General features: G+C 49.8%; 1 protein-coding gene across 1 annotated transcript; it reads left to right on the top strand.

The window, feature by feature from the left end:
• The first annotated feature begins 76,254 nt into the window (after positions 1 to 76,254).
• Positions 76,255 to 211,072, top strand: LOC140396967 (tetratricopeptide repeat protein 9A). Its single transcript, XM_072485966.1, has 3 exons — positions 76,255 to 76,906; positions 175,234 to 175,416; positions 206,011 to 211,072. Exons 1-3 carry the CDS (start codon positions 76,483 to 76,485, stop codon positions 206,088 to 206,090), a joined length of 687 nt encoding a protein of 228 aa, XP_072342067.1. The 5' UTR covers positions 76,255 to 76,482; the 3' UTR covers positions 206,091 to 211,072.
• The last annotated feature ends 77,286 nt before the right edge of the window (positions 211,073 to 288,358 follow it).

The raw sequence follows: 288,358 nt of genomic DNA on the forward strand, positions 1-288,358 counted from the left end.
ACCTGCTTCAAGTAGACCACCATTATACCGGTGCCAAAGAAGAACCAGGCAACGTGCCTCAATGACTACTGTCCGGTGGCCCTGACTTCAGTCGTAATGAAGTGCTTCGAGAGGTTGGTCATGAAGCGCATCACTTCCATTCTCCCAGAACGCCTTTATCCACTGCAATTCGCATACCGTCGCAACCGGTCCACAGCAGACGCCATTTCCCTGACCCTACACTCATCCATAGAGCATCTCGACAACAAGGACTCCTACATCAGACTCTTATTTATTGACTACAGCCCCGCCTTCAACACCATAATCCCTGCCAAACTCATATCAAAGCTCCAAAACCTAGGACTTGGCTCCCCACTGTGCAACTGGATCCTTGATTTTCTGACCAACAGACCACAATCAGTAAGAATGAACAACAATACCTCCTCCACAATAGTCCTCAATACTGGGGCCCCGCAAGGCTGCGTACTTAGCCCTCTACTCTACTCCCTGTACACACACGACTGCGTGGCAAAATTTGGTTCCAACTCCATCTACAAGTTTGATGACGATATGACCAAAGTGGGCCGGACCTCAAAGAACGACGAGTCAGAATACAGGAGGGAGATAGAGAACCTAGTGGAGTGGTGCAGTGACAACAATCTCTCCCTCAATGCCAGCAAAACTAAAGAGCTGGTCATTGACTTCAGGAAGCAAAGTACTGTACACACCCCTGTCAGCATCAATGGGGCCGAGGTGGAGATGGTTAGCAGTTTCAAATTCCTTGGGGTGCACATCTCCAAAAATCCACCCACGTCGACGCTACCACCAAGAAAGCACAACAGCGCCTATACTTCCTCAGGAAACTAAGGAAATTCGGCATGTCCACATTAACCCTTACCAACTTTTGCAGATGCACCATAGAAAGCATTCTATCTGGCTGTATCACAGCCTGGTATGGCAACTGCTCGGCCTAGGACCGCAAGAAACTTCTGAGAGTCGTGAACACCGCCCAGTCCATCACACGAACCTACCTCTCATCCATTGACTCCATTTACACCTCTCACTGCCTGGGGAAAGCGGGCAGCATAATCAAAGACCCCTCCCACCCGGCTTACTCACTCTTCCAACTTCTTCCATCGGGCAGGAGATACAGAAGTCTGAGAACACGCACGAACAGACTCAAAAACAGCTTCTTCCCCACTGTCACCAGACTCCTAAATGACCTTCTTATGGACTGACCTCATTAACACTACACCCTGTATGCTTCATCCGATGCCGGTGCTTATGTAGTTACATTGTATACCTTGTGTTGCCCTATTTTTTATTTTCTTTTATTCTCTTTTCTTCCCATGTACGTAATGATCTGTTGAGCTGCTCGCAGAAAAATACTTTTCACTGTACCTCGGTACACGTGACAATAAACAAATCCAATCCAATCCAAACCTCCTCCTGAGGTCCCCAGCATCACAAATGTCAATCTTCAGCCAATTTAATTCACTCTATGTGTTATCAAAGAAATGGCTGAAGGCACTGGATACTGTAAAGGCTATGGGCCCTGACAATAATCTGAAAATAGTACTGAAGACTTGTGATCCAGAAAATGCAGCTCCCCTAGCCCAGTACAGCTATCAAACTGACATCTACCCAACGATGTAGAAAATGGCCTAGGATTGTCCTGTACATAAAAACAGGACAATCCAACTCAGCCAATACCCCCCCATCAGTATACTCTCAATCATCAGGAAAGAGATGGAAGGAGTCATTAGCAGTTCTATCAAGCAACATTCACTTCACAATAACCTCCTCAGACACTCAGTTTGGCTTCTGCCAAGGTCACTCAGCTCCTGACCTCATTGCAGTCTTGGTTCAAACATGGACAAATGAGTTGAATTCCAAAGGTGAGGTGAGGGCTATAAGTTGCCGTTGACATCAAGGCAGCATTTGTCCGAGTATGGCATCAAGGAGTCCTAGCAAAACTGGAATCAATGGAATCAGGGGGAAACTTCTCCGCTGGTTGGAGTCATACCTGGCACAAAGGAAGATGATTGCGTTTTTTGGAAGTCAGTTCCAAAACATCACTGCAGGAGTTTCTCAGGGCAATGTCATAGGCCCAACCACCTTCAGCGTCTTCATCAATGACCTCCAATCCATCATGAGGTCAGATGTGGGGATGTTCTGGATTCCTGACTCAATATGTAGATAGGCCGACTGGGGGGGGAGGCCATATTGGACTTGGTGCTTGGCAACGAACCAGGCCAGGTGTCAGATGTCTCGATGGGAGAGCATTTTGGTGACAGTGACCACAACTCCTTGACCTTTACCATAGTCATGGATCACAGTATTTGCCACAGTATGGGAAGGTATTTAATTAGGGGAGGGAAAATTATACTGCTATTAGACAGGAGCTGAGGAGCATAAAGTGGGAACAATTGTTCTTTGGGAAATGCACAACAGTAATGTGGGGATTGTTTAAGGAGCACTTGCTGCGAGTGCTGAATTGTTTTGTCCCACTGATATGAGGAAGGAATGGTAGGTTAAGGAGCCTTGGATGACAAGAGAAGTGGAGCTTCTAGTCAAGAGGAAGAAGGAAGTTTACGTAAGGTTGAGGAAGCAAGGATCTGACTCGGCTCTAGAGGGTTACAAGGTATCCAGGAAGGAACTCAAAAATGGACTTAGGAGAGCTAGAAGGGGGCATGAAAAAGCCCTGGCGGGAAGGATTAGGGAAAACCTCAAGGCATTCTAAACTTATGTGAGAAATAAGAGGATGATTAGAGTGAGAGTAGGGCCGATCAGGGATAGTGGAGGGAGCTTGTGCCTAGAGTCTGAAGAGATGGGGGAGGCCCTAAATGAATACTTTGCTTCAATATTCACTAGAGAGAGGGACCTTGCTGTTCACGAGAACAGTGTGAACCAGGTTAATAAACTCGAACAGGTTGATATTAAGAAGGAGGATGTGCTGGAAATTTTGAGAAGCATCAGGATAGATAAGTCCCCTGGGCCTGACGGGATATATCAAAGATTACTGCAGGAAGCGAGGGAGGAGATTGCTGCGCCGTTGCGATGATCTTTGCGTCCTCACTCTCCACTGGAGTAATACCGGATGATTAGAGGGAGGACAAATGTTGTTCCCCTATTCAAGAAAAGGAATAGGGAAATCCCTGGGAATTACAGACCCATCAGTCTTACGTCTGTGGTGAGCAAAATATTGGAAAGGATTCTGAGAGATAGGATTTATGATTATTTAGAAAAACATAGTTTGATTAAAGATCGTCAGCATGGCTTTGTGAGGGGCAGGTCATGCCTCACAAGCCTCATTGAATTCTTTGAGGATGTGACGAGACACATTGATGAAGGTCGGGCAGTGGATGTGGTGTCTATGTATTTCAGTAAGGCATTTGATAAGGTTCTCCATGGTAGGCTCATTCAGAAAGTTAGGGGCATGGGATACAGGGAAATTTGGCTGTCTGGATACAGAATTGGCTAGCCAAAAGAAGACAGCGAGTGGTAGTGGATGGAAAGTATTCCGGCTGGAGGTCGGTGACCAGTGGTGTCCCACAAGAATCTGTTCTGGGACCTCTGCTCTTTGTGGTTTTTATAAATGACTTGGATGAGGAAGTGGAAAGGTGGGTTAGTAAGTTTGCCGATGACACGACGGTTGGTGGAGTTGTAGATAGTGTTGGGGGTTGTTGCAGGTTACAACAGGACATTGACAGGATGCAGAGCTGGGCTGAGAAGTGGCAGATGGAGTTCAACCTTGATAAATGTGAAGTGATTCATTTTGGAAGGTCGAATTTGAATGCTGAATACAGGGTTAAAGGCAGGATTCTTGGAAGTGTGGAGGAACAGAGGGATCTTGGGGTCCACATCCATAGATTCCTCAAAGTTGCCACCCAGGTTGATATTGTTGTTAAGAAGGCGTATGTTGTGTTGGCTTTCATTAACAGGGGGATTGAGTTTAATAGCCGTGAGGTTTTACTGCAGCTTTATGAAACTAGTTAGATCACACTTGGAATATTGTGTCCAGTTCTGGTCGCCTCATTATAGGAAGGATGTGGATGCTTTGGAGAGGGTACAGAGGAGATTTACCAGGATGCTGCCTGGGCATGTCTTATGAAGAAAGATTGAGGAAGCTAGGGCTTTTCTCACTGGAGCGAAGAAGGCAGAGAGGTGACTTGATAGACGTGTACAAGGTGATGACAGGCATGGATAGAGTGGATTGCCAGAGACTTTTCCCCAGGGTGGAAATGGCTGTCATGAGGGACATAATTTTAATGTGATTGGAGGAAGGTATAGGGGAGATGTCAGAGGTAGGTTCTTTACACAGAGAGTGGTGGGTGTGTGGAATGCACTGCCAGCACAGGTGGTAGAGTCAGAGTCATTAGGGACATTTAAGCGACTGTAAGACATGCACATGGACAGCAGTAAATTGAAGGGGTGTAGGTTAGGTTGATCTTCTTTTTTTTTAAAAATATTTTATTGAAAATTTTTGGTCAACCAACACAGTACATTGTGCATCCTTTACACAACATTATAACAATACAGATAATAATGACCTTTTTTATTTAAACAAGAACAAAAGAAAACAACAACAAATAAATAAATATTAAATAACAAAAATAAAAACTAGCCCTAATTGGCAACTGCCTTGTCTCAGGCCCCCCCCCCCCCCACCCCCACCCCCCCCCCCCCAAGTCCTGGGCTGCTGCTGCTGCCTTCTTTTTTCCCCCATCTATCTTTCCGCAAGATATTCGACGAACGGTTGCCACCGCCTGGTAAACCCTTGAGCCGACCCCCTTAGGACGAACTTAATCCGTTCTAACTTTATGAACCCCGCCATATCATTTATCCAGGTCTCCACCCCCGGGGGCTTGGCTTCTTTCCACATTAGCAATATCCTGCGCCGGGCTACTAGGGACGCAAAGGCCAAAACATCGGCCTCTCTCGCCTCCTGCACTCCCGGCTCTTGTGCAACCCCAAATATAGCCAACCCCCAGCTTGGTTCGACCCGGACTCCTACTACTTTCGAAAGCACCTTTGTCACCCCCATCCAAAACCCCTGTAGTGCCGGGCATGACCAAAACATATGGATATGATTCGCTGGGCTTCTCGAGCACCTCGCACACCTATCCTCCACCCCAAAAAATTTACTGAGCCGTGTTCCAGTCATATGTGCCCTGTGTAATACCTTAAACTGAATCAGGCTTAGCCTGGCGCACGAGGACGACGAGTTTACCCTGTTTAGGGCATCTGCCCACAGCCCCTCCTCGATCTCCTCCCCTAGCTCTTCTTCCCATTTCCCTTTTAGTTCGTCCACCATAGTCTCCCCTTCATCCCTCATTTCCCTATATATATCCGACACCTTACCGTCCCCCACCCATTTCTTCGAGATGACTCTGTCCTGCACCTCTTGTGTCGGGAGCTGCGGGAATTCCCTCACCTGTTGCCTCGCAAAAGCCCTCAATTGCATGTACCTGAATGCATTCCCTTGGGGCAACCCATATTTCTCAGTCAGCGCTCCCAGACTCGCGAACTTCCCATCCACAAATAGATCTTTCAATTGCGTTATACCTGCTCTTTGCCACATTCCATATCCCCCATCCATTCCCCCCGGGGCAAACCTATGGTTGTTTCTTATCGGGGACCCCCCCAATGCTCCGGTCTTTCCCCTATGTCGTCTCCACTGTCCCCAAATCTTCAGTGTAGCTACCACCACCGGACTCGTGGTATAGTTCCTTGGTGAGAACGGCAATGGGGCTGTCACCATAGCCTGCAGGCTGGACCCCCTACAGGACGCCCTCTCTAATCTCTTCCACGCCGCTCCTTCCTCCTCTCCCATCCACTTACTCACCATTGAAATATTAGCGGCCCAATAATACTCACTTAGGCTCGGTAGTGCCAGCCCCCCCCTATCCCTACTACGCTGTAAGAATCCCTTCCTCACTCTCGGAGTCTTCCCGGCCCAAACAAAACCCATGATACTCTTTTCTATCCTTTTGAAAAAAGCCTTCGTGATCACCACCGGGAGGCACTGAAACACAAAGAGGAATCCCGGGAGGACCACCATCTTAACCGCCTGCACCCTCCCTGCCATTGACAATGCTACCATATCCCATCTCTTGAAATCTTCCTCCATCTGTTCCACCAACCGCGTCAAATTTAGCCTGTGCAATGTGCCCCAATTCTTAGCTATATGGATCCCCAGGTAACAAAAGTCTCTTGTTACCTTCCTCAATGGTAGGTCTTCTATTTCTCTACTCTGCTCCCCTGGATGCACCACAAACAGCTCACTCTTCCCCATGTTCAATTTGTACCCTGAAAAATCCCCAAACTCCCCAAGTATCTGCATTATTTCTGGCATCCCCTCCGCTGGATCCGCCACATATAGTAGCAGATCATCCGCATATAAAGATACCCGGTGTTCTTCTCCTCCCCTAAGTATTCCCCTCCATCTCTTGGAACCTCTCAGCGCTATCGCCAGGGGCTCAATCGCCAGTGCAAACAGTAATGGGGACAGAGGACATCCCTGCCTTGTCCCTCTATGGAGCCGAAAATATGCCGATCCCCGTCCATTCGTGACCACACTCGCCACTGGGGCCCTATACAACAGCTGCACCCATCTAACATACCCCTCTCCAAACCCAAATCTCCTCAACACCTCCCGGTTAGGTTGATCTTCGATTAGGATAAATGGTCGGCACAACATTGTGGACTTAAGGGCCTGTACTGTGCTGTACTGTTCTATGTTCTATGTTCACTGATGATTGCACAATGTTCAGCTCCATTTGCGACTCCTCGTGAACTGAAGCAGTCAATTTCCAAATGCAGCAAGATCTGGACAATATCCAGGCTTGGGCTAACAAGTAGCAAGTTACATTCAAGCCACACAAGTGCCAGGCAATGACAAGAGCAAATCTAACTATTGCCTCTCGACATTGAATGGCACTACCATCATTGAATCCCCCATTCTCAACATCCTGGGGATTACTATTGACCAGAAACTTAACTGGACTAGCCATATAAATACTGTGGCTACCAGAGCAGGTCAAAGGCAAGAAATCCTGTGGCAGGCAACTCACCTCCTAACTCTCCAAAGTCTGTCCACCATCTACAAGGCACAGGACAGGAATGTGATTGAATGCTTTCCACTTGCCTGGATGAGTGCAGCTCCACAGTCAAGAAGCTTGACACAACCCAGGACAAAGCAACCCACTTGATCGACACTCCATCCAGAAGCATTCACTCCCTCCACTGCTGGCACACAGTAACAGCAGTGAGTACCATCTACAAGATGCAGTGAAGGAATGCATCAAGGCTCCTTCGACAGCACCTTCCAAATCCACAATTGCTACCATCTGAAAGGACAAGGGCAGCAGACACATGGGAACATCACCACCTGTAAACTCCCATCCAAACCAGTTACCATCCTGACTCGGAAATACGTCGCTGGGTCAAATTCCTGGATCTCCCACTCTAACTATATTGTGGGTGTACCTACACCACATGGGCTGCAGCAGTTCAAGAAGGTATCTCACCACCACCTTCTCAAGGGCAAAAAGGAATGGGCAATAAATGCTGGCTTAGCCAGCTACACCCACATCCCAGGAATGAATTTAAAAAGTGCTGGGTGGAACTGCTCTCATCTGGTTTATTTTTACTTATCCAATCATAGCCAGGGAATCACTTGCAATGGTTTCTCTCCCTGCTGTTGCACCATTACCTCTGGTGTCCCCCAAGGATTTATCATTGATCTCCTCCTATTTGACAGCTACATGTTGCCCCTCAGCGGCATCATCCAAAGGCAAGCATTAGTTTTCACATATTCACATGCACACTAATGAAAAAGGCACTACCTCTTTTGAATCCTCCACTGCTGTTAAATTATCACAGTAAGATGTCTTACAACACAACACCAGGTTAAAGACAATAGGTTTGTTTCAAATCACTAGCATTCGGAGCACTGCTCGAATCACTCCAGCGTCGGACCCCCGAAACGTCACGAATTCTCCGGCCAGGAATGGGTTAGTAGCGGCCTGACGCCATTCGCGACGGCGTCACCCGTCACGGACGCGCGCGGCGTCACTGCACAAAAGGCGCCCCCGACCCCCGGTGACCTGGCAAAATGTCCGCCCGCCACGCAGCGCCAAGTGCCTGCCCCCATTTCCCCATCCCCCTTCCCCATATCCCCCCTTCCCCCATATCCCCTTCCCACATATCCCCCCTTCCCCCATATCCCCCTTCCCCCATATCCCCCCTTCCCCCATATCCCCCTTCCCCCATTTACCCCTTCCCCATATCTCCATTTCCCCATATCCCCTTCCCCAATATCCCCCTTCCCCCAAATTCCCCCTTCCCCCATATCCCCCTTCCCCATATCCCCCTTCCCCATGTCCCTTTCCCCATATCCCCTTTCCCCATATCCCCTTCCCCCATATCCTCCCTTCCCCATATCCCTGTTCCCCCATATACCCCCTTCCCCCATATCCCCTTCGCAATATCCCCCTTCCCCATATCCCCCCTTCCCCCATATCCTCCCTTCTCCATATTCCCCTTCCCCCATATCCCCCCTTCCCCATATCCCCTTCCCCATATCTCCCTTCCCTCATATCCCCATAACCCCCTTCCCCCATATCTCCCTTCCCTCATATCCCCCTTCCCCCATATCCCCTTCCCCCATATCCCACCTTCCCCCATATCCCACCTTCCCCCATATCCCCTTCCCCATATCTCCCTTCCCCCATATCCCTCCTTCCCCATATCCCCCATCCCCCATGTCCCCCTTCCCCCATATTCCCTATATCTCCTTCCCCCATATCCCCCTTCCTCCATATCCCCTCTTCGCCTATATCCCCTTCTCCCATATCCTCGCTTCCCCCATATCCCCTTCCCCATATCCCCCTTCTCCATATCTCCCATAGCCCCCCTTCCCCATATCCCCCTTCTTCCATATCCTCTTCCGTCATATCCCTGGGATATGGGGGAAGGGGGATGTGGGGGACGTGGGATATGGGGGATAGGGGGAAGGGGGGATATGAGGATATGGGGGAAGGGGGTATATGGGGAAGGGGGTGTAGCGCACAAAGACTCACGAGAGACGAATAGAGATGTAGTCGATGAGGCTTTATTAAGCGTGACTTGTTCCCCGCAGTTCAGTAACAGACTGGCCTGCGGGGGAGAACTCCTGGTTCTTATACTCCGCCTTCAGGGCGGAGCTAGAGGTCAACAGCCAACCAGGACCCGGGATCTGTCAGCCAATGACATCACGGCTTCACAGTCCCACATGACCCCTAATGCATACTACCACATTCACCCCTTGTTAAAAATGAACCCGGCGGGGTGGTGCTTCGCATGGTAGTAGAGGTTTACAAGGCTGGTCCTGGGAGGAAAAACTTTTGCATGTCACCACAGTATGTACAGGGTTTTTTTTTTTGTTTTGAACTATTTACAGTATTCGTAAGAGGGAAAAAGGGGAAAAAAAATTCTCGTTAAAGTCCACAACATTCTAGTGTTACACCGATGCCACAAGTCGGTCGGGCGGTCTGGGCGTCCTTGTCGATCGCCTCAGCCCCGGTGGTGGTGGTGCTTGTTCCAGTGTTGTCGCCTCCGGGAGCTTTACGGTTTCTGCTTCAGCTTCACTTCTGGTCGAACCTGGGAGGAGGACCGATCCTCCCGGGAAGGGGGCTGTCGCGGGGTGCGCCGGTGGCAGGGAGGGGGTGATTGGTGTCGGGGGGGGTGTGCGTGTTGCCGGCGGGTGCCAGATCTCGCAGGGAGACCGTGTCCTGTCGGCCGTCGGGGTACTCCACGTAGGCGTACTGCGGGTTCGCGTGGAGGAGGTGAACCCTCTCGACCAACGGGTCCGACTTGTGCGCCCGCATGTTTCCGGAGCAAGATGGGTCCTGGGGCCGCCAGCCAGGTCGGCAGCGACGTTCCAGAGGAGGACTTCCTGGGGAAGACAAGGAGGCGCTCATGAGGCGTTTGGTTAGTAGTGGTACACAGTAGCGACCAGATGGAGTGGAGGGCGTCCGGGAGGACCTCCTGCCACCGTGAAACTGGGAGATCCCTGGACCGTAGGGCCAGTAGGACGGTCTTCCAGACCGTGCCGTTCTCCCTCTCTACTTGCCCGTTCCCCCGGGGGTTGTAGCTGGTCGTCCTGCTCGAGGTTATACCCTTGCTGAGCAGGAACTGGCGCAGCTCGTCACTCATGAAGGAGGACCCCCTGTCGCTATGGACGTATGCGGCGCAACCGAACAGTGTGAATATGGTGTTTAGGGCTTTAATGACTGTGGCCGCTGTCATGTCAGGGCAGGGGATGGCGAAGGGGAAACGGGAGTACTCGTCCACCACGTTCAGGAAGTACGTGTTGCGGTCGGTGGAGGGGAGGGGCCCTTTGAAATCCAGACTGAGGCGTTCAAAGGGACGGGAGGCCTTGATCAGGTGCGCACTATCCGGCCTGAAAAAATGGAGGTTGGCGTCGTGGTCCTGCTGATCGTGGCCGCAGATGGTTACATTGTCGAGATACGGGAACGTGGCCTGCAACCCGTGTTGATCAACCATTCGGTCCATCTCTCGTTGGAAGACCGAGACCCCGTTTGTAATGCCAAATGGGACCCTTAGGAAGTGGTATAATCGCCCGTCTGCCTCAAAGGCTGTGTACTTGCGGTCACTTGGGCGGATGGGGAGCTGATGGTAGGCGGACTTGAGGTCCACGGTGGAGAAGACCTTATATTGGGCAATCCGATTGACCATGTCGGATATGCGGGGGAGAGGGTACGCATCTAGCTGTGTGTACCTGTTGATGGTCTGGCTATAGTCTATGACCATCCTTTGCTTCTCCCCTGTCTTTACTACTACCACCTGTGCTCTCCAGGGACTATTGCTGGCCTGGATTATGCCTTCCTTCAGTAGCCGCTGGACTTCGGACCGAATGAATGTCCGGTCCTGGGCGCTGTACCGTCTGCTTCTAGTGGCGACGGGTTTGCAATCCGGGGTGAGGTTTGCAAACAAGGATGGGGGCTCAACCTTGAGGGTTGCGAGGCCGCAGATAGTGAGTGGGGGTATTGGGCCGCCGAATTTGAAAGTTAGGCTCTGCAGATTGCACTGGAAGTCTAATCCCAGTAATGTGGACGCGCAGAGTTGGGGAAGGACGTAGAGCCTGTAGTTTTTAAACTCCCTCCCTTGCACCGTTAGGGTCACTATGCAGAAGCCTTTGATCTGTACGGAGTGGGATCCTGCAGCTAGGGAAATCTTTTGCGCACTGGGACGGATGGTCAAAAAACAGCGTCTTACCGTGTCGGGGTGGATGAAGCTTTCTGTGCTCCCAGAGTCGACCAGGCATAGTGTCTCGTGCCCGTTGATCAGCACCGTTGTTGTCGTCGTCTGGAGTGTCCGGGGCCGTGCTTGGTCCAGCGTCATTGAGGCCAGACGTGGTCGTAGTGCTTCAGCGTCTTCTTCGAACCCCGTGGAGCCGTCGATGCTGGGGTCCATTGTTGCCGTCCAAGATGGCGGCGGGGTGAACAAAATGGCCGCCCCATGCATCGCACATGGCTGGGGGGTCACAAGATGGCGGCGGGGTGGATAAAATGGCCGCCCCCATGCGTCGCACAGGGCTGGGGGGTCCCAAGATGGCGGCGCCCCTCCTCCCCTCGTGGTGGCCGGGACCCAAATTGGCGGCGCCTGCGGGTCGCACATGGGGCGCTGGGGGGGTTGGGGAGCGTTAGAAACGCGCAGGACTCCTTGTTCTCCGGGGACAGCGGTGGCCGGGACCCAAAAGGGCTGCGCCTGCGGGTCGTACATGGGGCGATGGGGGGGGGGGGGGGTTGGGGAGCGTTAGAAACGCGCAGGACTCCTTCTTCTCCGGGGACAGCGGCGACCTCCCGGGACCGGCGGCACACAGCCGCGAAATGGCCCTTTTTCCCGCAGCTCTTGCAAATCGCTGCGCGGGCCGGGCAGCGCTGCCGGGGGTGTTTCGCCTGGCCGTAGAAATAGCAGCGGGCTCCCCCGGGACGACCTGGCGTCTGAACCGCGCAAGCCTGTGGGGTGGGGGGGGGGGGGGGTTTGTCGCGACGGGGGTCCACGGAGCCCAAGGGGCTGCCGCGCGGTCGGGGCCGAACGCGCGGGCGTTTCGCACGGCCACATCTAGTGAGGCTGCAAGGGCCCATGCCTCTGAGAGTCCTAGCGACTCTTTTTCTAAAAGTCTTTGGCGGATTTGGGGAGAATTCATACCAGCCACAAACGCATCGCGAATTAACATGTCCGTGTGTTCAATCGCGTTTACCGGCGGGCAGCTGCAGGCCCGTCCCAAAATTAGCAGCGCGGCGTAGAATTCGTCTAGCGATTCTCCGGGACTTTGCCGTCTCGTTGCGAGTTGGTAGCGTGCGTAGATCTGGTTCACTGGGCGAACATAGATGCTTTTTAGTGCTGCGAACGCCGTCTGGAAATCCTCTGCGTCTTCTATGAGAGGGAAAATTTCCGGGCTTACCCTCGAATGCAGGACCTGCATTTTCTGGTCTTCTGTGATCCGGCTGGGGGCCGTTCGGAGGTAGCCTTCGAAACAGGCTTGCCAGTGTTTAAAAACTGCTGCTGAGCTCACTGCGTGGGGGCTGATCCTCAGGCATTCCGGGATGATCCTGAGCTCCATAGTCCTTTAAGCACGCTTAATAAATTGTAGCGCACAAAGACTCACGAGAGACGAATAGAGATGAAGTCGATGAGGCTTTATTAAGCGTGACTTGTTCCCCGCAGTTCAGTAACAGACTGACCTGCGGGGGAGAACTCCTGGTTCTTATACTCCGCCTTCAGGGCGGAGCTAGAGGTCAACAGCCAACCAGGACCCGGGATCTGTCAGCCAATGACATCATGGCTTCACAGTCCCACGTGACCCCTAATGCATACTACCACAGGGGGGTATGGGGGTATATGGGGAAAGGGGGATATGGATGAAGGAGGATATGGGGAAGGGGGGATATAGGGGAAGGGGGATATGGGGGAAGGGGGGATATGGGGTAAGTGGGATATGGGAGGGGGGGGATATGGGGGAAAGGAGGACAGACCCGGCCCATCAGGCATACGATGCCCCCAGGTCATTCCAGGGCGGCCATGAGCCAGGGACAGACCCGGAGAACCAGGCGAACGCTGCTCACATCTAGTGCGAGTGCGGCGACGCCGGCGGGCCACACCCAGCGACAAGGAGGGTAGCCACAGCAACAGGCCCCCATCGCAGCCGACCCAGGACACTGACACACAGGACACTGACACACAAGACACCGACACACAGGACTCCGACACACAGGGCCCTAACACACAGGACCCTAACACACAGGACACCGACACACAGGACACTGACACACAGGACACCGACACACAGGACACTGACACACAGGGCCCTAACACACAGGACCCTAACACACAGGACACCGACACACAGGGCCTTAACACACAGGACCCTAACACACAGGACCCAAACATACAGGACACCGACACACAGGGCCCTAACACACAGGACCCTAACACACAGGACCCAAACATACAGGACACCGACGCCCAGGACACTGATGTGTACGACACCCACACACAGGGGACGGATGGGCAGGAATCACCACTCCAGGGGACCTCGGGCTTTGGTCGGATGAGGAGCACCCCATTACGACACTGCTATCTCCTACACCCTCCACCATCGCAGAGACACCTCGGTTGGGCACTCTAGCGATGAGGCATCTAGGACACTAACTGGTGCGCACAACACAGCCGCCCCGGTACAGCAGGTGGAGGCAGGAGCAGCCGAGGGGCCGGGCGGTCGGAGGGCAGCCCGGCGCAGGCAACCATCTGCCGCCCAGACGGGTCCCGGGTTCCTGGAGTTACCACACCCTCCCATAGACCCGATGCAGTCACGGACTAAGAGATGACCGAAGTGGGTGACGGCCGGCTTGCGGCAGCTGCAGACGAAGGTGGAGGAGTCCACCCGCGTGCAAGAGCAGGTAGTGGTGCCGGTCATGCGTGCCACCCAGGCTGACACCACACGGGGGGCGTCCGCGTTGGAGGCAATGGGTGCAACGGTGTCAGACACGGGTCGCAGTATGCAAGGTGTGGGGCATTCCGTGCGGGCGGCGTCCGTGGCCCAGGACATGGCTGCCCTCTCACAGGCAACCATGTGCCAGAGTCAGCAGCAGATCGCAGAGGCGCTCACCGCCGTGGCCCAGTCTCAGCAGGCCATGGCTGAGGACATCGGTGCCATTGCCCAGGTGCTGCCCGGCGCCGCCCAGACACAGAGAGGGATGCCCAAATCCCTGAGCTCCATGGCTGCAAACTTGCAGACCCTTGTTGATACCAGGGCGGGCCTCCAGGATTGGCAGCGCCAGGTGTCAGGGGAGCGTCAGGTGCTCAGTCCGTTCGCATCCCCGACCCATGTAGAGGCCCGGCGGCCATCGGGCACCCCTGTAGGGGAGGTCCCGGAACACCGCGACACCTCGGACTCCCCCCCACTTCTGTCCCAGGTGCATCTGATGGGCAACGGGCAGGACAGGCTGGCAGATTGCCATCCCAGTCGCCCGAGCCGCAGCCTGGCCCAACTAGGCCGGGCTGCCACAGGAAACGGCCGCCAAAGGGGTCCCTAGTCACAGGCAGGAATCCAGGAGTCCACCTCCAGTTCTGCTGCACCATCTGGGGAACAACCTAGATGTAGTCATAGGGCCCGTAAGGCCAAAATATTAGACACTGAGTAAGTTGGCACGGGTGCAGGGCACAGATTAGTTATAGGGGCTAGGGCACGTGTATGAACTGTTTGTTATTAAAATCACTTTCACACCTACAGAAGCTGCCTTTGTGCTCTGTCCGATGCGTGCTGGGGTGTGGTGTGAGGTGAGTGCCAGTGGGTGTGTGAGGGGTGATAGAACGTCAGCCTCATGTGAGTGTGCCTACCCTTCTACCTGAGTCGCCCTCGCCATCCCCCCGGGCAGACAACGGGACCGTGCGCTGCAGTGTCACGGCCGCATGCAGGGACGCTCCTGGTGGAGGGTGGTACTGTGGCCATGGGTCAGGCATTGTCCAACGATGTAGAGCCCAGAGCTCATCGCAGAGCTGGTTGTCATCATCCTCCATGGCCTGCAATAGACACGCTTCCACCGGCAACCATGTGAGCCCGGCCCATTGTGCCGCAGGTGGATGTGCAATGGAGGGGTGGTGTGAATGCGGGTGGGGGGGCGGGTGGTTGGTGTTGGATGGATGGGGTGAGGGTGGTTGGTGTTGGGTGGGTGAGGTGAGGGTGGTTGGTGTTGGGTGGACGGGGTGAGGGTTGTTGGTGTTGGGTGGGTGGGCTGAGAGTGGTAGGCTGGTGCCGTAGTGTGCAGTCTGTGCCCATACTCAGCGATTCCCACGCCCCCCTAGTCCATGAACCGAGCGCCTGTCAGCCTGTCCCGTGCCCGCTGGCCCAACCGGTAACGGTGGGCAGCCTCCCATCCATGTCCACTCCATCTGTCCTGACCAGTGCGCCCATCCTCCTCATCTGGGGAGGTCTGTGCCTCATCTTGCTGTTCCTCCGCTTCCCCCTCCTCTGCCTGCGGCACATCGCCCCTCTGCTGGGTTATGTTGTGCAGGACGCAGCAGACCACAACGATGCAGCGACCCTAACTGGCAGGTACTGGAGGGCCCCTCCAGAGCGGTCCAGGCACCTGAAACGCATTTTCAGCAGCCCAAAGCACCTCTCTATCACACCCCTGGTCGCTGCATGGGCATCGTTGTAGCGGTTCTCCACGTCAATCTGTGGCCTCCGTATAGGCGTCATCAGCCATGACCGCAACGGGTAACCCCTGTCGCCCAACAACCGGCCCCTCAGCCGGAGGGGGCGTCCCTCGAACATGGTGGGGGTGAAAGATTGCGCCAATACGAATGAGTCATGTACACTGCCCGGGATCGGGCGCAGAAGTGCAGGATCATCGTGCGGTGGTCGCAGACCACCTGAATGTTCATGAAATAGGTCCCCTTCCTATTTGTCAACATGGCCCTGTTATCCGCAGGTGGCCGCAGGGCGACGTGCATCCCATCGATCGCCCCCTGGTCCACGGCATCCTGGCCGCCGCAGCAAAGCCCGCTGCCTGGGCATCCTGGCTGGCCCACTACACAGGGAACTGGATGTAGCGGTCCGCAATGGCATATAGGCCGTCTGTCACTGCCCGGATGCACCGGTGCATCAATGCCTGCGAGATAGAACATAGAACATAGAACAATACAGCGCAGTACAGGCCCTTCGGCCCACGATGTTGCACCGAAACAAAAGCCATCTAACCTACACTATGCCATTATCATCCATATGTTTATCCAATAAACTTTTAAATGCCCTCAATGTTGGCGAGTTCACTACTGTAGCAGGTAGGGCATTCCACGGCCTCACTACTCTTTGCGTAAAGAACCTACCTCTGACCTCTGTCCTATATCTATTACCCCTCAGTTTAAAGTTATGTCCCCTCGTGCCAGCCATTTCCATCCGCGGGAGAAGGCTCTCACTGTCCACCCTATCCAACCCCCTGATCATTTTGTATGCCTCTATTAAGTCTCCTCTTAACCTTCTTCTCTCCAACGAAAACAACCTCAAGTCCATCAGCCTTTCCTCATCAGTTTTTCCCTCCATACCAGGCAACATCCTGGTAAATCTCCTCTGCACCCGCTCCAAAGCCTCCACGTCCTTCCTATAATGCGGTGACCAGAACTGTACGCAATACTCCAAATGCGGCTGTACCAGAGTTCTGTACAGCTGCAACATGACCTCCCGACTCCGGAACTCAATCCCTCTACCAATAAAGACCAACACTCCATAGGCCTTCTTCACAACCCTATCAACCTGGGTGGCAACTTTCAGGGATCTATGTACATGGACACCTAGATCCCTCTGCTCATCCACACTTTCAAGAACTTTACCATTAGCCAAATATTCCGCATTCCTGTTATTCCTTCCAAAGTGAATCACCTCACACTTCTCTACATTAAACTCCATTTGCCACCTCTCAGCCCAGCTCTGCAGCTTATCTATATCCCTCTGTAACCTGCTACATCCTTCCACACTATCGACAACACCACCGACTTTAGTATCGTCTGCAAATTTACTCACCCACCCTTCTGCGCCTTCCTCTAGGTCATTGATAAAAATGACAAACAGCAACGGCCCCAGAACAGATCCTTGTGGTACTCCACTTGTGACTGTACTCCATTCTGAACATTTCCCATCAACCACCACCCTCTGTTTTCTTTCAGCTAGCCAATTTCTGATCCACATCTCTAAATCACCCTCAATCCCCAGCCTCCGTATTTTCTGCAATAGCCTACCGTGGGGAACCTTATCAAACGCTTTGCTGAAATCAATATACACCACATCAACTGCTCTACCCTCATCTACCTGTTCAGTCACCTTCTCAAAGAACTCAATAAGGTTTGTGAGGCATGACCTACCCTTCACAAAGCCATGCTGACTATCCCTGATCATATTATTCCTATCTAGATGATTATAAATCTTGTCTCTTATAATCCCCTCCAAGACTTTACCCACTACAGACGTGAGGCTCACCGGTCTATAGTTGCCGGGGTTGTCTCTGCTCCCCTTTTTGAACAAAGGGACCACATTTGCTGTCCTCCAGTCCTCTGGCACTATTCCTGTAGCCAATGATGACATAAAAATCAAAGCCAAAGGTCCAGCAATCTCTTCCCTGGCCTCCCAGAGAATCCTAGGATAAATCCCATCAGGTCCCGGGGACTTATCTATTTTAAGCCTGTCCAGAATTGCCAACACCTCTTCCCTATGTACCTCAATGCCATCTATTCTATTAGCCTGGTGCTCAGCATTCTCCTCCACAACATTATCTTTTTCCTGAGTGAATACTGACGAAAAATATTCATTTAGTATCTCGCCTATCTCTTCAGACTCCACACACAATTTCCCATCCCTGTCCTTGACTGGTCCTACTCTTTCCCTAGTCATTCGCTTATTCCTGACATACCTATAGAAAGCTTTTGGGTTTTCCTTGATCCTTCCTGCCAAATACTTCTCATGTCCCCTCCTTGCTCGTCTTAGCTCTCTCTTTAGATCCTTCCTCGCTACCTTGTAACTATCCATCGCCCCAACTGAAACTTCACACCTCATCTTCACATAGGCCTCCTTCTTCCTCTTAACAAGAGATTCCACTTCCTTGGTAAACCACGGTTCCCTCGCTCGACGCCTTCCTCCCTGCCTGACCGGTACATACTTATCAAGAACACGCAGTAGCTGATCCTTGAACAAGCCCCACTTATCCAGTGTGCCCAACACTTGCAGCCTACTTCTCCACCTTATCCCCCCCAAGTCACGTCTAATGGCATCATAATTGCCCTTCCCCCAGCTATAACTCTTGCCCTGCGGTGTATACTTATCCCTTTCCATCATTAACGTAAACGTCACCGAATTGTGGTCACTGTCCCCAAAGTGCTCTCCTACCTCCAAATCCAACACCTGGCCTGGTTCATTACCCAAAACCAAATCCAACGTGGCCTCGCCTCTTGTTGGCCTGTCAACATATTATTTCAGGAAACCCTCCTGCACACACTGTACAAAAAACGACCCATCTATTGTACTCAAACTATATCTTTTCCAGTCAATATTTGGAAAGTTAAAGTCTCCCATAATAACTACCCTGTTACTTTCGCTCTTATCCAGAATCATCTTCGCCATCCTTTCCTCTACATCCTTAGAACTATTAGGAGGCCTATTAAAAACTCCCAACAGGGTGACCTCTCCTTTCCTGTTTCTAACTTCAGCCCATACTATCTCGGAAGAAGAGTCCCCATCTAGCATCCTCTCCGCCACCGTACTACTGCTCTTGACTAGCAGCGCCACACCTCCCCCTCTTTTGCCTCCTTCTCTGAGCTTACTAAAACACCTAAACCCCGGAACCTGCAACATCCATTCCTGTCCCTGCTCTATCCATGTCTCCGAAATGGCCACAACATCGAAGTCCCAGGTACCAACCCATGCTGCCAGTTCCCCTACCTTGTTTCGTATACTCCTGGCATTGAAGTAGACACACTTCAAACCACCTACCTGAACACTGGCCCCCTCCTGCGACGTCAAATCTGTGCTCCTGACCTCTATACTCTCATTCTCCCTTACCCTAAAACTACAATCCAGGTTCCCATGCCCCTGCTGCATTAGTTTAAACCCCACCAAAGAGCACTAACAAATCTCCCCCCCAGGATATTTGTGCCCCTCAGGTTCAGATGTAGACCATCCTGTCTGTAGAGATCCCACCTTCCCCAGAAAGAGCCCCAGTTATCCAGAAATCTGAATCCCTCCCGCCTGCACCATCTCTGTAGCCACGTGTTTAAATGCTCTCTCTCCCTATTCCTCATCTCACTATCACGTGGCACGGGCAACAACCCAGAGATAACAACTCTGTTTGTTCTAGTTCTGAGCTTCCATCCTAGCTCCCTGAAAGCCTGCCTGACATCCTTGTCCCCTTTCCTACCTATGTCGTTAGTGCCAATGTGGACCACGACTTGGGGCTGCTCCCCCTCCCCCTAAGGACCCGGAAAACACGATCCGAGACATCACGTACCCTTGCACCTGGGAGGCAACATACCAAACGTGAGTCTCTCACGCTCCCACAAAATCTCCTATCTGTGCCCCTGACTATAGAGTCCCCAAGTACTAATGCTCTGCTCCTCTCCCCCCTTCCCTTCTGAGCAACAGGGACAGACTCCGTGCCAGAGGCCCGTACCCCATGGCTTACCCCTGGTAAGTCCCCCCCCCCACAAGTATCCAAAGCGGTATACTTGTTTCTCAGGGGAAGGACCGCAGGGGATCCCTGCACTGACTGCTTTTTCCCAGTCCCTCTTACAGTTACCCACCTATCTCCAGTCTTTGGTGTAACTAATTCCCTGAAGCTGCTATCTATGACCCCTTCTGCCTCCCGAATGATCCGAAGTTCTTCCAACTCCAGCTCCAGTTCCCTAACTCGGTCTTGGAGGAGCTGGAGATGGCAGCACTTCCTGCAGGTAAAATCAGCAGGGACACTAACTGCATCCCTCACCTCAAACATCCTGCAGGAGGAACATTGCACTCCCTTCCCTGCCATCCCTCTAACTTTCTACCAAGATCTGGCTAACAACTAAATAAATTTTTTTATAAAAAATAGTAATAATATAATAAAATAATGCCGGACAGGTCCCCACTCGGAGCCTGGAATGACCCCGTGGCATAGAAGTTCAGGCCCACCGTAACCTTGATGGCCACGGGGAGAGGGTGTCCTCCCCCAGTGCCACGCGGTGCCAGGTGTGCCATCAGGTGGCAGATGTGTGCCACGGTTTCCCGGCTCATCCGGAGTCTCCTCCTGCATGCCCGGTCCGTGAGGTCCTGGAACGACGAGCGGGGCCGGTACACACGGGGCCTCATCGGGCGTCTCCGTCGCCGTGGCACCACCACCTCCTCATCCTCCTCACCCTGTCGTGGAGGCGGCTCTCCAGCCTGGGCGCCTGCCACCTGCCTCCCTGCGGCACGCTCCTCTGCGGCAGCCTCCGCCGCCTCCCTGGCACGCTCCTGCTCCCCCAGGGCAACATGTAGAAGGGCGGCTCCTGCCACGGCGGCCAACATCGCTGGGTGATGACGAAACATAACGGCCTGCAGGGGGTGGGCGGTGCGGGTGGGGGGGATAGACAACATGTCACCATTGCCCATACCCCGCCCCACCTCCCCGCAGCCAGGTGCCATGGGCTGCATGATCGCGACTGTTGCCAGCAGGCGCATGGCCAGGCAGACACCCCCCACCTCCCCGGTGCACGCCCTCCCCAACCCCCCCCTCCCCTCTCCTCCCCGGCACGAACCCTCCCCAACCCCCCCCCCCCTCTCCTCCCCGGCACGAACCCTCCCCAAACCTCCCCCCCCTCTCCGCCCCGGCATGCACCCTCCCCAAACCACCCCCCGCCCCTCCTCTCCGGCACGCACCCTCCCCAACCCTTCCCCCCTTCCTCACCGGCACGCACCCTCCCCAATCCCCCCCTCTCCTCCCCAGCACGCACCGCCCCAAACCCCCCCCCCTCCCTCCTCTCCGGCACGCACCCTCCCCAACCCCTCCCCCCTTCCTCTCCGGCACGCATCGTCCCCAACACCACCCCCCCCCCCTCACTCCTCCTCGGCAAGCACCCTCTCCATCACGCGCCCTTCCCAGCCCCCCCCCCCCCCCCCCCCGGCACGCACCCGCCCCAACACCCCCCCCCCCCCTCCTCCCCGGCATGCACCCTCTCCATCACTCGCCCTCCGCGCCCCCCCCCCTCCCCCTCCTCCCCGGCACGCACCCTCTCCATCACTCACCCTCCACGCCCCCCCCCCCCTCTCCTCCCCGGCACGCACCCACCCCAACCCCCCGGCACGCACCCTCCCCAATTCCCCCCCCCCCTGTTTTTTAATAATGCTCCTCTGATGCACCTTGGGTTGTTTCATTACATTAAATTAAATTAATCAAGTAATTCATCAATTTAAGGTGCTATATAAATACATGTTGGGTGGAATCTTCCCATGACTTATCAATGTCAGTTTCAGCAAAAGAAAACGGTGTGTAGCTCTCCAGCTGCACTGTCCAGATTTCTCACTAGAATCTCTGGCCATCTGTGGACAAAATTGCCCCGTTGTTAATGTGGCTGTGACAGAACCCTCTTCTTTAGCAAAGACAGATTCAGAACAATAACATAGAAAAGAATAGGACAGAACATTAGTACAAGAGCTGGCCATTCAGCTCCTCAAACCAGCAATTTGGTCATGGCTGATCTGTATGTTAACTCCAATCATCCGCCTTTGTTTTGTAAACCTTAATACCCCCTGCCAAATAATAAAAATCTATCAAACTCAGTCTTTCAAAGTAATTTGAGGAGTGTTCGATTGAAAAACAGAATTTTGAAGGTAATAAAAAATGAAATCCGCTGTACGATTTGACGAGATCCAATGGTAATGTTGAAGCAGAAGAAATGTCATTGAGAACTAAAATTTAATACCCAATTTGTGCAAAGCTTGTGCATGGTTTAGCATATGAATACGAATGCATGCCTTTTCTAGGTTGAGGCAGGAATCTTTGCCTTAAATAATTGAATGCAATTATTCAGCATCCAGCAGATTGGCATGACACTTGCTGACTGAAATGTTTCTCCATTTAAATCCGTGTTTTTTGTCTTGTTGGAAGCAGATGACAGGTCCTGACACCAGGTGAAGGCTTTGAGGATACTCATTACCCTTGCATTGTGGCAGCCAGATTAAAATTCAGATCTGACAATTTTCTTTATTTGGCATTCATTTCAGTTTAAAAACTATTTTGACATGTCTCGTTCTTTTAAAAAAATCACTTCACTTCCCTTATGTTTTAAATGGTCTTTAAATATGCAGCCAGTTCTATCGGCACTTGCGAAAAGACAGGTTAATATTTTGGGTGGGTGGATGGGCCCTTCACAGCACGAGTGTGCTTCCAATGATGTGATGCCAAACAAAAAATGTTATCACTTTATACGTACTGAGGAAAGAAAAAGATTTATTAGCAAGAAATGAAAAAAAAAAATCCAAATGCAAATGTTATGATGGATGGTTAGCTCAGTTGGCAGGATGGCTGTTTGTGATGCAGAGTGGCGCCAGAAACATGGGTTCAATTCCCCAACAAGCTGAGGTTATTCATGAAGGCTCTATGTTCTCAATCTTGCCCCTCGCCTGAGGTGTGGTAACCCTCAGTTAAATCACCACCAGTAAGCCTCTGGTCCCTGGGGACTATGGCAACTTTCGCTTTCATGATATTACAATTTTTTTAGAAGACAGTTTTAAAGGTTATTTTAGTGGTCGCAGAGGAGTCAGGTACGAGGGTATAATGAAAACCATTTATTGTTAAAGCAAACTATTTACAGGTCACCATTCAGGTCCCAGCCGGGACTTCTCTGCCCAGGCTCCTATCAGGGCTGTCTTTTATGTCCATCATCAATTACCCCGCTGATGGGTCCCTGCCCCTCAGCGGGGTAGCTCGTATTCCACATGGCTTACGGGGAGGGTAATCATTCTCCAACCCACATAGGTTTTAGAATCATAGAATCATAGAATTTACAGTGCAGAAGGAGGTCATTCGGCCCACTGAGTCTGCACCGCCCTTACAAAGAGCACCTTACTCAATTCCACGTATCTACCCTATCCCCGTAACCCAGTAACCCCCATTTAACATTTTTTTGGGGACACAAAGGGCTATTTAGCATGGCCAATCTACCTGACCCGCACATCTTTGGACTGTGGGAGGAAACCGGAGCATCCGGAGGAAACCCACAGACACGGGGAAAACGTGCAGACTCCGCACAGACAGAGACCCAGCCAGGAATCGAACCTGGGACCCTGGATCAACTGTGCTAACCACTATGCTACCGTGCTACCTTGTGAGGGTTATAACAGTTATATCTATTTTTAAAAGCCTTGGACTGATTTTGACAGCTGTTTACAAGATGGGCCCCGATGATCACCTGACTATCTCTTTGGGATTCAGGCTGGAACCCCTTCAACCAGACATGGAGGAGACATCCTCAGGCAGACACATTTGGAATTTAATGAGCATTCCAAAAGGTTAACAGAGACTCACTGACTGGATGGCTTTTCCTCCAATCACAAAGGATGGAATTTTCCAGACCTTCTGGCTGACGGGATCTTCTGGTTCGGCCCACCTCCCAAACCCCGCTGCAGGTTCAATGGTGGGGGACAGGTGAGCCTCTCAGAAAGCCAGGGACATCGGTGGGACTCGAAGATACCACCGGTGGCCAATAGTGAGCCACCTCTTGATGCACGATCAATTGCACAAAGACTAAAGTTGGGTACAACTGTGGCTTTATTACAGCCAGATTGAGGCCTTCTGCTGTAGCTGGCGAAATGGCAGGGCACTGGAGATCATGCATATTTATACAGTTCTCCCTGGGCGGAGCCAGCCGGCAGGAGCTACCGGCGAACCTGTAGTGCAGGCCCTACCTTACATCTCCTATTACAGTGGATCACCACACCTCTGCCGCTGGAAAACATGCCGCGGGGGTGCCAGAAATTCCCAGCCAAAGACACTGGCTGATAAACCACTGTGAGCTGTTAACTGACCTTACATGGAAAGTGACTGAACATTCTTCTACAGGTCACATGGTAATGGAGGCCATCTTACCTTACCTGCAAAAAAGCATTGAAAAGGACAGGAAGCGGTAGATTCACAAAGAGACATCTTGGAGAAATGTCAACCCAGGGCGAGGGAGAGAAAGTCATTTAGAAACAACTACACTTCTGCTGTTAGTAACGAGGCTGTTTGAAAATGCCATAGCTGCGGAACCATGAGAAAGGAACCTTTTCACCTTCCTATAAACCATGATTCCATCTCCTAAGCTTACCTATTAAAGCAACCTCTGGCAATTTGACAATGGAAACTATCACAACTGCAGAGACTTTCACTTCAGACAGCGCAACACCCCAACTTCAAAACATATCAGTCCTGCACTACATATTGACTAATCTTCATTTACATTTATTGATATGGTTTTATCTTCATTTGTAACTAATGCTTGTGAGCATATATGTTCATAACGTTTTTTTATTAAGAAACTTTCAGAGCAATAGAGTGAAATAAACTACCCTCTTGTCTTTTTTAAGGGTCACCTTCAGTCAGCATCTCAAGAGCGGGAAAAGACTTGTTAACATTTCTGTTAGAAACCATCAATAGAACTTTTGTGCTGCTTGTGACAGGCATGAGGATTTGTTTTTATTTCAGGATCACAAGAGTTTCCATGCTTTTTATTATGATGTACATTATCATCATAGAATCATAGAATTTACAGTGCAGAAGGAGGCCATTCGGCCCATCGAGTCTGCACCGGCTCTTGGAAAGAGCCCCACACCCAAGGTCAACACCTCCACCCTATCCCCATAACCCAGTAACCCCACCCAACACTAAGGGCAACTTTGGACACTAAGGGCAATTTATCATGGCCAATCCACCTAACCTGCACATCTTTGGACTGTGGGAGGAAACCGGAGCACCCGGAGGAAACCCACACACACACGGGGAGAATGTGCAGACTCCACACAGCCAGTGACCCAAGCCGGAATCGAAGCTGGGACCCTGGAGCTGTGAAGCAATTGTGCTATCCACAATGCTACCGTGCTGCCCACATTCTTTTGTTGTGCCTTGTGTCATAGTCGTAATGTGAAGGAATATTTTCGTCAGCTGGGCTATTTTAAAAAGTGACCTTTTTTATGCTGAATGGACAAGATGGCTCCAGCTGGTCACATTTTGGCTTCTGGGAGTTTCTGACACCTCAAACGTCATGGAATTTGACACTTCTTGCATCCTGTAAACATTCCAACCAGCCAACACAATGCCCCAGCAGACAGGCTGGCTGCACCAGTCAATTAAAATGACAGCAACTGGTTGCAAGTCCAAGGGCGGGATTCACCGTTCCCCGATGCTGATTTCATAATTAGCGATCGGGCAGACAATCCCTTTCGACGCCGAAATCGGGGCGGCCCCTATTTGACGCAGGTTTTGTATACTCCGCCCCCTCCGAAATGGTGTCATCGCGTCGTGTGCCGCACGCCATTGAGACGTGCTAAGCGTGTCACCTGTAGGCCCTCCCCCGATGCTCCGCCCCCAATGGGCTCAGTTCCTGACCGAGCGGTTGATGCGTGGTCTCAACGGTTTGGAACCTGGCGTGGCGGCTGCAGATTGTGTCCAACGGCGCCACAATCGGGCGGGCGTTGTGCTGCTAACCGGGGGTCTTCCGCGAGGGCTGGGGAGACTGGTGGAAGGTGGCCAGGGGGGCATTATCTTGTAGGTCGGGTCCGCACACGGCCTGCGCATGTTTTACGGCACAACCACTGCAGGTCGTCGTCGTGTGCATGCGCGTCCACGGACCCGGCTATTTTCCACCCATTTTTATCGTGGGAGCCGGGGGTTTTACGCGGCGCGACTACTAGCCCGTCACCAGTTGCAGAATTCAACAAGGAGGCCTCGTTTAACAATCTGAAACCAGTATCACAGGACCACGACCCTGGCCATCTGAACCCCTTAAATGACGCAGTCTTTGGACCTTGTAGTCAGTCACCGCTTGACCTTCGAATAGAAAAAGTAGCTCTAGTAAGCAGCCTGCATTGTCCACCATCTTACCATCAAGCCGGTAGCAGCAGAAAGAACTCTGGTCCTCATCAAAACTGCAAACTACTAGAAATTGAGCCTGTAATGATATGTAGACTGACATGAAACTAAGGGGTTAATCAGAACACTGGCCGTGGCACGACCACTAGAGGGCACTACACAACTCATTATAAAACCAGACACACACTAGACCCTCCCTCCCGCGACTGGCAGGGCCTCTAGGATTAGTACCAGAATAGTTTAGATCTCAGGCTGGGTCACCACATGTGGCCTAGATCCCAGTTGTACAGTTAGTCATTATCACTGAGTTACTAGAGTTAGATCAGCAGAGTGTCAAACTCATTTCTCTAGTTGTGGCACATCTTTGGGTTGTGGGGGTGAGAACCATGCAGGCACGGGGAGAATGTGCAAATTCTACAAGGATAGTGACCCGGGGCTGGGATCGAACCTGGGTCCTCAGCGCCATGAGGCAGCAGTGGTAACCACTATGCCACTTTGGCTGCCCCAACTTGTGCCTTCATGACTAACTCACTCCATGTGCCTACTCCCATTGTGGAAGTATTGCTCTGGAACGACATATCATCTTACAACAATCAGTCAACCTTCCATCTCAAGAAACATTCCTATAGACATCTGGGGCGGGATTCTCCCCTACCCGGCGGGGTGGGGGGATCCGGCGTAGTGGAGTGGCGGGAACCACTCCGGCGTCGGGCCGCCCCAAAGGTGCGGAAGCCTCAGCACCTTTAGGGGCCAAGCATTCACCTTGAGGGGCTAGGCCCGCGCCGGAGTGGTTTCCGCTCCGCCGGCTGGCGGGAAAGGCCGTTGGCGCCACGCCAGCCGGCACCGAAAGGTCTTCGTCAGGCAGCGCATGCGGGGGAGCGTCAGTGGCTGCTGCCATCATCCCCGCGCATGCGCAGGGGTGGGGGTCTCTTCCGCCTCCGCCATAGTGAAGACCATGGCGAAGGCGGAAGAAAAAGAGTGCCATCACGGCACAGGCCCGCCCGCGGATCGGTGGGCCCCGATCGCGGGCCAGGCCACCGTGGGGGCACCCCCCAGGGCCAGATCGCCCACAGCCCCCCCCCCCTCAGGACCCTGGAGCCTGCCCGCGCCACTTGTCCCGCCGTTCAAAAGGTGGTTAAATCCACGCCGGCGGGAGAGGGTTGACAGCGGCGGGACTTCGGCCCATCGCGGGCCAGAGAATCGCCAGGGGTGGGCCTGCCGAACGGCGCGGCGCGATTCCCGCCCCCGCTGAATCTCTGGTGGCGGAGAATTCGGGACACGGCGGGGGCGGGATTCACGCCAGCCCCCGGCGATTCTCCGACCCGGTGGGGGGGTCGGAGAATCGCGCCCAAGATTCTGAACTCTGGACTCACGTAGACCCATAACTTGCATGAGGCCGTGCCCTGAACCCTCTTCGTTTTTCCTTATTCCCCATTTATTGTAAGAAGTCTTACAATACCAGGTTAAAGTCCAACAGGTTTGTTTTGTTTCGACAGCAGCACTCCGAAAGCTAGTGACATCGAAACAAACCTGTTGGACTTTAAACAGGTGTTGTAAGACTTCTTACTGTGCTCACCCCAGTCCAACGCCGGCATCTCCACATCATGGCTCCCATTTATTGTGCAAGTGAAAAAGGGGCAGACTTTGCGAAACCCCTCTCGCACACACGCCTGTGTGTGTGTTTAAAAATAAACCAACTGCTTTGTTTTATCTTACCTCGCATTTTCTGTGCTTAAACAGGATTGAAACAGTCCAAATTTAAGGGTTGGGTAAAATATGCCAGCATTTATGAAAGGGGAAATCAAAATCAAACAACACCTTTTTATTTACAGACAATTAGTGAGATTATGTAAAATCAGAGCAATTTAAATTGACCTCCCCCCCCCAATCCTCTCCATCAGGTGTACACTTTAACAAGATAGAAATTGCTCCTGGGACTGTTCCCTTGCATTTCAGTTAGGCTTCTTTCCGTTAGAACAAGCGAGACTTGTAATGGGTGTTTGAAATTATGAAGAAATGGGACAGGGTAGATTGGAATAAACCGTTTCCAATGATTCAGGGGTCTAGAATGAGAAAACATAGATGCTCTTAAATATAAGAGTTGGGACAGAAGAAAATCCTTTTTATACAGAAGGTTGTGAGTTCGTGGAATATATTTCTATACATCATTCTCAGGAGTAGGTGTTACTGTCAAGGCTTGAGGAGGTGTTAAGGGCCTTCTTCCTCAAGGCCTTCAGTTGCCTAGATCCTAAGCTCTGGAATTCTCTGCCTGAAATTTTCTACCTCACCTCCTTCAAGGGCTCCTTTAAAACCTGTCCTATTATTTCCTTCCGTGGTTCATGTGGTGAATGTATCATACCAATAATCCACCATTGTATCAGTACCATGCTTTACCTTTGTATTTGCATCTATGCTATGCTGTTGCCCTTGTGGGCTCCATCTGTGGGCCAATCATCCATAGGGGAACATGTTGGGACTCATATGGGCTCTGCCCATTGCTCCTCCCCTTGAGAGGGGGGTATAAAGAGCAGTCAACCTGTAGGCGGCGCACAGTATTGTGTCAGTCGCAGGCAGGCACTGTTCTAAGTTGATTAAAGCCACGGTTTACTTTTACTCTTGTCGTGAGTGAATTGATGGTCGCATCAATTTAATCAACTTAAACGCAACTATGGAATCGGCCCTCAAACCTGACCGACTGGAGCTCGATCCGCAGGCTGCGGAGGCGAAATAAATGTTTTCGCACTGGCTTTGATGCTTCAAGGCTTATCTCGCAACTGCCTCCAAGCCTTTCGTCACTGACGAACAGAAGCTGAGCCTCCTCCACGCACGGGTGAGCCATCGAATCTCTGTTCAACTCGACGAGGCCTCCTCCTACGCAGATGCCCTTGCGATGCTCGAACGCCTCTATGTACGGCCTGTGAACGAGGTCTACGCACGACACATCCTCACCACTCGCCGCCAACATCCCGGGGAGTCGCTAGATAACTACCTACGCGATCTCAAAGCACTTGCACGCAACTGCAATTACCAGGCCGTTACGGCCACTCAGCACATCCGAGACCATTACGTGAGACAGCGCCGACTCGAAAAGGAGGCCCTGGACCTGGATGAGACGGTAAAGTTAGCCTCCTCTCTGGAAGTAGCGTCCCAGAGCCTTACCGCGTTCCCGGCTGACCACGCGACCCCTTCATGGACCCCCAACCACAGACTACCCCAGGCCTGTGCAGCCCGGCCGCCCGCCCATCATGGGGGGCTACCCTGCTAATTCTGCGGCCAGTCCCAACACCCCCGGCAGCACTGCCCGGCCCGCAACGCGAACTGCAGCAGCTGCGGGAGAAAAGGAAATTTCGCCAAAGCCTGCCTGGCCAGGTCTAAGAACTCTAACTCACAGGCCCGATTCTCAGACTCACAGGCCCGCAGCGTGGCAGCGTGTCTGCTGACTCCGCCCCCCTCATCAGCCTCGTGCTATCAGTGGGGGCAGCCATCTTCCAGTCCTCACAGCACGTGCGACTCACAGGGTCCGCCATCTTGGCCATCCTACCTCACGCAGCCGTCTACGTGCGATCCATGGGGGCCGCCATCTTGGATGCCATCTACATCGCCGCCTGCCATGCTCGACCAATGGGGTCCGCCATCTGCTACGCCGCTCGATCCGTATGATCAACATGGGCAGCCATCGCTGAGCCGCCCCAGCACCTCCAACCACGTCAGCTACCCGCAACTCAGCAGGGTCACCCTGGACTAGTCGTGACCCAAGAAACTCCGGAGCTCCATGATGACCGTCCGGGTTAACGGGCACGAGACGCCTTGCCTCTTCGACTCCGGGAGCACAGAGAGCTTCATTCACCCGGACATGGTGAGGCGCTCCCAATTTTCCCGGCACACCAAACCATCTCCCTCGCCTCTGAGTTGCACTCGGTACAAATCCAAGGGTGCACTACCGCAACCCTAGCAATACAGGGCGCCGAGTACGCAAACTTTAAATTATATGTGCTCCCAGACCTCTGCGCTCCTGTCCTATTGGGACTAGATTTCCAATGCAACCTCAGGAGTCTAACCCTGAAGTTCGGGGGGCCCCTGCCCCCACTCACCATATGCAGCCTCGCGAGCCTAAAAGTCGAACCTTCCTCACTCTTTGCAAACCTCACCGCCGACTCAAACCAGTCGCCTCCAGAAGCAGGCGGTATAGCATACAGGACAGGACTTTTATTAGGTCCGTGGTCCAGCGTCTCTTGCGTGAGGGAGTCATCGAGGCCAGCAATAGCCCCTGGAGAGCCCAGGTGGTGGTCGTCAAGATACTGACCGTATGCGCCCCATCCAGCAACTCCCTCTCCCTCACTGCCCCAAGGCCTTGAAGACGTGCCTAGGGTTCTTTTCGTATTATGCCCAGCAGTGGGTCTCCAACTATGCGGACAAAGCCCGCCCACTAATCACCACCACCAATACCAAACCATAAACCAGCACACGCAACGCGATGCGTACCCCCTTCCCCGGATTGCAGACATGGTAAATCAGATCGCACACTACCGGGTGTTCTCCACGGTGGATCTGAAGTCTGCGTACCACCAGCTCCCAATCCGACCGGAGTACCGCCACTACACGGCTTTTGAGGCAGACGACCGCCTTTACCACTTCCTCTGGGTCCCCTTTGGTGTCACAAACGGGGTTTTGGTGTTCCAAAGAACAATGGACCGAATGGTGGACCAGTACGGGCTGCGGGCCACATTTCCGTACTTGGACAATGTCACCATCTGCGGCCATGGTCAGCAGGACCACGACGCCAACTCCACCGATTTCTCCAAACCGCCCAAAAACTCAACCTCACCTACAACAAGGAGAAATTTGTTTTCCGCACGACCAGACTAGCCATCCTCGGCTACGTCGTGGAGGACGGGGTCCTAGGGCCCGTCCCTGACTGTATGCGCCCCCTCCAGCAACTCCTTCTCCTTCACTGCCCCAAGGCCTTGAAGAGGTGCCTCGGGTTCTTTTCTTATTATGCCCAGTGGGTCCGCAACTATGCGGACAAAGCCCGCCCACTAATCAAGGCCACCATCTTTCCACTGGCAGCTGACGCCCACCAGGCCTTCAGCTGCATCAAGGGGGACATCGCCAAAGTCGCAATGCGTGCGGTAGCCGAGTCCGTCCCCTACCGGGTGGAGAGCGACGCATTGGAGGTTGCTCTCGCTGCTACCCTCAATCAAGCATGCAGACCGTTGGCGTTTTTTTCGCGCACCCTCACCACCTCTGAAATTCAACACTCCGCGGTCGAAAAAGAAGCCCAAGCTATCGTGGAAGCCGTGCGGCACTGGAGGCACTAACTCGCTGGTAGGAGGTTTACCCTCGTCACCGTCCAACGTTCGGTAGCCTTCATGTTCGACAATACGCAGCAGGGCAAAATCAAGAACGATAAGATCTTGAGGTGGAGGATCAAACTCTCCACCGATAACTACAATACAGTATATCGTCCTGGGAAGTTCAACGAGCCCCCAGATGCCCAGTCCCGCGGCACATGCGCCAGCGCGCAAGATGATCGACGACGGGCTATCTCTGCCATCCGGGGGTCACCCGGCTTATCCACTATATCAAGGTCCACAACCTACCCTACTCCATCGAGGAGGTCAGAGCCATGACCAGGGACTGCCAGATCTGTGCGGAGTGTAAACCCGCACGTCTATCGAACAGATAAGGCCCACCTGGTAAAGGCATCCCGGCCCTTTGAGCGCCTCAGTATAGATTTCAAAGGGTCCCTCCCCTCCAATAACCGCAATACATATTTCATCAATATTATTGATGAGTTCTCCCACTTCCCCTTTGCAATTCCTTGCCCCGATATGACCACATCCACCGTCATTAATGCCCTACATAGTGTCTTCATCCTGTTTGGTTTCCCCAATTATGTCCACAGTGACCGGGTCTCGTCGTTCATGAGCGACGAACTGCGTCAGTACTTGCTCAGTAAGGGCATTGCCTCGAGCAGGGCTACCAGTTACAACCCCAGGGGAAATGGGCAGGTGGAGAGGGAGAACGCAACGGTCTGGTAGACCGTCCTACTGACCCCGCGGTCCAGGAATCTCCCAGTTTCTCACTGGCAGGAGGTCCTTCCCGATGTGCTCCACTCTATTAGGTCCCTACTTTGCACGGCTACAAACGAGACCCCTCGTGACCGCCTATTTTTTTCCCTAGGAGATCCACCTCAGGGGCCTTGCGTCCGTCCTGGCTGAAGACACCAGGGCCAGTACTACTCAGAAAACACGTCGGGAGCCATAAGGCCGATCCTCTGGTAGAGAGGGTCCAGCTCCTATACTTTAACCCCCAGTACGCTTATATCGAACACCCCGATGGCCGACAAGATACGGTCTCCCTCCGGGACCTGGCACCTGCCGGTTCCACCACCACCACCACCGCCCCTCCACTATATCCCGCCCAACCTACCATGATCAGCGCCCCTGCCGCTTTATGGTTCCCGCCCGCCATTCCCCCTTCACCAGTCCACAGGACTGAAGCGCCAGAAGAGGCGCTCCCGGAGTCCATGTCTGTACCCGCACCGGCGCCCCCACTACCAATGCCAGGACGGATGAGCTTGACACCCGGGCCAGCACCGACGCCAGAGCTTCTGCGATCACAGCGCACAATCCGTGCGCCGGACCGGCTGAACTTATGAACTCGTCACCCCCGCCAGACTTCATTTTTTTAAATAGGGGTAAATGTGGTGAATGTATTATACCAATAATCCACCATTGTATCAGTACCATGCTTTGCCTTTTTATTTGCATCTATGCTATGCTGTTGCCCTTGTGGGCTTCACCTATGGGCCATTGTACGGCATTATCCATAGGCGAACATGTTGGGACACGAATGGGCTCCGCCCATGGCTCCTCCCTTTGAGGGGGGTTTCAAGAGCAGTCGACCTGTAGGCGGCGCACAGTATTGTGTCAGTTGCAGGCAGGCACTGTTCTACGTTGATTAAAGCCACGGTTTACTTTTACTCTTGTCTCGAATGAATTGATGGTCGCATCAGTTCATTGTCAAATTCAGTTTGAAAATGCTGCAGGGAATTACCTGGGATATTTTACTGTGTGAGAGGTTCTATGTAGAGGTGCTAGGGGCTGGTTTAGCACACTGGGCTTTAATAGGTTGTCCCCTTGTTCAAGAAGGGGAGTAGAGACAACCCCGGTAACTATAGACCAGTGAGCCTTACTTCTGTTGTGGGCAAAGTCTTGGGAAGGTTTATAAGAGATAGGATGTATAATCACCTGGAAAGGAATAATTTGATTAAAGATAGTCAACACGGTTTTGTGAAGGGTAGGTCGTGCCTCACAAACCTTATTGAGTTCTTTGAGAAGGTGACCAAGCAGGTGGATGAGGGTAAAGCAGTTGATGTGATGTATATGGATTTCAGTAAAGCGTTTGATAAGGTTCCCCACGGTAGGCTATTGCAGAAAATACGGAGGCATGGGATTCAGGGTGATTTAGCAGTTTGGATCAGAAATTGGCTAGCTGGAAGAAGACAAAGGGTGGTGGTTGATGGGAAATGTTCAGCCTGGAGTCCAGTTACTAGTGGTGTACCACAAGGATCTGTTTTGGGGCCACTGTTGTTTGTCATTTTTATAAATGACCTGGAGGAGGGCATAGAAGGATGGATGAGTAAATTTGCAGATGACACTGAAGTCAGTGGAGTTGTGGACAGTGCAGACGGATGTTACAAGTTACAGAGGGACATAGATAAGCTGCAGAGCTGGGCTGAGAGGTGCAAATGGAGTTTAATGCAGAAAAGTGTGCGGTGATTCATTTTGGAAGGAATAACAGGAAGACAGAGTACTGGGCTAATGGTAAGATTCTTGGTAGTGTGGATGAGCAAAGAGATCTCGGTGTCCATGTACATAGATCCCTGAAAGTTGCCACCCAGGTTGAGAGGGTTGTTAAGAAGGCGCACGGTGTGATAGCTTTTATTGGTAGAGGGATTGAGCTTCGGAGCCATGAGGCCATGTTGTAGCTGTACAAAACTCTGGTGCGGCCGCATTTGGAGTATTGCGTGCAATTCTGGTCGCCACATTATAGGAAGGATGTGGAAGCATTGGAAAGGGTGCAGAGGAGATTTACCAGAATGTTGCCTGCTTTGGAGGGAAGATCTTATGAGGGAAGGCTGAGGAACTTGAGGCTGTTTTCATTAGAGAGAAGAAGGTTAAGAGGTGACTTAATTGAGGCATACAAGATGATCAGAGGATTGGATAGGGTGGACAGTGAGAGCCTTTTTCCTCGGATGGTGATGTCTAGCACGAGGGGACATAGCTTTAAATTGAGGGGAGATAGATATAGTACAGATGTCAGAGGTAGGTTCTTTACTCAGAGAGTAGTAAGGGCATGGAATGCCCTGCCTGCAACAGTAGTGGACTCGCCAACACTAAGGGCATTCAAATGGTCATTGGATAGACATATGGACGATAAGGGAATAGTGTAGATGGGCTTTAGAGTGGTTTCACAGGTGGGTGCAACATCGAGGGCCGAAGGGCCTGTACTGCACTGTAATGTTCTATGTTCTTTGTTCTATAGCTGGCTTGTAATGCAGAACAAGGCAGCAGCGCGGGTTCAATTCCCGCACCGGCCTCCCCGAACAGGTGCCGGAATGTGGCGACTAGGGACTTTTCACAATAACTTCATTGAAGCCTACTTGTGACAATAAGCGATTATTATTATGTAAATGCAAGATGTTTCTATCGTTTGCACACTTTCTATAACCGAGTGGATTGAAGGGCTCCTTCAGAGGACAGTTAAAAGTTAAACACATTGCCACGAGGTTGGAGTTATATTTCAGCCAGATTGGCAAAGACAGCAGATTTCCATCTCCGAAGGATTTTAATGAAGCAGTTGAGTTTTTACAATACTCAGACAGCTTCAAAGTCACTTTTATAAAATAACAGAACATTCTGGAAAAAATAGCAGAATTTGTGGGAAGAGTAAATAGAGTAAACATTTTGAATCCGTATGACTCGGTACAAGGTTTACAAGAATGGTTCCAGGGATGAGAAACGTCAGTTCTGAGGATAGATTGGAGAGGCTGTGACTGTTCTCCTTTGAGAGGAGTAGGCCAAGAGGAGATTTGATAGAGATATTCAAAATCATGAGGGGGGTGGACAGGGCTGTTAGGGGGAAACTGTTCCTGCTCGTAAAAGGATCAAGGGCACAGATTTAAAGTGATTTGCAAAAGAAGCAAATGTGATGAGAGTGAAAAAAGTTTACGCGCAGCGACTTGTTCGTGCCTTGAGTGTGCTGTTTGGAAGTGTGGTGGCAGCAGGTTCAATCGAGGCATTCAAGAGGGTATTAGATGATTACTTGAATAGAAACAATGGGCAGGGGTTTAGGGGAATGGCACTACGTCAAGAGCCGGTGCAGACATGATGGGCCGAATGGTCTCTTTCTGCACTGTAAGAATTCTGTTATTCTGTTACTCTTCTTCAGAGCTGGGGTTTTTCCAGCTTTTCCTGTTTTTATTTCAGATTTCTAGCATCCACGGTATTTGCTTTCACTTTTACTTATGGCAGCTTTTAATCGCCAGAATTTCAAAACTGAACTCAAATTCTCAAACATCCACCATAGGATTACAAGTCGCAGCCTATGGATTATTAGTCCAGGAACATAATCGCTACACTAATATACTCTACAATACTGAGGACCCGGGTTCGATCCCGACCCTGGGTCACTGTCCGTGTGGAGTTTGCACATTCTTCCCGTGTCTGCGTGGGTCCCACCCCCACAACCCAAAGATGTGCCGAGTAGCTGGATTGGCCACACTAAATTGCCCCTTAATTGAATAAAAGGGGTTGGGTACTCTAAATTTGTAAAAAAAAAAATATGCCCAGCAATGGTTGTCAAATTTAATAGTGGTGGAAGGATGAGAGAATAAAGTGTTATGGGACCTGGGCAGATATGATTGGTGGGATTGACGCCTGTGTGCAAAAAATAAACACCAATGCAATTTATTGGCCTGAACAGCCTGATTCTACATTGTAGTTTCAGTGTAGTCTTTTTAAAATGAAAGTTAAAGTACCTAAACTTTGCACTTTGATTGATATCCTGTGTTCTGTGTTATGGCCATGGTAATGATGTACACAAAACATTTAGCTTGTTAACTAGAAAGATGATTTATTAACAATCACGTGGAAAGATAACTAACAATTTATAATACAGACAGTAACTAATAAATTAATTCAATGAATTCTCCTGGAGAAATTTCTAGTGCGACTGTCCTCCAGTATGACTTACTACCAACTGCCGAATCTCTCCAGTCACATGGTGGATCTCTATCACCATGCTGGACGGAGGTCGGGCGGACCACCTGGTGGACGGAGGTCGTACCGATAAATATATACATTGATAGATAACTATGCACATTGATGTGTACATGAATATCACCACACCCCGTTGCCCCCCCCCCCCCCCCCCTCCACTGTGGTTGAGACACTTTGTTATTTGACTGAGCAATTTTTTCTCTTTCTCATTTGGCCACTTTTCACTTATTTCATGGTCTCTTCATCTCGGTGAGCAGTGTGCTGTTGTAAATCCTAGTTTGGTTCGGTAGTCCATTGTCCTTTATTGCATCAGGGAGGGAGGGAGTTGTCCTCCCCCCCCCCCCCCCCAGTGCTTAACTTTTAACTGTCCTCTGAAGGGGCCTGTCAATCCATTCAATTATATAAAATATTATTGGGTGTTTTGACGATTTTTCTTCTCTTCGGTGATGAGGTCTCCCCAATTGGGGCTGGCATAATCTTTGTTTTTGTTGCAATGGGGCAGGTGCACTGCCTTGGGTCTTGTTGAGGAGGTGCAAGACTGGCTGGGGTATAGGTTTTGGGGTGTGCTGGAGGTCCCTTGGCTGCTACATTTTGTGTGTCAGAGGGTGCCGGGCTAGGTCAGGTCCGGTGCTGTGGTTGGTATCCTGTTGCCCCCTGGAGCTTGGGATGTCCCTTCACGAAGGCCCTTATTAGGTACATTCTGAGAGGACTCTTCTGTACCCAAATGCCTGGGGTTGAGCGGAGTTCTGCACTTTAGTTGATATCCTGTTGCCCCCCTCAACTCCTCCGCCCACCCCCTTTTGGTTGGGATGCTTCCTATTTGATTGTGCATTTTTTTCCATTTTTCATTAACGAGGGTCGGCGTGCGTCGGGGGAATATGGACCCATAGCTGAGTCCTGACCCTTTGGTATCCTGTGATCCATTCCTGACAGTTCTCTGGCACTGATCATAATCAGTATACCTGCTGGTCCTCTCTGTATAATTGTATGGAATGATGTTGGTTTGTAGTGGCCCTGAGACTGCGGTTACGTTGCGTTGTGTGGTCTATTTATAGCACCTCTTTAGAACGGTAGCACAGTGGTTAGTACTGTTGCTTCACAGCACCAGGGACCCAGGTTCGATTCTCGGCTTGGGTCACTGTTTATGCGGAGTCTGCATGTTCTCCCCATGTGTGCGTGGGTTTCCTCTGGGTGCTCCAGTTTCCTCCCACAAGTCCCGAACGACGTGCTTGTTAGGTAAATTGGACATTCTGAATTCTCTCTCTGTGTACCCGAACAGGCGCTGGAGTTTGGCGATTAGGGGCTTTTTATAGTAACTTCATTGCAGTGTTCATGTGAACCTACTTGTGACACTATTAAAGATTATTATTAAAAAACTGGTGTTTTCGCATATTTTCTTTGTGTTTTTTTATGGGTGGGGATAGTGAATCCGTGATTGAATCCTGGAGGGGCACAGACAAGTCTGGTATCCAGGAGAAGGATGTGTGTCATTGCTACCTCTGACGCTGCTGGAGTTGAGAGAGATGTATATTGGTGCGCGCCCGGACATGACGAGAAAAGATTGGCCTGAACTCCCATGGTAATTACGAGCAATTACCACCTGGGAAGGTGTGCACTATTTGACCATGTTTTCAGGCATTATCCTGTTTCTCCCATCTTCTCTGGTGGGATTTTTAGGAGTATTGAGTTATGTCTAATGATTGTATTTACTCATTTGTACTGCTGGTTCTCCCGTTCCCCTCTGTATTCATGTGCGTTGAGCCTTTCCCTTTTCTTGTGGTGCTGGATGATTCCTGTGATTTTTGTTGTGTTATTTGTTAAAATGTAAAATTTCAATCAATGTTTTTTTTAAATACCCAAATTGTCTGAGTTTTGCAATGATGTGGGATTGCTCTATTTTTCTGCTATTGTTTGGAAACAACCCCTCATCGGATCCAACTGATTTGGCCAGTTTTGGTATGTTCGGATTGTTTTCTATGCTACTATACATAAGTGTACCAATGCCAGTGGAAGTACCATTGTTATCCCTCATGGCTGAATTGTCAAAAAAATAAGCTTTTGCTTTTCAAATGCACACTGTGTCGCAATTAGCACCTCTGAGGTAAAATAGGCACTGAGTGCTGCTGCCAGTCAAAATAGGATGCATGCTATAACCGTGTCTTTGCTCTGACCCTTGATGTACCATTTCATGTCCAGAGGCAATGCAGGTTGGAAATAAAATTCACATTATTTTCTTCCGTTTAGCTCCGTGCTGCAGTGCCCCATAGATTGTGTGGGGCTATTGATCTTGCTTTACTACTAGAAAAACAAAGACTTCCATTTATATAATAATAATAATCTTTATTAGTGTCACAAGTAGGCTTACATTCACACCGCAATGAAGTGACTGTGAAAATCCCCTAGTCGCCACACTCCGGCGCCTGTTCAGGTACACAGAGGGAGAATTCAGAATGTCCAATTCACCTAACAAGCACGTCTTTCGGAACTTGTGTGAGGAAATCGGAGCACCCGGAGGAAACCCACGCAGACACAGGGAGAACGGGCAAACTCCACACAGACAGTGACCCAAGCCAGGAATCGAACCTGGGTCCCTGGCACTGTAAAGCAACTGTGCGAATCACTGTGCCACCCTCGCCTTTAATGTAGAAAACATACCAAAGACACTTCACTGAGACATAAGGAAGAAAAGTGTTGAGCCAAAGGGGGAGAAATTCTCAGGGATGATCAACAGCTTGCTGAAAGGCATGGATTTTAAGGATCTGTTTGGAGGAAAAATATATGGCAAAGTGGAGGTGTTTCGGAAGGGTATTCGAACATGGGATCTATAGGTGGCTGATGTTTGAAGATTTTCGGAGGCGCGGGGTAATGACATTTGAAGGAATTAAGAATTGTGAGGAATGTCGATGACAAGTTCACAAAGAAAGGGATAAGCAATGCCTTGGAGATAATTAAACCTAGAATTGAGAATTTTGAGGCATTGGGGGACTGGGAGCAAATATAAAGATAATGGGTGGAATTTTCCAGTCATTCCCATCGGCAGGATCCATTTCAGTTTCTTATCCACATGTTATCCCTTGGCAATATCCATTAACATGTTGTACTGAAATTGTACAGTCACAGAGGTTGGGCTGCGAAGGGTAGGGCAAGCAGTATGACAAGAGAAGGTGCTGGGAGGGCTGCCTAATGTCTTTTTATCGCTCTGGCTTATTCACAATGTTGGACACCCTGACGGTCACCCAGGGGATGGCTACCTGAGTCACTTAAGTGGCCAATTATGGGCCACTTCCTGTCCCCACTGGCATTCTGTTTGTGACAGAAGAGTCTGCCGCCATGTGGGGGAATGCTGGGGCGTTCATTAATGGGTGTTCCACAGTTCATGGAGGGCCTTCAGCAGGAATGGCTGTTTTCCATGACAATGTCACTGCCCATGTAACATGACCCCCCATGACTCACTAGTTGTCAGGACCTGCCTGCCTGTATCTGGCTTCCCATAACCAAGTTCACCCTTATTTGAGAGCACCTGGCCATTGAGGCAGCCGTTACCCTGGAGCTGCTTCCCCAGCAATGGTCACAGCTAACAGTGGTGCTACTAATCTGCTGGCCCTCTAATTGGATTGGCATCCTCAACTGGATGGTGGCCCCTGCGGCAGCCTGTTAATTGGCTGCTGCTCGCTGCGCCCCACCAACCACTGAAGTAATGTCAGCTCTCACTTTCGGACCTGGGTAGAGACTTAACCAGCAACAAAAAATTCCAGCTATCAGGTACCATATGGATGATGAAGACACCCAGCTCTATCATGCTAACATCACTCATGACCTTTCCACTGTTTCTAATTTGTCACAGTGCTTGTCTGATGTCCAATTTTCCTCAAGGTAAAGTATTGGAAAGACTAAAGCCATTGGTTTTGGTCCCCAGCACATACTCCATTCTCTGACCACCATTACCACCTCGCATTAAATCTCTGAAACTGAGCGAGACCATTGTTATGGGCCAGGGTTTAGAGATCACCAAAGTATATCATGGAATTCACCTGACCTACAACATTTAATAGATTTTGGTTATGAGGAGCAGCACCTTCCAGGTGTTATGTAACAGAGATCTTAAGGACTTTTAAACAAAACAATGTTTATTCTATGAATCCCGTTAACATTTTATAAACACACAGATGTAAACATGTTTACATCTTATCAACTACTAACACAAATACCCCCCAAAGATACAGTACTCTATAAGTAACCCTTAATAACTTTCCTAACAACATCCATAAACCAAACACCCTTTTTCTACAAAAACAGTAGGTTTGAATTTCTTACAGAAAACAGGCATTACTTTGAAGTTATCAAGTGGTCTGAAGACGTACTTTAGCATGCAGAGAGAGAGAGACCAAAAATACACCTTCTTTGTTTGAATGCAGCTCCCAACTGAAAACAAAACCAAAAACCTAAGAACCACAAAGCAGCTTCCAGCTCAAAACGAAAGTAAAAGACAGAACCACAGCCCAGCTCCACCCACACAGTGACATCACTGCAGCCATTTGATAAAACACACTTTTCTTAAAGGGACTCTCCCATGACATAATTCACAACCTTAGTTTTTGATTGGAGATGAGCTTCCAATCACAAATCTATCCAAGATTTTCTATTTCCAGCTCTATAATATTATGCAACTCCAACGCTGCCTCAGTTCATATAATCTATAGAACTATAGAATCCCTACAGCGCAGACGGAGACTATTTTGGCCGCTGAGTCTGCACCAACCCTCGGAAACCTAAGCCCAAAACCCTGTCCTAGCCCATAACCAATCTAACCTGCTTATTTTTGGACACTGAGGGGCAATTAAGCGTGGCCCACCTAAACTGCACATCTTTGGACTGCGGGACGAAACCAGAGCACCTGGAGGAAACCCACACAGATACTGAAGAATGTGCAAACTCCAAGGTCGGAATCAAACCCGGGTCCTTGGTGCTGTGAGGCAGCAGTGCCACTATGATTAGCAGTGCTAATCACTGGGCCACTGGGCCACCTCTGCTGCTGCTGCAATGTTCATCCGTACCTTTGTTACATCTAGACTGGGTTATTCCAATGGCAAACCTCCTATCTTCCACCTGTGCTCATCCCAAACTCTGATACCCGTATCTTAAATCACAGTTTGTCTTGTTGGCCAGTCACCCCTCTTCGGCTAACTAACTGACAGGCTTCTGGTCAATTTTAAAATCCTCATAATACTGTCTCATTTTAAAATCCTTATCATTGTTTTCAAATTCCTCCATGCCCTTGAACTTCCATATCTCTGTAACCTTCTTTAACATCTCCACATCATGGCTTCTTCAACAAGTGCATTTGGAAGCCTCCAAATCTGGATTCTTATGCACCACTGGCAGCCTTAACCTAAACTCTGGAGTTCCCTCCCCAATCCTCCACCACAATCTCCTCTTTTAAGACATTCTTTAAAACTTACCTCTTTGACCAAGCTTTTAGTCAGATGCCCCATCTGTGGTTCAGCCTTAAAAGTGTTCTTCTTGATTATGTTCTTCTTGGTAAGCATCTTGAGGCATTAAAGTGCGATATAAATGCAAGGTGTTGTTGCTGATGTTTCTAATGTTTAACTGAAGTTCATTATTGACTGGGAGATTGAAAAATCTGAGACAGAGACAGTGGGGGCATCGACAGCGGTAGAGAAGAGGTAGCACCCAGAGGGTCCACAAGTAAGACCCACTGGGGGAATGACTCAGCCCGATTGGCCACCTCCAACTCCTCATGACAAGCATCGAGAATAGGACGATATAGGACCAGTGATTGGTGGGTATTACCGACCCTGACCTACATTGTGCTCCATCAAATTTGATGCACAGCCTCCAGAGCAAAATTACCATAGGATAACAGCCAATTCTTGAACTCAATTGGGAACTCATCTCACATCTCTCACCAGGGTCTTGCCTTAGGGGCACATCCCGATCCGCTCCCATCTCCCAAACCCAGCAGGATTAATGACACACTTTGCTACAGAATTTCATTGACACAAAGGCGGCCCCTAACCAGGGATGGAGCTCTTTCGAGTGCAGGAACCTTCTCATGTGCCTCCAATGCCCTTCTAAAGGTACCCTGTAGTTCCTCAAAGTGAGCTCCAATGACCGGCACCGCAGAGCCAAAATTTTCAGTCAAGGCACCATCTTTGATTGTGGCCATCATCCGATGCACACAGCACTGCCAAGGCGAGAGCCGACTCAGCAGCAAATATGCTACTACTAGCTGGGCCCCACCCCAGCCCACTCCGACCGCCATGAACAAACAAAGATTTTAGTATTTTATCTCGGCTCTTTCTCACTAAAAGATGAACCAGGATCTTCCGGAGACATGGCGCTATGTCGCCCAAGAAAAAACAAGCAAAAAATGTGCATCAGGATGAAACGACAGATTAAAAAGACAATCAGAACCGCAGCTCGCGCTCACATCACATGACCCCACAATGCCAGTTTGATGCCAGGGTGGCGCCATGATAATACCAGCATGTTGCCAGAGGGTCCACATGGGTGATGAGTGTTCTGGGGTGGCCATTAAATGTGGTACTCAGATCATCGAAGCATTGAGTTGGTAGCTGGGTGGGCATATCTGAGGTCACCCGCCAGCGAAATGGTGCAGAAACCCCTGCCAGCCTTATTTTTTCACCAAGTGCCGGACTATATGACGTAAAAATCCACCATTGCCATCGGAGGCTTCGACTCCGGATTTTGTCCATATCAGAGAAAATCTCACCCAAAGCTGAAGAAGAAATGAGCGCCGCTTCTTTGGAATTTCTGTGGAACTCTAAACGCCGGTTTAGCAGATATTTTGAATAATGCTAGGATCCTGGACCAGACCCCGGTATTTGTTCAGATATTGGACAAGAACCCCAAACCCTGTCAGCCTGGCACCCTGGCTGTGCATTATAGCACTCTGGCAATGCCACAAAGCACCCTAGCAGTGTCTGGGTGGCACTGCCAAGGTTCCTGCTGGCACTGCCAGGATTCCAGGCTAACAGTGCCAGGGTGACAGACTGGAAGGGCCAATGTGCCCAGATGCCAGGAAATGCCAGGGTAGCATCCTGCCCTGTCCCGACCACCTCTCGGGCTCAAGAGCTTTAAGAGCTCCCAAGGTGTCGTTATGGTCGGTCCACGTTTGTGTGGCCCAGTACTAAATGGCGCCCTGGCGGGGTCTCACAGGTGCAGACGTTGAATCCGGGGTGCTAGGTGAATCTGGGATCCTGGTATTTAAAGGATGCAGATCTGGATCTCGCCCAGGGGAGTGAGATCTAGATCGCACGGGCAGAGCGAGAGGGATGACTTGTGATAGGCCTGGCATGGAGCCCGATTTGGGGGGATTCACCCATTGCGTCTGGATCCGGGCTGGGCACAATCGTTGAATCATGCCCATGTCTCAAATGATCTATTCTCCAGCAATCATAACAAAATTCCTTTCGACCCTATGTAGGTAAACAATAAAATGGTTGGAATGAATGATAATCTCACTTTTAAAACATCTTGGGCAGCATTCTTCGATTTTGAGGCTATTGTCCCCAAGCCGGCGTTGGAGCGGTGGTGTTTTACGAAAAATAAAATGGCATAAAACGGCCACCGATCCTCCGTGTAGCTGGGGGCTAGCATCACGGCAGCATAGAGCACCCAGCTCTAGCTGCCAATACGGTCTGGAGAATTGCCGGGTCCATGGCCACACAAGCGCACGGTGGCGGCCTGCAGCGGCCGCGCCATGCAACATGGCGCCGGCCGCTTGTGGACCTGGCCTGTAAAGTAGTGCTCCCCGTTTGGCCGGCTCACGCGCCCCTGACCACCCGTCAACAGTGCCCCTAGCCCTGGCAAAGTCCCCCCTGCCCGCGGATCGGCCCTCCCCCGACTGTGGTGGCGCTGGACTGTGTCCGCAGCCGCCATGCCGAGTTCCCGACGGAAGAGACCACATGCGACCGACGCCGTCGGGAACTTGGCCGGTTGGGGGCAGAGAATCGGGGGTGGGCTTCAGGCAATGTCCTGAGGCCTTCGATATGGTGCGCAGCGCTGCTTTGGAGGGGTGGACCCGATTCGGTCATGAACGGAGATACTCTGACCAAACGCGATTTCGGCGGCGGCGACTGGAGATTCCCGCCACTTTTTTACATTTAGAGTATCCAATTCTTTTTTTTTCCAATTAAGGGGCAATTTACCCTGCACATCTTTGGATTGTGAGGGTGAGACCCATGCAGACACGGAGAACTTTTACAGCATCTTAATTGCAACTTTTGCAGACATAGGGGGCGTGATTCTCTAATCCCGCGGCAGATGTCCACGCCGTCGTAAATGCCGTTGTGTTTTACGATGGCGTGAACGGGCCGAGCCGAGGACTAATTCTGGCCCCTACAGGGGACCAGCACAGCACTGGAGCAGTTCACGCTGCCCCAGCTGCCGATTCCGGCACGAACTGGGCGCCGCGTGTGAACTGGGCTCGGCGTTTTTACGACGGCTGCACGGCCCATCCCGGGCCGATAATCGGCATGCCAGCCATGTAGAGCGGCCCCCAATCGGCACCACGCTCAGCGGAGAATCGCGTGCCAGCGGCGGAGCGCCATGGCACGGTTCGCGCCAGTCGGAGGGATTCTCCGGCCCGGCCCGGGGTTGAGAGAATCCCACCCAGGGTCTGCATGTATGCCAGGACCTTAAAAAATATTACTGTAATCTATATGAACATTTCCGACATGCATCACAATAACTTATGGAAATTTAACCCCTTTGTTGTTCACATTGTGCATCTGTGTGACATTAGTATCAAAGTACATGCACTGCTGAAGGGAAATCTGTTCAGAAGTGTTTGATTATTTTTCTCGTACTCAAACAGGCAAAGGAAGTAACTAAGGGACTGCAGTTGTGATTATTTTACACAATTACCTGTTTTATCGACCTTCATCATAGCAAATCATTATTAAGTCATAGAATTCATAGAATTTACAGTGCAGAAGGAGGCCATTCGGCCCATCGAATCAGCACCGGCTCTTGAAAAGAGCACCCCACTTAAGCTCACTTCCCACCCTATCCCCGTAACCCAGTAACCCCACCTGACCTTTTTGGACACTAAGGGCAATTTATCATGGCCAATCTACCTGACCTGCACATCTTTGGACTATGGGAAGAAACCGGAGCACCCGGAGGAAATCCACGCAGACACGGGGTGGGCGTGCAGACTCCACATAGACAGTGACCCAAGCCGGGATTCTCCGTCCCGCCAACCGGCCAATGGGATTTCCCATTATGGGCAGCCCCACGCCGTGGGAAATCCCCAGGCATGGGTGCGCTGCCGGCACAACAGGAATCCCAACAGCGGAGAATCCACATGTTTAAGTTTGGAGGCAAGCCTCTGGAGGTTGACCTCAGTGCTGAACGCAAGCAAATAGTTCCAGAAAAAAAACTAAATTTGTCCTTCTCTCGATACAGGGTGATATGTCAAAATGTTCTGATGTTATATTACTCAATTTCCATATGGAAAAATATTTGAAATTCACTACATCAATGATAATAAAATGAATAATTCAAAAATATTTTGTTGTCGAGCCACATTTTTAAGGGCATATCTTAGTGTTTTGTTGCTGTATTTTGGCAGTCATGCAAATAATCCAGTTAATGTCAAGACAGTCCATAATTCTGAGGCTGTGTTTACACCAATTAACTCTTCTGACTGGAATTATAAATCTCCCTCCTTATTAAATCCCTCCCTCCATCAAATATTATTTCAGTGCTGAACAAATATTCTATTTTGGTTCAGTTAACTTCTCAATTGTAAACATAGATGCACATTGTTCGGAAAGAGAGCTAGTTCAAACAATTTATATTATCTGTTAGAAGTAAGGTATAAGTTTAATTTTGTCTTTCTGTATTTGTGTTCTAGAAAAGGCTTAAGCGTTTTCAACTTTGCCTCCATTGTAATTAAAGTTTTACAACCTAAAAACAAATACGGGGTTAAAAAAACTAAGCTGTTGCTTAGCAACCAAAGACTCACGCTGAAAAGCAGAAGCAGTTTCAACCAGCTAACCCAGAGGCAAAAATCATTCCACATACTGCCAGTACAGGCAAGACAATAGAGGGACAGGAAGCAAGTTCCAGAAGCTAAAGGAGAAAGCCCCAGAAACCAGGGAATGAAATGTCCTGGAAAGACTGAAGGCAAAGGGACAAAGAACTGGGGCTGGATTCTCCGTTTCTGAGGCTTTCTGTTGACGCCGACGGAGAATCCGTGGACTTTTGCAACAGAAAAACTGGCGCCGCACCTGGACCGATTCAGCTACCGTTGAGGGGCCAGCACCGATGCCGAGTGGAACCCACTCGATTCCACTAAAAATGGTGTGGGATACGCTGGGTCCGTGATCGACACTCGGGAGGCTGACAGTCTGCAGCCACACATACACATTACACTCGCTAAACACACTTATCCCAGCCAACAAGATGGCCCTGATTCTGCTGGGTCATGAAAATGAAATGAAAATGACATTAAATGAAAATCGCTTATTGTCACAAGTAGGCTTCAAATGAAGTTACTGTGAAAAGCCCCTAGTCGCCACATTCAGGCGCCTGTTCGGGGAGGCTGGTACGGGACATACCCATACAGCTGATGGGTCGGAGCCAGAGAGCAACAGGGGGGAGCCCTGGGGGGACCCGTGGCACCAGGATCAAAGCTGGCTATTGGCGGTGTGTGCACCTGCATGGCTGCCTTGCCGGCTGCGGCAATGGTGCTCCATGTCCGTCCACCCCGACCCCACAGCCCACCTCCTGGCCACCCCCCTGCTACCCCCACCCCCACCCCCACCCCCAGCCCTGGCAGAAACCCCCTGGCCAGCAGCACAACTGTTCAAAAACTATGGTGATGTTAGACACCTTCTATACCCCCTCTCTCTCCCTCAGCAGCCGCCACGCCAGTTTCATGATTTTAAAAGCAGAAGTGAACCTTGCCGTCGGGAATTCAGCTCATTGGAGGAGGAGGCCCCAGAGCATACCGGGTCAGGCCCGCTAATGAATGCAAACGGTGCCTACTGAATGTGCGGAGTGAAACGCATCAACGCCATTTCTGAGGTAACGGAGAATCGCGAATTGGCGCCAAATCGGCACCTGCCGCAAATTTGCCGTCCAAAACTATTCCCTGCCAAATCACGGGCGGGATTCTCCCCTACCCGGCAGGGCGGGCCGTACCGGTGCCGAAGAGTGGCATGAACCACTCCGGCGTCGGGTCGCCTGGAAGGTGCGGAATCCTCCGCACTTTCAGGCGCTAGGCCGGCGCCAGCGGGGTTGGCGCCGCGCCAGTCGGCACTGAAGGGCTTGGCACCACGCCAATCAGTGCCAAAGGGCCTCCGCCGGCCGGCGTGAGTTGGCACATGCGTGGGAGCGCCAGCGTGTGCTGGCATCATCCCAGCGCATGAGCAGGGGGTTTATTCTCCACGCCGGCCATGGCGGACTGTTACACCGGCCGGCGCGGAGGGAAAGAGTGCCCCCCACGGCACAGGCCCGCCCACGGATCGGTGAGCTCTGATCGCGGACCAGGTCACCCCCTCCCCCAGGGCCAGATCCCCCCGCGTGCCCCCGAGGATCCCGCAGGCCGCCCGCAGAACCAGGTCCCGCCGGTACAGACCTGGTGTATTTTATGCCAGCGGGACCCGCCGAAAACGGGCGGCCACGCAGGCCGGAGAATCGCCGGAGGCGGGGGCTACTGCCAACGGCCCCCGACCAGCGCGTCGCGATTCCTGCCCCCGCCGAAAAACTGCCGCCGGAGAATTCGGCAGCCGGCGTCGAGGGGGCGGGGCAGGATTTTCCCTGCCCGGAGGGGGGTCGGAGAATCCCGCCCCACATTTCCCGATCTTACCGTTGGATAACAAATGTCCCAGATATCTGAAAAAGGGTTCTGTTCAGTGAAGTCGGGAGCAGATAAAGAGGCTGTCAGTTAAAGTCAGGGGTGCAAGCTACAGACTTGGAGACGTTGGCTAGCGAGACGTCAGACATCCATAGTGATCCTAAGGTTGTTGACACCAACTGCTGTGGGGCGGTGGTGCTTTGTTGGCATGATTGGATACCTGAGAGATTGTGTAGAAACCTGAATGTACAGGGTGTTTCTGCTAGGGAATATTGAAAGGAGAGGCTGAGGTATACATTAATGATTTGGACTTAAATGTGGCTGAGGGGGGGTGGTGATATGATCAATATATTTGCAGATGACACAAATATTGGAAGGGTGGTAAATAGTGAGGAGTACAGCCATAGACTGGTAGAAGGATATCAATGGACTAGTCAGGTGAGCAGAGCAATGGCAAACGGAATTCAACCCAGAAAAGTGTGAGGTAATGCACTTGGGGAGCGCTAACAAGGCACAGGATTACATTACAAATGGTCGGACCCTAGAAAGTACTGAAGATCACAGGGACTTGGGGACATATCAACAAATCTCTGAAGGTGGCAGTTAGATAAAGTGGTCAGGAAGGTATATGGGACATGAGCCTTCATTAACCAGAGCATAGAACACAAGAGCAGGGAGGTAATGCTGGAACTATATAAAATGCTGGATAGGCCACAATTAGAGTACACTGTGCATTTCTGGCCACCACGTTATAGGAGGGATATGATTGTGCTGGAGCGGATGTAGAGGAGATTTACCAGGATGTTAACTGGGCTGGAGGGTCTGAGCTATGAGGAGAGATTGGATAGGCTGTGGCTGTTTTCCGTTTAACTCAATCGAAACCACAGGTATTAATATAAAATCTAATTTCACCTGTGAAGCTTGCAAGGGGACCTGATCACTTTTTCGATTAGTAGAGGGGTCAATAATGTGGGGCATAGATTTAAGGTAAGATGTAGAAGGCTAAGGGGGGAGGGGTTGAGGAGAATCATTTCCACCCAGAGGATGATGGGAGTCTGGAACTCACTGCCTGAAAGGGTAGTTGAGTCAGAAATTCTCGTAACATTTAAGAAGTACTTAGATATCCATTTGTGCTGCCGCAACCTCCAGGGCTCTGGGCCAAGTACTGGATTAGTGTAGTCAGGTCTTTGCTGACCAGCATGAACATGAGAGGCCAAATGGCCTCCTTCTTTGCTGTAAATGTCTATGAATCTATGAATTTATGAAATCCTGGTTGTGGACCCTTGGTGAAGGCATCCAAGAAAAAATATTGCTTGGGGGAAGATCCCAAGCATGTTTCTCGAGAGTGGTGATTGGAAACCCTCATGTGGAAACCAGAGGTAATGCACTTGGGGAGCGCGAACAAGGCATAGGATTACATTACAAATGGTCGGACCTTGGAAAGTACTGAAGATCACAGGGACCTTGGGGCACATATCAACAAATCCCAGTGAGACTAGTTGAACTCACAGTGCGAAGAGAATACAGGGCATTTGATGAGGAATCCACAGAGGTACTTGAGTGGCGTCTGTCACTTGGTTTCAGAGCGTGGTGTGTCTGACCACATTTTGCCTATTGGTTTACATGGACTGAGCACTTGCTGAGAACAATAGGATAGAAGTAATGCTTTGTAACTTGTGTTATCCTTACATATCCGTGTATACCTGAGGTGAAGAAACTGTGTATTATAGTGTTACAGCATCCTGAGCTAGTGCGCGGTTAATTCCGGCCTCGCTTGACCCGAAATCGTAAAACAGGTGAAATTAGATTTTATATTAATACCAGTGGTTTTGATTGAGTTAAATTGACTACAGTCATGTTTGTACAATTTAAACCCAAGTAACCTTTTATTATTAACAGTAATTATAATCTAATAGGCAAAAAATACAATTGGCTATTGACTATCCCAACACCACCCCCCTTTCTAACTCCCCACACTCTCTATACACACACAGACGAATAACACAGAGGGAAAAGGGTGGTTGAGAGGTAAAGAAAATATTTTTTAAAAGGATAAAGGATCTTTGATGTGGATAGATGTCTTTCAGTTACTTTGTTCTCAAGGTTATGCCTTCAGTTGGGTACTTTTTTTTTACTTCAGCTTGATGACCTTCACTGCAGACTCACAGAGACAGCAGGCAACCAGCAGCAGAGAATGGGAGGAACACAGCTCCACTTCCTTCAAGGGTCTCGAGGTTTCTGGAAAGGTTGTCTGTTTTCCCTGTGGATTCAGGATCATTTCAAGTTTACAGCAAATATGTGCCAGACACTCACTGGTTTTAGAACAATAAAGCAGTTCTGTCATTTCAACAAGCAAGAGAGAGAGCAACCACATTCCTTCACCTTCCAAGGTCTAATCACATCTGCCAATCTCTCTCAGAAAGTATCATGCAGGAACCAATCGCTGACTGTTGTCAGGCAGAACCTGGCCAACCCACTGGTCCATATTTAAGAACTCAGCGACCAACTTAAATGAGTACTTAATTGAGTATGCCACCACCGTCAGAGACTTCATCAGCAAATGTGTGGACGACTGCGTGCCAAAGAAAGCAGTATGTACATTCCCCAGCCGGAAACCAGGGCTCAATCGCGAGATTGACTGCCTACTGACGGACAGGTCTGAGGCGTTCAAGTCAGACGACCCTTACTTATACAAGAAATCCAGGTACGACCTCCGCAAAGCAATCCGAGATGCCAAGAGAGAATATCAAACCAAGCTAGAGTCACAGACAGACTTTCGACGGTTGTGGCAAGGCCTAAACAACGTAACGGGCTACAAAGCGAAGCCAAGCAGTATCTCCGGCAGCAGCGCACCCATCCCCGATGAACTCAATGCATTCTATGCTCGGTTCGAGCAGGAAACCAACAAACCGATGTTGAGTGCCCCAGCAGCCCATAACTCACCCATACCCACCATCACAGCTTCCGAAGTCAGATCGGCCTTCCTGAAAGTGAACCCTCGGAAGGCGACGGCGACGGGTTCCCTGGTTGTGCACTCAGAGCCTGCGCGGACCAGCTGGCAGATGTGTTCGCTGACATCTTTAACCTGTCCCTACTCTGCTCCGAGGTCCCCACCTGCTTTAAGAAGACCACCATCATACCGGTACCAAAGAAGAACCAGGCAATGTTCCTCAATGACTACCATCCGGTGGCCCTGACTTCAGTCGCAATGAAGTGCTTTGAGAGGTTGGTCATGAAGCGCATCATCTCCATACTCCCAGAACACCTTGATCCACTGCAATTCGCATACCGCCGCAACCGGTCCACAGCAGGTGCCATGTCCCTGGCCCTACACTCATCCTGAGAGTATCTCGACAACAAGGACTCCTACATCAAACACCTATTTATTGACTACAGTTCCGTCTTCAACACCATAATCCCAGCCAAGCTCATATCAAAGCTCCAAAACATAGGACTTGGCTCCTCACACTTCAACTGGATCCTCGACTTTGTGACTCACAGACCACAATCAGTAAGAATAAACAACAACACCTCCTCCACAATAGTCCTCAATACCGGGGCCCCGCAAGGCTGCGTACTTAGCTCTCTACTCTACTCCCTGGACACACACGACTGCGTGGCAAAATTTGCTTCCAATTCCATCTACAAGTTTGCTGACGATACCACCATAGTGGGCCGGATATCGAATAAAGACTAGTCAGAATACAGGTGGGAGATAGAGAACCTATTGGAGTGGTGCAGCGACAACAATCTCTCCCTCAATGCCAGCAAAACTAAAGAGGTGGTTAGCAGTTTCAAATTCCTAGGGGTACACATCACCACAAATCTGTCCTGGTCCACCCACGTCACTACCACCAAGAAAGCACAACAGCGTCTTTACTTCCTCAGGAAACTAAGGAAATTTGGCATGTCCACATGAACTCTTACCAACTTTTAAAGATGCACCATAGAATGCATCCTTTCTGGCTGCATCACAGCCTGATATGGCAACTGCTCAGCCCAGGACCGCAAGAAACTTCAGAAAGTCGTGGACACAGCCCATTCATCACACGAACCTGCCTCCCATCCATTGACTCCATCTACACCTCCCGCTGCCTGGGGAAAGCGGGCAGCACAATCAAAGACTCCTCCCACCCGGCTTACTCACTCTTCCAACTTCTTCCATCGGGCAGGAGATACAGATGCCTGAGAACACGCACGAACAGACTCAAAAACAGCTTCTTCCCCGCTGTTACCAGACTCCTAAACGACCCTCTTATGGACTGACCTCATTAACACCATACCCCTGTATGCTTCATCCGATGTCGGTGCTGATGTAGTTACATTGTGTACCTTGTGTTGCCCTAATATGTATTTTCTTTTATTTCCTTTTTTTTTCATGTACTTAATGATCTGTTGAGCTGCTCGCAGAAAAATACTTTTCACTGTACCTCGGTACACGTGACAATAAACAAATCCAATCCAATCCAGGTTGCCAGCCAACCATTCGAACTAACTTCCTCCAAAACTAGTTCCTAAAATTAAGTTGGCGCCAACAAGCCTGGTTTCTCCTCTCCAAAATACAAAACCTGGGAACACACTGTCCTGGCAAGCACTCTTCTGCTCAGAGGCTCAACCTGATTATGGGACCAAAAATAATAAAATTAAAATTAAAAGAAATGGGAACAATGGAAATAACCAGGAAGGACTCTTACAATAGTTAATCTTTTTTTGTTTAATAAATGTTGTATTCTTTTGTTAAAAATTAATCAGCCGTCCTGTGATTCTATTCATTCACATCTCTAAATGGAAAATAAAAGTTAGGATCTAACTGGGGCTGGTTTAGCACACAGGGCTAAAGAGCTGGCTTTTAAAGCAGACAAAGGCAGGCCAGCAGCACGGTTCAATTCCCATACCAGCCTCCCCGAACAGGCGCCAGAATGTGGCAACTAGGGGCTTTTCACAGTAACTTCATTGAAGCCTACTTGTGATAATAAGCGATTTTCATCAAGCCAGGTTCCACACTCAGACCTGACTGTCCAGCAATAACATTAGCTGGGATTGCAACAACGAGTAATGGATTTATAGCCCGTGTTACTCTTTACTGATCATGAACCTCATTCCTAATATGTTCTTGATGTCAATGGATCTCCACCATCGATCAATTACTATAGTCATCAAAACAATAAACCAACAATGGCTGCTGGTGCTATCGGTTAGTATTATATTATACATTCCCGTACCGGCCTCCCCACACAGGTGCCGAACAGGCTCTGGAATGTGGCGACTAGGGGCTTTTCACAGTAACTTCATTGAAGCCTACTTGTGACAATAAGCGATTATTATTCAGCTTTTTTATATTCAGCCGTAGATGCTTATCTCTTATATTTGAAATATTATTAAAGTTATTGGAACAGGTAGTAGTCATTGCACATAATGAACCAAAAAGTGTTTGTCAGTGTTTATCCTTCATGTGGGAAAATAATTCTAATTACAAAGAACAAAGAACAAAGAAATGTACAGCACAGGAACAGGCCCTTCGGCCCTCCAAGCCCGTGCCGACCATGCTGCCTGACTAAACTACAATCTTCTACACTTCCTGGGTCCGTATCCCTCTATTCCCATCCTATTCATATATTTGTCAAGATGCCCCTTAAATGTCCCTATCGTCCCTGCTTCCACTACCTCCTCCGGTAGTGAGTTCCAGGCACCCACTACCCTCTGCGTAAAAAACTTGCCTCGTACATCTACTCTAAACTTTGCCCCTCTCACCTTAAACCTATGCCCCCTAGTAATTGACCCCTCTACCCTGGGGAAAAGCCTCTGGCTATCCACTCTGTCTATGCCCCTCATAATTTTGTATACCTCTATCAGGTCTCCCCTCAACCTCCTTCGTTCCAGTGAGAACAAACCGAGTTTATTCAATCGCTCCTCATAGCTTATGCCCTCCATACCAGGCAACATTCTGGTAAATCTCTTCTGCACCCTCTCTAAAGCCTCCACATCCTTCTGGTAGTGTGGCGACCAGAATTGAACACTATACTCCAAGTGTGGCCTAACTAAGGTTCTATACAGCTGCAACATGACTTGCCAATTCTTATACTCAATGCCCCGGCCAATGAAGGCAAGCATGCCGTATGCCTTCTTGACTACCTTCTCCACCTGTGTTGCCCCTTTCAATGACCTGTGGACCTGTACTCCTAGATCTCTTTGACTTTCAATACTCTTGAGGGTTCTACCATTCACTGTATATTCCCTACCTGCATTAGCCCTTCCAAAATGCATTACCTCACATTTGTCCGGATTAAACTCCATCTGCCATCTCTCCGCCCAAGTCTCCAGACAATCTAAATCCTGCTGTATCCTCAGACAGTCCTCATCGCTATCCGCAATTCCACCAACCTTTGTGTCGTCTGCAAACTTACTAATCAGACCAGTTACATTTTCCTCCAAATCATTTATATATACTACAAAGAGCAAAGGTCCCAGCACTGATCCCTGTGGAACACCACTGGTCACAGCCCTCCAATTAGAAAAGCATCCCTCCATTGCTACCCTCTGCCTTCTATGGCCTAGCCAGTTCTGTATCCACCTTGCCAGTTCACCCCTGATCCCGTGTGACTTCACCTTTTGTACTAGTCTACCATGAGGGACCTTGTCAAAGGCCTTACTGAAGTCCATCTAGACAACATCTACTGCCCTACCTGCATCAATCATCTTAGTGACCTCCTCGAAAAACTCTTAAAAACTACATTTATCCTGTTGCTCGTTTTAGCCTTCGTTTAATTGCTCTTGTTCTGTCACCTTTGCTCTTGAGTAGCCAGGTATCTTTCTGATACCGCCACATGGTTCAAGTCCGAGTAATGATCAATAATCCAACACACCGCTTAGTAAGAGTTAAATCAACGCACATTTATTATATTCAGCAATCAATACTTATACATTAATTCTACTTCTAAGCTACTTCCTACAACTAACAGGCCAATACTTAACTTTGGAAATGGCCCACCAGGTCAGGGAAACGAATGGCCTTTCGTATGGGTTCTGAGCCTGCGGGATTCAAAGCTGGTACAGGTCGCTAGTCAGGAGTGTCTATCTCGTAGCGAGCGTTGGAGTAAGACTTACGTTTCTTGCGGCTGTTGTAGAAGGTCAGCAGAAGGGTCTCGAAGGGTGGGGAGAGGAGAAGAAGGGTCGATTTGAACTTGGCCCCGATTCTTATTGTCCCCAGCGGCTTCCCGCCTCTCGGGGCGGACCTTGTACCTGGTTTGGGACTTGGTCCTAATCACTTGGTTCGATATTCTCCAATGCTGGAGCGATTCCTTGATCGATGGGCGGTTTCGAGGTGGTCAGTCTCCTCTCTTTGTGTCAGCTCCTGCTGGCGCCGAAAAGTCTGGGTTGGCTTTGTGTGTCTAATTTGTAGCATATTGTTCCCGGGGATTGCTAATTTATATGCAGATGGCTGGTGTGTTGTTATGTTGATGGCTGCAGGTATCGATTCTGTCTGGCCTTCCCAGAGGCGAATACACTGTTTTACCTGCAGCTGTCTGTTTGAGTCCTGTTGGCTGATTTTCCCATCAGCCTCTTCCGTTCGCCATTTTAAATCGGGGTTTGGCCATTCTAATCGGGAGTTAGCCATTTTACATGGCTACATACCCTCCTTGTGATCCTAACATGAAGCGTGAAGGATCACATCATTATTGTTACTTTCCATTCCCTGACAGGGGGGGACACATCCTACATGGCCTCTGCACTGACCATAGCTATGCACAAAAATTTTTAACTAACAATTCTAATGGCGCTATGTCAGATAGGGACATGCATTACAAAACAACAAACTTGGAACCTCTAACTTATCCTTAGTATACTACACTCGCTAAACATTCCATTATCCTACCTTCCTCAAGCATACAACAAAATCACAGCATTTCATACAATCTTTCCTGGCTTGGCAGTCAAGCTCAGGATCATACAATTTTTGCTCATGAAGAAGTTTTTTTTTTACATCTCTTTATTTACAACAACAATAAACGCAAGTGAATGCACTTGATTATTTTATAGGAGATCGCGGGAGTCGGGGGTCTGGTCGTAACCGAACATAGGGGATCTGATCCTATATACCGGGGTTCGAGCGCGGTAGGCTCTCCTTCTCCATTTATGTAGGCGCATAGTCTGCACTACACAGCAGAGTATCACCAACGCTAACAGTGTTTCGATCACATAGGACAGGGAGTACCAGGTTATGAACCTGGCACACCAAGAAGATGTAGTGTCGCTGGTGACTGGGCTCTGGGTACTGCGGGGCAGTGAAACATTAACGGCTGGGGGGTTTGAAATCATGGGGTTCGCGGTCACACGCAACCAAATGTTCATTATCACAAGGATGATCCACTTGAAGGAAGTCCTCATGGCTGTTTTCAGTCCTTTTCTTTCTTTGTGTTCTCCGGTCCTGGAGCTTCTGGAGTTCTGTAGAAACAAGCATAGTGTCTGTAACTGTCTTTGTTTAATATCTGGTATGCTAGTGTGTCTGTCCTTTGGTGCCAATTATTCCCTTTATAATTGGTCACTATGTGTGACTCCCTCATTTTTTTTTCGAAAACAATTTTTAGGACACGGCACACTTCCCAATCATGAACCAGTGCTGATTTACCATCCCAATGTTCCAGGATGTAAATAGCAGATGGCCGGCAACCTAAGGGTGACCTAAACAAACAAAACTTTTTGAAATGAAAAATGCCAAATGAGTTGCGTATGGGCCGCGACGGGTAAGATTTGGATAGAGTCCCCGGATAGGACGGCTACCAATGCCGTATCTCCCCTACCCGCGTGTGATTGACCAGCGGGGGGGGGGTCCCCAGGCAGGGCGGGTCTCAAGCCGTTTCTCCACTGCCTGAGCAACTGACAAGAACGGGCAAAAATGTAGTCATCGTTGTGGGGCTGCTGTAGTGGTTCTATCCTTCGAACCAGAAGGGCAGTTACGAGCGGGCGTCTGGTACCCGAACAAGTATCAGCTGAAAAGTTAGTTCCTCTGAACAAGCGTGTGGCAACGGTTGGTCTCTTTGGGCAAGTGCTCAGAGGTTTCAGGTGAATTGGCGTCTGGCCATGGTTAGTCTCTGAAGGCAAGTCCTCAGAGGTTTCTGCCGAATAGGCGTGTGGCAGTGAGAAAATTCTCCTGTCGGACATACAACATTTAACAAACGTACAAACAACATAAAACATTCTGCCGGTTCCATCAGAAAGGACAACACTTTTCCCAAGCAGTTCCTTTTAAAACATCATCTGGACACCTCAGTTCTCGGTTGCGAACAGGGTCGCAAAGGGGTTGGCGGTTTGGGAGTCAGACCCAAGGTCGCCCTCTTCTCCCGGGTGCCAAACTCTGGAGTGGATTAGGGCTGAAAGGGCTGCATGGTGTGAGTTGGGGTTTCTCTCGTCGTTGCGGATGAGTCGGTATGAGTTGTCACGGTGCCAATAATTGGTGTCTAGTTGTGTGGGGACAAAATTGGGGTCGTCAGTAAGTATGGTTCGATGGTCGGTGGTAGGGTTTGTTCAGGAAAGTGATCAGGAAGGCATCTCTTGGATCGTAGTCGGAGTCGCTGGGTGTGGATACGGTTGCATGGGGATAGTAGGGTGGCGTGCTGTGGCTATTGTCCGAGTCACAGTCGCTGTCTCTGCTGCTGCAGTCTGTGGGCGTTTCGGGGCGGAGTGTATATTTCGGGGGTGGAGTCGAGGTCGAGTCCGTGGCTGGGCTGGACATGGTGGGGATTGGTAGGGTTACGTTGGCTGTGGGCGGGGTGTGGTGTGCTGCGTCAAGCATGACGTGGTGTGTGTGGTTCGACTGTGTTCCATAAACCTTCAGCTGGTTCAGAAACCAGACAGTCTTACGATTGGGGTACTTTATTTTGTAAACGGAAGGGCTTACTTTATCCGCAATGGAATACGGACCTGAGTATTTAGGTGATAGGAATGTGCTGGGGTTATATACAGAAAGCATCACTTGCTGTCCGATATCGTACTCAGTCGCATGCACTGTCTTGTCGAAACAAGCCTTGCTCTGTTTCTTTCTGGTGCCCAATTTTACTGCGGCTGCTAACTGAGCCGTTTTAACATTTCCAACTAACTGCTCCACAGCTTTCTTGTGTGTGAGGGCCGTTACTTCGGGGCTGGTCAGGTCTAAACCTAACAAGTATTCTGTGCCTTTCATGGGGCGTCCGGTCATGAGAGTGTGTGGGGTGTAACCTGTGGATGTAGAAATAGTGTTACTCAAAAACATCAGCGCAAAAGGGAGGACTGAGTCTCAAATGGTGTTGTTCTGCTGGACCATATTTCTGAGGGTGGTTTTTAGGGTCAGATTCATGCGCTCCACGATACCACTGGACTGTGGGTGGTATGCAATGTGGAATTTTTGGGTGATGCCAAATATCGTGAGGACGTCCTGCATGACACGTCCCGTAAAATGGGAACCTTGGTCCAATTCAATGCTGCGGGGGAGTCCCCATCTTGTAAAGATGTGGTGGGTTAAAATCTTGGCTGTGGTTTTTGCAGTGTTTGTGCGGTCTGGAAATGCTTCCACCCATTTTGGAAATGTGTCTATGACCACAAGTACATATTTATAGCCATTCCTGCAAAGGGGCAATGGACCTATAAAATTAATCTGGAGGTTAGTCCAGGGGCCATTAACGGGTCGGTGTGGCTGAGTTGGGCTTTTTTGGCATATCTGTTGGGGTTATTCTGCGCACAGATAAGACAATTTTCTATGTAATGGCTTACATCTTCCTTTAAATTTGGCCATCAACAAAGCTGTTTGAGATGGGCTGCAGTGGGATCGATTTCCTGATGTCCATGACCGTCATGGAACAAACAAATCAATTTGGAGGAGGAGGAGCAGTTTCTGTCAGGGAGAGAACCTGAGAACATCTAAGACACTCAGAAGGTAAGAAGGTAAGTAAGTGATTTTTACTCATTTTTACTTTTATACCTTTTTCAAATAGTGTGTGTCGGGGGGTAACTGAAGTGACATCACAGAAAAGCTGTGACCTGAGTGGCTAGTTGGGAATCTACACTAAATTAAAAAAATTAAGCATTGGTAACTAATTAAACATAATTACTTAATTATAATTTAGAGGGGTATCTAAGCCAGAGATCGGAGAGTACTATATTTAGCTTTTGCATTTATATTAGAAATCTAGTGCTAGGAAACAGATAGTTAACAGTAACTAATATATGAAAAAATGAAAACAAATATTTTTTAAAATGTTTTAAAACTTTTAATTTTAATTAATTGAAGCAATGTCAATTAGAGGGGTGCAGTACTCTGACTGTGAGATGTGTCAGGTCCGGGAGGCTTCCAGCGTCCCGGATGGATTCATCTGCAGAAAGTGCACGCAACTGGAGCTCCTCACAGACCACATGGTTCGGTTGGAGAAGCAATTGGATGCACTTAGGAGCATGCAGGTGGCGGAAAGCGTCATAGATCGCAGTTATATAAAAGTGGTCACACCCAAGGTGCAGGCAGAGAAATGGGTGACCACCAGAAAGGGCAGGCAGTCAGTGCAGGAATCCCCTGTGGTTGTCCCCCTCTTGAACAGGTATACCCCTTTGGATACTGTCGGGGGGGATAGCCTATCAGGGGAAAACAGCAGCAGCCAGAGCAGTGGCACCACGGCTGGCTCTGATGTTCAGAAGGGAGGGGCAAAGCGCAGAAGAGCAATAGTAATAGGGGACTCTATAGTCAGGGGCACAGATAGGCGCTTCTGTGGATGTGAAAGAGACTCCAGGATGGTATGTTGCCTCCATGGTGCCAGGGTCCAGGATGTCTCCGAACGGGTAGAGGGCATCCTGAAGGGGGAGGGCAAACAGGCAGAGGTCGTTGTACATATTGGTACTAACAACTTAGGCAGGAAGGGGCATGAGGTCCTGCAGCAGGAGTTCAGGGAGCTAGGCAGAAAGTTAAAAGACAGGACCTCTAGGGTTGTAATCTCGGGATTACTCCCTGTGCCACGTGCCAGTGAGGCTAGAAATAGGAAGATAGAGCAGCTAAACACGTGGCTAAACAGCTGGTGTACGAGGGAGGGTTTCCGTTATCTGGACCACTGGGAGCTCTTCCGGGGCAGGTGTGACCTATATAAGGACGGGTTGCATCTAAACCGGAGAGGCATAAATATCCTGGCCACGAGGCTTGCTAGTGTCACACGGGAGGGTTTAAACTAGTATGGCAGGGGGGTGGGCATGGGAGCAATAGGTCAGAAGGTGAGAGCATTGAGGGAGAACTAGGGAATAGGGACAGTGGGGCTCTGAGGCAGAGCAGACAGGGAGAGTTGCTGAACACAGCGGGCCTGGTGGCCTGAAGTGCATATGTTTTAATGCAAGGAGCATTACGGGTAAGGCAGATGAACTTAAGAGCTTGGATTACTACTTGGAACTATGATGTTGTTGCCATTACAGAGACCTGGTTGAGGGAAGGGCAGGATTGGCAGCTAAACGTTCCAGGATTTAGATGTTTCAGGCGGGATAGAGGGGGATGTAAAAGGGGAGGCGGAGTTGTGCTACTGGTTAGGGAGAATATCACAGCTGTACTGCGGGAGGACACCTCAGAGGGCAGTGAGGCTATATGGGTAGAGATCAGGAATAAGAAGGGTGCAGTCACAATGTTGGGGGTTTACTACAGGCCTCCCAACAGCCAGCAGGAGATAGAGAAGCAGATAGGTAGACAGATTTTGGAAAAGAGTAAAAACAACAGGGTTGTGGTGATGGGAGACTTCAACTTCCCCAATATTGACTGGGACTCACTTAGTGCCAGGGGCTTAGACGGGGCGGAGTTTGTAAGGAGCATCCAGGAGGGCTTCTTAAAACAATATGTAGACAGTCCAACTAGGGAAGGGGTGGTACTGGACCTGGTATTGGGGAATGAGCCCAGCCAGGTGGTAGATGTTTCAGTCGGGGAGCACTTCGGTAACAGTGACCACAATTCAGTAAGTTTTAAAGTGCTGGTGGACAAGGATAAGAGTGGTCCTAGGATGAATGTGCTAAATTGGGGGAAGGCTAATTATAACAATATTAGGCGGGAACTGAAGAACATAGATTGGGGGCGGATGTTTGAGGGCAAATCAACACTGACATGTGGGAGGCTTTCAAGTGTCAGTTGAAAGGAATTCAGGACCGGCATGTTCCTGTGAGGAAGAAGGATAAATACGGCAATTTTCGGGAACCTTGGATAACGAGAGATATTGTAGGCCTCGTCAAAAAGAAAAGGGAGGCATTTGTCAGGGCTAAAAGGCTGGGAACAGACGAAGCCTGCGTGAAATATAAGGAAAGTAGGAAGGAACTTAAGCAAGGAGTCAGGAGGGCTAGAAGGGGTCACGAAAAGTCATTGGCAAATAGGGTTAAGGAAAATCCCAAGGCTTTTTACACGTACATAAAAAGCAAGAGGGTAGCCAGGGAAAGGGTTGGCCCACTGAAGGATAGGCAAGGGAATCTATGTGTGGAGCCAGAGGAAATGGGCGAGGTACTAAATGAATACTTTGCATCAGTATTCACCAAAGAGAAGAAATTGGTAGATGTTGAGTCTGGAGAAGGGTGTGTAGATAGCCTGGGTCACATTGCGATCCAAAAAGACGAGGTGTTGGGTGTCTTAAAAAATATTAAGGTAGATAAGTCCCCAGAATACTGAAGGAGGCTGGAGAGGAAATTGCTGAGGCCTTGACACAAATCTTTGGATCCTCACTGTCTTCAGGGGATGTCCCGGAGGACTGGAGAATAGCCAATGTTGTTCCTCTGTTTAAGAAGGGTAGCAAGGATAATCCAGGGAACTACAGGCCGGTGAGCCTTACTTCAGTGGTAGGGAAATTACTGGAGAGAATTCTTCGAGACAGGATCTACTCCCATTTGGAAGCAAATGGACGTATTAGTGAGAGGCAGCATGGTTTTGTGAAGGGGAGGTCGTGTCTCACTAACTTGATAGAGGTTTTCGAGGAGGTCACTAAGATGATTGATGCAGGTAGGGCAGTGGATGTTGTCTATATGGACTTCAGTAAGGCCTTTGACAAGGTCCCTCATGGTAGACTAATACAAAAGTTGAAGTCACACGGGATCAGGGGTGAGCTGGCAAGGTGGATACAGAACTGGCTAGGTCATAGAAGGCAGAGAGTAGCAATGGAAGGATGCTTTTCTAATTGGAGGGCTGTGACCAGTGATGTTCCACAGGGATCAGTGCTGGGACCTTTGCTGTTTGTAGTATATATAAATGACTTGGAGGAAAATGTAACTGGTCTGATTAGTAAGTTTGCAGACGACACAAAGGTTGGTGGAATTGCGGATAGCGATGAGGACTGTCAGAGGATACAGCAGGATTTAGATTGTATGGAGACTTGGGCGGAAAGATGGCAGATGGAGTTTAATCCGGACAAATGTGAGGTAATGCATTTTGGAAGATCGAAGGCAGGTAGGGAATATACAGTGAATGGTAGAACCCTCAAGAGCATTGAAAGTCAAAGAGATCTAGGAGTACAGGTCCACAGGTCACTGAAAGGGGCAACACAGGTGGAGAAGGTAGTCAAGAAGGCATAGGGCATGCTTGCCTTCATTGGCCGGGGCATTGAGTATAAGAATTGGCGAGTCATGTTGCAGCTGTATAGAACCTTAGTTAGGCCACACTTGGAGTATAGTGTTCAATTCTGGTCGCCACACTACCAGAAGGATGTGGAGGCTTTAGAGAGGGTGCAGAAGAGATTTACCAGAATGTTGCCTGGTATGGAGGGCATTAGCTATGAGGAGCGGTTGAATAAACTCGGTTTGTTCTCACTGGAACGAAGGAGGTTGAGGGGCGACCTGATAGAGGTCTACAAAATTATGAGGGGCATAGACAGAGTGGATAGCCAGAGGCTTTTCCCCGGGGTAGAGGAGTCAATTACTAGGGGGCATAGGTTTAAGGTGAGAGGGGCAAGGTTTAGAGTAGATGTACGAGGCAAGTTTTTTACGCAGAGGGTAGTGGGTGCCTGGAACACGCTACCGGAGGAGGTGGTGGAAGCAGGGACGATAGTGACATTTAAGGGGCATCTTGACAAATACATGAGTAGGATGGGAATAGAGGGATACGGACCCAGGAAGTGTAGAAGATTGTAGTTTAGTCGGGCAGCATGGTCGGCACGGGCTTGGAGGGCCCAAGGGCCTGTTCCTGTGCTGTACATTTCTTTGTTCTTTGTTCTTGGTTCTTGGTTCCTGTCCTGTTCAGGAACTACATAAAGGGTGTCCTTGAACACCAGACCGTCATGTGTGGTCAGTGTATTTCTAAACCTCTCGTAGGAGGCGGGATACTTCCCTTTTACAATCTCCGTGAGATTGCTGTCCTGCTTCTGGGCCTCTACTAGATCCTCGATTCTAGTTTGTGTGACCTGAACTGCACTCACTGGCATACTTTCGGGGGGTTTCCAAAAATACCCATGTCTGGAACCTGTCTTAGCCAGTGCGTTGGCCTTTACATTTCCAGGGGGAGAGGAACGATGGTGGCTGCGGACTTTGATGATCCCAAAAGTCCTGTTCTGGGCTTTTTCTAAAAATATGGCGGAGCAATGGGGCTGAGAGGAGGGGTTTTCCATCTGCGGAAACAAATCCTCTTGCTTCCCACAGGGGCAGAAATTCCATAAGGCTGTTACAGACATAGAGGCTGTCCGAGTATATGTCTGCTGGGCTGGGGAAGAAATCTGGGTGCTCAACGATATATGCAATGGCCGCAAGCTCTGCTGCTTGCGCGTGTAAGTGTCCGGGTAGTTTCAAAGATATTTCCTCGGGGTCGCGTCCCTGCGCGTCCTCGACATAGATCCCGCAACCTGTTATGCGCTTCCCATCCAAGACTGTGGAAGATCCATCCACATAAATCTTTGTGGGCTCACACGTGTCTGTGTGCGGGGGCCTCTGAGTTGAATTATCTATCTTTCTGGGGGGTGTTTTAGTGATAAAGGGGCCAGTGTAGTGGTGTGGAGAGATAATCTCACATTCATGGGGGGTTCCGGGGTACTGTAAATTGTCGGTATGTAGGCGTGTGTCTTTGTCCTTTTCACAGTGATGTCCTGTCCCTGCAAGAGAAGGGTCCATCTGGCTGCTCTTATGTGGCTTACTGTACCGTCCTTGAGTCGTCCGTCCAGTAAAGGTTGGGTGGGGGTGTGTTCGGTCAGAATTGTGATGGGGTTCAGTCCGGTAATATATGAAAAGTACTGGACTGCCCAGAAAACTGCGAGCAGATGCCTCTCACAGGCTGAAAATCCCTGCTCCACAGCATCTGAAACTCGGGAGGCGTAAGCTACGGGTCTTAACTGGTCATGCCGTTCCTGGAGGAGCACGGCTGAAAGGGTGCGGTCTGTGGTCGCTACCTCTATGGCGTAAGGGGAAAGCGGGTCTGGAACTTGTAGTGTGGGGGCTGCTATGAGTGCCTGTTTTGAAGAGTCCACAGCAGCCGTATGCTGCGGAAGCCATTCCCAGGGGGCTCCCTTCTTTAGGAGGTCTGAGAGGGGCGCTGCCTTGCTGCCGAAACCGTCAATGCGGTTTCGGCAGTAGCCAACCAGTCCTAAAAACGACCGGAGGGCTGAAACGTTCTGGGGAAGGGGCAATTTGGCAATCGAGTCAATCCTTTTATGCTCGATCTCGCGTTTACCGTGCGTGATAATTGTTCCCAAATATATCACTTTTTCTTCCAAAATCTGGGCCTTTTTGGGGTTGACTTTACAACCAATTGAATGTAATAGTTCCAGGAGTTCGGACAGAAGCTCAATGTGCTCTTCCTTGGTGTCTGTCTGCAGTAATAGGTCGTCTACATACTGTACCAGACATTCAGGGCGAGAAAATTTTGCTAAACCATTTGCCAATTGTCGGTGGAAAATGGAGGGGGAGTTGTGGAATCCTTGTGGCAGGCATGTCCATGTGTACTGCTGTGCTTTAAAGGTGAAAGCAAATTTGTACTGGCACGCCTTTGCCAATGGAGTGGACCAGAATCCATTACTGATGTCCAAAACCGTGAAGTTGCGGGAATTGAGTCCCTGCTTGAGCATGGTCTCGGGACTTGTTGCTACGGTGGGGGTTGCTGCGGGGGTGACTTTGTTGAGTTCCCGATAATCAATGGTCAGTCGCCATGATCCATCGGGCTTCCTCACTGGCCAAATCGGGGCATTATTAGTGGAGGCTACTGATCTAAGTACGCCCTGCGATAATACGTTCTCAATTACTTTTAAGATTTCTCCCTCTGCCTCTTGGGGAAATCCGTACTGTTTTGGGGGTCTAGGGTCAGGTCCTGTTATTTGTACGGAGCCAGTCATCCGTCCACAGTCGTGTTTGTAGGTCGCGAATGCTGCCCTGTTCTTTTGCAGAACTGCCCTAACCTGCTTGTCCGTGCTAAGCGTGGTCGGGTTAAGCCAAAATTCGCCTATGGCGCTAATTTTGTTCATATATTCGCCTATGTTGAGCGTTGCGGGGGCTCTTGCGGATTTCGCCATCTTCCAGACACACTGGTTGACTGGATCGAATGATAAGTTGTGGGAATTCATAAAATCAATTCCCAGAATGTGTTCTGCTGTGTGGGGCAGGTCAACTAAAACTACGGGGTGTTTGGTGGTGATGGTTCCAATTTGAATGGGTACAGGGGCTGTGATGTGTCCCTGCTGTGAGTGGCCTGCAAAGCTGCTGAGGGTGATTGTGGCTGTAGTGGGCCACATGTCCTTTTGAAATAGGGTGGAGGAATTTATGGTGGTGCGGGACCCTCCTGTGTCCCAGAGAAATTCGATAGGCTGTCCCCGAATTTTCGCTGCAACTACTGGTCGTCCTGACCTATCCCAAAGGGTGTCGCAGACCCAACTGGGGGAGCCCGTACATCGTCAGTCCATTCCGGTCAAGTCCGTTTGATCCGAATGGGCGCTAACGCTATGAATGGGCTCAGTCTTTTTCTTACTCAGAGTGCCTGTCTGCTGGGCTCTCTGGGGCTTTTTAGGGGCATTGCACTCTTTGGCGAAGTGTCCCAACTGTCCGCAGTTGTAACACTCTAGTGACTTCGGTGGGGGGCTGTTCTTTCCCTCATTTACCCATGCGGGGTTCTGGTGTGTTGTTTTTACTGCCTGCATGTCTGCGGCGGCCTGCTTTTCCTCGCTATATTTAACGGTGAGTTTGCTCTGAACAGATTGCTCCCAAACGTGGGACAATCGTTTAACTACCCACTTCTCGTTATGGGCCTCCTCTGAGGGATCATAACTCGTGCAGGCTTTCTGTCCTGCATCTGTGGCATGGGAGATAAGGGTGCGGGTCCATTTGGCCATGTTGTCTGGGGACAAATGGGCACGGTCTACGTCTCCGAAGACTGCTGCAAAGTGGATCCACAGGCGTCCTGCGAACGCTGTGGGGTGCTCAGATTTCTTCCGCCTACATTTATTGAGGCCATCTACGGGGTCACCCCGGTTATACCCGATCGCATCCAGGATTGCGGTATGCATTTCTGCAAGGGTGCCTCCTCCTACATTCTGTGAGTCGGGAAGGGCTGCTGCTACCGACGGATCTAAACTTAAAACTATGAGCTTTACATGCTCTTTCTCATCCAGGCGCTACATGTTCGCCTGATGTCTAACTGTGGCAAAGAAATGGTGGGGGTCCGAGGTGGGGAGGAACGGTGTGATCTTCTCGCAAGCGCCCGTAATTGGGTCACTGTTAAGGGGGTGGAATATAGAAATTCCGCATCGTCTGATGTGGCTGCGCGGTGGGTGGTTACTGGGTTCATTGGAGCTTGAACTATCTGCTGTGTGGGGGGCTGGGGTGCTTTTCTCTTTTGGGGCTTTCCCTGCGCACATGTTCCCTGAACATATCTCGGCGCTGTTTCGTGTAACTCTTCCCAATCAGGGCCGTCTCCCTGGTCTAACCTTTCCCCAAAGGTTTCCGGAAAACCTTTCTGAACAGAAAGCAGTGATTGCAGCTCTGCAATCTGCTTCCGGCACTTTGCGTGATCTAAGGTGCTTTGTCTTTGTTCTGTGGTGGCAGCGTGGAATGCTCTTAATGCTGCCTTAAGATCACTACACTGTTTTTCTAATATCTCTACCTGTTTTTCTGTCTCTTCTCTTACCAGGACTGCATGTTGCGTGTCCTGATAGGCCTTTTCATATTGCGACTGGAAACTGCTTAAATGCGCCAGACAAGATTGGTGACCCCATTTGGCGCCAGCCACCTCTCCATCCTTTGCTGCCAATTTCTTCCTTAATTCTAAATTCTCTTTTTCAACTTCACTTACATCGACTTTACTTATCCGATGTATGCCCTCAACTTCTTTGCGGAGCGTCTTGACGACCTCCTCTGTGCCTCGCAATTGTGCCAAACAGGACACGATTGCCATCAGCTTGCGAGCTTTTCCCAAGCTCTTTTTGTGGATCTCGCTCAGGTTCTCCCACCAAGTATGCCCTATACTTCCAGGACCTGATTCCTCATTATCGCAGACATCATTCCACAGGGGCCATCCTTTGCCCTTGAGGTATTTCGGATTTCCTCCTCCCAAATGGGACACTGTCCCACTCTACTGCTGCTGGTCGCTGCGACCGCAAATTCCTCAGGATTCATGAGGCGCTGCATTGCCTGCATTGCCATCTTTCTTATCCGACTGCTTCTTCTGAATTTTGAACAGGGGTCTAAGGCAGTGTAAATGCGGGTACGGCTTTCGCTACTTTCCGAAAATACAGTCTTCCGACAAAAATCTATCAGTTTTACCTTATAGCCCTGTTAGTTACGCATGCATACACACACTTCCGAATTATGAGTATTGATCAGAACTGCTTGAACACTTGTGGTTTTCTGTTTCCAATTGGGTTTCTAATTCAAATTTCTTGGGTTCTCCCGGAGTGGTTTTCCACTTCTAGATCGGGTCCCGTTAGGATGTCGCCAAAATGTTGATCGTTTTAGCCTTAGTTTAATTGCTCTTGTTCTATCACCTTTGCTCTTGAGTCGCCAGGTATCTTTCTGATACCGCCACGTGGTTCAAGTCCGAGTAATGATCAATGATCCACCGCTTAGTAAGAGTTAAATCAACGCACATTTATTATATTCAGCAATCAATACTTATACATTAATTCTACTTCTAAGCTACTTCCTACAACTAACAGGCCAATACTTAACTTTGGAAATGGCCCACCAGGTCAGGGAAATGAATGGCCTTTCGTATGGGTTCTGAGCCTGTGGATTCAAAGCTGGTACAGGTAATAGTCAGGAGTGTCTATCTCGTAGCGAGCATTGGAGTAAGACTTACGTTTCTTGCGGCTGTTGTAGAAGGTCAGCAGAAGGGTCTCGAAGGGTGCGGAGTGGAGAAGAAGGGAAGGAGGGTCGATTTGAACTTGGCCCCGATTCTTATAGTCCCCAGGGGCTTCCCGCCTCTCGGGGCGGACCTTGTACCTGGTTCCAAGTGATTGGACTTGGTCCCAATCACTTGGTTCAATATTCTCCAATGCTGGAGCGATTCCTTGATCGATGGGCGGTTTCGAGGTGGTCAGTCTCCTCTCTTTGTGTCAGCTCCTGCTGGCGCCGAAAAGTCTGGGTTGGCTTTGTGTGTCTAATTTGTAGCATATTGTTCCCGGGGATTGCTAATTTATATGCAGATGGCTGGTGTGTTGTTATGTTGATGGCTGCAGGTATCGATTCTGTCTGGCCTCCCCAGAGGCGAATACACTGTTTTACCTGCAGCTGTCTGTTTGAGTCCTGTTGGCTGATTTTCCCATCAGCCTCTTCCGTTCACCATTTTAAATTGGGCTTTGGCCATTCTAATTGGGAGTTAGCCATTTTACATGGCTACAATCCATCCTTTTCTAAATCCAGTCAATACCTTTGAAAATCCATTGTTACATTTTCAAGCCAGGCTCGAGGCTCAGTGATTTGACAGCGAGACAGAATGAGAATGGCAGAGGAAGGAGAGGGAAGCCAATCCGGGGCTGTGAATTTCACTGCCTCCCCTCCCTTCAACCGCACGCGCCCCCCTCCATCCATTCCCCCCCCCCCCCCCCCTCCACCCCCCAACTTTGAAAGAACTTGTAGATCCGGAATTGGGCACCCAGTCATCTGAAGACTCACCGACCCTGACAAATGGTCATCCTTGATTTCGAGGAACCGCCAATGACAACTAAAATCAAATGGCATTGAAACATTGCTTTTCACAACCATGGAAATTATAGCCGAGAACGAGGCAATCCTGCCCATTATTTCTATGCTTTTGCATTCTCCCTATTCAAATACTTACCTAGTTCCTCTTTAAGTCATGTCGCCATCTCCACCTCAATATCCTGTTGCGGTGAAGCATTCCATGTTCAAATGACTCGGTAAAAAGTCCTTCCAGTTTCCCCCTTTGCTCCTTATATTAGCAATATGGTTTTTTTCTGGTTGTAAGTAAACAATGCTATGTATCCCTACCCCAACTTAAATAATGTAAGCAGTTGGAGTTGGCACTCTGCCATGTGCAATATATATTATATATGTTCGCAGTAAACTCACATTGGAAATAGAAGATCCTTATTGAGGTCTGCAGATATATCAGCAGCAAGCATTACATCAGGCTTCACAGCTCATGTTGCATATAACAGCTTACCTCATGGATCAGAAAGATTTTGGATTACATTGATCCTAATTAAGAATGATCAGCTGCATTTGCCAATGCAAAGACATCATGCTACACATCACTATTAAACTCTAATGCAGGGCATACAACCTGGCAGTAGGATCAGATTTTTCATTCAGCCGCACATTATTTAAGTTAGATTCCATCTGAACTACATTCTTCTGTACCATTCAAGGAGACAGTATTTTTTTAAATTCCATCATAGGATACACACATCATGACAAGGACATTACCCCCTTGCCCTTGGTTGCAAACTGCCACCTTTGTGAATACTTGCGAGGGCATTTGAGAGTCAACCACATTGCTGTAGGTCTGAAGTCATATAAAGGCCAGAACAACACATTAGTAAACTAGATGGGTTTTTCTAATGTCACGTCTATAGTTGCATGCTCACCATTAACGAGTACATATATATTTTTAATTCCAGATTTTTTTTCCTTTTATTTAATCAATTGAATTTAAAGATCAGCTGCGATGGTATTTGAACTAATGTCACCTGAAATTAGTAATCCAACAACATAACCACAATGCTACCAGGAATGGGCTACTGACTTAGTTGTCAGGAACTCAGTGACCAGTTGCAAATGCAATAAGGTACATCATCAGTGGAAATGTATATGTACTGTAAGCTTTACCATAAATACATTGCCGTAATCCATCAAAAGGAATATTCTTCACAGAAAAAGCACATTAGATTATAACATGATCATTTTACATCTCAAACCATCATGGGATTATTTTTAAGAGCTCTTATTAACTCATGTTATTGTTAACAGGATCAAATGCAAAACATTATGCAATAACCAAAATACTGCGGATGCTGGAGATCTGAAATAAAAACAGAAAATGATGGACAACTCAGCAGGTCTGGCAGCACTGAGTCCAACATGACTCTTGTATTTGGAACAGTATTAGCTCTATTTCCCTCAACTGACAACAATAAAGCAGGTTAGACATTCGCCTCACTGCTCTTTGTGGGACATTGCTGTGCACAAGATTGCTACCATAATCCTCTGCAAAACAACAGTGATTACACCTCAAAGCAATTCATTTCACATGAAGCAATTGGAACATTTCTGAAATGTCTGATACATGAACAGTGATTTCTTCCCTCAGCAACCATGCAAATCTAATTTTAGTAAGTTACAATCCGGATAGAGGCTCAGCCTATCCCAACTCATCCATTGAGAGAAAGGCCCCTTTAATAGCATCCAACCATTTCTGAAACTAATGCTTGCCCCGATCCATTTCACATGTTAATCATACTTATTGTTTAAAAAAAGAATCACAGTCATCATTTCTAAATTTGCCTCTTATCAGTCCAAACCCCTGCCCTTTGTAGGTCGCTGTGAAGGGCAATAGCAACAAAATACCCGTTTTGCTCAGCAGTGGACACTCCTCGGAGTTCCTGGCCTATTTGTGTCTCTGGCTTTCTCTTCCTTATAACAAAATGATCCAGCTTCAGTTCTTCACAGTCGTATTGCCTTGTTTACTGGCAGGTACAAAATGAAGGATTCTCTCATCACGATTTTGCGGCAAAAGCACGAACATACAGGGCTCATGGCATTGGTGTAAGTGCCGGGCTCATGACCTGCTCTTTGCCCCCACTTCTGGCGGGAAGACGGCATGGTTCACATTTAAAGGTTGGTTGCGGCCGGCATTCTCAACTTAAAAGCCAGTCATGACCTGGATTCTTAAAAGCCGGTCGCAGCTGTTGGTCGCTTCTCCCACGATTGGGAACGCCATGACTGAGTGCTCCGCGACCCTCCTCTGCCCGTGATCTACCTGCTGGTCATTGCCCGCAGTTTGAAAAGTCCTAATTTAACATCAAGAGATTTTATTTTCCAGATATATATAATTTACTCTAATAGCTCTGGAAATAGTAGACCAGGAAAGAAAGACGTACAATTAAACATAAAAATGGAAACACCGGTTAATAAATTATATTGAAGGGATCTCAACGTCAAGGTTTTTTTAAAAACTGCCAACAATGATTACATTTCGCTGGGAGGGGCGCGGGGGGGGAAGTAGAGAATTTGTTTCAAAACAGAAAATACTCAATAATCTCAGCAGATCTGACAGCATCTGTGGAGAGAACAGGGAGCTAACGTTTCGAGTCTGGATGACTCTGTCAAAGCTAGAGAGAACAGGAAATAGGGTCAGATTTGTGTGTCTGTGGGGGAGGGGATGGAGTGGTGGGGCTGGATAGGGGGCCAGTGATAGGTGGAGGTAGACAAAGATGTTGAGGTCAGAAAGACAAACGGCATGTAAATGGAGGTGATTAAGGTCAAGAAGGGTGCTGATAGTGGCACATATAGAGATTCAAATGTGTGAATGGCAGAACAAAGTTGAGCAGTGTGTCAAAGGGTGATGCACAATCAATTACTCTCGAGACAAGGTGAGTCATAACTAATAGGCTTTAATCAGCTAGAACTGTACCCAGCAGCTTCGATACAGAAAGTGAAGGCTGCTGGGACGGCATTGGTTCTTATACTCCGCCTCTCAGAGCGGAGCTATGTACGTTAGCCAATGGTAGACTCCTAGGTCTAGCCAATGGTCATCCACCTCTCAGGTACTGCAATACCTAGTATTACCACAAAGGGCAACTAGGAAATGTTGGCCCAAGTAGAGTGGGGGGAGGGGAGGGAACAATAGTGAGGGACAAACAGGTCAATGGAAGAAATAAAAATAAAAATAAATTGATAGAAATAAAAATGGGGTAGAGATAGTTCACAGTCTGTGAGTGGGATTTGTTTCCCTGACAGTCCATCCATTATAACCACAATACAAAGCTGTGTTACTGCACTTACAAGCTGGCCCTCTATGGTCATTAACACATTTGGAAGTGGCTGAAACAGACCATCTTTACAAAGATCACAACTGCAGCGGCAATTTAGTCTGTTTACCGCATTGACTCGTGAAAATGAGATTTGAGGATTTGAATGGTTACCCACTGTCAGAAGCTTGGAATTAAAAGTTGGCACGTGAGGCTAGAAAGCTCCTGGTGCAGTAACACTTGACACCTTCGCAGAGGCTGCCGCACCCGTTGTATTAATAGTGATTGTAAAAGTGTCCTTTTTCTCACACCTCGTTCAAATAACAGACACACTCATTTCAGAATGAACTGAGCGGTTGCACACCACTAACCATGTCCGGCTATTGCATTGAATCATAAACAAATTAGCAATAAAATGTAATAAAATATATTGCGATATGTTGGTACCTTGGTGGTGGGGTGTAGTTAATTAAATCAAACATCCCATCCAAAACCTGTAACTTGATGAGAGGTAGAAATTCCAAATTGGAATACAGTGGTTATTGAGTACAGACATAGAACATAGAACATAAATGAAATGAATGAAAATCACTTATTGTCACAAGTCGGCTTCAAATGAAGTTACTGTGAAAAGCCCCTAGTCGCCACATTCCGGCGCCTGTTCGGGAAGGCTGGTACGGAAACATTACAGCGCAGTACAGGCCCTCGATGTTGCGCCGACCTGTGAAACCAATCTAAAGCCCATCTACACTATTCCCTTATCATCCATATGTTTATCCAATGACCACTTAAATGCCCTTAATGTTGATGAGTCCATTACTGTTGCAGGCAGGGCATTCCACACCCTTACTACTCTCTGAGTAAAGAACCTACCTCTGACATCTGTCCTATATCTATCTCCCCTCAATTTAAAACTATGTCCCCTCGTGCTCGCCATCACCATCTGAGGAAAAAGGCTCTCACTGTCCACCCTATCTAATCCTCTGATCATCTTGTATGCCTCAATTAAGTCACCTCTTAACCTTTTCTTTCTAACGAAAACAGCCTTAAGTCCCTCAGCCTTTCCTCATCAGATCTTCCCTCCATACCAGGCAACATTGTGGTAAATCTCCTCTGCACATGTTTTAGGAAATACCAAAGGTGCCACATGTTTTAAGAGATGAAATGCAACAAGGAAATATACTCAGAAAGCTTGCCATTTGTATTTTTCAGCCTGTTAAAGATTTTTTTAAAACTTGTCAAATGTAGGGTTTCCCACAAGACAGTTGATAAATTGAAATAAAAACAGAAAATGCTGGACAAACTCAGCAGGTTTGGCAGCATCAGTGGAGAGAGAAGTTTTCTTTGCCCCCCCCCCCCCCCCCCCCACACACACACACACCCCAAAGTACCAGTCTGTATCTTCTTTTCATATTTCTTGGGTGGGATACTTGGTTTTTGAGACTAAGTGTTGATGCTGGGGCAGAATTTGTTGTCTTTCACAACAGAAAAACTGGTGCCACACCCAGACTGATTCCACTACTGTTGAGGGGCTAGCACTGGTGCGCGTGTAACACAATCGATTCCAATGAAAAACGGTGCGGGGTTCGTCGGGTCCGTGATCGACATTCGGGAGGGTGACAAGCTGCAGCCGTACATACACATTACATTCCCCACGCACACTCATCCCAGCCAACAAAATGGCACTGGTTGTGCTGGAACTTGCCCATACAGCTGGTGGGTCAGCTGAGGCCAGAGGGCACCTAGGGGGGTGCCTTGGGAGGACACCTATACCACTCGCGGTGCTAAGTTCAAAGTGGGTTGTTAGCAGTGTGTGCAGCTGCATGCTGGCTGTGGCAATTGTGTTCCGTGTCCGTCCATTCTGACCCCAAAGCCCACCTCCCAGCTACCCCACGCTACTCCCCCTGGCCCTGGCAGAAGCCGCCCCAGCCAGCGCACTGTGGTGATGTTGGACGCTTTCCGTACCCAGGGAGATTCCACAATTTACCATTGGTTGGTACTGATGGAGTTTCTTGAGGAGGCGGAACTGGTTTTGAATTTGATGGGAAAGGAGTGGGCGTCATGGTGGCACAGTGATTTGCACTGCTGCTTCACAATGCCAGAAACCCGGGTTTGATTCCTACCTTGGGTGACTGTCTGCACGTTCTCTCCGTGTCTGCCTGGGTTTCCTCCAGGTGCTCCGGGTTCCTCCCACAGTCCAAAGATGTGCAGGTTAGGTGAGATTGCAGGGAGTGGGCCTAGGTAGGGTGCTCTTTCAGAGAGTCAGTGCAGATTTGATGGGCTGAATGGCCTCCTTTTGCACTGTATGAATTGTATGGAGTGGTGTTGGAGAGAGATGGGGTGGGTGATGTGTGGATCTTGGCTAGGATTCTCACTACTTGTCCAACTGTCATCCATGGAGGTGGTCTATAGTATATTGGTCGCTGGTTGGGGAGGCATGATTGATCGGGTACCCAAGGGCAAATTGGCCATTGAGAATTTAACGCCAAAATTCATTCCCAGGTGAAAATGTAGCCACCTGAGCACCATAATGAAGATTCCTCCAACACAAATCACCAGATTTAGAACATAGAACATACAGTGCAGAAGGAGGCCATTTGGCCCATCAAGTCTGCACCGACCCACTTAAGCCCTCACTTCCACCCTATCCCCGTAACCCACTAACCCCTCCGAACCTTTTTGGTCACTAAGGGCAATCCACCTAACCTGCACATCTTTGGCCTGTGGGAGGAAACCAGAGCACCCGGAGGAAACCCACGCAGACACGGGGAGAACGTGCAGACTCCGCACAGACAGTGACCCAGCGGGGAATCGAACCTGGGACCCTGGCGCTGTGAAGCCACAGTGCTATCCACTTGTGCTATCGTGCTGCCGTGGGAGTTTCAGGATGGAATCCCCAAAAATTTGTCTTAGGTAAGAGCAATATGGTAAACTGTTGATTTTTTTAAAAAGGTGATTGGTCTGGGGTGTGAGAATTAACCAACTGCCCTGCAGTAAACTGCACCAACCTGCTATTGAAATGCAAACCGTTCTAGCTGAAGTTTAGACATGTTACGTATGTGAGCTGTATGAATCTTCCATGATATTTGTGTGGCACGGTGGTTAGCACTGCTGCCTCACAGTGCCAAGGCTCACGGTTCAATTCTGACCTGGGTGACTGTGTAGAGTTTGCACCTTCTGCCCGTGTCTGTGTGGGTTTCCTCCGGGTGCTCCGGTTTCCTCCCACAGTCCAAAGATGTGCGGGTTAGGTGGATTGGCCATGCTAAATTGCCTCTTAGTGTCCAAAGGTTGAGTGGGGCTGCGGGGGTGGGCCGGGGGAGTGGACCTAGGTAGGGAGCTCTTTCAGAAGGTCGTGAAGACTCGATGGGCGGAATGGCTTCCTTCTGCACTGCAGGGAATCTATGATTCAATGTAAATTGAAGTTAGGTTTACTAGCCTGGTCTCGGTAAGCAGGATGTGTGAGCTGTATGAATTCATGATCCTTCAATATAAATCGAAGTTAAGTTTATTAGCCTGGTCTCTGTAAACTAGCCCCCCCCCCCCCCCCCCCCAATCAACTCTTCCTGTGATCTGTAATGTTTCCAGATGCTTATTGCTTTAATTAGAAGCTGAAGCAGGTTGGATTACGTGTGGATTGCTCCAGCTCTTCCGGGTCAGCAACACAGAGCCAAGAATTTCCAAAAACACACACACACACACACTGAGGAGGCAGGTCGCACTGCCTTTGGTGGATCTGACTTGGACAATTCGGGAAAGCGGTCCAAAGCAAACGCGCGCACAGCCAAACACACAGGAGCCCAGCAGACTGGTGTGTGCATGTGTGTGCGCCCAGCATCATGAAACAGATCGGCAGCAGCAGCTAAGAGATGGAAGATAAAAAGCCATCTGGCATCAAGCACATCTCCAACGCTGGGCGACCAGGAGATGCTGGTCGGGTAGCAGGAGCAGGGGGAGGAGGAGGTGCAGGGGGCACTCTGAATGTGTCCAAGTGGGAGCTGAGTGTGATGCGGGGCGATCACAGCCAGTCAGAACCGCAGGAGACCATCCAGAGAGCGCTGGACTTCAAGAGCCAGGGCAACCAGTGCTACAAGGAGAAGAAATTCCGAGAAGCCATCGGCAAGTACCACCGGGCGTTGCTGGAGATGAAAGGCTTCTTGGCGGTGAGCGATGCCGAGTCCTCCCCTGCCCTTCAAGTGCATCCCGCCTGCGGGAAACCATCGGTGAGGCTGACCGAGGAAGAGAGGAAGGCGGTGGAGAGCAGCGAGGTCGAGTGCTACAACAGTCTGGCAGGTGAGTGTCTCTCAAACCTTGCTCAGTCTTGTGATGATGATTCATGACACAGTTTACTGCCGTGTTTTTCCGGGAGAGTTCACCCGTTTCTCTATGAGGCTGGAGAAGGGAGGTTACCCCCCCCCCCCCCCCCGCAATCATTGCCCCTCGGCAGTATTATCCACTTGAAGCAATGAAAACAATTGAAGGTACTTTGAGGACACAAACTGAAGTGGGTTCACACACCCTCTCAACCCAAATTGTTCCAATCTCTAAATTCCCTGCTTTACCTTTGATACTGTGCTGGATGTTGATATTTGCTTAAAAAAATAATAATAATGATGTGCTGGGATATCATATTATGGAGAGAGTGACATTAGTCAGAGTAGATTACACCCAGTGTTATGAGACCAAGGACATGTTTAGAGAACGGGATACCAGTGGAAGTGATTCATAATGTCAAGCTTACTCCATGTTTATGCTTATCAAATCCTGTTCAGTCTTATTACCCTTAGAGGCAGAACATCTTTGTCGAAAAGCAATAGAATATTACGATTTTATGTTGGATTAGGAACAAAACAGAGCAGCCAGGCTTGGCTCCGTATTTAAATTAGGACATTTCAGTGCACACCATGGTTTTGAAGAGTGCTAGTTACATCTGGCTGGTGGTTTGGCAACACCTCCAAATTGGCCTGCAACGCAATTTACAGCACTCAGAAGTAATGCAGGATAAACTACCCAAGTATAAGACATCAAACAATTCCTCTGCTATCGTGGCATTAGACTGAAAGCGACCCCATACTTGTATCCAGCCACCCATACAATCATAGAATTCCTATAGTGTAGAAGGAGGCCATTCAGCCCATCGAGTCTGCAACAACCTTCTGAAAGAGTACCCTACCTAGGCCTACTCGCCTATCCAATCCCCATAATCCACCTATCCTGCACATCTTTGGACTGAGGGAGGAAACCAGAGAACCTGGAGGAACCCCACACAGACACGGGGAGAAAATGCAAGCTCCACACAGACAGTGTGGAGTTGAACCTGGGTTCCTGGCACTGTGAGGGAGCAGCGCTCACCACTGTGCCACCCATTTTATCACAGCATGTCCACTGGGTACAGGCATGACCTACTGCAGATTTGATGTAGGGTGCCAGGCTTTAAGATTGAGTTAGGGTAAGATGCTCTATGTTATGAATATTTCAGAAGAATGATTGGCAAAAGGCCTAATGGCCTTTGGAGAAAAGAAAATGTCAAAACATGCGTTGGTAGCTTTTAGAGGTAAAAGGTTTGGATTTTGTGCTGGTAAATCAATAGCCACATATAAAGTAGGCAGTTAGTGCTTGCATGAAAGCTCAAATTATGTCAAGCAGAGATCACACATTGATCAGTGCAGTCATTTGCATGCAAAATAAATAAACACATTGTGCAAAGGAGCCTCAACACCGTCACATGCAACTCTGACGTATCATTGGAAAGACTTGAGTCAATTTACTACAGCAGGAATAGCAGCCAGACACTAAACTGAACAAGAAATTTAAAACTAGTTTTTAGGTGATAAGCAGAGTTAGATCTTGCTATCCATCTAATTATCCAAGAGGTGGTTGGCCTGTCAATTACATACAACAAGAAAGTACCTGCACAATCTCAGCAGGTCTGACAGCATCTGGAGAGAGAAAGGAGCTAACATTTCAAGCCTGGATGACTTTTTGTCACAGCTTTTCGTAATGTTAGCTCCTTCCTCTCTCCACAGATGTTGTTAGACCTGCTGAGATTGTCCAGTATTTTCTGTTTTTGTTTCAGATTCCAGCATCCACAGTAATTTGCTTTTAAGAAGGTATCTGGGCAGTCTGTGGACCAGAAGTGATTTATTTCAAAAGTTGCTGCAGTACTGATTTTTCACCAATAGATGTCACTAGTACAGGTTTGATAGATGGTTATTCTCCGCCAACATGTACTCTGTAATCAACTTGTTGATATCCAACATTATGCAAAATGTGCAGCTCATTTTATCTGAATTTATACCCTGTAGTTCTTGATGCTCTCTTGAGCATCAATTAGCCTAATTTCTCACAATTTATCCTGTCCATATCCCTCAGGATCTTGAACACCTCTATCAAGTCCCCTCTCTGCCTTCTTTTCTCCAGGAAAACAGCCCCAACCTCCCCAGTCTATCCTCATAGCTACACTTATTCTTTATCCCTGGAATCATTCTTGTGAATCTCCTCTGTACTCTCTCCAACTTGCTGGAGTATTCCAACATCAGCCTGCTTGTTCAAATGCGAAGATAAACATATAAATCAAATTCAGAGATTAGATAGTGACAATGAAGAGCTCCATTGACCGGGAACACTGCAACATGCACAAATGTATGGCTTCAGACAATTTCAAATAACGCTCAGGACTTGAAAGTGCAGCTGTGAAGTCAGAAGAATCAGAGACTATCAGTAGAAAATATTGAAGGAAAACATAACAGTAAGAATAGAAATTTCTGTAACACTGGAGTATCTTCCAACGTGCTGGATACAGACTCACTGAGTCCAAAGGCTGGTAGCAATGTTGAGTTGACTCATGCACTCGATATGGAAAAATGGTGTGATCGAGTAATTCTGATAATGTAGCTCCCTGTAAGTTCTCGAGATCACTCTATAGGACCATTTGCCAACTTCAGGCTGCAATTCAATAAAACCCAACATACTGAACGCAATGGAAGCAAAATTTGGGGGAGATATTTAATGGATGGTTGATCCAATATTACCCCTCTTACGCTATCGCCAGAATTAACACGAAAAAAAACCCCACCCAGTCAGCGTTGACGAGAAAGTCAACCACAGGGGGGATCATATGCTGTCCTGATGTACATGTGTTGTACATTAACGTACTTGTACTTTCCAGCAGAGATCAGGAGCAGAAACGCTGACCTGATAATTCCTCTCCCTCAGGCCAATTGAGGAACACCGATTGCTACCTGTGATCTGCACAGGTTAAAAACACAAAAGTAGTTCCACTGGCCCTGAGTTTGCAGTTGCTATGTCTCTGTGTGCATACTCGCATTCTTTTGAAGATCAGACTATGCTTTTCAGTCAACATTGTGACTTTTATAATTCAGTCATACAAACAGCGTGAGAGACATTTCTTAGATTGGAAGTGATATAAAGTGAATTAGATTTTATCATTCCTCCAGTGTTGATGTTTCCTGTGCAAGACTATCACCTTCAGATCTCTTGCTTCTTTCTCGGTTGCTCATAGTTGCTTTTGTCGGCTGTGACCTGATTTCCATTTTCCTGATTTCCAAGCCCATTTTCCTTATCTTGTTCTCGGAAAACTCACCTGATTCTTTTCTCATTATATCTTAATTCATAAATTCTAAGATCAATCAATTGCATTTCGATCCTGAAAATTCACCATAGGCAGTGGTAGAGCGAACAGCGAATAAGTGTAGATTAGTATGTGCGCATTATCAGTACATTGCTTCCGTTGAATGACAACACCATTCATTTGGCAGAGTGCAGACTAGGAGTGCCAGTCGCCACAGAACACCAACAGGCTGTGTGTGTATTTGTGAATGTCTGTGGTATGGGAGCTGGATTTGGGAGTGGGGAAACGGACAGGACAAAATATAGCAGAGGGTTTGTTCGGTGTTGTGGCAAAGGCACTTGTGTTGATGTAGTCCAGATCTCTGTGGATGGCGCTGTTGTGGCAGAAACTCTCCACATCATGCCACAAATGCTCGGCAATGCTGCTTGCATAGTTATGACTGGCAATTGCTGGTATTTATACCCAGGGGCTGGGTACCACTGGGCCAATAAGAGTGAGAAATTTCAGTTAATCAATGTCCGCAAAGAAAAACTATTGGACCAGTTCCCAGGACTTGCATCCCGGATAAGCTGCAGAGATCGTGGATGCACCGCTTTGGATTTTTCCAAAATTCTTCAGATTCCAGTTCCATTGGAAATGTTCAAATATTACATCGATATTCAGGATAGTAAGGAGTAAAAAAAACAGGGAACTATTGGGGGCCGGCTAGCCTGATATCAGATATTGGGGAAAATGCTCGAATCTGTGATTAAGGACATTTTAACAATTCACATGGAAAATTATAGTATGATAAGATAAAGTCAGCATTGATTTACAAAAGGAAAAACCGTTGACAAACTTTGCGTTTGACAAAGATATTAGAGTTTTTGAGAATGCAATTAATAGGGTAGATAAAGAGGAGCAAATGGATGCAGTATTCTTGGACAGAGTCATAGATGTTTACAGCATGGAAACAAGCCTATCGGCCCAGCTTGTCCATGCCACCCAGTTTCTATCACTAAGCTAATCCCATTTGCCTGCATTTGGCCCATATCCCTCTATACCCACCCTGCCCATGAAACTGTCTAACTGCTTTTTAAAGGACAAAATCGTACCCGCCTCGACCACTGCCTCTGGCAGCTCGTTCCAGATGCTCACTACCATCTGTGTGAAGAAATTTCCCCTCTGGTCTCTTTTGTATCTCTCCCCTCTCACCTTAAACCTATGCCCTCTAGTTCTAGACTCCTCTACCATTGGGAAAATATGTCGACTATCTACCTTATCTATGCCCCTCATTATTTTGTAGACCTCTATAATAAGATCACCCCTAAGCCTCTTAGACGCCAGGGAAAAAAGTCCCAGCCTATCCAGCCTCTCCTTATAACTCAGACCATCAATTTTCAAACGGCATTGGGTAAGGTATCACACAAAAGGTTAATACCAAATTAAGGGATGAAGGTGTTGGGCATAATATATCAGCAAGGATAAAGGATTGGTTAACAGAGTAGGGATAAATGGAGCATTTTTAAGTCGGCAGGCTGAAACTCGTGGAGTGTTGCAAGGATCAGCTATTTACAACCTGTATGAATGACTTGGATGAAGTGACTAAGAATAATGTATCTAGGTTTGCTGACAACACAAATTCAGGCGGAAGTGTTAACTGTGAGGAGGACATTAAGAGGTAAGAAAGAGCTGTAAGTAGATGAAGTGAGTGGATAACATGGTTGCAGATGGACGTTGGGAAGTGTGGGGTCATTCACTTTCATAGCAGGAATAAGAAAACAGAACATGTTTAAAAGTGTGAAACCTAGATTTTGGTGTTCGGGGTATACTCAGACAAGGAACAACCAACGTTAGCATATAGGTAAAGCAAGCAATTGGTGTACAAGAATAAAGGAGTCTTGCTATCAGCCTTTGGTGAGACCCCACCTGGAAAAGGTGCACAGTTTTGGTCTCCATATCCAAAGAAATATATACTTTCATTTGAAACTGTACAGGAAAGGTTTACTAGATTGGTGTCTGGGATGTTAAATGTGAATGGGGAGATGGTTAGATTCTCTCTTGTTGGAACTAGTCATTATCTGCCATTTGTGTGGCATGAATGTTGCTTTCCACTTATCAGCCCAAACCTGGAAATTTGCCAGGTTTTGCTCCACGACTACTTCAGTATCTGAGGAGTTGCGAATAGTATCGAACGTAGCACAGATCTCAGCAAACCATGCCCCCATCTCTGGCTTTATGATGGAGGGAAAATCATTGATGAAGCAGATGAAGATGTTTGGGCCTAGGACATTACCCTAATGAACTCCTGCGGCGATATCCTGGGGCTGAGTTGATTGACCTCCAACAACCATCTTCCGTTGTGCCAGATGTGACTCAAATTAGTGGAGAGATTCCCCCCTGATTCTCATCGCTTTCAATTTTTCTCGGGCTCCTTGAAGGAAAGAGCGGGAGAGATTGTGTACCTTTCCAGTTGATGTGCCACTGTTGCCACAGCAACTGCCTTGTTGTGACTGATCAGCAGTCAAAGCTGTAGGTAAATTTCCTTCTGCATTTTTTGTGGGTTCTTATCACTGAAGATATGGGGCGTCATTCTCCAACCCCCCGCCGGGTCGGAGAATGGCCGTTGGCCGCCGTGAATCCCGCCCCCGCCCCCGCCGAAGTCTCCGAAGGGAGAAAAGTCGGCGGGGCGTTAATGGTGCCGCTGCCGCGGAGAATGTCACGGGTCTGCGCAAGGCTGCCGATTTTCGGCCTGCCGATATTCTCCCTTCCGGATGGGCCGAAGTCCCGTCGACGTGATGACCGTTCACGTCGACGTGAATCAAACCTCCTTTTCATCGGCGTGACCCGGTGCTCCAGGCTCACGCCGACCAGCGAGGAGGTGAGTGACGGCCTGGGGGGTTGGCTCCGGGCAGGAAATGGCGTGGCCGCAGACTGATTGCGTGAGGAGAGGTGTGTCTCGGCTTGTGTGTGTGTGTGTGCGGCGGGGGGGAGGGGGGGGGTGGTTAGAGTAGGCTGGGCTCCGGGGGAGTGCCGGGAGGGGGTCCGTGCTGGGGTGGAGGTTGGGGGGGGGAGTCCGTGCCGGGGTGGAGGTTGGGGGTTGGGGAGGGGGTCCGTGCCGGGGTGGATGTTGGGGGGGGGTCCGTGCTGGGGTGGAGGGTGGGGGTTGGGGAGGGGGTCCGTGCTGGGGTGGAGGTTGGGGAGGGGGTCCGTGCTGGGGTGGAGGTTGGGGGGGGGGTCCGTGCTGGGGTGGAGGTTGAGGGTTGGGGAGGGGTCCGTGCCGGGGTGGAGGTTGGGGAGGGGGTCCATGCCGGGGTGGAGGTTGGGGGGGGGTCCGTGCTGGGGTGGAGGTTGGGGGTTGGGGGGGGTCCGTGCTGGGGTGGAGGTTGGGGAGGGGGTCCGTGCCGGGGTGGAGGTTGGGGGGGGGGTCCGTGCTGGGGTGGAGGTTGGAGGTTGGGGAGGGGGTCCGTGCCGGGGTGGAGGTTGGGGGGGGTCCGTGCTGGGGTGGAGGTTGGGGGTTTGGGGGGGTCCGTGCTGGGGTGGAGGTTGGGGAGGGGGTCCGTGCTGGGGTGGAGGTTGGGGGTTGGGGAGGGGGTCCGTGCCGGGGTGGAGGTTGGGGGGGGGGTCCGTGCTGGGGTGGAGGTTGGGGGTTGGGGGGGGTCCGTGCTGGGGTGGAGGTTGGGGAGGGGGTCCATGCCGGGGTGGAGGTTGGGGGGGGGGTCCGTGCTGGGGTGGAGTTTGGGGGTTGGGGAGGGGGTCCGTGCCGGGGTGGAGGTTGGGGGGGGGGTCCGTGCTGGGGTGGAGGTTGGGGGTTGGGGGGTCCGTGCTGGGGTGGAGGTTGGGGAGGGGGTCCGTGCTGGGGTGGAGGTTGGGGGTTGGGGAGGGGGTCCGTGCCGGGGTGGAGGTTGGGGGGGGGGGTCCGTGCTCGGGTGGAGGTTGGGGGTTGGGGGGGGTCCGTGCTGGGGTGGAGGTTGGGGAGGGGGTCCGTGCCGGGGTGGAGGTTGGGGGGGGGTCCATGCTGGGGTGGAGGTTGGGGGTTGGGAAGGGGGTCCATGCCGGGGTGGAGGTTGGGGGGGGGTCCGTGCTGGGGTGGAGGTTGGGAAGGGGGTCCGTGCTGGGGTGGAGGTTGGGGGGGGGGGTCCGTGCTGGGGTGGAGGTTGGGGGTTGGGGGGGGTCCGTGCTGGGGTGGAGGTTGGGGAGGGGGTCCGTGCTGGGGTGGGGGTTGGGGGGGGGTCCGTGCTGGGGTGGGTGATGGGAGGGCAAATGAGTTGGTCCACCTGGCCAGGTGCCAGCCTCCAACAGTTGGACCCATGCGGTCCATGCAACCTGGCTGGGGGGAGGAGGGGATATGGGCAATGATGACATGTCGTCGTTCCCCTCCCCCCCACCAGGCCGTCATGTTTTCAGACCATCCAGCGATGTTGGCCGCCGTGGTGGCAGCCGCTCATGTCTATGTTGCCCTGGATGAGGAGGAGGAGGAGCGTGCCAGAGAGGCGGCGCAGGCTGCCGCAGAGGGGCAGGCGGCAGCCGCCCAGGCTGCAGGGACACCTGATCGACAGGACGAGGAGGGGGAGGAGGACGTCGCGGCCCCACGGCAACGGAGGCACCCGAGGGCGTGTGTACCGGCCCCGGCAGTCATACCAGGACCTCACGGACCGGGAATGCAGGAGGAGACTCCGGATGGGCCGGGAAATCGTGGCACACATCTGCCACCTGCTGGCACACCTGTCACCGCGTGGCACTGGCGGGCGACCCCCTCTCCCCGTGTCCGTCAAGGTTACGGTGGCCCTGAACTTTTATGCAACGGGGTCATTCCAGGCACCGAGTGGGGACCTGTCCGGCATATCGCAGACATCGGTGCATCGGTGCATCCGGGCAGTGACAGATGCCCTTTATGCCATGGCGCACCGCTACATCCGCTTCCCCGTGGAGCGGGCCAGCCAAGATGCCCGGGCCGTGGGCTTCTCTGCCGTTGCCGGGTTCCCCATGGTCCAGGGCGCGATCGATGGGATGCACGTCGCCGTGCGGCCACCTGCAGAGAACAGGGCCGTGTTCACTAATCGGAAGGGGACCTATTCAATGAACGTACAGGTGGTCTGCGACCACCGCATGATGATCCTGCACGTCTGCGCCCGTCACCCAGGCAGTGTACATGACTCATTCGTGTTGTCGCGGTCATCCATCCCCGGCATACAAACAACAAAGAACAAAGAAATGTACAGCACAGGAACAGGCCCTTCGGCCCTCCAAGCCCGTGCCGACCATACTGCCCGACTAAACTACAATCTTCTACACTTCCTGGGTCCGTATCCTTCTATTCCCATCCTATTCATATATTTGTCAAGATGCCCCTTAAATGTCCCTATCGTCCCTGCTTCCACTACCTCCTCCGGTAGCGAGTTCCAGGTACCCACTACCCTCTGCGTAAAAAACTTGCCTCGTACGTCTACTCTAAACCTTGCCCCTCTCACCTTAAACCTATGCCCCCTAGTAATTGACCCCTCTACCCTGGGGAAAAGCCTCTGACTATCCACTCTGTCTATGCCCCTCATAATTTTGTATACCTCTATCAGGTCGCCCCTCAACCTCCTTCGTTCCAGTGAAAACAAACCGAGTTTATTCAATCGCTCCTCATAGCTTAGCCCTCCATACCAGGCAACATTCTGGTAAATCTCTTCTGCACCCTCTCTAAAGCCTCCACATCCTTCTGGTAGTGTGGCGACCAGAATTGAACACTATACTCCAAGTGTGGCCTAACTAAGGTTCTATACAGCTGCAACATGACTTGCCAATTCTTATACTCAATGCCCCGGCCAATGAAGGCAAGCATGCCGTATGCCTTCTTGACTACCTTCTCCACCTGTGTTGCCCCTTTCAATGACCTGTGGACCTGTACTCCTAGATCTCTTTGACTTTCAATACTCTTGAGGGTTCTACCATTCACTGTATATTCCCTACCTGCATTAGACCTTGCAAAATGCATTACCTCACATTTGTCCGGATTAAACTCCATCTGCCATCTCTCCGCCCAAGTCTCCAGACAATCTAAATCCTGCTGTATCCTCAGACAGTCCTCATCGCTATCAGCAATTCCACCAACCTTTGTGTCATCTGCAAACTTACTAATCAGACCAGTTACATTTTCCTCGAAATCATTTATATATACTACAAAGAGCAAAGGTCCCAGCACTGATCCCTGTGGAACACCACTGGTCACAGCCCTCCAATTAGAAAAGCATCCCTCCATTGCAACCCTCTGCCTTCTATGGCCTAGCCAGTTCTGTATCCACCTTGTACGAGGGACGCCATCCCCGGCTGAGGGGCTGGTTGCTGGGCGACAGGGGCTACCCATTGCGATCGTGGCTGATGACGCCTATACGGAGGCCACGCAATGAGGCGGAGAACCGCTACAATGTTGCCCATGTAGCGACAAGGGGAGTGATCGAGAGGTGCTTTGGTGTGCTGAAGATGCGTTTCAGGTGCCTGGACCTCTCTGGGGGCGCCCTCCAGTATCGGTCAGATAGGGTCGGCCGCATCATTGTGGTGTGCTGCGTCCTGCACAACATAGCCCAGCAGAGGGGCGATGTGCCGCAGGCAGAGGAGGGCGGAGTGGAGGAGCAGCAGGAAGAGGCCCAGTCCTCCCCAGATGAGGGGGATGGGGGCAATGGTCAGGGCAGACGGGGTAGACACAGGCGGGTGGCTGTCCACCGTTACCGGCTGGCCCAGCGGGCACGGGACAGACTGATAGACGCCCGCTTCACTGACTAGATGGGCGTGGGAATCGGGTAGTATGGCCACAGACCGCACACCATGACAACAGCCGACCACCCACACCCCCCACCAATCCACCCACCCAGCACCCTCACCCCCCTCCCCAACCCCACACACCCCACCCGCATGCACACCACCCCCCCCCCAATTGCCGATCCACCGGCGGCACAACGGGCCGGGCTCACCCAGTTGCGGGTGGACGCGTGTCTATCGCAGGCCATGGAGGATGATGACAACCCGCCTCCGATGAGCTCCTGGCTCTACATCGTTGGACTATGTCTGACCCATGGCCACAGTACCACCATCCACCCGGACCATCCCTGCATGCGGCTGTGACACTGCAGCGCACGGTCCCGTCCTCTGCCCGGGGGATGTTGATGGCGGCCCAGGGGGAAGGGGGCAGACTCACCTGGGGCTGAGGTAAGACCACCCGTCACACACACACTTGCGCTCAACGTACATGACACGCCCGCACACTTTGGACAGAGCACAAAGGCAGCTTCGGTAGGTGTAACATTGACTTTAATAACCAAAGGAGTTCATGCACGTGCCCTAGCCCCTAAAACTCACCTGTGCCCTGCACCCGTGCCAACTTACTCAGTGTCTAATTGTTTGGCCTTACGGGCCCTTTGACTACGTCTACGTGGTTCCCCAGACGGTACAGCAGAACTGGAGGTGGACTCCTGTGATTCCTGCCCTCTGACACTGGATCTCTTTGGCGGCCGTTTCCTGGGGCGTCCTGGCCTAGATGGGCCAGGCTGCGGCCCGGGCGACTGGGATGGCGAGCTGCCAGCCTGTCCTGCCCGTTGCCCACCCGATGCACCTGGGACGGAAGGGGGGGAGTCCGAGGTGTCGCGGTGTACCGGGACCTCCCCTACAGAGGGAGCCGGGACGGACCACACCACCTCCTCCTCCCTCGGGGTGCCCGATGGCCCCCAGGCCTCTACATGGGTGGGGGATGCGAACGGACTGGCCATCCGACGCGCCCCCGACATCTGGCGCTGCCAGTCCTGGAGGCCCGTGCTGGTATCGACAGGAGTCTGCAGGTTTGCAGCCATGGAGCCCAGGGGGTTGTCGAACCCTGTCTGTGACAGTGCGACGCCGGCTCGCACATGGCCACTGGCGCCGATGCCCTCAGCGATGGCCTGCTGAGACTGGGCCATGGCCTGCAGAGACTGGGCCATGGCCTGCAGAGACTGGGCTATGGCCTGCTGAGACTGGGCTATGGCCTGCTGAGACTGGGCCATGGCCTGCTGAGACTGGGCCAAGGCCTGCTGAGACAGGGCTATGGCGTTGAGCGCCTCTGCCAACTGGCGCTGGCACTGGTTCATGGCCTCCTGTGAGAGGGCAGCCATTTCCTGGGCCACAGACGCCGCCTGCACGGAAGGCCCCAGGCCTCGCAAACCGTTCCCCATGTCTGACACCGTCGCACCCATTGCCTCCACCGCGGACGCCACCCGTGCGGTGTCAGCCTGGGTGGCACGCATGACCGGGACCACTCCCAGCTCCTGGACGCGGGTGGACTCCTCCACCTGCGACCGCAGCCGCCGCAAGCCACCCGTCACCCTATTCGCTCGTCTCCGTGTCGGTGGTTGCATCGGATCTATGTGTGGGTGTGGTAACTGCAGGAACCCGGGATCCATCTGGGCGGCAGATGTTCGCTTGGCCTGGGCTGCCCTCCGACCGCCCGGTCCCTCTGCTGCTCCTACCTCCACCTGCTGTACCGGGACGGCTGTGTTGTGCGCACCAGTGAGTGTACCAGACGCCTCATCACTAAAGTGCCCAACCGTGGTGAGTGTTTCTACGATGGTGGAGGGTGTTGGTGACAGCAGTGGCGTTGTGTCGTGCTCTTCGTCCCACTCTGAGTCCATGGCACTTTGGGGTGGGGGTTCGTCTCCACCCATCCACTCTGAGTCACTGTCCGGTATTTCGTCTTCCCGGGTACGGGTGTCCTGGGTAGTGGTGTCCCGGGTAGTGGTGTCCCGGGTATGGGTGTCCTGGGTAGTGGTGTCCCGGGTAGGGGTGTCCTGGATAGTGGTGTCCTGGGTAGTGGTGTCCTGGCTCGGATGTGACGGGGGCCTGTGGCTGCCCCCCTCATCGCTGGGTGCTCGCTCCCGCACGTGACGGGGGTGTCGTCTCCCTGTTGCTCCAGGTCTCTCCGTCTCCCGTGGTGTGCGAGGGGCATCCTGCGGGCGTCGCATGCTGGAGGGTCCGGGTCTCTCCGTCTCCCGTGGTCTCCGAGGGGCATCCTGCGGGCGTCGCATGCTGGAGGGTCCGGGTCTCTCCGTCTCCCGTGGTGTGCGAGGGGCATCCTGCGGGCGTCGCATGCTGGAGGGTCCGGGTCTCTCCGTCTCCCGTGGTCTCCGAGGGGCATCCTGCGGGCGTCGCATGCTGGAGGGTCCGGGTCTCTCCGTCTCCCGTGGTCTCCGAGGGGCATCCTGCGGGCGTCGCATGCTGGAGGGTGCGGGTCTCTCCGTCTCCTGTGGTCTCCGAGGGGCATCCTGCGGGCGGTGTGCATCTGCGGGGATGGGTGCCTGGACGTTTGGTCCTGCGATACACAATGAAGCATGCATGGTTAGACATCAGGCAGTGATCAGGTGATACGGGGGAGGGGGATATAGGGGAGGGGGGATATGGGGACGGGCTGTTGGTGGCTCACTTGCTCGTGGGGCCCCGACCTCTGCATCAGCAACCTCCCGGTCCTCAGGTCCGCCAGCCAGTTCCAGGGCCCTTTCCTCATGTACGGTCAGTGGCCTCTCATCAGCGGGCCCTCCTCCAGTCCTCACATGCTCCCTATTGTTGTGTGCGCGCTTCTCCTGTTGGGGGGGGGGGGTGGTGGCAGGGGTAAAAGGCAACAGTGTTAGGCAGGTATATGAATGCACGCCATCGGTTGCGCGTGCATTGCAGAGGTTAAGGTTAGGGCTGGATTCACTTGGGGATATGGGGGATATGGGGGAGGGGGGATATGGGGGAGGGGGGATATGGGGGAGGGGGGATATGGGGGAGGGGGGATATGGGGGAGGGGGGATATGGGGGAGGGGGAATATGGGGAGGAGGGATATGGGGGAGGGGGATATGGGGGAGGGGGGTATGGAGGAGGGGGGATATGGGGGAGGGGGGATATGGGGGAGGGGGGATATGGGGGAGGGGGGATATGGGGGAGGGGGGATATGGGGAGGGATATGGGGGAGGGGGAGATATGGGGGAGGGGGGATATGGGGGAGGGGGGTATGGGGGAGGGGGGATATGGGGAGGGGGAGATATGGGGATATAGGGGAGGCTCACCCTGCCTGCTCTGACGAGGTCGTTCACCTTCTTGTGGCACTGGGTGCCTGTACGTGGTGTTAGGGCCACAGCAGTGACGGCCTCTGCCACTTCCCTCCACAGACGCCGGCTGTGGCGTGGGGCAACTCTGCGGCCGTGCCCGGGATACAGGGCCTCCCTCCTCTGCTCCACAGCGTCCAGGAGCGCCTCCACATCGCGTGACTCGAACCTCGGGGCTGAGCGACGGCTAGCCATCCAGTCGGGTGTTGCGGTCGGGTGTTCCGGTCGGGTGGGGGGGAGCTGTGCGGCCTCATGAGCCGTCACGCCGTGCAGCGCGTATGACGCTGCACGGCGTGAACCATTGCGCAAGCGCGGATCCCGTCACGTCGCTGCTAGCCCATTTCGTGCCGGAGACTATCGGCCCATTTTTATGACGTGACGCAAGTGGGATTTGCGCCGTTTTATGCGCCGATCGGCGGACTTTCCGCCGATAACGGAGAATTTCGCCCATGGTGTCTTCCAATTAATTCTGGCCATGGGAAGATGTATTTTTCAGAGCTGCTTGGTTGAGATGACGGTGCGTGGTTATTTAGCAGCAGTTGGTTGTGAACTTTGAAAATTAGCAACATGGCTTTAATACCTGGCTCAGGTGCTATGAGGCTCTGAAGCTTTGCTACTTATCCCAGTAGTTTCCATGGAAATTGTGAGCAGCCAATTAGAAGACATCCTGATAAGACAATCATAAAATATGTAGTCGGCATTCAGTAATAAGGCTTTTGCTTTTCATTGAGTGAGTTAAACAGCAGTCACATTTATTTAAATATTTGCAAATGCATTGTAGCTTTGTTTAGTAGAAACCATATTAGCTTTAAGGAACTGAGTCAATTGCATGTCAGTATTTGTTGCACGGAGGTTTGAGAATAAGAGTTACAAAGCCTTGCTGGAATAATATAGGGTACTGGTTCAGACATTTTGGTTAGAAGGACCCGTTTAAATGGATTAATAATTGTGGATCAATTGATCTAAATTATAATACTACATACACATTATATGAGAGTGTTGAGGGTAACCAGTGTTTTAATAACGCTATTAAGAAAACGAGTATTCACTTGCAGATAACAGTGTGTCGAGTCTGATTGTTATTGCATGGCCTAGCTAAACATCACATAGTGTGATGTTTAACAGTAATGGCTGTAAATGATGCTATAGAATGCCCGATGTTTCTTGCTTTTAAGAGTAAAGAGGTTTAAATTGCAGAATATGGTCCCCGCAAACACCCCTAAAAATCCCATGTAACTAAAAATAGAATGTGATTTATAGTCTGGTAAAGCAGTGGCCCTGCGTAGCAGTGGGAGACGTGCTGAAGGCTGGTCTGAGACTAGTTTGACAGCTTTGTGGATCTCCTTGAATGGCCCTCCCTGGTGGGGAAATCAAGAGCATGGTTTCAAAATAAGTGATCACCCATTTAAGTCAGAGATGAGGAGATGTTTGTTCCCTCACAGGGCTGTGAACCTTCAGAATTCTGGACTCCAGAGGTTAGGGGCTGAGTAGATAAATATATTCCAGATTGGGATGGACATACTTTTGAAATGCAAGGAAAAGAAATCAAAGGATCGGAATGTAGGGTTATGGGGAACAGGCAAGAAAGTGGAATTGGGGCCAAAATCAGCTATGATTATATTGAATGGCATGCAGGCTCAAGTGTCATATGGCCTACTCCTGATCCTATTCTTATATTCTTATGTGCAGTAATGTAAGAGGCTGCTGACCCTGTTAACATTCGCCATAGCAATCCCTGCAGAGATGTTAAATAAAAAGCCCAGCATCTTCTGATGTGACCGTGTGATGGCAAGATTATGTTAAGCCCCCCCCATGTAAGGCTGGTTCTGCTCAATGAGCATTTTCATATTATTTCACAGACCCCTGCACAGCACTACACCACCCTACCCCACCCACCCCTCCCACCCCTAGATTCCAGGGGTCTATGGGCCACAGTTTGAGAACCACTAATATCGGGATTTGGTAAGACTACACCTGGAGTGCTGTGTACACATTTGGCCTTCCTATGTAAGGAAGGACAAACACGCCTTTAAGGGGGTGCAATGAAGGTTCATTCGCTAGTCAGGTTAATAGATGAGAGGGCAGATCAATGCGGAGAGTGAGTAAAATAGGCCTCTATTCTCTGGGGTTCGGAAGAATCAGAGAGATCACATTGAAGCAGATGGAATTCTGGGAGGGCTTGACATGGTAGATCCCAACAGGCTGTTTTCCCTGGCTGGAGAGTTGAGACCAGAATAGTAATGATCTTTTATTGACACAAGTATGAAGTTACTGTGAAAAGCTCCTAGTCGCCACATTCCAGCGCCTGTTCGGGTACACAGGGGGAGAATTCGGAATTCTCAGCTGGTACGGGAATTGAACCCCGCTGCTGGCCCTGTTCTGCTTTACAAACCAATTGTCTAGCCCACTGAGCCACGGCCTAATTTTAAAAAAATTCTTATAAGTACCAAATAAAAAGAGTTTTCCATTTGGATGGGACTCTTTTCGTGGGAAAGAAAGACACAGTTTCAAAGGACACAAACAAGGGTTCTAAGTCAGAATGTTGCAGACAATTGTTCTGTGTTGCCTAAACCATGGTCTGTTATATATGGGCAACACGGTAGCATAGTGGTTAGCACAGTTGCTTCACAGCTCCAGGCTCCCAGGTTCGATTCCTGGCGTTGGTCACTGTCTGTGCAGAGTCTGCACGTTCTCCCTGTGTTTGCGTGGGTTTCCTCTGGGTGCTCCAGTTTCCTCCCTCAGTCCAAAGATGTGCAGGTTAGGTGGATCCGCACAGACATATTTAGAAACAACATATTTATTACAACAAATTTGAATAAGAGTTGCTGCAGTCTGTACAAAATGGTTGGAGCAGTTTAGCATCAGCGATTAAGCCCACAGCACCTGCCGTGGGAACGATCTCAGCCAACTCTTCTGTCTATTTCAAATGCTGCATCCAATCGATGAAGGGGTAAGTGTTTGTGCGTGGAGCTACTCCCAGCCTCGAGCTACTTTCTTCTATTCACCCTTTGATAGCAGCTGCACAGCCTTCTGTTGACATGTAGACAGCTCCTTACAGTATTCGTTTCAATACTAAATCGCTCATCATTTCTTGGAATGCAGCCTGTTCCACTTATGTGGGCACCTGTTCAGCGCCCATCCCATTAACTTTGGCGGAAGACTGATTTTGTTAAGTGGGTAATGTTCCTGTTTAACTGTGAACTACTTGTAGCAGATTGAACCAATGTGACACATTGAAAGCCTCCATTGTTACCTTTTGAACATTTCTCTATTCATCATTGCTCTGAAGATGTCAGTTTGAGCACATTAAACACTACAACTTATTGTCATTTTAATAGCACCATTTAGAACACTGTGATTAATGTGAGTCGTTGCCAACACTAACTCTGGCTTTAGTGACAAGTGCTGCGGAGTAAATGAGCCAGCCTTAAGAGAGGGGCTTTATTCAGTCCTTTCCAGAGACTGTGGTGCTCTGACAACAAATCCAAGCGTTGACCCTGGAAGTAGAACCTATCCTTTTCCTGGTTGAATCTTCACTTGATTCACATGGGTCAGTTATGAGATTTTTATTTGTGTGTATCATATGTAACATGTTGTGGAGTGCACTGTCTTGCCTTAAAGGAGCCTTTAATATAAAGAGTGTATTGGGGTTGATGTTTTCATTCCTCTCCCTTTCAGATGATGTAAACTTTTGTATTACTATACCATTTTCAAACACTTATATTTTCCTTTAATCCTCCCCCCATCCCATCAATAATTAATTACTTCAGCAAATGTTATTTTAGTGGTAAAGGCACTGTGTGAAATTGTGCCATACGGATCAGGAAGACCTCAAGTTTCAGTGTACTGAGTTAGATCTTCTCAGCAGACAAACATTTATATTTGACCCCAGAACTGGGGACGGAAATATTTCCTGGAACTTCTGCTCTTGCTAATTGTTTGGCAGCAATTCTGGGTGGAAGGGTGCAGGTTGGCATTAGGGTTGGACTCATTCTCCCCTTGTGCTAGGCCTCGTCACCTCAGCTAGAAGAATGGTCATTTGGACAAGGTCCAGCAGAAATGGCATTGCTTCTATGAAGCTGTATGCTGGTTGCAATGAGTGAGGCAATGGGGCATCTGCGACACGTGTTCCCATCCACTTCATTTATTTCAGGTTATTGTCGAATGAGGCCATCTTGCTGGGAGCTAGTGAAAGAAGAAAAAAGAAGAGGTAAGTGGGAGGTACAGTAAAGATGAAGAAAGATAGGTAGGAGATGAAACGAAGGACTAAAGTAGGTGCTGTTTAAAGATGCAACAAAGAACAACAAAGAACAAAGAAATGTACAGCACAGGAACAGGCCCTTCGGCCCTCCAAGCCCGTGCCGACCATGCTGCCTGACTAAACTACAATCTTCTACACTTCCTGGGTCCGTATCCTTCTATTCCCATCCTATTCATGTATTTGTCAAGATGCCCCTTAAATGTCACTATCGTCCCTGCCTCCACCACCTCCTCCGGTAGCGAGTTCCAGGCACCCACTACCCTCTGCGTAAAAAACTTGCCTCGTACATCTACTCTAAACCTTGCCCCTCTCACCTTAAACCTATGCCCCCTAGTAATTGACCCCTCTACCCTGGGAAAAAGCCTCTGACTATCCACTCTGTCTATGCCCCTCATAATTTTGTAGGCCTCTATCAGGTCTCCCCTCAACCTCCTTCGTCCCAGTGAGAACAAACCGAGTTTATTCAACCACTCCTCATAGCTAATGCCCTCCATACCAGGCAACATTCTGGTAAATCTCTTCTGCACCCTCTCTAAAGCCTCCACATCCTTCTGGTAGTGTGGCGACCAGAATTGAACACTATACTCCAAGTGTGGCATAACTAAGGTTCTATACAGCTGCAACATGACTTGCCAATTCTTATACTCAATGCCCCGGCCAATGAAGGCAAGCATGCCGTATGCCTTCTTGACTACCTTCTCTACCTGTGTTGCCCCTTTCAATGACCTGTGGACCTGTACTCCTAGATCTCTTTGACTTTCAATACTCTTGAGGGTTCTACCATTCACTGTATATTCCCTACCTGCATTAGACCTTCCAAAATGCATTACCTCACATTTGTCCGGATTAAACTCCATCTGCCATCTCTCCGCCCAAGTCTCCAAACAATCTAAATCCTGCTGTATCCTCTGACAGTCCTCATCACTATCTGCAATTTCACCAACCTTTGTGTCGTCTGCAAACTTACTAATCAGACCAGTTACATTTTCCTCCAAATCATTTATATATACTACAAAGAGCAAAGGTCCCAGCACTGATCCCTGTGGAACACCACTGGTCACAGCCCTCCAATTAGAAAAGCATCCTTCCATTACTACTCTCTGCCTTCTATGACCTAGCCAGTTCTGTATCCACCTTGCCAACTCACCCCTGATCCCGTGTGACTTCACCTTTTGTACTAGTCTACCATGAGGGACCTTGTCAAAGGCCTTACTGAAGTCCATATAGACAACATCCACTGCCCTACCTGCATCAATCATCTTAGTGACCTCCTCGAAAAACTCTATCAAGTTAGTGAGACACGACTTCCCCTTCACAAAACCATGCTGCCTCTCACTAATACGTCCATTTGCTTCCAAATGGGAGTAGATCCTGTCTCGAAGAATTCTCTCCAGTAATTTCCCTACCACTGAAGGAAGGCTCACCGGCCTGTAGTTCCCTGGATTATCCTTGCTACCCTTCTTAAACAGAGGAACAACATTGGCTATTCTCCAGTCCTCCGGGACATCCCCTGAAGACAGTGAACGTCGCATAAGTCCGACTTTGATCTCCGATGAAGGTCTGGCTAGTGCGTGAATGAAACTAGAATTCATTGATGGACTGTTGATTTGTTACGGTAGAAAATTACAGAAGCTGTAGAGGCAAATGCAGTATCTCTCCAACCGGGTGCGTGCTCTGTCAGAGTTTCCACACTCTCCTCTGAAGCTCTCCATGGTTCCTATTCATTGTACCCACACAGTTGCTGACATCACACTCATTCTACCTATCTCACTGTCTACCTGCCGAATCTAGCAGGAGATCTTAAGCAGAACCTTCAAATATATGGTTAAGTAGAAAATAGCAGCATGGGAATTAAGGGGAGATAGTTGGGAATTTGTGACTGACTATGGATCCATGACAAATCGCTTGCCCCCTTCATTGGTATCTTGGCTGTCAAGTGATATCAGCTTTAAAACATAGGGGAAGGAATAAACCAATGAGAGTTTTGATTAGCAATATTTGACAGACAAGAGGAATGCCATACTGATGTGACCTGAACAGGAATACGCTCACCTGCCAAACTGATGTGATCATTGGTATTCAGGAACTCAGTTTCCTCGCCACCTTGACAGGTAAGTGCTTTGTTGTCTTTAAAGGGTCCTGCTGGCTTCTTGTTTGAGATCATTAAATAACTGGGCCATGACTCAAAGCTGGCATTCCCCCGTTGTACCTGTTTCACCAGTTTAAAATAGGGTGCTGGGGGATCCCTGTGTTCTGTTAGCTTGTCATGAGAGCGGTTTGTCAAAGGAAAGAAGAAAGAGTTTTTGTTACGGAGCAGATTTAGGAACTTCAGAACATCATGGTTAATTGAATATCTTTGAAGTATAGTTGTTACTCTTGTAATGTAGGAAACCTGGGACCCTGGAGCTGTAAAGCGCCTGTGCTAACCACTGTGCTGCAGTGCTGTCAGCAGCACCTAGAGGAGAGTGCGAGAGGAGGACACCAGGACAGGCAGTCAGCAGCTCCTGGAGGAGAGTGCGAGAGGAGGACACCAGGACAGGCAGTCAGCAGCTCCTGGAAGAGAGTGCGAGAGGAGGACACCAGGACAGGCAGTCAGCAGCTCCTGGAGGAGAATGCGAGAGGAGGACACCAGGACAGGCAGTCAGCAGCTCCTGGAGGAGAGTGCGAGAGGAGGACACCAGGACAGGCAGTCAGCAGCTCCTGGAAGAGAGTGCGAGAGGAGGACACCACGGCAGCATTGTGGATAGCACAATTGCTTCACAGCTCCAGGGTCCCAGGTTCAATTCCGGCTTGGGTCACTGTCTGTGCGGAGTCTGCACATCCTCCCCGTGTGTGCGTGGGTTTCCTCCGGGTGCTCCGGTTTCCTCCCACAGTCCAAAGATGTGCAGGTTAGGTGGATTGGCCATGCTAAATTGCCCTTAGTGTCCAAAAATTGCCCGTAGTGTTGGGTGGGGTGACAGTGTTATGGGGATAGGGTGGAAGTGTTGACTTTGGGTAGGGTGCTCTTTCCAGGAGCCGGTGCAGACTCGATGGGCCGAATGGCCTCCTTCTGCACTGTAAATTCTATGATCTATGATCTATGATGACAGGCAGTCAGCAGCTCCTGGAGGAGAGTGCGAGAGGAGGACACCAGGACAGGCAGTCAGCAGCTCCTGGAGGAGAGTGTGAGAGCAGGACACCAGGACAGGCAGTCAGCAGCACCGAGAGGAGAATGCGAGAGGAGGACACCAGGACAGGCAGTCAGAAGCTCCTGGAGGAGAGTGTGAGAGGAGGACACCAGGACAGGCAGTCAGCAGCACCGAGAGGAGAATGCGAGAGGAGGACACCAGGACAGGCAGTCACCAGCTCCTGGAGGAGAGTGTGAGAGGAGGACACCAGGACAGGCAGTCAGCAGCTCCTGGAGGAGAGTGCGAGAGGAGGACACAAGGACAGGCAGTCATCACAGGAGAAACATAAGTTCATTGGTTGGTGAGAAACTGTTAGGGAAGGTTCATAGAAACTACGAACAATGTGGAAGGAGACCATTCGGCCCATCGAGTCTGCACCTGCCCATACCTCCACCCTATAGCCTCACCTCCACCCTATCCCCGTAACCCCACATAACCATTTTTTTGGATACCAAGTGTAATTTAGCATGGCCAATCCACCAAACCTGCACATCTTTGGACTGTGGGAGGAAACCGAAGCACACGGAGGAAACCCACGCACGCACAGGGAGGATGTGCAGACTCCGCACAGACAGTGACCCAAGCCGGAATCGAACCTGGGACCCTGGAGCTGTGAATTAACTGTGCTAACCACTGTGCTACCGTGCTGCCCACTATCAAACAGCTGAGAGTTGGAATAACACATTTCTTTTTAAAAGAAGAAGGGGCTGTGTACATTGAATAAAGAAACACAAGCGATAGAGAAGTAACTGGATTTTGATTTTAGCTTAAACTGTTAGACGAAAAACTAAGGGTGGGATTCTCTCGCAACTGGCCGGATGGCCCGACACCGGCGCCAAGGACGGCGCGAACCACTCCGGTGTCGGGCCGACCGGAAGTTGCAGAATCCTCTGCACTTCCGGGGGCTAGGCCGGCGGTGGAGTGGTTGGCGCTGATGGGCCGGCGTGAGTTGACGAATGCGCAGACCGGCCGGTGTGTTCCTGCGATTGCGCAGGGTGGTTCTTCTCCGCGCCGGCCATGGCGGAGCCCTACAGAGGCCGGCGCGGAAGGAAAGTGTGTCCCCATGCAGATCAATGGGCCCCAATCACGTGCCAGGCCACCGTGGGAGCCCCCCTGGGGACTCACCTAGCCGTCCTACAAGCCAGGTCCTGCCGTGATGGACCATGTCCATTTCACGCCGGAGGGGCTGACCAGGCAACGACGGCCGTTCGGCCCACCGAGGCCCGGAGAATTGCCGGGGGGGGGGCCGCTGCCAACGGCCCTCGACCGGCGCGGCATAAACCCCGACCCACCCAAAAACCGGTGCCGGGAATTCGGCAGCCGGCGGCAGAGCAGCGGGGCAGGATTCGTGGCGCCCCCCTGGGATTCTCCAACCTAGCGGGGGCTCGGAGAATCCCGTCCTAAATTTCTGCACTTGATCGAGTTAAGGGGCTTTGCATCCTCACAGGAAGATTTGCTAATGCTGTTGGGGTGTATTTCAATTAAATTGGCGGGGTAGTTCAGAGGGGAGAAAAGCTGAGATGGAATTAGAACTTTAAATGGCACTAAGTGAGTCTAAAAGGCAGAGGAAACATGGGCAGGAAAAGAAAGAAGTGAGGCTAGCAAGGCCAAATGGAATATATTTTAATCTAAGGAGCTTGAAGAAAAAGACGAAGAGCTGAGGTCACGGATGGGTATGTGGGTGTATAATATCATTGCTATGACTGAGACATGGCTGAAAGATGGACGGAATTGGCAGCTCAGCATTTCTGGTTATAGGGTATTCAGACGAGATAGAGAGAGGATTAGAAGAGGAGAGAGGGGGACAGAAGAGGAGAGGGGGTTCACAATATTGGTCAAGGAATCACTTATATCGGTGAGGACGGTTGATATCCTTGAAGAATCATCAAATGAGGCCACATAAGTAGAAGTAGAAAGCATAGAAGGAGTAAACATGCGGTTGGGTGTGGACTATAAGCCCCCAAACAGTCAGGGAGAGAGACGATCAATGAGGTAATCACATTTCAGAAACGTGTAGGAATAATAAAGCAGCAATAGTAGGGAATTTTCAGGATCCTTAAGGGGGAGGGGAGCAGCCCCAAGTCGTGGTCCACATAGGTACCAACGACATAGGTAGGGATAGGGACATAAGGCAGGAATTCAGGGAGCTAGGGTGGAAACTTAGATCTAGGACAAACAGAGTTATTATCTCTGGGTTGTTACCCGTGCCACATGCTAGCGAGACGAGGAATAGGGAGAGAGAGGAGTTGAACACGTGGCTACAGGGATGGTGCAGGAGGGAGGGTTTCAGATTTCTGGATAATTGGGGCTCATTCTGGGGTCGGTGGGACCTCTACAAATGGGATGGTCTACACCTGGACCAGAGGGGTACCAATATCCTGGGGGGGAAATTTGCTAATGCTCTTTGGGAGGGTTTAAACTAGTTCAGCAGGGGATTGGGAACCTGAATTATAGCTCTAGTATACAGGAGGTTGAGAGTAGTGAGGTCATGAGTAAGGTTTCAAAGTTGCAGGAGTGTATCGGCAGGCAGGAAGGTGGTTTAAAGTGTGTCTTCTTCAATGCCAGGAGCATCCGGAAGTGAACCTACGGCATGGATTGGTACCTGGGACTTCGATGTTGTGGCCATTTCGGAGACATGGATAGAGCAGGGACAGGAATGGTTGTTGCAGGTGCCGGGGTTTAGATATTTCAGTAAGCTCAGGGAAGGTGGTAAAAGAGGGGGAGGGGTGCCATTGTTAGTCAAGGACAGTATTACGGTGGCAGAAAGGACGTTTGATGAGGACTCGTCTACTGAGGTAGTATGGGCTGAGGTTAGAAACAGGAAAGGAGAGGTTACCCTGTTAGGGGTTTCCTATAGGCCTCCAAAAAGTTCCAGAGACGTAGAGGAAAGGATTGCAAAGATGATTCTGGATAGGAACGAAAGCAACAGGGTATTTGTTATGGGGGACTTTAACTTTCCAAACATTGACTGGAAACGCTATAGTTCGAGTACTTGAGATGGGTCCGTTTTTGTCCAATGTGTGCAGGAGGGTTTCCTGACACAGTATGTAAATAGGCCAACGAGAGGCGAGGCCATATTGGATTTGGTAATGGGTAATGAACCAGGACAGGTGTTAGATTTGGAAGTAGGTGAGCACTTTTGTGATAGTGACCACAATCCGATTACGTTTACTTTAGTGATGGAAAGGGATAGGTATACACCGCAGGGCAAGAGTTATATCTGGGGAAAAGACAATTATGATGCAATGAGGCAAGACTTAGGATGTATCGGATGGAGAGGAAAACTGCAGGGGATGGGCACAATGGAAATGTGGAGCTTGTTCAAGGAACAGCTACTGCGTGTCCTTGATAAGTATGTACCTGTCAGGTAGGGAGGAAGTGGTTGAGCAAGGGAACCGTGGTTTACTAAAGCAGTCAAAACACTTGTCAAGAGGAAGAAGGAGGCTTATGTAAAGATGAGACATGAAGGTTCAGTTAGGGCACTCAAGAGTTACAAGTTAGCTATGAAGGACCGAAAGAGAGAGCTAAGAAGAACCAGGAGGGGACATGAGAAGTCTTTGGCAGGTAGGATAAAGGATAACCCTAAAACTTTCTATAGATATGTCAGGAATAAAAGAATGACTAGGGTAAGAGTACGGCTAGTCAAGAACAGTAGTGGGAGGTTGTGCGTGGAGTCCGAGGAGATAGGAGAGGTGTTAAATGAATATTTTTCGTCAGTATTCACACAGGAAAAAGACAATGTTGTCGAGGAGAATACTGAGATTCAGGCGACTAGACTAGAAGGGCTTGAGGTTCATAAGGAGGAGGTGTTAGCAATTCTGGAATGTGTGAAAATAGATAAGTCCTCTGGGCCGGATGGGATTTATCCTAGGATTCTCTGGGAAGCTAGGGAGGAGATTGCTGAGCCTTTGGCTTTGATCTTTAAGTCATCTTTGTCTACAGGAATAGTGCCAGAAGACTGGAGGATAGCAAATGTTGTCCCCTTGTTCAAGAAGGGGAGTAGAGACAACCCCGGTAACTATAGACCAGTGAGCCTTACTTCTGTCGCGGGCAAAGTCTTGGAAAGGTTTATAAGAGATAGGATGTATAATCACCTGGAAAGGAATAATTTGATTAGAGATAGTCAACATGGTTTTGTGAAGGGTAGGTCGTGCCTCACAAACCTTATTGAGTTCTTTGAGAAGGTGACCAAACAGGTGGATGAGGGTAAAGCAGTTGATGTGGTGTATATGGATTTCAGTAAAACGTTTCATAATGTTCCGCACGGTAGGCTATTGCAGAAAATACAGAGGCATGGGATTCAGGGTGATTTAGCAGTTTGGATCAGAAATTGGCTAGCTGGAAGAAGACAAAGGGTGTGGTTGATGGGAAATGTTCAGCCTGGAGTCCAGTTACTAGTGGTGTACCACAAGGATCTGTTTTGGGGCCACTGCTGTTTGTCATTTTTATAAATGACCTGGAGGAAGGCGTAGAAGGATGGATGAGTACATTTGCAGATGACACTAAAGTCGGTGGAGTTGTGGACAGTGCGGAAGGATGTTACAAGTTACACAGAGACATAGATAAGCTGCAGCGCTGGGCTGAGAGGTGGCAAATGGATTTTAATGCAGAAAAGTGTGAGGTGATTCATTTTGGAAGGAATAACAGGAAGACAGAGTACTGGGCTAATGGTAGGATTCTTGGTAGTGTGGATGAGCAGAGAGATCTCGGTGTCCATGTACATAGATCCCTGAAAGTTGCCACCCAGGTTGAGAGGGTTGTTAAGAAGGCGTACGGTGTGTTAGCTTTTATTGGTAAAGGGATTGAGTTTCGGAGCCATGAGGTCATGTTGCAGCTGTACAAAACTCTGGTGCGGCCGCATTTGGAGTATTGCGTGCAATTCTGGTCGCCGCATTGTAGGAAGGATGTGGAAGCATTGGAAAGGGTGCAGAGGAGATTTATCAAAATGTTGCCTGGTATGGGGGGGAAGATCTTGGGCGAAATTCTCCGTTATCGGCGGAAAGTCCGCCGATCGGCGCAAAAAACGGCGCAAATCCGACTTGCGTCACGTCGGAAAAATGGGTCGATAGTCTCCGGCCCGAAATGGGCTAGCAGCGACGTAACGGGATCCGCGCTTGCGCAGTGGTTCACGCCGTGCAGCGTCATACGCGCTGCACGACGTGACAGCTCATAAGGCCGCGCTGTTCCACCCCACCCGACCGCAACACCCGACCGCAACACCCGACTGGATGGCTGGCCGTCGCTCAGCCCCGAGGTTCGAGTCACGCTATGTGGAGGCGCTCCTGGACGCGGTGGAGCAGAGGAGGGACGCCCTGTATCCCGGGCACGGCCGCAGAGTTGCCCCACGCCACAGCCGGCGTCTGTGGAGGGAAGTGGCAGAGGCCGTCACCGCTGTGGCCCTGACACCATGGACAGGGCACCCAGTGCCACAAGAAAGTGAACAACCTCGTCAGAGCAGGCAGGGAGAGCCTCCCCCATATCCCCCTCCCCATATCCCCCCTCCCCCATATCCCCCCTCCCCCATATCCCCCCCTCCCCCATATCCCCCCTCCCCCATATCCCCCCTCCCCCATATCACCCCCTCCCCCTATCCCCCCCTCCCCATATACCCCCTCCCCACATCCCCCCTCCCCTATATCCCCCCTCCCCCATATCCCCCCTCCCCCATATCCCCCCCTCCCCCAGATCCCCCCTCCCCCATATCCCCCCTCCCCCATATCCCCACCTCCCCCATATCCCCTCTCCCCATATCCCCCATATCCCCCCATCCCCCATATCCCCCCCTCCCCATATCACCCATATCCCCCCATCCCCATATCCCCCCTCCCCCATATCCCCCATATCCCCACCTCCCCCATATCCCCCCTCCCCCATATCCCCCCTCCCCATAACCCCCCTCCCCCATATCCCCCCTCCCCCATATCCCCCATATCCCCCCTCCCCCATATCCCCCCACCCCCCATATCCCCTCCCCCATCTCCCCCCTCCCCATATCCCCCATATCGCCCCCCCCATATCCCCCATAACCCCACCTCCCCCATATCCCCCCTCCCCCATCTCCCCCCTCCCCCATATCCCCCATATCGCCCCTCCCCCATATCCCCCCTCCCCCATATCCCCCTCCCCATATCCCCCCATCCCCATATCCCCCAAATCCCCCTCCCCCATATCCCCCATATCCCCCCTCCCCATATCCCCCCTCCCCCATATCCCCCCTCCCCATATCCCCCCTCCACCATATCCCCCCTCCCCATATCCCCCATATCCACCCTCCCCATATCCCCCCCTCCCCATATCCCCCCTCCCCATATCCCTCCTCCCCATATCCCCCCACCCCCCATATCCCACCTCCCCATATCCCCCCTCCCCCATATCCCCCTCCCCCATATCACCCCACCCCCATACCCCCCTCCCCCATATCCCCCCTCCCCCATATACCCCCTCCCCCATATCCCCCCTCCCCATATCCCCCATATCCCACCATTCCCCCATATCCCCCCTCCCCATATCCCCCATATTCCCCCCTCCCCCATATCCCCCCACCCCATATCCCCCCTCCCCCTATCCCCCCTCCCCCTATCCCCCCTCCCCCAAATCCCCCCTCCCCATATCCCCCCTCCCCTATATCCCCCCTCCCCCATTTCCCCCATATTCCCCCTCCCCCATATCCCCCATATCCCCCCTCCCCCATATCCCCCCTCCCCATATCCCCCCTCCCCCATATCCCCCCTCCCCATATCCCCCATATCCCCCCATCCCCATATCCCCTCCTCCCCATATCACCCATATCCCCCCGTCCCCATATCCCCCCTCCCCCATATCCCCCACCTCCCCATATCCCCCCTCCCCCATATGCCCCCACACCATAACCCCCCTCCCCCATATCCCCCATATCCCCCCTCCCCCATATCCCCCCTCCCCATATCCCCCATATCCCCCTCCCCCATATCCCCCCACCCCCCATATCCCTCTCCCCATCTCCCCCTCCCCATATCGCCCCCTCCCCCATATCCCCCCTCCCCCATATCCCCCCTCCCCCATATCCCCCCTCCCCCATATCCCCCATATCCACCCTCCCCATATACCCCCCACCCCCATATCCCCCCTCCCCATATCCCCCCATCCCCCATATCCCCCCTCCCCCATATCCCCCCTCCCCCATATCCCCCCTCCCCCATATCCCCCCTCCCCCATATACCCCCTCCCCCATATCCCCGATATCCCACCATTCCCCCATATCCCCCTCCCCATATCCCCCATATTCCCCCCTCCCCCATATCCCCCCACCCCCATATCCCCCATCCCCATATCCGCCCTCCCCCATATCCCCCTCCCCCATATCCCCCCTACCCCATATCACCCCCTCCCCATATCCCCCTCCCCCATATCCCCATATCCCCCTCCCCCATATCCCCCCTCCCCCATATCCCCCCTCCCCCATATCCCCCCTCCCCCATATCCCCCCTCCCCCATATCCCACCATTCCCCCATATCCCCCCTCCCCCATATCCCCATATTCCCCCCTCCCCATATCCCCCCATCCCCATATCCCCCTCCCACATATCCCCCATATCCCCCTCCCCCATATTCCCCCTCCCCCATATCACCCCCTCCCCATATCCCCCCTCCCCCATATCCCCCCTCCCCCATATCCCCATATCCCCCCCATCCCCATATCCCCTTGCCCATATCCCCCCTCCCCCATATCCCCCCTCCCCCATATCCCCCCTCCCCCATATCCCCCCTCCTCCATATACACCCCTCCCCATATCCCCATATCCCCCCTCATCTATATCCCCCCTCCCCCATATCCCCCCTCCCCCATATCCCCCCTCCCCCATGTCCGCCATATCACCCCCTCCCCCATATCCCCCCTCCCCCATATCCCCCCTCCCCATATCCCCCCTCCCCATATCCCGCCTCCCCCATATCCCCCCTCCCCATATCACCATATCCCCCCTCCCCCATATCCCCCCTCCCCCATATCCCCCCTCCCCCATATCCCCCCGCCCCCATATACCCCCTCCCCATATCCCCCCTCCCCCATATCCCCGATATCCCACCATTCCCCCATATCCCCCCTCCCCCATATCCCCCATATTCCCCCCTCCCCATATCCCCCCTCCCCCATATCCCCCCTCCCCCATATCCCCCATATCCCCCCTCCTCCATATACACCCCTCCCCCATATCCCCCCTCCCCTATATCCCCCCTCCCCCATATCCCCCCTCCCCCATATCCCCCTCCCCATATCCCCCATATCCCCCCCTCCCCCATATCCCCCCTCCCCCATATCCTCCCTCCCCATATCCCCCCTCCCCTATATCCCCCCTCCCCTATATCCCCCCTCCCCCATATCCCCCCTCCCCCATATCCCCCCTCCCCCATATCCCCCATATCCCCCCTCCCCCATATCCCCCCTCCCCCATATCCCGCCTCCCCCATATCCCCCCTCCCCATTTCACCATATCCCCCCTCCCCCATATCCCCCCCTCCCCCATATCCCCCATATCCCCAAGTGAATCCAGCCCTAACCTTAACCTCTGCAATGCACGCTCAACCGATGGCGTGCATTCATATACCTGCCTAACACTGTTGCCTTTTACCCCTGCCCCCCCCCCACAGGAGAAGCGTGCACACAACAATAGGGAGCATGTGAGGACTGGAGGAGGGCCCGCTGATGAGAGGCCACTGACCGTACACGAGGAAAGGGCCCTGGAACTGGCTGGCGGACCTGAGGACCGGGAGGTTGCTGATGCAGAGGTCGGGGGCGTACTAGCGAGTGAGCCACCGACAGCCCGTCCCCATATCCCCCCTCCCCTATATCCCCCTCCCCCGTATCACCTGATCACTGCCTGATGTCTAACCATGCATGCTTCATTGTGTATCGCAGGACCAAACGTCCAGGCACCCATCCCCGCAGATGCAGACCGCCCGCAGGATGCCCCTCGGAGACCACAGGAGACGGAGAGACCCGCACCCTCCAGCATGCGACGCCCGCAGGATGCCCCTCGGAGACCACAGGAGACGGAGAGACCCGCACCCTCCAGCATGCGACGCCCGCAGGATGCCCCTCGGAGACCACGGGAGACGGAGAGACCCGGACCCTCCAGCATGCGACGCCCGCAGGATGCCCCTCGCACACCACGGGAGACCTGGAGCAACAGGGAGACGACACCCTCGTCACGTGCGGGAGCGACCACCCAGCGACGAGGGGGGCAGCCACAGGCCCCCGTCACATCCGAGCCAGGACACCACTACCCAGGACACCACTATCCAGGACACCACTACCCAGGACACCACTACCCAGGAAGACAAAATACCGGACAGTGATTCAGAGTGGATGGGTGGAGACGAACCCCCACCCCAAAGTGCCATGGACTCAGAGTGGGACGAAGAGCACGACACAACGCCACTGCTGTCACCAACACCCTCCACCATCGCAGAAACACTCACCACGGTTGGGCACTTTAGTGATGAGGCGTCTGGTACACTCACTGGTGCGCACAACACAGCCGTCCCGGTACAGCAGGTGGAGGTGGGAGCAGCAGAGGGACCGGGCGGTCGGAGGGCAGCCCAGCCCAAGCGAACATCTGCCGCCCAGATGGATCCCGGGTTCCTGCAGTTACCACACCCACACATAGATCCGATGCAACCACCGACCCGGAGACGAGCGAAGAGGGTGACGGGCGGCTTGCGGCGGCTGCGGTCGCAGGTGGAGGAGTCCACCCGCGTCCAGGAGCTGGGAGTGGTGCCGGTCATGCGTGCCACCCAGGCTGACACCGCACGGGTGGCGTCCGCGGTGGAGGCAATGGGTGCGACGGTGTCAGACATGGGGAACGGTTTGCGAGGCCTGGGGCATTCCATGCAGGCGGCGTCTGTGGCCCAGGACATGGCTGCCCTCTCACAGGAGGCCATGAGCCAGTGTCAGCGCCAGATGGCAGAGGCGCTCAACGCCATAGCCCAGTCTCTGCAGGCCATGGCCCAGTCTCAGCAGGCCATGGCCCAGTCTCTGCAGGCCATCGCTGAGGGCATCGGCGCCAGTGGCCATGTGCGAGCCGGCGTCGCACTGTCACAGACAGGGTTTGCCAACCCCCTGGGCTCCATGGCTGCAAACCTGCAGACCCCTGTCGATACCAGCACGGGCCTCCAGGACTGGCAGCGCCAGATGTCGGGGGGCGTCGGATGGCCAGTCCGTTCGCATCCCCCACCGATGTAGAGGCCTGGGGGCCATCGGGCACCCCGAGGGAGGAGGAGGTGGTGTGGTCCGTCCCGGCTCCCTCTGTAGGGGAGGTCCCGGTACGCCGCGACACCTCGGACTCCCCCCCTTCCGTCCCAGGTGCATCGGGTGGGCAACGGGCAGGACAGGCTGGCAGCTCGCCATCCCAGTCGCCCGGGCCGCAGCCTGGCCCATCTAGGCCAGGACGCCCCAGGAAACGGCCGCCAAAGGGATCCAGTGTCAGAGGGCAGAAATCACAGGAGTCCACCTCCAGTTCTGCTGTACCGTCTGGGGAACCACGTAGACGTAGTCAAAGGGCCCGTAAGGCCAAACAATTAGACACTGAGTAAGTTGGCACGGGTGCAGGGCACAGATGAGTTTTAGGGGCTAGGGCACGTGCATGAACTCCTTTGGTTATTAAAGTCAATGTTACACCTACCGAAGCTGCCTTTGTGCTCTGTCCAAAGTGTGCGGGGGTGTCATGTACGTTGAGCGCAAGTGTGTGTGTGAGGGGTGGTCTTACCTCAGCCCCAGGTGAGTCTGCCCCGTTCCCCCTGGGCCGCCATCAACATCCCCCGGGCAGAGGACGGGACCGTGCGCTGCAGTGTCACAGCCGCATGCAGGGATGGTCCGGGTGGATGGTGGTACTGTGGCCATGGGTCAGACATAGTCCAACGATGTAGAGCCAGGAGCTCATCGCAGGGCGGGTTGTCATCATCCTCCATGGCCTGCGATAGACACGCGTCCACCCGCAACTGTGTGAGCCCGGCCCGTTGTGCCGCAGGTGGATCGGCAATGGGGGGGGGGGGGGTGGTGTGCATGCGGGTGGGGTGGGTGGGGTTGGGGAGGGGGGTGAGGGTGCTGGGTGGGTGGATGGGTGGGGGGTGTGGGTGGTCGGCTGTTGCCATGGTGTGCGGTCTGTGGCCATACTACCCGATTCCCACGCCCATCTAGTCAGTGAAGCGGGCGTCTATCAGTCTGTCCCGTGCCCGCTGGGCCAGCCGGTAACGGTGGATAGCCACCCGCCTGTGTCTACCCCGTCTGCCCTGACCATTGCCCCCATCCTCCTCATCTGGGAGGATTGGGCCTCTTCCTGCTGCTCCTCCACTCCGCCCTCCTCTGCCTGCGCAAATCGCCCCTCTGCTGGGCTATGTTGTGCAGGACGCAGCACACCACAATGATGTGGCCGACCCTATCTGACCGATACTGGAGGGCGCCCCCAGAGAGGTCCAGGCACCTGAAACGCATCTTCAGCACACCAAAGCATCTCTCGATCACTCCCCTTGTGGCTACATGGGCATCATTGTAGCGGTTCTCCGCCTCATTGCGTGGCCTCCGTATAGGCGTCATCAGCCATGATCGCAATGGGTAGCCCCTGTCGCCCAGCAACCAGCCCCTCAGCCGGGGATGGCGTCCCTCGTACATGCCGGGGATGGATGACCGCGACAACACGAATGAGTCGTGTACACTGCCTGGGTAACGGGCGCAGACGTGCAGGATCATCATGCGGTGAACCTGTACGTTCATCGAATAGGTCCCCTTCCTATTAGTGAACACGGCCCTGTTATCTGCAGGTGGCCGCACGGCGACGTGCATCCCATCGATCGCGTCCTGGACCATGGGGAACCCGGCAACGGCAGAGAAGCCCACGGCCCGGGCACCTTGGCTGGCCCGGTCCACGGGGAAGCGGATATAGCGGTGCGCCATGGCATATAGGGCATCTGTCACTGCCCGGATGCACCGGTGCACCGATGTCTGTGATATGCCGGACAGGTCCCCACTCGGTGCCTGGAATGAGTCGTGTACTATAAAAGTTGCATAAAAGTTCAGGGCCACCGTAACCTTGACGGACACGGGGAGAGGGTGTCCCCCGCCAGTGCCACGCGGTGACAGGTGTGCCAGCAGGTGGCAGATGTGTGCCACGGTTTCCCGGCTCATCCGGAGTCTCCTCCTGCATTCCCGGTCCGTGAGGTCCTGGTATGACTGCCGGGGCCGGTACACATGGGGCGCCCTCGGGTGCCTCCGTTGCCGTGGGGCCGCGACGTCCTCCTCCCCCTCCTCGTCCTGTCGGTCAGGTGTCCCTCCAGCCTGGGCGGCTGCCACCTGCCCCTCTGCGGCAGCCTGCGCCGCCTCTCTGGCACGCTCCTCCTCCTCCTCATCCAGGGCAACATAGACATGAGCGGCTGCCACCACGGCGGCCAACATCGCTGGATGGTCTGAAAACATGACGGCCTGGTGGGGGGGGGAGGGGAACGACGACATGTCATCATTGCCCATATCCCCTCCTCCCCCCAGCCAGGTGGCATGGACCGCATGGGTCCAACTGTTGGAGGCTGGCACCTGGCCAGGTGGACCAACTCACTTGCCCTCCCATCCCCCTCCTCGGCACGGACCCCCCCCCAACCTCCACCCCAGCACGGGCCCCCCCCCCCAACCTCCACCCCTGCACGGACCCCCCCCCAACGTCCATCCCAGCACCGACCCTCCCCCCAACCCCCAACCTCCACCGCGGCACGGCACGGACCCCCCCAACCTCCACCCCGGCACGGCACGGACCCCCCCCCCCCCAACCTCCACCCCAGCACGGACCCCCCCCCAACCTCCAACCCAGCACGGACCCCCCCCAACCTCCACCCCGGCACCGCACGTACCCCCACCAACCTGCACCCCAGCACGGACCCCACCCCCAACCTCCACCCCAGCACGGACCCCCCACCAACCTCCACCCCGGCACGGACCCCCCCCAACCTCCACCCCAGCACGGCACGGACCCCCCCCATCCTCCACCCCAGCACGGACCCACCCCCAACCTGCACCCCAGCACGGACCCCCCCCCAACTTCCACCCCAGCACGGAACCCCCCCTAACCTCCACCCCGGCACGGACCCCCCCCCAACCTCCACCCCAGCACGGCACGGACCCCCCCCAACCTCCACCCCAGCACGGACCCCCCCCCAACCTCCACCCCGGCACGGCACGGACCCCCCCCAACCTCCACCCCAGCACGGACCCCCCCCAACCTCCACCCCGGCACGGACCCCCCCCCAACCTCCATCCCAGCACCGACCCCCCCCCAACCCCCAACCTCCACCCCGGCACGGCACGGACCCCACCCAACCTCCACCCCGGCACGGCACGGACCCCCTCCCAACCTCCACCCCAGCACGGACGCCCCCCCAACCTCCAACCCAGCACGGACCCCCCCCAACCCCCAACCTCCACCCCGGCACGGCACGTACCCCCCCAACCTCCACCCCAGCACGGACCCCCCCCCAACCTCCACCCCGGCACGGACCCCCCCCAACCTCCACCCCAGCACGGACCCCCCCCAACCTCCACCCCGGCACGGCACGGACCCCCCCCCAACCTCCACCCCGGCATGGCACGGACCCCCCCCAACCTCCACCCCGGCACGGCACGGACCCCCCCCAACCTCCACCCCAGCACGGACCCCCCCCAACCGCCACCCCGGCACGGCACGGACCCCCCCCAACCTCCACCCCAGCACGGACCCCCCCAACCTCCACCCCAGCACGGACCCCCCCCAACCTCCACCCCGGCACGGCACGGACCCCCCCCCCAACCTCCACCCCAGCACGGACCCCCCCCAACCTGCACCCCAGCACGGACCCCCCCCAATCCCCAACCTCCACCCCAGCACGGACCCCCCCCCCAACCTCCACCCCAGCACGGACCCCCCCCCCCCAACCTCCACCCCGGCACGGACCCCACCCCCAACCTCCACCCCGGCACGGACCCCCTCCCGGCACTCCCCCGGAGCCCAGCCTACTCTAACCACCCCCCCCCCGCCGCACACACACACACACACAAACCGAGACACACCTCTCCTCACGCAATCAGACTGCGGCCACGCCATTGCCTGCCCAGAGCCAACCCCCCAGGCCGTCACTCACCTCCACGCTGGTCGGCGTGAGCCTGGAGCACCGGGTCACGCCGATGAAAAGGAGGTTTGATTCACGTCGACGTGAACGGTCATCACGTCGACGGGTCTTCGGCCCATCCGGAAGGGAGAATATCGGCAGGCCGAAAATCGGCTGCCTTGCGCAGACCCGTGACATTCTCCGCGGCAGCGGCGCCATTAACGCCCCGCTGACTTTTCTCCCTTCGGAGACTTCGGCAACCGGCGGGGGCGGGATTCACGGCGGCCAACAGACATTCTCCGACCCTCTGGGGGGTGGGAGAATGACGCCCCTTATGAGGGAAGGCTGAGGGACTTGAGGCTGTTTTCGTTAGAGAGAAGAAGGTTAAGAAGTGACTTAATCGAGGCATACAAGATGATCAGAGGATTAGATATGGTGGACAGTGGGAGCCTTTTTCCTCGGATGGTGATGTCTAGCACAAGGGGACATAGCTTTAAATTGAGGGGGGATAGATATAGGACAGATGTCAGAGGTAGGTTCTTTACTCAGAGAGTAGTAAGGGCGTGGATTGCCCTGCCGGCAACAGTAGTGTACTCGCCAACACTAAGGGCATTCAAATGGTCATTGGATAGACATATGGGCGATAAGGGAATAGTGTAGATGGGCTTTAGAGTGGTTTCACAGGTTGGCGCAACATCGAGGGCTGAAGGTACTGCGCTTTAATGTTCTATGTTCTAAGTACCCAAATATTAACTGGGATGGTTTTAGTGTGCAAGATAGTTTATTTTACACACACTCAAAATGCATGAAGAGGGTTTGCAACATCCACACCCCCCCTTCTGCATTCACACAATAAAGAGGAATAAGGGAAAGAAAGAGGTAAAGGGCAAGGACCGTAGACAAAATAAGAGTTTTTGTTTCACATGAGTGCAGAGTCAAATGTCCAATGGTGTATTCCTTCAGAGGGTAGCTGGCTGAAACCGATGTGGGGTAATCTATTTTTCCAGTAGCGCTGACTTCCACAATGAGAGAAACATGTAGAGATGAATCAACCTTGTATTAGGCACTGCTACAGATGTTCAGAGGTTCCAGTAGAAACAGAATAGATGAGGGCCAGGCAGTTTTAACCTGGACAGAACTCTTGTTTTGCTGCTGTTTTGCTAACAGAACAAGACAGGCTGCCTCCTTTAGCTTTACAAGACAATATTACAGGTTCAGGCAGCTTTGGTGAAGGGGGGTTCATGTGAAATGACACCCATTTCTTCCCCTTGTTTTGGACAAAGGATGTAACCTGCTCTAGATTCTTCCATTAATAAGTTTACCAGAGGTCTTGGGGTCCTTTTGTTCTCACAGCCTATTGTCCTTATTGGCCAGGGCTTTGTCTCAGAAATGTAATGGGGCCTTTGTGCATTTCCTTGGAATTTGATTTCTACAGTCACAATGATATTATTGGTGATGATTGCTTATTGTCACAAGTAGGCTTCAAATGAAGTTACTGTAAGCCCCTAGTCTCCACATTCTGGCACCTGTTCGGGGAGGCCGGTACGGGAATTGAACCCGCGCTGCTGGCCCTGTTCTGCATTACAAGCCAGCTGTTTAGCCTACTGTGCTAAACCAGCCCCAGAGGCATTAAACCCTCTTTAAAAATATTGAGGGTGCTTTGGTTTTCCGGGTGCTCCGGTTTCCTCCCACAGTCCGAAGATGTGCAGGGTAGGTGGATTGGCCATGATAAATTGCCCTTAGTGTCCAAAATTGCCCTTAGTGTTGGGTGGGGTTACTGGGTTATGGGGATCGGGTGGAGGTGTTGACCTTGGGTAGGGTGCTCTTTCCAAGAGCCAGTGCAGACTCGATGGGCCGAATGGCCTCTTCTGCACTGTAAATTCTATGTTAATGTTTTCTAAAGGCTAGAAATTCCTTTCTATGTGAGTCGTAGCCAGTCATGGCTTCAGTCAGCCTGTGTCCAATACATTAAAAAATATATAATTTTATAAAGTAGCCAGGATGACATATATATATGTTCTTTAAACTCTTCTTAAAATGACAGTAACAATATCTAAGCACTCCTACACATAACACAGATCCAATTATCTGGACACTTTTCTCTCACTCCTCTCCTGAAGATAATGACTCCTGGTGGATTATGGACAGAACACCACTATCTCACTCGGCTGGCTGGGTGTATCATTGGACTGTTTAGCTGTGAAAGTGGAATAGGAGAAGCATCGGTAGTGAGCCTAGTATGTTGTCCTCTCCCCCCCCCCCCCCCCCCACCTTCCACAGCACTGTAGGTCATCAATGACCACCCTTTGGTTAAGAATCAAATTTGCAATCAGGATTTCTAGCACCTGCCGCACCACCCCACCTTTCTTCCCCTTAGTCTAGTAATGGTGAACTCCGGTGCGAAATTCCTACTGCAGTCCGGGACAAGGATCAAGCCTGAGGCCTTCATTTCTGCATGTTTGTCCATGGCAACCTTTACAACATCTAAAGCGAACACCACCGGGCCAGCTGGTGATGCAGAAGTGTGTTGTTATTGTGAGAAATCTCTGGAGTCTGCAGTTGAGGAACTGAAGCATTTTGTTTGGCTGGTTGAAATACTGCCCCTGGTAAAGAAGATCTGTGAGTGTCTAAAGGACACATGTTGGTGTTTTTCTACAGACAGCTATCTATGCACACCGCTGTCTTACTGTAAAAATCTTCCTGTGTCTGCCAGAGGTACAGTCGTTCTTCAAAGAGCTGGGTGCAATGAATTGTAAAGTGCTGCTTTTCTAGAAAAAAAGATTTCAGTTGCTCCCCACCCCATGCGTGCAACGCCACCAGAGAGGCTGAGTCAATTAGCTTGCTCGTAAACCGTGATGTAAACATCTCCCAGCAGTGCATGGGAAACCGGGCCATTTGTTTTGAGCTCTAATTGCGTTCCATATGCTGAACTTCCACTGGGAAATTGTAATGCAGTAAATCACCATGTGGGGAAATCACAGGTTGAAGCTGCTGTGTCTTCTGCAATGCCACGTAAAATAGTCTTCATAAACACACTTTCTAAAAGGGCAAATCACACCTTCGATAACCCCCATGCAGTCTTTGCAAAGTATTGTTTTACTTTAACATCAACTTTTACCAATTCCATCGATTTACTTTGTTGTTGACTTAACAGAGAGAGAGGGGCTGACATGATGGACTGGCTCAATAATGCAAATGAGATGCCACATGGTTGAAAAGATACATGGTTACTGAAAAACTGTGTTAAAGATTGCTTTTCTGTCACTGTAAACTCAGTGCCCTGTCACTTCTGGGGCCAGTCACTCCAACAAAAAGTTACCTCTCTCCAATGATATCATCAGTGGAATTTTAATGCATGTGGGCTGGGAGCTGGGGAACTATACAACGAGAATGTTGTTTCCTTCTCAACTCTCTCTTGATGAAGTCTGTGGCAGGAAGGGCCTTTTCCTCTCTGATTCCAATTTAGGATTCCTCATCCAACCCTTGCTAGAATTCAGCCGCAGTGGTACACAGGAGCCATGCCATGTTGATAAACCGCCAAGTATACTCTGCCGGCATGTCTGCGGCCTGTGGCTGGGGGAGGCTCCTTCCTTCTTAGGCATTCTGTTTCCAACAGAGGGACCCACTGGCAGCAAAGGAAGGATACTCCCGCCCCGAAGCCCGGCACTTTACAATCACAGCCCCCCCCCCCCCCCCCCCCCCATTGCCTTGCTCCAGGGATGGGACCTCCTTGACAAGCTCTAGCAATCCAGCCTCATTCACCTTCATCCAGGGACTCCAGCGATGATTCTCATCTTTGGGCCTTCTGCAGTACCAGCAGTGGCCACTGATCCTGGAGGTGCTGCTAATACTGGAGAACCCTAAGCTGACTGCCGAATAGGCTCATAATCTCAACTGGGTTCCCACAAATGGCCATGATGTGATTGTCAATCGTTCTCCAGCCAGTGGACAGACCTACTGTGGAGGAATCCACCTATATTAAAGGCTGATCAGAACTGATTTTATATTAAATCATACATTCACTTTATATTAAAAGCTGATCAGAACTGATGCTATATTAAATCATGTATTTAACCCTATATTAAAAAACTGATGACTGAAGAAGTCCATTATCAATGTAAACCATTACTTATCGCAATAATGTTTTTTAATATGTATTATCTTTGTAAGAGTCCAGATGCAGTGAACTCATTAAGTCTTGTAGCCTTGTCTGGAAATAAGCTCTGCCAACTAAGGGAGGATATCACTTGTAGAGTGGCCTTGCCACTATGGGGGCTACTGCTTGGCAAGAGACCCTGCCAAGAAGGGAGGCTGGTGTTTTTCTGGAGATAGCTACCGGAGCTATCAACCTCGTATCTTTAGGAACAGGTGCCCTGTTTGGCCTCCCTGAAACTAAGGCCTTGCCATCCAAGAGAGAGACTGTTCTTTGTCTCGAAATAACTGTGGGGAGTTAACTTGTTTTTCAGAAGCAGGGGCTATGCTAAAACCCCCCTCGAACTCCCTAGCTCTCCCTGAATGTAAAAACAATATAAATATTCAAACAAAAGCTGTGAAAGTTAGAGTTTCGCCTGGAGAGCTGTTTAGGAGATTACTGGGTGTTTATTGGAGTAAACTGGCATATCGCGACTCGTTGAGTTCTACTCCTGATTGAGTATGGAACTCTGAGACAACCAGTCGGTGTGAGTATGAGATGTTAATAGTTTAAGCAAATATGTAGTTAAAGAAGCTCAGAGGCTAACTCATCACGTATCCTGTATCTGTCAAACTGTATCATTTATCAAAACACTTGTATTACCCTTTTTTCTTTAAATAAATTGCATATATATTTTACCATACAGATCCGTGTCTATTTTAATAAATAAGAGTGACACTTAACTAAGACTCATCATATTCTCACCCTTTGAGGCTATCTGGAGGGTCACTTGCCCATGTCTAGCTCTCAAGAATTAGAAATATTTAGTCGACGTTAAGGAAAAGATAGTCATCTAAGTCACAGTCTATCCTGTACACTGAAGGTAGTGAAGCCCAAGGCACATTGTGTATACTATAATTAGATCTCCCATATAGCGAGTCTTACTTTAGATATTCACAAGTCCTTGTCTGGTAGCTTACAACCTCGACTAATCGGGAAGATCTTAGATAAATACTCCTCAACTGTCACACTACCATTAAGACCATTAAATTTAGTCCATGGTGTGTGATACTCTACTGGAATGTTTTGGTGGTGTTTCTGCTCTCCCTCCACCTCGGGAATTTCTGTATTTTATGGTTTTACACCAAGCCAGTTTTACAGTAAAACATGGCAACTTGTGAATTTCCTTGATCACTTGTCTCACTTCCTAGTTACGATCACCAAAACACAACTGAAATCAATAGCTGAAGCTCCATTGAGACCTGAGAACACAGGCCTCCTGAATTATTGGCCATTCTGAATGTGCACAAATTCATGTTCAAACGTTTAGGCGTGGCAGGAACCAGAAGTAAGATCTTAAGATCATAAGGAATAGGAGAAGGAGCAGGCCATTCGACCCATTGGACCTGCTATGCCATTCAATAAGATCATGGTTGACCTGATTGTAACATCAACTCCACTTTCCTGCCTCAGCCCTTTAATCCTTGATTCCCTTGTCAATCTAAAGTCTGGCTAATTCAGCCCTGAATATATTCAAGGGCCCAATCACCACTGTTGTCTGGGGAAGAGAATTCCAAAGACAAATAGCCATCTGAGAGAAGATATTCTTTCTCATCTGCATTTTAAATGGGAGACCCCTTATTTTGAAACAGCCTGTAGTTCCAAATTTCCCCATGAGAAACAACCTCACAGCATGTACCCTGTCACGCTCCCTCAAAACCTCCAACTTCAATTCTCAGAACATCAATAAAATATAGAGAGACTTTTTTTTCATAAATTTAGAGTACCGAATTATTTTTTTCCAATTAAGGGGCAATTTAGCGTGGCCAATTCACCGAACCTGTATATCTTTTGGGTTGTGGGGGTGAGATCCACGCAGACACAGGGAGAATATGCAAACTCCACACGGACAGTGACCCAGAGCCAGGATTGAACCCGGGTCCTCGATGCCGTAAGGCAGCAGTGCTAGCCACTGCACCACCGTGCCGCCCTCAGATATAGAGAGACTAGAAGCATTTTTACCCTGTTTTACTCTGGCCTCAATTGTTTATACTGATGTACACTAGTTTTACACCAGTTTTTATCTGCTGGCAGCAAGGTGGATATAAATAATGGTGTAAATGATAGTGTTAAGTCCAATTTTGGAAATTTGTTTCCTACGGTACCCAGACCAGACCCCAATTTATATTAGCAAACTGGACGAGACCCCAATAATTTTTTCAATTTGTAAACTGTGAAGAAAGATATTTGGCTCCAGGGATGATTTCATGGACAACTGAGTATCTTTTATATCTTTTATGGGGAGGCGGTGGCGTAGTGGTATTGTCACTGGGCTAGTAAACCAGAGACCTGGAGTAATGCTCTGGGGATCCAGGTTCAAATCCTGCCATCGCAGATGGTGACATTTGAATGCAATAAAATTCTGGAATGAAAAGTCTAATGATGACCATGAAACCATTGTCGATTGTCGCAAAAACCCATCTGGTTCACTAATGTCATTTAGGGAAGGAAATCTGCCATCCTTACCTGGTCTGGCCGACATGTGACTCCAGATCCACAGCAATGTGGTTGACTCTTAAAAGCCGCCTCAAGGGCAATTAGGGATAGGCAATAATTGCTGGCCCAGCCTGTGACGCCCATGTCCCATGAACAAATTTTTAAAAACTTTATTAACACAGAATTTACTCCATTAACATCAAAGGAAACATAACTTTTCAATTAAGTTGAACCGTTCTTATTTTAAAAAAAGAAAGAAAGGTCTTTGAGCTTACTTTCCCATCTATTTCTAAACTTTCAATTCAGCAAAATCCACACACAAGTCAAATGGCACTTATTAGTAATGGTAACACTCAGTGGCTTACAGATTTATTCAGAAAGTCCTTGGGAGAGAAGTTTTCAGAGGCCAGTCTGAGAAACACACCTCCTTTCCTCAGAAACCAGAGCCAAACTCTAAAAATGAAACTAAATAAACAGACACAGGGCAGAGCTGAAAACAAAACTTAAAAACAGACCCAGCCTCTCCCAAGAATGATATCACAGCCTGCCTGGCTGTTAACCCCATAATCACCATTTTAGCTGACATATAATTTGGATACCTTCACCTCAATTCCTTTAATTACTGTTCCATTACTGCAGCAGATACATTACATTTTTTTTTCCAATTAAATGGCAATTTGTTGTGACCAATTCACCTACCCTGCACATCTTTGGGTTGTGAGGGTGAGGCCCACGCAGACACAGGGAGAATGTGCAAAAGCCATGTGGGCAATGACCTGGAGCCAGGATCGAATCCGGATTCTCGGCACCGTGAGGCAGCAGTGCTAACCATTGCGTCGCCATGCCGCCCGACTGCAGCAGACACATGATACAATATGTATAAAAAGTTCATACATTCATCACACTAGTTCCACAACCCTTACCATGTTCATATCTATTCCTGCGTCCATTGATTGAATGACAAAATAAATTAGTTAAATCTCAGTTTAAATACTTTTTTTTAATCATAGAATTTACAGTGCAGAAGGAGGCCATTCGGCCCATCGAGTCTGCACCGGCTCTTGGAAAGAGCACCCGACTCAAGGTCAACACCTCCACCCTATCCCCATAACTCAGTAACCCCACTCAACACTAAGGGCAATGTTGGACACTAAGGGCAATTTATCATGGCCAATCCACCTAACCTGCACATCTTTGGACGGTGGGAGGAAACCGGAGCACCCGGAGGAAACCCATGCACACACGGGGAGGATGTGCAGACTCCGCACAGACAGTGATCCAAGCCGGAATCGAACCTGGGACCCTGGAGCTGTGAAGCAATTGTGCTATCCACAATGCTACCGTGCTGCCCCTAATACTAGACAAAAGAATTTCACACAGGTGAACTATGCATTTGTAATCCAGTATCATGCAGCATGAATTCACTTCCAAAGACAAATGAAAAACACAATAGAGTTAGATAGTAAAAGAAAGCAAGGATGTTAAATTATTGTGTTTTATCGAGGAGGAGACATTTTCACCCCTTCAGCCTGGGCTGAGTTTGACCTCAGTCACTGAGATGAATGCACATTGTGCTGTTTTTTACTCTTCAGTGAATATGCACTGAACCACTTGATTCACATGATTACTCACACATATATTACCAGCCAGTTATTGACTGGCTTCAATGGTGTGATAAAGCAGTGGTCCCAACAACTGCGGTAATTTGTATTTATATAGCACCTGTAACATCTTGTACTTCACAGGACCATCATGTAAGACAGATGACAAAAAGCTTAATCAAGCAGGTAGGTTTTAAAGAACATCTGAAGAAGGAGAGGGACGTAGAGAGGGAGAGCTCAAGGCTGAGGCAACTGAAGTTATGGCTATCAACTGTGGAGCAATTAAAATCGGGAATGTGCAAATGGCCAGCATTGGAAGAGCTCAGAGAACTTGGAGGGTTATAGGGATGGAGGAGATAGGGAAGGACAAGGCCAAGAAGGGATTTGGAGACCAGGTGGAGGCAGTGGCATTGTGATGTTGTCACTGGATGAGTAATCTCGAGACCCAGGGTGATGCTCTGGGGACAAATTCAATAAAAATCTGGAATCCAATGATGACCATGAAGCCATTGCTGATTGTTGTAAAAACCTATCTAGGGAAGGAAATCTGCCGCCCTTACCTGGTCCATACCCATAGACCTCTGAAATGGCCTAGCAAGGCACTCAGTTCAAGAACAAATAGGATGGACAACAAATGCTGGTCTTGGCAGGGATGCCCACGTCCCAAGGAAGAATAAAACAAACAAGAATGAGTGTCTGAGAATTGAGTCATTGGTGGATCAGAGCAAATTCAGGTCCGAGCACAGGAATGGGAGTGAATGGGACTTGGGTGTGAGTGAGAATATGGGCTGCAGAGTTTTATGGAAAATGGCAGGCTGACCATTAGTGAAATCTCAAGTGAGCCAATGAGCGTTTTGACAGCAGATATAACACCACGGTTGCAAACAACTCACAGAGTTGCCAAGCAGAGTGAAAGAGTCAATGGCTAGGGAAGAGAATTTGTGTGGAGAACTGATGGCAGTGTCGGTATTCCCAAGGTTTGGTTGGAAGAAGTTTCTGCTCATCCAGATCTGGATGCCGGACAGGCAGCATGATTAGAGACAATAGAGGGTTTGAGAGAAGTGGCAGTGAGGCAGATTCAGGTTTCATCAGCGCATATTGAACCTGATGTTACATTTATGAATGTTGTCACTGTGAGACAGTATTCAGATGCGAAATAGGAGAGAGTCGAGGATAGATGCTTGGGGGACTCCACTGTACATGGTACGGGAGCAGAAGGAGACACCATGGCAGGTGATTCTCTGGTACAGCTGACAAGATCAGAATAGAACCGTGTCATTCTAGTCCCACCCAGCTGGATGATGGAAGAGAGGCTTGAAGAAGATCTTCAATTGTGTCAAAGACTGAAATCAGTCGATAGGACAAGGCGGTACAGTGATAACTGCCAAACAGGATGTCATGAGTGACTTTGAAAGGGTTGTTTCTGTACTGTGATGGAAACGTGAGTTGGAGGGATTAAATAACAGCCTTCCGGGAAAGGTTGACATGGTTTGGGGAGGTGACAGTATGTTCAACAACCTTAGAGAGGAAAATGTGGCTGGAGATGGGCGATATTTTGCAAGGGGTCAATGGTGAGTCAAACAAAACAATGAATCACTTTATCAATTAATTTCTTTATCTTGAGGCAATACCAATGGCTGAAAAGATAAGTAGTTAACAAAGCCAATTACTTGCTGTGAAAAAAAACAGGCACTTAGAACTAAAGAATCTAAAAATACCCTTAATGGAACTTGTAAACAGATAACAACTCCTTCAACTGCCTGTATGAGATACATACATTTTGCGTGGGAAGGGTTCACATATGCAAGGATTGGAATATTCAATGGTCTGGTGGACACACCATACTCTCACCGTTGATAATAGCTTTGTTTCCTGAATTTGATTTTCAGTTTTCTTTCACTCCTCTCCTAAATGTGCAGAACTGCACTCTTATAGGTTCAGTGAGTGTCAGCTCCTCGCTGCTCTGTCACCAAAGTGGCCGGCCACTCTCCAAATTGGGGTTTTGGCATTAAAGATTGGAAGACTGCACGGCCACAAGGAACGATCATTGGCATACTCAACCCTTCCCCGCCATCCACGACGATAGAAGCATTCAGAAGCAGAACCAGGAAGTTATGGTCCAAGGAACTGAAACCACTTGAGGCATCTCATCAGTTGGGATCAGTTCACCAGCCGCTGATTGCATGAGAACATTGGACCTTTCAAGTCTGTGGAATTATTAGGGTTAAACCCGCCAGTTTACATCTATTAGATCCCTGTTCATTTCCTGCATTGACATCAGGGGCATCTCATTTACTTCCATTGTGCAATCTCACAACTCTATCCATTCCCTGTTAAGTTTGTTGTTTATGAAAACACAAATTTGTTGAGCAGCATGGAAATGCTTATTTGTATTGGGTTTAATTTATCATCACAAGTATCGAGGTACAATGAAAAGTATTGTTCTGCATACAGTCCAGACAGATCATTCCATACATGAAAAACGTAGAACATACATAAATACACAATGTAAATACAAGGTAGAGACATCGGGTGTAGCATCGGGAGTGCAGTACTACGCAGTAGAAAAGATGTGTGAAGAGATCAGCTAAGTCTCTAAGAGGGTCATTCACGAGTCTGGTAGCAGCGGGGAAGAAGCTGTTATTGAACCTGTTAGTGTGTGATCTCAGACTTTTGTATCTCCTGCCTGATGGAAGAAGTTGGAAGAGAGAATAAGCGGGTGGGAGGGGTCTTTGATTCTGCTGCATCCTTTCCCAAGGCAGCGGGAGGTGTAGACTGAGTCAATGGATGAGTGGCGGGTTTACGTAATGGACTGGGCTGTGTTCATGACTCCCTGTAGTTTCTTACGGTCTTGAGCCAAGCATTGCCATATCAGGCTGTGAAGCAGCCAGAAAGGATGCTTTCTATGGTGCATCTGTAAAAATTGGGAAGAGTCAATGTGGACATGCCAAATTCCTGAGAAAACTTATACATGAAAAGCCATTGTTTCTAAGATATTTTAAATTAATATCATCTCAGGCTCTGTCTGATATAATAAGTTTTGTTCCAATAATTTACAGCTTGTGTATATGTAGAATGAAAGATATCAGAGAGATTAAAAGAGCAGTCAGAAGTGAGAATGAAATACGTGAATACATAACATTATGAGTGAGGTGATTCCAAGTTTGGGTTTCACAAGCCTATAAGGCAAAGGAAAACTGTGATGTTCTTCTGGATTTCCAGGTGTTTGAAGTCCTGGGGAATAATTGGGCCTTCGCCTCCTGGCACCTCAGAGTGGATTTAGGGGTACCCCAATTACGTGCTGGGGAAAACAAGTTCCCATGTAAGGGTTTACCTGGGAATTGTCCAGATGTGCTAATTTCCCTTGGACAGTTGTGCTGCACTGGGAACCATCCAACAGAAACGATTTTAAATCGCAAACTTCTGGTGGTTCTGCCATTTTTACCCTCATAGTTACCCTGAAAGAGTAAGAAGGAGAAAGATCACATCTAATTCCAGAGTAACTATTTTAAGCACCCAGACCAAACACCACATGGGACACCCCCCCACACCCTGCCCCCCCCCCACACTGTCCCACAATGAAGCATTAATTCCCCCCCCCCCCAAGGTCAACCCCCCCCTTTCCTCCCATTCTCGGCCGACACACCACCACTGCCCCAACCCAACCGAACACAATCACCATGTCACCTCCCCCATCTGCCTCTCCCAGTCCGACTCCAGCCCCCTCCCGGTCAGACTCCGCACCTGCCGTTGGTCCGATGTTTGAACCCCGACCCCTACTTACCTTTGAAACTCATCTTCGCGCTTTCAATAGTCCCTTTTAACATCTGCTTTACGGCAGCTAGTGCTATAAAAAGGGGTCATGTTCTTCCTCACTGCGCTCCATTTGCACCACGCTGATGCAGCCAGGGGTGTGCATCACTGCTCCTGTCTCATGCAACCTGGCACAGGAAGGTCGGGCAAGACAGGGGCTTTAGAATTTTTAACAATGTTAAATCCCTCCGGAGTGCCAATCCACGGGTTCTTGCCACTCTGAGGAACTTACGGGCCAATGTGTTGTTTGTACAATCACAGAGTAGTTCAGTGGATTTGCTTCAAAGGAATGGTAAGATTGGGGTACAAAATGGCATACTTGGAGCTTAGGAGAGACAAGGGAAGAAAATTCAGATGATCAGTTCAGGGTAAGAATGACGAGGCAAAGGATCCTATCGTCAGTTCTACTCCCTGCCCTCCACCCTCCATGGTGAGTCCGAGTGTTCTAGCAGCTAACCTGTGAAAGAGGTCAGCACAGCGTAACCTGGGTAAGGTAGCAGTTTTTGCTGTTTACGTGATTAAAGTAGGGGTGAGAAAGACAGCAAATAAGCGAGAGGTTGAAGGTTGGAGAGTGATTGCCAGTCAGATATTAGGGGCAGTTTAATGGCCATGCTGCACCCGACTTGGTGTGACGATGAGCTTGTTGAATCGCCCGAGAGGCCTCTCAGGAGATTTGTGATACTCAAAATGTCTTGCGAGATTTAACGGAGTCTCATGAGACGTCATGATCTGCATCTCGCAAAATGTACCGAGGGTGGCACGGTGGCGTAGTGGTTAGCACTGCTGTCACACAGCGCCGAGGACCCGGGTTCGATCCTGGCCCTGGGTCACTGTCCGTGTGGAGTTTGCACATTAATCCCCACAACCCATAAAGATGTGCAGGGTAGATGGATTGGCCACTCTAAATTGTCCCTTAGTTGGAAAAAAAAATTAATTTGGTACTTTAAATCTAATAAAAAAATATCTAATTGCATCATTAGTCTCATTTAAATAAGCATTCACGAGATTCTCCCGAAGCCTGGGATCTAATTGTCCCGCTTGGGAGACCTCGCCAGAGCACAGTTTTGTACTGATTTCCACAAACATGGACAAATCGTAATGGCACCTAGGGTGTCTCCCAGGCCATCAGAGACCCCCATGTGGTCGGGGCCAAGCCAGGGTGGCTCCCTCTGGCACCCTGGCACCTTAGCACTTCCAGCCTGGCATCCTGGCAGTGCCACTTTGAGAGGGTGTTCTTGGGGTCCTCCCTGAGGTTGCAGAGGGAGAGGAGGTCAAAAGCAGGGAGAGTGGGCTGTAATGGGTGGAGGGGGGGGGCAGGAGATTAGGGCAGTCAGACAAAATGGCACCCCGATCTGTGCGAAGCCATTCCTGCTGGTGACCCAGCAGGAAATGACTCTCAAGTGCAACCTTGGTGTGGTAGTCACCAGTGATTGTATAATTGTTGTTCTTAGAGGTAATACGGTAAAGCTCCTGTACTACAGGTACGGCGGTAGATCCCTGCCTGCTGGCTCCGCCCAGTAGGCGGAGTATAAATGTGTGTGCACAGCGTGCTGCTCCCATTCTGGTAGCAGTTGCAGGAGGCCACACATCTCTGCTTAATAACGCCTCGATTACTCTCTACTCTCATCTCGTCGTAATTGATAGTGCATCACTTGGCAAAGAGAAACTCCCTGAGACCAAAAAAACGGCAAAGTGCCATTTAATAGCAGAGTATCTGTCGGCACTTCAGCTGACGAGAAACATTTTGCTAAACGTGCCCAAAACTGGGCAGAGATTTATTTTCCGGTTAAATTGCACCCAATTTGTTTATTCATTTGTTACCATTCCACAAATATGAGTGAGGGTAGAAGGGTTTCCATAATGTTCAAATCTTAACTGAACTTGCATTTTGCAGAGTTAAACCCTTTTAATTCGGGCATTTCAGAAAAATCCTGTGAATACAATTCTCACTAGGTTATCACCCCTATTAAAATAAACATTCTAAAAAGGAAATGCTTCACAGGGCTGCTTTCAGAAATGTGTTAGAAGTTTAACACAGTGCGATGGTGACCCTGAAAAACTGTTGAGGGGGAAGGCTGCTGCTCAGCATTGAAGAAAAGTTGAGCTTCCCACATTTGAGACATCACTCAACTTATCACCTTCTGGTAGAATGTAAATTGAGACACAACTCAAAGACAGGTAAATCACCTCATGATGGAGAGAAAATATCTTTGTCCATATCTTCCCCCAATACATATTGAGGAGAATATGTATTGTTTGTTCTTTAAGGTTTTGGCCAAGTGTGGTATTATGACCGGTACAGGCTTGGAGGGCCGAAGGGTTTGTTCTTGTGCTGTATTGTTCTTTGCTCTTGTTCTTTGAGAAGGCCACAGTGTATTGTCTAGTATTGTGAATGGTTACAACGATGTTCATTCCATAGCCCTCTCCACTGTTATAGCAGCATAGGAACATGGGACTTAGGATTTGAGCAGACCATTTAGCCCTTTGGGCCTGCTGCACCATTCATCTCATAGAATTTACAGTGCAGAAGGAGGCCATTCGGCCCATCGAGTCTGCACCGGCTCTTGAAAAGAGCACCCTACCCAAGGTCCACACTCCACCCTATCCCCATAACCCAGTAACCCCACCCAACACTAAGGACAATTTTGGACACTATGGGCAATTTAGCATGGCCAATGCACCTAACCCGCACATCTTTGGACTGTGGGAGGAATCCGGAGCACCCGGAGGAAACCCACGCACACACGGGGAGAACGTGCAGACTCCGCACAGACAGTGACCCAAGCCGGGAATCGAACCTGGGACCATGGAGCTGTGAAGCAATTGTGCGATCCACAATGCTACCGTGCTGCCCTAATTCAATATGATCATGGCCGATCTGGTTGTCGTCTCAGCTCCACATTCCTTTGGGGCCTGCATCATCATGTTCGAGCTGGTCTAGCACAGGCAGGTGTAATAACAGAACATTGGAGGGTTGGTGGGGAGGCTGGGGGCAAACAGATTGTGGTTGACATGTTAGCAATCAGACAGGAGATGTTTAGAAACTCTATCTTAGCCTCCTTTGTTGTGTCTTCCAGCAAGGCGGTCTTCAGAACTGAGAGTGATTTAAGGCACACAATTCGACAATTGTAGATTCTTCTAAATGACAGGATGAAAGAACCAAAAAAATTACAGCTTTGCACAGGATAATGAGTAGCCTTTTAATAGGCAGTTATGTTTCTTGACAGTCTTCCATTCCTTTCCTGGCAGCTGACAAGGTATAAAACAAAATAACTGTCTCACTTTTTTCCTGCCACATGGAGGCAGTCTCAAAAATACTATGGCCGGGATTCTCTTAGCCTCTGCGCCAAAATCGCGCGGTCGATGCGGCGCTGGTCGGGGGCCGTTGAAAGAGGCCCCCGCGGCGATTCTCCGCCATCGACCCCCCGAGTTCTGCTGCATGGTTCCAACCTGGTTCCACCCGGTGGGAGCTTGAACTCCTGGGGGGGGATCAGCAGCAAAAATAAGTGAGTAGGAATTAATGGATGTTTTTCGGGCTGGAGGAAGGTTTGTTGTGTAGTTTCCCAGGGGTCAGTCTTGGAACCCTTGCTTTTCCTGATATGTATTAATGACTTGTATATACTGATGACTAATATCTCCTTGGTGTACAGGGGGCAGTTTCAAAATTTGAGGATGATACAAAACTTGAAAGCATTGTGAACTGTGAGGAGGATAGTGCAGAGCCCAATTCTTTTTTTTTCCAATTAAGGGGCAATTTAGCGTGGCCAATCCACCTACCCTGCACATCTTTGGGTTGTGGGGGTGACACCCATGCAGACACGGGGAGAATGTACAAACTCCACACAAACAGTGACCCAGGGCCGGGATCGCACCCGGGTCCTCGGCACTATGAGGTAGCAGTGCTAACCACTGTGCCACCGTTCCTCCCCTGAGAGTGCAGAACTTTAAAAGGATATCGACAAATTGGTGGAATGGGCAGGCAAGTGGCAGATTAACTTCAATAAAATGTGAAGTGATTTAATTTGGTAGAAAGACAATATAAACTAAAGGGTACAACTCGAAAGGGGATGCAGAAGCAGGGGAGGCTGGGTCGATAGGTGCATAGGTCACTGAAGGTGGCAGGACAGGTTGAGAGAGCAGTTAATAAAGCATGCGATATTCTAAGTTTTATTAATGGGGCATAGGGTACCAGAGCAAGGAGGTTATATTGAACTTGTACAAGGCGGTGGCACGGTGGCACAGTGGTTAGCACTGCTGTTTCACAGCGCCAAGGACCTGGGTTCAATTCCAGCCTTGAGTGATTGTGTGGAGTTTGCACATTCTCCCCATGTTTGCGTGCATTTCCTCCGGGTGCTCCAGATTCGTCCCACATGTGCAAGCTAGGTGGATTGGCCATGCTAAAATTGCCCCTTAATATCCAAAGGTGCGTGGGTTAAGTTAATGGGTTATTGAGAAAGGACGGTGGAGTGGATTTTGGTGAAGCGCTTTTTCAGAGGGTTGGTGGAGCCTGGTGGGCTGAATGGCCTCCTTCTGCACTGTAGAGGTTCTATGATGACTCTAGTTCAAGGGCAGCACGGTGGCACAGTGGTTAGCATTTCTGCCTCACGGTGCCGAGGCACCAGGTTCAATCCCGGCTCTGGGTCACTGTCTGTGTGGAGTTTGCACATTCTCCCCGTGTTTGCGAGGGTTTCGCCCCCACACCAAAAGAAGTGCAGGGTAGGTGGATTGGCCATGTTAAATTGCCTCTTAATTGAAAAAAATGAATTGGCTAATCTAAATTTATTTTAAAAAACATGACTAGGTCAGACTCAGCTAGTTCGGGGCACTACGCTTTAGGATGGATGTAAAGGCTTTGGAGATATTGCCAAAATGATTCACAAGAATAGTTCCAGGGATGATGAAATTCAAGTATGAAGACAGATTGGAGAAGTTAGTACTGTTTTCCTTGGGGAAGGCAAAGCTAAGAGCAGATGTGATGGAGGCATTCAAAATCATGAGGGGTCTGGACAGAGTAGATAGGGAGAAACTGCCCACTTGTGAAAGGATAGAGAACGGGACGGCACAGATTTAAAGTGATTTGCAAAACAAGCAAAAGTGGTAAGCGAGAAAACTTTTCTCATGCAGTGGATAGCTGGGGTCTGGAATGCACCGCCTTGGGATGTGGTGGAGGCAAGTTCAATTGAGCTATTCAAAAGGGAATTAGACAGTTATTTGAAAAGGAAGAATGTGTAAGGGGTATGGGAAGAAGGCGGGAGAATAGCACTCGGTAAATTGCTCATTCGGAGAGACACGATTGGCCGAATGGCCTCCTTCTGCACTGTAACAATTTTGTGCTCCTAACCACCCCTACTGCGGTGGCTTCGGCCTCCACTTGGTGGATCCCACCCCCAGCTTACATTGCACCCTCGCTGACTCTGTAACTCAGACATGCTTTAACCAACCTTAACCATACATTCCAAGACAGAATGCACCAAATCTGTGTCAGAAATCTCTAGCTCTTTCATATTTCATTTGCTTTGTTTCTCATATTTCACTGCACGTTATTACTTGTAAGGGAAAGTGACAGACAGCACAAAGAGGCTAATCAAAAAGGCAAAATGTTGACAGAGAACAAAAGAATGCACGAAGAACCAGTGCTGCAAGAGACCAAGACGACTTAAGGAAGCTTTCGTCTCTGATCCTCATCATAATTACGAGTCAGAATATGCCATTGGCAGTCGATTAGAGGGGTGTGATTACTGCGGTGCAACAAAGTGGGAAAATGACTCAAGTGAGCCACCTGACCCACTGGATATTCTTCTGATGGGAACAACAATGAAATCTAGACAATTCCGGAAAAAAAAATCAGCAAATATAATAGTTGAGTGGGATCGCCAATAACTCACCAAGGTTCCTTAGGCAGCACCTTCCAAACCCATGACCACTACCATCTAGAAGGACAAGAGCAGCAGATACCTGGAAACACCATCACCTGGAGATTCCCCTCCAAGTCACTCACCACCCTAACTTGGAAATATATTGCCATTCCTTCACTTTTGCTGGGGCAACATCCTGGAACTCCCTCCCTGACAGCACAGTGTGCACCTACATCTCAAGTACTGCAGCGGTTCAAGAAGGAAACTCATCAGCACCTTCTGAAGGGCAATTAGGGATGGGCAGTAATGCTGGCCTAACCAGCGAAATCCACACCCCAAAAATGAATTTTAAAAAAGATCAGAGAAAGAAACCTGAATTTTGTAGCTTTTGATGTATGCCTTTTCCTTGAAAGTAATGCACCTTTGACCGTTTCCATGGTGATGGAAGCCATTAACAACCCTTTGTTGAATTGGCCTAGGAGCTTCACTATTTTCCCTTTGCTCCACTTTGTAGGATTGTTGAAAACTGCTTTTGCTGTCACAGCACTGTCCTGAGTCACTGTCCATGTGGAGTTTGCCCATCCTTCCTTTGTCTGTGTTGGTCTCACCTCCACAACACAAAAATATGCAGGGTAGGTGGATTGGCCACGCTAAATTGCCCCTTAATTAGAAAAAAAGAATTGGATACTCTAAATTTATTTTTAAAAATTGTAATTGAAAGCCTCTCTCTGTGGATGAGCTCAGGCTTGCCGAGTTGCATCTTTAATGCTCAGACTCCATCATGGTGCTCTGACCTCTTGCTGTGCACTTGCCTCCAAGGAATTAACAAGCAGCAGACATTGTGTACCGTCAGTAAAATATCTTGCTTCATTAACAACCTCAGTTGACCTCCCACCACTGCTGGGTAAGCTCACAGAAGGAAAACCAGAAGGATGCAAGGGCATGTTAACATTCCTGTCCGACACACATGCACTACCGACACACACTGCCCTATCCATACAGACGCACTCAATTCTACCCACAGGATCAGACATTGCCCTATCCACACAGACGCACTCAACTCTACCCACAGGATCAGACATTGCCCTATCCATACAGACGCACTCAACTCTACCTACAGGATCAGACATTGCCCTATCCATACAGCCGCACTCAACTCTACCCATAGGGTCCACACTACTCTATCCATACAGACACTCTCAACTCTACCCACAGGGTCACACACTGCTGTATCCACACAGACACTTGCCCCTCTACCCACAGGTACGCACACTGCCCTATCCACAAAGACACACTCCCCTCTACCCACAGATACACACACTGCTCTATCCACAAAGACACACTCCCCTCTACCCACAGGTACACACACTGCCCTATCCACAAAGACACACTCCCCTCTACCCACAGATACACACACTGCCCTATCCACAAAGACACACTCCCCTCCACCCACAGGTACACACACTGCCCTATCCACAAAGACACACTCAGCTCTGCCCACAGGTACACACACTGCCCTATCCACAAAGACACACTCATCTCTACCCTCAGGTACATACGCTGCCCTATCCACAAAGACACACTCATCTCTACGCACAGGTACACACACTGCCCTATCCACAAAGCCACATTCATCTCTACCCACAGGTACACACACTGCCCTATCCATGCAGTGTGTGTACCTGTGGGTATACAGTAAATGGTAGAACCCTCAAAAGTATGACAGTCAGAGATATCTCGGTGTACAGGTCCACAGGTCATGAAAGGGGCAACACAGGTGGAAAAGGTAGCCAAGAAGGCATACGGCTGCTTACCTTCATTGGCCAGGGCATGGAGTATAAAAATTGGCAAGTCATGTTGCAGCTGTATAGAACCTTAGTTAGGCCACACTTGGAGTATAGTGTTCAATTCTGGTTGCCACACTACCAGAAGGATGTGGAGGCTTTGGAGAGGGTGCAGAAGAGATTTAGCAGGATGTTGACTGGTATGGAAGGCATTAGCTATGAAGAGAGGTTGAATAAACTCGGTTTGTTCTCACTGGAACGATGGAGGTTGAGGGGCGACCTGATAGAGGTCTACAAAATTCTGAGGGGCATAGACACAGTGGATGGTCAGAGACTTTTTCCTAGGGTAGAGGGGTCAATTACTAGGGGGCATAGGTTTAAGGTATGAGGGGCAAGGTTTAGAGGAGATGTATGAGGCAAGTATTTACACAGAGGGTAGTGGGTGCCTGGAATTCACGACCGGAGGAGGTGGTGGAAGCAAGGACGATAGTGACATTTAAGAGGCATCTTGACAAATACATGAATAGGATGGGAATAGAGGTATACGGACCCCGGAAGTGTAGAAGATTTTAATTTAGATGGGCAGCATGGTCAGCGCAGGCTTGGAGGGCTGAAGGGCCTGTTCCTGTGCTGTACTTTTCTTTGTTCTTTGTTCTTTGTTCACACCACGGTACATGCAAAAACACCACCCTCAAGTGCATCCACCCCTCTACATCTTTCTACACCTTTAAGCTCCTTAAAACCTACCTCTTTAACTAAGATTTTGCCCACCTGTCCTAATGCCCCTTTATGTGGCTTTGTTTCAAAGATTGTTGTATCGCACTCCTGTGAGCATTTTGACACCATATAAATGCAAATCGTCATCATTGTTATGTAGCAAGACTTTCATAGTGTGGATTCAAGGTGGCTGGCAGCTGCATTAGCCATTCACAGCAGCTAATTTACTGTCCAAATTTACTGCTTAGACTCAGCCACATGGAACGGCCACAGTGTTGGAACGACAACTCAACATGACATTTGGAAGGGCTTTAGGAGAAGAGAATAATGGGGAAAACTGCGGGTAGGGGTGGGGAGCTAGTACGGATGGGGAGACGAGAAGTTTTGGGAGAGAATTGCTTTAGAAATTTCCTTGAATGCATCTTAATTTTAGCAACAAGATCTTTGAAGCTGTCCAAAGTTTTGTAAATAATGCAGAATTCCCATTTAATTACAAGACAGCACTGCTGAGATCGGTTAGGTTGTTTCTGGGGATCTCTCCTAACCACTGGCTTTGATGATACTACAAGACCAGGGAGGAGGTGGTGATGGTTAATCTAATAGTAGTAATCACCACTTTCAACAGCAAAGTTTAATAACATGGCATCAACATCAATGGCACTGCAGGCAAGCCAGGGAATGAATGCCTTGCCTCTGATTCATTTTTTTGTAAACTACTGAATCAAGTCTACTTTTACAATGACCTTAAGCATGAATTGCAAGTCCACACAATAGAAGGTGACACCTGCATTATCCTCACTTGGGAAACGAGTGAGAGTATTTTTGATTAATGAAGAGTTGGAGAATGTTTTTTTTCTCTGTAGTTCATGGCGAAGTGTGTGGCTTTGAAGTAGTGTGCTTGCCAAGAAGACAATTTAATTTGCATGTCGTTATTTGTACAGACAAACACGTCTTTTTGTTATTAATAACAAATAAATCAACTGCCTTCGCCTTCCAGCATGGTCAGATCGGCACCCCACCGACAGCTGGCTTTGCCAGTGTTACCTTGAAGTAGGCTGCAGAAAAAGGAGGCACTTGTGTTTATCGAGTGCCTCTCAGAGTGTCTCGAAATGATCCACAGCCACCACAGCGTAGCAAGAATGTCTGTCAGTCTTCACGCAGCAAAGTCCAACAGGCAGTAATGAGATGCTTATTTGTTTATGGAGGTGGCTAGGGGCTGGGACAACTCCCCGGTACTTTCCAAACTAGTGTCTCAAATAATATTAGCATCTATTTAAACAGGCCGACAAAGCTTCACCTCAACGACCCGTCTAAAACACAACACTTCTGACAAACCTGGGGAACCCTTTGAACCCCACTCTCTTTCTGACTGATTTGCTAATTACGACATATCATGAGAAATACGGGGTCACTTTGAAACTTACTCCTCCGGTATGTAATGGCTCAAGAGTATAGTGTCATCCAACGGATGGCAAGGTGGCACAGTGGTTAGCACTGCTGTCATAGAGCGCCATGGACCTGAGTTCAATTCCAGCCTTGGGTGACTATCTGTTTGGAGTTTGCACTTAGAAACATAGAAAATAGGAGCAGAAGGAGGCCATTCGGCCCTTCAAGCTTGCTCCGCCATTCACTATGATCATGGTTGAACATCCAACTGAATAGCCTAATCCCGCTTTCCCCCCCCATATCATTTGATCCCCTTCACCCTAAGTGACATATCTAACTGCTTCTTGAAAACAATGTTTTGGCCTCAACCACTTTCTGTGGTAAGAAATTCCACAGGCCGATCATTCTCTAGGTGAAGAAATTTCTCTAATTTACGTCTTAAATTGTCTGGCCACGTATCCTCAGACTGTGATCCCTGGTTCTGGACACACCCATCATTGGCAACATCTTTCCAGCATCTACCGTGTCTAGTCCTGTTAGAATGTTCTAGCTTTCTATGAGATCCCCCGTCATTCTTCTGGGGGATAGTTGAGTCTGGTCCGGAAGGTAGTCGGGGGGATTAACATTTCCTGGGACCTACCCCGTTAAGTATTGTGGATCTCTCCAATCTCAGAGTCAGAGATATTCACGGAGGGTCCTGGAGAGGAGGTGCTTTGCCCATCAGAAGTTCAAACCTCTTGAGGAAATCCCATATTAAGCCCTTACATCAGGATTCCTCAGGGTCCTGATGCAGATCTTCAGTTGTACGTCTAGTCTCTGACAATCAGGGGCTGTTTAGCACAGGGCTAAATCGCTGGCTTTGAAAGCAGACCAAGGCAGGCCAGCAGCACGGTTCGATTCCCGTAACAGCCTCCCCGAACAGGCGCTGGAATGTGGCAACTAGGGGCTTTTCACAGTAACTTCATCTGAAGACTACTTGTGACAATAAGCGATTTTCATTTCATTTCATCCAGAGACCTGGAGATTTGACCTTCTGGGCTTGATCTTAGACAAGCAATTTAAATAGTTGAGTTGTTAGAGGTTTGGGAACAACACATCGAATGGGAGGGAGGCCGGAAAAGCATCAAGGAAATATAGTCACATGAAATGTAAATCAAATCCTTGGGCCAATTCACAATGGTGTAAGAAACAACTCTCAATATAATTCTGTTGAGAACCAGAGGAATTGTGGGATTGGTGCTAGTCTTCAGGCATTGGCTGTGCAATGTGAGTTTGTCATTTCTCACTATGTAACCAGTGAGGAAAGTACATTTTTGCACTGAAAAGATACAAAAGTAGAGAGCACAGTTCACCATTAATATTGTAATGCGCTCCACGTGAAGAGAGACGCTCTTCCCAATCCATTTTCAAAGTTGCTTTCTCATTGGGTGAAGCAATTCTTTGCTTCCAAATCTTCTTTATTAAAAGTTTGAATGTAGAGTTACACAAAGAGGTTCAATTGATTAAAAATCCATAATTTATAAAAATGTTATCTGTTGATACATATCATTGACAAGGCCAATATTTATTGTCCATCCCGAGTAGCTCTTGAGAAGGTGGTGGTGAATTACATTCTTGAACTACTGCAGCTCGTGTAGTGTACGTACGGTGCTAGTGAGCGGATTCCAGGATTTTGAGCCAGCAGCAATGAAAGGCAGGGGATATAGTTCCAAGTCAGGACAGCGTAAGGCTTGGAGGGGAACTCGCAGGTGGTGGTGTTCCCATCCACCTGCTGCCCTTTACCTTCTACTGGTAGTGGCCATCAGTTTGGAAGGTGCTGTCAAAGGAATCTTAATGAGTTGCTGCCCTGCATCTTGTAAATCATAAGCACTCCTGCCACGGGGTGGTGAAGGTGGATAGAGTGAATGTGTAAAATGATGGATGGGCAGGGTGACCAGACATCACTGTTTTGCTGGAATAGTCCTGTGTTTTCATTAAATGTCCCAGTGTCTCAACTATTTCTTCCAAATGGGATAAATGCCTCAGATTTCAGCTTTCCCATTTATCTCGCAAGAGCGGAACAAGGTCCAGTTGAATTTAGGTTTGCACAACTGTCCTGCATCTGCCACTTTACCCCACAGTTGATGAAGGTTTATACTTGTTGAATTGAGTTCCCAAAGCAGAGGCACCTGCAATAAACGTAATAAAATATTTATGTCTCCACACACAGGCAGCATGGCAGCACAGTGGTTAGCATTATGGCTTCACAGCGCCAGGGACCCAGGTTTGATTCCCGGCTTGGGTCACTGTCTGTGCGAAGTCTCCACTTGTCTGCGTGGGTTTCCTTCCAAAAGACGTGCTGTTAGGTGAATTGGACATTCTGAATTCTCCCTCAGTGTACCCAAACAGGCGCCTAAGTGTGGCGACTAGGGGCTTTTCACAGTAACGTCATTGCAGTGTTAATGTAAGCCTACTTATGACACTAATAAAGATTATTAAGTATTTTTGAAAACACAATATATGAATACCTACTGGTGGTCAGATATATACTAATAAGGCATAATTCTAGCTAGCAGTGGATTATTTGTAGGCATCATGGGTTTTAGCCAACTGACTTAGTCACATTCTTCATTAAAGGCTGATTCGTACAGACCTCATAGAATCGTAGAATTTACAGTGCAGAAGGAGGCCATTCACCCACCGAGTCTGCACTGGCCCTTGGAAAGAGCACCCTCCATCCTATCCCTGTAACCCAGTAACCCCACCTACCCTTTTTGGACACTAAGGTCAATTTAGCATGGCCAATCCACCTAAGCTGCAATGTTTGGACTGTGGGAGGAAACCGGAGAACCCGGAAGAAACCCACACAGACACATGGAGAACGTGTAGACTCCACACAGACTGTGAGCCAAGCCGGGAATCGAACCTTGGACCCTGGAGCTGTGAAGCAACTGTGCTTACCACTGTGCTACTATGCTGCCCCTACACAGGTTGACCCTATTTTGATCTAGACAGGAATGGCTCAGTCAGCAACTATTCCTTACCAGCAGACCATGAGGGACTGCTCCTAAGGAATGCTGACGATAGAACCAGCCAGTAACAAGGTTGGGATAAGAATGTCTCGAGTTTGTGAGGCATCGACAAAGACCCAAGGACGGGTGATAAGGGATCTGGAAAATACCATGAGGATGTCTCTATCTGCCCATGAGTTGTTCACATAGCCCCATGCTTCCTTGGAATGAATTTCATTGGATTTAACGAACCAATGTGTGTCATCTATAATTATTACGATTGGATTATGTCCAGCTGGGGTGGGCTCAGTTACTGTTTGAAACTGAATAAATATTGATGGGTGTCTTTGTTCAGTGGAGAAGTACCTGGGCCGGGTTTCTCCCCTACCCGGCGGGGCGGGTGGTCCCGGCGGGATGGAGTGGCGGGAACCACTCCGGCGTCGGGCCGCCCCAAAGGTGCGGATTTCTCCGCACCTTTAGGGGCCAAGCTCTCACCTTGAGGGGCTAGCCCCGCGCCGGAGTGGTTGGCGCCATGCCAGCCGGGGCCGAAGGGACCTCGCCGGTCGGCGGAAGGCCGCGCATAGGTGAGAGCGTCGGCGACTGCTGGCGTCATCCCCGTGCATGCGCGGGGGGGGGGGGGGGTGGGTCACTTCCGCATCGGCCATCACGGAGGCAATGGCCGAGGCGGAAGGAAAATAGTGCCCCCACGGCACAGGCCCGCCCGCGGATCGGTGGGCCCCGATCACGGGCCAGGCCACCGTGGGGGCACCCTCCGGGGCCAGATCGCCCCGCGCCCCCTCCCCCCCAGGACCCCGGAGCCCGCCCGCGCCACCAGTGCCGCTGGGAAGGGAGGTGATTTGATTCACGCCGGCGGGACTGGTATGACAGCAGCCGGACTTCGGCCCATCGCGGGCCGGAGAATCGCCGGGGGGGTGGGCCGAATTTTCAGTGCCGGAGAATTCGGCAGCCGGCGGGGGCGGGATTCACGCCGCCCCCCCCCCCCCCGCGATTTTCCGACCCGGCGGGGGATTCAGAGAATCCCACCCCTGGTTTGCCAGGTGACTTGCTCCCCGTCGGTGTTAACACAATAAACTGTTTGATGTTTGAAGCAGACCCGAGTGTCAAGTAATTCTTTTGGACTCATTCCCGCGAACAGACAGCTTTCTGATGAGCAGCTGAAGCCTCCTGTGGCCTAGTGGTATAGGTCACCAAACTGGTAAACCACAAACCCCTACTGTGCCTGGTGTGCACCTCGGGGACTGGGGTGCATTAACAACCTTCTTCATCACGTTTTAGTTTGATGTTTTAAGTTTCATTTGTGATTTGTTTTTGTTTAAGGCAGTATCCCTTTAAGGGGCTTCCCTTTAATTTGTTCCTCAATTTACTTGATTTATTTTAATTGTTTAATTGGTGTTAAATCAAAATCGGATAAACCACAAACCGAGAGCAATGCTTTGGAGTCCTTTGCTCGAATCTCACCAGGGTAAATGGTATCAATGAAAAATCATCCCGTGGCAGGTGTTGGTGAGCTGAAACAGTTTAGGAACAAAAGTAGCTCAGTTGATAAAACTCTCGTCTCTGAGCCTGGAGGTTCAAATCCCATTCCAGCACTTTTCCCGCACAAAAATCAAGGCAGACATTCCAGAGCAAATACTGGAGTGCTGCACTGTTGGACATGCTGTCTTCAGGTGATATGTTAAACCTAGGCCTCGTCTGCCTCAGCTGATGGATGCGGAATAACTTCCTGTGGCCTCGTGGTATAGGTCACTAAGCTGGTAAACTACAAACCTAGAGCAATGCTTTGGTTTCCAGGTTTGATTTCCACTGTGGTGGATGGTTACATTTGATTTTGAATTCTAAAATAAACCTCCTCTGTGTAATGTGGTAATCTCTGATGCTTATTGTTCATTTAAGAGGAGGAAATCCGAAGTAGCTGGCGACCCTGTATAATACCACCCCGCTGGATTTAAAAAATAAGCCTGCGTGGAAATGATTATTCACAGGATTTGCTCCTTGTGGCACTCAATATCCAGTTTTTATCAACTGAAAACTGCACAAGTGAACATATCATGGAGCAGGTTTACAATGATTTAAACTATGAAGACGCACTCCTTTAAAGTGGCTCAAGAAGATGGATCTGTAAGGAGTATAATATTTACACATGTGTAGGCACGAACTATAAAATACTTTAAAGGAAGAAGGCAACAAAATGCTGAAAATCAAACAAAAAAGCCAAGTGCTAGAAACACACGCTCGGCCTGTCAGCACCTGTAAAGGAAAAAGACAGGTTAACATTTTGGTTAGAGACCCTTTGTTGTTTGTGATAAAGAGCCTGGAAGGGAACAAAACAGAAACCTTTCCCCATCTTTCCTCTTCCAGTTGTTGATATCTCTGCTTTGTATTTCCAGCATGTTCTGCTCTTACTTCCAGTGCAGTTAAGTGACAGCTTAATTGAAAGTGAGAGAGATCTAGGTGTACAGGTCCACAGGTCACTGAAAAGGGCAACACAGGTGGAGAAGGTAGTCAAGAAGGCATACGGCATGCTTGCCTTCATTGGCCGGGGCATTGAGTATAAGAATTGGCAAGTCATGTTGCAGCTGTATAGAACCTTAGTTAGGCCACACTTGGAGTACAGTGTTCAATTCTGGTCGCCACGCTACCAGAAGGATGTGGAGGCTTTAGAGAGGGTGCAGAAGAGATTTACCAGAATGTTGCCTGGTATGGAGGGCATTAGCTATGAGGAGCGGTTGAATAAACTCGGTTTGTTCTCACTGGAACGACGGAGGTTGAGGGGCGACCTGATAGAGGTCTACAAAATTATGAGGGGCATAGACAGAGTGGATAGTCAGAGGCTTTTCCCCAGGGTAGAGGGGTCAATTACTAGGGGGCATAGATTTAAGGTGCAAGGGGCAAGGTTTAGAGTAGATGTACGAGGCAAGTTTTTTACACAGAGGGTAGTGGGTGCCTGGAACTCGCTTTCGGAGGAGGTAGTGGAAGCAGGGACGATAGTGACATTTAAGGGGCATCTTGACAAATACATGAACAGGATGGGAATAGAGGGATACGGACCCAGGAAGTGTAGAAGATTATAGTTTAGTCGGGCAGCATGGTCGGCACGGGCTTGGAGGGCCGAAGGGCCTGTTCCTGTGCTGTACTTTTCTTTGTTCTTTGTTCATTGAGAATGTCTTGTAAGTTTGGATACATATTAATGGTATTTTATAAATGTGTTATTGTTTTATTCTGTGAACAATAATAAAAAGAGGGATTCACCAGGCCTATAGTTATTTGTAATTTGCAGTATCCAAGTTCAGTGTTTATTTCAGAATCAGCCATTTTGGGCTGGATTCTCCGATTTTGGGGCTATGTCCGGAGGATCCGTGGCGTTTTACATGGGAAATATCGACGAAGCCCCAGCACCGATCCTGCGACCAGTGAGGGGCTAGCATCCCTGCCAAGTAAAACACGTGCGGTCCCGACCTGTCAGATAGTGCCCCCCTGGACGCCCCCTCAACACCCCGGGGCCACCCCTCACCACATCCCCCAGCCCGCTCCGAAGCTCGCCTCTCCCCCCCCCCTCCCCCCCCCCCCCCCCCGGCCAGCAGCATGGCTTCCGCCCAAATGTGGCGGCACTGGACACAGACCACACGTCCCCCGCGCGGTAGGGAACTCGACCCACCGGGGGAGGGCCTTCAGGTAACGTCCTGAGGTCGTCTCAACGACATGCAGTGATCCTCGATGTTGCCATTTTGGAGGGAGCTGAGCATCGAAAAACTGGCGCCGCCCGTGATTGGGTCGTAAAAAGGGATTCTCCGCCCAATCACCGATTACAAAATCGGCATTGGCAAACCGAGAATCCCGCCCGTAGTTACATCACAACTTCTTAAATATTCTGGTGCTCAGGCATCGGTTTTATGTACAAACCTGATTAAGTATAAACAATAGGGAATAAATTAAATCCCTAATTTAATGGCCTATATCTTGCAAAGCTTGCAATAAATTATTCCAGCTGCTAATAATGGATGTCATCATCTGTTGTGATTTGAGTAGGGCATCTATTAGATTCCGCCATGGGTCTTCATATGACTGAACTGGACAATTCTCAACCTGTGCATTTTTGGGCACATGGGGCAGAATGTTGCATGAGGTAGTGGGATATAGAGTGCAGAATTTTCTTCCTTCTCTTGCATTAAGATCATAGAATCATAGAATTTACAGTGCAGAAGAAGGCTATTTGGCCCATCGAGTCTGCACCGGTTCTTGGAAAGGGCACCCTACTTAAGCCCACTCCTCCACCCTATCCCCATAACCCAGTAACCCCAGCTAACCTTTTTGGACACTAAGGGCAATTTATCATGGCCAATCCACCTAACCTGCACATCTTTGGACTGTGGAGGAATCCGGAGCCACCCGGAGAAAACCCACACAGACATGGGGAGAACGTGCAGACTCCGCACAGAGAGTGACCCAAGCAGGGAATCGAACCTGGGACCCTGGAACTGTGAAGCAACTGTGCTACTATGCTGCCGTACAAGATGTTGTAACCCAAGAGTGAAGCAGCTCAAAGAATGGGTTATCACCATTTTGAATGATTGGTACCTGGCTCCTCTCAATCATTAATGTCAATGCCACCATGCTTCAGGGAGAGCTTTGGATTGGCTTTGAAGCATTTTCTTTGTCCTCCCCGGAATGTTGACCAATTGAAAGTTGAGGGGACAGGATGTTGCCGGGCAGATGCTTTTCGGCCTTCCAGACCGTCAAAGGTGATTTTTTAAAGAGCTTTGATTGAATGCTTGTGGAGCTGGCTTCATTCAATAAAGACACTAGAGGTTGTTCATTGGGCTCCCATTTAACCTGGAGGATATGGAAGAGGCATTGCTGATGGAATTTCTTTCGCGATTTTTCATGTATTTGATACACAGTCAAAATGTCACTGCAGTATAGGAGTGCGATGGTGCCAATTGCTCTGTGCACGTAGGATTTGTGGAGATCTTTGCTGTCAACCTCTCGCTGCTGTAGTTTGCAGACTGCTGAGCTGGTACGGCTGATCCAGTGTTGGATCTCCTCGTCACTCATGGCCTTCTGAAGCGGTGGCTGCCCAGGTGTGGGAAGTGCTCAACATATTCCGAATTTCCCTTTCAACATTTAGGAGAGGGGAACATTTGTCTGACATAGTGCGGGTTGATTATATGATTTCTGAATCGGCAACATTCAAGGACAAGCCGAGTTGCTTGCATGTAGAATTGAAGATGTTGCGAGTGGCGTGAAATCTGGGGTAGAGTGGGCAATGAGGCTGCAGTCCATCAGCAATCTGTAAATCATGTACGTCTATGCTACTCCGTTTGGATTTGGCTCGAAGGCAAGTAACTTTAGAAATAGACCTATTAGTGTTCAGAAGGTACAGTTTGCTAGTTGGTACCACATGGGGTAGTTGAGTGAATGCCGCAGATTAAGGGAAAGCTAGCTAAGCACATGAGGGAAAAAGAAATAGAACAATGACGTGATAAGGTGAGATGAAGTAAGGTTGGAAGAGGCTTGTGTGGAGCATAAAGACCAGCATAGGTCAGTTGGGCTGAATGGGCCTTTTCTGTTATGTAAAACCTACATAATGTTGGGTAGTAACACAATGCACCTGAATTCCAAATAGCTCAATTTGAAACTCACATGTTTCAGCACGGGCAGCACGGTAGCATTGTGGATAGCACAATTGCTTCACAGCTCCAGGGTCCCAGGTTCGATTCCCTGCTGGGTCACTGTCTGTGCGGAGTCTGCACATCCTCCCCGTGTGTGCGTGGGTTTCCTCCGGGTGCTCCGGTTTCCTCCCACAGTCCAAAGATGTGCAGGTTAGGTGGATTGGCCATGATAAATTGCCCTTAGTGTCCAAAATTGCCCGTAGTGTTGGGTGGGGTTACTGGGGTATGGGGATAGGGTGGAGGTGTAGACCTTGGGTAGGGTGCTCTTTCCAAGAGCCGGTGCAGACTTGATGGGCCGAATGGCCTCCTTCGGCACTGTAAATTCTATTAATATAGAAAACCTTGGACTGCTACTTTTCAGCTAGAGTGTAGATATGATGCTACACCGCAACAGAACTGGCAGCCTTGACATCACTGGGGTTAATGGTGTTTGAAGCACATTCCCAAAAGGATTTCCTGACACTCTGCATTTGTCATCATTTTCCCACTGTCTCGTGTTCCAGTTCTGTCTGTTTCAGATTGCTTTATGTGTCCTCCCACTCCCGCCACTATCTCTCGACAGGCATCACTAATGTTTTTTATCTTCAAGCCAAGCCTGAGGAAGTCGAGGAGAAACTCATCAAATGCTCCTCACAGATCTCTTAATGGATGGGAAAAAGAAACTGCTGAAGTTAGGTGTTTGTATTGACATATGCTTTTCACTCCTGGAAGCAATTTTAGAGAAATGAGCAGGTCAGCATCACTTATACAAAACCATTACTTCGCAATGCACAGTTTGTGGATGAGTAGCTCTAACTCACTGTAAATTAGTGTTTGTAAATTTTGACCGGGGAATTGAGTTTTGTGAAAATTGAATTATTAATTAACCATCTTGCACTTTGTACTGGATAAATTCGGAGGCAATTCATTTGTACCCATTATTTAAATAAAAGTAAAGTACTGCGGATGTTCGAAATGTAAAATAAAATCAGAAAATGGTCTGGCAGCATCTGTGGAGAGAGAAACAGAGTTAACGTCTTGAAGGATCGATGGACTCAAAATGTTAACTGTGTTTCCCTCTCCACAGATTCTGCCAGACATGCTGCGTTTATCCAGCATTTTCTGTTTTCATTATATACCCATTACTTGTCTGACTTATGCATGCCTTGGTACCCAGTTGATAGTTGTATAGTTAGAATTGTGTGAGCTCAATATCCACTAAAGCAAAGAAGTGATTTAGTCTAAGGCAAGCTGCATTGCTAAATAATTTTTTAAGTATCTCACATGGTACAACTTTGGTGTAACTGCTAGAAATGTGTTGTATAAATACAGTAGCATATAGATCCTGTGCAATAATTCCCAATGGGTCCCAAGCCTGTAACATTTCTTGGGAACAAGATAAAAGCTATTAGCCCTATTCCCCATCCCTTTATGATTGACTTTATTCCTACTTATCCACCTCCTCACCATATTCTTGAATCCAGATACACATCTGGGGGCAGGATTCTCCCATCGGGCGGCTAGGTGCCGATGCCGGGAGTGTTTTGCTCCGGCATCGGCGCCTGTTCCGAGACCCGATTCTCCGGGCCACAGTGGGGTAGCACGGCGCTGGAGTGGCCCAGCTGCCGATCCCTGCGTGAACCTAGCACCGCGGGGTCCGCGCATGCGCAGTTGGCTCGGTGATCGGTGGCCCCCAGGTCACTACGGAGGCTCCCCCCCCCCCGGAATCGGACCCCCCCCCCATCAATACCATTTAATACTTTGTGCAGTGTGGTATTATCAGGTATTGCGGTACCTAAGAGGCTGGTGACCATTGGTTAAACCTAGGAGTTTACCATTGGCTGTTGATACGTAGCTCTGCCCTGACAGGCGGAGTATAAGAACCGGTGCCGTCCCAGCAGCCTTCACTTTCTGTACCGAAGCTGCTGGGGAACAAGTTCAGGTCGATTAAAACCTTCAGTTATGAAATCATTTTGTCTTGAGTGTAATTGATCGTGCATCAATTTAATCGACTAGACTTAAGCTGGAAGGATGGATCTCCGAATCAAACCGGAGTGCCTACAACTCAGCCCCCACGCCGAGAACTCGGCTGCAATATTTAAACACTGGCTGGCGTGCTTTAAAGGCTACCTCGAGACCGCCGGAGGCACCCCCTCAGAAGGACAGAAAATGCATCTCCTGCGCTCAAGGGTCAGCCCTGGGATCTACACCCTTATCGAGGAGGCGGAGGACTATGGTGCCGCGATCGAACTGTTAAAAGGACATTATATCCGCCCTGTAAATCAGGCCTATGCATGTCACCTGCTTGCAACTAGACGGCAAAGCCCCGGGGGAATTGTTGGAGGATTTCTACCGGGCGCTACTGATGCTGGGCCAAAACTGTGGCTGCCCGCAAGTTTCGGGGAGCGAGCACATGGAACCTTTAAATAGGGATGCCTTCGTAGCAGGTATGAGCTCCTCAGAGATCCGCCAAAGACTCCTAGAAAAGGACACCCTGGGACTTAGAGAGGCACGGGCCCTGGCAGGGTCCATGGACGTAGCCTCCCAAAGCGCACAGTCCTATTCACCCGACCACGCGGCGGCCCCCTGGGCTGCGTGGCACCCCACAGCTGCAGCCCCACAAACCTTCCCCCTTACCCCGCAGGCCTGCGCTGTGAGATGGCCCGCTAATGCCGCCGGGCCCCGCTGTTTCTTCTGCGGGCAGGCAAATCATCCCCGCCCGCGCTGCCCGGCCTGCACCGCCACCTGCAAAGGGTGCGGCAAGAAGGGCCACTTTGTGGGGGTCTGCCAGGCCCACGCCGTGGCCGCGGTCTCCAGCGACTCCGGACCGCTGCGGCAGTCAGGCCCCGACCGGCCAGCGCTCACCGCCACACCCCTATCCTAGGGCCATGTGCGACCCACGGGCGTGGCCATCTTGCCCCCCGGCCACCACGCTGGACGGGTGGGCGCCGCCATTTTGTCCATCCCCGCCGCCATCTTGTCCATCCCCGGCCACCATGTGCGACCCATGGGAGACGCCATCTTGGATGAGGCCCCAGGCCCCCAGCATGGCCGACTACACGCTGCCCGATCAGAACTCACAACTGCTTCATCTGGCCTCGGTGACACTGGACAAAGTCGATCTCGGACACTCGCAACAGCAACAACGATGGTCTTCATCAACGGCCATGAGACGTCTTGCCTGATTGACTCTGGGAGCACGGAAAGCTTTGTTCACCCCGACATGGTAAGGCGCTGTTCACTTGTTACCCACCCTGTAAACCAAAGGATCTCCCTGGCCTCCGGGTCACACTCGGTGGCGATAAAGGGGTACTGCCTAGCGAACCTCACCCCGGATTGCAAACCCGTCGCCACCCGGAGCAGATGGTACAGTGCCCAGGACCGGACCTTCATCAGGTCAGAGGTCCAAAGGCTGCTGAGGGAAGGGGTCATTGAAGCGAGCAACAGCCCCTGGAGAGCTCAAGTAGTGGTGGTAAAGACCGGGGAGAAACATAGGATGGTCATTGACTACAGCCAGACCATCAACAGGTTTACGCAGCTGGACGCGTACCCTCTCCCCCGTATAGCCGACCTGGTAAACAGGATCGCGCAATACAAGGTCTTCTCCACGGTGGATCTAAAGTCCGCCTACCACCAGCTACCCCTCTGCACTAGTGACCGCAAGTACACTGCCTTCGAAGCAGATGGGCGGCTCTATCAATTTTTAAGAGTTCCCTTTGGTGTCACTAATGGGGTCTCGGTCTTCCAGCGAGAGATGGACCGAATGGTTGACCGGTACGGCTTACGCGCAACATTCCCGTATCTGGATAACGTCACCATCTGCGACCATGACCAGCAGGACCACGACACCAACCTCCGCAAATTTCTCCAGACCGCGAAAATCCTTAACTTAACGTACAATAAGGATAAATGCGTATTTAGCACCCACCGTCTAGCCATTCTAGGCTACGTAGTGCAAAATGGAGTTATAGGCCCCGACCCAGAGCGCATGCGCCCCCTTATGGAGTTCCCCCTCCCTCACTGCCCCAAGGCCCTGAAGCGCTGCCTAGGGTTGTTCAGTTACTACGCCCAGTGGGTCCCTAACTACGCAGACAAAGCACGACCCCTAATCCAGTCCACAACCTTCCGCCCTGTCGACGGAGGCCCACCAGGCCTTTGGCCGCATCAAAGCAGACATTGCAAAGGCCACAATGCGCGCCATCGATGAGTCCCTCCCTTCTAGGTCGAGAGCGATGCGTCCGACGTCGCTCTGGCGGCCACCCTCAACCAAGCGGGCAGGCCCGTGGCCTTCTTCTCCCGTACTCTCCATGCTTCCGAAATTCGCCATTCCTCGGCTGAAAAAGAGGCACAAGCCATAGTTGAAGCTGTGAGACATTGGAGGCATTACCTGGCCGGCAGGAGATTCACTCTCCTTACGGACTAACGGTCGGTTGCTTTCATGTTCGATAATGCACAGCGGGGCAAGATTAAAAATGACAAGATCTTGCGGTGGAGGATAGAACTCTCAACCTTCAACTACGAGATCTTGTACCGTCCCGGGAAGCTAAACGAGCCTCCTGATGCCCTGTCCCATGGCACTTGTGCCACTGCACAAGTGGACCGCCTCCGAGCCCTCCACGAGGACCTCTGCCACCTGGGGGGTCACTCGTTCCTTCCACTTCATCAAGACCCGCAACCTGCCCTACTCCATCGAGGAGGTCAGGACAGTCACCAGGGACTGCCAAATCTGCGCGGAGTGCAAACCGCAATTCTACCGGCCAGAGGGCGCACCTGATAAAGGCTTCCCGTCCCTTTGAACGCCTCAGCATGGACTTCAAAGGCCCCCTCCCCTCCACTGACCGCAACACGTATTTCCTGAACGTGATTGACGAGTACTCCCGGTTCCCATTCACCATCCCCTGCCCAGACATGACCACAACCACCGTCATCAAGACCCTCCAGGGTATCTTTACACTGTTCGGTTTCCCCACGTACATACACAGTGATAGGGGGTCCTCCTTTATGAGCGACGAACTGCGTCAATTCCTGCTCAGCAGGGGCATTGCCTCAAGCACATCCGGTCGCTGCTCTGTACAACTACCAATCAGACACCTCATGAACGTCTCCTTGTTTTCCCCAGGAAGTCCTCCTCCCAGACCTCGCTCCCAACCTGGCTAGCGACACCCGGATCCATCCTGCTTCGGAAGCACGTGCGGGTGCACAAGTCGGACCCGTTGGTCGAGAGGGTCCATCTGCTGCACGCTAATCCCCAGTACGCCTACGTGGTGTTCCCTGACGGCCGGCAAGATACGGTCTCCCTACGGGACCGGGACCTGGCGCCCGCCGGAACCCCATGCGCACCCGAACCATTACCCCCCCCCCCCCCCCGCCCCACACACCTCACTGGAGGTTCAGTACTCCTGCCGCTCCTGCCTAGGCCCGTCCACCCACCGTCGCCCCCTACAGGCCCCCCCCCGTGTCAACCGTTTGCCCCAACAGCGCCGCCTAGGGGTGACGAAGCTGCCAGGGAGGCCGAAAACACGCTCCCTGAGTCGCAACCACCTGGACCCCCACCAGAATCACCACCGCAGCCCAGATGATCCAGAAGGACGACCAGGCCACCCGATCGACTGATTGCTTCGCTGTGACTTTAACCGTGAACGAACACTTTGTAAATATTCTCGACAGCCCTGCAAGGAGGTGTCACGGTACCTCCATATCTGATCATACCATGTTAAAGGCGACTGTTACCACTGGCCACCACCCCCGCCGGACTCTTTTTTAACAGGGGGTGAATGTGGTATTATCAGGTATTGCGGTACCTAAGAGGCTGATGACCATTGGTTAAACCTAGGAGTTTACCATTGGCTGTTGATACGTAGCTCCGCCCTGACAGGCAGAGTATAAGAACCGGTGCCGTCCCAGCAGCCTTCACTTTCTGTACCGGAGCTGCTGGGGAACAAGTTCTAGTAGATTAAAGCCTTCAGTTATGAAATCACTTTGTCTTGAGTGTAATTGATCGTGCATCATGCAGTTTGATGATTATTTACCTTATCAATGTAATTGAAGATTTCTTGTGGTTGGCGAATCCAAATCGTGCAATTTTTACTTAGGCCTCTCACAAGAGTAGATATTAGGAGGAGATTTTCCCATGAAGTATGCAAACAGCACACAACAAAAGCAGTGACTGATGCCTGTGAAAAGTCCTTGGTAAATGCTGCTTTAGCCATGGTAACCATAAATCTTATTGCAAACATCGATGATAAAACAATGTATTAAACTTGGCTCATTAGCAGCCAAATACATAGAAACAGACCAAGAAGAGCAAATCAGTCAAAGATAAACAACACAGGGTTGGATCAATATTCTGTTAGCAGGCAAATAAAGTTCCTGTGGGTGATCAGCTATATAATTTACTAGTTAATTCTAATATTAAAACAATCCAAGGTAACACTATATGCTGGAGGAAAATGATTCCTAGATATCCTGCAAGGAAAAAGGAGGGCAGTTCACTAGGGTAAGAGCCATAATAAATACAAACAGCTCAGAACAGGACAAGCATAGGATAATACACATTATGAATGACCTATTTACCTTAGACAGTTAGTGGAGATCAAGAAGGAAGTTTTTGAGGCATTGACAAACATTGATGGATGCAGCTGTGTGGGAAAGCACTAGAATTATAGATCATAGAATTTACAGTACAGAAGGAGGGCATTCGGCCCATCCAGTCTGCACCGGCCCTTGGAAAGAGCATCCCACTTAAGACCACATCCCCGTAATCCAGTAACCCCACCTAACCTTTTTTTTTGGACACTGAGGGCAATTTAACATGGCCGATCCACCTAACCTGCGCAGCTTTGGACTGTGGGAGGAAACCGGAGCACCTGGAGGAAACCCACGCACACACGGGGAGAACATGCACACTCTGCACAGACTGTGACCCAAGTCGGGAATCGAACCTGGGACCCTGGAACTGTGAAGCAACTGTGCCAACCACTAGTCAACTAGAAACTGGACAATGTCGTCAACTGTCAGAAACAGGTCTAACCTCAATATTAGACTTCATTACCTTTACAATAATAATCAATATATATTTTTATTCTCCTTTTTCACATTTTCTCCCAAATTTACACCCACCAACAATAAACAATTAGCAGTAACAAATATAATGTCAATCCCCATATCAACAACAACAATCCCGTCCTCCCACCAACCCCCAAACAACTTCCCACACGTTAACATAAACAAATAACAAAAAGGAATCAGGAATCACCTATAGTCACCATTATCACACACTGTCTCCCTCCCCCAAAACCTGCCAACCCTCCCCCCCACTAATGTTCGATGTTAACCAATTCTTGAAAGTGCATAATGAATAATACCCATGAATTGTAGAACCCCTCCATCCTTCCCCTCAGTTCAAACTTAACTTTCTCAAGAGTCAAGAATTCCAACAGGTCCCCCCGCCACACCAGGGCACAGGGTGGAGAGGTTGCTCTCCATCCCAACAGGATCCGCCTTTGGCCGATTAACGAGACAAAGGCTACAACATTTGCCTCCGCGCCCGTTTCCAACTCCGGCTGGTTCAACACTCCGTATGGGGTGAAATTCTCCGGAAACGGCGCGATGTCCGCCAACTGGCGCCCAAAACGGCGCAAATCAGACGGGCATCGCGTCGCCCCAAAGGTGCGGAATGCTCCGCATCTTTGGGGGCCGAGCCCCAACATTGAGGGGCAAGGTCGGCGCCCGACGAATTTCCGCCCCGCCAGCTGGCGGAAAAGGCCTTTGGTGCCCCGCCAGCTGGCGCGGAAATGACATCACCGGGCGGCGCATGCGCGGGAGCGTTAGCGGCCGCTGACGGCATTCCCGCGCATGCGCAGTGGAGGGTGTCCCTTCTGCCTCCGCCATGGTGGAGACCGTGGCGGAGGCGGAAGGGAAAGAGTGCCCCCACGGCACAGGCCCGCCCGCGGATCGGTGGGCCCTGATCGCGGGCCAGGCCACCGTGGGGGCACCCCCCGTGGCCAGATCGCCCCGCGCCCCCCCCAGGACCCCGGAGCCCGCCCGCGTTGCCTTGTCCCGCCGGTAAGGTAGGTGGTTTAATTTACGCCGGCGGGACAGACATTTTACCGGCGGGACTTCGGCCCATCCGGGCCGGAGAATCGAGCGGTGGGGCCCGCCAACCGGCGCGGCGCGATTCCTGCCCCTGCCGAATCTCCGGTGCCGGAGACTTCGGCAACCGGCGGGGGCGGGAATCACGCCAGCTCCCGGCGATTCTCTGACCCGGCGGGGGGTCGAAGAATGTCGCCCCTGATCTTTACTCCAAGAATGATCTTGAAAGAGTCTTCTTAGACCTGATGCTATACCTGTCCAACCAAAGTACAGCACAATCAGCAAAGTCAATAGAATAATGAGCTACAGAGCCAAAGTAAATGGAGGAAGTGGTCAAATGTTACAGTGTGCTCAGCAGACTTTGAGTGCTGTGTTCAGTTCTGGTCACTAAGCAACAAGAGAGATAGGCAAACAATGGAGGTTACAAGGTCTGCAATACAGCCGCAGCTGATTCATGCAATGGGCACATGCCCATTAAATGAAGCGTGGAAAATCAAAAATATGTACGCCTTCAAAATGTATCTGTAGTTTGCAATTTTCCCTGAATTCCCAGGTATTTTGACATTCCGCCTTTTTTGGATACAATATTCAATTATTTTGGCTGTCCCTTTATTTCTAACATTTAATTGAATGAACGGCACTGCTATCACAATTGTCTGTGATGTGAGAATTCACTTCACTGTGGTTAAAGATTTCACCTAGAAATTGATTTTCTGACCACAACACTGCCCCAGTTTTTAATGAGGTACACAGCCATTTTCAGTCCAGACTCGCCACCCAATGCTGTGAAGATTGCAGTTAATTATATGCATTCAAATTAGACAAGTCAGTGATTTTCAGTTTGATCTGACAGTTCATACCCATTTTGATGAACTGTCAGTTGTGTCGTGTTGGGTGTTCCGCTATACAAACGAACCAACACGGTTGTCGATGGTACAACTCTGTTTTATTATTCTGTACAATAATAACTATTAACTTCTGGCTGTGGTTCGTACTTCACCAGCTTTCCTGTGGACCCAGCCCTAGCACTATCTTAGTGAGCCGAGTGGCACGCTGTGAGTTCTGTGCTCTGAGCTAAATCCTGGTAGAAAGAGCGGGAACTGTGGTGTTCCCTGTTTTATAGTGCGTGTGCTCTCACTGGTGATTGGCTGTGATGTTGTGTGTGTGTTGGTTGGTCCAACTACCTGTCCATCAGTGTGTGTGTGTGATTGCAACATGATATGTTAATATGGATATCATGACAAGTTGGACTCATGTCATGGGGCAACTGTTGATGCAGTCTTTTGTTGAGGTGCAACTGTTCAAGAGGCCTTTCCCAAAGCCAATTCTGCTGTAGTTGTCTGCAGGACAACAAACTAATATTTTGTGGGAGTTCTTCCATTCCTTCTCACTACTTCATGAAGTGACGGTTTTCCCCATAATATCATAAGGACCTGAGGGTTCACGTGGGAAATGTTGACAAGGAAAATATACTTGGTTTGTTGGTGGAGAGGAAAACTAGGAATATCCGACTGTAACGGATCGAGGATGATGGCTTGGACAAGAAACAACATTTATACAGAAGATCTGAGAAAGACTCAATGGTTTGGGCTATTTCTAGAGTGGGAGCAGGTGGAACATCTTTCATGGCCCTGTACGTAATTACATGGAACTAGAAGTGGAGGAAAGATGATATTAAGACTGACTTGTCACAAAAAGGGATAGTGGTGACTGAAGGAACCCGGCTAGTTCGAAATGACAGCAATATAATGAATTAACTTGACCCTGTTACTGTTCAGCTGACGGATGGAGATTTAGTAATATAGGAGACCTTCTGCAACCAATTGATGTTTTTGACAAGGTTTGAGCTAGAGAAGGTTGGTACTATTTGTAGAATCATACAAGGACTTCTGACTGTTTGGAAGTTTTGAAAAAGGGAGTGGCTACTGTTCAGAAGATCTCTTAGTTGAAAGGATTTTCTCTCTGAATCACATTTAGTGAATCTTGACAATTATTTTGTTGCTATCTCTAATTTTAGGAAAATGACAGGGAACCTTCCAAAAGAGTTTCAGCTTGGGTTTGTCCACCATGTGAATTTGAGTATCCAGGGGCGCGATTCTCCACTCCCACGCCGGTTGGGAGAATCGCCTGGGCCGCCAAAATTTCCGGGGACGCCGGTCCGATGCCCTCCCGCGATTCTCCCAAGCAGCGGGAATGGCCCGGTCAAGGTTCGCGGGCCGCAGGCCGGAGAATCACCGGAGACACTGGAAATGGCGATTCTCCGGCACCCCGGCTATTCTGAGGCCCGGATGGGCCGAGCGGCCAGGCCAAAATGGTGGGTTCCCCCCAGCACCGTCCACACCTGGGGCGTCATTCTCCGACCCCCCGCCGGGTCGGAGAATGGCCGTTGGCCGCCGTGAATCTCGCCCCCGCCCCCGCCGAAGTCTCCGCTCCCGGAGATTGGGCGGGGGCGGGAATCAGGCCGCGCCGGTTGGCGGGACCCCCCGCTGGATTCTCCGGCCCGGATGGGCTGAAGTCCCGCCCAGGAATTGCCTGTCCCGCCGACGTAAATCAAACCTAGTATTTACCGGCGGGACCAGGCGGCGTGGGCTGGCTCCGGGGTCCTGGGGGGGGGCTCGGGGCGATCTGACCCCGGGGGGTGCCCCCACGGTGGTCTGGCCCGCTATCGGGGCCCTCCGATCCGCGGGCGGGCCTGTGCCGTGGGGGCACTCTTTCCCTTCCGCCTCCGCCACGGCCTCCACCATGGCGGAGGCGGAAGAGACTCTCCCCACTGCGCATGCATGGGAAACTGACAGCGGCCGCGGACGCTCCCGCGCATGCGCTGGGAAACTGACAGCGGCCGCGGACGCTCCCGCGCATGCGCCGCATTTCCGCGCCAGCTGGCGGGGAAACAAACGCCATTTCCGCCAGCTGGCGGGGCGGAAATCCCTCCGGCGTCGGCCTAGCCCCTCAATGTTGGGGCTAGGCCGCCAAAGATGCGGAGCCTTCCGCACCTTTGGGCCGGCGTGATGCCCATCTGATTGGCGCCGGCTTTGGTGCCAGTCAGCGGGCATCCCGCCGTTGGGGGATAATTTCGCCCCTGGTCGCTGCAGTCGTGAGCGGTGCGTGAACGCTGGGGGGGCGGCCTGTGGGGGGGCGGCCTGTGGGGGGGGGTGCGAGGGGAGATCCTGCACCAGGCTTTACCTGAAATGTGGGGTGGCCCGCGATCGGTGCCCACCGATCGTTGGGCCGTCCTCTCTGAAGGAGGACCTCCTTCCTTCTGCGGCCCCGCAAGATCCGTCCCCCATCTTCTTGTGGGGCGGACTTAGAGAGGACGGCAACCACGCATGGACAGGAATGACGCCCGTTATGCGGCGCCGGCCGCGTCATCTATGCGGCGCCGCTTTTACGCGGGCGACAAGGCCTGGCGCGTGTAGATGACGCGGCCCCGATCCTGGCCCATTGTCAGGGCCTGAATCGGTCAGGACCGGGGCCATTCCGCGCCGTCGTGAACCTCGACGGCGATCACGACGGCGCGGCCACTTCAGCGTGGGAGTGGAGAATCGCGCCCCAGGTCTCATCCTGGTTGTTGGATGAAGAAACTGAGAGCGGCAGTTTGAGTCAAGAAAAGGTTGTCACATCTAATTCAGACCCCAGCTGAGAGCTGAGTAGGTACTCTAGGGTGCAGCGGAGGTCACGAGAAATGAACCAGAAAGCCAGGGAAGGGAACAGAAAAGAATTTCTGGATGAGAAGCAACTGCTAGCAGACTTAAAATAGTTTTAGAAAATGAAGTTGAGGCAATGGTTTATCTCAGGAAACCACAAGATTAAAGCTTGATTGGTTTGTAAATTGCACTGGAACCCCAAGTTTGCAGTACAGCCTCATTTCCACGAACCGCCGTCTGCAGATTATGTACCACAGTCTCCATAAAATGAAAACCTTGGTAATTATGGAAGTAAATTAATTCAAAGCTTTGAGAGGTTGTAAAATCATAATTACATGAGTTATATGAGGGTTGCAATAAAGGTGTCATTATACTTTCAGCAGCAGTTTAAACTTAATGTACTTTAAGGATGCAATTAGACACCAGCTGTAGCATTGTGCTGATGTTAAATATAATGTGTAAATAAAGCCAGTTCCCGGTGCACTGCTCAACAATTTTTTATTTTGCATAACTTCGGATCCACACTGCTTTTTACCGTGAAGAGAATTGTGGGGAAATATTTCTGAACTGGTTATCAGCCCATTGAACCGTGTTATGAACATTCTTTCCGTGGCCGATAAGTCCTGACTTGGACTTGAACTTGCAGCTTCTGGTCTAGCAGCAGGGATGCTACCATTGCGCCCGAACGTGCCCTAAAGCACGCTAATAGAGTCAGCTGATCCTGTCGGCCCCACACAGCATTCTGACCAGAGGAAATGGTATTCCAAGTACCAGTTAAATTTTACTACCAACACAGGGCTGATGGGGTAGCTTTTAAACTGAAATATGGACCAGATGCAGCTTTACTGCTGCCTTTGCAAAGCTACAACGTAAGAAACTGCTTCCCTGAAGTGATCCAACATCACTGACTAACTTCAGTACTGGCAATTTTACAGTCTAATTGTGTAAAGCAATTTACGTCAGTATGAAGCTGATTAAACTGCGTTGAAATGATGTAAAATGGGCAGAATAACTGTCGCGTAGGAATTTTATGCACATTTTATAAAGGAATTCAGAGCCTCTTTAATAAATGTCCACATGTAAAAACAACAGGGTTGTGGTGATGGGAGACTTCAACTTCCCCAATATTGACTGGGACTCACTTAGTGCCAGGGGCTTAGACGGGGCGGAGTTTGTAAGGAGCATCCAGGAGGGCTTCTTAAAACAATATGTAGACAGTCCAACTAGGGAAGGGGCGGTACTGGACCTGGTATTGGGGAATGAGCCCGGCCAGGTGGTAGATGTTTCAGTAGGGGAGCATTTCAGTAACAGTGACCACAATTCAATAAGTTTTAAAGTACTGGTGGACAAGGATAAGAGTGGTCCTAGGATGAATGTGCTAAATTGGGGGAAGGCTAATTATAACAATATTAGGCGGGAACTGAAGAACATAGACTGGGGGCGGATGTTTGAGGGCAAATCAACATCTGACATGTGGGAGGCTTTCAAGTGTCAGTTGAAAGGAATTCAGGACCGGCATGTTCCTGTGAGGAAGAAGGATAAATACAGCAATTTTCGGGAACCTTGGATGACGAGAGATATTGCAGGCCTCGTCAAAAAGAAAAAGGAGGCATTTATCAGGGCTAAAAGGCTGGGAACAGACGAAGCCTGCGTGGAATATAAGGAAAGTAGGAAGGAACTTAAGCAAGGAGTCAGGAGGGCTAGAAGGGGTCACGAAAAGTTATTGGCAAATAGGGTTAAGGAAAATCCCAAGGCTTTTTACACGTACATAAAAAGCAAAAGGGTAGCCAGGGAAAGGGTTGGCCCACTGAAGGATAGGCAAGGGAATCTATGTGTGGAGCCAGAGGAAATGGGCGAGGTACTAAATGAATACTTTGCATCAGTATTCACCAAAGAGAAGGAATTGGTAGATGTTGAGTCTGGAGAAGGGTGTGTAGATAGCCTGGGTCACATTGAGATCCAAAAAGAAGAGGTGTTGGGTGTCTTAAAAAATATTAAGGTAGATAAGTCCCCAGGGCCTGATGGGATCTACCCCAGAATACTGAAGGAGGCTGGAGAGGAAATTGCTGAGGCCTTGACGGAAATCTTTGGATCCTCGCTGTCTTCGGGGGATGTCCCGGAGGACTGGAGAATAGCCAATGTTGTTCCTCTGTTTAAGAAGGGTAGCAAGGATAATCCCGGGAACTACAGGTCGGTGAGCCTTACTTCAGTGGTAGGGAAATTACTGGAGAGAATTCTTCGAGACAGGATCTACTCCCATTTGGAAGCAAATGGACGTATTAGTGAGAGGCAGCACGGTTTTGTGAAGGGGAGGTCGTGTCTCACTAACTTGATAGAGTTTTTCGAGGAGGTCACTAAGATGATTGATGCAGGTAGGGCAGTGGATGTTGTCTATATGGACTTCAGTAAGGCCTTTGACAAGGTCCCTCATGGTAGACTAGTACAAGAGGTGAAGTCACACGGGATCAGGGGTGAGCTGGCAAGGTGGATACAGAACTGGCTAGGCCATAGAAGGCAGAGAGTAGCAATGGAAGGATGCTTTTCTAATTGGAGGGCTGTGACCAGTGGTGTTCCACAGGGATCAGTGCTGGGGCCTTTGCTCTTTGTAGTATATATAAATGATTTGGAGGAAAATGTAACTGGTCTGATTAGTAAGTTTGCAGACGACACAAAGGTTGGTGGAATTGCGGATAGCGCTGAGGACTGTCGGAGGATACAGCAGGATTTAGATTGTTTGGAGACTTGGGCGGAGAGATGGCAGATGGAGTTTAATCCGGACAAATGTTAGGTAATGCATTTTGGAAGGTCTAATGCAGGTAGGGAATATACGGTGAATGGTAGAACCCTCAAGAGTATTGAAAGTCAAAGAGATCTAGGAGTACAGGTCCACAGGTCACTGAAAGGGGCAACACAGGTGGAGAAGGTAGTCAAGAAGGCATACGGCATGCTTGCCTTCATTGGCCGGGGCATTGAGTATAAGAATTGGCAAGTCATGTTGCAGCTGTATAGAACCTTAGTTAGGCCACACTTGGAGTATAGTGTTCAATTCTGGTCGCCACACTACCAGAAGGATGTGGAGGCTTTAGAGAGGGTGCAGAAGAGATTTACCAGAATGTTGCCTGGTATGGAGGGCATTAGCTATGAGGAGCGGTTGAATAAACTCGGTTTGTTCTCACTGGAACGAAGGAGGTTGAGGGGAGACCTGATAGAGGTATACAAAATTATGAGGGGCATAGACAGAGTGGATAGTCAGAGGCTTTTCCCCAGGGTAGAGGGGTCAATTACTAGGGGGCACAGGTTTAAGGTGAGAGGGGCAAGGTTTAGAGTAGATGTACGAGGCAAGTTTTTTACGCAGAGGGTAGTGGGTGCCTGGAACTCGCTACCGGAGGAGGTGGTGGAAGCAGGGACGATAGTGACATTTAAGGGGCATCTTGACAAATACATGAATAGGATGGGAATAGAGGGATACGGACCCAGGAAGTGTAGAAGATTGTAGTTTAGTCGGGCAGCATGGTCGGCACGGGCTTGGAGGGCCGAAGGGCCTGTTCCTGTGCTGTACATTTCTTTGTTCTTTGTTCTTTGTATTACTGATACACTTATTTTACTTTTGCTTGTAAATTGTCAGTATATTTTTAAATAATCAACAACCTTTTTGGAAGTACACACCTTTCCACGAAATAACATTAGGGGCTGAACTTTAGGCCTTCTCCCGTCTAAGTCAAATGAGTTTTGATGGCTTGCTGCATTTTACAGCCCCGCCCCTGCTGTGGCAGGGCCATAAAACTCTGCCACCGGCCTAATGAACAATTAAATTCTATCAATTCACATGTTCAGAAAAAAGAAACCCAGCTATTCATGGGGTTAAATCTTAAATTAACAACAGCAGTGTCAAAGCATGAAATGAGGGAGTAAGCCTGCTGTAACTTTAATTAATGCTGCTATATAAAGAACTCTTTTGCTTAGCAGGTTGGGAAATGTGTAAGATTGTGCAACTCTTAAGAATGACATGTCAACTCTAACTGCTTATCTATCTAAATGTATAGTGTTAAAGTGTACAACTTTACCAAAAATATTTTTAGAAAAAGATTCAGATTGATAAAGTAAAATAAGAAATCCAAGGTAAAATAAAGTTAATGTAAGGGAAATAAAGTTAAGACATGGCAGGAAGCTTGGTCAAGTGGAACACGTGTCCTGTGATCTGGTCACCTAGACGACCATATGTGCAGGAGGTTGCAGAAAGCTGAGCTCCACGTTCCAGAGCTCGAGTGGCGGCCGGAGCCATTGTGGGGTGTCTGTGAGGTTAGGAAATATGTGGATTGCACACTCAGCGAGGTGGTCACACCGCAGCTGAGGAGCCAGGAGGCAGAAAGGGAATGGCGACTACCAGGCAGTCCAAGAGGACCAGGCAGGTAGTGCAGCAGTTCCATGGGAACCTGTTCAAAAATCGCTTTTCCATTTTGGAAGCCGATTCCTCAGAGGAATGCAGTCAGTGAAGTTTGTGAAGGAAGGGCAATAGTGATAGGAGATTCATTACTTAGAGAAACATGCAGGTGTTTCTGTGGCCGTAGATGTGACTCCGAGATGATGGGCGCGATTTACTGGCCGCATTGCGCTTAAGCGAGGACGTAAAGAGGCTGTTAGATCACGCGAGAGGCCAAAAATGAGATACGCTCCGGCGGTGATCTGTTTGCGACCTGACCGGCCCGCTCCCGTTGGCAAAATCAGGATCCTGCCTTAGCGTGGCGAGAAACCAAACATCACCACTTAAGCCCAATCTGCATACAATTAATGGGAACACTCCCTATATAACGCCCCCCCCCCCCCCCCCCCCGATCTAATAGCCTCCCCAGCAAGTGGTCACGTGGTTGCCGATTAGTACTCCTTTTAAAAACATGAAGCTGGCGGAACGGCTGCTGCAGGGACCCGAGGAGGTGAGTTGCCACCTTCGCTCCCGGGCACTGGGGTTGCTGTCTCGGTGCTCGGAGGGGAGTGGGGGACCCCATGGGCAGATAGCCTCGGTCAGGGTGGGCTGCCATCGATGCGGAGGAGGGGATGGGGTATTAGCAGCCCATGGCCTGGGCTGGGTTGGACAGGGAGATGGATGTCTCAGCCCCCGTGGGTTCGCCATGCCACACCCTGGATAGTGTGGTCGAGGAGGAGGAGGAGCAATGGGGGGGCTGGAGGGTCCCGGGGTGGACGGCACAGCTGGTTCACAGACTTTCACCCTCTCCAATTCCTTACAGATATTACACGGTATGGATATATCTTGGACCCTGCAGAAGCTGCCCTTGTGGTGCTGCTGGCTGGCCAGGCAGCCAGATGCCGGAAGAGGCGGCAACAGCAGCATCGACAGAGACCCGAGGTGGTGGCGCATGTGCAGGGCTCAGCTCCACACACTGCAGACATGGCCGCCCAACAGGCCAGGGAGGGATCCAGAGGGAGCCGCCCATGTCAGCCCAAGGTGTATGGGTGTCGCTGGTCTTTTGAACAGATGATGGATAGCGCTTGCCGCAGGAGACTCCGTCTCAACAAGGAAATAGTGCGGCACCTGTGCCATGTCCTCGTGGATTTAGCACAACATTGAGGAGGAGGAGTATACGAGTATACTCACGAGCACCGCAGCTCTGATCCTCTACGCCTCAGGATCATTCCAGGGCTCGGGCAGCGACTTGTGTGGCATCTCTCAAGCTACAGCCCACAGGTGCATCCGTCGATCACAGATGACCTGTTTGCCCAGACAGGAATATATAAATTTTGACATGAACCAAGCCCAACAAGATGCCCGGGCAGCTGGTTTCTCCGCCATCAACGGAATGCCCCAGGTCCAGGGGCTAATAGATGGCCCGCATATCACCTTGTGCTCACCGGGCCACCTGGGAGTGCCCAATATCAACACGAAGGGGTTCCGCTCCATGTACATCCAGCTCATGTGAGACCACCACATGAAGATCATGGCCGGGATTCTCCAATCCCGCGCTGGGTCGGATAATCGCCGGGAGGGCGCGAGAATCGTGCCACGCCGCACCGACGCCAGGTCGCCGATCTCCGGCGACTGGAGAATCGGCGGCAATTGTGCCCGCGGGGTCGCCGCCGCGCCGGTTGGGGGCCGTTGAAACCGCCCCCCCCCCCCCCCGACGATTCTCCGTGCCTCGACGAGCCAAGTGCCCGCCGAGTTCGGCAAAATCCCGCAGGCATGGGTTACGTATGGTACAACCCGGCGGGACCTCGGAGTTCTGGCTGTGGGGGCCCTCCTGGTGGGGGGCGGGGGCCTCCACGGTGGCCAGGCCCGCAATCGGGGCCTACTGATCGGCGGGTGGGCTAATGCCGTGGGGGGCTTATGTTCCTGTAGGGCTCCGCCATATTGCCTGAGGGCCAGCGCTGCAACGGCAACCCACGCAAATGCGTGGACCCGCGCCGGCCGTGGTACACCGGCTTTCGAGCGCCGGAGCAGTGGACACCACTCTGGCACCGTACTAGCCCCTTAGGAAGGGGTGAATGCCTGGACCTGGAGGCCCTTTGATGCCGGAACCGCTCGCACCCCTTTTGACGCCGACATCAGGGGCGTCATTCTCCGACCACCCCAGAGGGTCGGAGAATGGCCGTTGGCCGCCGTGATTCCCGCCCCCGCCGCCCGCTGAAGTCTCCGAAGGGAGAAAAGTCGGCGGGGCGTTAATGTCGCCGCTGCCGTCGGAGAATGGCACGGGTCTGCGCAAGGCAGCCGATTTTCGGCCTGCCGATATTCTCCCTTCCGGATGGGCCGAAGTCCCGTCGACGTGATGACCGTTCACGTCGACGTAAATTAAACCTCCTTTTCATCGGCGTGACCCGCTGCACCAGGCTCACGCCGACCAGCGTGGAGGTGAGTGACGGCCTGGGGGGTTGGCTCTGGGCAGGCAATGGCGTGGCCGCAGTCTGAATGCGTGAGGAGAGGTGTGTCTCGGGTTGTGTGTGTGTGTGCGCGGCGGGGGGGGGGGGGCGGGGGGTGGTTAGAGTAGGCTGGGCTCCGGGGGAGTGCCGGGAGGGGGTCCGTGCCGGGGAGGTGGATGGGGGGTCCGTGCCGGGGTGGAGGTTGGGGGGGGTCCGTGCCGTGCCGGGGTGGAGGTTGGGGGGGGTGTCCGTGCCGGGGTGGAGGTTGGGGGGGGGTCCGTGCTGTGTTGGAGGTTGGGGGGGTCCGTGCCGGGGTGGAGGTTGGGGGGGGGGTCCGTGCCATGCCGGGGTGGAGGTTGGGGGGGGTCCGTGCCGTGCCGGGGTGGAGGTTGGGGGTTGGGGGGGGTCCGTGCTGGGGTGGAGGTTGGGGGGGGGGTCCGTGCCGGATTGGAGGTTGGGGAGGGGTCCGTGCTGGGGTGGAGGTTGGGGAGGGGTCCGTGCCGGGGTGGAGGTTGGGGGGGGGTCCGTGCCGGGGTGGAGGTTGGGTGTTGGGGGGGTCCGTGCTGGGGTGGAGGTTGGGGGGGGGGGTCCGTGCTGGGCTGGAGGTTGGGGGGGGTCCGTGCCGGTGTGGAGGTTGGGGGGGGGGGGTCAGTGCCGTTCCGGGTTGGAGGTTGGGGGTTGGGGGGGTCTGTGCTGGGGTGGAGGTTGGGGGGGGGTCCGTGCTGGGCTGGAGGTTGGGGGGGCGTCCATGCTGGGGTGGAGGTTGGAGGGGGGTCCGTGCCGGGGTGGAGGTTGGGGGGGGGGTCCGTGCCGGGGTGGAGGTCGGGGGGGGGTCCGTTCCGTGCCGGGGTGGAGGTTGGGGGGGGGTCCGTGCCGTGCCGGGGTGGAGGTTGGGGGGGGTCCGTGCCGGGGTGGAGGTTGGGGGGGGGTCCGTGCTGGGGTGGAGGTTGGGGGGGGGGGTCCGTGCCGGGGTGGAGGTTGGGGGGGGGGTCCGTGCTGGGGTGGAGGTTGGGGGGGGGCGGGCCGAGGAGGGGGATGGGAGGGCAAGTGAGTTGGTCCACCTGGCCAGGTGCCAGCCTCCAACAGTTGGACCCATGCTGTGCATGCCACCTGGCTGGGGGGAGGAGGGGATATGGGCAATGATGACATGTCGTCGTTCCCCTCCCCCCCACCAGGCCGTCATGTTTTCAGATCATCCAGCGATGTTGGCCGCCGTGGTGGCAGCCGCTCATGTCTATGTTGCCCTGGATGAGGAGGAGGAGGAGGAGCGTGCCAGAGAGGCGGCGCAGGCTGCCGCAGAGGGGCAGGCGGCAGCCGCCCAGGCTGGAGGGACACCTGACCGACAGGACGAGGAGGGGGAGGAGGACGTCGCGGCCCCACGGCAACGGAGGCACCCGAGGGCGCCCCGTGTGTACCGGCCCCGGCAGTCATACCAGGACCTCACGGACCGGGAATGCAGGAGGAGACTCCGGATGAGCCGGGAAACCGTGGCACACATCTGCCACCTGCTGGCACACCTGTCACCGCGTGGCACTGGCGGGGGACACCCTCTCCCCGTGTCCGTCAAGGTTACGGTGGCCCTGAACTTTTATGCAACGGACTCATTCCAGGCACCGAGTGGGGACCTGTCCGGCATATCGCAGACATCGGTGCATCGGTGCATCCGGGCAGTGACAGATGCCCTATATGCCATGGCGCACCGCTACATCCGCTTCCCCGTGGACCGGGCCAGCCAAGGTGCCCGGGCCGTGGGCTTCTCTGCCGTGGCCGGGTTCCCCATGGTGCAGGGCGCGATCGATGGGATGCACGTCGCCGTGCGGCCACCTGCAGATAACAGGGCCGTGTTCACTAATAGGAAGGGGACCTATTCGATGAACGTACAGGTGGTCTGCGACCACCGCATGATGATTCTGCACGTCTGCGCCCGTCACCCAGGAAGTGTACACGACTCATTCGTGTTGTCGCGGTCATCCATCCCCGGCATGTACGAGGGACGCCATCCCCGGCTGAGGGGCTGGTTGCTAGGCGACAGGGGCTACCCATTGCGATCGTGGCTGATGACGCCTATACGGAGGCCATGCAATGAGGCGGAGAACCGCTACAATGATGCCCATGTAGCGACAAGGGGAGTGATCGAGAGGTGCTTTGGCGTGCTGAACTTGCGTTTCAGGTGCCTGGACCTCTCTGGGGGCGCCCTCCAGTATCGATCAGATAGGGTCGGCCGCATCATTGTGGTGTGCTGCGTCCTGCACAACATAGCCCAGCAGAGGGGCGATGTGCCGCAGGCAGAGGAGGGCGGAGTGGAGGAGCAGCAGGAAGAGGCCCAATCCTCCCCAGATGAGGGGGATGGGGGCAATGGTCAGGGCAGACGGGGTAGACACAGGCGGGTGGCTGTCCACCGTTACCGGCTGGCCCAGCGGGCACGGGACAGACTGATAGACGCCCGGTTCACTGACTAGATGGGCGTGGGAATCGGGTAGTATGGCCACAGACCGCACACCATGGCAACAGCCGACCACCCACACCCCCCACCCATCCACCCACCCAGCACCCTCACCCCCCTCCCCAACCCCACCCACCCCACCCGCATGCACACCACCCCCCCCCCCCCCATTGCCGATCCACCTGCGGCACAACGGGCCGGGCTCACACAGTTGCGGGTGGACACGTGTCTATCGCAGGCCATGGAGGATGATGACAACCCGCCCTGCGATGAGCTCCTGGCTCTACATCGTTGGACTATGTCTGACCCATGGCCACAGTACCACCATCCACCCGGACCATCCCTGCATGCGGCTGTGACACTGCAGCGCACGGTCCCGTCCTCTGCCCGGGGGATGTTGATGGCGGCCCAGGGGGAAGGGGGCAGACTCACCTGGGGCTGAGGTAAGACCACCCTCACACACACACTTGCGCTCAACGTACATGACACCCCCGCACACTTTGGACAGAGCACAAAGGCAGCTTCGGTAGGTGTAACATTGACTTTAATAACCAAAGGAGTTCATGCACGTGCCCTAGCCCCTAAAACTCATCTGTGCCCTGCACCCGTGCCAACTTACTCAGTGTCTAATTGTTTGGCCTTATGGGCCCTTTGACTACGTCTACGTGGTTCCCCAGACGGTACAGCAGAACTGGAGGTGGACTCCTGTGATTCCTGCCCTCTGACACTGGATCCCTTTGGCGGCCGTTTCCTGGGGCGTCCTGGCCTAGATGGGCCAGGCTGCGGCCCGGGCGACTGGGATGGCGAGCTGCCAGCCTGTCCTGCCCGTTGCCCACCCGATGCACCTGGGACGGAAGGGGGGGAGTCCGAGGTGTCGCGGTTGTACCGGGACCTCCCCTACAGAGGGAGCCGGGACGGACCACACCACCTCCTCCTCCCTCGGGGTGCCCGATGGCCCCCAGGCCTCTACATCGGTGGGGGATGCGAACGGACTGGCCATCCGACGCCCCCCGACACCTGGCGCTGCCAGTCCTGGAGGCCCGTGCTGGTATCGACAGGGGTCTGCAGGTTTGCAGCCATGGAGCCCAGGGGGTTGGCAAACCCTGTCTGTGACAGTGCGACGCCGGCTCGCACATGGCCACTGGCGCCGATGCCCTCAGCGATGGCCTGCTGAGACTGGGCCATGGCCTGCAGAGACTGGGCTATGGCGTTGAGCGCCTCTGCCATCTGGCGCTGGCACTGGCTCATGGCCTCCTGTGAGAGGGCAGCCATGTCCTGGGCCACAGACGCCGCCTGCATGGAAGGCCCCAGGCCACGCAAACCGTTCCCCATGTCTGACACCGTCGCACCCATTGCCTCCACCGCGGACGCCACCCGTGCGGTGTCAGCCTGGGTGGCACGCATGACCGGCACCACTCCCAGCTCCTGGACGCGGGTGGACTCCTCCACCTGCGACCGCAGCCGCCGCAAGCCGCCCGTCACCCTCTTCGCTCGTCTCCGGGTCGGTGGTTGCATCGGATCTATGTGTATGTGTGGTAACTGCAGGAACCCGGGATCCATCTGGGTGGCAGATGTTCGCTTGGGCTGGGCTGCCCTCCGACCGCCCGGTCCCTCTGCTGCTCCTACCTCCACCTGCTGTACCGGGACGGCTGTGTTGTGTGCACCAGTGAGTGTACCAGACGCCTCATCACTAAAGTGCCCAACCGTGGTGAGTGTTTCTGCGATGGTGGAGGGTGTTGGTGACAGCAGTGGCGTTGTGTCGTGCTCTTCGTCCCACTCTGAGTCCATGGCACTTTGGGGTGGGGGTTCGTCTCCACCCATCCACTCTGAGTCACTGTCCGGCATTTCGTCTTCCTGGGTAGTGCTGTCCCGGGTAGGGGTGTCCCGGGTAGTGGTGTCCTGGGTAGTGGTGTCCTGGGTAGTGGTGTCCTGGGTAGTGGTGTCCTGGCTCGGATGTGACGGGGGCCTGTGGCTGCCCCCCTCGTCGCTGGGTGGTCGCTCCCGCACGTGACGGGGGTGTCGTCTCCCTGTTGCTCCAGGTCTCTCCGTCTCCCATGGTGTGCGAGGGGCATCCTGCGGGCGTCGCATGCTGGAGGGTGCGGGTCTCTCCGTCTCCCGTGGTCTCCGAGGGGCATCCTGCGGGCGTCGCATGCTGGAGGGTGCGGGTCTCTCCGTCTCCTGTGGTCTCCGAGGGGCATCCTGCGGGCGTCGCATGCTGGAGGGTGCGGGTCTCTCCGTCTCCTGTGGTCTCCGAGGGGCATCCTGCGGGCGTCGCATGCTGGAGGGTGCGGGTCTCTCCGTCTCCTGTGGTCTCCGAGGGGCATCCTGCGGGCGTCGCATGCTGGAGGGTGCGGGTCTCTCCGTCTCCTGTGGTCTCCGAGGGGCATCCTGCAGGCGGTCTGCATCTGCGGGGATGGGTGCCTGGACGTTTGGTCCTGCGATACACAATGAAGCATGGTTAGACATCAGGCAGTGATCAGGTGATACGGGGGAGGGGGATATAGGGGAGGGGGGATATGGGGACGGGCTGTCGGTGGCTCACTCGCTAGTACGCCCCCGACCTCTGCATCAGCAACCTCCCGGTCCTCAGGTCCGCCAGCCAGTTCCAGGGCCCTTTCCTCGTGTACGGTCAGTGGCCTCTCATCAGCGGGCCCTCCTCCAGTCCTCACATGCTCCCTATTGTTGTGTGCGCGCTTCTCCTGTGGGGGGGGGGGCAGGGGTAAAAGGCAACAGTGTTAGGCAGGTATATGAATGCACGCCATCGGTTGCGCGTGCATTGCAGAGGTTAAGGTTAGGGCTGGATTCACTTGGGGATATGGGGGAGGGGGGATATGGGGGAGGGGGGATATGGGGGAGGGGGGATATGGGGGAGGGGGGATATGGGGGACATGGGGGAGGGGGGGATATGGGGAGGGGGGATATGGGGTAGGGGGATATGGGGGAGGGGGGATATGGGGGAGGGAGGGATATGGGGGAGGGGGGATATGGGGGAGGGGGGATATGGGGGAGGGGGATATTGTGGAGGGGGGATATGGGGGATATGGGGGAGGGGGGATATGGGGGATGGGGGGATATGGGGGAGGGGGGATATGGGGGATATGGGGGAGGGGGGATATGGGGGAGGGGGGATATGGGGAGGGGGATATGGGGGAGGGGGGATATGGGGGATATAGGGGAGGGGGGATATGGGGGAGGGGAGATATGTGGGAGGGGGGTTATGGGGGAGGGGGGATATGGGGAGGGGGATTTGGGGGAGGGGGGATATGGGGGAGGGGGGATATGCGGGAGGGGGGATATGGGGGATATGGGGGAGGGGGGATATGGGGGAGGGGGGATATGGGGGATATGGAGGAGGGGGGATATGGGGGAGGGGGGATATGGGGGAGGCTCACCCTGCCTGCTCTGACGAGGTCGTTCACCTTCTTGTGGCACTGGGTGCCTGTCCGTGGTGTCAGTGCCACAGCGGTGACGGCCTCTGCCACTTCCCTCCACAGACGCCGGCTGTGGCGTGGGGAAACTCTGCGGCCGTGCCCGGGATACAGGGCGTCCCTCCTCTGCTCCACCGTGTCCAGGAGCGCCTCCACATCGCGTGACTCGAACCTCGGGGCTGAGCGACGGCCAGCCATCCAGTTGGGTGTTGCGGTCGGGTGTTCCGGTTGAGTGGGGGGGAGCAGCGCGGCCTTATGAGCCGTCACGCCGTGCAGCGCGTATGACGCTGCACGGCGTGAACCACTGCGCAAGCGCGGATCCCGTTACGTCGCTGCTAGCCCATTTCGGGCCGGAGACTATCGACCCATTTTTCCGACGTGACGCAAGTCGGATTTGCGCCGTTTTTTGCGCCGATCGGCGGACTTTCCACCGATAACGGAGAATTTCGCCCCTGAACTTGGCTGCAGGATCGGAGAATCCAGGCCCATGCACGTGTGTGCACACTTCCCAGGGAGTGTGCATGACAGCTACATCCTGGAGCAGTCGGTCATCCGTGGCCTCTTTGAGGACCACCCCAGGATGGCTGGTTGGCTCTTGGGTATGAGCTGAGGACCTGGATAATGACACCAGTACGGAGGCCAGTGACCGATGCGGAGACTCAGTACACCGAGGCCCATGTGGCCCCCCGGGCTGTGATTGAGTGGTGCACTGGACTCAAGATGGGGCTCCAATATCTCGACCGCTCTGGTGGTGCATTGCAGTACACCTCCCAGAGGGTCGCCCACTTTGTGGTGGTCTGCTATCTTCCCTACAGCAGGGGGCGACATGCTGGAGTTGGAGGGGGAGGAACATGTGACCATCTCCGAGGAGGAGGACAAGGACGAGGAGGCCCTGGACTTGGAGGGGCTGGAGGATAATCCGAGGGAGGACCCGCAGGACCAGTTGGAGCATGGAGGACAGGCAGCAGCGGCGAGGATCCAGCAAGCCTTGAGGGTCAGGGAGGCCTTCATAATCGCCTGCTTCACATTGGATGTAGCCTTGCTCGCCATTCCCCCTCTCCCCAAACTGTGCCCGTCCCCCTTCCTCTGGCTTCCCCCTTCCCATTCCCCACTCTCCCAGGGTCTGTGTAACATCACTCCACGGTGGTGGGACTGTGTTGGCACTGTCAGCAAGTCACTTTTGAGGGAAGGGGGATGGTGATAACCCGCTGAGAGCTGGTGTTCCTCATTCAATGCCATAGTCTGTCCCCTGCCTGTCTGCTGAGTGCTCACTCACACCCATCACCTGCACGTGTTAGGCCGGGGAGTGGAGGCTGGGAAGAAGCATCCAAGACTTCTTTGCCTGGGAAGGTGGGGCATGGGATTGGTGCTCGGCCCATATTGCAGAAGAAAGTGCTGGCGATGTCATATTGGTCGAGGTGAATAATTTTTATTAATTAACAAAAGTATCTCAAATGACCCAATGCCCCCCCTTAGAGGCACCCCCTTCGACACCCCTCCCTGACTCCGCAACACCCCCCAGTGCCCTCTCAGTGATCCTTGACCTGCTTAGCCTTCTATGATCTACTGTTGCGTCCAGATGTGGCTCCAGGATGCACATCAGAGGTGGAGGCAGCCTGCTGCCTACCATGTCCCGTGACCTTTGATGTCCCTGGCTGGCATCCTCTGGGGGCTCTGAGGCTGGAGGGCCCCGGCGCACTTGCCAGCGGCATATGCCCTCCCATGCCACCCTGTTCCTGGTGCTGACTTTGAGACGCACCGTTGTTAGTAGGATGGGTCTCGAGGCGCTCTGCCATGGTCGTCACTGAATGAGACACGTCTTGAACACCACCACTCATGCTGCCGACGTCGTGCACCAGGCTCTCCACTGCAGTTGCCACCCTAGTAGTCTTGGCCTCAGTGCCATGCATTGCTGGTGCTTGCTCCTGCGCCCAGAGCCTCTGGGTCTCCTCCAATCTACCATGGACCTGCTGGAGGGTTGCTGTCACCCCCTCTGAATCTCATGCCGCACACTATTGTCTCCATCAGCTCCAGGTAAACCTGACCAGAGGCTCAAAATCTGACTGGGATCCAGGTGGGTGCTGGGATCCAGCAGACCTCTGACTGCTGTCTCGCCTGGGCATTCCTGCCTATACCTGATGTACATCAGCAACTGTGTGGTGCTCAGCAGATTGTGCCCAGAAGCCCGTCCACGACCGTTGCCCACCAATGTGTGTGTCTCTGAGCTGGTGGAGGATGGTGATGACAGTTATGATGCTTCTATGGTGGTCTCATGGGAAGTGGGGTGGGGGTGGGGGGCGGGGGGGACCACTCCGGATGGGCCGTCGCCGTCGGATGGATAACCTGCGGGAGAATGGACATGTGGTCTGTGGGAGGGATGAGTCAGTGTGTATGGCGTTGACAACTCACATGTAAAAGGTCATCTGGGTGGGGACCGGTGGTTCCCCACCTCTGCGCGGGATTCCAACCTCTACCTTGGTTACAGATCTGTCCTCGGTCATTCCTGCGACCTTCAGGGCCTGTTCCCTGTAGGGGTTGAGAACTCTGATGTCCTGCACCCCGCCACCCGTCTGGGCCTTCTCCCGCCTGTTGTGGGCCAACTTCTCCTGTGGGGGGCACAGAGGGGCATCGTTAGCCTTGCGTGTCATTCATTGCGGGAGAGGTGGGGCCTTGGTGGTGGGGGTGGGTGGGCTGGGGAGACGGCCCGTAGTTGAGGGCGGACCGGGTTCGGGACACAGCCCGTATGGGGCATTGGAATGGAGAGTTTAGGGGGTACAGCATGGGCAGCACTGCTGGACATGGTTGGGCCGGGCCATGGAAAGGTGCTGGGCGGGGCCAGGCGCATACTCATGGCCAGGGGTGGGGCTACTCATCCGTGTGGCCCGGTCGAGATCGTTGATCTTATAACAGCACTGGGTGCCGGTCCTCCTGGTCACACTCTCCGAGCTGAAGGCCACTGCCATTTCCTCCCAGGCAGCACTGGCTGCCCTGTGGCTGACACTCCGTGACCCTTGGGGGAAGAGGGCATCCCCTCTGGCCTCCACCGCATCCAGTAATCTGCCCAGGTCGCTATCCCCTAATCGTGGGGCTGGTCTCCATAGCGACATGGCTGGGAGCTGAGTGGGGTTGACTGTCCAGGAACGATTTAAGTATTGCTTTCCTTTGCAAGCTGGGGGCTAGCGGGCGTGGTCCCAGTGACTCAGCCGACGGAAGCATCATTTGCAGCGTGATGCGGGGGGCCTCGTTACGTGGACCATTTAATATTTTATAACCCCAGCTGACCCATCAGCTATATCCGGTGGGGGCTCGCAGCTGCACAGCGTAAAGCCCCCGGCTTTACCTGCGGATACGGCTGGGGACTGGCCGGGTCTGTGGCCAGGCATGCGCGGTACTGTGCAACATGGGTGCACACCAGTGCAACCAGTGCCATTTTGTTGGCGAGGAAAAGTGTGTGTGTGGAGTGCAATGTGTACATGTGCTGCAGCTTGCCAGCCTCCTGAGTGTCAATCACGGACCTGGTGAATCTGTCACCGTTTTTCATTGGAATCAATTGTGTTTTACGTGGTGCCAGTGCTAACCCCTTAACCGTCGCTGAATCGGTCCAGGTGCGATGTTAGTTTTGCTGTCATGGAACTCCATGAATCCTGCCCCATTGTCAGCACTAAGAGCTGGATTCTCCAGTCCTGCAGCTATGTCCACAGGATCGGTCTGGTCTTACGACCAGAAAGTCGGCGCCACCCCCGCACCGATCCACCGCCCGGTGGGAGCTAACAGCCGCGCAGTGTAAAGCCTCCGGCTTTACCTGCGGAGACGGCTGGTGAATGGCCGGGTCTGTGGCTGGGCATGTGCATGGCAGCGGCCTGTGGCGGCGACACCGTGCAACATGGCACTGGCCGCGCGTGGACCCGGCCTACCAAAAACAACCCCCCTGTAACCAGCCTCACCACCCCCAGACTACCCCTCACCAGTCCGCCTAGACCCCGCTGAAGACCCCCCTGCCAGGCGAACGGCTCTCCCCCCCCCCCCCCCCCCACGACTGTGGCAGCGCTGGACACAGCCTGCAGTCGCCACGCAACATCCCCGAATGGTGTGAGCACTCGCGAGCGCCGCCGTCGGGGACTCGGCACATCGGGGGCAGAACATCAGGGGAGGGCCTCAGGTGACGTCCTGAGGCTGCCCATATGGTGTGCGGCGTACATTTTTGAGCTGGTGGAGCATCGAAACCCACCCCCGATTCCGGCGTAAATGGGGATTCTCCGGCCGATCGCCAAACACAATTTCGGCGATCGGAGAATCCCGCCCTTAGTCTCAAGAGTGGAGAATCCAGCCCAGTATGTAAATTTCACGCACCCACTATTTATTTTCGCTGAAATACCATGCCCAAAGTGTAGGAGATGCCACAGCCATACAACCAACATTCAATCAAGGAGAGTCCACACTGTGTGTTAGTGGTGAAGCCCCTCATACCATATTGCCTCTGTGCAGACCTCCTTCCCAAACGATATTATGTCCTGTAACTCTGTCCCTTGTATATAAAGGTGCAATTAGAGTTAGTCATCGCCTGCTGAAGAAGGGACATTGAAGCAGGCATTGGGTTATTGGGAATCTTTGACACAGCTATCACTACCTCAGTACGAGATTTTATACTGGGCATGGGGGTGTTATCTTGGGAGGAATGGTTGGACAGGCTGTGCCTGAATCCATTAAGCTTTCTGTGTGCAGTATGGTTCTCTGGCTGTGAGTGCAGGATTATTCATCCATCTCTGACACCTAATCAGAATTTAACAGCATAACTATTCTGACTATCACATCACTGCTAACTCTCTGATGCAGTTGAGCCCACCAGCCCTGTCTTCTCCCATACCTTTTTACATTCACCTTTTTGCAATATTTATCCATTTCCCTTTTAGCTAATATTGTAGATTCTGATTCAACCATTGTTTCTGATGTGGTGTTACATATTCTAACACCATGTGGGGGCCCGTATCCCATAGCTAAAGCTGCGTGAATTACTCCGGGTACCTGCTAGCCCCCTGCAGGGTTGTGAATTAGCTGTACTTTGTCCCCAGGATTCTCCAGAGTAAAAATCCAGCGTTTTTACGCCGGCGTGGGGACATAGTCCCATTTCGGGAGAATCCAGCCCAATGTCTTTACCACGATAACTTTTCATCTGAGATATGTTAGCAGTATTTTCCCAGACATGAAAATTCTCCAGCCGTAAAAGCACATCTCCCCGTGTCTGCGTGGGTTTCCTTCGGGTGCTCTGGTTTCCTCTAACAGTCCAAAGATGTGCAGGTTACTTCGAGTGGCCATGTTAAATTGCCCCTTAGTGTCAACAATGTGAAGGTGAGGTGAGGTTATGGGGTTACAGGGATAGGGCGGAGGAGTCGGCCTCAGTAGTTTCCTCTTTCAGACGTTTGGTGCTGACCCGATGGATCAAATGGCCTCCTTCTGCTCTGTAGGAATTCTATGGTTCTAACTTCTCCCTTTAAACTTCTCCATCACGCTACCTCTCTCTCCATCTTTAAAAAGTTCCTTAAAACCTACTTATTTGACCAAGCTTTTAATGACCTGTCCTAATTTCTCATCAGCTTGCTCAGTGTCAAATTTTATATGATAATGTACTGCATTTTACCTGCCCCCGTCGGGCATGTTTTGGGCAAGGGGGCACCCATGATAAGGCAGGTGCCCACCCCACCACCTGCCTGCTAACCTTCAAACTCATCCCTATGATATGAGGGGTGAGCAGGTGCCAAAATCAGTGGCCCACCCACCATATTCAAATTAGTAACGAAGAATCAATTAGACTTGTTATTAAGCAATTGTCCCTGATAATACATTGCCCACACCATAAAACATTTGGCGTGGCCAGTCAGGTGGGAGCGGGTAGGTTTTTCAGAAGAAGAAGATATTCAGTCTCTGTCGGCTTTTCACAGTAACTTAATTGCAGTGTTAATGTAAGCCTACTTGTGACACTAATAAAGTTTATTGTTATTCGACTATTGAAGTGATGAAAGTGTCTACTCAGTTTCCCAATCCTGAAGCAACTGCCAGAGAGTGTGGGGACTCAGAAAAATAAAGAATGAATAAAAGACTGTAAATATAAAAAGAAAGTTATCCTTAAGGAGCTTTCCATCGGACATTGGGAACCTGAAGTTGGGACCATTTGGGACATGAGTCTGCCATTGGTGAAACATTACGGGCGGAATTCTCTGCAGCCCCGTGCCGAAATTGTGTTTGGACCGGAGGCGGATAATCGGTCTTTACGAGGAAATCGTAGCCGGCGCCGCTCCCGCGATTCTCCGGTCCTCGGAGAATCGCTCACGCGCGGTGCGGCTTGGGGTCCATTGGCAGAGGCCCCCCTAGCGTCTCTTCGGGGAAACTGGCCGAGTTCCCGTGTCATTTTTAAATGCTGTCCTTGATCTCTAGGACCCCCCCCCCCCCTAATCACGGCCTCCGGACCTCCCCAGCCTCCCAAATTACTTGTTTGAGCATCCTCAAGCACCCCCTCACCCCAAATCTTAAGGACCGGGCACCCCCCGGGTGGATCCCTGGCATGGGCAATCTGGCACCCAGGCACCCTGACACCCTGGCCCTTGTCAGCCTGGCAGTACCACCCAGGCACTCTGGCACTGCCAGGGAGGCACTGCCAGGGTGCCCAGCTGGAACTGCCAGTGTGTCCCGGTGGCTGTGCCAAGATGCCTGAGTGGAAGCTGGAGTATCAGAGTATCATCCTTCTCAGAGCCTGGCCACGGGGGCCTCAGATGGACTGGGAGAACTCCCAGGTGCCATTTTGCCTGGTCCACATTAATTGCTCACTTAAATGTGTAAATCTGGATCCCTCCCAACGATTGCGATATCTCGTGCGACCCCGTTAGATCTCGCGAGGTGTTCCGAGATTCGCAAATCTTGCGAGAAGCCTCTTGCAAGATTTAACGGCTTTGTCGTGTCATCAGGTCAGGCACTGTGAGGCCTTTTGAAGTTGCCTATCTTTATTCACGTGGGATCAGGCTATGCAGACCTACCTGTTTGGCCAGGTTATGAACCATTCCATTATGAATTAAGGAGAGGTGATGGTGGACCGGTATTGTCGCTGGACTGGCAATCCAGAAACCAAGGGTCTAGGGACCTGGGTTTGAATCCCACAATGACAGATGATGGAATTTGAATTCAATTTAAAAAATCTGGAATTAAAAGTCTAATGGAACCATTGTCAATTGTCATAAAAACCCATCTGGTTCACTCATGTCCATTTTTTGATTCATTCAAGGGATGTGGGCATCATTGGCTGGGCCACCATTTATTGCCCACTCCTACTTGCTCTGGCTTGCAAGGCAGTTTAAGAGTCAACCACATTGCTGTGGATCTGGAGTGACATGTAGGCCAGACCGGATAAGGATGACAGATTTTCTTCTTAGCGAATCGGATGGGCTTTTATGACAATCGACAATGGTTTCATGGTCATCGATAGAGTGTTTAATTCCAGATCTGTTTTTATTGAAATCAAATTTCACCATCTGTCATGTTGAGATTCAAACCCATTCCCTAGAGCATTACCCTGGGTCTCTGCATTATTGTCCAGTGACAATAGCACTACACCACCGCCTCCACTTAATTCATAATGGAATGGTTCATAAAGGGCAGCACGGCAGCAAAGTGGTTAGCACAGTTGCTTCACAGCTCCAGGGTCCCAGGTTCAATTCCCGGCTTGGGTCACTATTTGTGAGGAGTCTGCACGTTCTCCCCGTGTCTGCGTGGGTTTCTTACGGGTACTCCGGTTTCCTCCCACAGTCCAAAGATGTGTGGGTTAGGTGGATTGGCCATGCCAAAATTGCTCTTAGTGTCCAAAAGGTTAATGGGGCTTACTGGGTTACGGGGATAGGGTAGAAACGTGGGTTTGAGTAGGGTGCTCTTTGTAAGGGCCGGTGCCGATGGGCTGAATGGCCTCCTTCTGTACTGTAAATTCTATGATTCTATAACGTGGCCAAATGGGAAGGAAATTTGCCATCCTTACCTGGTCCTGCCTACATGTGACTCCAGACACTCAGAAATGTGGTTGACTCTTAACTTCCTTCTGAAATGACCTAACAAGCCACTTGGTTCAAGGGCAATTAGGGATTGGCAACAAATGCTGGCCTTGCCAGTGACGCCCGCATCCCATGAGTGAATAAAATAAAAATTGGTAGAACAATTGGAAAAATCCACCACAAGACATGCTTTGTCACATAGTCCTCTTGACTCGTGCAGAATGTTAATCTAACTGCGGAAAATATATTAGTCAGCTAGAAATAACCCAGGTCGATGATTCAGTTAGTGCGTGTTCACTTCAACCATGCTAAACGCTCTCCTTATATTTCCCTCATACCAAACAATCACAAGTGTGCCAAAATCACCATAGGTACAACTTCATGTTTGAGATTCATTTTTCTGTCAGTGCTCCAGTATGTTTTCAAAAACTATAACAACTGTTACCTTGTGCTCTTTTTTTCCCTTCTTCATTTTTCTCAAAAGCTTGCTTACTACAAGCGGAACTAGTGAATTATGAACGAGTGAAGGAATATTGTCTCAAAGTCCTCAAAAAGGAAGGGAATAATTTCAAAGCCCTGTATCGCTCTGGTGTAGCCTATTACCACCTCGGGGATTACGATAAAGCTTTACATTACCTGAAGGAAGCGAGGAGCCGAGAGCCAACAGGTGAGCCATTTTCCTCTTTACTCTGTGCAAAGGTGAGAGTTGCTGCGCATTGACGATGTGGAAATAGGCTTGCCAACTGTGATTAAATGTATCACATGACTTGCCCCCATGCTCCAGCCATTGGTCGGACAACTCATCCATTCTTGTGACTTAGAACATAGAACAAACAGTGCAGAAGGAGGCCATTCGGCCCATCGAGTCTGCACCGACCCACTTAAGCCCTCACTTCCACCCTATCCCCATAACCCAATAACCCCTCCTAACCTTTTTGGTCACTAAGGGCAATTTATTACAGCCAATCCTGCATGTCTTTGGACTGTGGAAGGAAACCGGAGCACCCGGAGGAAACCCACGCAGACACGGGGAGAACGTGCAGACTCCGCACAGGCAGTGACCCAGCAGGGAATCAAACCTGGGACCCTGGTGCTGTGAAGCCATAGTGCTATCCACTTGTGCTACCATGCTGCCCATGCTGCCTTTCAACACCAATTGGAAAGCAAAGAGACTCATTACCCAATTGGATGATGCTCAACTCACAGTCAGAGAAAATTACCCCTCCATTTTCAATATTTTTATATCTAGTCAAGAGAAATGTTTGAGAATTTGTTTTTTAAACCGTTCTCAATATCCTGGAGATTTTTCTCCAGGATTCCACACAGCAGATTGATCGTCAATTCCTGGAGACTCCAGGCCAATCCTGCAGAGTTGGCAACCCTAGTTTGGACGTGTGCTCAGTTAAGCGTATTCTCCATTTTGATTGGCCGTCAGGAAATCTGCAGAGAAACGCTGGTTATTAATGCATTTTTTCCCCCCATAAGGAGCAAAATATGCACCCTCACATTTAATATATAATTTTAAAATGTCATATTTCACAAGGGCAGGAGATCTGAATATCCTGCATGGTTTTGCCTGCTGCTGGAGGACTTTTGCCTCTATTTAGTATTGTGTACCCTGCATTATCTCAGAACTGTAACATCATTTTGTACATCCCTTTGTAAACTGAAACCTGGCTCAAGCAAAGATATGGGGCGGTATTTCCCCAGAAATCGGAAGCCTGGTGGCAGGTGGGAAAAGTGACGTTGAAACAGTCGACTGCAACGGTGACTATCTCCGCCCTATCACACAGGACGTAGAGTACAGAAATGAACGGGGCCGTCCCCATGATGTGACACCCACCCCTCCAGCAACTTAGTCCTTTGATGATCAGGCGGCATTTTTAAAAGCCACCCCAGCGCAAAGTACATAGAACATAGAACAATACAGCGCAGTACAGGCCCTTCGGGCCACGATGTTGCACCGAAACAAAAGCCATCTAACCTGCACTATGCCATTATCATCCATATGTTTATCCAATAAACTTTTAAATGCCCTCAATGTTGGCGAGTTCACTACTGTAGCAGGTAGGGCATTCCATGGCCTCACTACTCTTTGCGTAAATAACCTACCTCTGACCTCTGTCCTATATCTATTACCCCTCAGTTTAAAGCTATGTCCCCTCGTGCCAGCCATTTCCATCCGCGGGAGAAGGCTCTCACTGTCCACTCTATCCAACCCCTGATCATTTTGTATGCCTCTATTAAGTCTCCTCTTAACCTTCTTCTCTCCAACGAAAACAACCTCAAGTCCATCAGCCTTTCCTCATAAGATTTTCCCGCCATACCAGGCAACATCCTGGTAAATCTCCTCTGCACCCGCTCCAAAGCCTCCACGTCCTTCCTATAATGCGGTGACCGGAACTGTACGCAATACTACAAATGCGGCCGTACCAGAGTTCTGTACAGCTGCAACATGACCTCCTGACTCCGGAACTCAATCCCTCTACCAATAAAGGCCAACACTCCATAGGCCTTCTTCACAACCCTATCAACCTGGGTGGCAACTTTCAGGGATCTATGTACATGGACACCTAGATCCCTCTGTTCATCCACACTTCCAAGAACTTTACCATTAGCCAAATATTCCGCATTCCTATTATTCCTTCCCAAGTGAATCACCTCACACTTCTCTACATTAAACTCCATTTGCCACCTCTCAGCCCAGCTCTGCAGCTTATCTATATCCCTCTGTAACCTGCTACATCCTTCCACACTATCGACAACACCACCGACTTTAGTATCGTCTGCAAATTTACTCACCCACCCTTCTGCGCCTTCCTCTAGGTCATTGATAAAAATGACAAACAGCAACGGCCCCAGAACAGATCCTTGTGGTACTCCACTTGTAACTGAACTCCATTCTGAACATTTCCCATCAACCACCACCCTCTGTCTTCTTTCAGCTAGCCAATTTCTGATCCACATCTCTAAATCACCCTCAATCCCCAGCCTCCGTATTTTCTGCAATAGCCTACAGTGGGGAACCTTATCAAACGCTTTGCTGAAATCCATATACACCACATCAACTGCTCTACCCTCGTCTACCTGTTCAGTCACCTTCTCAAAGAACTCGATAAGGTTTGTGAGGCATGACCTACCCTTCACAAAGCCATGCTGACAATCCCTGATCATATTATTCCTATCTAGATGATTATAAATCTTGTCTCTTATAATCCCCTCCAAGACTTTACCCACTACAGACATGAGGCTCACCGGTCTATAGTTGCCGGGGTTGTCTCTGCTCCCCTTTTTGAACAAAGGGACCACATTTGCTATCCTCCAGTCCTCTGGCACTATTCCTGTAGCCAATGATGACATAAAAATCAAAGCCAAAGGTCCAGCAATCTCTTCCCTGGACTCCCAGAGAATCCTAGGATAAATCCCATCAGGACCCGGGGACTTATCTATTTTCAGCCTGTCCAGAATTGCCAACACCTCTTCCCTACGTACCTCAATGCCATCTATTCTATTAGCCTGGGTCTCAGCATTCTCCTCCACAACATTCTCTTTTTCCTGAGTGAATACTGATGAAAAATATTCATTTAGTATCTCGCCTATCTCTTCAGACTCCACACACAACTTCCCATCCCTGTCCTTGACTGGTCCTACTCTTTCCCTAGTCATTCGCTTATTCCTGACATACCTATAGAAAGCTTTTGGGTTTTCCTTGATCCTACCTGCCAAATACTTCTCATGTCCCCTCCTTGCTCGTCTTAGCTCTCTCTTTAGATCCTTCCTCGCTACCTTGTAACTATCCATCGCCCCAACTGAAACTTCACACCTCATCTTCACATAGGCCTCCTCCTCTTAACAAGAGGTTCCCTCGCTCTACGCCTTCCTCCCTGCCTGACCGGTACATACTTATCAAGAACACGCAGTAGCTGATCCTTGAATAAGCTCCACTTATCCAGTGTGCCCAACACTTGCAGCCTACTTCTCCACCTTATCCCCCCCAAGTCACGTCTAATGGCATCATAATTGCCCTTCCCCCAGCTATAACTCTTGCCCTGCGGTGTATACTTATCCCTTTCCATCATTAACGTAAACGTCACCGAATTGTGGTCACTGTCCCCAAAGTGCTCTCCTACCTCCAAATCCAACACCTGGCCTGGTTCATTACCCAAAACCAAATCCAACGTGGCCTCGCCTCTTGTTGGCCTGTCAACATATTGTGTCAGGAAACCCTCCTGCACACACTGTACAAAAAACGACCCATCTAATGTACTCGAACTATATCTTTTCCAGTCAATATTTGGAAAGTTAAAGTCTCCCATAATAACTACCCTGTTACTTTCGCTCTTATCCAGGATCATCCTCGCCATTCTTTCCAATAACATCCCTAGAACTATTTGGAGGCCTATAGAAGACTCCCAACAGTGTGACCTCTCCTTTCATGTTTCTAACCTCAGCCCATACTACCTCGGAAGATGAGTCCCCATCTAGCATCCTCTCCGCCACCGTAATACTGCTCTTGACTAGCAGCGCCACACCTCCCCCTCTTTTGCCTCCTTCTCTGAGCTTACTAAAACACCTAAACCCCGGAACCTGCAACATCCATTCCTGTCCCTGCTCTATCCATGTCTCCGAAATGGCCACAAGATCGAAGTCCCAGGTACCAACCCGTGCTGCCAGTTCCCCTACCTTATTTCGTAGACTCCTGGCATTGAAGTAGACACACTTCAAACCACCTACCTGAACACTGACCCCCTCCTGCAACGTCAAATCTGTGCTCCTGACCTCTATACTCTCATTCTCCCTTACCCTAAAACTACAATCCAGGTTCCCATGCCCCTGCTGCATTAGTTTAAACCCCCCCCAAAGAGCACTAACAAATCTCCCCCCCAGGATATTTGTGCCCCTCAGGTTCAGATGTAGACCATCCTGTCTGTGAGGTCCCACCTTCCCCAGAAAGAGCCCCAGTTATCCAGAAATCTGAATCCCTCCCGCCTGCACCATCCCTGTAGCCACGTGTTTAATTGCTCTCTCTCCCTATTCCTCATCTCACTATCACGTGACACGGGCAACAACCCAGAGATAACAACTCTGTTTGTTCTAGTTCTGAGCTTCCATCCTAGCTCCCTGAAAGCCTGCCTGACATCCTTGTCCCCTTTCCTACCTATGTCGTTAGTGCCAATGTGGACCACGACTTGGGGCTGCTCCCCCTCCCCCTAAGGACCCGGAAAACACGATCCGAGACATCACGTACCCTTGCACCTGGGAGGCAACATACCAAACGTGAGTCTCTCACGCTCCCACAAAATCTCCTATCTGTGCCCCTGACTATCGAGTCCCCAATTACTAATGCTCTGCTCCTCTCCCCCCTTCCCTTCTGAGCAACAGGGACAGACTCCGTGCCAGAGGCCCGTACCCCACGGCTTACCCCTGGTAAGTCGTCCCCCCCACAAGTATCCAAAGCGGTATACTTGTTTCTCAGGGGAACGACCGCAGGGGATCCCTGCACTGACTGCTTTTTCCCAGTCCCTCTTACAGTTACCCACCTATCTCCAGTCTTTGGTGTAACTAATTCCCTGAAGCTGCTATCTATGACCCCCTCTGCCTCCCAAATGATCCGAAGTTCTTCCAACTCCAGCTCCAGTTCCCTAACTCGGTCTTGGAGGAGCTGGAGATGGCAGCACTTCCTGCAGGTAAAATCAGCAGGGACACTAACGGCATCCCTCACCTCAAACATCCTGCAGGAGGAACATTGCACTCCCTTCCCTGCCATCCCTCTAACTTTCTACTAAGATCTGGCTAACAACTAAATTAAATTTTTAAAAATAATAATAATAATAATAAAATATGGTACTTACCTCACACCAATGGGTTTTATTATTAGGTTAGAGGAGGAGGGCGGGTGGGAGATACTACACGTGTAGTGTCTCGGGTTTCCTCTCCACCAGAATTTATTGGTGAGGGTCTTCCCAGAAGTCCACGGGTCGGACTTCCTGTTCCCGCCTTAAACACTAAAAATTTTTTTAAAACAGCAAAGAGGGACCGAAAACGGGACTAGGTAAGTGTTTACCGCTGAAATTGACTAGCCTGCTCCTGTGAAGGTCTCCCAGAAATCACTAGCGCACCGCTCCCGCTGAAATCGACTGGCCTGCTCCTGCAAAGACAAGTGTTTTTAAAGGAGAGACTTACCTCCCAGAAATCACTTCCGCACTGCTCCCGCTGAAATTGACTAACCTGCTCCGCTTCAGCCTCGAACCCCCTTCCCCCCCGCACTGCCCCAGAACTGCTGGGACATTGCCAGAGGGCAGTTCCTGGGCAGTGCCTGGGTAGTGTCCATGCATTGCTTGGGCATGATCCTGATCACCTCCTCGCCCTCCGTGTGATGCACTCACCTGTGCTCCGGGACCTGGGATATCTGCTTGGGAGACCAATCGTGATTCACGCCATTCTGCCCTCATGCCGACATGGATGGTTTTTCTGAAGGGAGTAGGGGGAGGCCTGATAATTAGATGCTAATGTGTTGTAGAGGGTGCCATCTCTGCTACTCCACTACTGGGCCGATATCTGGGGTTTGAGTATCTGTGTGTGTCTCTCTCCAGCTGGCACTGAAACTTCAGAGGCCAGGGGATGCCGCACTGGGACACTTCCACTGAAGAGAGCACTGAATCAAGCCTGCCGTTTATCCCTAACCGGCAGCCTGAGGCTTATATCACACAGATCTCCAGACCCCTACCAATACCCAGGTGATTCTCTCTCTTGCCGGTGGTGCAACACCCACCCGGTTCCTACTTCGCTAGAGTAGCTTTCCCAAGAGAGAGAATAGGACACTGCTGTTTATTACCTAACCAGCAGTCTGTCCTGAGTGAATCGCTCAAGATGACCCTTGATTCTTGAACCCGGAATTAAGGTGAGGAATATTTTAACAATGACTTGGTCAGAGATCGCTGGTGAAAGATTGAAGAATTTAAACGACTCCAATTATCAGCCAATCAAGGTTTATTGCAAAACCCAGGTCAAAATCATCAACAGAAGAAAATATAATAAAATCTTAAACTCTAACACAAGCTAAGTCTATTCAGAAAGTACTATAACGGACACAACGAAAAATCTTATGGTTACACAGTTTTAGCAATAGCACAAAACACAAATCAAGTTCCCTTCCCCAAAGCCTCAACCACTATTAAAGTCAAGGGAGTTTCGCAAGCTGCTGCAGGGTACTTACGGTCACAGGCTGCAGAGGTCAAGTCAAAGGTGCAGAGGTCGAGCCCAGAGCCCTCAATCGAAACACAGCCCCTTTTATATTGTTTTACCTGGCTTTTTCCTGTGTTCGGCCAGCCCCTTTTGCATTGAATCCATAAGGTTTAAAGTTCCCGCTGGTCCTGCCCCCTTTGAGCCGGTCAGACCTGTCGAGATGGGAGTACCTCCCCTAGGTCCGCCTCCAGTCTGTTTTTTGAGATAATGAGGTTGAGCTCCCTTGAAGATTTTCAAAGACTTCCATCTGCTCCGGAGATAGCTGCTATGTTGATGGGGTGTTGATTGGATTCTGCTCTGGTGGAGGCAAAGTCATTTACATCTGCATGGGGCTATGACCATCCCATTGTCCTGCTTGCAGGCAGGCCCCCTGTGTATTCCCGTGCCCCTTTGTCTGTGTTTTGATCTTATCTCGTTGTCTGGCTCCTTCTTCCTTGTAGCTCCTAGGGGGGGGTTTGTAAATACTTATGTCCCTACTCAGCTCAGCGGACCAAGCCTGCTGGGAAAACTGGTTACGTTCTCTTGGCTGAAAAGTCAGTTTACAGTCTCTGAGTTTTATTCTTGGGCAGTCCAAAAAGGGCCGAATTGCCCGAAAACCTTACATGTGTCCAAAGATGTTCCCGATGTTGAATGTCAGGAAATGCGCCCCTCACCGATGGGGGGATGGGACAAAATAATCACATTGGCGTGACATGCGATTTGGGAATATTCGTGAGATTTTGCACTCCTGTCGCCGAACCCATACAGCGTGATTGGGAGCGGTAGATCACGTTTGTGGCCTTTCCAGTTGGAGCTGTGTTACATAATTGGATCAATTTTCCCTGACCAGTTTCCAGGAGCATAGTTCAGGAAAAAATGGTCGGTTTCTACCCCCTTCCTCACTTGCCGCTGCCACACTTCTGCACCCCCAGATGCTGTTACACCTGGTCCATGCTTGTGTGGACTAGCACTAAACAGCGCTAAGCCGGGGTCTCACTGGAGAGCCCGTTAGTTCCCGGGAGCCCAGACAATCTGGCGCACAGGTATTTAAATGAGCCTAATGGCTCCAATGACAAATGGATCAGGATCACGCCCAGTGCGGGCAAGATCCAGATCGCTACGTCTCGCGACGTTCGGTTGAATCTCACGAGACATCTCAAGCGTCGCAAATCTTGCGAGAGGCCTCATGTGAGATTCAACGCCCTCATTGGGACACCAAGTCGGGCGCAACAAGGCCCATTAAACTGCACCCTACATCTTATGGTCTGATGTTGTAGATACAGCTAGCAGTGACTAAAAATGTGAAATCAAATGAGAGAACATCTACTTAGGGATGACCTTGACATGGAGTTCCATTAATAAAAGTAAAGTTAGATGACAGATTGGGTTGATTGCTGCTCCTCCTCCAGTTCCTATGTCCTAAGAGGGTGTTGACGACTGTGGACATCCATTGAATTGGCCCATGATTATGCCTGGCAAAGTACTGCAGTGGTTTGCCATAGCTGTGCCTTCCACTCTTACCGCCTGCCAAGAGGCTTCCTGGAAGGATTTACACTCTAATAATCAACTAGTTATAGACCACGTTATAAACTATTGCATTATGAATTAAGGAGAGTCAGTGGCACAGTGTTCCAGGACTAGTAATCCAGGGACCCAGGGTTATGCTCTGGGGGCCTGGGTTTGAATTCCACCATGCCAGATAGTGAAATTTGAATTCAATGTAAATTCGGAATTAAAAATCTAACAATGACCATGAAACCATTGCCGATTATCATAAAAACCCATCTTGTTCACTGATGTCCCTTCGGGAAGGAAATCTGCCATCTGGTCTGGCTGCATGTTCACAGATATGTGTTTGACTTTAAATGCCCTCTGAAATAGCCTAGCAAACCACTCAGTTCAAAGGGCAATAAATGCTTGTCCAGCCAGCAACTCTCACATCCTATGATTGAAAAAGAAATAATGGGCGGGATTCTCCGACCCCCTCGCTGGGTCGGAGAATTGCCTTGGGGCGGCGTGAATTCCCACCTCCGCTGGCTGCCGAATTCTCCGGCACCAGAGATTCGGCGGGGGCGGGAATCGCGCCGCGCCGCTGATGTTCCTGCGCATGCATGACTACATGCATGCCAACAGTGGAGGCTGCAAACCCTAGACAGAGCTAAGCAACTCCACAACCAACAAATTAGTTGGAAATTCTGCAGCCTTCCCACATCCATTAATGAATGGACAATTATGCAACAAACTGGAGAATGAGGTTCAACAAATACCTTCGCCCTCGATGGAGGAGCCCAGCACATCAATGCAAAAAACACGACTGAAGCACTAGCGTCATCTTCAGCCAGAATTGCTGAGTGGATGACCCATTGTGGTCACCTCCTGAGGTCACAGCTTCACAAATGCCAATCTTCAGTCAATTCTATTCAGTCGACGTGACATTAAAAAATGGCTGAAGGCACTGGATACAGCACATGCTCTTGGCCACAACACCTGTGATGTACTACTGAAGACTCGTGCTCCAAACATTAGCCATGACCGAGACAAGCTTTTCCATTACCCAGCAAAGTGGAAAGTTGTCTATGCCCTGTCCACTCAAAGCAGGATAAATCCAATCCGACCAATTACCACCCCATCGGCCTCCTCTCAATTATCAGCAAAGTGGTAGAAGGTGTCGTTAACAGTGTTATCAAACAGTATTTACTTGGCCATAACCTGCTCACTGATGCTCAGTTTGGGTTCTGCCAGGACCACTCAACTCCTGGCCTCATTACAGCTTTGATTCAAACATGGACAAAAGAGCTGAACCCCAGAGATGAGGTGATGTCAAGGCAGCATTTGACTGAGTGTTGCATTAAGGAGCCCCCCAAAAATTGAGTAAATGGGGAGAAAGGGGGAAAACGTTCCACTGATTTGGAGTCATTTCTAGCACATAAGAAGATGGTTGTGGCTGTTGGACTCAATTGACGGCAGTGCAATTTCATCACTACAGGTGTTCCTCAGGTTAGGACCACCTTCAGCTGTTTCATCAGTGACCTTCCTTCATAAAGTCAGAAGTGGGAATGTTTGCTGATGATTGCAGAGTATTCAGTACCATTCACAAGTCCTCAGATCCTGAAATGGTCCATGTCCCTATGCAACAAGACCTGGATAATAGTCAAGCTTAGGCTGATTCAAGGCAAATATTTCAATCCACACATGTGCCAACTCCAACAGGAAAAAAATCTAACCATCTTCCGTGATATTCAATTGCATTACTGTCACTGAATCCTTCACCAATTTTTTGAGGGTCACCATAAACAAAAACCTTAACTGGCTCAGTCATATAAATACTGCAGCAACCAGCAGGTCAGGCAGTGGGACTTCTGGAGCAATCAAGTCACTTCCTGACTCCCCAAAGCCCATCCACCATCTACAAGGAATAAGCGAGGGGTAGGATAGGATACTCTCCACTTGCCTGGTTGAGTGCAGCTCTAACAATCCTCAAGAAGCTCAACGCCATCCAAGACAAAGCTTGATTGACCCTCCATCTACCAACTTAAACATCTACTCCCTCTACCACCAGTGCTGTGGCAGTAGTGTGCACCATCTACATGATGCACTCCAGCAACTTACAAAGGCTCTTTCAGTGTCACTTTCTGAATCTGTGATCTCTACCATCTAGAAAGACAGGGGCAGCAGACGCACTGGGACACCATCACTTGCAAGCTGCCCTCCAAGCCACACACCACCCTGACTTGAAACTACATTACTATTCTTTATTCTTTATAATTTTTATTGTCACAAGTAGGCTTATATTAACACTGCAATGAAGTTACTGTGAAAATCCCCGAGTCGTCACATTCCGCCACTTGTTCGGGTACACTGAGGGAGAATTCAGAATGTCCAAACTAACAAGCACGTCTTTCGGGACTTGCAGGAGGAAACCGGCGCACCCGGAGGAAACCCACGCAGACATGGGGAGAATGTGCAGACTCCACACAGACAGTGATCCAAGCCGGGGAATCGAACCTGGGACCCTGGCGCTATGAATCCATAGTGCTAAACACTATGCTACTGTGCCGTTGTATTCCTTCACTGTCGCTGGGTCAAAATCCTGAAACTCCCTTCCTGACAGAACTGTGGGTGTACCTACACCACGTGAACTGCAGTGGTTCAAAGAGGTGACCAACCACCACCATGGGCAGTTACAGATAGGCAATAAATGCTAGCCTAGCCAGTGATGCCCTCTTTCCCATGTTGAATTTGAAAAAAGAGGATTCATTCCTGGGCTAACAGAAAAGGATGAATTTGACCGCAAAGAATGTTTTCAGGCAATTTGTTACCTAATGTAAAATTTAATATGAAGCGAACATTTACTGCCAGTTGTGAAGACATGGTACAATTGTCAGAGGTGACTCAGGATCTGGCTGAGTGCCGATTGTTCATAAAGCTGAAAACATTTAATTATGTCGGTCTAGACACAAAACCCATCCTATTCTGGTGATTCTGTATTAGTAACTTGGACAAGGAAGGAAACAGACATGCTAAACTTAGCCTCAAAGATTTGATAACTGGCAGGAGTAGAACACCTTTACCTCAAGACTGGTGAGAATGTGAAAAGCTCTACAAGAAGGAGTGGTTGAGGTGAGTTGTAAAATTGTATTTTCAGGGAAGCTAGACAGAGACACGAGGGATAAAGGAATAGGAAAACATGCTGATAGGGTCAGATGAGAGGGTGGGAAGAGGCTCATGGGAAGCATAGATAACAGCATGGAGGAGTTGGGCTGAATGTTGCATTTCTGTGCTGCCCACTCCGTGGCTCAGTATAACTCTTCTGCTAATTAAAATTACTATTCTGTGTCTGACAGTAGTCACTTTAATTTGTGGACTACACAAGCAGAGTAGCAATAGTACTTTGGAAAGAATGGCATAGATCAGTGTTCTTCAAACTTTTTTTCCGGGGACCCATTTTTACCAACCAGCCAACCTTCAGGTCCCAACCCGGCCGACCTTCGCGACCCACGCCGGCCAACCTTCACGACCCATGCCTGCCAACCTTCACGACCCACGCCAGTTGACCTTTGCGACCCATGCCGGCTAACCTTCGCGAGCCACGCCGGTCGACCTGCGCGACCCACCATTTTCTCTTACCTTGTTTGCTGCTGACAAAAATGGAGGAAATGGTTTTGGGTCCCTTTGGCCCTCATATACGCTCCTCCAATGGAACCTGTTGGATGAAGGTAAAGCCTTCCGGTGTCGGAAAGTATGGAGTCTCCATCTGTCCAAAATTCTGCATTTTTTTCCTGTAAGATTTTATGAAATAAAATGAATGAAATGAAATGAAAATCGCTTATTGTCACAAGTAGGCTTCAAATGAAGTTACTGTAAAAAGCGCCTTGTTGGCACATTCCGGTGCCTGTTCGGGGAGGCTGGTACAGGAATTGGTCTGCTTTAAAAGCCAGCTATTTAGCCCTGTGCTAAACCAGCCCCTCCGAACATGTAACCCCCCCCGAACTTGTAAAAAAAATAATAAAGTGAATAAAATAAATAAATAAAATGAAGAAACCCCCCCCCCGAACTTGTAAAACAAAAAACTGCAACCGTTAAAAAAAAAGCGGCCACACTGCGCATGCGTGCCCGATCATCAGCACGCATGCGCAATGTTTTTTTCACGTTCGTGGCCATTTTGAAGGCCGCTTGCAGCCGGCGTTATTAACAGCCGGCTGTTGCGCGCAGATTTGCGCGATCGGGAGCGCTGCGACAGACGGCTCCGCGACCCGCCCGCAGGTTGCGCCCCCGAGTTTGACAATGCCTGGCATAGATAGCCCCTGTCTCTTCTACAGAAGTCCTGAACACTTGTGTTTTGATCCTTCTACAATATCCATTTTGGAGATGTTCAGTGGTTTCAATGCCATTTTCAAGTTTAAGGCTTTGACCAACCACTGTTACTTTGAAGATGCGTCAGCAGTCACACCCTAAGTAACAATGTAGGAATATTCGGTCAGGACCTTTTATTCTGGCCTGTCAACAAAAGCTGTCAATAATATCCAGTGAGTTGCATGGACACTCCATTCCAAATAATCCATTTTCATACTCGACTTTTAACATGATTGATCAGTCCTATCAGAAAATTAAACTGAATCAAGTCATCATGTGTATTAAGAATATCCAGCACATAGGTGTTCAATTACAAGGCTTCACAGTTGACCTTCAAACTCTGGGGGGCATTTACTCCCGAACAACATGTGTCTTTGGGTCAGGTGGGAATTAAACATTTTCAAACCCGCATCCAGCCCACTCTGCTTAGTTTTTGGGGTGGGTTGGGGGAGGAGGGGTGCAAGTTACCAATCTCTCTCAGGAGGCAGATTGATCACTGAGAGATTTTAAGGAGGCTTTGAATTTTATTTTTAACTAACATTGGCGAGGTTTCCCGGAACGAGAGCTTATTTGCAGCACTACTGGTAGGCCGGGTGGAGCCTGGATCCCTAGGTCCAACAAGTTAGCTTCCTTTGAGACCCTGTGATGGACTAACACTCCCACCTTGACCCCTGACCCCAACCACTGACTCCATCCAAACTCCCCATCACGACCTCCACAATCCCCTCCAAATTCCAACATATCCCCTGACCTCTACAATGCCTGTCCAGCTGTCACAAACTCCCCTCCGCATCCGGAGTCCAAACTCTACCTTCCCTTTCCCCATGTCCAGTCTCGCCTTCCATCATCTTATCCTTATTGCTTCCCCCTCTGATGGAAACATCAGGGGTATTCAAAGTGGAATTGGATGCAAAAGCAGGAGGAGTTTGCTCTCAATAGGGATTAGCTTCAATGGGCCAAATTGAAGTTGGAAAGTTCAGAATCGTTTCAGACAGCTGAGAAAAAGCACACCGCCTTTCAGTCACATCGGCCGAAATTTTCCGATTGACAGTGCGACTGCTTGTTGAGAAAGCTTGTGGTGCAGAACTTATTTCACGACAAGCAATCATCCTGTCAATCGGCCTTAAAACTGCTGACAAAATGTAAAAGTGCCCCTGCTCTTAAAACGAGCAGGATCTCTGGGAATCCCAGATTTCCAGTCTGGAAATCTTCCCCCCCTCCACCCCAGTAAATATCGGGAATTTTAGTCACCAAAATAAATACGTAAATAGGCAGAAAAAGCTGCATTTTTAGGGTCGCACTGAGGCAGCCTGATGACATAGGCCTCTTCACTGTATGCCTCCGCACCTAAACAGTGTATGGACTGCTGTATTTTTAAATCAATGTTAAATAAAACATCTTTATTCGAAGAATGATAAATGTTTGAAATAATCCAGACAGGCAGGGTTACTATAGAACCACAGGACCATATAAATTACGGTGCAGAACGAAGCCATTCAGACCACAGCATCTGCATCGGCCAAAAAAGAGAAAAAGGAATCTAACTGTTCTTTTTAATCCAGTTTTTCAGCACCTGGTCCACAGCCTCGCAGGTTACAGCACTGTTGATGCAGATCCAGGTATCTTTTGCGTGGAGCATTTCAGCCTCAACCACTAATTTAGACAGTGAATTCCAAACGCCCACCACCATCTGGGTGAAACGACCTTTCCTCATGTCCCCTCTAATCCTTCTACCAATCACCAGAAATCTGTGCCCCCTGGTAATTGACCCCTTAACCAGTTGAAACAAGTCTTTCCTGTCTATTCCATCTCGGCCCCTCAAATATTTGTACACCTCAATTAGGTCACCCCTTAGTCTCCTCTGTTCCAATTTCTCCTCAGAACTGCAATTTTCAAGCCGTCTGATGGAAACATCAGGGGTATTCAAAGCGCAATTGGATGCCAAAGCAGGAAGAGTTTACTCTCAAAAGGGATTAGCTTCAATGGGCCAAATGTCCTTTTTGCAACGTTGACTTTTCTCATCTTAAAGTCAGAAAGTTCAAGGGGCAGCACGGTGGCGCAGTGGTTAGCACTGCTGCCTCACAGCACCGAGGTCCCAGGTTTGATCCCGGCTCTGGGTCACTATCCGTGTGGAGTTTGCACATTCTCCCCGTGTTTGCATGGTTTTCGTCCCCACAACCCAAAGATGTGCAGGGTAGGTGGATTGGCCACGCTAAATTGCCCCTTCATTGGAAAACATGAATTGGATACTCTAAATTAATTTTTTTTTAAGTCAGAAAGTTCAGAATCGTTTCAGACAGCCAAGAAAAAGCACACAGCCTTCCAGTCACATTGGCCGAATTTTTTCGGGATCTGCTGGTCCCACTAATGGCAAACCCCCCTCCCCCGCTGTCATGGAATCCATAGTGACAGAGGGTTCAAACAATGGGGAAACACCTTGACGGCGGCAGGATCGGAAGTTTCTGCCACCAGCCAATGGCGGGCTGCCTCTGTCGCCGTGAAATGTGTGGTGGGGGGCGTCCCGCACCCGCCCATTTTTTCTCAGGACTAGGAAGCTGCAGGGAAAGAATGGAAAAGAGAAAGCGAGGTGAAGTCATGTCTATGAGCCCGCCTTACAGAATGCAGGAGAGAATGCATCATGTTTGGAGAATAGCCTTTCATTATATCCTGCATTCTCCCTTGCACATCTCTGCAGTGTTTTCCACATGGGGATGCCTTTGATATGCAGGCTTATGAAGGGGAGGATGAATTATGAGCTGTACTTGTTTGTGCAGATGTATCACCTCTGTGGTCTTGGTGCAGTAGCAGTAAGTGGAAGACCAGCACGGTTTTGTAGTTTGGCTCTGATACTGCTGGGAGCTGAAGCATCACTTTTTCTTTCCGCACCCTTTTGCATTCCCTGTGAAACATCAGTTGCAGTGCACAGTGTGTTTGGGAATCCATTTCCTTTGGGTCAGCCTGGACATTTGAATGAAAATACCTCGAGGGCCAGGGGGATGGTTATGTCAGATCTTTTACTGCTTACTATAGCTCGTGCTGGGACTGCTAGTCAGTCTTTGATAAATTAGACACGAGGAACGATCAGCACCAGCACTGCAGAGTGCAAGAGAATGCTGAAATGCGTTTTTACTCTTTAAATGATGTTTTGCATTTTATATCTTCCACAAAACCTGCATCTTCAGCCACTTTTATATTTAACCACCCTAGGGAGGTGGGGGCGGCGGTGGGGAAAGAAAGAAAGACTTGCATCATGCACAACCCCAGGATATTGAAATGAGGTAGTCAGTTGCAATTGTCGTGTTTAATAGTTTAATTGATCCGAGTTAGTCTATTCACTGAATTTAATTGCTTAAGTCTGTGGGCTGAGGTAACTGACATCAGAAGGAAGGTTCCAGAAGACTGAACTCGGTTTCGGCTGAGAGGGATGTGTGAAGAAATCTTTTAAGTGCTGGGATATTTTAAAGTGCTGCAAATAAACCCGTTATAGATATGGAACGAGTTCCATCGCTGCATTGCTGTTGTTCCTTGTCCTGCACTTAGACACGAGGCAGACTTTAATCTGTTCCCATGGTGAGGTTTTCCCTGGGTCAGCTCGCTACCCTGCCACCTGGAGGCTTACAGCTTGAGGGGCTCCACTCCACATCAAGCAAGGCTGACCAGGAGTCTCTCCCGCTTTTACTGCCAGCTGTTGGCATGTTGGAAGGATAAGTAGTTTGACATTCAGCCTGTCTGGCTGTGTTATGAACGCACCTTCTTTGGCCATCAATTCATGGGGTGGGTCTCGAACCGGTGAGCTTCTGGCTCAGAGGCAGCGACACTACTCACTGCACTACAAGACCTCACATCTCTGAATTGCTCTGAGATAAATCAGATATATAAGATAAACCAGCAAACACATAACAGTAATCACTGTCATAATGTAGGAAAATACCTGACTGCCTTTTTGGAATGCTGGACTTACCAAAGAGCGTATGATGAGCTCAAAAGTATTCACGAGCAGGTACTAAAACTGATCCAAGGTAACATATAACAAGCTGCTTTGACACATCAAACAAGTGAAAATATGTTCACTTGCTGAAAAACCTTCTTTTGGACCTCACTAGAAAACTCTTGAATTCCACCCCCATTGCCTGTCCTTTGGCAGAACCAGCCAAAAGTGTATGTTGGCCGCTGCGTCCTCTCCCAGACCCCACCCCCGACCCACTCAATGCACCCCTGTCTGCATCAATGGGGCAGAGGTGGAGATGGTTGACAGCTTCAAAATCCTAGGTATCCTAAGTGTGCACATCACCAACAATCAGTCCTGGTCCACCCACATCGACGCTACCACCAAGAAAGGACAACAGCGCCTATACTTAATAATAATAATCTTTTTATTGTCACAAGTAGGCTTACATTAACACTACAATGAAGTTACTGTGAAAAGCCCCTAGTCGCCACATTCCGGCACCTGTTTGGGTACACCGAGGGAGAATTTAGAATGTCCAATTCACCTAACCTCTACTAGCTTTTGCAGTTTTTATAGATACCTGTGGTTTCTTCAGTAGTTTACAAGGTACAATGCATAAAATTCTGACAGGGCTGGACAGATTGGAGGCAGGGTATTGTTTCCTCTGGCTGGGGCATTTAGAACAAGGGGTCACAGTCTCTGGATGTGAGGATGGCAATTTAGAGATGAGGAGAAATTTCTTCACTCAGAGGGTGGTGAACCTATAGCATTTTCCACATGGCTAGTGTGGGCTCAAACCACCCTCATTAGGCCTATAAACAAAAGCCTGGTTAAAGAGGTAAGTTTTAAAGACTGCCTTAAAGGAGATAACCAAGAGGTGGTGAGGTTTAGGGAGGGGATTCCAGTGCAATTGAAGGCAGTTTCAGATTAAATTCTTGGTTAGTGCTGACATAGTCCCATCCCTTAACCTTCTTTTCTCATTTACTAACCAGTGTTCCTAGTCACCCTCATTGCCACTCTGACTTACTTGCTCCATGCACAAGAGGTATGTCTTCACAGTGGCCCCATGAACCCCAGCTGGGTTAGTTCCGCACAGCAACTCCCATGTCTGTAGATGGAATATTTCAGATGCATCTTCAATATCTTAGCGGCTCTTAACTGTGATGGTGGTGCTGTAAATCAGGCTTCATGCACCTGCACTAGGAGGGGGAGTATTGATCAATGTCTTTACTCCTGCAGGCATAGCGTGAGGACTGGATTAGACACAGTTATGAAGCCCTCTGTGATGAAATAGTGTGACGTTTAAGGTCCAGGCTTGTGCATGAGGAAAGGCCATTTTGGAAAGTGGCCAAGCAAGAGACTGAATTCTCAGTGGAAAGAGGGGAAAAATTGGAAGAGACTGGATGGGGAAAGCAATGCAAATATTGAATCCTCTGGTGGCCAAGCTCAGAGTCAGTGCCATCTGACTTACATATATACTGGCAGTGTTAGGCTACAGGCAAAACTGTTGTTGGAAAGTGGGGGCTGAGCAGACAGAGGACTGAATTTCACCAGCCCTTTGGGGATGGGCTGAGAGGCTGGCAAAATGGTGCAGGAAGGCAGCAGGTGGTGGGCCCACCATCTTCCTGTTCCAGCAGTGGGAAAGGTGACAGGAGACCTTCTTGCCCAAGGCCCAATTGAAACACTTAAATGGCCAATTAAAGGCCTCTTCCCATTTGACTAGCATTTTATCAGCCGCAGGGGTGCCCATCTTCAGATGGGAAAACTGACCAGTAAGACCAGGTGTCTTCCCAGTGAAATCCGGAGTGGGCCGGCCCTCCTTCTCGAGCACTCTTTGACCCATGAAATGGTCAACCAGCGGCAACGGCTGCCTACCCACCCCCCGGCAACAACGTTGCCTTCCCTCAACAACCACCTCCCCCCACGATCTCCCTTTGCCATGACCTGCCTGACTGACTTGGGTGTCCCCAAATACCAATTTCCTCGACTTTGAGGGTACAAGGCCATCGATGCAGCCTCATCCTCCAGCTGTAGTCCCAGTATTGATGCTGCTGAGTATGCTATGCTGTTGGTCCCCTTACGGAACCGGCAACTCTTGGTGGGATGACAACTGTCCTTAAAAGGGATGGCAACCACTTAATTGGCTGCCGACAACCAAATGCGGCCCTGAACCCTGTTGCCCACCGAAAAAAGTCACTCCCCAGTGGCAGGACACCTGCTGCCTACATAAAATTCAACCCAAGGAATTGACACACTCAAACATCTATTGAATTCCATTGGAGGAGCAAGGCACATAAAGGACATTGGTAATAATGACTGATTGTGAATGATTGCGGGAACAGCTCCTATTGGAAAACTAGCCCCTCATTTTGAAGCTACCACTGTGATGCTTAATGGACAATTTGATCAACACAAACTGTCTAAAGGCCAAGGAAAATATGTATAATTCATAAGTCCATGCATTTTTAATTTTAGTTTAAAAGTATTTCCTGGAATATTTGGGTGGAATTCTCCGCCCCAGCGGCTAAGTGCCGGCTCCAACGGAAAATCTGCCGGTGGTCCACGATGGGGAAATCGGAGTGAACCCCTCACCGATTCTGGTACCGGTGAGGGGCTAACACAGTTGCCACATGAACCACCCGCGGATCGCGTGGACAACGGCCGGAGAATCGCCGGGTCCCGGACTGCGCATGCGCAAGGCTGACGGCCTGCGCCGGTCGCGCCGGAAAACATGGCGACGGCCATGCAGGAATCCTAACCTGCCCATCCCAACCCCACAGCCCACTCCCTAGCCGCCCCCACCAGTCCCCCCCAACCCTAGCAGAAGCCCCCAGCCAGCAGCACGGATCCCGGACGAGTGTGGCGGCGCTGGTTACAGTCTACAACCAGCAAGCCAGGTTCCTGGCCGCTGGGAACACATGTGGCCTGTGCCAACGGGAACTCGGGCCATCGGGGGCGGAGCATCGTAGGTGGGCCGGCCAATGACGTGCCAACGGTCTTGCAACTGCATGCGGCGCGCGTCCCGATAACACCGGTTTGGAGTGGGTGGAGCATCGCGCACTGGCATCAAACCAGCATCTGCCCCAATTCCAGCATTGGAATCCATTCTCCGCCGATCACCGAACCCGATTTCAGCATTGGGCTACGGAGATTCCAGCCCTGTATCTCTCTGCAGCTGCTCCTTCTGTTCGCTGCCCAAAGGCAGGTCTGACCCACAAGACCACAATCTCCATCATGGATAAGCCAAGGAAAAGGGTCCTAAATGCACCCCAGCGAGAACAGGGATTGAATCCCATGCTGTAGGTACCATTCTTTTTTAAAATAAATTTAGAGTACCCAATTATTTTTTTTTCCAATTAAGGGGCAATTTAGCGTGGCCAATCCACCTAACTTGCATATCTTTACGTTGTGGGGGTGAAACCCACGCAGACATGGGGAGAATGTGTAAACTCCACACGGACAGTGACCCATGGCCGAGATTCAAATCCGGGTCCTCAACGCCGCAGCCTCAGTGCTAGCCACTGCGCCGCATGCCGCCCCTGTAGGTACGATTCGGACCCACACCAGCCCCCCAAGGAGTCTCAAGTTGTTGTGGCAACATCACTTTTACATGAATGTTGTATTGTGGAGCTCTGGATAGTGATGGAAGAGGCTCCGATTTTCTTTCCATCACAAGGCTGACCTGGAATCTCTCTCACTTCTGTAGGTGTGTGCTGGAAGAATTTACAGATTGATACTCGGCCTGTTTGACTACAGTTCTGGACACGTTTTCCTAGGAATCAAGTTCTGGGAGTGGAACTTGTAACCAGAGCTTCTGGATCAGAGGCAGGGACACTACCCACGGAACCACACAACCTCATCCTTATATCTTTTATCCATTTCTCATCATCAGTGCACACTGTCTCTTTATTTATTACTATCGCAGGCACTATACACACCGCAGCTTGATTCATCATAATCAACTTTGGCATTTTTCTTACATTCTGTCAATTCAGAGCCTCCTCATTCCTTATCTGTCTTGTTCAACTAATTCAGAGATATTGCAAGACTGTTCAAAATGCTTATTCAGGTTATAATCTGTTATTCAGCCTATTTTCTGACCCCACAATAACCTTTGCTCGTGTATATTCTCTTTGTTCTGTGAAAAGTGTTTAAAGAATTCCACATATTCTCCAACAAGCACTAACTTCAACACCCCCTGCTGCCCACCTCGCCCCCCACCCCCGCTGCCACCACCAAACCTCCATTTCAGTAACATCATTGCCTTCAGGTGCTGCGTACCCCATTCGTACTGGTAGTTGAACCCCTTCTGGTGATTCAAGGGTGACCATCAACAGCTAAAACAAGTTGCTAAGAAGATCAGCTCAGGACAAGTCATTCGCCTAATTTTGGAAACAGCCACATGCTATGATCAGAAGACAGTGGGATTGGTAGCCTAGAAGGAGGAGATTAGATGGAAAGAAGGGTATTCTTCATTGGAAGTCATCTTGCAATAGCTGGTAGGTAGGTTATTAGACGGATGGATAAGTGGTTGATCGAAAAGTCATCGTGGCAGCAGGTGGCAAAATGTGATAATGATATAAATAAAACAAGTAATTGTAACCCATAACATAGTTTTAGACAATCATTAAAATTAAAATCAAGTATAAAATAATATAAGGATTGCACAATTACTAACATTTCTATGTTGCAAAATGCAGGTCTCCTTAATTTCCAGAATAAAGATGAAAGGTCTCCTGCACTCTGTATTTTCTATTGATGTTAAATGTGCTATTTAACTATCAGGGCCCGAATTCTCCAGCCGTTGGGATTCTCTTTTCCCACCAGCAGTGCATCGCCACCCACCGGTTTCAAGCCGGCGTGGATTGGCTTCAATGGGAAATCCCATTGACCAGCGGTGGGAGTAGCGAATCCCGCCACCAGCGAACAGTGCACCACCGAGGAACACGCAGCGAGGAACAGAGAATCCCGCCCCATAAATTAAATTTAACAGCTTCAAACCCATTCCATGTTGCTGCCCATTTTATTGTTTCTCCTGAGAATTCATATTTTGCTGAATTAACACAATGAGCTTTTGTCCCCTCAATGGGTTTTCCCATTATTCACACCCTCCACCGCCAGGCAAGCCACAATGGGGCTGGTGGGGGGGTGGGGGGAGGGGGGGTGGCGCCATCGTCAGGACAGGAAGATCCTGCTGGTGGGAACAGCCGGAAAATTTCAGCCAATGTGCAGTGCTGACATATGCACCAGCAATTAGGGCCATAGCCTCAATACAATGGTAGGTCTTAATGCCTTGAGTTGAATATGACTCTTCTTCAGAAGTGGAGAAGACTCACATTTGGCTCAACATGTTAACTCTTGTTTCTCTCTCTACAGATGCTGCCATTCCTGCAGAGGCTTTCCAGCACTTACTGTTTTTATTTCAGATTTCCCCAATCTGCAGTATTTTGCCTTTATTTTACGGGTAGACGGTCTGTTGAATTATGCCGACTGCTTGTTGGAATTGCGAGGTATTTGTGTTTGGGTTATAGGTACACTTAGTTGTGATGGAGCAAAATTATGTTGAAATAAAGACATTTATGTTCCATTTCCAGCCAGTTGGTGGTAATCTGCTGGCCAGCACTCTCAACATCTAACTATATATTTTTCAGCAGAATGTTATGATTGCGTTCCATGACTTGTTTTCAACTTGGTGCCAGCTTTTAAGGTGTTTACAGTATTTCATCTCATTCTGCACCACTAAACAAAACGAACATCAGCTTAGCTAGTTACCACTTAACACTCTTACTGTCACTCTAGCTTGGGGCAACACAATAGGTAAAACAGCTCAGTGTCAACTTGCAGCTATCACAACCCAGAGCTTTTAAATAAATTCACAGCTTTTAAACAGTTTACTATTCTCAGCACCTAGGAGGACAACATATGATGTTACTTCTGCCGATTTGTTTCCTTATGAATGTCTTCACAACTTGTTAAATCCTTCATCCCGTATATAAAATTATACTGTTTGAATTTGTGATATTTAAAGGCTGCTGTGTTCAGGACTTTTTGTTATCAGCAGGTCGCTGTTCACCAAAATATACAGTTTTTGTTCAGACAAGTTTTGGCTGAACACTTTGTGTCTCTGATGTGCCATCAATTAACACAAGACGAGTAGTGAACGAAACTGTGGCTTTAATAAGCTAAACAGAAATCCTCCTGGCCACTGATCCCGAACTGGGGCAGGGCCGGTGGTCAGCCACCTTTATACTGAGTCCGAGGGGAGGCGGAGCCATCAGGCAGTGGTTTACCACAATACATGTAGTACAGTAACAGTTTACCACAATACATATAATACACTAACAGTGGTTTCCCACATTCACCCCCTGTTAAAAAAAAAGAGTCCAGCGGGGGTGAAGTGGACTTAAAGGTCGAGGCTGTCGGGGGCTTTGACCTGCCGCCGTAATCACCTCAGTCCCGGCTGTGGTGTGTGCACTGGTGTTGAAACCGGGAGCGTGTTGTCTTCTTCTTCACCCAGTAGTTGAGTCGGTGGAGGGGGGGGCAGTGTAGGGGCGGGGGTGGTGGTGGTGATGGTCGCCGGTGGGCTTGCAGGTGCCAAATCTCAAAGTAGCCGGGTAGTGGTGGAGGGAGACGGTGTAGGGTTGGGGTTGGTGGTGATTATCGCTGGGGATCCTGCAGGTGCCAAATCCCGGAGGGAGATTGTGTTCTGCCGTCCGTCATGATGTGCCATGTAGGCATATTGTTGGTTGGTATGGAGGAGCAAGATCTTCTCGACGAGGGGATCCGATTTATGACTCCTCGCATGCTTCCGGAGGAGGACGGGTCCTGGGACTGTCAGCCAGGACGGGAGTGAGACCCCTGAGTGGACTTCCTAGGGAAGGCAAACATACATTCATGAGGGGTGTCATTGGTGGCAGTGAACAGGAGCGACCGGATGGAGTGGAGCGCATCGAGAAGGACCTCCTGCCAGCGGCAGACTGGGAAACTTCTAGACTGTAGGGCCAGAAGGACGGCCTTCCAGACCTTTGCATTGTCCCTCTCTACCTGTCCGTTTCCCTGGGGGTTGTAGCTGGTCATCCTGCTTGAGGCGATGCTCTTGCTAAGCAGGAACTGACGCAACTCGTCGCTCATGAAGGAGGAACCCCGATCGCAATGGATGTAGGTGGGGAAACCGAACAAGGTGAAGAGACTGTGCAGGGCCTTGTTGACGGTGGCAGAGGTCATGTCAGGGCATGGGATGGCAAAGGGGAATCGTGAGTACTCGTCACCAACGTTGAGGAAGTACACGTTACAGTCAGTGGAGGGGAGGGGCTCTTTGAAGTCGATGCTGAGGTGCTCAAAGGGGTGGGAGGCCTTTATCAGGTGCGCTCTATCTGGCCGATAGAAGTGCGGTTTGCACTTCGCACAGACCTGGCAGTCCCTGGTCATGGTCCTGACATCCTCGATGGAGTAAGGCAGGTTGCGAGCCTTGATAAAATGAAAAAAAACAGGTGACCCCAGGGTGACAGAGGTCATTGTGGAGGGCACGGAGTCGGTCTACTTGTGCGCTGGCACATGTACCGTGGAATAGGGCATCTGGGGGCTCATTGAGCTTTCCAGGTCGGTACAAGATGTCGTAGTGTAGGTGAAGAGTTCGATCCTCCACCTCAGAATCTTGTCGTATTTGATTTTGCCCCGCTGTGTATTATTAAACATGAAGGCAACCGACTGCTGGTCAGTGAGGAGAGTGAATCGCCTGTCGGCCAGGTAATGCCTCTAATGTCGCACAGCTTCTACAATGGCTTGGGCTTCCTTTTCGACGGAGGAGTGTCAAATTTCGGAGGCATGGAGGGTACGGGAGAAGAAAGCCACGGGCCTGCCCGCCTGGTTGAGGGTAGAGGCCTGGGCAAAGTCCGACGCATCGCTCTCCACCTGGAACAAAATGGACTCGTCCACAGCGTGCATCGCGGCTTTGGCAATATCTGCCTTGATGCGGTTGAAGGCCAGGCGGGCTTCAGCCGTCAGGGGAAAAATGGTGGATTTAATGAGTGGACGGGCCTTGTCCGCATAATTGGGGACCCACTGGGCATAATAAGAGATGAACCCTAGGCATCTCTTCAGGGCCTTGGGGCAGTGGGGGAGGGGAAGTTCCAGGAGGGAGCGCATGCGGTCGGGGTCAGGCCCTAGGACTCCATTTTCCACAACGTAGCCACGGATGGCCAGGCGGGTTGTGCGGAAAATGCATTTCTCCTTATTCTATGTGAGGTTAAGGAGCTTTGCGGTGTGGAGGAAATGGCGGAAGTTTGCGTCATGGTCCTGCTGGTCATGGCCCCAGATGGTGACATTATCTAGGTACGGGAACATGGCCCGCAGCCCGTACTGGTCAATAATTCGGTCCATTTTCCGCTGGAAGACTGAGACCCCATAGGCGACGCCGAAGGGAACCCTGAGGAAGTGGTAGAGGCAGCCATCTGCCTCGAAGGCAGTGTATTGCCGGTCCTCCAGGCGGATAGGGAGCTGGTGGTATGCGGACTTCAAGTCAACTGTGGAGAAGACTCGATACTGCGTAATCTGATTGACCATGCCAGATATGCGGGGGAGGGGGTACGCATCGAGCTGCGTGTACCGGTTGATCGTCTGACTGTAGTCGATGACCATCCAGTGCTTCTCCCCAGTCTTGATGACCACCACTTGGACTCTCCAGGGGCTGCTGCGCGGCACAGGCTTGCGCCGCACTCGAGTCGGGTGATGGCGGCGCCCACAATGTCCACGAGGGTGCCGCTTAGTCGGAGGTGTAGGCCTCCATGTTCTGGAAAGCCACTTCCAGCGAGTTTGAGAGCTGCACTGTCTCTGGGAGGCTGAGTGTACCCCCTTGTAGCAAGCATTGGTGGATGTAATTGGATTTAATGCTCGCGACATAGGTGGCCATGATCAGCAGCTCCGTGTGTTGGACAGCCGATACCGCCTGGCAAGCATAGTTCCGGCCGAGTACCCGCAAGGCACGCAGGAATTCGGCTTGTGATTCTCCGGGGCGTTGTCGCCTCGTGGCAAGGAGTTGCCTGGCGTACACCTCGTTTACTGCCTTTGCGTACTGACCCTTCAGCCGCATTATCGCCTTTGTATACGAGGGGCATCTCTGATAAGAAGGAAAACTTGCGGGCTCACCCGTGCGTTGAGTATTTGAAGCTTTTGGAGGTGGGTGACGTCGTAGGTGGAGGATCCGAGATAAGCTTCGAAGCAGCTTAGCCAGTGCTCGAATGTTGCAGTGGCGTTGGTTGCTTGTGTGTCCAGCTCTAGGCGATCAGGCTTGAGTGATGAATTCATCTTAAAAGTTTAGCTTATTAAATTGATGTGCCATCAATTAACACAAGACAAGTAGTGAACGAAACTGTGCTTTAATAAGCTAAACAGAAAGCCTCTTGGCCACTGATCCCGAACTGGGGCAGAGCCGGAGGTCAGCCACCTTTATACCCAGCCTGAGGGGAGGCGGAGCCATCAGGCAGTGGTTTACCACAATACATGTAGTACAGTAACAGTTTACCACAATACATATAATACACTAACAGTGGTTTACCACAGTCTCTATAGCATTCCACAGGCACAAGCCACACTGCGGAGTGCGCACAGTGAAATGGATGTGCATTTGGCACCAGGGATTATCCCTCATTTCCTCCAATCTGATAACAAACACCAACTTCTCTTTATTTTATTTGTCTGCAACAGTTCCAGAGTTAGGCTTGTGCTGGGCATGAGGGGCTGGGGTCTTCCCTGGGATGGGACTTGTTTGGCTGCTCTCCCCATCTGCAGTCCTTGAACCCATTCACAGTTAGTCTGTCTGTAAAAACTAAAGACCAAGCCCCCCCTGACCACCACCTCCCATGAAGAACCCTCCGGGGCATCCTGGCGGAAATTTTTGAGAGGGTACTTACCAACTCGCCACCCCTCGGACTTCAAGGTGGCAGTTTGGCACTGCCAAGAAGTTGGGCTTGAGGAGGGGGGATGGGCATACTGAGGTGGGGGGGGGGGGGGGACTGAGGGGAGAATTGGGGGTTGAGGGGGAGAAGTGAGGGGGTGATGGGGGTACTGGGGGCATACTAGGGCGGGGGCTGAGGGGGAGGGGGGGGCTCAAGCAGGGGACTTGGGGGAGTAATGGGGGGGGGAATGAAGGGGGGTTCTGACGGGGGCCCTTTCCAGGGATTAGGGTAGTGGTGGTGCCCTACCAGCGATCCAGTGGAGGAGGTGCTGCAGCAGCTATTTAAAATCGGAGCACCCCTTAAAAATGGTGCTCCAATCTCAGAGGTGCAGGACATGTCAGCGGGATTAGATCCTGTCCCTCTCAGTTGCAGCGCAGACCCGGTTGTGCCATGAAATGGTATGGAAAAGTCAATTCAGCAAGAAAATGTTCCCAAGTGCCATAATATGGCACGTCACTCCTAGCTCCGGCTGGAAACATCCTGGTTTTCCCCTGGCGGGAGCACTTAGTAGATGTGTGGGAGGATCTCACCCCATGTGTCAACAAGTAGCCTGCAGCCACAGCATATTGGCTGTCATGCACGTTGCAGTGCCCAGTAGCATCAGTGCCAGTTGGACCTCTGTATTTACCACTTTTAGAATAAATGCAAGCCATTAGAAAAGACAAACTTTTTGTTTATTTTGCAGTTGATGGGAGCTTCAAGCTATCTTTTGCCTGAACTGCTTTTACAGAAACTCTATGATCCAACCACCGATTTCCATAATTATTTCAAATACTGTCTTACAAACTGTAGTAAAATCTCACAAACCTTAAAGCTGTTTCAGATATCTTTCTGGAATCCCATGAACGAACTTCTTTACAGCTTTTTATGTAGATTAACTGAACAGTACCCTGTACTTCTTCCAGTTTCTCTGTTCCTTTACTTCAAATTTCTTGTTCCCCTTTTCGGGGTATCGGGCCAGCCAGAACTGGGGAAGAGGGCCCTTTTCCAGACTATCCGCATCCAGTGGCTCCTCTAACATTGTGTCTCTCAGGGCCCGAGGGTACCTCATCATCTTCTTGTCAAGAAAGGTTTTGATTTGTAAATGTCGGAGTTCCTTTCCATTCAGTAGTTCCAGTTTCTCCGTCAGCACTTCGAAGCTCGCAAGTCTGTCCCCTGTGTAGCATTCCCAAACTGCTAGTGTCCCCTCGTCCTGTCTCCACCTCTTAAAGGTGGCATCCAGCATGGCCGGTGGAAACCCGTGGTTGCTGCAGATGGGGGCCGTGGTGGACACTTTGGTCAGGCTGAAGTGCTGCCTTATCTGGTTCCAGGTTCTCAGGGTTGCTATTAACACTGGTTGAGTGTTTTGCCGGTGGAGATAAGAGCGCTGTTGTGGGGAGGGCTCGGAGTGTCGTTCCCATGCAGGAGGACTCCTCCATCCTCACCCATTCCATGTTTGGTTCCTTCACCCATCCCCTCACTCTCTCGACCAAGGCTGCCCAGTGGTAGTATTACAAGTTTGGGAGGGCCAGGCCTCTTCCCATGCTTCTTCACCTTTGTAGTGTTGATTTAGGGGTTCTTGGATTTTTTTCTCCCGCACACAAAAGCCAGAATCATTTTGGAAAAAGGACTTGCGGCTGAAGATTGGTATGGATCTAAACGGGAAGAGGAACTTGAACGCCTGCACTCTTCCCGCTAGGGATAGCGGGGGTGTTTCCCACCTCTGTAGGTCCTTTTTAACTTCCTCCGCCAGACTGGTCAGATTCCACTTGTGGATCCGTGTCCAGTCGTGGGCTATCTGGATCCTCAGGTAACGGAATTTGAGTTGGGCTATTTTACTGGTAGACCTTCCAGCTCTGCCCCTCCCCTGCTTGGGTTCACCGGGAAAGCCTTACTCTTCCCAATGTTGAGTTTGTAGTCTGAGAATGCTCCATCTGCATGGCAACCAGTGTCTCCACTGCCACCACCTTGACTGCCATCTGGATCTCCACTTTGATCTCTTCTTTCATCGCGGTCAATTCCTTGGTAAGGAATGTCTTCCATCTCTCTCCAGGTGGAGAGGGGAGCCTGTTGTCCAGGTGTTGGTTTCTGTCTCTCAGGGGTTGCCGGGGACTCCTTGCCTCGTGGGTCTGTCGGTTTGTTCGCTCGCTGTTTCTTCCCTTTTCCACCGCTTCTGGCACCCCTACGGCCTCTTGTACTACTGCTTGTTAGCATATTGCTCTTCTTCTCTGCCTTTTCTGTTTAGGGGTAGACTAAGTCCGAATTCTCGGACTAAATTCGGCCAGAAGTGCCTATTTTATTGTATTCTGGAGGAGAGCCACCTGATGTGCAACTGCTCAGCACATCCCCGTCACCAGAAGTCTGGCACTTTTTTTCTTAACCATTACTCCATGGTATAGCTTTTCTTTTAGTAAAGCTGAGAGTGATGTTTCCTCTGTAGCTTCCTTTAATGAACTGCTATGAATTCAATTAAAAGTACAATAGTAAAAAACCTTCTGACCCTAAAGGTGCCCCAGTTGCTAAGCAATGACTTTTACTTCTCTCAACTTGTTTGGCGGCCAGCGGGGGCGGGATCCACGCCGCCCCCCCGGCGATTCTCCGACCCAACGGGGGGTCGGAGAATCCCGCCCCTTATTTCTAATATTTAACAATACAAATGTAGATCCCTTAAAACCACCTCTGTTTTCCTGACACTATCCTCTGAGACTCCCACCAGATAAAGGAAGAATTGGTATCCAATTCACGTTACTCCTCAATTGGTTGACTTAACAAGGCAGACTGTTCAATGAAAACTTTTCACTCTGTTAGCTGATGTCTCCTTTCCACAGGGAGCATGAGTTGGCCCTTGCCAATAAGGCATCAATCACTTGCATGATATAGGTGTGCACTGCAGATGATTTGATTGGATAGTGGTCCCTGGGTTGGCTGGGAGAGATCTGCTAATGTGAAAACTTCATGCTGTGGTGATGTCCACTTCTATAAGAATGCCATCCTGTTGGTGCCACAGGTGTTAAGTGGGATTCATTCATCAGGCTTTCATATCTGAGACACAAGGTTGTGGGTTCAAATCCTACTCCCGTGACTCAAGAACTGAATTAACTTCATTGGTTGCCAAGCACTTTGGAACATCATCCTGGGATCCTGAAAGGCATGATACAAATTTAAGTCCTTTTTTCTTTCTTCCATATGCTGCCTGAAGGTCACCCTGCAGCAGATGGTAAAAGCTGTGTGAGAGCCTGTTTTGTGAAGCAGAGGCAGTGAAGGTTGATCTTCTCTGAAAGGTTTAGGTACAGTTTTACAAATTTGTGTCCCGGGATGTTGGCCTTTGAGACAGGTTGTTTTGTAAACACTCCCATGAAGCACTTTGAGATGTCTTACTACTAAATATAAAGGCAAGTTGTTGATTAACCTTTTAGATACTGTTTAAGGGAAAAGTGTTCATTTGTATATAGGCCTACATCCACAGTTTTTGCTTATGACCTTCATACATATGCTCATTGCACAATAAAATCCACCAAAACATTCTACTGTTTCTGGCCACACCTCCAATCAGTTCTTTCTAGATTCTAGGTCAGCTTGCAACCTCTGACCTCTCCTCCCTTCTATGTACGTTGAACTTTCCTGCAGTTTATTCTCAGTGACATCACTGGAGGTTCACTAGTCTATGAATGAAGATGGCTCTTTGATCTTATCCCTCCCTTCTTCTGTTTTAATGTTTGAAACCAAGAGTTCAGAGGAAGACTGAGAGCAGCTGAGGTAGGTAGCATCCTCAACAATGCCAAGAAAGCCCAATCTGATGACACGAGTGATGGCCTTGTGAGTAATGAACTACCCCCGTGAAGGACAAAGGCCAAGATGAGGAAGGTGGTAAATTTGATCCCTGATCTGTGAATGAGGTCGGTGATCTCAGTCAGGGTGACAATTAGAGCACTCTATTTGGCCCCAGAACCTAAAATGGAAGGAGACAAACTCAACCAGAATGCAGGCTGCCAATCTGTATCTATTAACACACTGCTTGAATTTACCGATTGGTGAAAGTTGAATGAGGGCAGCAACACATTTAGTTATAAGGCAATACCAAAGGGGTGAATCCAGCCTGTCAGCATCTCCTATCTAAATGAAGCCTGGCTATTTGGATGATATCTGGAAAGTTGATGCCTGTGAACCTGTATGCAGAAAGGTCAGCACCTCCAGGAGAGGAAAGAGGGGAGACACGGACTATCCTAATATAAACTAGAACAGTGTATAGATATACATGTGTAGACTTGCTCACCTTTATTCATATTCTTTTCTTTAAATACAGATACAAATGTGATCAGATACATCCAGCTGGCAGAGATGAAGCTCAGCAGATGCTCGCAGAAGGAGAAAGAAGCACTGTAAACGAATCTTGATACTCCAGGGCATGAGGGCAGAGTTGGTATGGTGGCTTTGCTTCACCATCCACCTGGGTTGGATGCTTGCCTGCACAATACTCGCTCTGGTTTCTCAGCTGAGGAACCACAGAGCCGGAGACCATTTGAAGTTTGGCATTTTGTGTAACCAGAAATGGATTGAAAGCAGGTCCCAGGCTGTGGCATCATTACAAGACTTTCGACAAGCTTTGTTAGGGCATTTTTAATTGCGTCGCTTGTTAAGGAAGGTAACGCATTTAAAACATCCCATTTTTAATAACTTAAATGTTTTACTGAAAAACACAAAAATGCAGGAATGGGGAGAGAAGTGCTTTTGCAATTACATCGCAATGATCCCACAATCCTCATCACCAACTGGGCAAGGGAGATGGTCTAAAAACAATTGGCTTAGTAAACAGAATCCAAAATATTTGAGCAGTCTTGTATATTTGCACCGTCATTTAGCCTTTACTCATGAAAGGTTTAGGGATAGAGAAGAAGTTTGAGAGTTGCTGCTCGTTAAACTAGGTCCCATTAAAAATAATACATGAGTTATATTCAGATCTTTAAAATAAAATCTTATACAGTGAGAGGAAACAAGTATCTGCAACTATTATCAATTTTGATAAACATGCTTTAAATTTAAAAAATATATAACTTTCATTGAACTGGAATTAAATGTGGCATTACACAAGGGTTGAGCATCTTAAGGGTACTGGCAAGGGCAAAGAAAGAAGAGCACAAAAATTGTTTGCAATTACTCTGAGATTACACAGTAGTGCACAAACACTTAATGCACTTGTCTCAAGCTTCTCTATCGTTTTAGCCACGATGTTAAACAATTAAGAAATTAAAAAGTGCATTTGGAAGCTAGAGAAATGAGAGACAGAAAGGTAGAGAGGAAGTATTTTTTTTATGAGAGAAAATAAATTGCCACAAAACGATGGGTGTTTTTAGGTCTCATTAATAACCGTTAGTTTCCATGGTGATAAAGTCCATTGGCAGCTGCGCAGAAAACATAGATGTGTGTCCTAACACAGTAGACTATCTTGGGACCCGAGGGTGTTAATATATCAACTGGTTGTGAGACTTTGCGTGTTAGCCAACATTCACAGTTTCATTAATAAGTTATTGACTTTGAACTGTTGTTTTAATGATTTACCAGAAGTCAGTCGTTGTATTCAATCTGGCACACTGCGAGCGAGAGTGCAATCTGAACTATTCATTAATGAAATTGCAAGTGACAGTGCAAGTGCTGTACTTGCCAATTTTCCAAGAATTGAACAATGGATTCAGCTCTTTAACAGTCTATGTTGTGAACAGTGCGAAACGTTTTCTTAATATACTGTGTGCAGCAGTGCAAAGAATTTGTTATAAGAATAGAACATGCTGGAAATTGCAGGGTGAACATCTGAAAGATGAAAGTTGTTATCGACCGGACCCTTAACCACAGCAGCTGGACTTTGGAATAATTTTCTCCTCTTATTTCAAATTTGCAACGTTTGCAAATTTTCTTTCCATCGGTACAATCAATGTATGTTATTGAAGGGAAACACTAGAGCAAAATAATTGCAACAGTTATACACCAAACAATATGTTGTTCTATTAAAGGAGATAGTGCATCTGGATAATTAATTGCTCTGTAATCCCAGAATTGGTCGTTTTGAGGTTTGACTAACGTTAAGTGGAGGGAAAGATAAGTATCTTTCCTGACAAAATGTACACGGTTGAACAGGTCGATATTCTGAGCTGCTTTCAAAGACCTTCACTAAGTTGTTTCATATTTTGATACCGATTTGAAAATGAAGCAAAAGACATTCTTTGAAAATAGTCTGCAAAATTTTACATTCAATGTGTTTGGAGTACTCATTCCTCCCTCTCAAAATTATTAAGCACCTGACATCTTTCCCCAACTGTGTTCACAAATAAAAGAGGGATTCTCACTATCAGCTTCAAACGAAGACTCAGATTAATGTAACGTCTTTATCATATAACCCCAGTCTCTCAATATACCATGCAAAGACATAAATTTTAAACATATTTATGTGCAAACATGACACACAGTAAGATACAACAGCAATAAGAAAAATTGGTTTATCGATAGTTTTATGATGTTGGTTGAGGGAGGAATGCTTACGAGGAGGACTACTCCTCATTCACCTATCTGAATCATTGGAATAGACAGATAGGATCTTTGTTTAATGTCCCACCTAAAGGACATACCTCTCTAATGATACAGCCCTCCCTTAGTACTGCATTAGATCCTTTATCTGGATGATGTGCTCAAGTCTTGAACCAACCTACACCTGAAATAGAGACAGAAATGCCTTCCTCCAGTAAATCTTTAAAAGTTACAATTATTCTATTGGTTCATTTCAAATAAATACACGTAATTATTTCTTAAACCGATGCAGAAGGCATTGTTGAAGGAACTGACTTGGAGAAATTGTTGAATTGAGCAAATTGTGAGGGAGCCAAATTGCATCGGCAGAGATACACTCATTAGGGTGGGAACATTCCAGCATTCCTAGAAGTTCTGCTGCATGTAGGTTGGTTCAGCTTCTTCTGCTGTCAGGATCAATAACATGTCTGAAAAATCATCTAACGATGTCTGAAGTAATTCTGAATGATTTATCATGCCCACTGGTGATGAGATTTCTTTTTTGCAGTGAAATGGGCCACATGTCCACTTACTCAATAGAACAGGCAAAAGTGCACAAAGTTTATTTTTCCCCCTACTTCGGAGAGCTGAGGCATATCTTTAGTCAATTGTAGTATTTGTCAAACGGGTCATCCCATCTGAAGTCAAAGAAATTGCTCTGATCTGTCTTGAGGAGAGAAGATTCTGTGCGTGTCTGCTGGTGGGTGTTCATACCCCATGTGGGTGGTGAGACAAGTAGCTCTTTAATTGACCTGCTAAAGCGCCACTGTTGGTGAAAGAGAACTTTCCATATCTTACTGATATTGTTCTGCTATGTTACAATTTGGAAGAAAAAAAATTCAAAACACTTCTGACTCGGGGAGATGCCAAAAAGCCAAAGTGCATCCGAGTGTGGGACCGGTAGAGTTAAAGGTGGAGGTAATAGCAGCACCACATGGGTTACTGGATTAAAACTGGAGACGCGGTTGAGTGAAGAAAGGTCACAAGGGTTCTTTTACCATCATAGTTCTCAATCGCTGGATGTAACAGAGTCAGAAAAGGTAAAAGAGAAGTAGAGGGAAGCTGAGTAAAGAAAGCACCCTACAGCATTGCGATTGCACTCTGAGTGCAGAGAACAGAACTCCAATAGATCACAACACCAATGAATAATTGAATCTACAATGCTGCTAGCCCAAAGTTAATCTGGGCGATTTATACTTGGGATTACATTGAATGTTCGTGACATTATTCCAGGAGTCCATGGCATTGCAGTCTGTATAGACGTTTGTATAGAACTATAGAATTCCTGCAGTCCAGACGAAGACCATTCGGCCCATTGAGTCTGCACCAACCTCTGAAAGAGCACCCGACCCAGGCCCACAACCCCCATAACCCCACCTAACCTGCACATCTTTGGACACTAAGGGGCAATTTAGCATGGTCAATCCACTTAACCCGCACATCTTTGAACTGTGGGAGGAAACCGGAGCACCCGGAGGAAACCCACTCAGACATGGGGAGCAGTGTAAACTCCACACAGACAGTCGTCCAAGACCAGAATTGAACCCGGGTCCCTGGCTGTGTGAGACAACAGTGCTAACCACTGTGCCACCGTGCCGCCCAATATACTTTGCAGCCTGAAAGAGGGAGCTTTGCAGTCTCACTGATGAAATGGTAGGAAATGAAGGCCACCTAGCAGCCATTTAACATGAATGCTACTATTAAAATAAATGTTCCCTTTTTAGTTAGTTGAGCTAATCTGGTTTCTTGTTTATCGCTTTAGAAGCTTTGAACTACAGCTCGACAACGCTTTGAGTGTGTGTACAGGAAGCTGTGCTGTTTTAGTGCTAATGTTTTAGTGGGTCAGGTTCAAGTGGAAACTGCTTTCTCATTACAGTTCCATTGCACTATTTCACTTGTGTATCACACGATAGAGGTATGTTGGCATCACTTTCTGCCCTTTACTACAATTAGGAGGTTTTGAGAAACAGTGCAACATGTGGAGTGATCAACCCATTGAAATGTGGTTTGATACCTGCTAATTTGATCTTGTTCGAACACTTCACTGAGTTATTTTGTGTAACGATTGAACTTGATGAAACCTTTTTTAACTGCATTCCTCAAGGAACTTCTCGGCTGCTGATATGTGACACTGACCAATGTGCACAGGACAATAAGGCTTCAGGTTGTCTCACCAGTCTGTACCAAGATGGCTGCCTTGTGCCAGAATGGCAGCTGGTGTGATACAACATTTATGGAAATCAGAGGGGAAATGTAAATGAGATTCCTGCCCCTTATCGCTATCCAGTGACTTCTGCTAAAAAGTACACATGTGTAGATGTTGGGTGAGAGCAGGATTGGTCTCAACTGTAATACTCACCACAGCAAAACCAGTCTCCTGACATGAACGGATAACCATCGGAAGACGGTATCATGACCCTTCCCCTTTCAAACTCCAAACACTGAACTCCTAATGCTGAAATCAACAAACTCCGCACTCCAGCGATTGGACCAGCAACTCTCCGTGTCTCTGTCTCAGCCAATCACTGGATGAACTCAGTCATCATGAGAGCTAAAGAAAAACAAATTTAGTGAATATTTGATTTTTCTACTTTTGAAAATGTCCAAATCAGTGATGGGGGTTGCTGTTTGTTCTTTGCACTGCCTCATTGATTTTCAATCAAGCAGACTCTCCAATTAGTGGCCATGCTGTAGATACAGGTTCTTAAGCCAAGGATGGCTTGGCATTGAAGTAACTACAAATATTAATCATGGATCACAGCTTCACCAGACAATGTGACAAATTAAATGTATAACTTGTTTGTTCTGAATGTTCTTAAAAGTTGCATTGTCGTCTGAGCATTCTGCAAGGGCCAGTTTAGTGTTGGGAATGGGCTGATTTTAGAGTTCTTTGGTCATGTATTATTCCTGGCTTTGTATACTCTGCTGCAATGATAACATATTTTACAGAACCACACTTTACTATTGCATCATAAAGGGCTGTCAGAGATTATTTGTGGCATGTAATAATAATTATAATAATCTTTATTAGTGTCACAAGTAGGCTTACATTAACACGGCAATGAAGTTACTGTGAAAATGCCCTAGTCGCCACAGTACGGCACCTGTTCGGGTACACGGAGGGAGAATTCAGAATGTCCAATTCACCTAACAAGCACACCTTTAGGGACTTGTGAGAGGAAAGCGGAGCACCCGGAGTAAACCCACGCAGACATGATTGGTGAAGTACATGACCAAGTCACTTTGTGACCCCCCCCCACCCCATGATCTTACCACAAAAGCCTCAGCTTTTCTGAAGTACTTCATCAATCATTCCTATTAAGGATATTAAAAGGTATATTTATCAGTAAGTGAGGTTGGCCCCATCCAGGACCTAGTGAATGTGGGCAAACCTGTAAAAGTTTCAACAAAGATTGCCACTAAATTGGTAGTCATTCTGTAAGCTATTCAAGGTAATTGGTATGCTCATAAATATTGCTTTATTAGTGAGAAATGAGTGTGTGAAATTATTTGATTAAATGCCTGGCTGAGCACAATTATGTTCCAATAATTCATGAGCAGGAATATTACAGCAGCAATTATTTTCAACGTAGTTAACTGTAACTGTGTTTTTCAATCTTTAAATTTATGGGGGGGACCCACTGCAAATAATGTCCCCTTAGGTTGTGAAACAGGCCCATCTCCATGAAGACAAAGATCTAATGGGCTTCACCTATTCCTGAGGCTCCTTCAACAACACCTTCCAAACCCACAATGTCTACCAGCAAGAAGGGCTGGGGCAGCCGATACATGGGAACACTACCACCTGCAAGTTCCCCTCCAAGCCACACATGACCCTGATTTGGAAATAAATTGCTGTTCCTTCACTGCTGCTGGGACAATATTCTGGAATTCCCTCCCTAACAGCACTATGGGTGTCCTTACACCACATGGGCTGCAGCGGTTCAAGAAGGCAACTCACCACCACCTTCTCAAGGGCAGTTAGAGATTAACAATAAATGTGGGTCTAGCCAGTGAGGCTCACATCCCACTGATAAATAAAAACGGAACTCCAGTAACATCATAAAATCATTAGTTAGTCATCTTCGCCATGAAGGATGAATGAACGAACAAAACACTTTTCCAGGCCCCCTATCTGACATCTATTACGCCTCAAAAACCTCCAAACAGTATAAAGGTAATCATTTAAGATCCCATAGATTTTACTGAAGAGCGGTAAGCTTGGCTCCCAAGTCCTTAGCTATCTTTACTAGCCGAAGTAGGTCAAGTTTTGGAAATGTTTCCAAGGAATCCGGCGATGGTGGCGGCTTGTCATTGGCCGCCTGTGGGACCGGCGGTCTACGGCGTTTCATTTGGTTCGCCGTTCATGGGAAGGGTCGCCTACAGCAGGATCGGAAGATCCTGCCGGTGGGAAGTGCCAGAAAATCCCACCAATGTCCCAGATTTGTTTTCAGCTATGATTTGAGAAAATATAAATGTTGTTGCACAAACATGGTGGTGGGAGTTCCTGCCTATGGTTGCACTGCGATTAACTATTAAGCAACCCTTTGATTTTGCAAATATGATATTGTCCCAGGGTGTTTGGATAAGCAGAAATACACAGTATATAATGTATGAAGAAATCCGAGGAATTGTTCCGTTTTCAGTGTTGATCTGGCAAACAAATGATTGCTTGAAAGAACCTAGCTCTGTGGCCATCGAAATACCACAGTGCGTGGTAAGCTTATTCCACCAACAACTGTCCTCCATGGACAAAATCAGTGCTAAGTGGCAATGTAGTGCCAGACTGTCCAAAAGCCTGACTTTGCAGAGCTTTCACAGTGATCCTCATTTTATATGGATTTATTGGGGCTCTGAAATGGACTCTCACTAAAGAACCATGCTGAGGACATGCAGAACGTAGTGATCTTAATACACTTAAAATCTGTCGTGTGCAACATCAATATGCGGGGACAGTCTAAAATGTTTGTTCAAATGCAATATCACCAAATAAAAGCAAGACCTCCCAGACCTGCTGAGTTTTCCCAGCATTTTCCGTGTTTACCTGTAATATTATGAATATGGTCAAGTGAAATTCAAACATTAATTCGCCCGCTTCGAAGACACAGGTTGGAAAGCAGTATTTGCTGCAGTTCATGTGATCTAATTGAGTCAAATTTCATCTGGTTATTCTTGATCCACTCTAATTAAAATATCTTACTCGCTCATCTGTTACATCAGTCGAACACCAATTGACAATGACAAATGGGATTCACTTGCAACATAAACTTTTTGAACTTGCCAGAGTCCGTCCTATTAATAATTACCTTGCTTGTCATCTGATACCATGTAATATTTAATGACGATATATGTTAACTGTAGCTGCAGTCCATCTTGCATTCTTGAATCGAGGTGCTTTATCTGCAGTGGGCAGGCCTACAGATCAGGCATACAAATCTGGAGAGTCTCATTTTCCATCCATGGTTTAAATTGACCCCAGATTGTAATAGGTGATATGCTTCAGCCCACTCCCATTATTAACATTGACCTCTGAGGGATAATGAACATGGATGTATGTGCTTTTAAGGATAGATTTGTGCTCAGTTGGATCTCAAAGAGCTTCCCCTATTCTTTGGGATTGTGTGTAAATAGAATATCCATTTGAGCATGATATCAAAGAGATACCTGTACCTTTGAGCCACTACCTGAACACGAATGAGTGCCTTCATGAGAGGCGAGGTTAAAAGAATATTTTGCATCATGCCGTGTTGGCTCTTTCAGTGCAAGGTTAGTAGGTTATTTTTGTTTGTAATTATCAAGGTGGTGGGTGTCAGTGGCATGTGTTAGAACACTTTGTCATTCAAAGTTCCTTTACCCTGCTCAGCTACAGCACCAATCTCAGAAAAGACCGACCTACACTTGCCCAGTCTCCCACACCAGCACATCCTGTTGACTATTAATTTGCCAAATTCGGACCAGTTTTGTGCTGTGAGTGCATGGTCAACAGGATCTGTGTTGACCCTGACAAATCTATGGCCCAGGTTGGATTTGAATTATAAAGACAGGAAGGCAGGCAGAAAAGCCATTGCACCACCATTCCCTGTCAGAAATGGGGGGCGCGATTCAGTGGCCTCGTCGCGCCCGATTTGGTGTTGTGATCTGGACGTTGCTTTCGATGGGAGAGATCCAAGCGCACATATGGTTCATTTAAATATGTGCTTGCCTAACTCACCCAGGGCCTGGGAATCACTCGCCTCAACTGGGTAATGTTTGGTGCTGATTCACAAAATCATGAACCAGTTGCGATGGCACCTTGGGTGGGGCGATGGGGGTGTGGGGGGGGGGGGGTGGGGGGTGGGAGGGGGTGCGAGTATCGCTGGGGACATGAGGTCCCCAGGTAGTCGGGCACTGGGTATTGATACCTTGGTTCTCCCTCGGCACCTAGGAACCTTGGCACTGCTCACTTGGCACTTTGGCACTTCTCTCCTGGCACTTTGCCACTGCCACCTGGGCACCCTGGCAGTGCCACACTGGCAGTGCCAGGGTGCCCGGGTGGCAGCACCAAAGTGCCATGCTGGCAGTGCCAAGGTGTCCATGTGTCAGGTTGGCCATGCCAGGGGTCGGGCCCAGGGTGGGAGGAGCATTACCCATAAGAGGTGGGGTGAGGAGGGCCTGAGGAACCCGGAAGAAGTGGGGGTTCCTGATGCCACGGTGGCAGCGGGGCATCGAAAGTTCAGGCTGCTCTTACAAATAGCGCCTTGATGCTCAAGTTGTCTTCCTGCATTGGCACCGAGCAACACCCCACTAAACGTGGCGTTCAGCGGACTTTAACTTGAGTCTGCTGAATCACACCTGGGGTTTCTAACACATTGTTCACAATGGGAGAACAGCAGTTTAAGAAGAGACTGGCTTATAGAAATGCTGCATAGGCCAAACACAGATCATTGAATCCCTACAGTGCAGAAGGAGGCCTTTCAGCCTATCGAGTCTGCACTGGCCCTTAGAAAGAGCACCCTACTTCAGCCCACGCCTCTACCCTATCCCCTTAACCCAGCAACCCCACCTAACCTTTGGGACACTAAGGGGCAATTTAGCATGGCCAATCCACCTAACCTGCACCTCTCTGGTCTGTGGGAGGAAACCGGAGCACATGGAGAAAACTCTGGAAAGCGAAGGGCATGGAATGGTGAACAAAGTATAGATTTAGCACAAAATGTGGCTTGCATCCATCAGCTGGTGATGAAAAGAAAAAAAGGTGTGAAAAAAAGGTGTTGAAACCAATTTTTGCCACAGTGGAAGAAATTAATTGAATTGGGAGCACCCAACTCTCTTTGCTCTCTCTCTCTTTCTCGCAAATGCATGTTGTTCCCAGTTGTCAGTAAGCTCATTCGCTCTTCGTGTTATAAGTCAATTTTCACTCACTGAGTTGAGGAAGAATGTGATGCCAACCTTTCCTTAATATAGGTTTATTCACACATTCCAGACAACATAGGCACAGACTCACTTTTCCTCCCCTCCACGCAATGGTAAACAGGTTCTTCTATATACTTCAGAATAATGCCCTAACTTTTCCACAATTCTATCACTTACAACTACAGCATGCATTTTATTGTAACAAGATTCCGACATTAGCATTAGGGCAAGCAAGTACATTCTTAATAAAATAAAGGGGCAATGGTTATACTGACTCAACATTTTAATGTATTTTCACAAGCCGAAGTAAACAGTCCGTCGTTCAATTTATTTAGACGAACAACTTGTGTGTGGCAGTCTCTCTCTCCATTATTTTTACTCATGCCGCATATGACAGGATTTTGTGTCACGATATAAAAATGTCAACAAATGGACACATCTGCTTTCCTCACGCATTGCATATGTCTCTGGAAACACCTGGCACAGTGACAAAAAAACACCAAGAAGTTCAACCATATTTATTTGGGATAGTGCGAAAAATGGGCAGGAATGGTCCAGAAAAAGCGAAGTAAAATTATGTAAGAATTTTCACATTTTAAATCAAATTAACTACCTTCAATTGCTCAATAGAAAGAAAACACTTTGACCTTAGTGGCTTTAACAAAGCACCAAAGGTAAGCATGACCCAAACAGAACCAAAAATTAAGGTCCAACCTAAGACATAAAATATTACTGCAGCTAGTAAGTCTGGGGAGTAGCTCTGTAGGGATCAGTACTGAGTGGAGTCAATTCTTTCCAAGGGCAATTTTGTTTCTGCCTGATTAATAAAGTTAGCCATGCTCTAAAATCATCAGCTGGGTAGGCATACAATGTGGAATATGAAAACTGTTGAAGCTACGCAGGTGTTTAGAGATGAACAAAACAAAAGTTCACCCTTCTGAGATAGGTCAAGCTGAAGCAACAAATGTGAAACATGATATGATTTCCTATGAGAGAAATACAAAACCCAGCATAGGTTCCAGCAAGGGCAGATGAAATATGGGGCATATTTCGTCAAGATTTTGAACACACCCACCCCACTCACGCTCCAATGGCTTACCCCCACAGTCATTTAACGTTCAGAGATGCATTACTTGGCTCACTATTTGGCCATTGCGCCCCCATCTGGGGACAAAGTCCTGCCTCTGAGAGCTGCTGGTCAATGAAATGGCTTTCTGGTCCCAATAGCTCCACTGGGAGGATGGTTCTGCTGGGAATGCACCGATTCCCCAGTGAAGATTGTCACTGGAGCCAGAGGCACATGAGCCCAAGGATGGGGGCTGCCATGGGGTTTCAGCGGGCCGAACTGGGAGGTTTGTTCAATGCGGGTGGGATCTGTGATTCACAGGCGAGAGGGGAAGGGAAACCTGCGGTAGCCAGACCTGGTTGGGGGGGGGGGGGGGGGGCGTAAATGAGGAATACCACCACCACCACCTGCACCGTCTTTTCACAGGTCACAAGATGATTGATGCAGATAGGGCAGTGGATGTTGTCTGTATGGACTTCAGTAAGGCCTTTGACAAGGTCCCTCATGGCAGACTGGTTCAAAAGGTGAAGTCACATGGGATCAGGGGTGAGCTGTCAAGATGGATACAGAACTGGCTAGGTCATAGAAGGCAGACAGTAGCAATGGAAGGGTGCTTTTCTGATTGAAGGGCTGTGACTAGTGGTGTTCCACAGGGATCAGTGCTGGGACCTTTGCTGGTCGTAGTATATATAAATGATTTGGAGGAAAATGTAACTGGTCTGATTAGTAAGTTTGCAGACAACACAAAGGTTGGTGGAATTGTGGATAGCGATGAGGACTGTCAGAGGATACAGCAGGATTTAGATTGTTTGGAGACTTGGGCGGAGAGATGGCAGATGGAGTTTAATCCGGACAAATGTGAGGTAATGCATTTTGGAAGGTCTAATGCAGTAGGGAATATACAGTGAATGTAGAACCCTCAAGAGTATTGACAGTCAGAGCGATCTAGGTGTACAGGTCCACAGGTCCCTGAAAGGGGCAACACAGGTGGAGAAGGTAGTCAAGAAGGCATACGGCATGCTTGCCCTTCATTGGCCAGGGCATTGAGTATAAAAATTGGCAAGTCATGTTGCAGCTGTATAGAACCTTAGTTAGGCCACACTTGGAGTGTTCTGTTCAATTCTGGTTGCCATACTACCAGAAGGATGTGGAGGCTTTAGAGAGGGTGCAGAAGAGATTTACCAGGATGTTGCCTGATATGGAGGGCATTAGCTATGGGGCAGCACGGTAGCATAGTGATTAGCAGAATTACTTCACAGCTCCAGGGTCCCAGGTTCGATTCCCGGCTTGGGTCACTGCCTGTGCGGAGTCTGCACGTTCTCCCCGTGTGTGCGTGGGTTTCCTCCGGGTGCTCGGGTTTCCTCCCACAGTCCAAAGATGTGCAGGTTAGGTGGATTGGCCATGATAAATTGCCCTTAGTGTCCAAAATTGCCCTTAGTGTTGAGTGGGGTTACTGGGTTGTGGGGATAGGGTGGAGGTGTGGGCTTGGGTAGGGTGCTCGTTCCAGGAGCCGGTGCAGACTCGATGGGCCGAATGGCCTCCTTCTGCACTGTAAATTCTATGAAAGGAGAGGTTGAATAAACTCAGTTTGTTCTCACTGGAACAAAGGAGATTGAGGGGCGACCTCATAGAGGTCTACAAACGTATGAGGGGCATAGACAGAGTGGATAGTCAGAGGCTTTTTCCTAGGGTAGAGGGGTCAATTACTAGGTGGCATAGGTTTAAGGGGCAAGGTTCAGAGGAGATATTCGAGGCCAGTTTTTTACACAGAGGGTAGTGGGTGCCTGCAACTCGCTGCCCGAGGAGATGGTGGAAGCAGGGACGATACTGATGTTTAAGGGGCATCTTGACAAATACATGAATAGGATGGGAATAGAGGGATACGGACCCCGGAAGTGCAGGAGATTTTAGTTTAGAGGGGCAGCATGGTCGGCACAGGCTTGGGGGGCCGAAGGGCCTGTTCCTGTGCTGTACTTTTCTTTGTTCTTTGTTCCAACAACAGCCCTAGAAGTGAGACCTGGCAAACTTCAAACTTGACTCCTTCCCCCAGCACCACAAATAAAAATAGGGCAGGGCAGGAAGAGACCCCTAAATGACCATTGATTAGCCAATTGCATGCTTCCATTGATCCAATAAGCTGCTCTACACCACTCCTGCTGCACATAAAATTGTGTTAGGACCAGGAAGCCATTTCATTGACCAGACAAGTTGCCATAGAATCCCTACATGCAGAAGGAGGCCATTCCACCCATAAAGTCTGCACAGACGCTTTGTAAGTGCACCCTCCCCTGCACTATCCCCGACAGTAAGGGGCAATTTAGCATGGTAATCAACCTAACCTGCACATCTTTGGAGGGCGGAAACTGGAACACCAAGAGGAAACCTCGTAGACACGGGGAAGACATACAAACTCCACACAGACAGTCACCCAAGGCCAGATCTGAAGCCGGGTCCCTGACACTGTGAGGCAGCAGTGCTAACCACTGTGCCATTGTGCAGCCCACTGTGTCTTTGATATTGTGTCCAGTTTCACACCTGCCTGTTAACCCAGACGAGCATAAAATTCTGCTCATGGTAGATAATACTCACAAAAAGCATGGGAAATATATGGATTTAAAACACTTGCATTGTTCACATTCTTAAGTTATAGCTATGTGAACATAGTATGTCTTCTGGAGATTACCATGTTCTGTGGCTTGTTTTTTTCCTGCCACAGCTGTAGATAAATAAATAAATATGCTGGAGCCTTGTTTATACACACTGGTCTCAAGTTGGACCTGAACTCAAGCTGATGGTACAAAACCAGATCAAGAAATGTCAGATCGTAGTAGACTGTAGAAGAGTTCAGAACTTTATGGTATTTGGTGCAACCATTTTTTAAAAAATAAAATGATTTTAGTTATAAACTTAGTTTAAAAATAAAATTGTACAAATGCAGTGGACAAGGTTTATTTTGGACCAGTTATATGACCAGGTGCCAGGTCAACTATCCTTCGCCCTGTTTTGACTTCTTCCAGGGACCAAACATATCTTTAAAACTCTCACATGCAGAGGCACCCTTCTTTCTAAAGCGTTAGTAAGGCAGCAATGTTCAAGGAATTAGAGGGTTAAGACTGGTTGGCCAGTCACTTAGCAAATGGGGTAATTTCAAAGGCTTAAAATAGAAATAGAGACCAGGAGATTGTGACACATCACTGTTCGTAAAGTTGCCCTACAATCATCCCCAACTCAGCCATCACTCGCTTAATCTACTGTAACATATCTCCACTTGCTGGAACATTTATTTTTAATATTTGTATTTTATATTTCTGCAGTATACATACCTGTATCTTTAAGATAATCTAGTGATGTTTCCCACATGTTGGTGTTAGTGCACTTATTAATGAAAATAATCAAAAGACTACAATCCGTGCTGTTTGATATGTTGTTTCTGAGTGTCATCCTCAGAGTCTCTCCCTCTTATATTCAGACTGGTTGGCTCAGTTACTGGCAGCACCGCATGCAGCATGCAATCAGTCTGGCTTGGAACGAGTGGGTAATTCATTGGACTTCTCCACTGGAGACAACTACTGCGGTTTTGAGGAATTTGTTTTACCCCATTTCATTGCATAGAATTGCGCAAAGTCTATGGCATAGAAAGAGGCTATGCAGCCCATCTGGTTTATGCCAGCACTCTATATGAGCATCCTCTCACTTCATTAACTTCATCTCACCCTTTCAGTATATCCTTCTATTTTGTCTCCCTCACATGTTTATCTAATTTCCTCTTAAATGACTCTGTGATATTTGCCTCAACCACCACATGTGGGAGCGAGTTCCACATTCAGACCATTCTCGAAGTGAAGAGATTTATCTGCTGAATTCCTTGTTGGATTTTGTTTGTGGCTATCTTATATTTATAACCCCTTTGCTGACACAAGTGCAGAAGTACTTGATGCGTGTAATCAATTCCACTTCCACCTCCATTAGCAGTGTTGCTTGCTTCGGGAGATTGGTAAATGAATCCAGCAAAGTATTGTGAGAGTTTTGGAAGGAAGGTCTTTGATCACAGAGAATGGAGCTGACGGTCAAATTATCCTGTGCCCATTGACCTCTGGTGCATCAAAAGCAAATGGAGAAATGATAATACAACAGAAAGGACGGGAAGCTGTAGGGAAACATCTGACTGTCAAATCTTCCAGTCCTGCCCAAGTATAACTGCCACAAAATTATTTGAGATTTTAACTGGAATCTGCCACTGGGGGTCCAACTCTCGAGCATCATTGCTCGGTGTTTATAAATTGCTGGATATAATTCCCTTATATGCACAATAATCTATTTTGCACAAGGACTTATTTTAAGTGTCTTCATCTATTGTAGGTGGGGCCCTCCTCAAAATGGAGGAGGGTTCATTACTGTTTCACTCATACTGGGGTCTGGGCAGAGCCCTGGGAAGGGTGGCAGGAAAGCCTGCCTGTTTCCAGTGAGGGACTACTTATAAATGAAGCTAAATCAGATCCCAATTGTAAATAAGCTTTAATTGTACTGTGTTATATTTGCAAGCAACGATCGCTTTCCCACATGTGCAATAAAGCCATTGGATGAAACTTGAAAACATTGTAATGAAGAGGATGGCTTAATATGTAAATAGTATTTAATATTTTTCTCTACCACTGGTAACCTATTTAAAAGTATATTCCATTTGTAGTTAAACTGTGTCAGAGTTCTTCTAATGTTATAACGAGCAGTGAATAAATTGATTGTAAACGTTTTGCAAAAAAGCTTCACAAAGAATCTTCTTCACTGGTTCTACGTTATTGAAGCAAAAATCAAAGAATAAGGGAAGGTCTCTTGGTCCATCACATTCAAATTCTGCCCAAACCAAATGTCTAATCTGCACTATCATGAATTAATGTTCACTTTAATATTTTGGGTGTTGTATGGACTTTTTTTTAATACACAGATTACTTCACATTTTCACACACTTACTCACACACGCATAAACACATACAAAAACACACTCAGGCACACGCACACTCACACATATACCACCCACACACAAAAACGCTCACATATCTCAGACACACATGCACATGCAGACAAACACTCACACACACATCACACTTGCGCACACACACAATAATCATACACACAGATTCAAAGACATACACGCTCACAGATACACACAAACACACACAAATACTCACACACACAGGGGCCGATTTTGAGCTCCCACTAAAAGTCAGGGAGAACATTTACATAAACTTGAACCTGGTGGCCTCACCTCCGAGGGTGATATCAGAGGTGAGCGCTCAGTCACCCATGAATCTCCAGGACGTTTGACAGCCATGAATTAGTGTTGGGCTGGAAGGCAGATGTAAGGCTTGCAAACCATGCAGCTCTTGTGAACTGCACAGTGCAGGTGTGTGCCCATTTCCTGGGGAGCATCCATGACAGTTACATCTTGGGGTGCTCGCAGACCCCTGAAGTTCTTGAGAGAGAGCAGTGGCTGGAAGGTGGCTCCTCGGGGACAGGAGGTACCCATTCAGGAGGTGGCTGATGATGCCAGTGCATAGGCCACAAACACCTGTGGAGACTCATGCTTCAATGCACGTGCTCGTTGAGCAGATGATGGAATTGCTCAAGCTGCTGTTCCGGTGCCTGGACCAGCCCGAGGGTGCCCTCCAATACAACCCCTAGAAGGTGTCCTGTATAGTTTTGGTCTACTGCGCTCTCTACAACCTGCCGTTGCTGAGGGGAGACCATCTGGACCAGCAAGAGATGGGGAGCACCACTTCTCCTCAGATGAGGAGGACGTCGAGGAGGGTGGTGAGGCACAATCTGCAGAGGAGTGGGAATGAACCATGGGCCATGGCCAGGGCCCACATGGGCTGAGGAACTAGGGATGCCTTCATTGCCTCTCAGTTTGGTGATCGCCAGTATTAGGGAATGAAGGCCTCTCCCACCGTGGTGTGTGGCATCTCATCGGTACTGTGATGTCAGCGGCAGGCTCTGCTGATGGTGCCCACGTTCATGGGCATGGCATTAAATCCATTGGCCGGACTCTATGAGAGAATGATCATGACTTGCATTGAGGACCTAGTGATGCTCCTCACATCCTCAGCGATATCTCTGACTCCTGCCTGACAAGAGAGATGAACGTGACCTGCCAATGAACGGGCTTATCATGAAGTTTAGAGATTCTGGATGAGATCTCATCTGTTACAGCCTCTTCAAGGTCAGGGGTGCTAGTGTTTTACTCCACCTAGCCTCTGAGAGGCTCTAAGGGGCATCTTGACAAATACATGAATAGGATGGGAATAGAGGGATACGGACCCAGGAAGTGTAGAAGATTGTAGTTTAGTCGGGCAGCATGGTCGGCACGGGCTTGGAGGGCCGAAGGGCCTGTTCCTGTGCTGTACATTTCTTTGTTCTTTGTTCTTGAGATGGGCAGCCTCATTACACTTTGTCAGCCCATGGCCTCCTCATCATTGGAGAAGACTGGCAGAAATTAGAGGCCTGAATGTTGATGCTGGGGGTGGGGGCCGTGCCAGCAGCAGCACATCTTTACTGAGTCATCCGTGTGGGAGGTGGGAGAGACATAGCACTGCAATTCTCACACTCCACAGGGATGAAGTGCCGGGTGTGCGCGGCGGCTGTGGAGCCTGGCACCATGAAATGACAGAATGGAGGATCTGTGGTGACCAAAGTGATGTTTAATACAAGAGCTCTATTACAATGGTGACCTTTATCTACTAGTGCCTCGGTTCATCTGTGCCCATAGGAGCCTACAGTATCATACTCTTCCTCACCCTCCCGCTAGGTCTAGATATATCCCCAGAATCCACAGCTGAGGTTGAGGCGGCCAGCTGCCTTCCACATCTTGTTGCCTGAGAAGACCTTGGCAGGCGTCCCCTTGCGGACGTGGACATTGAGGATCTGGGCCTACGTTCGAGCAGCACAGGTGTTACAATGCCATCCTCGGTGCCTCCTTGGGCCCATGTGTGGAGAGCCCCAGACTGAGTTCCTGCCGTTCCTTTTCCCTTCGGATGCCCGGGAGCCCCTGTGCTCCTCCCTGGGATAGAAGGACACCTGGAGTGAGGTCCAGAAGCCCTGCTGTTCTTTGGCGTTGACATTCATGGATTCCCAGAAGTACCTGCGCCATGTAGTTGATGACTTGCACCATGGAACTCATGCCCTCAGCCACGGAAGTCACCAGCTGAGCCATTGAGCGGATATCCCCCCCGCATGGAGTGCACATCCTGTGCCAAGATCCCCACTGCGGACACCATCATTACAGTGTTACCCTCATTGCATTGGAGTGACGGCACCATCTCCTCGGGAAGAAGGCGATGGGACTCTTCCAGTCGGCCTTGCGGTCCAAGGAGGGTTGCAGCCATCCCGTCCTGATGCTCCCGACTCTGCTGTTATAGCTTCAGCAGCTTTGAGACGACAGGATTCAGGTGCACATCATCGGCCGTGGACCCAGTACTATCTGGGACACCGGCATCCCTCGGAGCGCTGATCCCTGGGCATCCCTGCCTTCAGCTGCTGTGGATTATCAGATGCGAGTGACCCAGAGGCCTGCCTACTAGTTAATCTCACAGAGGTGTGAGTATCTGCTCTGGTGGAGGGAGCAGGTGAGAGATTGATAGATAGAATAGAATAGATAGAATTTACAGTGCAGGAGGCCATTCGGCCCATTGAGCCTGCACTGGCCCTTGCAAAGAGCACCCCAGTCAAGGACACGCATCCTCCACCCCATCCCCTTAACCCAGTAACCCCAATTAACCCTTTTGGACACTAAGGACAATTTAGCATGGCCAATCCACCTAACCCGCACATCTTTGGACTGTGGGAGGAAACTGGAGCACCCGGAGGAAACCCACGCAGACATGGGGAGAACGTGCAGACTCCACACAGACAGTGACCCAAGCCGGGAATCAAACCTGGGACCCTGGAGCTGTGAAACAACTGTGCTAATCACTATGCTACTGTGATGCTTCTTCAATGCTGATGTCCAGGAATTCTCCGTCGGAGCTGCTCAGGTCAGTAGTGTCCAGAGGGCATGAGGATGGTTTGGCCTACTCATCTGATTGCCCTGCAAACAATAATACATCACAGGGGATAAAAGATGTGAAATATTTACTCACATAAGGCTTCAGGAATGACGTGTGTCCTGAGGGTTCTCACGCTGGTCGGGAGCCACACTTCACCCTCTCCACAGGCAGAATCTTGCTCCTCCCCAAACCAGCTCAATGGCTGTTTCCTCAAATAAGGTGAGGTATCGGAGCTCACGCATCACTCCAGGTGGCTGTGCCTGCTGATGCCTGTTGTGCTCGAGTTTGTCCTGTGGAGTGATAGGTGGGGAGATTGTAGTCTGGAGTCCTGCCAGTCCAGATGGTTGAGACTTGGTGTGGGTGGGACTTGAGTGGGAGTGGGGATGTGAGGAGCAGTGTAGATACTGGGGATCACTATGAGGATTGGGGGATGGGGGGGGGGGGGGGGTGGGGGGGGCGGAGGAATTCGTGACAGGTATTGGCAACCACGAGGTGGCTGTTGAGAGATCACATTGGAGGTGCGAGGGGTGGGAGAGGGGTGTAGCGAGAGACTGAAGGTGACAGAAGTACCCTGCAGATGATCATCCTTTTATTTCGGTACTGTTGCCCGTCCTCTACTGCAGGTACTAACTGGACCTTTGCCTCCCAGATAGGATTTGCAATCATGCTGCATGGACGCCATCTGGGACACAGGTGCAACAGGTCCCACCTCTTCTGCGCTATTATCGAGGAGTTTGGTAAGGGTTCCCTCTGAGAATCTTGGAGCAGGTTTCTTGGCTGCCACCCCTTCGCTTGGACCTGGAAAAAGTGCTGGGGAGGTGTTTAAATGGAGCTCCCCACTGATTACAGTGATTAAGTTACCCCAGGGTGAGCGAATCAACGGGAGGTCGCCACGAATGTTGCATAATTCACGTGAAGAAAAAAGCTTTTGTTTAAAAGGTCCAATATTCAATGAGATCTTTCGGCTGTTGAACTCGCATTGTTTATGTCACCAGACCTGACACTTTAGCATTTCTTGGCAAGGTTCCGCCGTTATGATCCCAGTTGCTATTACTACTGGACGGGAAGATACCAGAATGGAACCCTGGCTCCAAAAAATGTAACTTTTACTTTCTTTAGAAAACGTGATGGAACACAGCTGCAAGACTGCCAATTAGCTTTAAACAACAACAAAAAATGATTAAACATGAAACTTTTGACTAAAATACAATACTCCTTCATTTATCTTCACAATTGTATGCAGATTTTAAGGATAACACAGTTTACAAAATATGTCTTGTGTTATAATGTTCTTGGTAAACACACAGGACTGTAACCCAACAGGCTAACTGTGGTCAAATGACACCCCACTCTGAAACTCCATGGCAAATACCACTCAATCGATCTTCTGGAGATTTCTACTCAAGTTCGATGTTATTTAGAATTCTGGCACTGGCTTCCTTGCCCCTTACTTCACTCTGGCTTTTCTTCTAGCAAAGCTGTGAGAGGTGTTCCTTTTCTCACTGCTAAGCTCCTTCTACTCTGCCTTCCAGTTAAAACTAAACTCACAAGAGTATTTTCCCTAAAGTGGCCCTGGTTGCGAAGCAACAGCTCATTCTTTCTCCAATCTCTTTATTTTTCCTGCTGTAAACTCTCTCAGCACAATAAAAACTCAGGGTGGGATTCTCCAAAACAATTTCGAAGTGTGGCCTTTGGCAGGAAAAGAGGAACGATTCCTGCCATGTGGATTGAGGCAATCCAAATTGCAATCCACCCACACTTAAATAAGTTTTGATTTGTGCCATGGGACCCGAAGAAGCCACCAAGGTGGGATCCTCAGAGAGGGCGGCCCAATCTCTGAAAAACCGTATATACCACATCCTCACTGACAAAGCATCCCCCAATTTCTGGCATCAGCCCCCCCTCCCCCTGCCCAGGTGAGTGACCCCCAACTATGGGTTCACCAAATGTCCCCCTTCCTGGGCCCCTCTTTAAGGCACCCCTCCTGATCCCACCCCTTGGCACTGCTAGGTTTGCATGGCCAGGGTGTCATGGGGAAATGCCCAGCCATGTACCTGACCACCCAGCGGCTACATAGGCCTCAGAGCCCCCCAGCGTGGTTGTCACATCTATCCAGAGAATTCTGCAATGGTTGTGAGTAGGTCCTCATTGAGGAACACTTGCCTTCAATGTCTGAGTGGTGCCAACGGCTTCGATGGTGGAAATGTTCCTCAGTGCAGGCATGCTGTTCAGGCATCAGAGGTTGAAAAAGATCCAGTCGAAAAAAATGTTCTCCGTCTGTGCACCTGCTCTTTTTATGAAGCACTTCAGAGTAGAAAAAAAAACACTGTGAAAAAAGCACTCGACAGAACACCTTTTTCTAGGAAACACTTCAGAGTTGATGGGCGGCGAAGTACTATAAAAACAAACAGTGGTTAGCCTTCCTTTGAGGTAGCCTTCAGCTGTCAATCAAGAGGCTCATAAAAGCCATTGGGGTGTGAAATTCAATGTAAGCAACCAAGTGTTAAGGGATAAAAGAAGGAATATTGCAGCATTGAAACCACAAAGCCTATTGAAACTTCGAGGGGAATGAAATGGAATGTAAACAACCAAGTACAAAGGGAAAACTTCACGGAGAGTGAAATGCTTCTCCACGAAACAAGCTGCAGAATGGCCCTGTCCTGTGAGAGGATTTCAGAACAGCCAGACTCCAGCTGTGCCCTGTAATCGGGTGTTCTACATTAAAAAAGCAGGCTTGAAGGCTTCACAGACCCAAAGCAACCCACAAGCCGGGGGAGATCCCTGACCTGGCCACTCCACCTCAGCCCAAACCCCCCAACCCCGAGCTGTCTTGAAGGATTCCCCTTCAAGATAAGTGGAGAGTGTAGCACAATCAATCACTCACGAGACGAGATGAGAAGGAGTCGAACGACGGCTTAATTACGTAGACTTGTTCCCCAGCAGCAGAGTTACAGAATGCGGCTGCTGGGAGAACCCGGGCTCTTATACTCCGCCTTGCTGGGTGGAGCCAGCAGGTGGCCTGATCCAATCGGTATCCAGTGTCTATCTACCAATAGCCTCTCGGCATCCCAGGGCACCTTAATACCCCTAATACATACCACCACATTCACCCCTTGTTAAAAAGGAACCCGGCGGGGTAGTGGGCCGTATGGTGGTAGGGGTTTCCAGAGTCGGTACCTAGGATGCCGCTAACATGGCGGCTATGCTCCGATACTAACTACTTACAATGCCGCTTTTACTGGGCAACCAAACCAAAAAAATTATTTACAGAGGCATTTCGTGCTTCATTATTCAGATTTGGTGAGTCGGATGGGTGCCCTGGTCATCCTCGCTGATCGTCTTAGCCCCGGTGGTGATGCCAGTGCCTTGTCGCCTCTGGGAGCGTTGCGATGCCTCGTCCCGCTTCGTATCTCAATTTGGGGCCGGGGGAAGGACCGATCCACCCTGAAAGGGGGCGCCTGTGGGGTGGGCCGGCAGGAGGGAGGGGGTGATCGGTGTTGGGGGTGTGTGTGTGGCTCCAGAGGGGGTCACTGGTGTTGGGGGGGTGAGCGGGGCTCCGGCGGGTGCCAGGTCCCGCAGGGAGACCATGTCCTGTCGGCCGTCGGGGTATGCCACGTAGGCGTATTGAGGGTTTGCGTGGAGGAGATGATCCCTGTCGACCAACGGGTCCGATTTGTGCGTCCGCACACGCTTTCTGAGCAGGATGGGTCCCGAGGCTGCCAGCCAGGTTGGATGTGACGTTCCGGAGGAGGACTTCCTAGGGAAGACAAGGAGGCGTTCGTGAGGTGTTTGATTCGTTGTTGTACACAGCAGCGACCAGATGGAGTGGAGGGCGTCCGGGAGGACTTCCTGCCAGCGGGAAACTGGGAGACCTCTGGACCGTACGGCCAGTAGGACGGTCTTCCAGGCCGTTCCGTTCTCCCTCTCTACCTGACCGTTCCCTCGGGAGTTGTGACTGGTCATCCTGCTCGAGGCGATACCCTTGCTGAGCAGGAATTGACGCAGTTCGTCGCTCATGAAGGAGGAACCCTATCGCTATGTATGTAGGCGGGGAAACCGAACAGTGTAAAGATGGTGCCGAGGGCTCTAATGACCGTGGCCACGGTCATGTCGGGACAGGGGATGGCGAATGGGCACCAGGAGTATTCGTCAATCACGTTGAGGAAGTACGTGTTGCGATCGGTGGAGGGGAGGGGGCTTTTAAAGTCCAGGCTGAGGCGCTCAAAGGGAAGGGAAGCCTTTATCAGGTGCGCTTTATCTGGCCGGTAGAAATGCGGCTTGCACTCTGCGCAGATTTGGCAATTCCTAGTGGCGGTCCTGACCTCCTCGATGGAGTAGGGCAGGTTAAGGATCTTCACGAAGTGATAGAACCGAGTGACCCCCGGGTCGCAGAGGTCCTCCTGGAGGGTTCGGAGACGGTCCACTTGTGCGTTGACACACGTGCCGCGGGATAGGGCATCGGACGGCTCGTTCAGCTTTCCGGGACGATACAAGATCTCATAGTTATAGGTGGAGAGTTCGATCCTCCACCGCAAGATTTTGTCGTTCTTGATCTTGCCCCGCTGTGCATTATCGAACATGAAGGCAACCGACCGTTGGTCAGTGAGGAGAGTGAATCTCCGACCGGCCAGGTAATGCCTCCAATGCCGCACAGCTTCCACTATGGCCTGGGCCTCCCTTTCCACTGAGGAGTGGCGGATTTCTGAAGTGTGGTGGGTGCGTGAAAAAAAGGCCACGGGTCTGCCCGCTTGGTTGAGGGTGGCCGCCAGAGCTACGTCAGACGCATCGCTCTCGACTTGGAAGGGGAGGGACTTGTCGATTGCATGCATCGTGGCCTTCGCGATATCCGCTTTGATGCGGCTGAAGGCCTGGCGGGCCTCTGTCGACAGGGGGAAAACCGTGGACTGGATTAGCGGACGGGCCTTGTCCGCGTAGTTGGGGGCCCACTGGGCGTAATAAGATAAGAAGCCCAGGCAGCGTTTCAGGGCCTTGGAGCAGTGAGGGAGGGGGAACTCCATGAGGGGGCGCTTGCGTTCGGGGTCGGGGCCTATCACTCCATTTCGCACTACGTAGCCAAGGATGGCTAGACGGTCGGTGCGAAACACGCATTTCTCCCTGTTGTATGTGAGATTCAGGGCGTTTGCGGTCTGGAGGAATTTGCAGAGGTTGGCGTCGTGGTCCTGCTGGTCGTGGCCGCAGATGGTGACGTTGTCGAGATACGGGAACATGGCCCACAAACCGTACCGATCAACCATTCGGTCTATCTCCCGTTGGAAGACCAAGACCCCGTTTGTGACGCCGAATGGAACCCTTAAAAAGTAGTAGAGCCGCCCGTCTGCTTCGAAGGCAGTGTATTTTCGGTCACTCGGGCGGATGGGGAGCTGGTGGTAGGCGGACTTAAGGTTCACCGTGGAAAAGACCTTGTACTGTGCAATCCGATTGACCATGTCGGATATGCGGGGGAGAGGGTATGCATCCAGCTGCGGGTACCTATTGATGGTTTGACTATAGTCTACGACCATCCTCTGCTTTTCCCCGGTCTTTACGACCACCACCTGGGCTCTCCAGGGACTATTGCTGGCCTGAATTATGCCTTCCCTCAGCAGCCGCTGGACCTCTGACCGGATAAAGGTTCGGTCCTGGGCGCTGTACCGTCTACTCCAAGTGGCGACTGGTTTGCAGTCCGGGGTGAGGTTCGCGAACAGGGAAGGCGGATCGACCTTGAGGGTCGCGAGGCTGCAGATAGTGAGTGGGGGTACAGGGCCGCCGAATTTAAACATTAAGCTCTGGAGATTGCACTGAAAATCCAATCCCAGGAGTGTGGCAGCGCAGAGGTGGGGAAGGACGTACAGCCGGTAGTTTTTGAACTCCCTCCCCTGCACCGTGAGGTTCGCGATGCAGAACCCTTTTATCTCTACCGAATGGGACCCCGCCGGCAGAATTTTTTTTTGATTACTCGGGTGGATCGGAAAGGAACAGCGTCTTACCGTATCAGGATGTATAAAACTCTCCGTGCTCCCAGAGTCGATCAGGCAGGGCGTCTCGTACCCATTTACGAATATCGTTGTTGATGCCGTCTGGAGCGTTCGGGGCCGCGACTGGTCCAGGGTCACCGAAGCCAGTCGTAATTGTTGCACCGGGGCGTTTTCTTCAGGCTCCGTGTGGCCATCCATCCCGGGGTCCTTAGCTGTCAGCCAAGATGACGGCGTCCACGGGTCGCACATGGTCGGGGGTGGGCAAGATGGCGCCGCCCAAGGATCGCACGTTGCCACGGGGGCACAAAATGACGGCGCCCATCCCTCCTGCGTGGAGTCCGGGACCCAAGATGGCGGCGCCCGTTGGTCGCACATGGATCGCTGGGTGGGGGGTTGAGTTTGGGGTTGTCCCCCGGAGATTGCGGCTACCCCCCGGGCCTGGCACACAGCGACGAAATGCCCCTTTTTCCCGCACCCTTTACAGAGGGCCGAGCGGGCCGGGCAGCGCATCCGGGGGTGTTTCACTTGCCCGCAAAAGTAGCAGCGGGACCCCCCCGGGTGATCTGCCGCTCTGGCAGTGCAGGCCTGTGGGGGGTCCCGGGGGTTCGGTTGCGACGGGGGTCCACGGTGCCCAAGGGGCTGCCGCGCGGTCAGGGGGCGTAGGCGCGAGCATTCTGTGACGCCACATCGAACGAGGCCGCGAGGGCCCGTGCCCCTTTGAGGTCTATTGTGTCTCTTTCAACCAATGGCTGGCGAATTTTGAATGAAAGCATACCTGCCATGAACGCATCTCGGACCAGCAGCTCTGTGTCTTCATTCGCCGCAACCGATGGGCAGTTACAATTTCTCCCCAGTATCAACAGTGCATTGTAGAATTCATCCAACAATTCCCCGGGGATCTGCCGTCTCGTCGCGAGCTGGTGGAGTGTGTAGACCTGGTTGACGGGCCGAACGCAGATCCCAATCAGCATCGCGATCGCCGTCGAGAAATCCTCCGCATCCTCTATAAGCGTGTAGATATCAGGGCTCACCCTGGCATGTTGGACCTGGATTTTCTGTTCCTCTGTAGGTATGCTGGGGGCCGTTCGGAGGTATCCCTGGAAACACGCTAACCAATGTTTAAACGTGGCCGCTGCGTTTGCCGCATGGGGGCTGATTCACAGACACTCCGGCATGATTCGGAGCTCCATGTCCTTAAAAGTTTGCGTAATAATTGCAGCACAATCAAACACTCACGAGACGAGATGAGAAGGAGTCGAACGATGGCTTTATTACGTAGACTTGTTCCCCAGCAGCACAGTTACAAAATGCGGCTGCTGGGAGAACCCGGGCTCTTATACTCCGCCTTGCTGGGTGGAGCCAGCAGGCAGCTGATCCAATCGGGATCCAGTGTCTATCCCCCAATAGCCTCTCGGCATCACAGGGTACCTTAATACCCCTAATACATACCACCACAGAGTACTCACTTCCTTGCTCCCCTCAGAGTCCATGGCTCCTGGTCCCCAGTTTTAAGTAATGTAATTAAGGCATTTTTTAATGGATTTAACTCTGTAAAGTGTGGGCATTTTGGGAGGCAAGGTAATGTACAATGAAGTAGGGCCCTGGGACGTACAGAGGATCAGAAGGACCGTGGTGTGTATGTCCATAGATCCCTGAAGGCAGCAGGACAGCTGGATAAGGTGGTTCAGAAGACATATGGGATACTTGCCTTTATTATGTGAGGCAAAGAATGTAAGAGCGGGGAGATTCTTATGAAGCTGTACAAAACGCTCGTTAGGTCACAGCTGAGAGTAATGAGTGCAGTTCTGGTCGCCACACTATAGGAAGGATGTGATTGCATTAGAGAAGGTGCAGAGGAGATTCACCTGGATGTTGCCTGGGCTGGAGCATTTCAGCTATCAAGAGAGACTGGATTGGCTTGGGTTGTTCTCCTGAGAGCAGAGAAGGGAAGGCTGAGTGGGACATGACTGAGGTGTATAAAATTATGAAGGGCATTGATAGGGTGGATAGGAAGGAACTTTTCCCCTTAGCGGAGGAGTCAGTAACTGGGGGGCATAGATTTAAGGTTAGAGGCAGGAGGCTGAAAGCAGATGTGAGGAAGAAGATGTTCACCCAGAGGATGGTTGGAATCTGAAACTCACTGACTGAAAAGGTGGGAGAGGCAGGAATCCACACAACATTTAAGGATTAAGATGAACACTTGAAACACCATAGCATACAAGGCTACAGGCCAAGCTTTGGAAAATGGGATTAGAGTAGATAGGTGCTTGATGGCTGGCGTGGACACGATGGACCAAAGGCCCTCTTTCTGCGCTATAAGACCTCTATGACCATATGAGTAGTGATTTGCGCCCGGGTGACTTCCCAGGAGGCTGCTGCATTCGGCTTTAATCTCACTAATGAGTTTTAAATCAATGCAAATTAGCTGTGATCAGTTTCTTGCCCTTTTAAGGTGAGATCCTGATCACACCAGCTGAAGCGGTGGGGAGAAATTGTTTTGTGCCCAGCACATTTCCTGTCGGGGGCTTTCCCCCAATTTTCTTGACATAACGAGACTTGCTCAGGGGCAACATGGCTGCAGAATCGCCCCCACAGTTTGAACTGAATCCAAAAACCCCATGCGTGCAAACACCTCTGTCAAGCATGAATCTAACTAGAGTTTTACCCTTTCCTATACAAAAACACAAAATTAAACGCATTTAATTCTATATCTTATTTCTAATATTTAACACTACAAATAGAGATCACTTAAAACTACCTCTAGATCCTGATAACAGACACACAAGGACACACACCCATTATTTACCAGCCAGCTTCAGATGCACCATCCCCTGCATCTGAAGGTGGCTGGAATCCTCCAGTTGTACTTGCAGATGCTGGAATACCCCCTCCCATAAATTCTGGCTCTGAAGTTACATCTGCACCAATGATGAAATAACATTTCCAGAGGCATGACATCTGTCTTGGCGGCAGCTGTTCCCTGGGATTGGGTAGCCCTCCGACTGGCTGCTCCCTCAGGAATCTCTACTTCCACCTGTTGTGCTGCAGCCTGTGTGTGATGCTTACTAGGGCGTGACTCAGGAGCCTGAAGTGTCCCATCGAAATGACAGTCTCTGTGCTGGTAGATGGTGCTGACGGAAGCAGTGCCGAGAAGTCAGTGTCTTCTCCAGAGGTCTTCAGAGGGTCTGGAGGGGGGTACGACCCCAGATGGCCCGGCCTCGTCTGATGGGGATCCTGGAAGACAAAGGACATGGGGTCAGCTCTTGGGAAGAACAAGGCTGTGGGAGATAAAAGATTCAGTTGAGATAGGACATCTGGATAAAGTTCCATTGGACTCTCCCTTCTTTGGCGCATGCCGATCTCCATGTCAACCACTGCTCACTCCTCAGCCTACTCCGCATGTTCCTTGGTCCTTTCTTTAAAGGGTGACCCAGATCCCGGACATGCCCCCACCAGTCCTCTGACCCTCCTTTTGACTGCGGCCCACTTTATCCTTGGAGACACAGAAGTGAAATGCTGGCACACCAGTTTTAGGAGGGGTTCTAGATGGTGGCATATGTGGGCAAGGCACCTGATCAAAGAGGGTAGGGCATGTGTTGTGGGTTCTGGAGGGTGGGTGCTGAGGGACATGCTGGTTGGTGGAGTGTTATTGGCATACCAGGGTTTGGGGCGCAGATGTCAGAGGTCAAGGACGGGAGTGATGCCAGGGTGATACAGGTGGCTACTTACTCTGGTAGCTCAAAGGAGGTTGTTCCTCTTCTTCCTCCATTGAATGCCGGTGCATGCTTGGTGAGGCAGCCAGCACTCACTGCATCTGCTACCTCATCCTAGGCTTGATTCATTGCAGCTGGCTGGTGTCTCCGCCCACCCTGGGGAAGAGGGTGGCCCTCCTCTCCTCGATGGCTTTCAACATTTTGTGGATTTCCACATCAAGGGAGCATGGTGCAGGTCTTTTTACAGCCATCCTCTTAGCTTGAATGAGAGTCTAGGGAGAGTGGAGCGCTTAAAAGCTGCTCCAGCTTATCAGGCCCACAGTGGGATCCCTGGCCCTGTGACAGTCGAGGAGTATTCTATCTAAGATCTACCCAATTAGTCGAGGTTGTAAGCTACCAGACAAGGTCTTGTGACTATCTAAAGTAAGGCTCGATATTTGGGAGTGCTATTTATAGTATCCACAATGTGCCTTGCTTTCACGACCTTCAGTGTACAGGATAGACTGTGACTTAGATTGCTATCTTTTCCTTAACTTCAACTAAATATTTCTAATTCTTGAGAGCCAGGCATGGGTAAGTGACCCTTCAGATAGCCTCAAAGGGTGAGAATATGATGAGTCTTAGTTAAATGTCACTCTTATTTATTAAAATAGACAAGGATCTGTGTGGTAAAATATATACACAATTTATTCAAAGAAAAAGATAATACAAGTATTTTTGATAAATGATACAGTTTGACAAATACAGGATATATGATGAGTTAGCCTGTGAGCTTCTTAACTACATATTTGCTTAAGCTATAAACATCTCATACTTACATCGGCTAGTAGCCTCGGAATTCGATACTCAATCAATGAACAGAACTCTACGAGTCGAGATAGCAGCTTGGACAAATAAACACCAGCAATCTCCTAAACAGCTCTCCAAGCGAAAATCTAACTTTTGGAGCCTGTGTTTAAACATTTATATCCTTTTCTTACTTAGGGAGTTCCAGGGAGTCTTTCACAGAGCATCAGCTTCTGAATGATAGATTGCCTCCCCAGTTTTTTTGAGACAAAGAACAGTCTCTCTCTTGGTCGGCAAGACCTTGGTTTCTAGGGAGGTCCAGCAGGGCACTTGTTCCTAAAGATACGAGGTTGATACCTCTGGTAGCTATCTCCAGAAAAACATCAGCCTCCCTTCTTGGCATGGCCTCTTGCCAGACAGTAGCCTCCCTTAGTGGCAAGGTCGCTAGACAAGCGATATCCTCCCTTAGTTGGCAGAGCTTATCTCCAGACAAGGCCACAACGCTTAAATAAGTTCACTGCATCTGGACTGTTACAAAGATAATGTCTGTAATACATGTTGAAAAACATTATTGTGATAAGTAATGGTTTACAGGCGATAATTGACTTCATCAGTCATCAGTTTTTAATATAGGGTTAAATATATGAGTTAATATAAAATCAGCTCTGATCGGCTTTTGATATAGAGTGTATACATGATTTAATATAAAATCAATTTTGATCAGCTTTTAATATAGGTGGATACCGCCACAGCCCCAGCAAATCACCCACCTGGCCAATTGGGACTCGGACAGAATGCAAGGGGCAGCATGCTGGCCCATTTCCACGGATGGAATCGTGCCTCCTCGGCACTCTTAGCGGCAGTGAAAAAATATTCCGTTTCTGGTGGGAGCATTTAGTCTCTGAATCAAAGAAGTCCACTCCCTATCTCCAGCTTGCCACCTCATTAAACCCATCCACATCTTTTAGAATTTTCCTTTTTTATTTGTGAATCCCAAGCATTCAGCATGAAAGACTCCAAACTGCTTTAACTGCATTTATCCCATTTTTGTACAGTTAAACTTTAACCTACCTGGTACTAAAAATTACCACTAAAATATTAACATGAAACATGAACGAGATATTCACAATAAAAGGAGATTTAAAGCATGTATGTTAATCGATACACTAGATATAGCACACTGAAAGAATTTGAGTACCTCGCAATGTCATCATCTAATCAAGAGACATTTCTCAATTTACCGCATCACACTTGATACAACAGTGTTTCTTTCAAAGAGGGTAGATGGCGGGGCCAAGAACGGGAGTGATGCCAGGGTCACACAGGTGACCCCTGATATCTGTGCCCCAAACCCTTGCATTCCAGTAATACTCCACTTACCAACATGTCCCTCAGAACCCACTCTTCATGAACCCCAAACACCCCTTGTGGTCAAGGCACCTGCCTCTTATACCAGGTGCCTTGCCCATAAAAGCCATGAGTTAGAACCCCTCCCCCCAGCATGGCAGCACCTCACGATGTCCTTTCAAAGATGTTAAGGTACTCCAATTTAGCGATGGCGCATGACATCCTGCCTACAGGCCCAATAACAGAGAGAACACATGCTTTTGCAGTCAGTGGGACCCAAGGCATCATCTTGTCAGTCGTAGCCAATTAATTAATTAATCCCAGCCGAGGGCAGCCAACTCTGTGAGCCTTCAGTAAAATAAAGAGGCCGCCAGCTCAGCAGCACTGACTGGAGCAGTGGTCACTGCTGGAACTGCACCTGGAAGAGGTGGATACAGCAATGGATGTGCACCCTGACAACCTGATAATGTGTCATAGAAACACACCAACACTTGCCACCCAGTTTCACACTCACCCAATATATCTATTGGAGCATGGTACCAGTTTGGGCTTGGCACCATTGGAACTTTACCCAGGATGACTTAGTACTTTTGATTTTTTTGACAGGGCAGTCTCGATGGGCTGGGTGGCCTACTCCTGTTCCTATTCCTTATGTTTCCAAGTAATAACATTCTTGTATTTATCTTTCTATGATTTTAAAAAATATTTAAAGTACCCAATTCATTTTTTCCAATTAAGAGGCAATTTAGCGTGGCCAATCCACCTATCCTGCACATCTTTGGGTTGTGGGGGCGAAACCCACGCAAACACGGGGAGAATGTGCAAACTCCACACGGACAGTGATCGAGAGCTGGGATCGAACCTGGGACCTCAGTGCTGTGAGGCAGCAGAGCTAACCCACTGTGTCACCGTGCTGCCCTTTGATTTTAACTGAAGTGATTTTACATTTCTGGTAAGTTGCCACCTTTCACAGACTGATTCATGGGAGCCCACTGAAATTCTCTTGACACCAAGGATCTGTGAGTGAAATAGGTGGAGATAAAAATATGATTGAATGGCGGAGCAGACTCGATGGGCCGAGTGGCCTAATTCTGCTCCTATGTCTTATGGTCTTATACAGTGGTTGAATCATTAGGAAACGTTGCAAGCAGCTCCTTTTTAAAAGACACTACAATATCTAACAATTCACAGAATCACAGAATTGTTACATGCTATCCACGAAATAGGAAGGATCATAGCTGATACAGTGTCACAGAACTCGAAAAGTGTCCCAGCACAGATATGCCTAATTGTTATAATCAGAAAACTTCACAAAAAGATATACACAAAACTCTTTAATAGGCAGCTCAATTAGACAGAAAGTCTAAGAAGGGCAGCATTAATATTGTTGCGGTTGAGCAGGTACCAATGCTAAGACTATAGAATGGGAGGGACGACAGGAACACACAATAGGTTAGGAATTAATGAAAGGTTTATTATGAAGTACACAAAACTACGAGAAACAATGGGCTGATTTCTCCATTTCTGAGACTAGGTGTTGACACCAAGGCAGAACCTGTGGACTTTCACAACAGAAGAACTGGCGCCACACCTGGACCGATTCCGTTACTGTGGAGGGTCTAGCACCGGCACCGCGTGGAACACAATCGATTCCAATGAAAAATGGTATTGGGTTCGCCGGGTCCGTGATTGACAATCCGGAGGCTGACAAGCTGCAGCCGCATATACACATTACATTCGCTACACACACTTATCCCAGCCAACAAGATGGTACTGGTTGTGCTGGAGCACGCCCATACAGCTAATGGGTCGGCTGGGGCCAGCGGGCACTTAGGGGGTGGCCTAGGAGGCCACCTATACGATCTGTGTCCCTAAGTTCACAGTCAGCTGTTAGCGGTGTGCGCAGCTGCATGGCTGCCTTGCCGGCTGCGGCAATGGTGGTCCGTGCCCGTCCACCCTGACCCCACAGCCTATCTCCTTACCAACCCCTGCTACTCCCACCTGACCTGGCAGAAGCCCCCGGCCAGTGGCAGAACTGTCAGCAAACTATGGCGATATTGGACACATTCTGTACCCCCTCTCTCTCCCTCAGCAGCCACGATGCCGCTTTCACAATTTTTAAAAGCACAAGTAAACCGTGCTGTGGGAAACTCAGCCCATTGGAGGCGGAGGATCGCGGAGGCCCCGCAAAATACCGGGTTAGGCCCGCTAATAATATGCAAACGGTGTTTACTGTACGTGCGTTCTGGACCGCATTGACGCTGCTGTCGAGGTGACAGAGAATTGTGATTTGGGGTCAAATCGGCACCTGCCGCGATTTAGGCGTCGGAACCTATTCTCTGCCCAATCATGTTTCCCGATTTCAGTGTCGGCCAAAAGAGAATCCCGCCCTATAACTCCTCTCCCCAAAGTGGCCCCCTCCCTGGCCCAGGTCAGGGCTTTTATGCTGTGTGGATTTCCCTTGTTAAGGGGAAACCCCACCCCCAATTACCAGGGGGATTTCATACTCAGCAGTAAGGAGTCTTACAACACCAGGTTAAAATCTAACAGGTTTGTTTCGAATCACTAGCTTTTGGAGCGCAGCTCACCTGAGGAAGGAGCTGTGCTCCGAAAGCTAGTGATTCGAAACAACCTGTTGGACCTTAACCTGGTGTTGTAAGACTTCTTACTGTGCTCACCCCAGTTCAAGGCCAGCATCTCCACATCATGGATACTCAGCAGGGTAAGGGGGAAATCGAATGGAGCACAGCCCTTGGTCTCCAAGGGGTTATAACACCTTTCCACCTCCACACATCCGGAGAAACATCCATGCCCCCGGGCTGAGGCTCTCTTGTCCACTTTGGGAGTGGATGGCGGTCTGGTGTTGATGTGGCCGGTCCGGGAGGTGTTTAATGCACCGGCGACAGACGTTTGCGAGTCATTTGTCGAGGCGTGGGTGGCGTGGCCGGTGATGGTGTTGATGCTGCAGCCAGCTGGATGACCACGGCAGGCAGGGCAAGCGAGCATCGACCTGCATCCGTCCCGGAGCGGTCCTGCCGCTGGCAGACCACAGCACCAATATCTGGGATGACCAGGCTGAGGCGGGTCCGGAGCCAACGTCCAATAGGCATCTCTGCTGATGCCACACCAATGGTGGCTTGGGGGAAGGGTTGTGCCGGGTTGGGGGGGGGGTCGTCTGGTAGCCGAATAGAAACCGGGCCAGTCGTGTCTCCCAAAACCTGTGGTCAGCTTTTTCATCGCCCTCTAAAGTTGCCCTCTCGGGCAAACTATTCGACGAATTCCATTTGCGCTATAAATGCTTCGAACTCCTTGCTGGTGAATGTGGCCCCTTTATCCAACCAGCACTTCGGGTATGCCATGGGTGCTGAAAGTGTGTTGCAGCCTGTCTACTGCTGTCTTCGAGGTCACACTCTGCACCTTGTAAACCTCGACCCACTTCGAGTGGGCGTCCACCATTTCGAGGAATGTCGCTCCCTGGAATGGGCTGGCGAAGCCGATGTGAATGCGGGCCCACGTTTTTCTCGGCCATTCCCAAGGGTGTATTAGTGCAGCTGGTGGGCCTTTTGGTTCTTTTGACATGGGCCACAGCGCTGGGCCACTTTCTCAATGTCTGAGTCGATCCCGGGCCACCAGACAAAGCTGCGGCCGAGCATCTTCATCTTGGACACCACCGGGTGTCCATTGTGGAGGTTGCAAGAAAAGCGTCCGACCACATTCCGGGATGATCACAATAGGATGCGTCCTCCATGCTCAGCTCCGGGAGCTTTGATGTATAGGCTTGCAGATCATTGGGCAAAGATCTGTGCTGGCCCCATACTGCACCATGTGTCGGACCCTTGATAACTGCGGGTCCGTCTGGGTCCATTCTTTTACACAAGCCGCTATGACCGGCAAGGAATTTATAAAGTGGAGGGCAGCTACTACATCCATGGTGGAAGTCGGGGCTGGCGGTCTTGTGGAGAGGGGCAGGTGGCTCAATGTATCGGTGTGTGGGATCCGTGTGCCGGGCGGTGTTCTCATTTGCAGCCAGGAGCAATGCCCATCGTTGGACCCTGACAGATGCGATTGGGAGAAATCCCTCAATCCTCCATGAATAATCCAAGTGTGGTTTGTGTAGACCGTAATGCGTGGCTGTAGACATACTGGTGAAATTTTCAGATATCAAATACAACTGCCTTGTATCAAATACAAATCAAATACAAACACTCTTTCTGTATTTGGGCATAGTTCCACATGGCGCCAGCCAGTGTGCGCAATGCAAAAGCTATCGGTCGCTCTGACCCGTCGGGCATCCGGTGTGCAAGAAAGGCTCCTATGCTGTAGGGTAAACATTGCACATCAGGAGAAGTGGCTTTTCCGGGTCGAAGCGCATCAGTAGCTTCTCAGAGGACAACTGCCTCTTTATCTCTTGGAGTGCCTTCTGGTGCAGGGGGTTCCATTCCCACTGGTGCCCCTTTTTAATAGGTTGTGGAGTGGACTAAGCAGCATGGCCAAGTTAGGGATGAATTTTCTATGGTAGCTTATGAGTTCCAAAAAGGGACCGAGTTCGGTTGGCTCTTTGGGGATTGGAGCCTGACGGATAGCCCACATCTTGTCTACCACCGGGTGGAGCCCCTTTCTGTCGCCCCGGTACCCCAGATAGGTGACCTTGGGGGTGTTAAAAATGCATTTCTCCCTGCGGACACGGACACCGGTCTGTTCGATACGTTGAAGGACTTCGGCCAAGTTCTCCAAGTATTTGTTTTCTGCGGCCCCAGTGATGAGCACATTGTCTAGGTATATGGTCACCCTGGGTAGGCCTCGCAGGATGTGTAAAATTGCACAGGCCGATGAAACTGCAAAAGGCAGTGGGCTGTATTGATAGAACCCTCTGTGGGTACTTACCGTCATGTACGTCCGAGAGTCCAGGTCCACGATCAGCTGCAGGAAGCGTGGCTCAAATCGAGCTTTGTGAATGTGGTACCATCTCTGGGTTTTGCGTACAGATCTGGGTAATGATCCAGGCGAGAGACCCTAGTTCACCGTCATTTTGTAGTCTCCACACAGACATGTGGATCCGTCGGGTTTTAGCACCGGGACCACTGGCGCAGCTCAATCGGTGAAATGAATGAAATGAAATGAAAATCGCTTATTGTCACAACTAGGTTTCAAATGAAGTTACTGTGAAAAGCCCCTATGGGGAAAATGGACGGGGCAGATGATGCCCAAGCTTTCCAAATAATCCAGCTCAGCGTCGACCTTTGGTCGCAGCGTGTACAACACCGGGAGGACACGGAAATAACGGGGTTGCGCAACCTCATCCACACTGATCCTGGCCGTCGCAGCCTTTATCATCCTAAAGCCTTCTGCAAAAATTTTGCCAACACCCTTTCTGGGCCAAGGGGGTACATGTGACAGACGTGTTGCCAATCCAATTTTAGGTGGCGCAGCCAATCGGGCCCCAGTAAGCTGGGTCCACCTCCGTGAACTACCACCAAGGACAAACACCAAGGACAAACGACTGGTCCCAGTATGCCACGTTCACGTGGGTGGTTCCTTCAATGGCCTACGGCTTTCCAGTGTCTATTGCCAGTCGGGCATCCAGGTTCCAGGTTCTGGAGACTGGACTTGATAATGTTGAACCTCCAGCGTCTGATCACTGAGGCCGCCGTTCCGGTATCGAGCTCCATGTCAATGGGGTGTCTGTTCACTTTTAACGCAATTCAGATGAACACGACCCTGGGGAGTAACGATAGTTGCTGGACTCTTCCTCATGGTCCTGCACATAGAACGCCCGGCCTCTAAGGGGGCGGTAATGCCCGGGGTCCAGCGGGGAATGGGGCCCTCCTGGGCTTGTCTGACATCCTGGCCCTGTTTGCAGCACCCAGTCCGCGGCTGCCCTCTTGCCGTTCTGTCTCGGGGAATTCCCCGGTCGCACCTAGACACACCGTGGCGACGGCCATGGGTCCTGCGGTCATTCTCGCTTCGTGGCAGCTCGCGTCATCTGGGTCCAGGAGCAGGCAGTCGGCAGTCGTTCCAGCGGCCGGGGTTCAGGACTGGCAGGCTCTGCAACACTAGGATCACACGATCCGCGTTCTCTCGGGACATGGCGATGTCTACCGCCGTCTGGAGGGTTAAATCGGCCTCCTTATGGAGTCATCTTTGAATATTGATGTCTCGGAGCCCATAGACGAACTGGTCCGGTAAGGATTCGGACATGCAGCCTTGAACTCACATGTGGCGGTAAGCATCCTGAACTGCACCAAAAAGTCGCCATTTGATTCTCCTTGGACTTGAAAGGCCATGTGGAACTGGCAGAAAATTTTGGCTAATCCGGTTTTTGAGTCTCTTGGTTCCATGAATTAGAAAATCTGCAAATGCTGGAAACAAATTGTCTGGAGAACAGGACAGTTTGATTTTTCCAATCACCGACAAAGCTCGTAATTGGGTGCCGAAAACAGGAAACCACCCCATTTCACACAACGGTATGTGGTGAGGTAATTGCCAGATGAGCAACCGAATATTAGGGACACTCCACTTATGGTGGTAATTGCTGAGGCTGCAGCTCCAGGGAAAGGGCACTCCAATGGCCCAATGGTCAGTTGCCCTGGAAGAGCTAAGTTTCAAGGGAAACCAGCATCAAGCGGTCAGGCAGTCAGGCTCTTGTGAAGTCAGGAGGAGGTGGTGTTGGGGGTGGGGGGTTGAATTTTCAATAGTGGTTACCCCATTACCATGATGGTGAGCCTTTGCACCTCTTTAAGCCATGAAATGCTCGTTGATGAGTTCCACCTACACCTGGAGCTCATTGGGGGCGTCAATCAATTTCACTGGGAGTGTCCCTTCATGTGGCAGTGGGCTCTTCCAGTGTGGGGTACCGTCACAACAATATCTGGGCTAGTGTGCGGTCAATTCTAGGCCCACTTGATCCAGTGTCGCAATACCCGAGGTCCTTAGTTCAGCCAAATAAACTCCAGTCACCAGGTTTGTAACTTTAAAACACAAATAACCTTTCATTATGTACAGTATTCTAATTAAATGGACAGAAAATGTAACTGGTGATCTATTACCCCTTTCCCAAATCCACCCTTTCTAATTCTCCTCACTCTAGACACTCACATGCACATTCAGACAAAAAGACAGAGGGGAAAAGGTGTTGGAAAGGAAAAGAAAATATTAATACAAATAAAAGGATAAGGCTCTTTGAAGCACTGGGATGACTTCCAGTCAATGTCTTTCTGAAGTTTAGGCTTTTGTTTTGGTACTTCTTCCTACTAGGCTTGCGACGGTTTTCTCTGTCAATGTTGTCTACTTTCTCTGCAGACTTAGCATTATTTTAGGTTCACAGTGCCAAGCGCTCACTGCTTTCAGAACAATCAAACTGTTCTTTCATCTCACCAAGCAGGAGAGAGAGAGAGTCCTTTTCATTTTTAAAAAATTTAGAGTACCTTATTATTATTTATTTTTTTCCCAATTAAGGGGCAATTCAGCATGGCCAATCCACCTAACCTGCACATCTTTGGGTTGTTGGGGTGAAACCCACGCAGTCACGGGGAGAATGTGCAAACTCCACACGGACTGTGACTCAGGGCTGGGATTCAAACCCAGGTCCTCAGCGCCGCAGTCCCAGTGCTAACCGCTGCACCATGTGCCGCCCGACAATCTCCATTTCACTTCCAAGGTCTAAACACTTCTGCTAAGTTCTCTCAGAATGCATCATGCTCAGCAGGAACCAATCACTGATGGTTGTCAGGTGGAACACTGTCCCTGGTCAACCCACTGGTTGCTAGTTAATCATTTGAACTGAGTCCCTCCAACGCTGGCTCCTAAGATCGAATCAGTGCCAAGGAGCCTGGTTTCTCCCTTCCAAAATTCAAAACCTGGGAACACAATATCCTGGCAAACAGACTGTCCGCATTCCGCGAAAAGGCACATCCCGATTATGGGTCCACAGACTAAAATAATTTTTAAAAATTTTGTTCATGGGATGTGGGCATCGCTGGGCCAGCATTTGTGACCATCCCTAATTTCCCTTGAACTGAGCGGTTTTCTAGGCCACTTCAGAGGGCATTTCTGAATCAGCCCCATTGCTGCGGTTCTGGAGTCACATGTAGGCCAGACCAGGTAAGGATGGCCAGTTCCTTCCCTAAAGGACATTAGTGAACCAAATGGGTTTTTACGACAGTAGACAATGCTTTCATGGCCATTATTGGACGTTTGATTCCAGATTTTTATTGAGTTAAAATTTCACCATCTGCCATGGTGTGGTTAGAACCCAGGTCCCCAGAGAATTACCCCGGCCCTCTGGATCACTAGTCCAGTGACAATACCACTATGCCACCGCTTCCCCTTTTGCCAAAAATAAATGGAAACAAAGAAAATACACAGGAAAGACTCTTACAATACATACTGGTGGAGGTAGGAAGTGGCCTTCAGTTGGCCACTTACATGGCTCAATTGGCGTCCCACCGGTGTCTGAACCATCATCTATCCATTGTTGCCAATATGGGATGCGGCAGCAGGGAGACATTGGGCTCCCTTCCAGATCTCCCACTTCCCAGCCTGTCCCAAGGAACCCATAAAATGCCGGCCTCAAGTCTGTCAGCATCAGTATTGGAAAATTTGGCCTATTGTTTCAGGTGCGTCCCTCTTCAGCAGATTAGATGATAGATCAGAAAAAATTAATCCCTGTTTTCAGAAATAGTGACTGATCCGCTGTACTTTCATGTTTTGTGGTTTGTATAAAATAGGTATAATTTACATAACCAGAGACACTGGACCATTAAATCAAGGCCAAACTTCAAACTACCTCTGGCTTATAAAATCTATTGCTTATGATCTATAACATTATATACTGCGTAATTTGCAGATATTTCACAAGACTGCAAAACTACCGACTGTGCACAAATTTAAGGCAAGGGCGGGGGGGCTTTGGATGGATAAGATGAATGTATGGAAAAAAAAACTGCTGTAAATTTGAATTGGAGCGCTCATTTATTAAAATAAAAATAGCTGATCCGGAAAAAAAACTTTTGAGATAAATCACATATTTTAATGCTGACTGCTTCTCATTGCTTGGTATGCTATTTAAAAAAAATATCCTCCTTCTCCCTATTGTCATAGTCTCTAGGCTGCAGCCTCAACTAAGCTGGCCAGCTACTGCAACCCACTCCCACAGTGCACTGCAGCTCCGTCAACAAGTGCTGCTGTGGTGAAGACAAAGGAAGTCACGGCAATGATGAAACACATGCATCAACCGCTGCAGCTAGAAGCTAAAACTGCTCATCGGGTCTGTGAGCACTGAATGATTAATAACCATGTCCATACTGCTCAGCTATGTAATCTACTACCTCAGGAATTTTAGAAATCTACTCCCTTCAGTTAATATTACAGATAGAGTCAACAGTTACTATATTTTGTTTTGCTCCATATAAAACAATGATTGGCGAAAACAGATACAGTCACATCCTTCTAAGTGACATTCAATTTTTCATTCTACAATTCTATCTTTCAACACTCAACGAAATGTACCTTCCACAGTTTTGGGATCTATTTGGATGTATATTGATGAGGCAGGTAATTATTTATTCTTGAACTGAGAATGAGAATGCCACATTACAGTGCTTCAACTGCAGGTGATTTGGATATTTTGGAATTCTATGCTTGGCTCATGTATGTACCTGGCATAACAAGGTTTACAACTGGAGATATAAGTAGGGACTTAATCAATTCATGGTTGCATATTATATTCCAGCACAGGAGAATGTTATTCTTTGTCATTAATGCACTCAGATAGAATTTTTGAAGCACATTTGTTGCCTATTTGAAAGCTTCCATCATAGGTCGCCGTTTAGGTGATAGTTAGAATAGCTTACAAGTTAATTCCGCTGAGTAGAAAATATCTATTACAAAGAACAAGGGGATTGAGTCAATTTCTTTTTTCTCTTGTTCAGCCGCTACTAATCTAAATCCATAGCCCATCTGAGGTACTCGCTCCAACCACAACCTGCGCGTACTCATCATGGATTTACAGTCCCCACACACCTCGAATTCTTCATTGGACAGTGACCCAATTATTCCCTATCCACCATCTCCTCCATCTAACTCAACGCCTACTCCCCTTGAAGAGTTCTTCCTGACACCACACACCTGGGAAATTCTGTCTCTATGATAAGCTGTATGGATCCCATCTATGACTATTCTGTTCGAAGATATATAGAACACTCTGCTTCAATCCTTGTATGGTCCCCTCCATGAGGGTGGCATAGTGGTACAATGGTTAGCACTGCTGCCTCACAGCGCCAGGATTCAATTCCGGCTTTGGGGGACTGGCTGTGTGGAGTTTGCACAGTCTCCCCGTTTCCGCCAGGTGCTCCGGTTTCCAAAGATGTGCAGGTTAAGTGGATTGGCTATGCTAAAATCGCCCCTTGGTGATAGGGATGTGCCGGTTAGGGAAAAGGGTTATGGAGATAGGACGGGAAGTGGGTCTAGATAAGGTGCTCTTTCAGAGGGTCAGTGCAGACTCGATGGGCCGAATGGCCTCCTTCTGCACCGTAGGAATTCTGTGGTTCTATGGATTTCAATTCTCTGACTTCTTCTGTTGTATTAATGAATGTGTTGGTGCCATTCTCTGCTTTCATTCTGACCATGAGAATTTCTTTAACCATGTTTCCAGAATTTCAACCTCATCTTCAGATAGTCCATCTAGGCTCTGCCTTTCCCTTCCTGAGTTCCTCTCTCTACAGTTTAGCCATGTTTTCTCCATACCAGTGACTGATCACATTTGCCCCATTTCCCATGTCTCTGCTCCTATTCCCTCGCTCTCTTTACAAAAAGGTCCTGAGAAGTTTTAAAACATTACATACCCAGACCGTAAGTACGGAATAGATTCAATCTGTAAAGCTATCACAAGCGATGGTTCAAGGCTAGGTGCCATTTAGTTTATTATATTCATCAATAATCTGGAACAGTAATCCTCACACTTCCAGAACGTTATCATGGCGCTAAGGCACAGAGAAGGGCAAGAATGATGAACCCCAGTTTAAGAGCACCGGACCATCAAGATAGTCTTCATGCTTCAACATTATCCCTTCAGCTGATCAAGGCCACTCTATAGTCTGCATTGCCATTGTCGAGCCCACGCCTCTCTTACCAATCCCTGACCTACAGCCCATGATCACAGTATCCCTTCTCATTCCTAAGCCTCAATCTTCAGACAGTTCCCTTTCTGACTACCAGGGATTGTCCATGAGGCTGCCAGTCAGCCAGCCTGTCAACCTGACCAGCTACTGGGAGGGAGAGGAGAAAAATATAATGCAGGCCTGTTATTAGATTTAGCAGGGCCTTTTCGCCTCTGGCCTTCCCGGGTTCCACTGCCACACTACCAAACTCCCTCACAAGCTCTCCGCAAATAATGGGGCCATGGTGTTGATTTGGTTTCCATAACAAGATGAAGACTCTACTCACAAACTTAAAATTAGTGAGCACAAGTATAACATTCTAAGATGAATTGGTTGAGATGGCGTTGCCAAGCAGAACGAGAAAGAACCTATATAAGAAAAGAAAAAGTGAGAAATAAGAGCAGGGGTAGACATTAACGACCCTTGATCCTGCTCCACAATTGAATATGGTGATGATTGATCTTTTGTCTCAATTATACTCTCTGGCCACTTATCCCTTGATTCATTGAAAGAGCAAAAATCTGTCTATCTCAGTTTTAAATATATTCAACGATGGAAATTCCAAAGCCCCCCAGACTTTACAATTCCAAAGAATCACAAACCCTTTAACAGAAGAAATTTCTACTCACCTCATTCCTAAATAGTCAGCCCTTTATACTGACATTGCACCCCGTGTTCCAGATTTCCAGCCTGTTTCAACCCACTCAAGCCCCTACAAAATCTTGGACATTTTAATGGGGTCACCCCTCATACTTTTAAACTCTGGAAAGTATAGGCCCAATTTGCTCAGGGTCTCATCATAAGGCAACCCTCTTGTCCCAGGAAGCAATCAAGAGAATATTTGCTGTACCGCCTCCAAGACATTTTGAGAAAAAGATTTATTTATGGGATTTGGACATCAATGGCTAGGCCAACGTTTATTGTCCATCCAGGGGGTAATGGTTGTGGGTTTGGAAGGTTCTGTCTAAAGAGCCTTGGTATGTTTATCCTTCCTTCGATATGGAGACTGTAGCTACATACAGTAATCCACCTGTGGTTACACCAAAGCCCTGTACAATTGTTCTTCAAACTTCTTGCAGTAAAGGCTAACATGGTCAGAAAGTACAGAGTTAGCTGCCTTCTTCAGAAGACCATGCTTTACTCAGAGGGTGATCAACCTGTTTCCCTGAATTTGTAATGAAGACTGTTCCCTTCAAGAAGAGACAAGATGAATGTTTGAGAAATTACTTCATTGGTCATGGCAGATGGATGGTAGGTTAATAATTCAAGGAAATAACAAAGAGGCTTGGTGGCTGTCATACACCCACGGGGACCAGGGAGAAACCATTGCCAGTCTCCCGTGGAACTTTTGGAGTATGAGTTTCCTAGGTCGGAGGCCATCCATCTGGTGGTCATTAAAGACCTACACATAAAAGCCAGCCCACGCAGGGCCGGGAGTTGTTTGCTATCTCAGACATGGACTGGATTGGGAAAGAGTTACTGGGCGCGATCTACCCGAATGGGGACAGAGTTCCACAGCACATGATTAGCCGGATGTTTCCCGGTGCTCGGAGCGCCGAGAAACATCATGCTATCTAACACCCATCCGGGTAGATTGGGTGCCTCAGCGGAGAATGCACTGCCGAGGCCACACTTAGCCCCGTTCCCTGCACTGAGGTGCTCCACTCGCCGGAACTCCTCAGTGCAGGGAGAGATCGGGACGTCATTTTCAAATGGTATCACAATCTCTCGATCCACCAACGTGACCCCTGAACACCCCCAGCCCCAACTCACATAGAAGCGACCCTCGATATCCGCCCCCCCTCACTAACCCCCCCCCCCCTCCCCGCCCCCTCCCCCTCTCCACCACATCTGAGCAGGGAACCTTGCTTTGCCACGATGGAAATTGCCAGCTTGGCAACTTGGCAGTTTACACCACGGCATCCTGGCAGTACCACTACCAACTCGCAGCGCCACCTGTGCACCTTGGCCCAGGTGAGAGCAGTGGTGCCAGGATGCCACCAGTCCCAGAGGGCAAGCACCTAGGGGCCTGAGATCCCCTGGGGGACCCCCACGAGTGCCATTCTGTCTGGTCTGGACAAGGCTACCTGTCTCACCATAATATGCAGATTTTCCAGAAAGCGATCCCGCCCACAATGAACGGGATTTACATTGCGACGATCTCGCGAGAAGTGGCGAGCCGGATAGATCCCGGAAGTGGGATCCCCTGGCATCTACTGGCCGTGTTGGGCTGCTTTTCGGCGCAACATGACCGGTAGATCTCACCCACTGCCGTGGGCAGAGTATTGTACATAGTTCAATGAATCCTTGTTCCACTTCTGCTGGCTTCTTCAAATTACCAAAGGGGAGAAATCAGGGGTGAATTATCAACCGAGTTAGCTGCTAATCTACGTTTTTTCTATCTTTACTGGAAAATGAGGGTGGGAGGTTGGGGAAGGGGCTCAGATGGCTTGGTGCACGGAACTGAGTAAGCAGGAAATGAAGTGAGTGCTGAGGTGTTGGGTGCTCTGAGGTACAGACGAACCAACACGGTTGTGATTGGTACAACGCAGTTTTATTCCATCTAACTATTTATACATCAGACTTGGTACTCAGCACGTTGTGACTGTGTGAGTGTCTTGCTATGAGGTCCTGGCCCTGTGCTGTCTCCAGATGGACTGCCCAGGAAGTTCATGTTTCTTGTCTTATACTGTGTCTGCTCTTGTCTGTGATTGGCTGTCGTGTTATGTGTGCTAATTGGTCCGTTGGTCTGTCTATCATTATGTATGTGTTATGATGTATGTTTGAATATCATGACAAGTGCAAAGCAGTGTTTTTGCCCCTTCTGTCTCGGACAACAATTCACAGGTTCTTAATCCCGTCTCTATGAGAAAGGACAAATAGCGGACAGAATTATTGACAGGAACATCGGAACAGGAGAATGTTATTCAGCCTCTTGAGCTCATTCCGTCACTCAAGTAATGGCTAATCTGTATCTTATCTACCTGCCTTCATTCTGTACCTCTTACCGAATAAAAAAACAAACATTCTTTTAAAACATTCAATCGACCCCTAGCCACTCTTTTAGGAGGGAGAGTTCTAGATTGCCCCTACCTTTAGTGTAGTTAGCTTCCAACATCACCCCGGAACAGCCTAGCTCTAATTTTAAGGTAGTTGCCCACTTGTTCTAGACTCCCAAACCAGAGGAAATATTTTCTCTCTATCTACATTACCGTACCCTTCAATCATAGAACATAGAACATACAGTGCAGAAGGAGGCCATTCGGCCCATCGAGTCTTGGGCAGGGAGGGTTTGAGCAGACTAGGAAGGGGTGAGGGTAGTGGGTTTAATGCAGCTGGTAGATAGGAAGAAAGGCTTCTATCTTAGAGGGGCCACGCCCCCTCCCCCAAACCACAAGATAGAACACCCACTTCTTCCCCACCCTTGGAAGAATTTTTTTGAAAACTACTCATCCCCGACTGCCCATGCCAATCGTTTTATGGTTTGGGCAACGCACTATTGGTGTCAATTGGCTTAGTAACAAACCAGTTGGCCCTTAATTATCTACTTAAATACAGCAGGCAGGCTGCTGATTTAGACGCCAGTCCTACCCCCTGTATTATGGAGGTTAGTTTAGCACAGTGGGCTAAACAGCTGGCTTGTAATGCAGAGCAAGGCCAGCAGCACGGGTTCAATTCCCATACGGGCCTCCCCAAACAGGCACCGGAATGTGGTGACTAGGGACTTTTCACAGTAACTTCATTGAAGCCTACTCGTAACAAAGGATTATTATTAGTTCACTAATTTTAGAACAGGCCCTCGACCCCTTACTGTTCTGGGCTCTTTTGTTGATTTGTTTCCGTTCTTGTTTCTTCCTCCATCCCTTTGCTTTGCATTTGGATGGCTGCAATCCTGCCATTCACACTTCAACAAAACACATCAGGTGGAATTTAATACCATCTCCCATTGGTGAGTTTGGAGCTGGGCGGGAGGGGCATTTAATCAGGTGGGAGTGTACAGATTTGGGTCTCTGTCACCTCCCACCTCTTTCCTGACTAATTCCATGGGAGGAAGGCTCATGGATGGCCTCAAGGGCAAGGTGTTGGCTCTCAGTGCCCTGCTTCCACTTTGTGGGGTGTTAATTACACCTCGGTCGGTTGGATGAAGTCTCTGTAGACTTTTACAGGTTAACTGTAAGTATTAACAACTAGATCTATTTACAAATACATAACAAAAGGTACAAGCTAGGGGCTGTCTCCATGCTTTGATCCGCATGCAGCTCTGCACAATACTGCGCTGACCCTGGGTGCGACTCATGTGCTCTCTTACATCATTAAGTGTACTCTGTCCCGCATTAACCATATATGTAGCAGATCCTTATACTCGCACTTTCTGACAGGAGATCCCTCAATCAGGCACTAAGTGCCTTTGAATCATGAACACCCCTGGCAGCCTGCATGCAAACATGCCAGGGCTTGCTTGTATTGCTCCCTTCATGGTGAGCCGCCTGCCTGCTGCTGGATTAATACCAGTAGTGCTGAGATAAGGCACTTAAAATGGCATTAATTGCCCACTTATGGGCCTCAATTGATACTGGGGCAGGAAGGCCATCTATGCGCCTTCCCGCCACAGACTTAATGTGGGTGGAGGTGGGAAGGCAGCGGGATCCCCAATTAATTGCCTCCCCCACCACCACCACCACCACCAAACTCACCATGGGGGAGGACACAAGATTCCGCCTATTATTTCAGCTCCCAGCTCAAGTGTTGTCCCATTGTGGACACCCCGTTTTAGCATTGATGTGAAGGCTTTGTAGAGAGTGCAGAAAAGGTTTACTCGAGTGGTCCCAGGGATGAGGGATTACAGTTGCAGGAATAGCCTGGAGAAACAGGAATGATTCTCTTTCAAGCAGAGAATTACAATTGAATTTAACAGACATGTTTGGGCGGGTTCAGACAGAGTAAACTGAAGGGAAATTGGTTACAATGGATAATGGAACGATAATGAGAAGAAACAGATTTAAGCTGATTGGCAAAAGAACCAGTGGCGACAAGAGAAAAACTTTTCTATCCAATGGGTGGTTAGGTTTTGGAATGATAGGATGTGGATACAGGTTCAGCAGGAGCCTTCAAAATTGATAAATACTTGCAAACTAAAAAATTGCAGGGATATGGGGAATAAGTGGAGAATTGGTACCAATGGGAGTTTTGTAGACCCCAAACGAATCCAAATAGAGTTGGTAAAAAGAAAACTTGGTTTATTGCAAAGCAATTATATTTACAATATTCATCAGATGCCAGCCGGGTCCGCACTGTTCCATAGCTGGCCAACTTTATATAGAACTCAATAATAAATGTCCTCGGGCTCCCTGCCCCCTTAACGGAGGAGCTCGTATTTAGCGAGACTCACAGGGATACTGATTGCTCCAACCCCGTAGGTCTCGTGTGGGTTATAGCAGGCAGCATTGCTGTAAGAGACTCAATGGGCCAAATTACCTCTCTCAGTGCTGTACTATCCTATGATCCTAGTCTCCTTATAATAATAAGTATCAGCTTATCAGGGGCTGTTTAGCACAGGGCTAAATCGCTGGCTTTGAAAGCAGACCAAGGCAGGTCAGCAGCACGGTTCGATTCCCGTAACAGCCTCCCCGAACAGGTGCTGGAATGTGACGACTAGGGGCTTTTCACAGTAACTTCATTTGAAGCCTACTTGTGACGGTAAGTGATTTTCATTCATTTCATCACAGAAGATCTGTTGCAAATAGCACACTTTGGCACAGATTTTCAAACTGTTGTTACATTAACACCAGCATTTGCCTGCTTAAAATCAAAGAGTAAACACATTTGTCAAAGTAATCGCAACAGCATCACTATTGGAAAATGTAGGATTTGCTTTTGTGTCAGAACAAAGCCTATTTCTAGCCATCTAGTAGTAGAAGAAAAATCAATGGTTCACTATTCAGGCGAGCACATAGAGAAAGCCATTTGAGCTGGCATTTGTAACATGGCAAACATATTCATAGAATCATAGAATCTACGGCACAGAGACAGGCCCTTCAGCCCAAACTAGTCCATAAGCCCATTTAAGCTAACCCCATTTGCCTGCATTTGGCCCATGTCCCTCTAAACCAATAGAATTATTGAATCTACATTATGTAGAATTTTACAGCACAGAAAGAGGCCAGTCATTCATCTGGCCTGTGACAGTGTTATGCTTCATACGGGCCTCCTAGAAATCATAGAATCTCCACAGTGCAAAAGGCCAATCAGCCCATTGAGTCTGCACTGACCCTCCATAACCATTGGACATTAAGGGGCAATTTAGCATGGCCAATCCACTTAACCTGCACACCTTTGTGTTGTGTTATGTAATTTGGAATAACACAAGCTGCCACTTGATGCAGTTTTGAGTAAAAGATGCTCCAGACTTTGAAGTGAGTTCAATGTGTTTTATTGAACTATTAGCACAGTTCTCAATGAGTTCGACTCTCTGCTAATCTAAATGTAGTAACTCAGTCTAACTGAACCAGCCTTGCTCTAAGCCATGTGCTGGGGTGTGATGCTGAGGATACACCCTGTCTCACTCTGTAGATGTTGGTCTGTGGAAAGAGGCGGGGTGTGAGTGCCTCATCCTTTTTATAGTGAGATACCACCCCTGAGTGTCTTGACTGCTCATTGGTCATGTCCTATTCTATGTGTTCATTAGCTGCATGTTTGCATATCATGACACTTTGGACTATGGGAGGAAACTGGAGCACCTTGAGAAAATCCGCACAGGCATGGGGAGAATGTGCAAACTCCACACAGTCACCCAAGGCTGGAACCCAAGGCTGGAATTGGCGCTGTGAGGTAGCAGTGTTCACCACCGTAGCACCTCCCACCTAATCTAACCGTATCTGCAGACCCCTCTATCCTGTCTCTCCTGTGTTTATATAGTTTCCCCTGAAATGCATCCATTGTTTATCACAATTGCACTATGTGGCAGAAAGTTCCGCACCCGAACCATTGTCTGAATAATGAAGCTCTCCTGAATTTCTTATTGCATTCATTTATGGCCCCTAATTTTTGGCTCCATTACAAAGGGAAAGATCCTCTCTACATTTTTTTAAAAATCATCCATGGGATCTGGAGATCATTGGTTGGGCCAACATATTTTGCCCTTGTACTGGGTGGCTTGCTCAGCCATTTCAGAGTCAACACATTGCTGCAGGAGTTACATGTAGGCCAGACCAGATAAACATGACAGATTTCCTTCCCTTCAGTGATGGGTTTTTACAACAATCGCTTCATGATTATTATTAGATTTTTAATTCAAGATTTTTGTTTAATTCAAATTTCACCACCTGCTCTGATTGGTGCAAACCAGGGGCGTGATTCTCCGAGCCTCTGCGCTGAAATCTTGATCGGTGAGGCGGCGGAGAATGGGCGTCGACGGCGAAATCCGGCGCAATGCTGCTACCGTGATTTTCCGGGGGCCGCAGCACATGTAGGGGGCCATTGACAGAGGCCCCCGTGGTGATTCTCCAAGTGTAACTGGCCGAGTTCCCGGCGGCGTGGTTCTCTCATGGTCCCACCTGTCGGGAAGTCGGCGTGGCGGATGCGGACTCAGTCCGCGGGCGCCCTGGTGGGGGACGGGGGTGGGGGGGTGGAGGTGGGATGGATCCTTCACTGGGGGGGGAGAGGGAGGCCCCACAGATGGCCAGGCAAGCGATCAGGCAGTACCAATCCGCAGGGGGGTCTATCTTTCTGGTGCCGGCCTTGGTCTGCCATGTCGCGCGGGGCGGCCGCCGCAGGCCACCGCCGTGTGCATCCGCGGGCCGCCGACCGGAAATGCAGGACCCCATATCAGCAGCCAGAGATGCGAGCACTACTCCGGGGCCCTGCCAGCCCCCTCCAGGTGGGAGAATCACTCTTGACTTTCTTCAGGAAAATCCAGAGTGATTCGCCCGCGTTTTCACGCTGGAGTGGGGACATAGCCCCATTATTGGAGAATCCTGCTCCCAGTCTCCAGAGTATAACCCTGGATTTTTGGATTATCCAGTCCAGTGACAATACGAGTAAATCATCCCCTCCCCCCATTTACGCTATCAAATCACTTTTGAATGTTCAGAATGCGCAAAACTTAACCAACAGCAACAGAACAATCATTGATGTTAAACAACATCAAAGAACAAGCCAACAACACGCACGCTGCCATTCATGCCCTTACCCATCTCCTTTTTACTATGAAAGTCCAACCCCAAGCAAGCAACTCGACGTTAACATTTACTGCAGCAGTTCCTTACTTTATATTTTATGAAAGACTGATTTATTATTTACTTGTGCCTTTTAAAAAATTGGAATATTCAAGAGAATGAATCCAAATTGGTGCTTGCAAATTGTGCCGCTGAAATAAAGAAACTAGACACTTAGTTAACAGCAAATGTCAAATGATACATTTCTGAGAACTCATTGCAAGGTAGTGGTGTCATTTGATGCAGTATAAATTTTCAAAGCGCATTGATTGAGTATAAGTAAAGCAAATGGATTTGTTGTCCTTGAAGGGCCTGGGGAGGTTATTTTTAACTCCTATCCCAAGCCCCAAAATACTGCATGCCCAGTTTAAATTGGGTCTGTGCTGCTGGGAGTGTTTTTTGTTTCTTTATTCTTTCATGGGATGTGGATGGTGCTGGCAAGTTGTCCATCCCTAATTTCTCCTTGAACTGAATGACATGTTAGGGCCATTTCAGAGGGCAGTTAAGTATTAATCATAATACTGTGGATCTGGAGTCACAGACCTGGCAAGGACGTCAGATTTCCTTCCCTTAAGGACATTAGTGAACCAAATGGGTTTTAGCGACAATTGATGAATAGTTTTATGATCACCATCACTGAGGATAGTTTTATATTCCAGATTTTTAAAAAAAATAATGGAATTTATATTCCACCAACTGCTGTGGTGGGATTTGCACCCATGTGTACTGAGGCACCAGGATTCTCCAGTTTCCCAGATGCTTGTTTCCCGGCGGCAGGAGACAGTGCACCATTAGCTGACGGTGGGATTCTCTGCTTCCACTGCTGTCAATGGGAATTCCTGTTGAAGCCATCTCACACTGTCGGGAAACACACGGGTGGGGGTCCACTGCTGGCAGGACAAGCGAATTCCGCCACCTGCAAATGGCCGAACAATTCTGGCCGGGATTAGCCTGGGCCTCTAGATTACAAATCTAGTGATATTTCTACTAGACTACCATCTCCCTGAATACATTGAAAACAATGACCATTGTGCTTCAGTCTTTAACCCAATATCCAGTGCCCATGCACAGTAAAATAGATAGCTTCCTTAGTCAGGCCTGTACTTCTTTCTAAAGGAAACTTACAAACTTCTACTTACTATGAATGGAATAGGAAATTGTTCCACCCGACTCATGCTTGTCCATCGATTTATTTAATGGAGTGGAATTCATCAGCTGGAGGCGCAATTTCCAAATATGAGTATAAGGTACAGACCAAAAAAAAAACTAGATTAGAAAATATTCTCAGAAATATCACATGATGAACACTTCCTTCTCTTTTCACATGACAACTAAAATAGAGTTTGAGGACAGCCCGTCAGATCCTCACTTTCAAAAACAGGAGAGTAGCCTGTTAGTTTATTGCATTCGAGCTAAACTGACAGCCAAATTTATTTACAAGGAGTAATTACATAGAAGCAAAAATGTTCTAAAACTGGACATTGAATTAAATGGACAATTCCTTTTTCGGAAGCTGATGCCAATCATGTAATTATTTGTAGATTCCCTGATGTGAGGATGTGAATAACAGACAATCCTTGACAACCATTGTACAGTCTCTTTGACCACCATTTGAAATCTGAACTGAACTTTGCAGCAATAGTTGACATAAGTATTCTCCCGTTGTCAACCCAATCAATTCAAAGGCACAGTGGTGCATGAAACAATATGAATTCTTCTGTGCATTTTGGCCTTTACTTCAACCTTGACTTCCTAATTATGGATGGCACGGCAGCACAGCGGTTAGCTTCACTAGTCCCACAAGTCCCAAACACGTGCTTGTTAGGTGAATTGGACATTCTGAGTTCTCCCTCTGTGTACCCGAACAGGTACCGGAATGTGGCGACCAGTAACTTAATTGCAGTGTTAATGTAAGCCTACTTGTGACACTAATAAAGATTATTATTAATACTTTATCTATTGTGTCCCGGAATAAAGCTTCTATATTCAGCGGAGGCTGCATTGCAGAGACATTGCACATTTTGCATAAGGCTTGACAGTAGATATGTATTTCCTGACTTAGTTGGGAGAGGCAGTTTCCAAACAGATATATTCCTGTTTAAGGCATGTTGAAATTCTTTTTCTGCCATGGTGACCTTAAGGTTTAATACTTTATGGCAAGGAGAAATCCAGATATGTCCACCAAGGGGACCAATAAACTGTTGTAACTTAATTGAATATCTTAAAACGTTTAACCAAATTAAGTCATAATACTAAAAGATCAAGAAAGGACTCCTGAAAAAATAGATGTTACGTATGGATAATGGCTATTTAAACACAATCCTGGAGGATAATCAGAGTACATAGCCACTGGCAAGTAGACAGTACATTCAGAGAAGAGGAATGGTCACAGGAATAAATAATTAGGAACAGAATTGAGAGAGAGAACTTATCTAAGAGGTCTTGTGACTTGGTGGGTAGTGTCCCTTCTTCCACTCCAAGATTTTGTGGCTACAGAAGGTGTGTTCCTGATGCAGCCAAACAGGTTGATAATTGACTTGCAAACTCTTCTAATATGCCGATGGCAGGTGGCAAGGGTTTGACAGCCTCCTAGTCAGCCATGATTGATGTGAAGTGGTGCCCCTCAAACAATAGCCTCTGGAGACTGTGATAACCCTCACGAGGACCACAAAGTACTGTTGATTGGTCTCCCTGCGGGCTCCATAGAATATGAGTTCCCACGGTGAGCAGGCGAAGGCCTGACCAGCTAGGGCTGGTTAGTGGGACCTTTAATTGTAACTCCCAGATCTGGACTGAGAGTTCCTGATAGTCATGGGCTGGGACGTTTGTTTTGTTTGCCGTGGTAGCAACTTTATTTTTGGTCTTTCATTCTGCACCTACTGGAATTATTAAATTGGTGACGAGGATCAAACATGGGATTCTGAGTAGCCTTTTCTAACCTCCCTGATGACAACTCCAATAAGAAACAAAGGAAAAGAAAAACTCAGATATGCCCTTGTTATCATACGGACATGGAGGATTGACTCCAGTATGCTGGATACATGCCAATGGCAGAGAAGGGGCTGACAGACATAAAGTAATTCCTTTGATAGAATTTGGGGCCCCGACATTTAGCATTATGAAGAGTTTAACTTATCCTGCAGCACCGACACTAAAACTTTCAACGAGTTATCGTCTAGTGAAGAACCATCACATCCCAAAGCCGTATGGAATTTTCCTCTGTTACCAATTCAACTCGGTTGGGCAGATCCCTGGGGAATCCGTGACAGAATTCCTGATTAAATGAAGGAAGCTGGCTGAATACTGCGAGTTTAGCCCATCAAGATGCTCTACGACTGGCCAGTGCGTGGGATCAATAATGTCGCAATGAAAAAGATTGTTGGCACTACCCACCCAGTATCCTTGAAAAACAACAAGAAAGGGGTTCAAGAACTCCGAGGGATTATGGACAGTAGCGTTCTCTAGCTGGGGGTAGGGAGTGGGGAGGTGGGGGGAGGGAAGTCCCTCATACAGAGCTGTAAGTGTGGTCAAAGGACACAACCCAGGAAGACTGCCAGAATCAGCAGTGTGCATGCCGCCCAGGCCAAATGCCAAAGCCACCTCAGGCCCGGGCCTTGCAAGTCTATCAACCGTACAGGACAAAACCATGCAATTAAACTGCATGATCATCCCTAAGGTTGCCCCGATAAAGGTAACACTCTTGGTCAATGGCCATTCCTTAGAAATTGAGGTGGATATGGGAGCTGCCATCTCCATGGTCGGCGAACAGACCTTTCGGCATCTCCAGATTGGCATTCTCCCCCTAAGCCTGCGAGACACCAGGGCCAGGTTGGGCACATATGCAGGGTACCTTTGAAGATTATGAGGACCACTATGACCTTGGTTAACTATGGGCAACAGACAGCCCGACTCCCACTCATAGTTAGACGAGGACCAGGCCCCAGCCTCTTGGGCAGAGACTGGCTCCAGAGGATCTGTCTGAATTGGCTACAAATTCTTAAATTAGGAACCGTTAGACTGCACGAGGTCATTGCCAAATACCCAAGGTATTCTAATAAGGCCTTGGTAGAATAAAGGGAGCAAGGGCAAAGATTTATATAGATGCCAACCCCCTAACCAATTATTTCAGGGCAGGGCCAGTCCCATACTCTTTACTTACTAAAGTGGAGACCGATCTCTAGCGGCTCGAGTGCCTTGGCATAATACGACCAGTGGAGTTTTCAAAGTGGGTTATGTCATGGTTCTTGTGCACTGGCCGATAGGAATTATGCACTACAGAACATCTTGTTCTTGATTAGTTAAAATAATTTATTATAAAACAAATGTGCGGTAAAGATAACTGGAATAAATATATTACAAACTACTAACACTAACTAATGATTCTTGAGCTATTGCAAAATATGACTATCCACCAACATGACTTACTCCCAACTCCCCGAAGCACAGAGTCACATGGTAGGTTTACACTGCCACTTGCTGGTCGGAGGTTATGTACATTGTTATATACAAGATTGCTTATGCATATCATCACAGGTTGCACCAATAGTCCCTGTCCTCGAGCCTGACTTGTTGGTCTGCCTTTGCGGGACTGTAAACTAATGGTAGATAAGGTTGCACATTTAGATTGGTACCCCATGCCATGCAGAGAAGATCTATATGCAAATCTGCCATGGGGTCAAACCTTCACCAGCCTAGATCTGAGCCATGCCTACCTCCAGCTAGAATTAGATGAGTCATCCAAGAGGTACATGATGATTAACACCCATAAGAGTTTATGCGAATAAACACTCCTACCCTTCGGAGTCTCGTCAGCATGTGTCCTTTTTCAATGCTTGATGGAAAATATTCTCCAAGGGCTACCTAAGGTGGCAATATACATAGATGACATACAAATCACAGGAGCCATGGAAAAAGACAACCGAGCAAACCTGGAGGAGAGTTTGAGACGATTTTCAGAAGCAGGGGCGGGATTCTCCGATATCGGCGCGATGTCCGCCGACCGGCGCCAAAAACGGCGCGAATCAGTCCGGCATCGCGCCGCTCCAAAGGTGCGGAACTCTCCACATCTTGAGCGGTCGAGCCCTCACCTTGAGGGGCTAGGCCCGAGCCGGACTGATTTCCGCCCCGCCAGCTGGCGCGAAACTGACTTTGCCGGGAGACGCATGTGCGGGAGCGTCAGCGGCCGCTCACGGCATCCCCGCACATGCGCCGTGGAGGGGGTCTCTTCCGCCTCCGCCATGGTGGAGACCATGGCAAAGGCGGAAGGAAAAGAGTGCTCCCACGGCACAGGCCCGCCCGCGGATCGGTGGGCCCCGATCGCGGGCCAGGCCACCGTGGGGGCACCCCCCGGGGCCAGATCGCCCCGCGCCCCCCCAGGACCCTGGAGCCCGCCCGCGCCGCCGTGTCCCGCCGTCCCAAAGGTGGTTCAATCCACGCCGGCTGGCCGTCAGCGGCCGGGGGATTCCCACTGACCGGCGCGATTCCCGCCCCCGCCGAATCTCCGGTGGCGGAGAATTCGCGACACGGCAGGGGCGGGATTCACGCCGGCCCCCGGCGATTCTCTGACCCGGTGGGGGGTCGGAGAATCGCGCCCCTTTATGTCCATCTCAAATGAGAAAATGTGGGTTCCAGTCAGGCAAAATGATCTACCTTCAGGTCTTCGACCATCACCCTCTGCTTCCTGCCGCTCAGCCAGTTCTGGATCTAATTGGCCAAATTTCCTTGGATCCCATGGACTCTTACCTTTGCTATCAGTCTCCCATGTGGGACCTTATCAAAAACCTTGCTCAAGTCCAAGTAGACTACATCAAATGCATTGCCCTCATCTACACACCTGGTCACCTCTTCTGAAATTTCAATCAATTTGGTCAGACATGACCTCAACAAAACCATGCTGATTGTTCTTGATTAATCCCTGCCTCTCCAAATGACGATTAATTCTGTCTCTCAATACTGCTTCCAATGGTTTCCCCACTGCTGAGGTTAGACTGACTGGCCTGTAATTTCCTGGTTTATCGCTCCTTCCCTTCTTGAATAATGGTACCACATTGGCTATCATCTAGTCCTTTGTCACGTCTCCTGTGGCCGGTGAAGAATTGAAAATTATTGTCAGTACCCTGTTATATCCTCCTTTGCCTCACTCAACAGCCTGCAATACATTTCATCCTGCCCTGGAAGTTTATCTACTTTTAAGCCTGCCAAACCACTCAGAACCTCCTCTCAGTCTATGTTAATTTATTTAATTTTATCACAGTTCTTTCCCCTGATTTCTATATCCACTGTGTTCCTCTCACTAATGAATACGACAAAAAACATTCATTTAGAATCCTTCCTACACCCTCCGGCTCCACACACAAATTATCACTCTCGTCCTTAAGGGCCTCATTCTTTCCCTCGTTATCCTTTTACCTTTAGGGGCATAATGGTAGTACAGTGATTGGCACTGTTGCTTCACAGCGCCAGGGACCCCGGTTCGATTCCTGGCTTGGGTCATGGTCTGTGCGGAGTCTGTATGTTCTCCCCGTGGGTTTCCTCCGGGTGCTCCGGTTTCCTCACACAAGTTCTGAAAGATGTGCTTGTTAAGTGAATTGGGCATTCTGAATTCTCCCTCAGTGTACCCGAACAGGCGCCGGAGTGTGGCAACTAGGAGATTTTCACAGTAACTTCATTACAATGTTAATGGAAGCCTACTTGTGACACTAATAAAGATTATATTTAAAAAATGATGTACTTGAAAAACAACTTCATTTTATCTGCCTGTACCCTTTCATGTCCCCTTTTTGCTCTCCTAATTTCCTCTTTAAGATCCCTCTTGCACATTCTATACTCCTCTCAGGCTTCTCCTGTTTTGAGCCCTCGATACCAGCCATAAGCCTCCTTTTTCTTCTTCATCCAATACTGTATATCCCTTGATATCCAGGATTCACTGGATTTGTTGGTGCAACCCTTTGTCTTTATTGGAACATGTGGTCCCGCACTTTCCCTATTTCCTTCTCGAATGTGTCCCACTGTTCTGCCATAGATTTACCTAAAAGTGTCAGCTACTAGTCCACTCTGGCCAAATCATATCTGATCTTATTAAAATAGGCTTTCTGTGATTAATTGTTATCTATATGGTATTTTGTGCCTATTGCAGTAATATTATTAAAAGAACTTTGGTATGTTTCTAAAGCTGTGATTAAGGGGTTAACAGCGAGGCAGGCTGTGATGTCACTCTCTGGAGAGGCTGGATCTGTTTTTAGTTAAGTTTTTAGCCCTGCCCTGTGTCTGTTGTTTTTAGTTTCATTTTTGGAGTGCTACTTTGGATTCTGAGGAAAGATGTGTTTATTATCTTGGGCGAAATTCTCCCGAAACGGCGCGATGTCCGCCGACTGGCGCCCAAAACGGCGCCAATCAGACGGGCATCGCGCCGCCCCAAAGGTGCGGAATGCTCCGCATCTTTGGGGGCCGAGCCCCAACATTGAGGGGCTAAGCCGGCGCTGGAGGAATTTCCGCCCCGCCAGCTGGCGGAAACGGCCTTTGTTGCCCCGCCAGCTGGCGCGGAAATGACATCCCCGGGCGGCGCATGCGCGGGAGCGTCAGCGGCCGCTGACAGTTTCCCACGCATGCGCAGTGGAGGGAGTCTCTTCCGCCTCCGCCATGGTGGAGACCGTGGCGGAGGCGGAAGGGAAAGAGTGCCCCCACGGCACAGGCCCGCCCGCGGATCGGTGGGCCCCGATCGCGGGCCAGGCCACCGTGGGGACACCCCCCGGGGCCAGATCACCCCGCGCCCCCCCCAGGACCCCGGAGCCCGCCCACGCCACCTTGTCCCGTCGTTCAAAAGGTGGTTTAATCCACGCCGGCGGGACAGGCAATTTATCGGCGGGACCTCGGCCCATCCGGGCCGGAGAATCGAGCGGGGGGGCCCGCCAACCGGCGCGGCGCGATTCCCGCCCCCGCCGAATCTCCGGTGCCGGAGACTTCGGCAACCGGCAGGGGCGGGATTCACGCCAGCCCCCGGCGATTCTCCGACCCGGCAGGGGGTCGGAGAATGACGCCCCCTAACTCTGGTTTCCCTCCCTCTTCAGAATGCCCTTCAGCTGTACAGTGACATCCCTGGCCCTGACACCAGGATGGCAACATACCATCCTGGAGTCTCTTTTGCAGCTACAGTAGCATCTATCTGTTCCCTTTACAATTGAATCCCCAACCACTATAGCCCTGCCGTTCTTCCCCCTCCCCTTTTGTGCAGCAGATCCACTCATGGTGCCATGATGTTGGCTGCTACTGCTTTCCCCTGCACAATCAGTATTGAAAATGGTATATCTGTAAGAAAGGGGGATGGCCACAGGGAGCTCCTGCACTACCTGCCTGCATGCATGCCCTTTCTGCCTGTTCAATCTTCACCTGCGGTGTGACCATCTCACTGAATGTGCTATCCACCACTTGCTCAGAATCGCAGATGCTCCACAGTGAATCCACCCTCAACTCCAGCTCCAAAATGAGTTTAGACAGTAGCTGGAGTTGGGCATACTTCCTGCATTTGTGGTCACCAGGGACAGCTGAAGCTTCCATGAATTGACACATAGCACAGGAGCATATCATGGGTATGAGATCATCTACCGTGACTAACCTAAAGTCCCTCACTCACTCCCTTTTTTAACAAACGATTACGCATATATAAGAATGTCTAGACATAGAATTCCTATAGTGCAGAAGGAAGCCATTCGGCCCATCAACTCTGCACCGATCCTCTGAAAGAGCATCCTCACCTAGGCTCACTCCCATGCCCTATCCCCATAACCCCACCTAACCTTTGGACACAAAGGAGCAATTTAACATGGCCAATACAACTAACCTGCTATCTTTGGACCATGGGAGGAAACCAGAACAGCCAGATGAAACCGACGCAGACACGGTGAGAATGTGCAAACTCCACACAGATCCCTTCACTGCGATGCTGACTGCGAAGAGACCGTTCCCAGGAACTGGATGCAAATAGTAAAGAAAGGTGCTTTTAATTCTCCACTGGAGATATGCCTTAAATATATATCAGGCATTCAAAGACATTGTCAAAAACATAAGAATCCTGGATCCAAATAGCGTGAATTTACAAAATTCTTGAATCAAAACAGAAAATACGAGAATGGAAACTAGCAGGTCCGGCAGCATCTGTGGAGAGACAAACAGTATTAACGGGTTGAATCTTACATTGAGACAAAAATACCAGTGACAAGTCAACCTCCTCTTCGCCAACTCGCCACACAGCTATTTAAAAAAAAAAAAATTTATAGTACCCAATTCATTTTTTCCAATTAAGGGGCAATTTAGCGTGTTCAATTCACCTACCCTGCACATCTTTGGGTTGTGAGGGCGAAACCCACACAAACACGGGGAAAATGTGCAAACTCCACACGGACAGTGACCCAGAGCCAGGATCAAATCTGGGATCTCGGCGCCGTGAGACTGCAGTGCTACCCCCGTCATGCCCCTTGGGCAGCCATTAAATTCTGGCCAACGTTTCAATTTGATCATCTAACAACAGAAATTGGAATGAATTAGAGTGATTTCAGATTTCCAGCATTCGTATTATTTTGCTTTCATACAAAATACTAGGCCAGGCGTAGAATGTTCTTGAGAGATCTTTTTCTGATGTGCAACAGGGTAGGACAATCATTTCTCTGTCAAGTTTCACCTGGATAATAATGTCTAATTTATAGTTCAATCCCTATTGTGTGATCATAGATCATAGAATTTGCAGTGCAGAAGGAGGCCGTTTGGCCCATCGAGACTGCACAGGCCCTTGGAAAGAGCACCCTACTTAAGCACGCACTCTATCTCCATAACCCAGAAAACTCACCTAAACGTTTTTGATACTAAGGGGCAATTTAGCATGTCCAATCCATCTAACCTGCCATCTTTGGACTGTGGGAGGAAACCGGAGCACCTGGAGGAAACCCACGCAGACACAGGAAGAACGTGAAAATGCCACACAGACAGTCACCCAAAAGGGAATCGAACCTGGGACCCTGGAGCTGTGAAGCAACTGTGCTAACAACTGTGCTACCGTGCCGCCCTACATTGTAATCAGATGTTGGGCTGGATTCTCCATTCGGTAAACAAAGTTCTCCCACCAGAGTAGAATCGCTCCTGGTTTTGTCTGGTGCTAGCAGCAGCATTCAGGAGCGATGCTCTCTCCCTTTCAATGCTCATTTCTTCATGGCGGAGAGCTCAAGGGATACCATCAGAATCCCGCTATTGGGCCACCATTTTGAGCGGGCTACCCGATACTGAAGTCCGGCTACGGGCGCCCCTTCCCTCCACAACTCAAATCCTGCCCCCCCCCATTGACAATTGGGACATCCTCCCCCACCACAATGGGAATTATGAGTCACCTCCCTCCCCACAGTGCACACATAGGAGAGTGATCTGACCCCCACAACTCCTCCATCTGACCCCGCTGCTCCCCCATCTGACTCCCCTTTTAGATCCCCCATCAGACCCCAAAAGATGATTACCTATCAGATCCCCAAAACAAATCTCCCATCAGACCCCCAAGAGAAACCCCCAACAGAGACCTCCCCATCAGAGACCTCTGCTTGAAAGCAGCACAAGTGGATAGCACTGTGGCTTCACAGCGCCAGGGTCCCAGGTTCAATTCCCTGCTGGATCACTGTCTGTGCGGAGTCTGCACGTTCTCCCTGTGACTGCGTGGGTTTCCTCCGGGTGCTCCGGTTTCATCCCACAGTCCAAAGATGTGCAGGTTAGGTGGATTGGCCATGATAAAAGAAATTGCCCTTAGTGATCAAAAAGGTTAGGAGGGATTATTGGGTTCCGGGGATAGGGTGGAAGTGAGGGCTTAAGTGGGTCGGTGCAGACTCAATGGGCCAAATGGCCTCCTTCTGCACTGTATGTTCTATGTTCTAATGAGCAGTCCAGGCAGTACAGTGAAAGATCATTGCATTTTCACTTACCCTTTCCTCACATCTGCTGCCTCAAACAGAAGTGTTCAAAACAGCAGCTGTTACAAGTGTCAGAAGCTTCCTGGAAATCCCAGTACACTTCAAAGGGCTTGAAATGCAGATCTTCCATTCAATTTCACAGAGCAAGACATTGCATTCAGTGGAGATTGACAGTTTTATTACTCCAGAGACAGCTGCTTGGTGGATTGTTCATTGTTCTTTCCCATCAAACATGAATGTATCTCCATTACCCTGCTTTGATGCTAACCACAATGTTTATAAACACTCTTGCTATGATTCACGACAAAATGATTAAACCTGCCTCCATCACATACTTGGGGCTGGGTGTTCCAGATCCCAGCTGCTCACTCCTGGAAAAGTTTCTTCTTATGTCTCCATTGCTTCTTGTGCCAATGATCATAAATCTGTACCTGTTTGTTCTCGCACCTTCCACCAATGGGAACAGGTTTCCCTCATATTGTCCGGACACCTCATAGTTTTGAACACATTTTATCAAATCACCTTCCGACCTTCTCTTCTTCAGGAGAACCATCCCCACTTTCCCCATCTATCCGCATAATTGAAGTTCCTTCTGCCTGGAATCATTCTTGTGAATCTTTTCTGCACCCTCCCTGATGCCTTCACATCTTTCCTAAAGTGATATAATTGCAGTCAGAGGCCAGCACCGCCTTCGATATAAGTTTAACATATCTAACGTCCTTGCTTTTGCACTCTGTGCCCCTATTAATAAAGCCTAGGATTCCAGTTTTCTTGATTGTTCTCACAGTTCTATGATCGCTGGTTTTGAAAGCAGACCAAGACAGGCCAGCAGCACGGTTCAATTCCCGTAACATCCTCCCCGAACATGCGCCGGAATGTGGCGACTAGGGGCTTTTCACAGTAACTTCATTGAAGCCTACTTGTGACAATAAGCGATTTTCATTTCATGAGAAAAAGAGGATAACGCACATGATAGGCATTTTTAAATCTCAGAACAAGTTTTAAAATTCTGCCAGCCAAACAAAATAAATGTGATCCTGTCCATAATTGAGACTTTTCATCGTCCCCTTCTCACTGTGCAGGTATCCAGGTTCTCACTAGGGAGACAGGGAGCACTGACATATATCGCACTCAGTCCCATTAGCACATTCATTTGTACTCTTTCAAGGTCAGCATGTTTTGAAGCCACCCAGCAACGACAGGGAGAACAGAACTTACTTCATCAATATTCATTCGCCAGTCACAGGACTTGGAGTATTTATCTGTGATTGCTCATAGTGCTGTCAGGAATATAGGAACAGCCATTCAATTAGGTCCTGGCTGATCTGTGTGAATTAAAGGAAGCGATACGAGTGACTATTGCGACCAGCAAGATTGAAAGTGACTTTATGTTTTCCCCCAGCTTTGAGAGCGATTGTTCTCCCTTCTTCCATTCATCACTGGTTTCTGTCAACATCAGACAGGGAGCTGCCAAATCCTCCAGCAGTTTGCAACACCCGTGAAATAGTGGATTCCTATGTCACCAGGTTCATCAGGCGAGTCTATACTTCTAGGTACAGTTGATGGAAGCAGAACATTGGTAGGAGTTTTGAAATGAGAAAACTCCTGAACCGAAATGGACGAACTTCACTTCGAATTAGTGCGTGAATTGGTATGAAGCAAATAGATTTCCTCCCCCTTATCCACTTTGCGATCTTGTGGAAAGGCCTTTAGCATGTTTCATTCTGATCAATTGACTTCCTGTGGCAATGTATATTTGTAGAGGAATGGAGACAGGGGAGGGACGGAGGTAATTTTATCGATCGATCACCAGGCAAAATGACAAATCATATAAAATTTCCAGGACAATTTTATGCCATTCCTTAATTTTGTTTTCCAATGAATCACTCGATCTGACCATAGCAAGTGTCATATCCACTTCCGGTGGTGGCCATGGAGTGAATGGTCGCATATGTGGTCGCTCCTACTCGTGATGGTCTTTTCGTGGCCTTTACCCCGGTTTGCAGTTGGAATTGTGAAGGAAAAAGGTGTATAAGTGTGAGCGGAAGAGATTGACCCCCTAGTTTATGGACCATAACCTATCTCCCCACCTCATAGTCCCCACCTCGAATGCCACCCGTTTATTGACCAAAATCACCCCCCTTTGATCGGGTGGAGTGGAGATATTGTGTGAGTTCCTGGGACAGTTTGGGTTCGGGCAGGGATTTGTGGATTGGGTCCGGTTGCTTTATCAGCCACCGGTGGCAAGGATGAATCAGATGTGGTCGGAATATTTTAGCGTGTGTCAGGGGATGAGGCAGGGGTGTCCACTCTCCCCACTACTGTTTGCCCTGGCTATAGAGCCTTTGGCAATGGCACTGTGAGTATCGACCGTTTGGGGGGATAGTGTGAGGTTGGGGGGGGGGGGGGGGGTTGGAACACAGGGTCTCGCTCTATGTGAATGATTTGCTCCTATAACGGACCCATTGGGGGCGATTGGAGGGATTATGGGGATACTGGAGGAATTTGGCTCGTTCGCAGGTTATAAATTGAATATGGGCAAAAGCGAGGTTTTTGCGATCCAGGCAAGGGGGCAGGAGAGGAGATTGGGGGAGATGCCTTTCAAGATAGTGGGAGGGAGCTTTCAATATCTGGGTATTCAAGTGGCACGGGACTGGGGTCTGATGTGTTAGGCAGGTTGGTTCGAAGCGGACTGCACTCAATGCAGGGAAGTTAGAAACAGACGTCTAACACAGGAGAAGATCCAACACTGTTTTATTCAACTAGATGAACTGCTGTACATATTCAGCTCTGGGTCGACATTATACTGATCTGACTAGTGACCTTGTATTAGCCTGACCAGACTTACTAGCTACCGCATGGTGTTTGTGCTTGCTAGCTCATGGACTTTGACTGTCTCAGTGGCTGGGTCCCGAGAGAGCGGGAAACCTAGTGCCCTCTGGCTTTATAGTGGTAGTGTCCTGTCTGGTGATTGGCTGTGCTGTGTTGTATGCTTACTGGTCATCCTATGTGTCAATCACTGCCTGTCTGCATATACATGAGTGGATATTATGACAGGGTCAGTTTCACAAATTGAATTTGGGTAGATTAATAGAACAGATGAAAGGGGACTCATGAAGGTGGGACGTGCTCCCGCTGTCATTGGCGGGGAGGGTACAGGCTGTGAAAATGACAGTCCTCCCGAGATTGCTGTTTGTTTTTCAGTGTCTCTCAATTTTTATCCCCAAGGTGTTTTTTAGGAAGATGAATGCGACAATCTCGGGTTATATTTGGGTCGGGAAACCCCCACGGGTGAAGATGGTTCTGCTTGAGCGAGGGCATGAGGAGGGCGGGGCTGGCTCTTCCGAACTTTATCAATTTATACTGGGTGGCTAACATATTGATGGTCAGGAAGCAGATAGTGGGGGGAGAGGTTGGTGTGGGAGGTGGCATCTTGTAAGGGCACGAGCCTGAGGGCTTTGTTGATGGCACCTCTGCCGTTCACGCCAGCTCGGTACGCCACAAACCGGTGGTAGTGGTGGCCCTGAGAGTATGGGGGCAGTGGAGGCTACACATGGAGTTGAAGGGGGCGTCGGTGTGGTCACCGATCTGTGACAACTATCAGTTTGCTCCGGGAAGGCTGGACGGGGGCTTTAGGAGGTGGCAGTGGGCAGGGATCAAGAGGTTTGGGGGTCTTTTTATTGAGGAGGGCTTTCCGAGTTTGGAGGAATTGGAGGAGGAGTTTGAGTTGTCAGGTGGGAACGGGTTCTGGTACCTGAAAGTGTGGGATTTTGTTCGGAGGCAGGTCCCAAGCTTCCCGCGCCTCCCACTAAGGGAGCTATAGGACAAGGTGATGTCAAAAACAGGAGTTGGGGAGGGGAAGGTCTCGAAAGTATATAAGGAGCTGATGGAGTGGGAAGGAGTTCCAATAGGGGAGGTGAAGTGAAAGTGGGAAGAAGAGTTGGCAGGGGAGTTGGAGATTGGGTTCTGGGTGGAGGCCCTGCGGAAAGTGAGCGCGTCCTCTTCGTGTGCCAGGCTCAGCCTGATCCCAGTTCAAGGTGATCCCCAGGGCTCCTATGACTGTGGCCCAGATGAGCAGGTTTGTTCAGGAGGTGGAGGACAGGTGCGGGCACTGTGGGGGAAGTCCTGCGAATCATGTGCACATGTTCTGGGCATGTCCGAGATTGAGGGGCTTTTGGCAGGACGTCATGTCTGAGGTCCTGCAAGGGAGGGTGACTCCGAGTCCAGAGGTGACGATATTCGGACTGTCAGAAGATCCAGGAGCCCAGGGTGGGGGGGAGAGGCCGACTTTTTGGCCTTTGCTTCCCTGGTGGCCTGGAGACCGATTCTGCTAGGGTGGAGGGACTCGGAGCCCAGAAGACAGCGGTTTGAGTAAGTGACATGGTGCGGTTTCTCAGGTTGGAGAAAATCAAATTTGGCTTAAGGGGTTCGCTCGGAGGTGGCAGCCGTTCATCGACTTCTTTAAGGAAAATTAGTCTGTCAGCAGGGGGGCGGGGGTGGAAAGGTGGAGGCATGGAAGTGACGAATAAGGGTAGGAAAACCAATGATGGAAGCACCGTGAGACGGAGTATTTATATGGATCATGTCGCTTGGGGTCTGTGTTGGGGGGCGGATGGCTATGCTATTGTGAGTTTTCTATCTTTGTTGAATCTTTCTGTTTAATCGTGTTAAAATCATAAATCCCAGGATTTACAGGGTGGGAATGATTATCTTTCCCTTTGTTCTCATAGAGTATGAGCTTCCTTACTGAGGGGCAGGAGAACTCCATTCAGCTATGTATAAAACGTCGGCCAGTAAGGCACCGACCATAAACAGATTCAGTAGGGATCCACCGGAAGTTGTATGTAATGTACGTGTAAATAAATCAAAGTTCTTTATTCGTACTTGATGCAACGTTAATTCACTCAAAGACACAAGTAGAAGTAAACCGTGGTTTTAATCAGCTTAGAACAGTGCCTGCCTGCGACTGGTACAATACTGTGAACCGCCTACAGGTCAACTGCTCTTTATACTTCCTTTCAAGGGGAGGAGCCATGGGCGGAGCCCCTACATGCCCCAACATATCTCCCTGTGGGTGAAGCCACACAATGGCCCATAGGTGCAGCCCACAAGGTCAACAACATAACATAGCTGTAACACAATGGCAGAACATGATACTAATACACTGGTGAATTACTAGTACTATACATTCACCACATTCACCCCTTGTTAAAAAACATGAAGTCCGGCGGGGGTGACGGGCTCATAAGTTCAGCTGGTCCGGCGCACGGATTGTGCGCTGCGATCGCCGAAGCACTGGTGTTGCTGCTGGTCCGGGTGTCGGGCTCATCCGTGCTGGCAGCGGAAGTGGGGCCGGTGCGGGCACAGGCGTGGACTCCAGGAGCGTCTCTTCTGGAGCTTCATTCCTGTGGACCGGTGCGGCGGGTGGGAGGGAGCGCGGCAGTCATATAGGGGTGGGGGCGCTGGACATGGTAGCTTGGGTGGGATATAGTGTGGGGGCTGCGGTGGTGGTGGTGGTGGTGGTGGTGGAGCCTGCGGGCGCCAGGTCCCGGAGGGAGACGGTATCCTGTCGGCCATCGGGATGTTCGACATAAGCACACTGGGGGTTGGAGTGTAGGAGCTGGACCCTCTCTACCAGAGGGTCGGTTTTATTGCTCCTGACGTGTTTTCTGAGTAGGACTGGTCCCGGTGTCTTCAGCCAGGACGGATATGAGGCCCCTGAGGTAGCTCCCCTAGGGAAAACAAACAAGCGGTCATGAGGAGTCTCGTTTGTGGCCGTGCAAAGGAGGGACCTGATAGAGTGGAGCGCATCGGGGAGGACCTCCTGCCAGTGAGAAACTGGGAGATTCCTGGACCGCGGGGTCAGTAGGATGGTCTTCCAGACCATCGCATTCTCCCTCTCCACCTGCCCGTTTCCCCTGGGGTTATAACTGGTCGTCCTGCTCCAGGCAATGCCCTTACTGAGCAGGTACTGACGCAGTTCGTCGCTAATGAACGGCGAGCCCTGGTCGCTGTGGACATAACTGGGGAAGCCAAACAGGGTGAAGACACTATGCAGGGCTCTAATGACAGTGGACGTGGTCATATCGGGGCAGGGGATGGCTAATAGGAAGTGGGAGAACTCATCTATGATGTTGAGGAAATATGTATTGCGGTTATTGGAGGGGAGGGGCCCTTTGAAATCGATACTGAGATGTTCAAAGGGCCGGGATGCCTTTACTTGGTGGGCCTTATCCGGTCGATAGAAGTGCGGTTTACACTCCGCACAGATTTGGCAGTCCCTGGTCATAGCTCTGACCTCCTTGGTGGAGTAGGGCAGGTTGCAGGCCTTGATATCATGGACGAGCCGGGTGACCCCCCGGGTGGCAGAGGTCATCGTGGATAGCCCATAGTCGGTCATCTTGCGCCCTGGCGCATGTGCCGCGGGACACGGCATCTGGGGCTCATTGAGCTTCCCAGGACTATATCGTAGTTATAAGTGGAGAGTTCGATCCTCCACCTCAAGATCTTATCGTTCTTGATTTTGCCCCACTGCGTATTGTCGAACATGAAGGCTACCGATTGTTGGTCGGTGACGAGGGTAGACCTCCTACCAGCAAGATAGTGCCTCCAGTGCCGCACGGCTTCCACGATGGCTTGGGCTTCTTTTTCGACCGAGGAGTGTCGAATTTTAGAGGAGGTGAGGGTGTGTGAAAAGAACGCTACCGGTCTACCTGCTGTGTTGAGGGTGGCGGCGAGAGCGATCTCTGATACGTTGCTCTCCACCTCGAAGGGCACAGACTAGACACCGCGCACATCGCGGCTTTGGCGATTTCTGCCTTGATGCAGCTGAAGGCCTGGCGGGCCTTAGTTGCCAGAGGAAAGATGGTGGCCTTGATTAGTGGGTGGGCTTTGTCCACATAATTGGGGACCCACTGGGCGTAATATGAAAAGAACCCAAGACACCTCTTCAGGGCCTTGGGACAGTGAGGGAGTGGGAGTTGCAGCAGAGGGTGCATACGGTCAGGATCGGGCCCTAGGACCCCGTTCTCCATGAAATTGCCGAGGATGGCTAGTCTGGTTGTGCGGAAAACGCATTTCACCTTGTTGTAGGTGAGATTGAGGGTTTGGGCGGTTTGGAGAAATCGGTGGAGGTTGGCGTCGTGGTCCTGCTGATCATGGCCGCAGATGGTGACATTGTCCAATTTTGGAAATGTGGCCCGCAGCCCGTACTGGTCCACCATTGGGTCCATTGCTCTTTGGAACACTGAAACCCCATTCGTGACGCCAAAGGGGACCCGGAGGAAATGGAAAAGGCGGCCGTCTGCCTCAAAAGCCATGTAGTGGCGGTCCTCCGGGCGGATTGGGTGCTGGTGGTATGCAGACTTCAGATCCACCATGGAGAACGGCCGGTAGTGTGCAATCTGGTTTACCATGTCTGCAATCCGGGGTACGCATCGAGTTGCGTATACTGGTTAATGGTTTGGCTGTAATCAACCACCATCCCGGTGGTTGATTACAACTTTTCCCCGGTCTTGACGACCACCACCTGAGCTCTCCAGGGGCTATTGCTGGCCTCGATGACTCCCTCCCGCAAGAGACGCTGGACCTCGGACCTAATGAACGTCCTGCCCTGCATGCTATAACGCCTGCTTCTGGTGGCGACTGGCTTGCAGTCGGCGGTGTGGTTTGCGAAGAGAGGCGGGAGGGTCGACTTTTAGGGTTGCGAGGCTGCATATGGTGAGTGGGGGCAGGGACCCCTTGAACTACAGGGTTAGGCTCCTGAGGTTACATTGGGAGTCGAATCCCAATAGGAGAGGTGTGCAGATGTCTGGGAGCACATATAATTTAAAGTTAGCGTACTCAGCGCCCTATATTACTAGGGTTGCAGTAGTGCACCCTTGGATTTGCACCGAGTGCGACCCAGAGGCGAGGGAGATGGTTTGTTGCGGCGGGAAAATTGGGAGCGAGCAGCATCTTACCATGTCCGGGTGAATGAAGCTCTCTGTGCTCCCGGAGTCGAAGAGGCAAGGGGTCTCGTGCCCGTTAACCCGGACAACCATCACGGAACTCCGGAGGTGCTTGGGTCGCGACTGGTCCAGGGTGACTGCGTGAGCTGCGGGTAGCCGGCGGCGTGGTCGGAGGTGCTGGGGTGGCCCTGCGATGACTGTCCATATTGATCATACGCACCGAGCAGCGTAGCAGATGGCGGCCAAGATGGCGGCCCCCATTGGCCGAACGTGGCAGGCGGTGAGGAAGATGGTGTCCAAGATGGCGGCCCCCATGGATCGCACGTGGCCGGCCGCGTGGGGGACGGTGGCCAAGATGGCGGCCCCCGGGAGTCGCACGTGCTGTGAGGGCTGGAAGCTGGCTGCCCCCACTGATAGCACGAGGCTGAGGTATCTGCAGGGGTCGGAGTCGGCAGACACGCTGCCACTTACGGAGTCTGCGGGCCTGTGAGTCTGAGGATCGGGTCTGTGAGTTAGAGTTCTTAGACCTGGCCAGGCAGACTTTGGCGAAATGATTTTTCTCCCGCAACTGCACAGTTCGCGTTGCGGGCTGGGCAGTGCTGTCGGGGGTGTTGAGACTGGCCACAAAAATAGCAGCGTAGCCCCCCATGATGGGCGGGTGGCCGGGCGGCACAGGCCTGGGGTAGTCTTTGGTCGGGCGCCCACGAGGGGGTCGCGTGGTCAGCCGGGAACACAGTAAGGCACTGAAACGCAACCTCCAGAGAGGTGGCTAACATTACCGTGTCATCCAGATCCTGGGCCCGCTTTTCGAGCAGGCGCTGTCTCACATAATTCAACCGGACCCCCGCCACGTAGATGTCTTGGACGGCGAGCTCCATGTGCTGAGTGACCGTAATGGCCTGGTAGTTACAGTTTCGCGCGAGGGCTTTGAGGTCGCGTAGGTAGTCATCTAGCGACTCCCCGGGACGCTGGCGGCGAGTGGTGAAGATGTGTCGCGCGTAGACCTTATTCACGGGCCGTACGTATAGGCGTTCGAGCATCGCGAGGGCATCTGCATAGGAAGAGGCCTCGTCGAGCTGAACAGAAATGCGATGGCTCACCCGTGTGTGGAGGAGGCTCAGCTTCTGTTCATCGGTGACGGATGGTGTAGACGACGCGGCGAGATAGGCTTTGAAGCATCGAAGCCAGTGCAAAAAAATTTATTTCGCCTCCGCAGCCTGCAGATCGAGGTCCAGTCGATCATGTTTGAGGGCTGATTCCATAGTAGTATTTTAAGCTGATTAAATTGATGCGACCATCAATTCACTCAAAGACACGAGTAGAAGTAAACCGTGGTTTTAATCAGCTTAGAACAGCGCCTGCCTGCGACTGGTACAATACTGTGAACCGCCTACAGGTCAACTGCTCTTTATACTTCCTTTCAAGGGGAGGAGCCATGGGCGGAGCCCCTACATGCCCCAACATATCCCCCTGTGGGTGAAGCCACACAATGGCCCACAAGGTCAACAACATAACATAGCTGTAACACAATGGCAGAACATGATACTAATACACTGGTGAATTACTAGTACTATACAGTCACCACAGTACTCAGTGTGGACACCCATGACCTCATTAAAAAAAGCATCAGCTTTGATATTGGCTCGGCTTGGTGCATAATTTCATGTAATGAATCACTGGGAACAAGGAGATAGGATGCTGCAGGCACCAGTCCATTGGAGGATGGTATTGCACACCGGTTCTGTTCAAGAGGACTTTGATGGTGACTCTGAGTGCCCAGCCCACTAAAAGAGATTTCTGTGCATCTGCAAGGAAGTTCTGGGTACATTGGGCAGCTATCCAGTGACTTATTGTGCACAATGTCACAGGATATGGCAGAGTCCTCCTCCAACTTACGTCAAGGCTTTGTGCAGAGCCTAAACACTGTTCTACCCACCACGAAGCAGGTGATCAGATCCTTGAACACTAGAATGGGCCCAGCACAATGGTGAAACCTCTCTTGTCAATTCTGACAGCTGACAAAGGCCATAAGACCATAAGACACAGGAGCAGAATTAGGCCACTTGGCCCATCGACTCTGCTCCCCATTCAATCATGGCTGATATTTTCTCATCCCCATTCTTCTGCCTTCTCCCCATTACCCCTAATCCCCTTATTCATCAAGAACCTATCTCTCTCTGTCTTAAGGACACTCAGTGTATTGGCCTCCACAGCCTTCTGCGGCAAAGAGTTCCACAGATTCACCACCCTCTGGCTGAAGAAATTCCTCCTCATCTCTGTTTTAAAGGATCGTTCCTTTCGGCTGAGATGGTGTCCTCTGGTTCTAGTTTTTCTTACAAGTGGAAATATCCTCTCCACGTCCACTCTACCCAGGCCTCGCTGTATCCTGTAATTTTCAATAAGATCCCCCCTCATCCTTCTAAACTCCAACTAGTACAGACCCAGAGTCCTCAACTGTTCCTCATTCAAGAAGTTTTTCATTACAGGGATCATTCTTGTGAACCTCCTCTGGACCCTTTCCAAGGCCTTCCCCTGGGCTGGATGGGATTTATCCTAGGATTCTAGGGCAGCACGGTAGCATTGAGGACAGCACAATTGCTTCACAGCTCCAGGGTCCCAGGTTCGATTCCGGCTTGGGTCACTGTCTGTGCGGAGTCTGCACATCCTCCCCGTGTCTGCGTGGGTTTCCTCCGGGTACTCCAGTTTCCTTCCACAGTCCAAAGATGTGCAGGTTAGGTGGATTGGCCATGATAAATTGCCCTTAGTGTCCAAAATTGCCCTTAGTGTTGGGTGGGGTTACTGGGTTATGGGGATAGGGTGGAGGTGTTGACATTGGGTAGGGTGCTCTTTCCAAGAGCTGGTGCAGACTTGATGGGCCGAATGGCCTCCTTCTGCACTGTAAATTCTATGAAATTCTATGATTCTTTGGGAAGCTAGGGAGGAGATTGCTGAGCCTTTGGCTTTGATCTTTAAGTCAGCTTTGTCAACAGGAATAGTGCCAGAAGACTTGAAGATAGCAAATGTTGTCCCCTTGTTCAAGAAGGGGAGTAGAGACAACTCCGGTAACTATAGACCAGTGAGCCTTACTTCTGTTGTGGGCAAAATCTTGGAAAGGTTTATAAGAGATAGGGTGTATAATCATCTGGAAAGGAATAATTTGATTAGACATAGTCAACACGGTTTCGTGAAGGGTAGGTCGTGCCTCACAAACCTTATTGAGTTCTTTGAGAAGGTGACCAAACAGGTAGATGAGGGTAAAGCAGTTGATGTGGTGTATATGGATTTCAGTAAAGCGTTTGATAAGGTTCCCCATGGTAGGCTACTGCAGAAAATACGGAAGCATGGGATTCAGGGAGATTTAGCAGTTTGGATCAGAAATTGGCTAGCTGGAAGAAGACAAAGGGTGGTGGTTGATGGGAAGTGTTCAGACTGGAGTCCAGTTACTAGTGGTGTACCACAAGGATCTGTTTTGGGGCCACTGCTGTTTGTCATTTTTATAATGACCTGGAGGAGGGTGTAGAAGGATGGGTGAGTAAATTTGCAGATGACACTAAAGTCGGTGGAGTTGTGGACAGTGCGGAAGGATGTTACACGTTACAGAGGGACATAGATAAGCTGCAGCGCTGGGCTGAGAGGTGGCAAATGGAGTTTAATGCAGAAAAGTGTGAGGTGATTCATTCTGGAAGGAATAACAGGAAGAGAGAGTACTGGGCTAATGGTAAGATTCTTGGCAGTGTGGATGAGCAGAGCGATCTCGGTGTCCATGTACATAGATCCCTGAAAGTTGCCACTCAGGTTGAGAGGGTTGTTAAGAAGGCGTACGGTGTGTTAGCTCTTATTGGTAGAGGGATTGAGTTTCGGAGCCATGAGGTCAGGTTGCAGCTGTACAAAACTCTGGTGCGGCCGCATTTAGAGTATTGCGTGCAATTCTGGTCACCGCATTTTAGGAAGGATGTGGAAGCATTGGAAAGGGTGCAGAGGAGATTTACCAGAATGTTGCCTGGTATGGAGGGAAAATGTTATGAGGAAAGGCTGAGGGACTTGAGGTTGTTTTCGTTAGAGAGAAGAAGGTTAAGAGGTGACTTAATTGAGGCATACAAGATGATCAGAGGATTGGATAGGGTGGACAGTGAGAGCCTTTTTCCTCGGATGGTGATGTCTAGCACGAGGGGACATAGCTTTAAATTGAGGGGAGATAGATATAAGACAGATGTCAGAGGTAGGTTCTTTACTCAGAGAGTAGTAAGGGCGTGGAATGCCCTGCCTGCAACAGTAGTGGACTCGCCAACACTAAGGGTATTCAAATGGTCATTGGATAGACATATGGACGATAAGGGAATAGTGTAAATGGGCTTTAGAGTGGTTTCACAGGTCGGGGCAACATCGAGGGCTGAAGGGCCTGTACTGCGCTGTAATGTTCTATGTTCTATTAGATATGGGGCCCAAAACTGCTCACAATACTCCAAATGGGGTCTGACCAGAGCCTTATACAGCCTCAGAAGTACATCCCTGGTCCTGTATTTTAGACCTCGTGACATGAATACTAACATTGCATTTGCCTTCTCAACTGCCGACTGAACCTGCACATTAGCCTTAAGAGAATCATGAACAAGGACTCCTAAGTCCCTTTGTGCTTCTGATTTCCTTAGTATTTCCCCATTTAGAAAATAGTCTATGCCTAAATTCCTCCTTCCAAAGTGAATAACCTCACACTTTTCCACATTGTATTTAATTTGCCACTTCTTTGCCCACTCTCCTCGCTTGTCCAAGTCCATCTGCAGCCCCCTTGCTTCCTGAATACTACCTGTCCCTCTACAGATCTTTGTATCATCTGCAAACTTAGCAACAGTGCCTTCAGTACCTTATTCCAGAGAACCAGTACCTACCTTCCAAAGATGCTGAGGCAGTTGCCATTTTGATTTTGGGTCTATTGTTGACAGTGTTAGCGGGAATGAATCCAAAAGAATCACTCGACACTCGGGTCTGCTCCAAACATTTATTGTTTATTGTATTACGCCTGCGGGGAGTAGGTTACTGGGAAATTCAGATATCTCTCCACTGAACAAAGAACATTAGCATCATTTATACAATTACAAATAGTTAGCTTGGCACACTCCAATCATAATATTTATACATTGAGTTTTAGAACTAATGAAATTAATTACCAGGCAGCTGGGATTGGTGTGATCATCTCGTGGACAACTTGGGTGGGTTACTCATGGTCTCCAGGTGCTATTAACTGTCCTTGGGTCTCATGAATACATGACTCCCCTTATTTTAATTTTGTTAAAGGCTGTCAAGTTAGTTAGCTAAGTCCCACGATGCCTCGCAAACATTTCATTGCTAGCTTTATACAGTATAATCTGCTTTTTAAAAATGCATGCAGTTTATATAATATTTATTGCAGGTGCCTCTGCTCTGGGAAACATACTTCAACAACAGGGAATTCCAGAGTGCCACATTATTCCTGCATTACATTCTTCCACTGAGTTGGACGAGTGCTGAGGGGCAGTCCCAGGAGTGTGGCCTTGACACCATAGGGAAGGTACCTCTCGGGGTGTCTGCTCCATTGCCACCCACTCTGTCATTCTCTACATTAATGCCATGCAGGCAGTTGGTCCAGTCTACACAGGCCCATCATGACTGACATTTTTAAGGCCTAGAGATGCTTGTAGTCACGCACCACGGTCATCTAAAGCATGCCCAATGGGAACTCAGTGGCTATAAGCTATAGACACTGGGAAAATGTCCTGATGGTACACCAGGATAAGTAAAAAAGCACCCAAGATATGAACTAAAGGTTTTAATATGTCCCTGTGAATGACTATCATGGAGAACATATTCCTTTTGATCTGTGTTCACTTGCAAGTTGCACCGAACATTAATATAAAGACCCATAGAGAGCAAACAAAAGAAAAATTATGATGAATGTAGGAATTATATGTAATTGGTGCAGTAAGGGTTAAATACCTGGTTAGTGAGTGTGTGACAGCCGAAGTAACGTTTTTAAAAATCCTGGTTTGAAAGACAGTCAGGCTTTTTGGTACAGATGTGCAATTAAAAGAATCGTAAAAATGAAATCATCATTCATTCCAACCATGTACATTGTTTGCCTAAAGTTGGGCTAATGGAAATTTGTTTTTATACAGGCGGTACCCTGGAGAATAATTAGAGTGTGTTTAGCTCTAATAAGCTACTGTAGTCAATGGGAGGAGCCAGGGCTCAAGCAGTCAGGTGTTGAGCTTCTGTTTCTGTAAAAAAGCAATTTAGATGGGGGATGTGAAAAGGCAAGCCGCTTTTTGCCAAATGCTGGGAGGTTTGTCACAGGCAACGTCTGCAAGCTGGGTCCTGAAGGATCTCTCTCTCAAAGTGGTTTATCCCTGCAGCATCCCTGAGTTGGTTAACTGGATTTAAAAGAGGATTTTGATCTGAGATGGGTTTTGCTCGAGTGTAAATAAAAGATAGAAGTTAAGAGTTAGTACTTTATTGTCATTGTTAAGCATTGTTTAACAGGTAATTGTAAGTTATTTTCTTGTATGATGTTAATGTTATTTTAATCCTATGTTAGTAATAACGTTTGTTTTACTATATCATATCCCTTTTGTGTGCGGAATCACTCCTGGAGTAAAGTATCCTCTCCTCAGTCTTACAAATTAAATAAAATGTTGGGTTTTCTGTCAGGTAACCTAGCAACTGTTAGGGTCTGATCCGGGATTATAATAATATGTTCAAGCCTTGTGCCTTTTTTTTAACTACCCATGAGTTAGGGTTGTTTACAGATCCCATTGCTTTCCCCATGGTAACACCATGGCCAATCAGAGTCAACTTGCCAACCAATTAGCACCCTTTTCTCCTTCAGTATGAATTGTTGTGATTGTTTAAAATTTGGCATTCTTGCATTAGTCCTGATGAGTTCAAGACGAAAAGCTTTGGCAACATGTCTCTCTTTTCAGCAAGATTCAATGTGGCATCCCTATAGAAATGTGTACCTTGAATGTCATCTTGCATTAAGAGGCTGCATAGCTCTTAAAAACAGAGAATAATTTCTTCCTCAAGTGTTACAGGAAATTTATAATGACAAACCGCATAAACAGGACTTTGAAAACATTACTAAAAATATCTAACCTGGCCTTGCTCACAACTAGTTGGAGAAAATGGGATGTCTTTTAGCCACATTTGTTTTAATAGGCTGAGAGAAATTACAAATTATGTTCATTAGTTTTGCAGCATTGTCCACTTATTTCAGTATCCTCGCTGTTGGTGATGTAATAATAGAATCAACTCTTGGAGAATAATCTCCTGAGCAGCAGAACTGATGAAAATTTCTCTCGACCTGACACTTCTGCACATTTCTCCTGGGGCCTTCCGAGCCCGCCCTCCACAGAAACGCGCAGCGTAGCATCCCTCGTGGAACTTCATGAGAACGGAGTAGTCAGGGGAGACTGGATCCGGCCTCTTTTTACAGCACAATTAGTTGGTAAGTTTACTGGTCCATATTGAATGTTAGTGATTGGGTGAGTGAATGGACAATTGAATGAGTGAGTGAATGGGTAGGTGATGAGGTGGGTAAGCAAGTAACTGGGTAGGGGGATAGGTGGGTGAGGTGGATAAACAAGTAGGTAGATAGATAGGTGAAGTGGGTAGGTGGGAAAATGAAATTGAGGTAGATGGATGAGGAGGCTAAATGGGAGGTGTGTGAGGTGGGTGACATGTGTAGGTGGGTGATGTAGGTAAGTGGATTAGGTGGATAAGTGAGTGAGGTGGGGAAGTGGGCGAATTGGTATATGGAAAGGGTGGGGTAAGTGGGTGAGATGGATGGATGGGTAAATGGGTAAAGGGGTAGATGAATGGGGTGGCTGGTTTAGGTGGGTAAGTGGGTAGGTGGGTGAGATGGGTAGGTGGGTGAGGTGAAAATGTGGGAAAAGGTAGGGAGGTGAGGTGGGTTGCGTGCGATAGGTGGGTGAGGTGGGAAAGTGAGTGAGGGTGTGAGGGAGGTAGGTGGGCGAGGTGGGTAGGGAATCAATGGGTGGTTGGTTTGGGAGAGGCTGTCAGGTCAGGGCATTGTCAGATCAGGTCGGGGATCGTCAGCTAGGGTTGGGAGGAAGTCAGGTAGTATGGAGGGTGATCAGGAAGTCATTGAATCAAATCAATGTTGTTGAGTTGGGTGGTCGTTGGGTAATGGGGGATATAGTCAGACTGGATCCGGGTGTGGTGGGGGAATTAGTTGGGTTGGGTGGTTGGAGGATGATATTGGGGGATGGGGGCATCAGTTGTGTTGTTACCCAGATGTTAGGCCAGGATTTTTCTGCCTAATACTTCCTGGATAACTATCCAAGTAAGTAACGCAAAACTGTCCAACATCACCAATCCTGACTCGGATTTGGGATGAATTTGCGGATGGTCTTGGGAGCGAGGACATTGTCAATCAGAAGTTGAAACTTTCCAGGCAATTACCACATAGGCGCCTGGAAACATGTGTTGGGAAGTCAGAACAAACTCCAATGATTTTTCAATTTGTAAATCCGTGAGGAAAGGATACTTTGGGCTGAATTCTCCGCCGTCGGGTTGCTCCGATTTGGCGGTAGCCCGGGGGTTTCCCGACAGCTTGGAGCTTCCCCATAATGGGAAACCCCATTGAACAGCCGGTGAAATGGAGAATTTCGACGGCGTGCTGAACCAGAAATCTGGCGCAGCGGGACAGAGAAACCTGCCCTTTGTTCCAGGATTGGTTCCACTGACAAATAGGGATATGGTGTATTAAAGCAAACATTAATATTAACATAGGATTAAACTATATTTGCATCACAGAAAATAGCTTTTCAATGAGCAGTTAAATAATTCTTAAAATACAAGGAAACCCTTTTTATGATTAACTTATACCTTCTCTATCGCCAATTAAGCAAAGCCCATCACGGGTCAAAACCCACTAATGAAAAATGTTACCAAACACAGGGTTACTTGCTGTAAACTTGAATAGAAATGTCTTTGAAATACTGCTTGAATAGAGGGCGAGCAATCCTTTCAGAAAACAGTCTGCAGATCCTTGTGCCTTTGGCAAAAGTTGCTGCTGAAGCTCCTACTAAAACTACAAGCTAAACAGCTTGCTACAGACCTGACTCCTCCCATTAACCACATGATATTTATCCTATGCAGACCCCCTGACCTACTTACCTCAGTCTAAACAGAGGGCGGGATTTTCTAATCCTGCGGCAGAGTGTCCACGCCGTCGTAAACGCCGTCGCGTTTTACGGTGGCGTGAACGGGCCGCTGCCAAGACTAATTCTGGCCCCTACAGGGGGCATGCGCAGTGGCGCCGGCGCCAATGCGCGCATGCGCAGTGACCTTCTTCAACGCACCGGCCCCAATACAACAAGGCTTAGGACTACAGGTGTGGCGCGTAGGAAAGGAGGCCCCCAGCCAGAGAGGCCGGCCCGCCGATCGTTTGGCCTCAATCGCGGGCCAGGCCACATCGCAGCCCCCTCCCGGGGTCGGACCCCCCTCCCCCCCACAGACCGCCACCCGACACTTCAACGCCGAGATCCTGCTGGCTCAGAGCAGGTTTGAACAGCGCCAGCGGGACTCATTTTTTTTCTTACGGCTGATCGGCCCATCCGGGCCGGAGAATCGGCGGGCCGGCCGTGTAGAGCGGCCCGCGACTGACCGACCGCTCTGCGGAGAATCACGTGCCAGCATCGGGGCGGCGCGGCCCGCTCACGGGGTTCTCCGGCCCGGCCCAGAGCTGGGAGAATCCCACCCACAATGTCTCAAATTATCTACTCTTCAGGGAATCTCCAGAAATCATAATAACATTTCATTATTATTATTAATAATAATAATAATAATAATCGCTTATTGTCACAAGTAGGCTTCAATGAAGTTACTGTGAAAAGCCCCAGTCGCCACATTCCGGCGCCTGTTCGGGGACCTTATATTGGCAAAAATTACATGGTTGGAATGAATGATGATCTCACTTTTACAACATCTTATTTGTACATTTTGCAGACACAGAGTCTGCCTGTATGTTAACCCAGGAACCAAGATTTTTTTTTAATAACACTGCAACAGATACATTATATATATATAATAGGTTGCAAGAACCCGGACTAATCCTTGAAAGCCGAGTCCATGGCAGCAACCTTTCCTGAGTGATCAGCTTGGCAGTACAGCATTGGCCATGACTACTGGTGGCGCTGTTGGAATCAGAGAGCTGCCAGCCATTTGATTGGTAAACAGCTGATTGGCCAGGAGCTCTCTGGCACTGGACCTCCTCCTTGATGAGGATGGATATCTCACCTGAAGCAAGAAGTAGCTGTGGGGCGGGCTGGGAAAGCAGGGGGCACACTCACCCCTGACTTTTACACCAGGGAGCAGAGATTCTGGTCCCAATGTAAAATTTAGCTCCTTCGTCCATTCACGATGAAGTTTTGACTTATTTGTTCCACAGTCTGTTCAAACCAGAGTGGACTGGATTTAAGCCCAACAGAGCAGCTGATGGGGTTGAGATATTTTTAAAGTATCAATGCGAGTGAAACTCATTGCCCATAAAATATAACATCTCAACTCTTTAAAAATAGATGAACATGACATACACACAGACCCCTGAGAAACATTTCAAATTAAGGCCAGCGGGCTTAACTTGAAATTAATGATTCAAAATTTTCTTCATACTGGTTTTTAAAATATTATTTTGGTTGTAGTAAGTCATGATTGATGACATATTTTCCTTTCAAGTCTCCAGGTCCTTAAAAGCTTGACCTTGTTAACTGGACTGTGATAAAAAGGTCAGCAGAATGAGATGAGAAATTGATTTCCACCTTTAAAACCCATACAACTTACCAAGGGTAGCTTCATTGATATTGTTTTTGTCATTCATGCCGACTTGTTATCTTATTTCCTCTTATAAATGAAACATTTTTGAAAGTTCCACAAAGATCATCAAACTTGAAAGGCAGGATCTGAGTGCTGGCATTTCAGCAATGCAAGACAGCAAAGATGGAGAAAGGTTGCAGCTGGGATTCACACTCAAACTACACGACAAGAAGCAAATGGATGAAATTAGAGATATCAAATGAAAGTCTTGACGGGAAATGAGAGGCAAAAACCCTGGTATTAGTCATAGAGTCATAGAGTTTAACAGCACAGTAAGGGGCTCTTCAGCCCATTGTGTCTGCGACGGCCACCAAGCAGCTATCTTGTTGGCCGAAATGATAGAAAATTGTAGCATTTTCCAAAATGAATGAACTACCACTTAACTACGGCTGACACCGTGACACTGAGATGGGCAAATGGTCTTTCTCATCGATATCTATCGTATGGCATTGGTAATTCTTACAAAGGATATAACTATCCCTGAGAGAGTACTGAGGCAATCAAGAAAATTCCCATGTTTTCTCATATCATCTTTGGCTCTTCTGCTGATTATTATTCGGATTCCATACGCCTATAAAGCACTTATCAACGCATTCTGTCACTTTCAATGACTTTTGTTCATTGTTCTCTGATTCTGGATCCTTCTGCAAATAAGCTTCTCTCTAGTTGCTCTCTCTAGACCACTCATGATTTTGAACACCTCCAACAAATATTCTTTCAATCATCCTTTCTCTAAGATGAATCATAGAATCATAGAATTTACAGTGCAGAAGGAGGCCATTCGGCCCATTGAGTCTGCACTAGCCCTTGGAAAGAGCACCCTACCTAAGCCCACACCTCCACCCTATCCCCACACCTCCACCCTACCCCGTAACCCCACCTAACCTTTTTTGGTCATTAAGGGCAATTTAGCATGGCCAATCCACCATCATTTGGGCTGTGGGAGGAAACTGGAGCACCCGGAGGAAACCCACGCAGACACGGGGTGAACGTACAGACTTCGCACAGACAGTGACCCAAGCCGGGAATTGAACCTAGGACCCGGGAGCTCTGAAGCTACATTGCTAACCACTGTGCTACCATGACATCAAATTTTCACAGGAACTTCAATGCAGCGTTAATGTAAACCTTCATCCTCTTCAAACCTTTCACTTCCTTCCTCAAGACCAGTGCCCAGAATTGGACTACATACTTCAGTTGAGGCCAAATTGGTGTTTTATAAAGTTCATTATAAGTTTCTTGTTTTTTCTGTGGCTCAATTTATTATTCGGATTCCATACGCCTATAAAGCACTTATCAACGCATTCTGTCACTTTCAATGACTTTTGCACATATAACCCATGCCTCGCTATTCTTGCCTCCCCTTTAGAATTGTATTGCAGGGTTCTTCAAACTCAGGGTTGCAACCCGCTGGTGGGTCGTGGGCAGGTGTCAGGAGGGTCATGGAGCGATCGGTTGTGGTGTTCCCGATCATGGGAAGAAGTCCCCAATGGCTGTGACCGGTTGTTAAGATTGCTGGCCATGAGCAGTCCTTGATTGATTGCATTGTTTGAGGGTGCGGGTGGCTTGAGGCTGGGCTGTGTGCTGGTCACCATGCGGCACGAGGGGGATGGGGTGGGGATAGGGGCTGACGGGCGTCCACGTGATGCTAACGATGGCGGCCCCAGCTTGGAGCTCCGCTCTAATGGTCATCCTCTGCTTGCTGCTCAGCAAGTCCCCCACCACCGATCAGCAGTATGCGACCTGTGGCTCAGTGATCAAGCCGTTCAATGTCCGGCGCAATGACCTCTTCACTCCCACAATGTAAAGTACTGGTCGGGAAGTGGTCAACAGTCTGTGACGGGTAAATGCAGCTACTGGACAGTGAGAGGGAAGCCAGGCCAAGTTTGTCAGCCAGGAATACCGATCAAATAAGGCCAGTCAATATGGCTGACACATGTCAATACTGGAAGAAGCCTGCACAGTTATCACTTTGTGTCGCCACTTTATGGTAATCAGGAAGGAAGTGCTTTTGGAGATGACTTGGATGTTTGGATAGTGCAATGCATTGGAACCAATAAGATATATTGTGACATTGTGTGTGTTTGGAAAGTAAAAATCAGATTGTACCTTTTTCCATACTTATTTAAATTTTGAAAGAAATTGGCATATATTTAAATCAAAGTTTCAGTGTTAATGTAAGGATGCGCATGCACAACTGAAATTATTTAATTTTCAGCAGTAAAAGGTCATAAACTTGGAAAAATCAGGGATTGGAAATAAAGTTTCAAAGTCAAAAAAAAGAATGCTGCCGCGACCGGCCTTTAAATATGAACGATGGAGTCTTTCCGCCAGAGACAGCGGCAGAGAGAAGGTCTCGTGCCCAGCATGTACACTGACGCCATGCGCCCTGTACGTCCATGCTTTGGCGCAAAATCATGGAGGAGAGATTCCATTCCTCCATTTTGTAGCTGTCAGCAAGTAACAGGACTGTGTGAAGAACTGAAGATGGATTATTTTGTAATAAGGAAGAGAGGACCCGAGGCACAAACGGGTCAGGATCTCACAATTGAATTTGCTGGAGAGAGCTTCCCAGGAGAGTCCACGGCAGGACAAAGCAGTGCCGGTGCGAGCTGTATCCAGAGCTCCAGGGCTGCTGGTGAACAAACAAT

This window comes from Scyliorhinus torazame, chromosome 2 (assembly GCF_047496885.1).
Source record: "Scyliorhinus torazame isolate Kashiwa2021f chromosome 2, sScyTor2.1, whole genome shotgun sequence".
NCBI lineage: Eukaryota > Metazoa > Chordata > Chondrichthyes > Carcharhiniformes > Scyliorhinidae > Scyliorhinus > Scyliorhinus torazame.

Excerpts from the sequence above, each read along its gene's own strand:
- LOC140396967 (XM_072485966.1), top strand. The coding sequence starts at position 76,483 with ATGGAAGATAAAAAGCCATCTGGCATCAAGCACATCTCCAACGCTGGG. Across the intron at positions 76,907-175,233 it reads GTGCTACAACAGTCTGGCAG|CTTGCTTACTACAAGCGGAA; the intron begins GTGAGTGTCTCT and ends TTTTCTCAAAAG. Across the intron at positions 175,417-206,010 it reads GAGGAGCCGAGAGCCAACAG|ATACAAATGTGATCAGATAC; the intron begins GTGAGCCATTTT and ends CTTTAAATACAG.